Consider the following 273,400-nt stretch of genomic DNA (forward strand, 5'->3'; position numbering starts at 1 on the left):
CTGGAAGCATCATTGAGTTAACCTAAGTTAAACACAACAGAGTGCCTGACAAATTTTAGGGCATATAGACACAGGCCAGACCATAGTACTTCATCTCCCTGGCAAGTCCTGGTGCATCACACATCATATTGACTTGTCCTACCTTCCAGCTGACCTCCAGGATGGGGTTGGAATGGGAGGTCCACGAGGGGTTGCCAACCTCTAAAAGATTCTAGACTGTTCTCTCTTTTTTAAAAGCCCTTTGGTTTCAACAGTACAACGTACATCTGAGCTTTAAACAACTAGCCAAAGCAAAAAGAATTGGAAAACCCTTTAATTTATTTACCATAACATAGGTGCCAGGACTTGTGCTCAGCATCCTGGAGTGTGTCAAATACTCAGCATAGTGTTTGCTTACATGTGTGTAATCTGGGCAAAGAGCTGGAGCTTCTCATCTCAGGCACTTTACAGTCTTTGTCCTGAGTCTGAATGAAAACCTGCCACCCTCCCCCCACCCCACCCCCACCCCCGAGCAGACGCTGCAGCTCAGCTCCTACCTGGTCCCAAGCCCCTGGCCTTCTAGCTGCTATCAGGCCAAAGAGCACAAGGACACTGCTCAGAGGGACCCGAGGGTAATGGGGGTCTGGGGGCTGCACAGGGATGGGAGTGGTACTGGAGAAGACACAGTTCTCACTGCTGCCAGGTGCCAGTTCAGCACTTGCAAAGTTTATAACTTTACATCTGGTCCTTCCTCATTCTTTCCACCTGCCTTTTGTGCATGACATGAATGCTCTCAGAGATCCACCTGCCATGCTCCTAGGGGGAGGGAGGAGGCAGGGAGCTATTTGGGAATAGCCTGGAGAGCTGACCCTGCAGAATCTCCCCAAAGTCAGGGTATGGTTATAGGATTTCAGTGGAAATCTCAAGGGGACTGTTCCAGGCTTGTCCCCAACTCCAACCCACAGGTTCAGTGCTTTGGCACCAAGAACACTGCTAGAGGTAGAAAGAATTCACTTCTGGGCTCCTGCTTAGCCTCTCCCCATCCAGGTTTGGACTCTGGACCAGCCCCAGTGAGGACAAGGTTTCAGAGACTGCAGGGCTCTGTGGCCCTGGAAATCACAAAGCAGAGGGGAGAGGCCCTCCCCACTCCTAGCACTCAAACCTCCTCACACCAGTCCTCAGTTTCTAGGACTTCAGCTCCTAGAGTGCCTGGGCCAGGATCCCACCAGGGGAAGGAGGAGCAGTTGGTGGTGTTTCAGTTCCCAAGAAAAGCTGTGTGACCTTGGACAGTCACCCAACTTCTCTGAGCCACCCCTTAAAAAGTAGACTGACAATCTGGATTTTGCAGGGCAATCACAAGGTTGAAATAAGATAGTAGTGGTGACAGGACCTGGCAAAGTGGTGGGCATGCAGTGATGGCTTCCTTTCCCTGGTGAAATCCTGGTTCAGCTGGTCAGCCAAGAAAGGCGGACTCCAGTGCAATGGAGGAGATGCCCATGTGCCAAGGCTGTTTCTGAGTCCAAGGAAGGGGCCAGCCTAGCTCTGGGGGCCAGTTAGAAGTGGACTTGAGCAGAGGAGAGCAAGGGGAAGGCCAGGAGAGGGTGGGGGCTGGGATTCACACCCAGTCCTTGCCCATCTGCTGCTGATGAAGCAGCCTTATGTTCCCTGCCCTGCAGATGGCCCAGTCCCAGAGCAGCTGCGGGGCTGTGGGGTGAGAACTCCGGCTTCCCCCTGGTGGCGTGCTCCAGCCTGAGGGACTGTAGAGGGGTAGGCTGGGCTGGGGGGCTGGGCATGAGGGTGTTGAGCTTCGAGGAAGGCCTCATTAGGCCAGAGTCAGTGGGCAAGGCAGATTGGATAGGACTAGTGGACAGGTGGGCCGAAGATGCAGTGACCGCAGTGGGACCAAGGGACAGCGAGGGCAGAGGGGACAGGAGGAGGCCAAGGGAACCATGAGGCTGTGGATCTGGAGAGAGTTGCTGAGCCGAGGGAGAGGAGACGAGGGTCTGGAACAGGCCTGGCTGTCCCTGGCAGCCATGTTGTTCATGGGGCACAGGGCTTGGGGGCCGCTCAGCCGGGCCCCAGCAGCCAGGGGACACTGGAACCAAGCAGGTGGCACAGTCCATTGGGCATAGGCGCTCATGCATGTGCAAGGTCTGACTCCACCACGCCAGCTCTGCCTGAAGGGCCTGGATCTCCTTCCGCAGGGCGTGGTTGTGTTTCTCCAGTGACTCATGCTGCTGGGGGGAGAAGCAGATGGGGGGGAGGGTTATGTTAGCCAGAATCAGGGGCCCAGCATGAGCCCTATTTCCCAAACTCCCAGGGTCCTCAGTTTAGGAGGAAAGACATCACTGCCACCTGATTGCCCTTTGGCTACTCTCTGGCCAGCCCCCCATAACCACCAGCAAGTCTCTCCAACTCTACCTCTTACTAGGGTTCAGATCTGCCTGCTCTCCAACCCCACTGCGAGTTCCCTCAGCCGGCCAGCCTGGGATCTCCACTCACCTGGGAGCCCCACCAGCTTCCTAACTGGTGCTCCCTACAAACCACCCTGTTCTCTTGGCCCAGAGGAGACATTCAGTGACTGCATCATTAATGGAACATCAAAGCCCTTTAGCAGGGAGGGTATAGCTAAGTGGTAGAGTGCGTGCTTAGCATGCACAAGGTCCTAGGTTCAATCTCCAGTACCTCTATTAAAATAAATACATGAACAATCCCAATTACCTACCCACCTCTAAAAAAAAAAAGCCCTTTAAAGGCTCCCTGTGCTTAGTGGCCCCAGCTCACATCTCCAGTTTTATCTCTCCAATTTCTCCTGCTCCTCCCATTTCCTGTTCCTCAAATGGACTCTGCTTCCTCCCCACATTTCAGGTCTCCTCCACTTAGACACTTCCAGCACCCCCATCCCTGGGCTAATCCTGACATGGTCTTCTTGTGACAACTTAGATGTCCTTCTGTCTGCTTAGTGCCACTACCAGACCTCCCCAGAGCCCAGAACTCGCTCACTGAGGCACCAGGGGCGGGGTCCAGGGTAATGTTTTACAGGGCAGCACCACAAGTGCAATCTCTTCAGCATCCCTGAGTCAGCATTTGGGTTCTGCACTGCTGAACGCTGGGTTCTGACAATCCACTGGGACAATCAATAATCAATGTGCAGTTCTAAACAACCATTTATGACAACAATGGTGGAAAACGCAAAAAGAACTTTATTTCCACAGCTCACTAGGCTGAGTGACTTGTTTTGGTTCCCTCCTCCCCACCCCCTTTTATGGACACTTTTTAAAAGAAGAAGCTGCAAGGATGCTTTACATAAAAATATTGCTTAGGCCATGGACTCAAAGTTCTAACAGGCCTCAAAGCCACCAGCAGCCCCTTTCCCAAGCTGATTTCTGGTGTGGAATGTGGAATGACATTTTTTAAACATGTCATTAGGTCACCCTACACCTGACTTCAATTCACCTCCAGAAATTGAGTCACTCACTCATTTATTCGCCACCTTCTGGCTGCTCAAATATCACCTCCTCCAGGAAGGCTTCCTTAGTTTTCCATCATCTCACGTGCCCCACTCCCTTTCCTCTTCACTGCTTTAATTCTTCCCATCTGATATCCTAAATACCTAATGGATCATTTATTTGTCTGTCTGGCTCCCCCATGAAACTATAAGCCCTGGGGTGGGTGAGCCAGACTTTTATCTGTTGTGTTCATACAGCTGTATCTCCAGTGCTTAGAACTGTGCTTGCCACACAGGACATACTCAATAGGCATTTCTGGAAGAAATGAATAAACAAATGCATGATCTCTATCCTTGCCAGGCAAGTGTCATCCTGGGCATCAGTCCTTACTCTTGTGCATTCCGCAGGGTGCTGCTCTCTCACGCTTATGCCAGCACTATTCCATTTGCCTGCAATGCCTTTTCTAAACCTTCATTCATTTGGAAAACTCCTATTCATCCTTCAAAACCAGCTCAGACTTCATCTCTATATCACCTCGACACTACTACTTGCGTGTTGGCCCCACCTCTGTGCTCCCAGAGCACTTTATTCTGACTCCATCTTTCGCTCCGCAGGGAATTATTGAGTCCCTTCTATTTGCCAGGCACTGTTCCAGGTTATGGGGAAACAGCAGGGGACAGAATAGTTCTCAGCCCTCATGGTGCTTACAGTCTGGCAAGGGAGACAAGCAATTATGAACATCTAAATATGTGATAGAAGTTCAGTGCTAACCAGAAAAATAAAGCAGAGGAACAAGGATCTTATGGTTTAGAAAGGTCCTACAGAGGAAGTGACATTTGAACCAAACAACCAAAAAGAAGTGAGGATCTAGCTAGACTGCTGTCTGAAAGTAGAGGCAAGAGCCAGGCGGAGTCCCTGAGGCTGGATCTGCTTGGCCAGTGAAGGAACAGGGAGAACAGAGTGCAGGATGTTAGGAGAGGAGAGGGACCAGTGTTGATGGGGCCGCAGATAGTGTAGGGCCTTTGGGTGTGGAGGGCTCTGAATTTTATTCATCACTATGAGGACTAACATGTATGTGTATGCAGCCCTCCCAAAGGCTAAGTCCTGAACCCAGGTCTTAATTGTCCTTCTGGGATGGAACTGGTGGTGTCCTTTCTCTCTGCACAGAGAAAGAAGGGAAGCTCAAAGTCAGATTACCATCCAAGAGGCAAGTGCAGGTGCCATTCCACCAGGCTTCTTTGCCTCCTTAGTCCTGCCAGTGGGCGGTGTCCTGCCAGTGGGTGGGGATTATTGTCCCCATTTTCAGATAAGGACAGTGATGCTCAGCAAAGAAAGTGCCTTGTGGTTAGTGAGTGCCGCAACTGGGACCCTAAATCCAGCCCATCTCAACTCTGAGCCAGTTTCCCACAGTGTGATCTTGGCCACCCACATCAGAACCCTAACAGGCAGCTCCCCGGGCCCCATTCCAGCCTCCTGAGGTGGGTCCCGGGTGGGAAGGGGTTGGGGATCTGTGTTTAATGAGTGCGTCACCTGGTCACTGGGCCAGGTTCTCCCTGTTTGCCTCCATTTCTTGTTTCCTCGCCCTAGACTGGGGATGCCTTGAGGGCAGGCCTGGACTGAGGATACTCTGTTATGTCCCTGGAGCCCAGCATGTATATGGCACATGGTTTCCACTCAACACTCAGGAATTTCCAAATCTCAGCTGCAGAGCCCTTCCCTCCTCCCAGATTCAGGCCACCTGGAACATACAGCAGCGTAGAGGGAACTGCTCATAGGTGGGATGGAGAAGAGGTGGTGAGGCCAGGTAAGTGGCGTCAGGGATGGGAAGGGAGGCATCTCCCACCTGGTGAAGGGCGTCCGCCTTGTTCGTGTGCTTCTGCCGGCTTCTCTGCGCAGCCGCCCGGTTCTTCTGTTTCTTCTTCAGCTGCCTCTGAAGCTCCTCAGGGTCCTATGGGGGCGAGAGGCAGAGGGCTCAGGGGTCCCAGCAGGGCTGGCTAGCTACCCAACGATACCCTTCTTGAGTCAAGACCCCGAGGGCCCCCTTTATCTCAGAAGCCCTCTCTGTCTCCTTTGGCATCCACACCTCCATCACAGACATGGCACACCTGGTTGGAATGCCAGCCTCACCCACATGTCCTGCTTACGTCTCACATTGAGGCTGCACAGGCGGGGAAGCTGAGAGCCTGAGATTCAAACCCAGATGGAACTGACTTCACATCCACACTCTCCTTATCAGCCGTGTTGCTCTGGGCAAGTCACTCACTCCCTGGGTCCAGTCGCCTCATCTGTGCAGTGGAGGCACCAGTGTCTTCCTCACAGGCCAGAAAGTAGGCAGCCCCAGGCCAGCCCAGCGGAATTAATAAAAGTCGGCTGCTGTTGTTTGATCGCCATTCTTTCTACGGTCCAGGTGTTGATTTCCCTAGCTGTGAGCTCTGTCTATGAAGGTGGGGCAGGGTTCTCATTCAGCCCCACATACCCATGCCCAGCTCAGGGCAAAGCTGATGCTCACTTATGCAACAAATATCTGTTGAGCACCTACTATGTGCCATGCACTCAGCTCTGGGGACACAGCAGCAAGCAAAAGTACCAGCCCTCCAGTTCTCCCATTCCACTAGGACAGCGGCCCAGAGTGAATGAATTGGGTCCCTTCTGACAGAAGAGTGGACTCAGAGGTCGATAGCTGTGACTGGGGTTCCTAAAACTTAGATGAAATACTTAACCCAGATGCTCAGAGTTCTGGAAGTCCAGGAAGAGGGAACATTGGAGACCCCACAGTCCACTCTGGGAGGTGTGTTCTGAGGGTAGGGACCGCAGGCAAGACCCTGGCCTCCCCAGCTGAGGACTCTGTACTCCTAGGTTCTCGGCCACAGCAGGCCCACTCCAGGTGCTGGAGAGGCAGGAGCCTGGGGGAAAGACCTGCATCCAGAGAACAGGGCGGGCCTCTGGTACCTGGGTCCTGGGAGAGGGGCAAGGCCTCCAAGGGAACCATAGCCAGAGAATTTGGAGAGGGGAGAGAAGGCTCTCATAAAGACAGTGAGAGGAGAACAGGTGGGTTAGGAGAGAGCAGTATTCAGAGGCCAAGTTCTAAACTGAAGCCTGGATCTGCAATACGAGACCAGGAAATCCCTTATTCCAATTCTCTAAGGAAACCGAGGCCCAGAAGGGGTGTGTGAGCTCTTGGCTAACACAGCTCATGTGAACAGAGCTGGCACCGGGGACGCTGGGGCATATTCCTCTTCTTATCCCCTGACCCTGGTCCCCTATACTCACCGTCCCGCTCAGCAGCCCATTGCCCCCGCAGAGCTGCATGGTTGGGCAGGAGAACAGAGGCTGGCACTCAGTTCAGGGTGTCCCTCAGCTGCTGTGACCTCCCAAGGCCCTCTAGGGGCCCAAGGAAGTGGCAGCTCTTTAAATCTCCAGTGACCACTCCGCCCCCAGCAAGCCAAGTTTCAGTTTCTCCTAAAGCCACCGGCTGCTCAGAATCCTGGGCTTGGGTTGGCTCACGTGGCTGGAATTTCCTAACATGAACTGGCCTTCCGGTTGGGCCCCTTCTCTGGAAGGAGGACGGTGGAGAGTTGCCAGAGGAGGGAGGCTGAAGACCAGGTGTAGGGAGGGTGTTTGGGAGAGGGAGGCAGGCTGCCAGAGACTGAGCCAAGAGGAGAAAGCAGTGGGGGACCAAGGGCTCACATGGGTTATGGGAGAAACTCTGGGCTCTACAATTGAAGGAGCCCAGGTTCATAGCCCACCTCTGGCACATTGGAGCTGTGAAGCTTTGAGAAGGTAATTTACCCTCTCTGAGCCTGAGTTTCCGCATCTGTAAAGGGAGTAGGGGGATGATACAAATGCCCACTCACAGGCTTGATGTAGTAACTAAGCGAGCTAATACAACCACCCCCAAACCCTGTGAGACCAATGTTGAGGCATGTCTGCAAAAAAAGCAATGGCCCTTAAGTAGGAGAACAGATGGATAAGTTACTGTGTTTTCATACAACAGACCACGCAGCAGTAAAGACAGGGACGTTTAGCAGTTAAGAGCACAGCTTCCAAGCTATGTGACTTGGGTACACAATTTCATCTTTCTGTGCCTCTGTTTCCAAATCCATGAAGTGGGAATAAAAATCATTTATTGTCAAATTTAAATGAGTTAAGGCACATTAAGGCAGTTGAAACCATGCCTGGTGCAGAATGAGGGCTCAACAAATATTCACAACTATAATATGATGGAAGATTCAAAGCTGCACTTATCATCATGCCTAAAAGTTCAAAACATCCAATTGCATGAAAATAACAAGCTGCAACAAGATCTGGGCAACATAATTTCTCTAAGGTTGAATAATATGGGTATGTAATTACATGCTAAAAGTATGAAAATAGGCATGAGAATGAGAAACACAAAATTCTGAGAGTGATGGCCTGGCGGGGGTGGGGGTGGAGATGGACTGAGGGAATACACAGGGACTTCAGTTGTGTCTGTGGTGTTTTGTTGCTTCAACTGTGGGAATACAGTTGTCTGTGATAATATGATTATCTACACTTAGGAGTATACCTGATATGTTTCACTACAAAAAGTTCTGTTAAGGACTTGTCAAACCCTGAAGCCCCAGGCCAACCTGCATGGCTAGTGTATCTCTAAGAGAGACCATGCTTGGAAGGGACAAGAGTTCGGGGGATGGCAGAGCCATTAATTCCAGTCCGAGAACAACGTAGCAACTGATGAGCAGTGGAGAGTCCTGTGACCGGATGACTAGGGCATTGAGTCCTGAGGGCTCAGGGCTGATGGTGTGGGATCACAGGAATAGCAAATAGTGTGGATTTGATCTTCTGATAGGTAATAATGTCCTGAAGTACTGTGTAGATGAATTCACAGTTGCCTCTGTGGGGAGTAGGAGTGGGAGGGTAAATCTCAATAGTAGAGCATATGCTTGGCATGTACAAGGTCCTGGGTTCAATCCCCAGTGCCTCTGTTAAGGGGGACGGGGAAAAAAAAAAAACACCCAACACAGCTGCCTCAGAGCTTATTAGAAAAGAACACTGAAATTGATTAGCAATGTCTGCTGTGCCGTGATTGATTAATGCTGTCTGTCATGAGCAGGGTATTGAGAGTAATACTCTCCTGCTATGCCCAGAAATGGGCACGAAAACAGTCTGGACTTTAGAGTCAGACTTGACTCTGACATCTGGCACTCCACTCATCAGGTCTGTCACCTGGAACCTCAGTGTCCTGTGGTTCACACAGGACACTGTGCACTGTGGATGACAAAGAAATCATACCTATTTACAGAGTTGTTTTGAAGATGGAAAAGAATGCGATGTGAAGAGAGCTCTTTGCATATTGTGAAGTACTATCTGGCTAGAATCCATTCCCATCCCTGAGATTTGTGGGTACACAGGATTGATGCAGCCTCATAATTTAAGTCTGGGTGGGTGGGATTGGGTATGACAGCTGGGCCTGGCTCTCTTTGCTTGTGAGGTGCCTGGGAGCAGAGGCTGAAGCAAGGCATCCCATGCAGTGAGGCTGTCCTGATTTCTCTGAAATATTTTTGTTTCCCAGAAACCAGGAGGGCTGGGACTTCTTGCCTGAGGCAGGCACCTGAGGGGCTCATTAAACCAAGAGCTCCTCAGGGAAGGATCCGGGGGAGTCACCGCACATGATGTAACTGTGAAAAGACATCTGGATAGGAAAGTCTAGGGCCCAATTATCCCCACCTCAGCCCCCAGCCCCAGACCTTGACTCCAGTCTTCCCTTCTCTAGACCCTGGCATCAGGGTCTAGAGACCCTGTGAAGGCAGGACAGTCAGCAAGTGTGCCTATTGCCCCTCTCAGAAGGCCACAGCCCATGAGGAAGATCAAAGGCGGCAGCATTTATGGCTTGATCTCCCTGAGGAGTGGCAGGGAGGAAGGGACACAGAGTGGGTAATATTTAACCATGAATGGCTGTGCAAGGCTGGCAGGACAGGGTTCAGGACCATCCAGTACAACTTCTCACTTAGAATGTGAGGAACTAATGCCCAGAGAGGCAAGGTCACCTGGGGGAAGGGAGCGGAGTTGGAGGGAGGACACACCTGTCTCCTCCAGCCCTCAGTCTTTCTCCACACCCAGCATGGAAAAGCCTGGTGCATGCCTCAGTGCATGAAGGCTTGGAGGCCTCCCGAGCTACAGTGAGAGCTCCTGGGCTGCAGGCTCGTTGCCTGTCTCACTCTCTGAAGCATCCCCAGTGCCTCAAACACTGTCTCCCTGTAACAGGTGCTCAATTAATAAATACATGAGTGAAAGTCAAGCAGGCAGCTTGCCATCTGGGAAGCCCAAAAGGTTCCTGGATGAGTTTTAAAAAACTCCCGCTTTACTCTTTCCCACAGGACCTTCTCTGGGTTCCTGGGGGACTCTCCCTAACCAACCTCCTCATTTTACCAGTGGGGAAACTGAGGCACCGGGAGGGGATGGTCACACAGCTGGTTTGAGAGAAGCCAGGATGCATTGATACCCTGTCCCAATTTCTTCCCACACTTTCTGGGGTTGAAGAGATGCCGGGAGTCTCCAGCTACCCAGGCATAAGAAGCCCTCTTTCTAGGTCCCCCACCATGTGCAACCCTCATTTGAGGCCTGGCCTCCACAGGGTACCTCGAAGGAGTTTCAGACGATGGGTAGCAGAGAAAGAGGCCAGGTGGCTGCTGGTAGGGCTGAGGCTGGCTATCAACTTCCCATTCGCAGTTGTGGATGGGTCTTCTGGAAACTAAGCCCCAGCTAGGAGGGTTCACAGCCTAATGGTGTGTAGGACGCATTGACTGGGAGGGCAAGGGAGGAGGGTGACAGCCTGCTTCTGTGAGGGCATCTGTGGTGGGCAGGGGGCATCTCCTGTTAGGGAGATCAGAGAAGGCTTTCCAGAGAAGGAGCTCTTTGGGGAGGACATTGAAGAATGGGGAGGCTCAATCCCAGGGCCTGGAACTTGATCTTGAGCTAGTCATTTAACTAACCTCTTTATGCCTCCCTGTGAAATGGGGGTGATAACGTAAGTATTTAATGATGTAACATAGTAAAGGGATTAGAATAGTGCCCGGCACACAGAAAGTCACATAAACATCTGTTAAACTTTTAAACAAATGCATTTGATAAATAACTGATGAATTTTTTGTTCATATAACAGCAGGCTTATATTGTGTTTTATGATGATGATGATGATGAAAAAATGGCAGAGTGCAAGAACAGAAATGAGATTTTTTTTCTAATGAAATATATTTAATGAAGAGAGAGTTAGTGATTGTGTCCATATGTAAGAAGCAGCACTTAGTATTTGATGAAAATGACTCAAAGTTTCTCATGCCTACAAAGGAGTCTCAATAAGAGATGAGCAATTAGGGTTATTTGGATTCTTACTTTTATAAATGAACTAACTAAGCTTAAGTTACTGAAAAATATAGAGTATAACAGCTTCAGGCATGGCTAGATCATGATGCCCAAACAGTGTTATCAGGAGTCAGTGTCTCACCCCATCTGCTCTCCTCTGGGCTGGCTAATTCTCAGGCAGGTCCTGCTCATTGTGGTAAGATGGCCATCAGAAATACCAGCGTAGCTGCCCTAGGAGAAGGGTGCATCCCTCCACTTGCTGTCACTTTTCCAATAGTTCCAACAAAGGTCCCAGGCCTGGCTCTCCTTGGTCTGGCTTGAGTCATGTGGCTATTCCTGACATCAGGTATAGTGGCCAGGAGAGAGGATGAGACAGGCAAGGCTGGGGTCCCATAGGGACTAGAACTGAGGGAGGGGAAACTTTCAGAGGCCATTGGGGTGCTGTTGGCAGGAGAAGGGGAAATGGATGGTAGGCTGACACCACCACCTTGGCTTAAATTCAGATATGAGGAATTTGACGCTCAGCGGTACATCCCTGGGCCAGGTCACATCCCCAGGTGGGATGGACTCAAAGCCCCGTATGTCTCTGACACCAAGCCCAGCACCCTCTCTTATTGCTTCACAGGGACACATAAGCAGGAAAGCAAAGTCTTGCTAAGGGGACGGCTCCAGATGAACTGTATGCTGGGCGAGGACTGGGGCGGTGACATCCTGGGGACTCCCCAGGGCATAGGAAGGAAAAGACTGACTTTCACTTCAGCACAGTATCTTGACTTTGTGAACTCTCATTAAAGCTGGAATCTGCAAATAGCTAGGCTTCCCAGGAACTGGGTGACTTCACCGGGGCTCTGTGATGCCATCACTACCCTGTCCTCGGTCAGAGCTGGCGCACATTCTCACTCCTCCAGTCCTGCTGGGCCCTTGCTGCCTCCAAAACTTTGTGCTTCTGACTGCTATTCCTAGGAACGTACACATCTTTCCAGGAAGCTAACTCAAACTTTTGGAAGTGGGAAGGGAGTATAAATAATAAACGGTTGAGTGTTGAAGAGTCAGAGGGACTCCCAGGGCTCGGTGGGATATGGCACTGGTAACCACAGCTCCAGGATTTTCCCAAGTGGTCCAAGTACCAGACAGGCTTGAGTTCAAATCCCTGATCTGCCTATTCTAGCCATGCGACCTTGGACAGGGCCCTTGGTTTCTCTGAGCCTCAGTTTCCTTGTTTGCATAATGGGCTGTCACGATGACTGAAACCACGTACAGAAAGCAGTCACCAGTGGGCTCCTTTCTTGTTCTAGTGTCCCTGGCTGGCCCTCCCTTGTGATGTCACAGTCCCACCATCCACTTTGGATGGCAGAGAAGCCCAGGCTGGGCATCCGCTGAGGTCCTGAAAACTGGAGAGAAAGGACGGTCACCCCGGCCCTGGAGGGAGCCTTTCCACCCGTTAGATGGCTCTCTCCCTTCTTATCTTCTGCGTCGGTTCCCACAAGAGCACTGAGAGGCAGGAAGGCCTCACCCAGAGGCTGGTTCAGGAAGCGGCCAGCCAGGGTCACGAGCAAGGGCTTGGAAGGCTGGGGTGGGGTGGGGGATAAAACCCCACCCCATGCGGCCAGCAACTCACAAGCTCAGACAAGAGAGACTTCGCCTTGGAGGACCCAGCCCAGGACTGTACCAAGGGTGCCAAGAGCTTTGGTGAGGCAGGTTGGCCATCAGTCACGGTCAGAAGATTCTAGAGATTGTTGTCCAGTCTGTGCTTTACAGCTGGGGAAACTGAAGCTCAGTGAGCAGAAAGGATTTGGCCAAGTGCAAGGAGATAGCAGAGCCATACTGTGCTCTTCCTTCTTACTCTTCGCTGATCCAGCTAACATCTCCCAGCCCGGAGTGGGAATAATGGGGACACAGGGCATCCTCAAAAGAAGGGGGAGCATTCGTACCTGTGGCAGAAACCTGCTTTGGGTCAGCAGGGGAAGGACTGCTGACCTAGGTTGAACCACCAAGGAAGATGGGGCCTCCCACAGGAGTTCCAGGTTCCTGAGCCAGGAGGGGCCCCCAGACAGAGGAGGGCCAGGAAGTCCTCTCGGGAGAACTGGGTTCACCTGCAGCGCGTGTGCTCCCGGGTGTGAGGCCTCAGGCAGCCCTGTACCCTCTCTGGGGCTCAATTTCCTCATGTGTCAGACGAAGGAGTGTGATGACTGACTTCTGAGGGCCCCCTTGCCGTGGCTGGAGGAAGGGACCAGCCTGAGGCCTCTTGGGAGGTGGACACCTCCAAGCCTGAGGGGAGTCATGCCCTTTGAGAGAACAGAGCGTGTACTTTCCTGAACAAGGGTGTGAGCATTGAACTGAGAGTGGACGGATGTGTGCACATAGGAGACCCAGCACTGCTACTTCCTTGCCTTCCAGGCCTCAGCTCCCACTCCGGACACCTGCAGGATGGTGGCTCTGAGAGGCCCTCCCCGGTTTGGACCTGGTCTGGGCATGGACCTCTGTGGGATCTCAGAGGACAGAGCAGGAGCCAGGCCTGCCTTGGTGTGGGATTCGAGGCGTCTGGCCATTAGGAACAAGGCTGATGAGGGTCTGCTGCTTTCTGGCTGAGTGAGCCACTGGAAAGCAGTTAAAGAACCCTCTGCCCATTCTATTCACTCAACACTTATTTACTGAGCATCTACTATGTGCAAGTCCTGTTCTAGGTGCTGTGAGACATCTGTTAAAAAAAAAAGGGAGCTGGGCATAGTTCAGTTGTAGAGTGCATGCCTAGCATGCACAAGGATCTGGGTTCAATCCCCAGCACCTCCATCAAAAAACAAGTCAATAAATAAACCTAACTCCCTCAACAAAAATTTTTTAAAAAAATCCTTTTTGGGTGGAGGGTGGGAAGGGACAGACTGAGATTTCAAAATGTAGAACAGATAAACAAGATTATACTGTATAGCACAGGGAAATATATACAAGATCTTATGGTAGCTCACAGCGAAAAAAAATGTGACAATGAATAATGTATGTTCATGTATAACTGAAAAATTGTGCTCTACACTGGAATTTGACACAACATTGTAAAATGACTAAAACTCAATTTAAAAAAAACACTAAATCTCTGCCCCATGGTGATTTCATTCTACTGGGGATGGAGAGGTGGGGGAGATTAAATGTAATAAATTAAGGGAATTATCAGGCTGGTAGAATGCCTTAAGTGTCATGGGGCAGCATAGAACAAAATAAAGGACTTGGGGAACGTAGGTGGGGGATTGAGTGGTTTCCAATTTAAATAGGTTGGTCAGGCTGGGCTTCACTGAAATATTGAACAAAAAAATTTTTGGAGATATTGGACATTTGAGCAAAAAGTTGAAAAGAGGGAGGTGTGACCAGAAGGTATGGGTTAGAGGTGCTGGTCCCTAATGCCCTGGCCGGTTGGAAGATTGGTCAGGGGAGGAGGAACAGGTGATCAGGGCACAGAGCCCTGGGGACCACTCCTGCAGGGCATGGGGGAACACTTAAGACCTCGGGCTCTAACACTGAAAGATATTGGGAGCACTCAGCAGACAGTGCAGGGCTTTGAGCAGAGGATGGACAAGATCTGAGCACAGGTTAGAAAGGTCCCTCTGTCTTGGGGAGGAGGAACAGGGAAATCTGCTGAGAGGCTCCTGAAGCTATCTGGTTGAGTAGAGCCTCTGGCTCACCTGTCAAGTGGAGATAACGTGGTACTGCCTCTCAGGTTGCTGGGTGAAGGCACAACAGCTACTCACCCCCTACCCTAGCCCCACTCACCAGGCCAGGCTCTGCGGGAACAAGGAGCATCTGCTATAGCCCTGCTTTTGAGGACGAGGATGCCACAGGCATGGGTCAGGTGAACAGGGACAGGGTTGTTGGAAGAGCTCAGATTTACCATCCCTTAACCACTCCTAAAGTTCTGGAAAGGCCTGAGGATGTCATATGCCCTGAGAAGGACATGTAACAGCTCACTGTCATCTGGAAGTTGGAGAGGATACCTCTGCCTCCCACAAGAGGCAGCTGGGCTGACATCTGTAATGAGGATGCTCAAATAATCTAACTCGTCATTTGAGGCATTTGGCTGTGGCCTGCAAGCTGTACACACCCACTGGGGACAGGGCCACCCCTGGATACTTATGGCTTATCGGGAGTTAAGGGGTGGGAGTACTGGGGCAGGCCAGGGAGGACTATGGTCTACAGGCAGTTGCCTGTTCAGTGACTAGGTTATACATTCAACCTTCCAGCTCTGTTTACTAGTTAGTAGGACAAAACTTACACGTGGGTATGATGTCACCAAGTGCTGGCTGCTGCCTCTGTCCTATGCATGTGGGCCCCCGAATAAAACTTCATCATGAATGTGTCTCACCAGCGAGAACAGCAGCATTCCTCTTATCAAAACTGTAACTTTATTTTGATCAACCTCATAGGAACATTATAGTTTAAAGAATCAAATAGAAAATTCATCTAGAGTACATACAAATAAATAAATACAATACACAGATATACTTCTTGGTAATGCTTAACGATCAGTAATTACACTTAAGCGGGGTCTTTCCCTCTGGCTTTTGTTGTTGTTGCTCCAGAATAACAAAACAGGAAATTTCCTTTATGATTATAAAGGTGATACATGAAGTGGACTATCTGGATCAAAAAGGCTTTATCTCTTAAAATTAAAATCATAATATCAAATTCTCCTCCCCAGACATTGGGTAAACACGCCCTTTTAAAAGGCATCTAGAACTCTATCCTCTAGTCACAATCCACTTACAATCCTCAAGAAACTCTCCCTTCAAATGCAGGTTGCACAGCTGTCAGGATTTGTGTATTTCCATTTCATGATTCTTTCTTGTGTGTGTGTATGTATGTGTGTGTGTGTGTGTGTGTATATATATATATATATATCATATATATATATAACACACAGTTATATATAACTACAGCTCCAGAGATCATCTTTCCCAGTTTTCCTCCAAATGTATTTCCCAAAGATTTTATTTCCTCAAGTGCACCCTTTCCTCCTTTCCTTAAGGAAAATGAAAAAACTGTCACTAGGCCCCCTACTCCTCCCCACCCCCACCCCTGATTTCTAACTACTGGCAATTATTATTCAAAAGTTCAATACAATTACTCCCTGGTCTCTTACTGTTTCATCAAGCTTTAAGGTTGTTTTTCAAATTGGTATCTATTGGAATCCTACTCTGCGGGCCCTAGGAAGCTACACTAACAGCTTGGACAGGACAGGGCTTTAAAACCTGATATTTAAACAAGGATTTCAATGCTAGTAGTAGTAGTAGTAGTGAAGTAGAACATTCCAGAAGTGTTTAGGGCAATATTTTAAGTTTCCCTCAAACCTGCTCCAGAGTTAACAAATGAATTGCAGCAATCTTCAAATGTTGTGACTGACTCACTGTGTATACACACCCATATAAATATCTGAAACAAACATTTCAACAAATACCACTTACCTTCACTTCCTGGGCAAAGACAGCAGTGTTTTCTGTTCTGTTCTGATCACTCTATTTAATTTTGCTAATGTGACTAGATTGAACCACATGAAACTAGTATCTTTGTTGTCAAAGTGGTCAAACACGGGCAATTTCATACGATTCAACTTACTTGTGACACCGAAATTATTTCACAATCTACTTAATGGGCTGTATTCCTGAGTGTGGAAGAAACATTGTTTAGGAGGTAATTGTTATTTTAAAAATTAAAATGGGTTTGAAAGTCATTATTTTCACTTAATAAGGCATGGACATCTTTCCACAAATCTTTCTCAAAGTCTTCATGGAAACCACCTCACATGGGTATCGCAGCTTAGGTAACTGATCCCCACTGACGGCCCTTAGATTTTTTTCCCCATGTCTTGCTGTTCCAAACCATGCCACAGTGAACTTCCCTGTCATAAATGTTCATGTGCTGGTGTTAGAATTTCTGTAGCATACACTCATGGAGGCACGAAGGCAGGCATCTTGTAATCTTAGCTGTGTCTCAAAGCCTTTGGAGACGAGTTATGCTCACTTTCTTCCCTTGTGCCTGGTGGAGACTAAACAGTGCTGACCAAAGGGTCCCAGCCAGGCACCCCCTTCTGTCCAGCCCTCATCTGCCCACAACCTTCTGCAGGATGAAAAGTTCCAGCTCATGCCAGGTCTCTCCCTCTCAAAACAAACACCATGGAGGGACCCTGAAAAACGGTGTACTTTGCTGTTGACCAGACCATAGTTTAAATTGCTCTCCAAGCTTCTTAAGCTTTCTGGACTCCACTATCACATCTGCAAAAAAGGAAATAAGCCTCTCAGGGTTCCCGGGAGGATGAGGTAGAAAACGTGAATGCTTTATAAAATTACACAGATGTTACCCATTATCTTCAGCTGGTGCCCGACTGTTCTTTCCCAAGCACTGGACAGAACCTACTCAGCTGCCTATTTACATCTATCCTGTAGTGGCCTAGAGGAAGGGCACAAGATAAGACAATAAGGCTCACCCTTCTGAGTCTACAACTGCCTTGTCCCTGGCCTGGACTTCCTGACTTTTTCCAGATTTGAGCGCTAAGGTAAGGAACCAAACTCCTGGACAAAGTCAACGACCAAAATATTCAACAACCAATATCTACTGAGCACCTACTACACGTCAGTCACTGTGCTAAGCACCATGCGCACCTCAGTTTTCTCGCTGGTAAAGTAAGTTGTGCTTCTCAACAGAGAAACAATGGGCATCTTGGTTGAGACAATTCTTTGTGCGTGTCTGTCCCCTGCCCTCTAAACGACAGGGACTCTTGCCTTGTAATTAGGACAACCCAATGACGCCCCCACTCGTTTCCAAACGGCCCCCAAGGGGTATTCCCACCTGGATAGAGAAACCCCGGCCTACCCTCTACGATTCCAGGAGCCGGGGAAAGGGGGAAGCCCTGTAACTGGCAGGTTTAGAATGATGCCGAGGCCCAAGATGACCAGGAGTTGAACCTTGTTTCCGAGGAACAGAGCCTTACACTGGCCCTCGGGTGACGTCAACATTCTTGCGGCTCTCGGTTCTGAATCCTGAGTCAAAACTCCTACTCCCTATGCAACCAAGACACAACCCAGGAACTTCAGGTTTCCGTTTCCACCCGAGCCTGGGCTCCTGAAAAGCAAAGAACAGCGGTGCTCTCATCACCCAAGCCCTCGGGACGCGAAGGGTTAACGCAGGTGGCAGCGCAGAAGCCCCCAGCACTGCTGGAGGGACCAACAGACGCAGCCGCACTGCCTGGCCGCTTCGTGGTCACGTGGGTAGAGGACGGGCTCAAGTGAGGCGCCGGCCAATAGGCTGTGTTGTCGGTAGGCCCGATAGCCAATAGGAGCAGGGAAAGGGGTCCCGGGACTAGGAAGAAACGGCGGCCCGGAGGGGGCTACTAGGTCATGGGGCTTCTGACCATTCTGAAGAAGATGAAGCAGAAAGAACGGGAGCTGCGTCTGCTCATGCTGTATCCTCCAGGAGGCCGGAGCCGCGAGGGTAGCTGGGGGCTCCGGCCGGGCGGGTGGTGCTAGGCGCCCCCTACTGGGCACGGGTTGCGCGGCCGCCGGGCCCATACCAACTGCCCATTGTGCGTCACGCACGTGGGCCCTACCATCGCTTCTGGCGGGGGGCCGAGGGGAGGCCGTACCACCGGCTCTGGGAGGGGAGGGTTCGTTTCCAAGGCCAAAGGTGGGGGTGTAAAGGCACAGCGGCTGGACCAGATGTCCCATTGTAGGGGGAGGTGGGGCCCAGAGGTGACTCGGCCGCTACCACGCGTCGGTCTGGCCCAAGTGTGGGGCCGCTGTCTTCCACTGCCCTTATCGCCTCCTGCCCCGTCGGAAGGTGCCAGACCCCGGCCCCGCCCCTAGGCCGGATTCCCGGGGGCGTGCGGGCCCCGCCCTCCACCCCCAGGGTAGAAGGGTGTGGACTTTGCTGGTCCTTCCGCAGGTGGGTCCAATTGTCCATCTCTTTGCTGCCTCATGGCCAGTCCGTGTCCCATCGGTTGACGGCTTTTAGGCCCAAGGGCCCCGCTGACCTTCTCAGTCCTGTGAGCAGGCATCTTCACTCCTTCGCCCTCCTCTGTGCCAGGCCCCGGGCTGTGGGTAGAGGGAGGAACTCTGATCCAAGAGCTGGGCCGGCCTCACCCCGAATTCCCCTAGGAGGGGAGATAAGACATTTATGTGTGCAAATAACTTAAATATAATATTCACACCATGTCTGTTTTAAAGAACTTTGAGAAGGCACAGAGAAATCACTTATCCAATAAACATTCATTAAGTGCCTACTGTGTGCTAGGGACTATCCTGGGGGCTGGGGTAAAACAGCAAAACAAAAAAAAACCCTACCTTCATGGACGTTCTATGTAATGCTGAGGGGAGAAAGATGATAACAAAATAAACAAGTAAAATACATAGCATGTATGGAGGAAAATGTAGCTTAAATAAGGTGGTCAAAGAAGGCCACACGGAGAAAGTGACAGCTGAGTAAAGGCAGGGAGGTGAGGGATGAACCATATAGATAATCTGGGGGAAATTGTTAAAGTAAAAGGAACAGCAAGTGTAAATGTCTCCAAGGAGGAACTCAACTGGTGTGTTCAAAGGAATGTCAAGGAGGGCAGGGTGGCTGGAGAGAAAGAGAGAGTACTGGAAGTTTAGGTCAGATGGAAGAGCCACCTCACCAGGGGCCTTTTGGTTCTGGACTTTTCATGAGAAGTGCAGAAAGGAGGGATCTGAGACTAGTATTAGGTCACTGCATTAACAGGTGAGATAGATGGTAGGGTCGGAGTGGAGGCACTGAGGTGATGGAAGTGGGGGCATATTTTGATAGTAGGGCCAGCAGGAATTGCTGCTGGATTGGATGGACACAAGTGTGAAAAGAAGGGTAAAGCCAAGCATGACTCATAGGTTTCTGGCCTGAACAATTAGAAGTTAGGCAGTCATCAGCATACAGGTGGTATTTGATGGCCATGATTCCAGATGAGATCGCTGAGGGAGTGAGTGTGGACAGAGAAGAGAACCTAGGTGTGCTCCGATCTAAAGGTCAGGGAGATGAGGAGTGACCAGGGAGGAGAACCAGGGCGTGTCCTGGAGGGGAGGAGGGGGATGACCACTCCGGGATGCTGATGGAGCAGGAAGAAGAGGGCTGAGGACTGCCCAGCCAGTGGAGGAGATGGTGGATCTAAGGACTGACCTTGGCAAGAGCAGTTTTGGGGAAGCAGAGGGAGCAAGAGTTTCATGGGTTCAAGAAAGAGCAGGATGGAAATTGAAGAGGCTGAGTCTGGACCACAGTTTTGAGGCGATCTGCTGTAAAAGAGAAGGAAATAAAGGAAAAAGTGAGGGGGAGAAGGCTCAAGAGGTGTTTGCTTCTTCTAACGTGGGAGAGACACCAGCTTGCCAGCTGATGGGAATGGTCCAGTGGAGAAGGAAACATGGATGATGGAGCTGAGGGGTGAGAGGGATAATCAGTGGCCAACTATCAGGGACTAAGGCTGGGTCTCAGGAGGGGTTCTCTTATCACCCCCATTTCACTGTTGAGTCCCTCGCCCCAGGTCAGGTGAGCAGAAATTCTGCCTTGGGCCCCGCTGCCCAGCTGCAAGCCCCCTTAACCATTAGGAGGAAAGTGCAGGGTAGGTCTCTGGTGGGTCACCTTAGCCCTTTGCACACTCACTCGGCAGCAAAGGGTTTGGAATATTCCAGAAACAGAAAGGTGAGGGTGGCTGCCTCCAGATACTTGCTCTTGCTATTCCCTCTGCCTTGAACGCCCTTCCCCCAGTCCTTCAATAAGCTGGCTCCTTGCACTTTGGGCCTCAGCTGAAGACAGTCAGAGAGGCCTTCCCTGGTGCCATGCTAAATGGAGCCCCTCCGCTGGCCCTCTCTGAAAGCCTCTCCATTGTGCTGCTTTCACTCACCGGGATCTTCAAGGCCTTCTTTCCCACTTGTTCACACTCTACTGACTGTCTCACGCTGGAGTGTAAGCTGCACAAGACGAGGACTGTGACTCTGGGGCGCCCCAAGCACCAGAGGTATTGTGGCACAGAGTAGGTATTCAGTAAATGTGGGATGAATTAAGGAGCCCCTGGTCAGAGGAAGATGGTAAGCTATTTATTTCTTGATACTTCAACAGTTAGTCTGTGGGTCAGACATGTACTCAACTTATTAAGCTATGTGGTGGGAAATGATTTGTCCCGTAAGAGAGGGGCACTGTGATGATGTCACCGCCCTGCAGAGCATGGGGACTTCTCCTTAGCCTGGCATGCCCCAGCGGCCTGGACAATGCTGGCAAAACAACTATCCTCAAGAAGTTCAATGGGGAAGACATCGACACCATCTCCCCGACACTGGGCTTCAACATCAAGACCCTGGAGCACCGCGGGTGAGTGGGGTCCCTATGGGCGGGCCTGCCCAGAGCAGGGCAGGGCGGGCAGGCGAGCGAGGGGCCAGGCTGACCCTCCAGCCACTCTCTCCCTGTCCAGATTCAAGCTGAACATCTGGGATGTGGGCGGCCAGAAGTCCCTGCGGTCCTACTGGCGGAACTACTTTGAGAGCACCGACGGCCTCATCTGGGTAGTGGACAGCGCTGACCGCCAGCGCATGCAGGACTGCCAGCGGGAGCTCCAGAGCCTGTTGGTGGAGGAGGTGGGCAGGTTGCCTGGCGAAGTTGGGGAGCGGGGCTCCCCCCAGTGTCCAGGTCCCAGTAGTTTGTGCATATCGTGGATGTGTGGACACCCTCCTCAGCAGATTCCCTGATGGGGTCCATGAACGCAGAGGGACACCTAGGGTGGGATCTGTTCCTTCACTCTGCCACTGGGGAGGCAGAGACAACCTGTACACCTGGTCCAGAGAAGCCCACAAGTGTCATGGGCATGTCTACACTGAGGACCGAGACTTGGGTTCACATCCCTACCATGTCACTGCTTCACCACCCTGAGCGTCAGTTTCTGCACCTTGAATCAGGCTTTAGGAGGATGACTTGAGGCCAGTGTGTGAAGCTTTAGGAGGCAGTGGAACCTGGCTCAGGAGTTGGACTCTTCGCTGTGTGACCTCAGGCAAGGCATTTAACTTTTCTGAATCTCCACTGCCTCATCTCTCAGATGGACATTATAATTACAGTGATCTTAAAATTTATTATCTGGGCCAAAATGCTCTTTTTAAAATAAAATTTTAGATTTATAGAAAAGATGCAAAGATAAGGAAGGGATACCCCATATATCCTTCACCTGGCTTCCCTTAAGGTTAACATCTTGCAGAACTGCCATATATCTGTCAAAGGTAAGAAATTAACATTGGTAAGTTACTATTAACCAAACTACAGATTTTATTTGGATTTTACCAGTTTTTCCATTAATATCCTTTCTCTGATCCAGGGTTTGATCAAGGTTATGACACTGCATTTAGTTGAAAAGTAGGACACTTTTGAGAATAAAAGAGGGGGTTGTTAATTGTTACACAGGGACAGCAGGCATAAACAGGGATGTTGAGCAGGCCCAAAGAGATGCTCAGCCCTGACCTGGCACCTCGAGGCCCTTTTTAAGGGCTAGATCCACCACCCACATGGAGAGATTCCCAGTCACAAACTCATATATGGAAATTACTGGAATCACAGGCAGAGAGTGAGACCTGACAGAGTAGTGGGACAGAGGGCTACGTGAACTTGGAAGAGGAAAAGGGCATTTCTAACAGACCTCAAAGCCCCTGGGACAGTCGCATTCTTTGTGCCTGTCAGGTCATCAGATCAGAGCAGTCTGGAACCCAAGGGCTCAGGGATCATCTTGTCCATTGCCCCCTCCCCATTTTTGGAAGAGGAACCTGAGGCACAGAGGAGAGGGGTGCCCACTGGGTGGTGACTGGGCTGGAACCAAGGTGCCAGGCCAACCGAGGGCTCTCCCCACTCAATAATTGGTTGGACACAAAGGCCGTCTCTACACTACCCACCCACTTAGGCCTTTCCCACCACCATGGGACCTTGCCCGGATCTTCCAGGTGGATCTCTGACCCCAGATGCTCAGTGTGATTAGTGATGGGGCCAGGCTGCCCTCTGAGCTTCCAACCCCCATATCCACCTATTTCTCTTCCCCAGCGCCTGGCTGGAGCGACCCTCCTCATCTTTGCCAACAAGCAGGACCTGCCCGGAGCACTGTCCTCTGACGCCATCCGCGAGGTGAGTCCAGGCCTTGGCACAGGCTCGTGGAGCAAAAGGAGCATGCATTTCTTTGTTAATTTATTATGAAAGCATTTATTAGCCCCTGCTGTGTGGCAGGACCTATTCAGGGTACAAGAGATTCACTGATTAATCAGACATAGTTGTAGGGGAGGCTATATCTCAGTGGTAGTGTGTGTGCTTAGCATGTATGAGGTCCTGGGTTCAATCCCTGGCACCTCCATTAAAATCAACAAATCTTTAAAAAATAAGTAAGATGTAGTTGTGCCCCACAGCCTGGGGGAAGGCAGACCTGCAGACAGATTATTCCACAGGACAATTAGTAGCCAAGAAGAAGTGAGTGCTTTCCGTGTGCTAGGCTCTTTGCATGGATTAACTCATTCAATTCTCACAACTACCTCACAAGGTAGAAACTATTATTATCATACTACAGACGGTGAAACAGGCTTAGAGAGGTTAGGTAACTTGCCAAAGGTCACACAGCCAGTAAGCCAGGATTTAAACGCAGGGCTGTGTGACCCCAGCTTGCATCTTAACTCTTATTCTAGAGCTTGAACACCAGAAAGAGTGGGGTTAGAATCTAGGTTCTGCCGCTTACTAGCTGTGTGACCTTAGGCAGGTTGCTTAACTTTTCTGAAGTTTCCTTCTCAGTAAAACACAATCCCTGGCTTATGGGGCCTTGTGGGGAATGGATGAGAGGACATTTATAGGGCCCACAGCACAATGTCGGGAGCCCCTGTTGCTATTCCATTATTAAGGGGCAGTGCTGGCGTGGTGGTGTGCAAAGAGCCCAGGTACCCAGAGGGGCTGATAGGTCTTCACCTGGGCCAGGGACAGCTTCCCAAAGCAGGCTCCTAGGGGAGGCATGGATTCCCCCCTGGGCCAGGAGAGGGAATGGGCTGTGAGCGGACAGGACCTGTGGTCACTGGGGCCCACCATCACTTTCTGCCCTCCCAGGCCCTGGAGCTGGACTCCATCCGCAGCCACCACTGGTGCATCCAGGGCTGCAGTGCCGTCACCGGGGAGAACCTGCTGCCTGGCATCGACTGGCTCCTGGATGACATTTCCAGCCGCATCTTCATGGCCGACTGAGCCACTACAGATGCCCCCCATCTCACAGTCCAGGCCCCCACTCTACAGGCCCTCACCAAGCACCATCCATTGGGGGATGGGAGTCAGCCAGCCCAACTAACACCCCACGCCCCTCTGTAACCTGCTGCTGCTACTGCTGCCCACTGCTTCTCCGTGGCCAGCTAGCCCCCCTGGCAGGAGGGCTGTCACCCTGGCTCCTGACCCAGCCTGCCTGCAGCTGCTGTACCAAGATGAGAGGACTGGGGCTGGGATGGGGCTGCCCCTGCTGCTGTTGAGGCTGTGGGCCTTGTCCTTTGCTCAGCTGTGGGAATAAATTGTTCCCTGCCCCCATTCCTGGCTGAGTCATTTGCTGATTCAACAGCTCTAGAGACTGCCTAGAGCCCACAGTCCTGCAGGAGACAAAGGAACAGAATTTCAGGCAGAAGGTTAACCAACCGTCGCTGTGTCAAAGGGATGGCAAAGAGTTATAGAAGCATGGGACAGGGCTGTGTAATTCCATTTGGAAGAGTCCAGGTGGGCTTCCCAGAGGAGGTGACATTAAAGCTGAGAGTGAAGGATGAGTAGAAGTTTTCTGGCTAGAATAAGGGGGAGGCTGGTTTACCAGAGGATGGTTTACTGCTACCCTCAGAGGTATGAATTAGAAAAAGCAATGCTTCCCCAACATCAGGCTCACAGCTTGTTTAATGGAACATGGGCAGAATTTCAGCTCCCAACCTCCTGCTGCAAGGGACCCATGTGCAGTGGACAACCTGCACAGCTGTATGAGGCAGCAGTGGTTCCAGTAGAGGGAACCACAGGACAGAGGAATGAAGAGCAAGGGCTTTTGGGAGACAGGGGTGAGGACCCCTGTGTAGGAGGATGTGGGCATCATGCCAAGCTAGCAAACCAGGAGCAGAGCCAGGAAGGGGCCTTCCCTGAAAACTAAAGGCACTCTGAAGCAGGGGCAGGCTGGGAAAGGATGGGAACCAAGGGGACCTCAGGGCCCCAATCCAGGTGGCAGGACAGCTGGGTGTTTTCACAGGGCCCCTTGCTGTGGTCCTACTAGTGGATGCTTACTCTGCAGGGTTCTGCTTGAGGCATTCTTCACTTACCATCACACTGAAGAACGGCCCCAAGCAGGACAGACTCCTAGTGTCCCCATTTATATAGGAACTGAGCCTCCAGGAGGTTATGTGACTTACACAAAACCAGTGAGGAAGGAGAGGATCTGCGATTTGGACCCAGCATGTTTAGCAACTACACCCTACTAACAGTCTTCTATTTTTCTCTTTCTGCTGGAAATTCAAATGCCAAATAGAGCCTAATGTGTCTATGAGGGAAGGCAAGGAAAGAGAGGAAGAGATAGCGATTTACTCCTAAACTGGCACTGGGATCCCTTCCTGGAGGGGAGAGACCTGTGCAAAATCTGGGCTCTTTTAGGATGGAAGAGGGAAATGGGTGTTGGGTGGACAACCTTGGAACATGAACTGGCCTTCAGTGTAGAAATTTAGAACTGCCTGCCCTGTCTTCTGTGCAAGACAGACGCTGTGGTCCCCATGCTCCCTCCCCTGCCGTAAGTGGACACACTCAGTCTCCAGAGCCAAACCCTGGCTCTGCCACTCACTCGATGATTAGCAAGTTGCTTAACATGTCTGTGCCTCAGTTTCCCCATCTGGGTTAAAGATAATGTCACCTACCTCCTACAGTTGGGAGAAGAAACAAATGGGTGGGTGTCTTGTGTGTCATAAGCACTATATGTCAGCTATAATTATCATTATTTCAATCAGTATGAGTTCAAGCAGATTCAGTGTGAACTCAGCCATCCACTGATCCAGGTAAGTCAACCCAGTGTTCAAGTCCTCTGGGGGGCCCTTAAAAAGCAGCATCCTGATTCCAAACGTGAATTATGCATGGTTTAGAGGTAAATAGGAAAAATAATAAGATTATACTCATCATAAAGGCCTATGCATGGGGAGTATGAGCTGTGGCAGAAAGTCTGCTTCATATAGTCAAGCAGACCCAGTGGGAATGTGGGGACCTGGCCCCCCGCAGCTTTTCCCTCTTCCCTGCCTTCTGAGAAGGCTCTCCTGTTTGCTTCTCCCAGTGACGGGACTGGTGGAACTGGAGATCTGGAGAAGGGCCGGGGCTAAACTGATCTGGATAGGAAACGTCTTAGATGGAGAAATAAGGCAGAAAGGAGAGAACGGGGAGCTGCCGGGCAAGGGAGGGGAGCGAATGATGGGTGAGAAGGGAACTTGGAGCCTCTGCTCTGCCAAGAGAACTTTGAAGACCAAGAGCGATGTTGAAAGGGGTCTTCAGAGGAGCCCTGATGTGTACTGTGGGAGGGGACACCACCCAATCCCAGCCTCCTCCCAAATACCTCCTGGATAAGCTACCTTTTTTCCATACACCTGAGAGTCTGATTTGGGAGTTCACTTTGTGATTTTTTTCTTTTTCCTTAATGGAGGCACTGGAGATTAAACCAGGACTTCATACATGACAAGCAAGTGCTCTACCACTGAACTATAGCCTCCACCCCACTTTGTGTTTCTTTCTGGAGTTACAAAGCCCGCTCATCTGAGTTCCAGTAACAAGAGTGGCCATGAGTGCTTCATCCAGCACAATGCCATGTTTAAGCTTCACAACCTGGTGGTGGTGGTGGTATCAGTCAGGGTCCTGGATGCTCTGCCCAGACACAGATCAAAACTGCCTTCAACAGGAAGAACCTTTCTTGGAAGGATACAGCAGACTCATGGCATCTCAATGGAGGTTGGACATCAAGGCTTGGAAAAGTGCTCTAGAGGCTGGGCAGCCAAACCCACAGCCAACACTGTACTCAAGGAGCAAATCAGTCCCCTTGCCAGGCACTGTGCCCTCTGTCCCTCACTCAAGATTCAAGGCTTCAGGAGACGGTCCCCCCAAAACCACAACCCCTCCCCAAGACCTGGGGCAAGGAAAGGAGCTGGCACCTTTGGATTCTGGGCTAAGAGGCGGGAGGGCTGCACAAACTATTGAACAGCCTCCAAAGATCTGGTGCTATGGTGCTAACAGAAAGAGGCAGGGGTGAATGCTGGACAAACCACAAAGGAAAAAGAAACATTCACTATAGTAGGTTCTATTATAAACATCCCCATTCTAGAGATGAGAAACTGAGGCTCGAGTAGTTAAAGGAAACTCAAGCAGTTAATAAGTGTTACTTTAGAACCCATGAAACCTCCGTGCTTCTCTGGGGTTTTTTTTGCTCCCCCTACCCTTCCAGAAAAGATGAATTTAGTGAATCCTAGGGAGGGAGACAGGGAAATAATTTGGCAATGTCTGGCACATATTGAACGCAATAAAAGGTGGGTGGATGGATGAAAGAAAGGAATTGGGAAGCAAAGGAGAAGTCATTTATGATGAGGGTTTACACTCGGGTCGGTTGGGCTTGATCGCAAGGCAGAATTGAGTGACACAACCTTCCCAATCCTTACTCTCAAATCACCTAGTTCATGCTTTGCCAACAACCAAGAACTTTTTAGACGGTCCCTTGGCCAAGCGCCCTGCCAGAGAATTGCACGGTCACATGCGACCAGCTCCCTGGGCCCGAGGAGGAAGGGCCCAGGCCCGGGAGAGAAGGTGGCTGGCGGAGACTGACCTGGAGGGGCGGGGGCGGCGTGGAGGAGGCGGAGGCTAGAGGTCAGCTCCGCTCCAGCTCCTTTGCCATGTCTCGTCAGGCGAAGGACGACTTTCTGCGGCACTACACAGTCTCCGACCCTCGAACCCACCCGAAGGGCTACACCGAGTACAAAGTGACCGCGCAGGTGAGGTGGGACCCATCGGGGACCTTTACCCTTTTAACAAGAGAGGGGCTGTGTTTTACCTTAAGGCAAGCCGCTGCTGGAAGCTCCCATTTTAGACGACAGAAATGGATTTCCCCTTTAAGGGGAGATGGCGATAGGGCCTTCGTATACGTCTTTGGCCACCAGGAGGCGGGGCCATAGGAGGGCGCTGTCCTTTTAAAAGGGCGTGACAGCAGTTTCCAGACGACGAGGTGTGGATGTCCACGCCCAATGCGTGGCGTTTGGCCATTAGGCCGTGAATTTAAGTTAACATGAAAACTCTGGCTCAACCCAAATATTGGTTAGTTCTCCAATCTCTTGTTTTGTTTATTGGTTTGTTTGATATTTACATAGACTTTTTTAAAGGAGTTGAATTTCTTTTAATTTTTCACAAAATAATGCTTGTGTATGACTAAAAATTCATGCAATTCAAAAGAAATTAAGGAGTAAGTCTCTTCACAGTCATATCAGGAAGTCAGTAGATAAAGACTAAAATTGATGTATGAAGCAGTATCAACGTTATAAACACACAGAGGAAATCAGAAAAAGGATTAAAAATAGAAAGTATAATAACATCTGTAGAATGATATACAAGAACTGATTGGGGAAAATTTTTCACTGTAAATTCTTTTTTTGCTTATACACTTCTGAAGTAGACAAATATTAAACTGGTAGCTATTAAAGTGAAGCAAAAACATAAACACTTCCAAAATGATTTAAGTACAGACTCCTAGATGTTTAAAATGAGCTTTCCCCAAATCTTTTATGCCTTTCCCATGCCTAAAAAATACAAATAAAAATATAGTCCCTGGGAATTGCTTGGTCATTTGATGGACACATGGGTAGCTTTCCTAGTAAAACTGCCAGTTTTCCTAGTAAAACTGCCAGTTTGCCAAAGTCATTGTAACATTTTATACTCCCATTCTTGCCAGCACCTGATAGCATCAGCATCTTTAATTTTAGCCATTCTTGGTGGGTGTGTAGTATTCCATTGGAATATTACTTTGCATTTCTCTGATGACTAATGAGGTTGAGCATATTTTCATAATCTTATTGGCCATTTAAACATCTTTTTTTTGTGGGAGGTGCCTCTTCAACTATTTTGTCCATTTTGTAAAGTTGGGTTGTTTGTCTTTTTTAATATTGATTTGTAGGAGTTCTTTATATCCTCTGCATAAGAGTCCTTTGTCAGGTATATATTCCTCAGTGGTTTTAAAATATAATTTCTTTTACCCAAATGTTTTAAGCCAGTCTATTGTGAAAAGCAAAGGCCAGGGTTGCAGTGCTAGCAGTCCCCAGACAGGTCACATCCCTTCTCTGAGCTTCCATTTCCTCATCTTTTAAATGGGCATGTTTTGGTGTCTTCCTTCCTGGGCTCTAGGATAATAAACAGGAGATGTTTTCAAATTTGCCAAAGTTACTCCAAGCTGGGGGTTGTGGGGAGCGGGTAATAGCTCAGTGGTAGAGCACATGCTTAGCATGCACGAGATTCTGGGTTCAATCCCCAGTACCTCCACCAAAAAAAATTAAATTAAAAAAAAAGTTACTCTAAGCAGCAGGGTGTTATTTTTTAATTATTATGAACATACATAATGAAAACAGAGTCTTTTTTCCACCTCAGAGGCCAGTCTGCTCTTCAGGAGTCCCACAGTTTCTTCTGTGTCCAGGAGTGTCCACCCACAGAGGCTTCCTCCTTTAAGGAAGAAGTGGCTCTGGGACAGAACCTCATTCTTTAGAGAACTCAAGGTTCTCTGGTTTCAGAAGGAGATGCAGGGACTTGGCCCTTTGAAGGAACTGAGATACAAGTTGGGCTGAGGGAGGAGTCCTCTAGATGGGCCTTTAGGGATACTTGCATTTTGAGACAGGCTGGGACCTGGGATCCTTTACCCAGTGCTTGTACTTACACCCAGACAAACAGAATACTAAGAAACTGTAAGGGACTAAAAATAACTGCACGCATGCAAAGTCCAGGCAATTTTGAACAATAAGATACAAAAAGGCCACAAACCAACTGTCACTTCTGTGGTTCCAGTAGCAAAAGCAGGGCACTGTGCATGATCACTGCAGACAGCACCACCAAGAGGGTGGCGGACCACCTAAGCCACTGCTCTGGCCCAGCCTACTGCTCCGCCCCTACCCTCACTCCATTTAAGGAACCAGCCCGCCCTCCTAAGAGAGCTACTGAGGACACCTGTACTGCAGCATGAGTTCCAATAAAGCCTTGCCTGAATTTCTCGTCTGACCACTTATCAATTTCTGTTGACTAAAGAGTCCAAGGACCTGGATAATTTGACAGATGAAGTAACTGAGTTGCCTGGTAGAAAAACTGGCCAAAGTTACACTCAAAGCCTCAAAACCAGGACCCCTTGATACCAGTAGCCAAAGGGCTCTGCCCCTCTCAATGGGGCTGGGAGGTACCTGGGGCATCCTCCGATTGTACAGGATGATGGGGTCAGATGTCAGTCTCTGGTCTCACCTGGTTCTTGCCTTTCTTCCTCAGTTCATCTCAAAGAGGGACCCGGAGGATGTCAAAGAGGTGAGGCTCCTGGGAGGAAGGGGACCGTTTCCCAATTCCAGATCTGGAAACAGCAAAGCAACAGCTGGTAACTCTGCCAGGAGACCAGCCCCTGTTCCTCCCTGGTCCTGGGAGGAGGGGGTGCTGCGCCCTAATGTACACACACCCTGGGGCCAGGCAGGGAGGGAGGATGGCCGCTTCCCACTGTTGCTTGTCCCAGTCAAGTTCCATGTGCCTCCTAGGTGGTGGTCTGGAAGCGCTACAGCGACTTCCGGAAGCTGCACGGAGACCTGGCCTACACCCACCGCAACCTCTTCCGCCGCCTGGAGGAGTTTCCTGCCTTCCCCCGCGCCCAGGTGTTTGGTGAGTCTTGATCTAGGCATTCAGGCCAAAAATGAAGAGAGAGTTGTTCAAAGGGGACCCCTGCTGGTGAGGGCTGAATAGAAGGGAGCCTGAAACTCATGGCAAAGACATGTTTCAGACAGCTGGAAGGGCCCTTCAAGGTGGCCTCATTTTTCACTTAGGGAAACCGCTCTGAGCTTTGCCCATACTGTATGTTGAGCCCTTTAACACTCCTGTCCTCATTAGCCCCATTTCCAAGATGAGGAAACTGAGTCTCAGGGAGGTAAAGGGGCTGAACTAGAATTCCAAGCCACAAACCAATGTTTCCTCCAGACCTGTGCTGTCCAGAAATAGCAGCCCTGAACCACCTATGGCTGAGGAGCGCCAGAGATGTGGCTAGTCTGAACTGAGAGGTGCTGCATCGGTCGAATACAACTGAAAAAAGAATCTGGGGGGAGGATATAGCTCAGTGGTAGAGCGCATGCTTAGCATGCACGATGTCCTGGGTTCAATCCCCAGTGCCTTCATTTAAAAAAAAAAGAATGTAAACTATTTCAATAATTTATATATCAATTACATGTTCAAATGAGAATATTTTAGATATGTTGGGTTAAATAGAATATGTAATTAAAATTAACCTGTTTTTACCTTTTTTAAAAATGTGGCTACTAAAAATTATAACTTACACATGAGTTTCATATTATTTCTCGTAGACAGGGCTGATCTGTTCCTTGGGTCTCTAGACTGACAGGAGATGTTCTTTCATGGCAAGGTGAACGGTCACTACTGGCAGATTATGCCAGACAGTGGGGAATACAGTAGCTACTCCCCCTGGCAGCATGATAACTAGCCCAGAGTTAAATAAATAACTGCCTGCTGCCTCGAAGAGAACGGTGAAACTGTAAAGATGGGGCTACTTGCTATGTGACCTTGGGCAAGTCACTTCCCCTCTCTTATTTGCGTTTCTATTATATCAGAACTATCTGAAATTATTTGTTTCTGGTTGGTTGCCTGCCTCCCCCTGTCTAGGATGTGATATCTAGAGACCTTCTCTCTCATTCATCCTCCTTTTTTGTTAGTTTTTTGTTTTTTTATTTTTTTGCAAACATAATATTTTATTGCAGCAATCAAAAGGGAAACTAGAAACCATTTCTTTAAAAAGGCTTAGAGTTGTAGCTTCAAGCAGTAACTAATATGAAAAGTTTGTCATACAACTAGTCATATTGTAAAACCCATATTGGCAGTGTTTCAGTAACCTGCTAGGTTTCATTTTGCTTTCTGCTATTCTCTCTCATTCATCTTCTGAACCTAGCACATAGTTAGGTGCTCCCTAAACATCTGGAAAATGGATGAATAAGGAGATCGGTCCCTCCTTGCCAGACGCTCACCCTGGGCAGAGCCAAGGAAGATTGCTGGGAGAATGGGGAAGGGGTGGTGGGCTGCTCAGACCCTCTCAGGCAGAACCAGGAATAGTGGCCCACAGGGGCCAGAAGCCCCTTTGGGCCACTGTTTCTCTCCCTGCCCCTTGCCCTGGCGGGTGCAGGCCGGTTTGAAGCCTCAGTGATCGAGGAGCGGCGGAAGGGGGCTGAGGACCTGCTTCGCTTCACTGTGCACATCCCCGCACTCAACAACAGCCCGCAACTCAAGGAGTTCTTCCGGGTACGTGTACCTGTTCTTCCCCTCTCCCCAGCACTTGGGAAGCTTACCTGCCCGCCAGGCTGCACCCTGTGACACCCCCAGGCTACTCTTTCTCTCTTGCAGGGTGGGGAGGTGACACGGCCCTCTGAGGCATCCAGGGACATGCACATCCTGCCACCTCCTCTGATCCCCACGCCACCCCCTGACGAGCCTCGGCTGCAGCCTCGTGAGCCCTGGTTGCCCCAGCCACTCCCAGTGGAGAGGAGGGGCCTCGAGGAGTTGGAGGTGCCAGGTACATGGGGTGGGAGAGAGAGCCAGGGCTGGAGGATCTAGAATGTGTGTATGTTTGGCAGGGGGGCTGGGGGGACACTCCCTCCTCAGTGAAAAGCCTGGGGTGTTTCCCGGCTCCTTTACCATTATCCTGCTGAGGAACTCTGCCCAGGTCATTTTCCTTCTCTGGGCTAGTTTCTTAATCTGGGCACAGACCTTAAGAATGGGCTTGTCTATGCCCCAAGTTGCTGCAGGGATTCTGTGAGAGGGTGATTACATTTTGAAAGCTGGGAAACAATAAAGGCAGGCATGAATGTCCCCAACAATCTATTCCTCAGTGGATCCTCCACCATCCAGCCCTGCCCAGGAGGCCCTGGATCTCCTCTTTAACTGTGGGGGCACCGAGGAGGCGTCCAGTTCCCCCTCCCGAGGCCCTCTCACCGAGGCTGAGCTTGCCCTCTTCGACCCCTTCTCCAAGGAAGGTAACACGCTGGGACAAGTGGGGTAGGGGGTGGGGCAGGGAGGAGCTGGGCTGGAGGTCCTTAGGGGCAGGGAGGCTGAGGCAGGCATAGCCACCAGCTGGCCGGTTTGGTGGCTGTGTAAATTTGAGAAAAAATTCGCCCTGTGGGCGAACGGCAGCCTTGATGAGAATTAGAAGCAGTGCCCCTTCCCGAGTGCTGGGGCCGTGCTGGCGAGCTGGGTGCCCTGTACCGTCAGCAACCATGGAGGAAGTGAGCTACTTTCCATGGGATCTTCTCCCTGAGAAAGCTTTGGAATGGGCGAGGGGCCACCCTGCCCCGGGAAGGTCTGAGTTCCTCTGTTGGAAGCCCGGGGGGGTGGGGGGTTCCTGGCTGTCTCAGGATCCAGCTGTAGATCCTAAAGGCAGAAGAGGCCTGTTAGTGAAAAGGGGTGAAGTCTTGGCTCAGAGGACAGCAGAGGAGGTCCCTGGAGCAGCCGCTGGCATGTGTGGGTACCAGAGATAGAAGTTCCCCATGGAGGCACTGGTCCTGAGCTCCTTGTCAGATCTAGGGACTTGACAATCCCAGGTTCTGAGACACTGAATCTTTTTGTTCTAAAGTTCTCTGAGTTTATGCTGTTACTGCAACTGGGGTGTTGAAGTGGCTGATGTCACTTCGGGATCATTGTGAAACAGTTTCATTGTGGATTCACAGCAGTCTTTTTTAAGCCCATTTTGTTGGCCTCCCTTCTTCCACCTTTGGTGACCTCCTGGGCAGGCCCTTACCTTTCTGATCAGTTTCAGGCATTTGAGTTCTCTCATCCAGGGATCCGATCCAAATCAGGACCTGTCTCCTATCCAGTTTTCAGCCTCACCCCTCCACCAGCTCAGGCCTGACTGGTGGCCTGGCCTCTGGCCCTGGTGACAAGGGTGTGAGGAGTGTCCTTTTACTCTTCTTATTCTGCTCCCTCCTCCCCTCCATGCTCTGGCCCCTCCAGGGTTGGGGAAGGGATAGAAGGGACTGGAGGGGAAAGGCAGAGGCAGTGTCACTGCAGCTGATGAGCCCTGCCACTGAGAAGCAGGCGTTCAAATACTCTTGCCTTCTCCAGCCATCTGCCCAGGGCCCAGATGCTTGGGCAGGAGCTTGTCAAGGCTCCTTAAACCACGAGCTCCCATGAGACATTCCTTGGCCCATGGAAAAACTCCTAATTCCTTGCCCCCACCAAACCTGGAAGTGCAGTTTGCTTAGATGCTGCCTCGTGTCCTTGCCCCACTTGGTGGGCACCTCCAGCAAGCCTTTCACTATCAGAATTCTCCAGGCAAGGAGCCAGTACTCATCTCTTTCTCCATCATGTACACCAGACTCCTGAACTCAAGTACTAGGGCATCCCAAGAACTCTTCCACCTTCTCCATTAGCAACACAGGGAGGGCTATAAGTCCATCTGGGAAGTGAGATGTCATCTTCCCTTCCTGTAGGAGGCCACTGGTCTCCATATGGGGTCCTTTGGATGGGGTTGGAGACAGGCCCACCCCTCCCTCTCCTGGCCAGTGGTATGTAGTGGTGGTTCCTGCTCCTGCACTGTCCCTTCAAAGGCCTTTTCATCAAAAATTCACCAAATCTCTAGCCTTTTGTATAAGCTGCAGAAGGGATCTTTGACCATCTCTTTGCCAGTCCTAGGGGATATGATGAGCCCTTCTCTCTGGAATATTCTAATTACCTACCACCGACTGTCTTCACCTTTGGGGCCTCAGCTGAAATTGTGAGACCCTAAAATAGCCTTGAGATCCTCTGAATCTATTATTCTAAGATTCCAAGGCTTGAAGCATTTCTGCCCTTGGCCTGGCATAGTTGGTGTGGTGTCCTTCAGCTAAACCTTTGGAGGTAGGTTTTGGATTTGTAGATGAACTGTAGTCAGGAGGGAAATAATACCAGTGACCCAGAGCTCACAAATTAATGTTAATGTGTACCTAAAGAAAGAATTAGGCTATGTTTTACACCGGTAACTTATATAATCTTGTAAATCAATTATACAATCTTGTAAATCAATTATACCTCAATTAAAAGAAAGAAATAAAAAGAAAGAATTAATAAGGTAAGGCAGAAGTGCATGAACACCAACCAAATAGACCATGGCTAGTTTGCTACGCACAAGTGGCTTTTGGATTGCTCAGACACTGAGCAACCCAGGACAGGTTGGTACCCTGGTGGGCAAGGAGGTCTGTGGGTGGGCAACAGGCCCTGGGAAAAGAAGGGCCAATCTGGCCTGAGTCCTCCATATCTGATTGCAGAAGGTGCAGGCCCCAGTCCTACTCACATAGGTGAGCTGACAGCATTGGAGGCAGAATCTGAAAGGCCAGACCAGAAACCCTGGGAGCCAGGAGGGCAGGAGGAGGAAGAGAATGAAGACGGAGGACCTACCCCTGCCTATCTAAGCCATGCCACAGAGCTCATCACCCAGGCCCTACAGGACGAGAAGGCAGGCGCCTACCCTGCAGCTCTGCAGGGCTACCGGGACGGCGTGCACATCCTGCTTCAGGGAGTGCCTGGTGAGCAGGACTGCAGGGTGGAGGGTCAGGCCTCAGGTCCTGGATGGTACCTTCAAGGGAAAGGAAAGTGAGAAACAAGTAGATCAAAGATCAGAATTGCTTCTCACTGACCACCTACATAACCCTGGGCAGTTTCTTTACCTCTTGTGGCCTCAGTTTTCTTATTTGTAAAATGAGGAGGATATGTCTGACTCTCAGGGAGCAGGGAAAGACACATGGTGATGCTGTATGAACTGTAAAGGGCTAGACCATGGCTTCTGAACCCAGATACTTGGGACCAGGTACCTCTGCTGAACCATTCTGTCTTCACAGGTGACCCTTCACCTGCCCGCCGGGAGGGAGTGAAGAAGAAGGCAGCCGAGTATCTGAAGCGGGCAGAGGAAATCCTGCACCTGCATCTGTCCCAGCGCCCATCCTGAGAGAGGAGTGGACCCTTTCCCAGGACTTGAGCTCCAGCACTGCCAGCCACCCTCTTCTCCTTTCCCTGGTGCCTGGCCTGATCTCCTGGTCTTGTAACTCTACAGGCCACTTCTATATAGAACTGGACCAAGAATGAGAAAAATAATGAATTCTCAGCTCCCTGAGCACACCTGCCACCTTGGAATCAGGGACTCACACTTCTGATCCTGCCTGTCTCTATCTTGATATGTAAGCAGCAGCTCTGGTCCCTAAACTATTAGTTTATCGTTCTAGAACCAGGGTCTGCAAACTATGGCCTGCAGCCAAATATGGCAGACTGCCTTTTTTTGTAAGGCCCATGAGCTAGAATAGTTTTTACATTTTTTAATAGTTGAAGAAAATCAAAAGAATAATATCTGTGACAGGTGAAAATTATATGAAAATTAAGTATCTAAAAATAAAAAATTTTTTGGAAAACAACCAGGCTCATTCGTTAGTATTGTCTGTGGTTGCTTTCCCACACCAGCAGAGGTGACTAGTTGCAGAGTTGACTGGTTGCAACCTGTAAATCCCAGAACATTCACTGTTTGGGCCCTTTGCAGAAAAAGTTTGCTGACCCCTGATCTAGAAAATATGTAGAGGAGTCTCCAGGGAAAAAGAAAAGAATGACACTAAGGCAGATTGAGCCAGGTTATTGGGTGAAAAGGACGATGAAGAGGAAACAAAACAAGGGTACGCATTTTGGGCAGGTGGTCCAACGCCAAACAGTAATGGATCAGAGGGCTGGAGCTTGGAAAGGCGTGACCTCACTCCTGCCCCGCCTCTCCTACAAAGCGATTGGTTGCGGAGGGGCTACAAACCGGTGCGTCACGGGGGTGGTTTGGGTCACAGCGGTGCATCGTGGGAGGGCCTTATCGGGGCCTGAGAGTGCAGAAGAGTTTTGGCGGAGCAGAACTACAACGCAGAGCATCTCGGGAGGCCTGCTCGAGTATTTGTGGGAGGCGTCGGGAGTCGGTGAGAGGCTGGCGGTGGCCAAATGGGCGGCGGGCACGCTTGGACCTGGCCGGGGAAGGGGGCCGGACGGGGTCCGCCCTGCCCCGCCCCGCCCCTCCCCTGAGCCTCCGCCGACCTCGGCGTGCCCTCCCGCAGAATGGGGCGAGTGGCTGCAGCTGTACATGGGATGCTTAGCGCCCATCCTTTCCCTCCAGCTCACCCATGTCCGGCAGCGAGCTGCCAGTGGGCACGTGCCTGGACATGTGTCCAGCCGCCGAGCGCGTCCAGCGCGAAAAGGAGCGCCGCCTGCACCCCTTCGAGGTGGCGCCAGGGTACCGCGGGGACCAGCCCCGAGCCGACCCGCAGCGCGTTGTGAAGGAGTACAGCCGGCCTGCCGCCGGCAAGATTCGGCCCCCGCCGAGCCAGCTGCGTCCGCCGTCCGTGCTGCTGGCCACCGTGCGCTACCTGGCCAGTGAGGTGGCGGAGCGTACCGACGCATCCCCCGCGGAGGTGGCCAGCTTTGTGGCGGATCGGTTGCGCGCGGTGCGGTTGGACCTAGCCCTTCAGAGCGCGGGCGACGCCGAGGTGGCGTTGGTGCTGGAAGCGGCGCTGGCAGTGCTGCTGGCCGTGGTCGCGCGGCTCGGACCCGACACAGCGCACAGTCCAGCGGACCTGATGTTGCTGCAGGCCCAGGTGCAGGAGAGCTTCGGTTCTCTGCGGCGCTGCTACGCGCTGGGCGGTGGGCCGCACCACCGCCAGGCAGCCTTCCAAGGCCTTTTTCTGCTCTATAACCTGGGTGAGTCGGGGTCCCAGCGACAGAGCAGAGCGCGAGGGCAGGTGGCCATCAGTGTGGACAGTGGAGGCCGGGAAAAGAAGGAGAAGCTTTAAAACCTCACCAGTAGCTCCTTCTGCGTCCTATCTCCTAGATGTGTGTCTCAGCCAGTGCACCGAGCCCCAACCTGGACCTCTGGCCTGTCCCTTCCCATTTCTGGGTCTGTTTTCTGGTTATGAAAGTGGAGGAAATGAGGTTGGATAGTGGCTGTCAAGCTTTTTTTAAACCTCCAGTTCAGTCAGTGTGGCAAATGAGCCAGGAACACATAGCCCACAAATATGAGGCAGAAGTTTCAACCTTAGATCTTTTTCATGGATGGATGGTGCCGTTTTAATAAATTCTACTCTATTTAATTGTATCTGAAATGCTGTTAACAACCTGCTAAAGGGTCAGAAGCCTCAGTTTACAAAAGTGACCCAAGTGTCGTGATTCTCCTGGAAGGAGAGCAGAGGCAGAATTTGAAGAAGACGTTGTCTTACTAGGTGGCCAGGGGAAGGTGTGGCAGAGCCGGCTCCCATAGTTAGGGTAGCAGAGAAAGGGCTGGGTTCAAAGTCAGAAAACTTGGATTTGGTCAGGTCAGGTTCTACTACATAAGAACTCTAGGAGGGTCTCAGGCAAGTCATTAAATTATCTGGGTCTGTTTCCCTTATCTATAAACACTGCCTCACTTTATTATGAGGATCCAGACTATTTGAAGAGGTTTTGGAACCTCCAGCAACAAATTCTGATATGGCTTAGGAAGGGGCTGATGGGGTTAAGGGGGAGGGAAGGTCGGTTTGGCCTAGGGGTGGGGGCTGGCAGAGCAGGGATGTGGGGGGGAGCGAGGTGGAGAGCAGAGATCCTTGGAGGGCCAGAGGAGGGGGGGAGATAGGGAGAGACCTAAGGGGATAGGGTGGAAGGTGGGCCTGCTCCAGGAAGGACTCAGCATCCTCATTCCTGCCCTCACAGGCTCGGTGGAGGCCCTTCACGAGGTTCTGCAGCTACCTGCTGCCCTGCGTTCCTGCCCAGCCCTGTGTACCGTCCTGGCAGTTGACTCAGCCTTCCGCGAAGGCAACACTGCCCGCCTGTTTCGCCTGCTCCGGACCCTGCCCTACCTGCAGAGCTGTGCTGTGCGATGCCATGTGGGCCGTGCCCGCCGGGGAGCCCTGGCCCGCCTTTCTCGTGCCCTGAGCACCCCTAAGGGCCAGACCTTGCCTCTGAGCTTCCTGGTCCACCTACTCGCCCTGGATGGGCCCGAGGAGGCACGGTACCTGTGCCAAGCCCATGGACTGCCCTTAGATGGACAGGAGAGAGTTGTGTTCCTGAGGGGTCACTACACTGAGGAGGGGCTGCTACCTGCTGGGACCTGCCAAGTGTTGGTGGGGAGCAAACTTGGAGGGCGCACCCTGGAAGAGGTGGTCATGGCAGAGGAGGAAGATGAGGCTGTGGACAGATCCAAGTCCCCAGTATGAGGAGGGGCTATGCAGTCTCCCAAAGCCCCAGGACTGGGTCTGAAATACTCAGGTTTCTTTTTTCATGATTCCCACACAATAAAATGAACTTGTCTTGCAGGGACAATAGCTAGGCTTGATTTATTTGAGGGAGGGCAGGGGGATGTTGAGACTTGCTAGGGGTATGGGGGGAGAGGAACCCAAACTGGGCAATGCCCTACCTACCCTGGGCCTCAGTTCCCCTCTGGTGGTCTCTGAGTTGATGTCTTGGTTGGCATTATGCATCCCATCCTCACCCACCCACTACCAAGGGCAGTTGGTGGTTTTGCCATTCCCACCATCCTTGTCTCCTGTTCACCCTCTGCCAACCAAGAGCCAGGATGAGGGAAATTTTCATATGGGGCTTGTCACTCCCCTCAAGTGACCACACTGGTGGGACCCAGAGCTGTTGCCTCAGAAGTTTGAGAGGGTCCTGCTGTCCCGTCGTCTTCTGGCATCAGAGGACACACTCAAAGGAAACTGGAGTGGCTGGGGTTAAGATAAAGGGTTGCGAGGAGCTGAAGAATGAGGGTCAGAGGTCAGCCACGGGCCTCAGGGTGGCTGCTGCGTTCTCCAGGGCCGCCACCAGGATACTGAGCTGCCTCTGCACCTCAGCCCAGGCTGCAGATCCAGCGCCTGTGTTCGTGGCCCTGGAGCAGGCATTGGACAGGCCCGGGAACGTGGCTACAGAGCCGGTGCGGGGTGCCCAGAGCACGTGGCTGACAGGAGAAATGGGGGTGGATCAGGGTCATTCAGGGGCCAGGGAAGAGGGGCGCTTCAGCCTGAAACAGCTCCTGTATACAGCTAGGCACAAAAGCACCTCTTCCTGCCCTCTGAAAGCTGGGGCCCTTACAGCAGTGGTGATGGGAAGAGATATCGGTTCTAGTCCCAGGGTGACCTTGACCGATTTGCCTCCCCTTCCTTGCCTGACTCCTCAGCTGTCTCAAGGGGCTAGGCTGTGCTCTCAAGGCCAGCAAAACCAACATTTTCCTGCCTCATCCCATGGCACCTCCCAAGAGCTTTGGGACAGGCTCACCTGTAGTAGCGTTCCTCTGGGAAGGCTCGCGAGTTCAGGAAGGTGCGTTCCAAGAGCATCAGCTGATCATTGAGCATCCGCACCTGCAGGGGGCTGGAGGTGACAGGACCTTCTGGTCACCCTACAGCTAGCAGCCCAGCTGCCAGCCTGCATCCTGCCCTGGATGCCACCCTCCCAGATGCCTGATTGCAGCCCTTGCTCACTCAGGGGTGCCCTTCTGCATTGTTGATATGTGTTGGCCCAACACCGTGGCTGCCCCCTCAAACTTCTCCACTGCAGTCACCAGAGGTCCTGTGGGGAATAGCCAGCATCTCAGCCCTGGGGGTGCAGGGCTTCTCACACCCCAGTCACTTCGGGGGGCTCCATACCCAGGCTGATGCTGTGTTGCTTCAACAGGGCCCCGAGATGCTGCTGAGCAGCCTGCAGGAAGCTGCGGAGGGTCTCGCTGTAGTCACTGACATTAAGAGGCAGGAAGAGGCTGTCACTGAGCCGGAGAAGCACACTTCCCGCCGTCCGGGCCACAGCCTGGTGGCTGCTGAAGCCTTGCAGGGAGGGCGACAAGGCCAGGGCTCAATCTTCAGCCCGTCTTCCTCCAGCCTAAGGATGCCCCTTGTCCCACTTCTCACCAGGGTCCACAAACTTGTCCACGTAATCAAAGGTGTCAAAGGCCGTGTGGTAGGTAGGGTAGATCCGGGCTGAGGTCTTGCTCTGGGGGAACAAGGCCCGGAGGTGACAGGCTTGGGATGGGAAGCGGAAGGAGGTGTACAATGTAGAGACCTTATCTCAAATGGTCACCACATCTATGAGGAAGGTTCTAGAATTTCCACTTTACAGAGGAGGAAACAGGCTCAGAGAGATTAAGTAACCTTCCTGACATCACACAGCGAATAAGTAACACAGCTGGGTCAGGTGCCAGTTTCCCATTTCACATGAAGGAGAAGAACCTGGGGCTTTGCAGTCAGACAAGAGGGTTCAAAGCCCAGCTCCACCTCCCAGGAGCAGCTCGGCGATAGAGGGGAGAAAGGGCTTTGGGGGCATCAAACAGGGAGACAAAGGCTGGGCATTCGGCACCCCTTAGCTCATTTCACCCCAAACCACCCCCATTTTATACTGTAGTTTAATCTATTCTGAGATAAACTTTTTCACCTTTTAAGATCTCTGGAATCAGGATGCTTCTTACAGTCAATGTCATCCTATCATCGTAACTGATAGTAGATTTTTCCCTCCTGAACAGTGCATCACATAACGGTGCATCTTATACTCAGTAGTATCTTAAATTTGATCAAATTACATGGATGAAGGTAAACAGAAGGTCAAGAGAAGTAAAGAAACTGGGCCGAGGTAACACAGCTACTTAGTGATGGAGCCGAGATAGTGTGCACTGGAGCAGCCCAAAGAAGAGGAGGGCCTGGTAGAGCAAGGTACCGAGCTGGGGGATGGAAGGGTGCCCACTTACCCGGTCATAGTTGTAGGCGAGGTCCATGGAGGAAATGCCCAGGAAGTGAACAAAAGGTGCGTAGTCGCTGCCAGCACCCAGAGTGCCCAAGCTGTGGGAAGAAAGATGGTCAGGTTGCAAGGCGCTGGGCCAGCTCACCAGCCCAGGATCCTCGTCCCAGTCTTGGCTCACCTGGGGACTAAGCCGTACACCGGGCTGCTACGGTTGGTATATCGGATCCAGTTGTCGTAGATGCTGAGACTGCTGGTGCCTGGGGCGGGGATCTGACCGGAGGGAAATCTAGTCTCAGGGCTGGGGACCCAACAACCAGCGGGTCCTCCATCTCCAGCCTATGCACAACCCTGCAGTTCCTACAAGGCCCGCCTGGCAGCTTCAGTCCCACCCAGCAGCCCCTCTGATAAGTACCAGCTCTAGCTCCACCTACGCGTAGTCCCGCCCCTGGTCATCCCCCTCCCCGCCTGGCTCCCAGCCCCTCTGCCTTTCACCTGTTTGGTTGCGGAGAAGATGACACTTTGGACCGGGGGCGTCCCCTGAGCCCTCAGGGTGACATTGGCTGCGAGAGAATCAAAAAGACTATTCGGCCCCCCGCTCTTTCGTTTCCCTCCTCCCGGAGTCAGCCCAGCGGCCCTTCGTACCAAACACCGAGATGTCCACATTGATGTAGGCCACGGTGCGCTCCTGCAGCTTGCTGAAGAACTCCTGCAGGTGGAAGGGACGACGTAGGCCCCATGCTGCCCAGCCGCGGTAATCCCCTCCATTATGCTGTGGGGCTCACTCACCTCGGTGAATTCTGTGGAGCCAATGAGCCCAAACTCCTCTGCCCCCCAGCTCGCAAACACGACTGATCTGCGGGGTCGCCAGGTGCCTGGGGAGGCAAATAAAACGCTGGAGGGCAAGATCGCCCCGGATCCTGGGGTGGCTTAGGAGGAAGGTTCGGGATTTGTGGGGGAGGGAGGGCCAGAAGGGGTGGGGCAGCTGTCAACTGGAGGTAGGTCCTGGCACCTCCCCAAACTCGGCTTCCCTGAGGCTCCTGTCTTCCTTTTACCAGCGTACCTCCTCTGCTGTGACACCCTGCAACATTGTCCCCAACACCAACCTCCCTTGGTCAGATGGTCCCTTCTGCCAGAATGCCCTTCCCACCTCTTCTCTCGGGCTATCCTCCACCCCCAACTCTTTCCTCCATGCATCCTAAGTAAAACTCGCCCTAACCGGCTTCACCTGGTGATAATACATTCATAGTCTCCTTAGAGCGTTATTCATATTGAGCCAACCCTTACAACAACGTCTTGAGGGACAGATTGTCATTGTTTGCACTGAGGAAACTGGGCCACAGAGAAGTTAAATGATTTGTCCAGGGATACAGAGTTGTGAGCAGCAGAGCCAGGTTTCAAATCCAGGGCCTCACTCCAGAGTCAAGGCTTAACCAGTGCCCCACACTGCTTCTCATAGCCTCCTGCCTAGCTTCCATCTCCAGTCTCCCTGCCCACACTGCCCTTACCACCCTCTCCCAGAAGCCGCTGAGGTCCCTGCTTGGCCCCTCGCCTCCTTCAGACTCCCTCTCACCCTCTACAGCATCCCGTGTTTCTGGCTGTGCTCCCTCCCATCTCTGACTGCCATCCCCTTTGATAATTCCTCATCTTTTTGTTTTAAATGAAAAAAAATTTTAAGTACAAAATGATTACATGCTGACAATGACAAATTCCCACACTTTTTTCTACCAAAAAGGCATAACATGAATCTAATCAGACAAATCCAAACTGAGGGACATTCAATTAAATAATATAAAGATCACAAAAGAAAGAACAGCCAAGGAACTACTACCGACAACCCATGCAACCACCACACATGCAACATGTGATCTTGAATTGGCTCTTGGACCAGAAAAACTTTTTGCTCTAAAACTTATCAGAACAATTGGCAAAATAATTAATTTCCTGATTCTGATCATTGTGCTGTGGTTATGAAAGAAAACACCCCAATTTTTAGGAAATAAACGGCTCTGCCACCAGCTCTTCTACCTGATCCAGCCTCTCCTTCCCACATGCTGTGCTTCCACCTGGATCCCCACCCCGTCCTGGAACTGCTGCCTCCACAGCAAGGCCTCCCAGAGCTCTGGCTTCCACTGGAAAGCCCTGTAGATATTTTTGTTTCTTTTTTTCTTTCTTTCTTTCTTTTCTTTTTCTTTGTCAGGGGAGGTAATTAGGCTTACTTATTTATTTGTTTGTTTAGAGGAGGTATTGGGAATTGAACCCAGGACCTTGTGGATGCTAAGCAAGCGCCCTACCACTTGAGCTATACCCTCCCCTCTTAGATATTTTTCTTTGTAGCGCGTTTTGCAATTGTCATTACAGCAGGAACTCTGGTGTTCCCTGGGTGATGTCCAGTGCCTAGAACTGGCCTGGCACATAGCAGGCGTGGAGGACATATTTGTTGAGTTAAGAACTGTCTGTCATCCCTGACAGAGTCTGGATCCCAGCCTTGCTCAGAGTCGCATTTCTTGGAGGGGCACAGGAGGCTCTCAGAAGGTATTGTACGAGTTCTCTGTACCACACTGGGCTACTGGAGTGAGGCCAGGGCTGGTGTCCCAGCATATCTGCCCCCAGGGCCCTCAGACTTGGCACAAGTGAGCACTGGAGAATGAGAGAGAGGAGGTGGGAAAGGATGCCAACAGCTCAAGGAAAAGTATAACAGAAACAGACTCACAGACATAGAAAACAAATTTATGGTTATCAAAGGGGTAAATGGGTGGAGAGGATAAATAAGGAGTTTGTGACTAGCAGATGCATACTACTATAGACAAAATAAACAACAAGGTCCTACTGTATAGCACGGGGAACTGTATTCAATATCCTGTAATTAACCATAATGGAAAATAATATGAAAAAGTATATATATATATATATATATATACACACATAGATATATATCTGAATCACTTTGCTGTACACCAAAAACGAACACAACATTGTAAACCAACTAGACTTAAATTAAAAAAAACTTAAAAAAAAGCTCAGGTTAGAGTGGGCTGGAGATGACCTGGGGAGAGCGTCCCTGGACCAGAGGAGGGGGGGGGGCCCTCACCCTTCTTCAGCAGAGTCCCCAGGACGCGGGAGAGCTCCAGGAGCACAGCAGTGCCACTGCTGGGGTCCACGGCCCCGTGTACCCAGCTGTCCCGGTGGTTTCCGTACAGCACGTAGCGGTCTGGAGAAAGGTGGCAGAGTAGGAAATCCAAGAAGCGCGAGGGTGGGCGGGGTCAGGCCGGCCGGGCGGAGGGGGCGTGGTCGGGGCTCCCAGAGTCCGGCCGGGTCCTGGGGGCGCAGGGAGCAGTGAGGGGGTGCTCACCAGGCTCCACAGCCCCGCGGATAATCCCCAGGACGTTGGAGGAGTTCCGCAGCTCCAGGCGGTTGTAGATGCTCATGTTCACCTGGCTGGGGGGAGCGAAGAGGGCCGACAGGAGTCTCGGCACCGCCCACTTCCCCACCACCACCATTGTGGGAGAAACAGGCCCAGAGCAGGAAAAGGACCTGGCAAAGTCACTTTCCCGGAAGTACCGGGAGAGGCTGTGAGGCCAGAACTCAGGTCTTACGATTCCAATTCCCCTTTGTACTCACTCACTCATGGGATATTTAGTGTATGCCGGCACCGAACCAGGCTCTGGGCAATGACTGAGACAGACATGGGCCCCGCCCTCGTGGGGCCGCCATCTCCTGACGGAGACAGACCCCGGGGAAGTGAACCACTGCAGGCGGTGAAGGGGCTTGGGAGGACACTGACGAGTTAATGGGTGAGACTCGGGTACCTGGTGGTACGGAGAGAGGTTAGTGCAGGCCAGGACTGGCGGAGGGAGGGATGTTCCCATCAGAGGGGACAGGTTCAGAGACCCTGACTTAGGAACGAGCTTGGTGTGTTCAAGAGAGGAGGTGGCTGGAAAATGGAGGTCCAAGATGAGGTGGGGGAAACCCCAAAGAGCCTTGTTTCACAGGCTTCCCCAAAGACAGATATTTTGGAATCAGGGACGGTTGGAAGAGAGAAGAAAGGGACCGGCCCAGGCCTTGAAGTGAGCAGAGAGGAAACCCAGGGTCAAAGAAGCATAACAAGGGGAGAGAAGGGGAGGGTTTGGGGGAAGAGGGAGGCCCCTGTCTTACCTGCCTGCTGGGAAGATACCATCTGGCTGGAAGCCAGGCCCCAATCTGTAGTCACAGCCTAATCCTCCCTGCCAGGCAGCTGGGGCCAAGATTCCTTGGAGGTTACTAGGGAGGAGGAGGAGGAGGAGGCCCTTCAGAGCAAATATGGATATGGGGGTTGAAGTTTGGGGGCCACTGGAGGGTGGGCAGGGAACCCCAGGGCACAAGCTCACCAAAGAAGGATTTTTGCATCCTCAAAGCCAATGGGCTGAGTGGGAATTGGAGGAAACCCGGAGACATTGGCAGGGTCCAGGCGGAAGGAGGAGGGGTTGGCTGGAAGGTAAGGAGTCAGGGGGTCCCCAAAATACTCAAAGTAGGAGCCTCGCTCGACCCCTGAGGGAGGCAGGCCCCAGGAGTGCGGGAAGGTTTCATTTGGCAAGCTCTTCCCATCGTTGATGTCGCCAGGGTCTGTGTACACCAGCAGCCCAGCCACCCTGTGCTGGGCGGCATTCACAGCCTGCAGGGGTGGGCAGGGAAGGCTGTGTTTAGGGGAGGGGCAAGAAAGGGGCATGTCCTGCTCCTTTTCCTTCCTCCCTCCCTGTGGAAGCCAGGACAGAGCTGTCTTCCCACTGGCAAGACAGTGCTTACACAAGTCATTTGTTGTAGTGCTGCCTGAGATAGCAAATACTGTTGGGCATAGACAAGCCAGTGCTCATCAAAGGGGCCATTAAATGAACCAAGGCACCCTACAGCGGAGCACTATGCAGCTGTATAAAAGGAGGGTGTGCTCCTACACCCATGTTTATATAAGCCCTATTCACAGTAGCCAAAAAGCAGAAACCACCCAATTGTCCATTACTGATAAATGGATAAGCAAAACATAGTATACAACGTGCAAGGGAATATTACTAAGCTTTAAAAAGGAATGAAGTTCTGATACATCAGTGAACCTTGAAAATACTATGCTAAGTGAAATAACATACACGAAAGAACAAATAGCAATGATTCCTCTTATGAATGAGGTACCTGGAATAGGCAAATTCATAGAGATAGAAAGTCAAATAGAGTTTAATGGGGACTGGGGAGGGAATACAAGGGAGTTAGTTTTTAATGGGAATAATGAGAGCTTCTTTTGGAATAATGAAAGCATTCTGGAAATGGAGAGTCGTGATGGTTGCACAATATTGTGAATGTTTTTAATGCTATTGCATTGTACATTTAAAAAATGGTTAACATGGTAAACTTTATGTTACATATATTTTAGGACAATAAAAACAAAACAATACATTAAAAAAAAAGAACAAGGACAGAGCTTATGTGCCAATTAAGAATGATCTCCAGGATGTGTTAAAGTGAAAAAAGCACAGCTCAGAACAGTAGGTATTGTATGCTACTTTTTTTGTGGGCGGATGTGGAGGTAAATAGGTTTATTTATTTAAAAAAAATTTTTTTAATGGAGGTACTGAAGATTGAATCCAGGACCTCATGCATGCTAATCATGCACTCTACCACTGAGCTATACCCTACCTCTGTATGCTACTTTTATATAAAAAAAAGAGGGAAATAAGGAAATATCTTCATATGCTCTTCTTCCCCCAAAACTCTGATAGATATCCCATCAACTAAAAAAATAAAAAAAATTTTTTTAAAAAGCTACTTCTTTGGAGGATGGCATTATGGGAAAACTTTTTCATTCTATACCTTTTTTTTTTTTAAACTGGAAATTCCATAATCTGTATAATTCCACCAGGCCTGTTCCCCTTTCTTTTCTTCTCTTTTCTTTCCTTTTTTTCAACCCCCAGCTCTCATCATGGGCACCTCTTTTAAAATTGTGATAAAATACACAAAACATAAAATGTGCTATCTTAACCGTTTTAAAGTGTACAGATCAGTGGCAGTCACTACATTGCCAATATTGTGCTACCGTCACCACCATTAATCTCCAGAACTTTTTTCATTTTGGAAATCTGAAACTCTACCTACTGAACACAAGCTCCCTAGTCCCCTCTCTCACTCTATACCTTTTAACATTTAAAATAAATAAGTAAACGTTTTAAAACCATAGACATGTCATCCTTAGTCAAAATTCTGTATTGAAAAGAAGCAAGTTGCAGGGGGAGGGGGGTGGGGACAACAGGAGGGATTTAAGTTGAATATTCAGAACAACTACCTCCCAGGAGGACTTAGACAAGCACTTCCAGGATATCAGAGCTGAAAAATGTGCCCAATTCCTTTATTTCCTAAGGCTCAGGGAAGTTAGGGAGGCATCCAAGTTCTCACAGCATGTAAGTGCTCTTTGGGCCACTCAGTGGGCTGGAGTCTGGCTGGGCTGAGTCCCAACGCAGGCCTGGTGGGTGAAGGAGTCACCCTCTCTGGCCCTGAGCCCTTGGTCCAGCACTCAGCACAGCTCCATCCTCTTCTCCTCACTGCCCACTGCTGGGCCCCTCTCCCCACCCAGCCCCCTTCACGGGCAGCAGCTGCTTACCTTGGCCCCGCGCCCTATACCCCCATAGCGGGTCAGAACGATGGTGTCTTGGAGTTGGATGCCCTGATTGGATAGCCACATGAAGTCTTCTTCCGTGCCCTGGTTGGCATAGACAAGGAGGCCCTATTCCCAAGACAAAGTGACCCTTAGAGCCAGGCCCCAGAAAGGCAGTGGGGAAAGAAGAGGGAAGGTGGAGTGGCAGGATGAAGGATTTGGAGTCTGTTCCCCTGCCTCACCCAGTGCTTATAAGCTCCCCAGACAAATTCACACCTGGTTTCCTCTGTGCTCTGTGTCCAGGTATCCTGTATTAGGCCTGCCCTTGAGCACGGCCTGTTAGTGTTTGTTGAATGACTAAGTGATGGGCAAAAAGAGTAGTACTGGAATGTGGAGGTGAGTAAATTCTGAGGGGGAGGCAGGGCTGAGCCCCAGCTGAGGCACTTTTCTTTAACTGCACCTGGGTCAGGATGAGAGAAGCTGGGGTGGGAGCCCGGGGGAGCTGAGCTATGGCAGCGGGAAGGGGGTGTCCTAGGCCCACCTGAGGGCTTCCAGGGGGAGCATAGGCAGCATAGGGTGGCACCACATCGGGCCCCCCCTGCTCCCCAGTCAGGTTCTCTTCGCTTCGTCGGCAGGAGTGGATGATGTCCCCAGTGGGCCCCACTGTGGAGGGAGGGCAAGGTCAGGGCAGGGCCCGGCAGCTCCCCCAGCCCACAGGCATCCCCAAGCCAGAGCAGGGCCTCACCAACGTCCACATGATTAGGCTGTTCCTGGCTGGGGAAGGACAGCAGCACTTCGTACTCAGAGGTCCTGGCTGAGTCCAGGCCTGACTCTGGGTCCTGCCAGCGCTGCAGCAGCAGCTGCACCAGCGCCTCGTCCCGGGGGGTGGTGGCCAGGTGCGGCTCCTTGGAGAGTTCTCTGCATGGAGGGCGGGGTGGACATGCAGGCCCAGGGTCAAGGAGGGGCCTCTGGCAAACAGGAGGGGCAGGTGGGCAGGCCTCTCACCTAAGATTCTCCCGGATCCTGTTGGCATCCAGCTGTCCCATGACGGTCTCAAGGAGCTCCAGGTCCAGGTCCTGGGGAACTGAGACACTGGGGGCTGGCGAGTCGGTCCCCTTGGGGATGGCAAAGTGGCCCAGGATGATCCCCAGCCCCAAGAGGGCAGCGGCCCCCACCACCCCTCCAAGCACCTTCACGCACTGCATCCTGTGGAGTCTTGGCCAGCTGGGATGGCTCCTTATAGATGAGGCGTTGGGTCCAGTTAACCATTATCTAATGGTTGGCCCTGCCCTTTGGCCGCTAGCTTGCCAGGAAAGTAAAGGATCTCCTGTAGAGAAGGCCGGGAGTGCTTCACATCCACCTCAATTTCATTTTTCACCTGGAAGACACCTCTAACGGGCATCAAGCCCACACATGGACACTGAGGCTCGGAGGGAGACAAAGTCTCACCTACGATCTCTCAGTAAAAAAGACCAAGTCAGGACTAGAACTCAGAGCCCCTGTCTCCAGAGCAGGCCTGGGCCTGCTGCCCGCCATCCCTGCCTCTGTTTCCCTGGTGTCATTCGATCTCCAGCACATCCAGCCCTGGCTACCTGAGTGAGTTTTAAGTTCAAATCCCATCCTTGCTAGACATAAGCTATGTGACTTTGGGCAATTCACTTAGCTTCTCTGAGCCTGATTTCTTAGCTGTACAATGGGATAATAGAATCTGTTTCACAAAACTGGGGTGCTGTTTTCATTAAACAAGACCATATCTATAAAAACATCTAGCCCAATGTCTGGCACGTAGTGGGAACTCAGTACATTTTAGCCACTCCTGCCTCATCTGATCTCCTAAAATGCTAAGCCTAGAGCTAAGCAAAGAAGAGGGACCCAGAAGTCTCTGCATCCTGCAGGGGCCCTAGCTTATGGGAGGAAGTGGGACACTTAGCAAGGAAGACTGTTCTAGAGACCGGAGCTGGGGAAGCCCACACTTTCTTGACAAAGTGACCTCCTCCTCCATCCCCAGACTCCATCTGGAATCCATCCATCTGTTCATCCACCTACCTACCCATCTATCCACCCATTCTCCTATCCACCCTTCCACTCCCCCCATCCTTCCATCCATCCATTTACTGACTCCTTCCCTTATACCTGCAAGCATCTTTCATTTATTCAGCTCCATGCCAGATCCATGCCAGGCCTTGGGGAAGCCAAGATGCCCAGGAACTCAAGTCTAGCAGGAGAGCCAGACAGGCTTTGGGGTCAACCATGTGGTGAGTGCACCTGTAGAGGGAGGACCAGGGTGCTCACAGTGGAGAACAACAAATTCTGTCCAGCAGGGAACATTTGAGGGGAACTTCCAGGGATGAAAAGGCATTGTGTGTGCAGTAGGCAAAGGGCAGGCCACCCATGCAGATGGCCCAGGTGTGCAAGGGCTGGGGGGGGGGGACACGATGTGCTCATTCTAAGTGTTGGGCATCTTTCAGACTTCACTGGGAGCCAGGCAGGGCTGGGAAGGTCCCTGGGGCTCAAGTGTGACTCCTTTCGCCCACCATCCTGTCCTGCCTTGGGAGTCCAGCCAGGCTGCAACTCATTAACCCAAAGATATCTGATGATCTGTAGGAGCTAGCATGGTAGACTTTGTGAGTGTGTGTGTGTGTGTGTGTGTGTGCGCACGCACATGCGCATGATTCCAAAGTACCCTCTCAGAGCAGCACCCTTCCTGCTGCTTACAACCTCGTTCACCCGCACCACCGTGCCCATTCCCCTCGTGCTGCTGGTCAGGAGGGTTAGCATGTTTGCATGTCAGGACTCGGGTACGGTGTGATCAGGGACGTTAGGGAGGCGCACCAAAAAGCCACAGTTTTTGGAGAGATGATTATCAGCACCCAGGACATGATCTTACCAGAAGCCTGGCAGTGTGGGGAGCATACACATTCCTTCTGAGGGCACGGGAGGAGAGCCAGGAAGCCGGCAAGATGTCAAGGTCAGCTGATAAGCTGAGGAACAGACGTGGTGATGGCACCATGAGACAGCAGGTCCATGGTCCTGCCCCACCCCCTCCTGGAAGGATTTAGAGACTTGAACATGTGAAACTACAGACATGACATCTGGCCAAGAGTGTGTCACATCTGAGTGAGTGACACTCAAGAACTCTGGCTCAGGCTGCTGGAGTCAGCTGAGGCCTACATTGCTGTAGGCATTAGACACTAACTTGATCAATCTTCTTTCCCCATCTTGGCTGGGAGGATGGGATGGCCCCTCTCTTCATGGGTGTTGATGGAAATCACTTCAGGTAGCTAATATAGTTTTACTTCCTTTTCTTTTTTTAAAAAATGCATTCATTTTTTAAATTAATGAAGTTATTTGGGGGGCAGTAATTAGGTTTATTTATTTATTTTTTACCAGAGGTGCTGGGGATTGAACCCAGGACCTGGTGCGTGCTAAGCATGCACTCTACCACTGAGCTATAGCCTCCTTCGTTTGACTTCTTTTTCAACTTCCCACCTCACTCCCTCGATCACTGTAACTCAGAGCTTTATTCCATCCCTCCAGGACTGTCAGTCTATTGGTGCTAGCTCCTTTCCACTCTCCCTCACCTCCCTCATGTGTTTACCTCCCTCTTTGCCCAGCCCAAGTCCCTTGCAAGCCATCTCAACCTCCTTCATCTACTCTGCTTTGGTCACATTCGCTAGAAAAACTGACCTGGTTACATCTGACCCTCCACCTACTCTGCACCTGTACCCCTGACCCTGAATGTGCCTGTGGAGTCACATGACCTCACTGATCTCGCTTTAAATTTATGATCCTAGCCCTCAAGTGGCCCATAGTGCTGCCTGGAAGTCCTACCATCTTCCCCTGGTCTACTCTCCCATGCTCCTAGACAGCGACTTCACACTGCCTGCTCTCATCTCAAGCCTCCAACACATTCTCCCCCTTCACTCTCAGCAGCTGACTGTGCTTCCTGTTTCACTGAGAAAATCATAAGGAACATCACTGCTCAAGCTACCCATCCCTACCGCGTCTCCTTGGCCCTCTCTCCCATCACTGCGATGAGTGGTCCACCCGTCTAAGGCAGCCTCTCCCCTGCACCCCAGAGCCCGACCCCTCACTGCTCAAGGATGTAGCCCCAGCAAGTCCTTCTGCTCCCCGCTTTCTTTAGTGAATCATTTCCACCCACCTAAAGCACATATTCATGATGTTTAACACCATCTTTTAAAAAAATCTCTCAATTCCACCTGCTCCTCCAGCTACTGTCCCACTTTTCTGTCCCCTTTTATGATAAAACCCCTCAGAAGAGTTGACCATGCTTTTCTCCAGTTCCTCTCCTCCTGTTCTCTTGAGGCCGCTCCAAGTCAGGCTTTACCCAGCACCCCACTAAAACTGCCCTGGGAAATGTCCACTTCACTCCATGTTGCTCAACCTTGTCTTCTTACTTGACCTGGCACAGCTGATCACCTCATTGTCCTTAAGTGCTTTGGTCACCTAGCTTCCAGGACCTCTTATGCACCCGGTTTCCCTCCTGCCTATTCAGTCTCCAGTGCTGGGCTGTCCTCATCTCCTGACTTCTCAGTGGCAGAGTGGCCCAGGGCCTGGCCTTGGATTGCTTCTCTAGCTGCACCCATTTCCCAGGTGATCTCATGGCTTTAAATTCAGTTGTGACTCCTCCCTCAGGTCCTCCATCTCTCTGCTCAAACATCACTTCTGCCCAAGATCTTCACTGCCATTCTGTGTAAAGTGTGTGCCTTCTACCCCCTCAGGCTTCCTCTCCCTTCTCCTGCTTCGTTTTTCTCCATTGCCTCTATCACCATCTGACTTTTAATTATCTCCTGTCTCCCCTTGTAGAATGCGAGTTCTCCCAGGGCCTGGATCCTTCTTTTATTCCCCACTGAATCTTCAGAGCCTGGAACAGTGCCTGGTATAGAGGAGGCACTCAAGAAATATTTGCAGAATAGATGAAAAACTGACCTGAAAGAGCACAGCTCCTCAACTCTGGTGTCTGGTATTAAGGAGTGTCTGGGGCCACCACAAGGGACACAAAAGGTGGGCACAGAATCCCTGAGAAACAGCCCCTATCGGAACAAGCCTCAGCAAGATTGCTGTGCCAGCCTTGGGCGGGGCCTGCACAGCGCAGGTGCCCTCATGAGACGGGGCAGTGGGATCTAACAGACCACCAGAGCAGGCTGTTTCTGAAGGATGATGCCCCGGGAGGGAGGGTGACGCTGCCGGCTGCAGGATTCGGCCACCCTCTCAGGCAGGAGTGGCAGATCTTTTAGGCTGGGCAGGAGTGGGGAGCCTGCTGGGAGTGGAGGTACCCCAACTTGCTTCCCCTGAAGCCAGTCCAAGATGTGGGTAGATACACAGGTCAGCCAATAATCGCTACCAATCCCTGAACGCTGACAACTGGCCAGGCTCACACTACATCATCAGTCCCCCCAAGAGCCTCTGAGGTGAGCGCTGTGATCAACCCCATTTTACAGATGAAGAAGCGTGTCCAGTTCCTTGGTTAAGGTCACAGAAGCTGGCTCGTGGTGAAGCTGGGTTAGAATGCAGGGAAATGGGCCACCTCAAACCTGAGGTTGTACCACGACTCACTAGCCAAGAGAGAGGCGTCCCATTCTGTCCCTCACAAGAGAGATGGGACCATGGGGACACAAGAGGTTGGTCTGCCACCCCAGTCCCAGCGCCTTGAGGACATGCGGGCCTGGAAGATCTGGGCACAGCTGGTGACTGACACGGTGTTCTGCTTTGACTAGTAGTTCTGGGGGAAATGTGAGTGTGCATGTGCGTGTGTGTGTGTCTGTGAATTAAAAGACCTGGTAATGCCCTGGGACCCACACAGCTTTGCTGCAGGACTGTCCCTTCAAAAGGCCTTCCTGACTGTGCAGAGTCAACAGGAGTGGTGACAGGAACTAAGCTCAGGGCGAAGCTGGGGTCCCCGGCTGCTGGGCTGTGGCCAGGATGCCTTGGGACATCCGGCAGCACTTTTGTGGCTGATAACTGGGGGCCTGTCGCCTCTCCATTCCCTGTAGCTGCGCAGTGTGGATGTAGCACATGTGCTTGCTTTCCTAGGCTGGGAAGCTGGAGGCTTTTTAAAGGAAGGTTTTTTTTTGTTTGTTTTGTTTCTTAAATAAATGGTGGAATATTTAAACAGCAATAAAAAGAACAGACTACTTTTACATGCTCTTACCTGTAGCAACATGGATGACTGTCACAGACATAAAGATGAACAAACGAAGACAGACACAAAAGATAACATACTGTAGAATTCCACTTCTATGAAGCTTCAGCTCCTATGAGTTTATATGAAGTGCATTAGTTATACACTGCTGGAGGAGGGCACTGAGAGGGTGTGACCACCAGTTGACCTGCTAGCTCACCCGGGCAACTGGGGGTTCCTCACCCCCTCCCCTGCCTTCAGAATGTATGCTCCACCCTAGGAGCTGTTTTAAGGACATGGCCTTGAGAGAGTAAGGTGGTGTTGGGACCATCTGGACTGAATACGTGACTGAACTCAGTTAAGGCCTCTATATAAATTTTATTATTCTGGCAAGTGGATGCAGAGAACTACTGTCTTTCAGCGCCCAAGATAATCCTTTGCTTATTAAAACTGCCACCTACCAAATGGGACCATGTAGTGACTGTATCTTATTGATAGGAGTCCTTAAGTGGTTAAATTGATTTAACCATTTAGCTGTGGAGACAACTATTCCCCTCAATCTCTCTATCAGATAATTCCCTTCAGGAAAATGGCAAGATGGCTATTTGTACAGCTGGGTCACCGGTTAGCTAGGCCACTGGGCAAGAACCGATCAGGAAGCGGGTGGTAGGGGATGCCTGGGAACCTGGAGTCGGGGAGGGTGGAGTCTTAGGACAGGAGGGCTGCTCAGTCCAAGGTCAGTGCAGCCTAAAGCTGTGACCAAATCAAACTTTCACTAATCAAGTCTGTCATCAGTTTTTGGCCTGGGCAGGACCCCGCAGATCCGGTATAAGTCAGACCAGGTCTGAGGAGGGACCACAAACCTGAATTTCCATCCCCTTGGCTAGTGTTCCCCTGTAGTGGGTATAAAGCAGAAAGATGGGCACAGTTCTTCCATGACAGAGGATTCTACCCAGTAAACAATACACCCTAGGGGTTTTGGGTCTTTGGAAAAAAATTGCTCTATAGGATATTGACCAATTTTGTATCTGATTTAGCAATCTTATTTCAGAATTCCTTCTTCCTCCCCCCTGACTATATACGTGTGTGTGTGTGTGTGTGTGTGTGAGTTTCTTGTATCCCCTTTAAACTGGCTCTGTCATCCCCCTCATTAGGGAGTTTAAAAAAAAGTCTAAAGCATGCTGCATGTCTAGTTATATGGGAATTATTTCTAAGTTTTTGAATATTCTACTTAAACATTCTCTGTGTATGTGTATGTCTCTGTCTCTGTCTCGTTACATCAGGAATCATGGGATGTCTAGAAAGGCTCCCCAGGGCTGGACAGGGTCTGAGGGCAGCAAGGCTGATGGGCACAAGTCCTGAGAGCCTATTGGTGGCCAGGGCACAGTGACTACAGCTGGACACTTGGGCCTACGAGCGGGGTTGGGGGAGGCTCTGTGGCTTAGGATAGGGAAAACCCCATTGGTGAAGAGGGGCAGGTCTCAAGGGAGGCCCTAGGAGGCCGTCGCTGGAGGTGGGGGTGGGAATTAAAATTCCAGATGCATCTTCAGGCCTGAAGCATGTTGAGTGTTGGGCTCCAGGGGAGCTCTCATTACCCACCCCACGACTTGACTAACAAAGGGGAAGACTCATCCAAGTTCACAAGGTGGGAAGTGGCTCTTCTGGCCCCTCCCTAGTCTTCTGCCCTTTGGAATTAGACCCGATGCTTCCAACCTCCCCAGGGGAGGGTGCGGCCCCCTTCCAGTCCCAACCCAGCACTTATCACAGAGACATTGATCTTGAGGCTGATAACCAGCCAGACCAGGAATCTCCTCTGGGGTGGGGGAAGCTCAGGGCCAGCAAACTAAGGGAGGTAGGGCGATGTCAGAGGATGGCCTAGGGACCAAGCTGCTCCACCCGAGTCCCAGGGCCCACAGACAGGCAGGGGAGCCATGGCTCAGCTGCAGAGACGTTTACTGCTGGGACCTAGAGCATAGCTGCTAGGATGGAATGGCTTCCTGAGGAGGCCACCTGTCTCCAGCCTCGGGCCCAGCCAGGGCTGCCACTGGTTTCCGTGGTTGTGGGGAGCATCAGGCTACAGGATGGCCAGCTCATCCTTCTGGGAACTGGGCAGCTGCAGGCAAGGGGAGCCGAGTCAGTGGCTGGGCATGCTGTCCTCTCGCCCCATGCACCCCTGGGTGGAGGTCTGTGTACCTGGAACAGCGCCCCCTCTTGGAAGGCCTGGGCTCCCTCCTGGGTGTCCTTCCCTTCCTCCTGGATGGCCCTCTCTCCATCTAGGATGGCCTTTGCTTCCTCCTTCAGGCTCTCGTACAAAGAGTTAGGCTGGAAAAAAGGGTTGCAGGGGCCAGAGGTGAGTAGCCAACCTCAGGCAGGACTGCCAGCACAGGAGCTGGTCCAGGAGACAGGGAGGAGGCACAGTGAAGAAGAGGGTCCTAGACTGAGGCTCTCACCAGGTCTTGCAGCTTCTCCCCCAGGGCCAGGTTGTCTGCTTGGATGGTACTCAGGGACTCCCGAAGCCTAGAGTTGAAAAAGAGACCCTCTGCTCAGCCCCCAGGAGCTTGTCCTAGTCAGCCCTCACCCCCACCCCCAACACACAGCTCTTGCATGAGCTGCAGGATCTGGCACCAGCCAGGAGCCCAGGGTTTCACCAAGAGCTCAGGCTGGCTCTGGGGAAGCCACAGGCAGGGAGGGAATTGATCTCCCCACGTGACCCGCAGCAGGGGACCGCACAGAGCCGAACTGTGCTTTTCTTCTTCTTTAGCCAGAGAAGAGCAGGTGACTTCATCGCATATGCTTGGATAGGAATCCTCTAAGGCAGCCTATAGGGCTGGCCACCCCACCCCTCTGGGCTTCAGTGGGGGCTGTGACAGGTTCTGGGTGGTTTCCGTGTGGAACTGTGTGGAACTAGCCCTGCCGGAGCGGCTGGGTCAGCTGTGGATGAATGGAAGTGCCAACCACACAGCTCCATGGCCATGGGAGCCATGTGCAGCCTTTGGGGAATGATGTCACACCCCCCCCATCCCAAGACCTCTGTCACCAGGTGGAGATCTGACCCTAGTATTGCCTCAGACAGGCAAGCGACCATGGGATTGTGCAGACCTAATGTCCAGAGTCTGACATGCGGAGAACAGACCCTCCCTGCCACTTCCCCACAGACCAAACTACCCCTCAGGTTCTTGGACAATTAAAGATGGGGTCCCTTCTAGGCAGCCTATAGACGGCCCGCTATCCAGGCAGGTGGGCGCACTGATGGGAAAGAGCTGTGGCCTCCATTCCTGCTCACATACAAGGACACCGATGCTGGGGAGGGAAGGGACTGATTGGCCAGCAAGGACGTCATCCAGAGTAGAACAGACAGAAGGCAAGGGAAGGAGGGGAAGACCAAGGCTGAGTGAAGGTGCAAACCCACAGCTGTCAAGCCCCAGTCCTTGACCTCCACAGAGCTCCACCCTACCTGTCCTCATTCCCCCTCCTACCTGTCCCCACCTGCTCCTGCCCAGCTCACCTCTGGCAAATATTCTGCAAATGGCTCATTTCCTTCGAGGTCCGCTGGGGGCCCCAGTCTTCCTTATCCAGGAACCGGCACGCCTGGCTCTCCAAGTCCCTGGGGTGGGTGGGCAATGAGGGTTGGACCAGTCTAGAGACTGGGGCAGGGGTAGGGTGGGCAGAGCAGGGACCCAGCCCGAGGTTGAGGCTTCCTCAGTCCTATCTTAGCCATGTCCCTGCACACCCCAGGGCTGAGTCCTAGCCCAGGTCTGAATGGTGATGGTCAGGGAGAAGCACTCTGTGCCCCATTCCTCTTCACACCCTCACACATGCACACACAGCCTTACTCTTCAGGGTCTTTGGTGGGCTCTGCTGTGCTCAGGAGTGTAAACAGGAACGTGATGGTGGCTTCCTCTTGGAGGCCCAGCTTTTGCTCTGAAGAATCTGAAGAAGGTGGCTTTGGCAGAGAGGGTGTCGTGGTGACTGAAGGGGCATGAGGCTGGCTGCCCAGGAGCTGGGTCCTCCCACACCCAATAGCAAGATGGTGGGGTGCAATGGCTGGGGGTTCAGATCTCCATCCAGGCAGAAGAAGAATTTCTCCAGCCCTCCTGCCATCCTGGCCCTCTGCCTTGGGAGGTCCTGGGGCTTCCTGTTACCTCTGTGCCTGGCTCCCTAGAGACCTGAGGGTCTTCTGGCTTCTGCTTCTCAACAGGCTGCCGCACGGGCTTCTCCTCAGGCTTGGAGTGGGCCCTTCGTCCGCCCCTGGGAGACTGAGGGAGATAGAAACTTGGTTGATGAGCCACATCCCCCGTCCCATTGGCCTCCCCTTTCTAGCCTCTGGTTTTCCTGGGGCAGCCTCCAGCCTCGAGAATCTCCACCACCAGCTCTGTGCAGTAAACCAGCCCTTTGAACCTGGGCTGCCACCCATCTCCCCAGTGCCTGGGGGGCTTAAAGTTAGGGCTATCAGATTTAGCAAACAAAATATAGGACACCCAGAGAAATTAGAATTTCAGGTAAACAGTGAATCACTTTTTAGCATAAGTCGATCCCAAACATTGCACAGGATAGACTTATACTTTAAAAAGTATTTATTTTTCATCTAAATTCAAATTTCACTGGGTATCCTGTATTTTACCTGGCAACCCTACCAAAGCTACCTGCTAGTGATATTTGGTAAACGAACCCCCAGAGATGCAAGGAGGTGGGGTTGGGGTCTGGGAGGGCTGGGTTGGCACTATTTAAAGGAATCCTAGAGAAACTTATAAGAAAGTAGAGAATCTCTCCAATTTTTGGTGTAGAAGTCATCTATCAATTGTACATTGAGAAGCAAAGAGTGTGCCATTCAAGACCCTCAACTTGTGGACACCCTTGTTTCTAACCCACCTAATATTCCGCCGTCCTTGAATAAGCCCCTGCTCATACTGGGCCATGAGCTTCACTTCCCAGCACCGTCCCAGCCGTCCCCTCTGCTGTACTCTTACCTATACAGTTCACCCTTCTCCCATTCCCTCCCCACTTTGCAATCTGAACCTGGTCACTCTTTTCTCTGCTGAGCCAAGGCAGCGCCTCCCCAGGACCCCCTTGGGCAGGTCTGCAGAGGAGCCAGAGCTGGGCTGAGCCTGAGGATGCTTCTGTCTCTACCAGGTGGTATAAGATGTTCCACCGAGCAGGCTTGAAATAGAAGCTTCTCCACAAGTCACAGAAAGTCTTAAGTCAATAGATGAAATTGTTATCATTTTGCACTGTGAGATTTTTCAGAATCTTGTCCATTTGCTGGCCAAACGATGGACGGCAATCCAATTAGAGAACAAATAGTGACCTCAGATGTGTCCTTCTTCACACTGAGCTCCACCTGGGCTTCTGACAGCCCTGTGGGTTGCGGCAGGAATTGTATGCAGTGTGCTCTCTGCATCACATTGAACCTTTCCAGATAACTTAAAAATATCATGGTTCCTGTCCATGTGACATAAGCAGAATCTCCGTGGCCTGCAGTGCCCTGCAGAGGGCCTGTCACCCTGGGCACGCACTGAGCTTCAGGGTGGAACCGATTCTCAGAAGCTGGGAGCTCTGTCACTGGCTTTGATCTGTCCCAGAGGGATGCGGCAACATATAGCAAGGTCTACAAAACTAGCCAGAACTTTGTCCTGTTAACTTTGCTTTGGAAACTAGGGCTAAAGAAACAACTCCAAAGGTAGTAAAAATAATTCACCCAGAGATCCACAGCAGATGATTCACACCAAGAAGAAAAACTGGAACCGGCCTAAAGGGCCCAAATATAAGAAAAAGTAAGTAAACAGTGACTTATGAACGTAATAGAATACAGTCCACTCTGTAGTGAATGGGGTACGGGGATGGTCACAGGTGACCAGTGCTGGGAGATGTGCCAATACAGACACTTGCAGAGAAAGCTCTGGCAGCAAGATGAGAGAGCCACTTGGCTTAGGAGCTCCAGAAAGACTCCACCAAGAAGGGACTACTCAATCTTCAACAAGTCAGGTATCCTGGCCAGAGAAGGAAGAAGGGGAATCCAGAAGAGGGAATGGTTTGGGCAGGATGGTGCTGATTGGCTTGGCATGTTCAGGTGTGGGGTGCTCCCACTGAGATCCAAGCTGAGCAGGCCTGGGCTGTGGTTCCCAGGTGACAAGGAGGCAAGGGAGACCTTTGGTTGTTTCTCCATGTGGGTTGTTGGGGCCGTAGCTGGGAAGATGGATGGGAGGAAGAGACTGGGGGCAGAAGCCCAAGGTCTTGGGAATGAAGGAGAGAAGCACATACAACTGCTGTGCAAGAAAGGGTCTACACTATCTTAATATCGGGCAAGGCGCACATGAGACGCTGTCACACCACCAAAGCAGACCTCACACGGTCTGTCTGTGCTCCATGTGCAGTGTACCATGCAAGGTTGCCAAATGAAACACAGGATGCCTGGTTCAATTTGAATGCCAGATAAACAATGAGATTTGCTTTAGTTTAAACACATCCCAAATATTGCATGGGACATATGTGTACTACAAAAATACTCACTGTTTATTGGATTTGGGACATGCTTATGCTAAACAAAAATTCATTGTTTATCTGACCTAGGAAAAAAGGTAAAAAGTGAAAATAGCGTTCAGTTGTTGGTTCTGCAGCACGCTGGTATAGAAGCAGCCACAGTGGTCCCGCCAGACTCCTCCACCAGCAACTGCACTCAGCATCTCAGTATCAAGTGAGCATCTGTGCTTCATCTCCATTTACTTTGTGCGTCCGTTAGCAAGATATGTGCTTTTTGCTTTACACCATTTTGGCCTACAAAGGTTTGACAAGAATGCTCTACTTTTAGATAGTGGGGGAAATTTGTCCTATTATTTTTTTTAATTGCTTTTTTTGTTTGTTTGTTTTTGAGGGGGGGAGGTAATTATGTTTATTTTTTTTTTAGAGGAGGTACTGGGGATTGAACCCAGGACCTTGTGCACGCTAGGCATGCGCTCTACCACTTGAGCTATACCCTCCTCGCTAAATTTGTCCTATTATTGTTTCCATTTTACAGATAAGGAAACGGAGGCACAGAGAAACAAATAACTTGCCTGGGGTCAGACATCTAGAAACTGGCAGCACCAGTATCCAAACCCCATTGACCTCTGGAATCTGTGCTCTTGCCCATCATGCTGCCTCTGCAGACGGAACAGGCAGGGAGGAAAGACTGAGCAAAGGCCTGGAGGTGTGGACCTTGCAGCAGCTCAGGGTTCTGTGGGCCTCAAGACTGGAGGCATGGCCACCAGCCTCACCCTGGAGTCCTCACGAGGCCTGCCAAGCAGTCTGGACCAGCAGGGATCCTGGTTGCAAACAAGAGAAAACCATATTGGCTAATTTGAGCAGAAAAGGAGTTTACTAGAAAGACACTTGGGAGTTGCAAAATTCAGAGAAAGAACAGACTCAAAGGGCAGTAAGTGTGGGACGCTGGCCACCAGGACCACATGAGGACGCTGCCACAGAAGCAAACTGTAGCGTTCTGCCATCTCCACACTGGATACCAGAAGCCTGGGGCTGCTGGACATGTGAGGCTACCACCTTGCTGGATCTTCAGTTGTTCTTCCCTCTTTCCAGGTCCTCGTGCAAAATCTGATCGGCTGAGCTCAGGTCAGATGCCTGTGCCTTGGTTGCTGGGGTCAGAGGGAGCAAGTGTGGCCTCCTCATGCCCACAGGAGGAAGCAGGGTCTGCAGTCAGCCCATTTGTAGATGTTAGGACTCTGGGCCACCAAAACCCCATAACTGTGCATCACACCACTGCATGGACAATGTAAAGTTGCCAAAGGGTTGTTTTTTAAAACTTACTATGGTAAAATACATGACATTTACCATTTTAACTGTACAGTTCAGTGGCATTGAGCAGACTCAACATCGCTGCACAACCATCACCATCATCCACGTCCAGAACTTCTTCATCTTCCCAAACTGAAATTGTCCCCATTAAATAGTAACTCCCCATTCCCCCAGCCCCTGGCAACCACCATCCTGTCTGTCTTTGTGAATTCGACAGTTCTAGGTATCTCATATAAACAAGAGTTGTACAATATTTGTCTTTTTGTGTCTGGCTCATTTCACTAAGCATGTTTTCAAGGTTTATCCATGTAGCTTGTATCAGAAAATCATCCCTTTTGAGGGCTGAATAATATTCTGTTGTACCTTATACTGCATTATGTTTATCCACTCATTCACTGATGGATGTTTGTGTTGTTTCCACCTTCTGGCCATTGTGAATGCTGCTATGAACATGGGTGTACGAGTATCTTGAGACCCTGCTTTCAATTCTTTTGGGTATTATACTCAGAAGTGGAACAGTATCAGTGTTAAGCAGGGGATAAACAGCATCATACTTTCTTAGAAAACTCATTCGGGCCGCAGTGTTGTGGAGTTTGAAGAGGTGAGAGATTAAAGGGAAGGAGACTCGTTAGGAGGCCAGGGCAACTGTCCAGTGGCCTCAGGGATGGAGGGATGTGGAGGAGGTTGGGGCTGACAGAATGGGGTGAGAGAGAGGGTAGAGGTGCATATGACCCCAGGTCCCTGGGTGGTGGGACTGGGTCAGCTGGTGGTGGTGATAATGGCAGAGGGAGCACAGGAAGAGGCAAGCTGGTGGATGAGCTGAATTTGAGATGACTTCTGGGGTGGGATACAGTTCTAAAAGACAGTCCTAGATTCTGGTTTGAAGCTCAGGAGAGAGGTATGGTTTGGAGATAGAGACTAGCAAGTCTTGAGCAAGGAGGTGACCCACAAAGAGCAAGGAGATTGAAAAGAGGATCCAGGACTGAACGTGGGTGTGCTGGTATTTCAGGGGAAGCCAAGAAAGAGGGGCCACCAGTACTACGGCCCCAAGAAGCGTGTTCTCAGCCCAGGCTGCAGAGGCCTGAGTCTGTAGCATTGGTCATTAGGGGGGCCGCTGGTTACTTTTGTCCAAGCAGTAAATGGAGTGATGAGGGCACCCAGAGTAAATTGAAAGGAAGCAGAGAACCTTTGGACATTATTTCAAAGGGGTTAATCTTGAAAGACATTAATAGCAGTAGATGAAAACATGCTGGATAAGATTTTTTTTGGATTAGGATTAAGGTGGTTGTTTTCAACAATTAAATGAACATAAGCCTGTTTAAGACTTGTAGGAGAAAGAGGCATCTCAGAGATGAGAACTGGATCAAAAGCCAAAATGGAAAGCTTGGTCTTGAAAAGAGGAGCCCCCTCTCCTCTGGGTAAGGGAAGGAGGTAAAGGTGGGGAGGCTTAGGGAGAATTTAAAGACCTTGATCTGCTCTAAGGACTAGGAGGCAAGGACAAGCATAGAGGATGCGAGGGAGAGGAAGAGAATTCCTGGGAATCTGCACCTCTGACTAGCTCCCCAGGGGTTCTGCACTCAGTGCTGGGGAGCATCCAGGTTGGGCCCGTGTGAAACATCGGTCCCTTAGCAGGAGTCTGACAGGGAGACGGGGCCGGGGAGCAAGGGCTGGAATTGGGGTGGTGTGCAGATTGGTTTCCAGGTACTGAGCAAAGCTCTTAGCAGCCTCACCCCAGCCCCGACTTCTTTCCTCCAGCCCTGCCTTGGAGTGGGTACAGTGACTGGACAGGTGGGAGTGACCTACTGCAGGGCTTCTGGAGGTCAGGCTGGCAGCCCTCGGTACAAAGGGACAAGCCTGGTGACACAGCCAAAAGAAAGTGTGGCTCTTGGGCCCCACACCATCAGCTCTGCCTTTGACCCAACAAAAGAAACACTCTCTGAACAGGCAATAATTCTTTAATCAGGTTTTCTTTTTTAATTTAAAAAAGAAACCTGTTTTCTCTTAAACTCCATTCTTACTTTTTCAGGGACAGAGAGAAGTTTGTGATAATGAAATCAACCCAACATCATTTGGTGACTTCCAGTTCTACAGGACTGTTTCCTGGGAGTTGTCCTGCCAGCTGGTGAGGACAGCCCAAAGGCATCTGGGCCCACCCTGGTAAACGGGCTTGCTTGCAGGATTTGACAAAGCACGAAGCGTTCAACAGGTAGCCTGGGACCCTTCAGCCTTGCAAAGAGTTTAATTAGTGCCATCAGGCCCAAGCATTTCAGGTGCCCTAACCGAGGAAGCGCTTATTTTCCCTGATGTTCTCTGCTGTCCACCAGCCCCTCTACACTCCTCTTAGCCTCCACGTCCACGAACCTGTAAATGTCAAAAGGCACAATGGCCTGGGCTCTGGCGGAAGCTGTGGCTGGGAAGCCTTTGAAGGCTCACTTTTTAACAACATTGAGGAACAAGAAGCAGAGGGTAGGGGAGCAGGGTTCCCCAGAGAACGACCACCGCTCTGCCCCATTCAACTCTGAGCACCTACCTCAGGGCAATGTCCTCGTGTGAGAGGACACTAAGGAAGCTGAAAGCTAAAACTGCTATTAACCACAGCCCCTTTCTGGCACGCGAGAAAAGCTTCTTAGAAATTTACAAGTGTAGCTGCAAAATGCTAGATCACCATCAAGACCATCCAAACCCTAAGTTATTCTTCTATAGCTGAGTAGACTCTGTACACTTTATTTTGTTAAAAAAAAAAAACAGGTATAAGTGACAGGAGCGTACCCCTTCCCGGCCCCCTGCGGGCCTCCAGTCCCAGTGCCCTGAGCCTCAGGTTCAGTGGCATCTGGAGACACCTTCTTTGCCCCAAGCAGCCAGTGCCCCATCAGCCTGGCATTTAACCGAACACCTCAACAGCAGAACAGACTATAAAACACAGCTTCTCTGCAGTAAACATTTACGTTTGAGACCCAGCCAAGGCTTCCCTCTATCCTTCAAAACCTAAGACCCTATAGACTGAATGTCCAGCTTCTCCCTCAGATAGACTGTTTGCAATCCATGGGGACATGTCCTCCTAGACCAGCCACAGAATCTATGAGGAAACCCAAGCCTTGATACCTTGAGAGGATCATGACAGGGAACAGAAGGCAACTCAGAAGAGAAAGGGCAAGGCTGGCTGTGGCCCTCGGCATTCGTTTCTGGTGGAGCTGGTGCAGAGCAGCCATGTTTCCCAACAAGGGCGGAGGTGCTCTCTCACCCACAACCCCCCGCCCTTTAACCTCCTCGGGCTGGGCCAGTGATTCTGACTCCCTAGTCTGTGGCCCAACTGGAAACCAACTGGGATACTCTGGGAGGCAGGGAGGAGAGGGTAGTGGGTCACCGACTACAGAAAGGACACCAGTGCATGGCTGGGCCAGGCAGGCCGGGCCCCCTTTCCTGAAGCTGAGACGGCTGTGGCTACCACACAAGCCCTGGGAGGAGGACAGGCCTCCTGTGCAGCAACAGCACGGTGGTGGGTAACAAGGCCAGGGGAGGGGACCCTGAGAGTCTTCTCCACAGGTAGAGGGGACTATGTACAGGGGGAGGAGAAGAGTCTGGCCAGGTGCATCCCCATCTCATCTCATTCAACCAGGAGATCAAACTGCTCAGCAGCTTCAAACTCAGCATTCATGGCCGCGGCCCACTCATCCAGCTCCGATTTCTGGGGGAAGAGAAATGGGGGGCAGGTGAGTGGGGAAGGGGGCATGTTGGCTGGAATGTCTCCACCTATGGTCTGCAGGCGCTGCCTTTCCCTCATAAAAACCAGAGCTGAGCCCCGGCCCTGTGAGTGTCTGGTGTGTCTGGCGTGTCCGCAGAGGAAGGCCCTGCCCCTCACTCACCAAGATTTCAGGCACCTTCTTCTTCTTTCGCTTCTCTTTTATGACCGGCGGGGAGATTCCAGGAAGAGTCATGTCTGGGGCCCAGGGCTTCGCAGGGACCCTGGGGACCTCGGTTAACTTTGAACACACCACCGGTGAGACTCCAGCCAAGTCTTCTGCCGCCAGCAGCCCCTCAAAGCCAAAGCAGGACCGGCGGCCAGGGGTGGAGGTGGAGGCAGAGCCAAGAGTCTCCAGACGGCTATAGGATCGCCTGACTTTCTTCGACATTTCCAAGTCTCTGGCGTCCAGGTCTCCTTCTCCGGAGTTGGACTCAACACTAATAGAGCAGAGCACAGGAGTGGGGGTGGGGGTGACAGGGACGCTGCATGTCTGGAAGAGGTCTTCCCTTGCAGGCTTCTTGCTGGAAGGGTTGTTTTCTTTCTCCAAGAGAAAAGCAATCTGTACCAAGATGGAAGAGAGAATGCCTCCCTGTTACCTAGCTGTGTTACTCTCAGAAAGGCCCAAGGAGATGTAGGGCAGAAAGACAGACCCACAGGACACTTTTAAAAGGGAAAGTGGAGACAAGTTAGGCACTGAGACAGATGTGGGGAGGGGAAGAGACCAGTCAGTCATGGCTTCTGAGTCCACTGTTGTGACACAAGAAGACTGGCCACCATCCCCGACGCTATCAGGTCTGTCCCCAAAATGTGACTGAACCCTAACCATCCGTCACTGGAGCAAGCCCCCATCACCTGTCCTCTAGACCCTTTCAATACCCTCCTCCCTGCCCCTTCCTGCTCCGGTCCATTTGCCACACAGCTGGAGATGATTTTCCTAAAATCTCCATCCAGTCAGTAAGTACGTATGGGTCACCTGCCAGGCCCTGTCCTGGGCACTGGGAGTACAGCAGGGAAAAAAACAGAGAGAACCCCTGTCTTCGTGGAGCTTCCACTCTAGCAGGGAAAAGAGGCAATAGAAATCATGTTGTCCGTTAGAGATGCTAAGTTCTCTTTTGGAGAAAAACAGGAGCCTAGAGCATACTTGGGGGTGGTTTGGAATTTTAAGCAGGTATACATCAATGTAGGCCCCACTGAGGTAGCATCTGAGCTATGACTTGAAGGAGGTGAGGGAATAAGTCATCTGGAGAAGAAATGTTCTAGGCAGAGCAAACAGAAGGTACAAAGGTCCTGAGGTGCAACTATGACAGTCACTGTCAAGGAACAGGAAGGCCAGTGTGGCTAAAGTGAGAAGAGGAACTGAAGGTGGTTTGGGAGGTAATGGGCATGTTCTAAGGCGTTTTGGTAGGCCACTGTAAGGGGAGACCCTTGCTCTGAGACCCAGGGAGCCATGGCAAGGTTATGAACAGGAAAGTGCTTAATCTGACATGCGTACTAAGAGGTCCATGTACTGGCTCCTCTTAAGTCTAATCTCAGTTCAAATACTGTTCCCTCAGGGAGGCCATCCCTCACCTTGGAGTAGAGACCAGCCCCCCTTCACCTCTGCTTGTTACCCTCCGTCACAATGACCTCTTTCCTGGACAGCAACCATCACTACCTGATTTTGGCTGCTCACTGGTTGACTGTCACCCCAATCAGAACGTGCGCTTCATCTGTCTGGTTCTCGCCTACGCCCAGCACCTTCAGTAGGGCCCTGCAAGGAGCAGGTATTCAACAGATGCTCACCGGATTAACTTACACAAACTTGGCACTGAGCTTTCTGACAGCCAAGACAAGGTGAGAAGTGGGATAAATTCAGTGACCTCTATTGTGGTCTAATAGAATTGTATTGGTTATTAAGAGAGACATCTGGCTACAGGCTCTGAGAAATCTGCCCTATTACTCTTAACCTAGTAAAAGGGATGCTGAACAAAAGTAGTTGGGTGTCACCCAACTACTTCTTCCCCTACAGCCAAGCACGCAGCTTTTTGGCTTATTATTTCATCAAACAATCATTCAGCCAAGAAAGAGTGGCCACCACAGGGGAGGCAGAAGTCCCTGTCCTCAAGACAACAAACATGCAAACAAAATACTCTCTGCTATTCATCAAGCCTGTGGAGAACTATATCCGGAATGTTTCTAGGAGGTGTTCTTTGAGCTAAGTCCTGTGTGATGGGGTGAGGAGCAGCACTCTGCCTTTACCTTACTCCGGGCTCCCACCATCTCACTTCAGGATTCCTTTCAAGTCCTCGTACCTGGTTTTGGGGTCCCCAAGAGGCTTTCTCCAACACATCCTCCACCCAGACCCAAGAGGGATCTTTCTAAAACATCCAAGCTTGCCTCAGTCACTACCTTGCTTAAGGCTCTCCAAAGCTGCCCACAGAACCAAGGATGAAGTCCAAACTCCTAAGCGTGGCTTTCATGCCTCATCAGGATCTGGTCTGGCTCAGCACACTCCCTTGCCCTGACAAGGTCTGCTGCAGACACACCAAACAAGCTGCTGTTCCCAAACCTTGGGCTTTTCCTTGTGGACTCTGCAAACACAGCCTGCCTTTAAAGATTCAGTTTAAATACTTCTTCTGTGAAATATTCCCTGAGCCATCTGGTCTGGGTTAGGTGCCTCCACAGCATCTAGTAGTCTCCTTATTACAGTTCTCAGCACACTAGGTTGTTATCACTTATTCGTCTTTCTCCTCATTTGACTGTAAGCCCCATGAGCTCTTCAAAGGCATTCATTATATCTTCTCTTTCATTATAGCTTCAGGCACAGATCTTGTCAATGAAACATCCTTAGTAACTTCTGCTAACAGTTAAGAACACTGCAATTCCATAAGTAAAAACTAAAATAATAGACCAGAAAGAAGAAAGAGTAATTAAGACACAGCTCAACTTTCAAAGAAAAACAGCAGGGAATACTAGGACATCAATAGCTAAATGTACTAAATCTGCAGGAAGCAAGCAAGACAGGCAGTACATGCAGGTGTCCAAAGGCAAATTATTTCAAAATACAACAAAAACAGCTCCCTGGGTAGATGTAAGTAGCCATTATGTCCCGCCCCAGCTCTAGAGTGCCCTGGATTCCCATCAACTAAGCAGATGAAAATGAACTTACCCTGGGGCTCCTTCGAGGCGACTGAACAGATGGGGTCTGCGGAGACAACACCAATTAAACACAGAGCTGGCCCCCAATTTTGGCTCCCCACCTACAACCCCTCTCTCAGCCCTCACCTCTACAGTATGTGCCACGATCTTCTTCAAGACGATGGGCTTTCTGATTGGAGCCTCTTGGGGTGCCTGGAGAAAAGGGGTGAACATGAGCTCTATATTAGTCCAGGGACCCCATGGGCAGGAGGAACTGAGGAACGCAGGGCTCACCTTAGGCCAGATTTCCGGGAGGGTGCTTGGGAGATCAGAGCCTGATTTCCGCTGGGACCTCCGCAAAGACTGAGTGGGAGTTGGGGCCTTGGGCTCTGGAAGGAGAAAAACTTACGAGGTAGGGGAGCACTCTGGACCTCAGAGTCTAGAGAACAGGTTCTGGAGAGAGCGAGAGAAGGTCCCTAACAGGCCCTTTGGGGGCGCCTTCCCAGTGGAGGGGACAAGCCTCCTAGTGTAGTGAGGGGAGGGCCTTCCTCACAGGACAGCGTCCCTCAAACGGTTCAACCCCATCCCTCCCGCGCGCCCTCTGCTCACCGGAGCACTGGGCGGCCCCTCCGGACCGCGTTCGCCTCTCGGACATGTCTAGCCTTGGTCTCGCTCGCCGCCGCCGCCGCCGCCGCCGCCGCCGCAGCTGCCGGGGCTCGCGCCAACCCGAAGGGCAAACGTTCGAATTACCCGCCTTGCCCGAGAGGAAGCGGAAGTGACGTAGAGCGGGAGGGCCGCCGAGCTCTCATCACCCCTTCTTCAGCCGCCTCCACGTCTAGCGTCTACAGGGGCGGGACCAGTGGCGCGCTGGCGTCATCAGTGCGCGCTGCACCCGGAAGAGACGTGGCAGCGGAGGGATAATCGGAGCGTTCTGAGCTGGAGTGAGCTGAGCGAGAGCTCGGCTGAGCGCGGTCTGACCTTCCGCACCTCGCACCAGCCCTCGCGCCCGTGGGGCCGGTGCCGCCTCGGATTAGTAATACGGAGAGTTGGGTGTGTGGAGAGAGTGGGGTGTGTGGAGAAAGTGGGGGCGGGGCTTGGAAGGGGTGGGGCTCAGGAGGGGCCCCCTTGGGGGCGGGGCCGGTGGTATCGGAGGGACTGATGGAGGGGCCTGGCCGGGGGTAGGGTACTGGAGGAATGTGGGGTCTCCGGAGGCGGGATTTATTCAGGGGGCGTGGTTCCGAATGAAGAGGTACGGTAGGCAGGAATTTGGGGTTGGGGAGAAAACGAAAGGTGTTTAGGGCAGTTAAGAGTGGAAACGAACTGGGCTGAGTAGTGCGTAGTGGCAGCCACCAGAACCTGGCTCCCTACCAACTCAGACCCTCTCCTCAGGGTCGACTATGGGGCTTTGCAAGTGCCCCAAGAGGAAGGTGACCAACCTATTCTGCTTCGAACACCGGGTCAACGTCTGCGAGCACTGCCTAGTAGCCAATCACGCCAAGGTGAGTGTTCAGGGGAGCGACTGAGCAGGGCAGTGGGTGGGCAGGTGGCATTGACTTCCTCCAAATTCATAACAGCCTGGCTCTAGAATGGAAGCTCCACGAGGTCAAGGGCTTAATTTTGTTCAATTGCTATATCCCCAATCCTTAAGACAGTCAGGCACACACACAGTATGTGTTCAATAAATGTTCATTGATTGGTCAAACGGAAGGATGAATCTCTAATGGGTTGAGAGAAAAAGAGATATCTGGGCCTTGGGGAGATGGGCTGTGAAGCTCTTGCTCCAGTTTGTGACCTCTTTCTCCCATTCTAGTGCATCGTCCAGTCCTATCTGCAGTGGCTCCAAGATAGCGACTACAACCCCAATTGCCGCCTATGCAACATACCCCTGGCCACGCGGGAGACCACCCGCCTCGTCTGTTATGGTGAGGCCTGGGCACTTTGGGGGCATCAGGACAGGCTCAGTATGACCAGTTTCCAGGCCCTCCCTAAGCAGCAGGACAGTGGGACCCTCAAGCCTGGGAGGCTGAAGTCCCAGATTCTGGTCCAGCTAGGTTACTTACCTTTAGTGTGAGCTCAAGCAAGTCATTTTCCCTAAGTGTTAGTGTCTTTCCTTAAAACTTAAAGCTCTTAGCTTCTTCCCTGCCAATCTCGAGGGTTGAGTGAGAGCCAGGCTTGTGGGTGTGGTTGTGGCTATGCGCAGTAGCTGGCCGTGCCATCAATGAGCTGAAAGCAGGGGGCTTTCAGCCATTCAGGATCCATTTCTGATTCCAAGATTAAACAAAGAGGAACTGAGGTTCCCACAGTAATGTCAGCTAAAAGAAGTCAGCAGATGCATGTGTCACAACCTTGATTCTGATGTAAGAGATTTAGCTCCACTTTTTAAAGGAACTAGTGTAAAAGAGTGAGCTCCACATACGTGTTTCTCATTGTGAGTGTGTGTATATCTGTGTATGAGTTTAGTATGTATTGTGTCTTTACATAAGTATTAGTGTGTTCATTAGCAGTGTGGATAAGTGAATGGGTAAATGTTGAATGTGAGCATATGAGCACGGTGTGTTGTGGGGTTGCAGGAGAATTCATGGGTGAGGGTAATTGAATGTTAGGACACGTGGGTGTATAGATGTGTATACGAGAGTTAGTGTGCCTGTAAGTTTGGATACAGGGGATGGCCTTTGTGTTGGACTTTGTGTATATGAAAACATGTCTGTCTGTGCCCATGGATGTGTACATGCATACGTGTGCCCATGTATACATCTAGGAACCTTTTCTGAAACGGTTGTTGATTAGTTGTTAGCCCAGTGAGCTTGTGATGAGTGCAGGTCCAGAGAGGACTCATGGAAAGTGTAGGTGGCATCTGCTTCCCACCCATCCCCACCCCCTAGTGTGCTGGGGAGCTTGGCAGCATCTGCCTTGACTTAGTCAGATAGCGGTGACAAGGAAGGCCAAAGTCTTAGGAAATACTGATGAAGTGGACCTGGGGTAAGGATGGGAAGGAGAAGGCCTTGGGCTTACGCATGCATGTGCATATATCTCTGCAGTGGGTTGGGGGCTGTTGCTTGGCTAGGGGTCCTAAATGTCTTTTTTTTCATGCCTCTCCTCCACTATTTCATGGGCCCAAAGATCTCTTCCACTGGGCCTGCCTCAATGAACGTGCCTCCCAGCTACCCCGAAACACAGCACCTGCTGGCTACCAGTGCCCCAGCTGCAGTGGTCCCATCTTCCCTCCAGCCAACCTGGCTGGCCCTGTGGCCTCTGCACTGAGAGAGAAGCTGGCCACGGTCAACTGGGCCCGGGCAGGACTGGGCCTTCCTATGGTGAGAGTGTGTCTGCCCTGGGTCCTACCTGAGCCAGACAGGTGGGTGGGGACAGCACTGGACAGGCTGGTGACATAGGTTCCTTCCTCTAGATTGATGAGGTGGTGAGCCCAGAGCCCGAGCCCCTAAACACTTCCGACTTCTCCGACTGGTCCAGCTTTAATGGTAAGTGGTGGTCTACCCCTGCTGTTTCAGCCCTCATCTCCCTGCGCTGCTGACAGCTCTCTTCCCACCACAGCCAGTGGGAGCCCCGAACAGGAGGCAGTAGCCAGCACTTCTGCTGACCCGACCTTCTACAGCCAAGTTCCCCGGCCTCCTACTTCCCCGAGCCGGCCTGAGCAGCACACGGTGATCCACATGGGCAGTCCTGAGCCTTTGACTCACGGTGAGCCAGAGCTGCTCCAGGCCAAAAGGGGATGGAACAGGAGTAGGCTGGTTTGTGTGGAGTCAGGCTGAGAAGGGCCAGGATCTCCCGCACCCCCTACCCCTACCCCTTGGGCCAGTTTTCCTGACCCTGTGGATGTTGGTGGCTCTGTTCTTGCAGCCTCAGCCCCAAGGAAGGTGTATGACACGCGGGATGATGACCGGGCATCGGGCCTCCATGGGGACTGTGATGATGACAAGTACCGTCGCCGGCCTGCCCTGGGCTGGCTGGCCCAGCTGCTCAGGTACGTGGAGTCAGGTAGGGCAGGATGTCAGGAAGGGGGAGGAGAGGAAGTGAGAGCCAGAGGCCCTGGTAGGACGATTTCATGACCAAAGGGGCTTGTTCTGGGTGGTAATGGGACCTGGTGTTGGGCTATGCACAGAGGCCTTGGCTTGGCAGTAGAAGTCTTGGGTCTGCCCCTCTCCAGGCTGTTTCTTTGCCTGCTACACGTGAGGTTTGGACTCAGGCTCTTTGAGGCCCCTTCCTGCTCTGACACCACCCAATCTTTGACTCTCTTTATGCCTGACACATTCCAGTTCTGAGAACACAGCTGTGGCCTCAGCTGAGTTGAGCTGCACAGTCCCCCTTGTAGTGGGCAGGTGCAGGGGCAGCCATCCTCACAGCACACACCACTCAGGGATGGTGGCGTGGGGGCCAGAAGATGCGCTCCATAGCTGGGGCCACTGGGGACTGGAGGCCTGACCTGACTTTCCCCTCATCCCCCCAGGAGCCGGGCTGGGTCTCGTAAGCGGCCGCTGACCCTGCTCCAGCGGGCGGGGCTGCTGCTGCTGCTGGGGCTGCTGGGCTTCCTGGCCCTCCTTGCCCTCATGTCTCGCCTGGGCCGGGCCGCAGCTGACAGTGATCCCAACCTGGACCCGCTCATGAACCCTCACATCCGTGTGGGTCCCTCCTGAGCCCTTGCTTATGGCTGGTCCAGTCTAGGACTTGGGGCTTAAGCAAGGGGGGAAGTCTGGGGCCCTTCTCTGCTCCTTTCCCTCAAGCCTGAGACACTAAGATCCCAGGCCCAAAGCCAAGTCCACCAGGGTGGCTGCAGGCTTGGCCTGGGGTCCCTGCAGTTCAAGCGTTTGTCTTGATCTGCTTCCCCTGGTTCTCCAGCCTTCCCCCCCCGACCCCCCACCCAACAAAGGAACTGTCAGGTGGAAATAAATGACAGACTTTATTAAAACACCTGAAGCAGCCTTTTCCTTCCCCTTCTCAGCCTGGTTCCCAGGCCTCAGTGGTTCTCCTCCCGGTACTGGATGGCCAGAAATTCCAGAGACAGGCGGTTGAAGAACATGGCTCCGTTGAGTACTGGGCAGAGGAGAGAGCCCCTGTCAGCCTTCCCTGCCCCCTCCTTGCTGCGTCTTAGGGTTCCAAAGCTCCCCTCCCCCAGAATACAGCCCCTCCCCTACTCACTCAGGATGGTCAGGGAAAAGCATCGAAGAAACTTGTCATCTGTCATCTCTGCATAGAGTGACCCCATGGCGGCCCAGCAGATGCTGATCACCTTGGAGAACTGTAGACCCCATCCAGTGGGAGAGTGGCCCCCTGACACAACAGTGGGGTTTCCATCAGCCCCTTGGCCCCCCTTGAACAGCCCTTGAGCCCCTGCTCTGGCCTACCATCAGGACAACTGTGTAGCGGAAGCTCATGCGGTCATAGTTGTGAGTGACGTAGAAGTTGTGCACATCGCTGGCAAAGATGCTCAGGTGTATGAAGAAGAGCATCAATGCAGCCATGGTGAGAATCATGCCCTGGGGGAAGAAGAACACGGCCAGGCGGTCCCTCCACCGCATCCCGGCAGTAGCACAGATTCAGGTCAGCCGGCAGAGCTTGAACAAGCAGACACTGCCAGGAAAATCAGCCGACCCCTCTGGTTCTAGAATACACAGTCTGGAATAACAGTAGGATTCTAGAATTGAGGACATTATAGGGGACAAGATTCTAGAACACAGGCTGATTCCAACCAATACAGGAATGTTTCATGGGTGGCCAGGGCAGCCCTGAATTGTGGAGGGGTGGTGAGCTAAAGGTGCAGAGCAGTGGGGCATATCATGTTGCAGGAGGGACAGTGTTCCTCACCATCCCAGCCCACAGCCTCTGTGCTCTTGTGCGAATCTTCTCACCGAGTCCTCTCAACAGTTCCACACAGGAGGTGGTGTGGACACATTCTATAGATGAAGACCTGGGGCTCAGAAGAGTGCAGGGGCATGTGGCAGGTCCACAGCAAGTCTTAGATGAGAGATTAGTGTCATCTCTCCTAATAAAACCTCTTCGGTGTAACTGGAGGGCATAACCAGGTGAGGGCAGGCCTGGGCTGGATCACAGGCTCCAAGTATTTGTTCTAAACCCTAATGGGAGGAACTAAGGGAAGGGATAGCTGTCCTAGGACCTTCCCTGTACCCTCCTGGGTGTGGCCTGGAGAGCAACAGGCTTTTCCATCTCCCCAGGTGTTCTTCCAGCACATGATGCTGGCAGCTCTCCCTCTCTGCTACCTTCCAGCCCTCAGCATTTTCACACCCATCACCTCTACCATTCCAGGAATCCCATGAGAAAGCTGGGACTGGTGGCACAAATCCTATTTTCTACGTGAGTCTGAGGCACAGAGAGGGATTGCCAGCTCAAGTTTTTACAACTAATGAGTGAGGGAATCAGTACTGACACTAAGATCCAGTTCTGCCCGAGAATGTGAAAAGTGCAGGGGCAGTTAGAAGCCAAGAAGGAAACATTCCCTCTGCACACGACAAAGGAGGTGAGAATTCAGGATTGTCAACAAAATAAGTGAGAAAACATGCATGCTTCCAGGAACTAAGTAGAAGAAGAATTGATGTTGAATTTGGCCAGCCCCATTGCCTCCTGCCTCAGAAGTTAAGTCCCAGGTCAGGCCAAAACCTGAAGTCTCCTGCCTCAAGGTGGTAAGGTAAGAGCCTGACCCCACCAGTTATTGCTGCCCCATGTCATTAATCACATCAGACCCTCAGACCCCCAGCTTAACACATTAAAGGGGTGCTGCCTGGTGCCCTAATGCCCAGTCTTGGTCACACTGTTGAAACAATTGCCCTTTAGTTCTCATTTGAATGCAAATGGACTTTCATATATTAGGGCTCCTACCTCAATGCTATTCAAAAAAATCCAAGTAGTGTATGAATACGTTCTTGTCAAAGATTTGCATCATACACAAGCATACAGGGGAAAATGTAACAGTCTCCTGCCTCCACCTCCACTCCTACAGACATAACCCCTTCAGCAGTTTGGTGAGTGGGCATCTTTTGGGTCCCTTCTTGATGTAACTTCATACACCTACATGTACATCTACATGCAGAATTAAAAAAATAAAATCCCACTGTATGTGTTGTCAAAGTATGCTTTTCAAAAAGTTAAAAACACGATATCTAAATAAAGAATAAATGCATAACTAAGATGTATTAACTCATGAGTGAACGTGTTCCCCCTCAGTAAGGTAGTAACACATCTTGAGGAGCTAGATATTGATATGCATTTAAAGAAGAATGTTAGAATGTGACTAGGTTAGATCCAAAATTGGTTGATGTCCTACAGGGCAATAAAAACTAATTTTGAGGTTATTTCCCAACCAGATAGAAATGTGCATCTCTCTGGGATAATATCTAAATTAAAAAAATCAAACAAATGTACAGTTCTATGAGTAATTAATTCTTGGGTGGGCTTGTGAAACAATGCCCCAGTATGACTTTGGAAGGCCCTGTTACACTCTTTGTCTTTATTCCAAGTTTTAGTTAATTTTTCTTAACAGTATTCTGCAACTTTTTTTTTTAAAAAGCTGGAGTAGATCTAAATATACTCTTTACTTCATTTTTCTTAAGATTGTAGCTTCATAAGCTAAATGTATATATTTTATACAGCCTCTGAACATCCCATAGTTTCAGAGGTCAGCAAACTTTTCCTGTGAAAGAGCAGACAGTAAATGTTTTAGGTTTTGCCAGCCATATGGTCTCTGTTGCAACCTCTCAGTTCTACTGCAGTAGTGCAAAAGCAGGCATTGATAAGATGTAAACAAGTGGGCATGGGTATGTTCCCATAAAACTTTATTTATGGACATAAATACGAATGTTATATAATTTTCACGTCATGAAATGTCACTATTATATTTTTCAACCATTTAAAACGGAAGAAAAAAAAAGCAGCAGCTTACAGGCCATATGAAAACAGATGGTGTGGCTGTGTTTGGTTCGAAGGATCCCTGTGGAAGAATAAAGTTGTTTCTATTCCACCCCTGGCCCCCCGCCCATCATAAGTAATGTTTGAAAGGCCACATTCACAGTCTTTTTCTCCTTTTCATCCATTCAAAATCAACATGTTTCAATTTGACCTCCAAATCTTTCCCTATCTTCAACTTTTCACCTCGTTGAACAGCTGTACCTTTGTCCAAATCAGAAACCTGGGAATTATCCTCAACATCTCCACCCAACCTCTCACTGGACACATCTCATCAGTCACTTAACATCTGACAAGTGTGCCTTATCAGCACGGTATAATAGTTATCAAATTCAAGTGCACCCGAACTACTTGAGGATTTTTAAAAAGAAGCTAGGTCTGAAGGGAGCCCAGAGTCTGCAACGCGCCAAAGGTAATTCTGAAGGCAATTCTGATCCACATCAGAGGACCAGGCTTGAGAAACACTACGGTAGAGGCACTGTGCGGTACTGTACATGCCTTTAATCCTCACAGCCCCCTTGTGAAATACATACCCCAATGGGGAAGCCAAGCCGTGGCCCCGGTAACAAGGCAGTGGCAGGATGCCAGGCACGTGCTCTCTGGCTCCATGGCCTGCACTCCGTCCACTGCATCTAGGGACATATTCCCTGAGACCTTGCCTGCAGGGGTGCGGGGGTGGGAGCCACGCCCCGCTCTCCTTCTGAGAAGAGAGTAACCCGACCAGTTCGACAGAATCCTTCCACCTGAGAAGCTGGGGGGACCCCAGGGCTCTTCCGGAACCTCTTCGCTCAGGGAGGAAAGACTAGGGGGAACTCTAATCTCGAAGGACTAAGGCTGCAGGGGGACGTTTCACCTGAAGGACTGCCTCGTTTCAACAACAACTTTATGGCTCCCGGAAGTGCCTCCTCCCCGTCTCCTGCCCAGCCTCACGCCCGTGGGCGGCAGTTGGAGCCATGGCGGCCGCAGCCGCTGGGCCTGGCCCGGGGTCTGGACCTGGGGACTCCCCGGAGGGGCCCGAAGCGGAGGCTCCGGAGCGTCGGCGGAAGGCGCACGGGATGCTGAAGCTTTACTACGGCCTCTCAGAGGGGGAGGCTGCGGGGCACCCCGCGGGGCCGGACCCCCTGGACCCGACGGATCTCAACGGGGCGCACTTCGACCCGGAAGTGTATCTGGACAAGGTGTGTGTATGGGTAAGGGGACTAGACCCCCGATATATTGCACCCGATAGATAATGCCTGAGACGTTGCGGGGGTGAAGGAAGCAGGGGTTCATAAAAGCAGGACGACCCTCGGCCGGCAGTAGGGTCAGAGCTGGAGTTTAAGGGGGCGTGGGCAGACGTGGACTGACCTGAGATAGTGAGAAGTCTGCAGTCTCCTGGGCTGATCGATCGTATGAGACCCAAGATAGGAGCGTGGCCCACGCGCAGACAGGCGTAGGACTGGGCCTTGGCCAAATCTGCGGATTTCAAATGCTGACAAACCCCAAAAGGGTCTAATTTGGTAATTCCTGAGCTATGCCGCTTACAGGCTCCATGTCTGAGATTACTGTCAATGGAGGAGGAGGGAAATCAGGGTTTTCTTGCACTAAAAGCGTTCCCAGTTAGGGGCAAGGCTGGGGGACATGAGTGCCCCCTGTCCTGAACACTAACCACGCAACTTCCTCCAGCTGCGTAGAGAGTGCCCACTGGCTCAGCTGATGGACAGTGAGACGGACATGGTGCGGCAGATCCGGGCTCTGGACAGCGACATGCAGACCCTGGTCTATGAGAACTACAACAAGTTCATCTCAGCCACAGGTGATTCTTACTGGGATACTCCTTGCAGACCCACATCCCCCAGTTACTCCTGTGTTGGGGAAGCCAGAGGATTTAGATGGAGCAGACCCAGATTCCAGTCCTGCCCTGACATTAATCCACTGTCACCTCTCTCTCTGAGAGCATTTGTGATCTGATGGCTATAGAGGTAATAACTGTTCTCAGAGGGTTGTTTTGCGGACCAAAGGAGAGAAAGGACAAAATGAAATTTAAAAAAATGAATTTATATGAAACACTTAGACTCTCTGACACTAAGGGTGCCTCAGTAAGGTTAGTTTCGCTTATTAGTGGCATTGTTCTTCTTTGGTTCAAGTCTGCCTTGTAATAAGCTTATGTCTTTCTCTCTCTTCTCTTCTCTTCTTTCCTTTTCTTCCTTCCTACCTCTCTCCTTCCTTCATTCCTTTCCCCTTCTCCCCTTCTTCTTCTTTTTTTTTTTTTTTAACAAATCCACACTTTTCAATAAGTTTAAATCCTTGAGGGGTACAGCATCACATGGATTCTGTGTCCAGTGGCCTTAGCAGGAAGATTGCTTCGGAATTTGGCATGAACTATGCCACTGTTTCCATGAGCATGAGTTACCTTTCCCCAGATTACTCTGGTTTTGTTCAGTTTTCCATCAGGAGTTAATGTGTTGTTCTTTGCTTTGTACACACAAGCACATCTCTTGCCTAGATAGAATTCAATTTCAGCTTGTGCATAAATACCGTCAATTTTAAGAAGAGCCATGTGCTCCCTCTGGTTCTGGAGACCCCTCTTATAGCCAGCAAAAATGGCCTTGGACCACAGCCTTCCAGACATATTTATTGGTTTAGAAGTCCTGTTCCCAGCAGGTTTCCACAGTCTCCAAGATGGCTGAAAGAGCTCTTTTTTTTTTTTTTTTTTAATGAAGCAAAGAGACTGAAAATTTATGACAGTAAGGGACAAAGATCAAGTAAAGGGTTTCTTCCCCTTCTGTCCCTTTTATTCAAGACAGTGCTAGACAGCATTCAGCTATCATCTGCACTAGCTTCTGTCCTCTGTTGGTGACATGCACTGCTCAGACTTTAGTAATAATTTTGGACCCACACGTACTAGTCCTAGAGGCAGATCCGGAGGGTCTACTGCAGGCTGTGGGACTGTTCCATGAACCTCTGTGGGGTGCATTCTCACACCTCTCATTCTGCTCGCGTCACAATGGTGGGTGTAGTAACACACAGTCATCGTTCTTTTATCTGATTTGAAGCAGGTTCTATGAGTACGTGCCCTTATATTTGTTAATATTAATATCAGCATCAAACAGCAAGAAAGTATAATTCCTATGCTGAGAAGTTTCTCCAGGAATTTGCCAACATTACATTTTCCATTTGTTAGAATATGTATAATATTTTGACACTTCGCTCTTCTTAATAGGGATGATTTGGTTTTTTACCTTTTTTCCTAAGAAAAGGAGAAAATTATAAAGTGAGTGTTGGAGTTAGGGGTTCTAAATCTATAAAGACTTTAGAGTCTTATATTCCTTAAAGAAATAATCACTGAATGCTTTTTTTTTTCCTTCCTTTTTTGCCAAGGGCTCCTCTGCATATTGGGAATCTAACAGTGAACCAACTAGATCAAGCTCCTGCCTGGAGCCCACATTCTAGTTGGGAAGACAGACAATAAGTGAACACACAAATAAAAGTAGTAGTAAGTGCTATAAGAAAAAACAGTAAGAGGAAAAGAGTAATGTGGGACGGGGGGTTCCATCTTTAGGGTAAGTATGAGAAGGCACCTCTGAGGTGGTAAACTTTGAGCAAGGCCTTGGTGAGGAAGAGCCAGCCATGGGGAGGAGAAGTTAGGGGACGAAACAGCAGGAACAAGAATTCTGAAGAGAGAACGTGTCTGGTGTATTCAGAGTGAAGCAGGGAGTTTGGGAGGAGGAAGGGAGGAGGAGAGGTAGGTGACTAGGGCGGAGGGTTAGTGGGGGCCAGATTATGTAGGGATTTGTAACTGGGTATGAAGATCCTACTCTTTACTCTGAGTGAGAGGAAATGAACAGAAGAATGGGGTGACCTGACTTTTGTTTTAAAAGGACCTCTCTGCCCACTTTATTGAGACTGGACTATAGGGAGGCAAGGATGGCAGAGATACCCATTAGAAGGCTATTGCAACAGGCTATTGCAAGATGCTGGTGGTATGGACTGAGGGGTAACAGTGGAAAAGTGGGAGGATCTGGGGGCAGAGAGGCCCAGGCTAAGGAAACAACCTGTGCAAAGGCCCTGGGAAAGTGCTGTGACCGGAGCAGGGAGAAAAAGAGAATGGAGCAGGGAGAACAAGAGAACAGAGCAGGGTCTAACTGCATTGGCTATGCGCCAGGGGTGGTCTTCTGAAAAGACCAAAAAGTAAATATTTTAGGCTTTGTGGACCATCTGGTTTCTGTTGGAACTACTTAGATATCATTGTAGCCTGAAAGCAACTGGAGATAATATAAATGACTCAGCATGGCTGTATTCCAGCAAAATTCATTTACGCAAACAGGCATGGTGTCCAGGGTGGCCTCAGCAAAAATAGTGGAGGAGGTGCATTTGAAAATGTCCCCTCCATGAAAGCAACCCCAAAACTGGCCAAAATAGTTAGAATTAACTTTCTCAGAACTATGAAAATTAGCCAAAGATGTGCAGCAATCAGAGGAGCATTTATTTGACAAAAACAGCTGAATCTTGGTAAAAGTAGCAATCCTGAGACGTTTTAACTTGCCCTGGCCCCACCATTTCCTCTCCATCTCTGCAGTAACCTTGAAAAATAGCCCATATTCCTAGTACTAGAAGGAGTGGAACAAAGCTGGAGCTGTTTCAATGCCTCATGCCCAAAGAATTATCATTATTTAACCTGTCTGGTGGTTTCCTAACACACTCCACCCGGTAGGTTTGTCTTGACCTGGAGGTCACCCAGTGTTAAAAGCCTCTCACCAGAGTTGTTTGTCAAAAACAATTATAGGCAAAAGTGGTGTCTCCCTGAAGTGATGAATAACACATGGGGCAAATAATAGTACTAACCCAAAAGCTTAAAAGGAAAAGCTGAGGAATGAGATGTCTCTAGGGGCTTTGACAAGCTCTGACATATTAGTAATTTTGAAGGGCCAACATATGTAGGGTAGTACACATGCTTTTAAGGACCTGAGAATGCCCTAAGCTCTCACCTCTGGCTCACCTTCAGGCTTAGTGCGAGCAGGAAGTGAAAGCTGAGGCAGAGTTATAAACCTCCTGGTTAAGTGTTTAAGGTATGCCCCAACACACACACACACAGAGCTCCTCAATAAATACTAGGAGATTTATTGTTTCCAGGTATTTAAAGAAATTCCTGTCCAATCAGTAGCTGATCACTAAGCTAACCAAGTAAGTATTTTAGTGGCTATACACAACAAAGAATTCAGACTTTACAGAATTGATTCAGAAGCTAATTAGTACAGGTTTAGTAACTCAGAAAAATAAACAACAGCAACAAGCAGCAACAACAATAAACAGGAGAAGAGAATCTGATTTCTAGACTTGCCATGTTATTTATATGTTTTTTCAACAAAAATTTATAGGACATGCAAATAAAGCAGGAATCCGACCCATACAGGGGAAAAAACTCAGTAGAAACTCTGTAGAAGCCCAGACATTGGATTTATTACAGAGATTTAAATCTGCTATTTTGAATATGTTCAGAGACCTAAAGTAAACTGTATCTAAACTAAAGAAAGGAATGAGATTGTTTCACCAAATACAGAATATCAAAGAGAAGAAATTATTTAACAAAAGAACCAAATAGAAATGATAAGGTCCAACAACTAAAATGAAAGATCGCTGGAGGGGCTCTTTTACAGATTTGAACAAGCAGAGAAAGAATAAGCAGACTTGAACATAGGTTAGATGAAATTATTCAGTGTGAGGAACAGAAAGAAAGCATGAAGAAAAGTGAAGAGAGCCTTAGGGACCTGGGGTACACCATCAAGTGTGCCCACACCTGCATAATGGGGATGCCAGAGTGAGTGGAGAAAGCAGAAATAATACATGAAAAAATAATGGGCAAAACCTGCCCAAATTTGATGAAAAGCATTAATATACACATCCAAAAGCACAACAAACCCCAAACCCTTGTTCCACAAGGCAGAGTGAGAGGGTTTGGGAGGTCTGGGAAGGAGATAAGGGTGTACAAGTATTTATTGTCTCCCGGTGCCAGGCAGGGTGCTAGGCCTGGAAGATGCCCCTGGGAAGGAGCAGACAGGTCCCTGCCAAGTGCCCTGTGCCCTCCTTTGGATCTGGGCGTCTTCTGGGAGCAAGGGCTGTAGCATCATGGGCCATCTCCCCACTGCACCAGGACTAGGAGCACACAAGGGGTGCTCAGAAAACATCTGCCGCACTGACATGATGACACCTCACCCCCATTTCCAGTGACCAGGCACCACTGCAACCCTTTTCAAGCACCGAATCAGCAGTGTGACCCTAGAATGGGCTCAGGCGCGCTTGGGAAGTGGGGTGAGGGTGTGTGAGGGCATTTGGCCGTGGTCTCAAGCTGAGTGTTCTGCCTGGGCCCCTCCTCAACCGCTTTTCCCTCTCCTGCGCTCCTGCACTTGTAGACACCATTCGGAAGATGAAGAACGATTTCCGGAAGATGGAGGACGAGATGGACCGGCTGGCCACCAACATGGCAGTGATCACAGAATTCAGCGCGCGCATCAGTGCCACGCTTCAGGACCGTCACGAGCGCATCACCAAGCTGGCAGGTGGGCCGCGCCCCAGAGCTGGGGCTAAAGTGGGCCACCCTCGGGGCTTTGGGGCTAACACCATCTCCCCCTGTCCCCCCAGGGGTCCACGCGCTGTTACGGAAGCTGCAGTTCCTCTTCGAGCTGCCCTCACGCCTCACCAAGTGCGTGGAGCTGGGCGCCTACGGGCAGGCGGTGCGCTACCAGGGCCGCGCGCGGGCCGTGCTGCAGCAGTACCAGCACCTGCCGTCTTTCCGCGCCATCCAGGACGACTGCCAGGTCATCACGGCTCGCCTAGCTCAGCAACTACGGCAGCGCTTCAGGTGTGGGCCCAGGGCTCTCATTGCCAACCTCGCTGGGCACTTGGGTCTGCTCCCATCCCCCCGAATTCTATCTTCCTGCTCTTCACCTGCATCTCCCTCCCCGCAGGGAGGGCGGCTCGGGGGCCCCAGAGCAAGCAGAGTGCGTGGAGCTGCTGCTGGCCCTGGGAGAGCCTGCGGAGGAGCTGTGCGAGGAGTTCCTGGCGCACGCGCGAGGGCGGCTGGAGGAGGAGCTGAGAAGCCTGGAGGCGGAGCTGGGACCCTCCCCTCCGGCCCCGGACGTATTAGAGTTCACTGACCATGGCGGCAGCGGCTTCGTCAGTGGCCTCTGTCAGGTGGCGGCAGCCTACCAGGAGCTGTTTGCGGCCCAGGGCCCAGCAGGTGCCGAGAAACTGGCAGCCTTTGCCCGGGAGCTGGGTAGCCGCTACTTTGCGCTGGTGGAGCGGCGGCTGGCGCAGGAGCAAGGTGGCGGTGACAACTCCCTGCTGGTGCGGGCGCTGGACCGCTTCCACCGGCGCCTGCGGGCACCTGGGGCCCTGCTGGCCGCTGCCGGGCTGGCGGAGGCCGCCACAGAGATCGTGGAGCGAGTGGCCCGCGAACGCCTGGGCCACCACCTGCAGGGCCTGCAGGCAGCCTTCCTGGGCTGCCTGACTGATGTGCGGCAGGCGCTGGCCGCGCCTCGAATGGCTGGGAAGGAAGGCCCCGGCCTGGCTGAGTTGCTGGCCAACGTGGCCAGCTCCATCCTGAGCCACATTAAGGCCTCGCTGGCCTCTGTGCACCTCTTCACTGCCAAGGAGGTGTCTTTCTCCAACAAGCCCTACTTCCGGGTACGGCCTTTCCCTGGGCATTCTTTTTTTTTTCCTTTTTCTTTTTCTGGGCATTCTTTTGTTCATCCTGCATGCAGGCTGGCAGCTACCAGGGCACACAGTCGTTGCCCCAGGCACTCTGAAAGTGGTTTTAGTTTGTCTTGAGGAAGGCTGGCACAGCCTGGAGGGGTGGGGAAGGCTTGGATGAGGGCATCTGCAAGCAAGGTCCCACAGTGCTGGCTTTGCCCCCTTGCATTCCCTCCCCATGCAGGGGAGCTGATCTGGGGTACTGGAATGCAGGGTGAAGCTGTCCCTTGGAGAGGAGCCAGGGCATTTAGTGTCCCAGTAGAGGGTCACTAGCAGCCCCTGCCTGGAAAACGGGACCTGCTGTGTATCTGGGCCCCTCCTCCTCACAGGGTGAGTTCTGCAGCCAGGGTGTCCGGGAGGGCCTCATCGTGGGCTTCATCCGCTCCATGTGCCAGACAGCTCAGAGCTTCTGTGACAGCCCTGGGGAGAAGGGGGGTGCCACGCCACCTGCCCTGCTCCTGCTGCTCTCCCGCCTCTGCCTGGACTACGAGACAGCCACCATCTCCTACATCCTCACCCTCACCGATGAACAGTTTCTGGTGCAGGTGAACTGCTAACTCATAGCAGGGTAGGGGATGCTGATGCTAGGACTGCAGGAGGCTGGGCAGTACCCTTATGGTCAGGGCTGCCTGTGCCCAGCTCAGCCTCCCCCAGTACCCACTACTTGTCTGTCCTCTGCATCCCTGGCTCAGGACCAGTCTCCAGTGACGCCTGTGAGCACACTGTGTGCGGAGGCCAGGGAGACGGCGCGGCGGCTGCTGACCCACTACGTAAAGGTGCAGGGCCTGGTTATATCACAGATGCTGCGCAAGAGTGTGGAGACGCGGGACTGGCTCAGTACCCTGGAGCCTCGGAACGTGCGTGCTGTCATGAAGCGGGTGGTGGAGGACACGACAGCTATTGACGTGCAGGTGCTGCTCTGGGCTGGCCGGGGGAGCCCTGATGCAGGTGGGGTGCTGAGGAACAACCCTCTGAGGATCAAGACAGCAGCGGCCAGGCAGTGCCCTCTTCGTCCTCAGCCGTGAATTGTGGCATTGTCACCCCCATTCCACCTAGGAGGAAGCTGAGGCCCAGAGTCACCCAGGAAATCAGGGCAGGGTTGGCACTAAAGATTGGGCCTCAGTATCAACTCTTATGGCCCACCTTTGCCCTGCTCCACTGGTTCTGCGAATAGTGACTGGGTACTGACTGGGTATAGGCCCGAACTACCCTGTGGCTCTTATAACAGATGTAATTCTTGTAACAAGTGAGTGTGTAACTTAAGGCATCCGTGGTCCTTCCCTAGGGTGCCTGGTGGGCTGGATGTTCCCCATGCCCTGGCTTCATTGCAGCTCCTCCTTCCACCACCAGGTAGGGCTCCTATATGAGGAGGGTGTTCGGAAGGCTCAGAGCAGCGACTCTAGCAAGAGGACCTTCTCCGTTTACAGCAGCTCTCGGCAGCAGGGCCGCTATGCCCCCAGCTATACACCCAGGTCTGGCTGGTCAGGGTAGCCCCATGTGGGATGGACAAAGGAGGATGGGCATACAGGGTGGGCTCTGATTGCTTGTCTCCCCCCATCCAGTGCCCCAATGGACACCAACCTCTTGAGCAACATCCAGAAGCTGTTCTCTGAACGTATTGATGTGTTCAGCCCTGTGGAATTCAATAAGGTCCGAAGTCCCTGGTGACCCTACCTTCCCAGGTCCCCTTGGGAAGTTTGGCTGAAGCAGTCCCACATTGGCCTAGGGAGCCCTAGGTCTCTGTCCCCCAGTCTCTGTTTCTGAGGGCTGTTTGTAGGAGTGAGTGGACATCCAGAGACCCACCATCACCATCTCATAACCCTCTTCCCTAACCTTGGTGTGCTCCCAACCTGGGTGACAATCAAGTATGCCTGTTTGGCCGTTGTCCTTGTCCCCACCATAGTTCTGGTCTTCCCTAGGGATTTCTATTCACAGTGTGCTCTCTGCCCCCACCCAGTCCATACTCAGGGATTTGGTGCTAAGTTAGTAAACCTTCCCCCTCCCCATGTCAGTGCTGACCCCCATCTCTGCCTCTGATTGCTAGGCCCTCTCTGTCTGCTTGGCGCTCCCTGTCTGCTCCCCTCTAGATGATGGTGCCAACATTGTATATTTTCTCCCTCTTAACTTGGGTCCTGAGATTTTCTACCCCATCACAGCTACTGGCATCTTATTGTCTCCCTGGCCCTGGCCCAGAACGTGGGTTCCCTTTCTCAGGGGTCCAGTACCCCTCCCTAACACCTGCTGTTGGGGATCTGCATCACTGTTTCCCTGCCTGCAGGTGTCAGTACTGACAGGCATCATCAAAATCAGCCTGAAGACGCTGCTGGAGTGTGTGCGGCTGCGCACCTTTGGGCGCTTCGGCCTGCAGCAGGTACAGGTGGACTGTCACTTCCTACAGCTCTACCTGTGGCGCTTCGTGGCTGATGAAGAGCTTGTGCACCTGCTGTTGGATGAAGTGGTGGCCTCAGCTGCCCTTCGCTGCCCGGACCCAGTGCCCATGGAACCCAGTGTCGTCGAGGTCATCTGTGAGCGAGGCTAGGCCCAGTCCCAGCCATACACGGGCTGGCCCCGTCGCCCCAACCCTCCGGACCCGTGGTCTCCCTCCCCGGGGGCCCTTCCTTTCTGGCCTCCAGACTTGCCTAATAAAGACGTGTTGTCTCCTGCTCCCTGTCGCTTGTAAGGCGGGACTTGCGGCCGTGGGGTGGAGCTGTGAGCCTGAGACTGCAGAAACTACCCAGGCGGCTGGCCCTCGCGTTGGTCTCTCCCCGAGAGCCGATTGGCTGACCTGCTGGGCCCAGAATGGGCTGGGGGCGGGTCCATTTAAAGACCTGGGGACAAAAGCGGTCGCTGTATGAGCTCGGTGCCGAGACAGGTGCAAGCCCAGCAGGGCAGGATCCTCCGTGTTACCGAGCCAATCTCCTGGGGAAATGGGGTGGGCTGTGTTTCCCTGACGGATTTTTGTGATCCCTCACCCTCTCCACGGCGGAGCGAAGACAATGGCACCTCTTCAGGGCTCCCGGGCCCCGATGGAATTCGGAGGACCCCTGGGTAATGGGGCAGAGAAAGGGGGACTTACGGCCAGAGGCTTAGCGAGGGAGAACTGGAGGGGTGAGCTACGAGTGAGGATGGGAGCAGGATCTGAGGATGAAAGGCTTTGAGAGGTATCCAGAGGCAGAGGGATTTAAGGGTTTGGGGAGGAGAGTCTGGAGAAGGGGCTGAGGAGGAACCAGTTTCGGGGGATTCAGAGCAGGGGATTTGTGGATTGGAAGACTGGGCGGACTAAGGGGAGCAGGAGCAGAGTCTTCGAGAGTACCTGGGGGCGGTGACCAAGACAGAAATCAGAGAAGGGGGCTGAAGGCTGAGAACGGGATATGGAAGACGGTGATGGGGCCCTGTATATTACCGGGCGTCTGTGGGGGTCCGGGAGATTTGGAGAGCGGACGTCCCACGCGATCGGTCCCCTTCCCCAGGCGCTGCGGCTCTGATGCTGCTGCTCCCTGCCACCATGTTCCACCTGCTACTGGTAGCCCGCTCGGGCTCGGCGCGCCTCCTGGGCCCACCCCCCTACCTGCCGGGACTCGAGGCGCTGTGGAGCCCGTGGGCGCTGTTGCTGTGTCTTACCTGGCTCGGCCTGCAGGCGGCGCTCTACCTTTTGCCGGCGCGCAAGGTGTGCTGACGCGCGGGGGAGGCTGGGGGAGGCTGGGGGAGGCGGGTGGAGACTGGGGGAGGCGGGTGGAGGCGGGCGGAGGGAGGGTGTTCCGCGAGCCTGAAGGTACCCTCAACCCTTATCAGAGCCCCCTTGTGCCCACAGGTGGCCGAGGGGCAAGAATTGAAGGACAAGAGTCGACTGCGCTACCCCATTAACGGTGCCTGGGGACTGGTTCCTTGCGCTGGAGTTGGGTGGATGGGGGTGGAGCCCCGGGCCTGATGGGGGGGGTCCACGGAGACCCCAAGCTCTATTTTGCGCCTCTTTTCCGCCCAGGACAGACATAGGGGATTCCGCTGGCTCCACACCCCGCGTCCCTCCTCCCCTCCTACAGCATTTGCTGCTACTCTGCACCGGAGAAGTGGCTGGGGTGACCCTCTGAAAGCCAAAGTGTCAGCCTAATGGCTTGGGCAAAGTCTGCGACCTCCCTGGGGTGGAGGGGCGTAATTTCCAGTACTCACTGTGTGCTGCGGTTCAGGTTTCCAGGCCTTGGTGCTGACAGCCTTGTTGCTCGGCCTGGGGATGTCAGCTGGGCTGCCCCTGGGAGCGCTCTCAGAAATGCTCCTGCCCTTGGCATTTGCGGCCACCCTCATCGCCTTCATCTTCAGCCTCCTTCTCTATCTGAAGTCTCTGGTAGTCCCTGCTTTTGCCCTGGCACCAGGGGGAAACTCAGGTGAGAGGAGTCCCAGTACGGTGTGCATAGAAGCAGATGGGGCTGTTTGCTTTCACCTTCACCCTCCATTATTCTCCAGGAAATCCCATCTACGACTTTTTCCTGGGACGGGAGCTCAACCCACGCATCTGTTCCTTTGACTTCAAATACTTCTGCGAACTGCGGCCCGGCCTCATCGGCTGGGTATGCTGAGCACAGCTAAATGGGCCTCTAGCCAGGAGGAGGGGTGGGATGGGTGAGCACTGCCTGGGCAGGGCAGGGCAGGGCCAATATTGTGCAGATGTAAATCATTAATCATTCATTCCACAAATCTTTGTTGAGTCCCCCATGTGCCCTAAGCTTTACTCTAGGTACTGGGAAACAAACAAACCCTGGAAATGACCTCATCCAGAGTCAGGAGAGCTGAGTGCCCATCATGGATCTGAATCCTGGTCTTTGAGGCTATTTCCTCATGTATGACATGGGCTAAAGTAAGAGCTTCCTCCCCAGGTTATTGTGAGGATCAGAAGTGATAACCTTAATGACAGCACTGAGCCCATTGCTGGCAGAATGGGGGTGCTCAGCACAGGCTGGCTGCCAGCTCATCGTGATCGAGCACTTACTATGTGCCAAACATGTGCTTAGTGCTTCACACACACTGTCCGTGAGTCCTAAGCCCCATGAGGCAGGTCCATGATTATGTCCATTTTCCACATGGAGGTGGGGAGAGTAGGCTTTAGAGGATAAGCAACTTGCCCTGGTGGCGAAGCTGAGATTCAAAACCAGGTTTTAACTCTCAAGCCTGAAAGCATCCAGCTGCTCCCTGTGTTGCTCTCCCAAAGGGAACACTACAGGACAAGGCAAGAGAGGACAGGCGGGGAGCGCCTCAGGAGGCGATCCATTGAGCCACTCAACAAAGGGTTGGAGAGCTAGTGATGGACAGCTGAGAGAAGGGGCAGAGGCTGGCCGCTGCCCCATCCAGGTGCTTCCACCACTGTGGAGACAGGCTGGGGATAGACTGCTCTGTCTCACCCTCCACCTAACCCCCAGGTCCTCATCAACTTGGCCTTGATGATGCAGGAAGTGGAACTTCGGGGGAGTCCTTCGCTGGCCATGTGGCTGGTCAATGGCTTCCAGCTACTATATGTGGGTGATGCCCTTTGGCATGAGGTGAGGCTGGACTGGGCAGAGGAGGCAGGGGTGGGTGCCTGAGGATCTCGTGGAGACTAAGCCAGTGTGTCTGGGTCCTGTCCCTGCAGGAGGCTGTCCTCACCACCATGGACATCATACACGACGGGTTTGGCTTCATGCTGGCCTTTGGGGACCTGGCCTGGGTACCCTTCACCTACAGCCTGCAGGCCCAGTTCCTGCTGTACCACCCACAGCCGCTCGGGTTGCCCATGGCCTCAGTCATCTGCCTCATCAATGGTCAGTCAGGATGGGGTTCATTCACTCAATGTTCAGCATCCACTGGGTAGATGCTAAGCCTCAGATGTTTCTTCAAAGCCAGGGGCTGGGTCCTGGGTCCCCAGGCCGACTGAGTCCGGGCTGTGGGTAGATGGTCAGGGTCAGATAGAAGGTCCCTAACCACCTGCTCACACTTTCCCCCAGCTGTTGGTTACTACATATTCCGTGGAGCCAATTCCCAGAAAAACACCTTCCGAAAGAATCCTTCTGATCCCAGAGTGGCTGGTGAGCTGGCTTTCCGGGTGCTGTGAGATGGGGCAGCTGACTTCTGGGGGGGGTCCCCCATCCCACTATCTCTCTTTCCCTAGACCTTGAGACCATCTCTACAGCCACAGGGCGACAGCTGCTGGTGTCCGGGTGGTGGGGTATGGTCCGTCATCCCAACTACCTTGGAGACCTCATCATGGCTCTGGCCTGGTCCTTGCCCTGCGGTGAGTGGCCTGGGTGGGCACAGGGCAGGAGCTACAAGGGGCAGCAGCTGAGTGGCGAGCACAGGATGCCCAGTCTGGGTATGGAATGGATAACAGGGAGGCATCCCAGTGGAGAGAGTAGTCAGGGAGCTAGGGATGGAGTTACGGTGTGGCTGGGACAGACCTCATTGCCAGCACCCCCTGTAGACCTTAGACCTTTCACCATTGAGCCCTGATGCCCCTGTGAGCCATTAGCTGTGGAAACCCTTGTGAACAGGGGGGCTGGCTGAGTGATTGGAAACCCCTTTCTCCACAGGGGTGTCCCACTTGTTGCCCTACTTCTACCTCCTCTACTTCACTGCGCTGCTGGTGCACCGTGAGGCCCGAGATGAACAGCAGTGTCTGCAGAAGTACGGCCTGGCCTGGCACGAATATTGCCGGCGTGTGCCTTACCGAATTATGCCCTACATCTACTGAAGCTGCTCCATGAAGCCCAGGTCGGGGCACGCACCCACCAGTCGGCCAGCACACCCAGCATCAAGAGCCTGGACACACCCGGGGCTCAAGGGCCTATACCCTATCCTGCCCCGAGCTCCAACAGGCAGGGATGAGCAGCCTCAGGCAGTGGTTGGAACAAGGGGAAAATGAAGCCTGTGCCTCAAAATGGAGTGGAGGGGCTGCTCTTTCTCTTTGGATAAATGTCTGGAACCCTTGGGGTTGCTTCTCTCCCTTTCTGGGGCCAGGCTGTCAGCCCCGATCAGGTAGAAGCTGAGAGGTGGTTTGCTTTGAGGACCCACGAAGAGTCTAGGGGTGGGTGGACCAGCTGTCATTCAGAAACGGGCACTGGCGACAGGACAGACCAGTCACACCTTTATTACTGACAAGGTCTCCAATTCAGCCGGGGAGTTCCTCAATGAGAGTCCTCCGGGCAGGTGGCAGGGGGCCTCCCCAAAGCTGCTCCAGCTCCCCAGTGAGGGCTGCCACTTCCTCGGCTGCCACAGTATGTGCTCGGTGGGCCCTGGCGCAGTCTAGAGCCAGGGGTGTGAGGGCTACCTCATTTTCGTTGGTCCAAGCCAGCAGGAACTGGCACTTCTTTCGGGCCCGGTAGAGGCGTTCTCGCTCTTCGGTGGCCACGGCTTGTTTTCGGGCCCGGCCCAGGGTCCGCGCCAGGTCCCCCAGTGCTGCTAGCGTGTAGCCTTTCTGGTTGGCCGGGCCCTCACCCAGTAGGATGCGGGCGGCCTCGCACATGGCACCCCGTGTGCCCAAGGGCCCAGGTGGATGCTCGCCTGCTTCTAGAACGTGGACTGCGGCCTGCAGGGCTTCCTCAACAGAGGTGAAGACTTGCTGAGCGCCTAGGGCTCCAGAAACGCCAAGCAGCGTGGCACAGAAGTCGGAGAGCAGCGCCTCGTCGCCGCCATGATACAGGGCAAGAGTGTGTGCATAGGCGAACAGCACGTTGGGTAGCTGGAAGCGCACGAGCGGCGATGCCCGGCCACCGCTCAGGCTGGCCAGCGTGGGGATCCGGGTGGGCACGGCGGGGGCGATGGGCCCAAAGACGTCTCCGAGAACCAGCTTGGCCGCCCCGGGCTCATCCTTTACGGGGTCTGGCGGCGTCCTCGCGGAGTCGGGCTCCAGCTCCTCAGCGTCAGGGCCCGGGGTATCACCCAGCTCCTCCAGAAGCCGCGGCTGGGCCCCGCAACGCCACCACCATGGCCGCCACGGAGGCAGCAGCCGTCCGGCCTCCCCTCGGCTCAGCAGCCGCTCGAAGGCCGCCTTGTCGGCCGGCGCGAGCCGCTCCCAGAGTCCTGAGAGGGCGCCGGGCACCGGGCTAGGCCTGAGGCCCGCGTCTTCGGGGTCGTCCTCGGTCTCGCGTTGTTGACGCAGCCGGCGTAGGGCGCTGGCCAGGCGGCTGGGCGAGGCGCTGCGGCCACGCAGCTCTCCCAGTACCTGGTCACGGTAGAAGTCTTCGGCGCAGGTGCCATGAGCCCGGTAGCAGCGCAGCGAGCAGTAGGGCACATTACAGCGAGGGCAGGTGTAGCGTGCTGGCTGGGTCTCCCCCACCGGGCAGAAACCACACGGCCCGGCAGGCTCCATGGCAACTGGCGCCGAACGCGGCACGCCGCACGCCCTCCGCGAACGCACACCCGCCGTAAGTCCAACACTTCCGGCGCTTCTTGGCTACTTCCGCCTCTTTGGGGCCTACCTAGCGCTTAGTCAACGCTCTCCGAAGACTCTCGGCACTTTCCGGCCGTACTCGGACGCCAAGCCCCGCCCTTCTCGAGCCTCCCTTGGGCAGGCGCAGGAGCCGGTGGTGGCGTATGTGCTGGGTCCTGGGCTCTGGCGGAGCCCCGCCCCGCGCGGTGCGAGAGACAGGGAAAGTGAGTTGCCGTCCGTCCAGCTCGCCCTCTAGTGGCTACCTTTTTCGCACTATAAAGTACTGTGGTGGAAATCAATCATTGTAAAGCACCTACTCTGGGCCACTAACTGCCAAGTCCAAATGAGAGAAGGCATCCCTGCGCTAGAGCGGCAGCAATTTGACCAGGGGACACAAATGGAAGAGTGGAAGGAAGGCCGAGTTGGGTACCTAGCCTACACTGGGTGTGTGTTGGCATTTCCCCTTTTCAGAAGAAAGCAAAATTCACAAATCCGAGTTCCCGCTTGATGTCCCCACCCAACTTTAAAGTTCAAATGCTACACTAGGCACCGAAAATACACTGAAAAGCAGAGATGGGGAATCTGTCCTAATAGAGCTTCCAGTCTGTGGTAGAGTGGAGGTGATGATCCACCCACAAACTGTGCCAAACGCTGTGAAGCCTTGATCCATGGCTTACCCCTGAAAGGAAGATATGGTTCGTTGGTTCCTCACCTCATTCATATCCAGTCCGACCTCTGGTCAGTTCTGCCTTCAAAATACCTTGTCTTTATCTCAATGTGGATCACATATTCCCTACCAAGACGTGGATGGATTTGATGAACCTTCTCATTTTCGCATCCCCTCCATCAGTAATGGTCTGAACTATTTGTTTCTCACCTTAACTGGTTTTCTAGTTTTCTTGCCAGCCCTCCAGGAGTCAGCCAGAGAAAATATTAGGTCATACGTTAGATCACATCAGGCCCTGCTTAAAACCCTTCCTGGAACTTGGTGACCCTACATTGCACTTGGACTCCAACTTCCCTCCATGTCTGACAAGACCCTGTAGGATCTGCCACATACCTTTGCATACAGTCCTCTTGGCTGGAACTCTTCCACCATCTCACCACTTGATGGGCTCCTGTTTCATCCCATCTTCAGAGACCTTCCCTAGGATACTCCGAGTATCACTCTCCATCCCCACCCCCTTTCATTGCAGCACCCTGCTTACTTCAAGGCTATAGCACTTGTAAATATTTAGTTAACTTGCTTTCTCCACAAGAATCTAAACTCATAAAAGGGATAGGGGCAAGTATCTTTCAGGAAAGATCACTACAGAAGACAAAAATAGCCAATATATTTGTGCACTTTCTATATGGCAGGTGCTGATCTAAGCACTTTACATCCTTTAATCCTCACAGCAACTCTCAAGAGATGATGGCAGATTAGTTAGCTCAAGGTCAGACAGCCAGCAAATAAATGGGAGCAAGGATCCAAACTCAAGTCTGTCCAAGTCTAGAGCCCAAGGTCTTTACCCCATACTATGCTCCATTCCAAGAACCAGCAGTTTCAAAAACTTTAGCAAAATGAATAGGTATGCATGTGTTGCTAGGAGGGAACTTCAATCAGCTACAGAAAACTCCACTTCTGGGAACACTGAAACAAGCAACTGACCAACCTCCCTGTGATTAGGTTAGCAAGGCCAGTCAGGCAATCAGAACAAGATCACTGCAGTACTAATGTAATCGGTCAATACTTTCTAAAGCTGTGGCAGACCAGATTCCTGGTCTGGACTCCACTAATGCCATAGCTGGTCCCAAGCTCGGGGAAAGGCCAAACTGGCTTTCCCTGATAGATCTCCTATCTACAGTCTCCTCCCCTTTAGTGCTGCCTCCATAAAACCTTTCCCACTACAATGACTCCTACTATCTTCTCTGTTTAAAAGAATAAGAATAAAAAGAAGAAATATTTGGAGGATAATTATCAAGTTATTTGGAATTGGAATTTTCCCCAACTCTACATCGGAAGAGCTGGCATCTGCGGTTACCAGTTTGCACAAGAAGTTCTTTGGTGTAGGTTATCACCTTTCCACCTCCCGCCCCCACACCCCTGCCAGGAGCTGCTGACTCTGGACACTGCCAAGAAACCAAACTGAGGCCTCACTGTTCATACCACCAGCCCTAGAAGCCCTATCACTCCTGAGGTCCTGTAAATGAAGACGAAACAATGAGATGACTGGGCTAAGTGGCTTTATTAGAGAAAGCCAGGATTACAATGGACTTAAGAGTTGGCATTGGGGCCCTTCTTCTTGCCAAAGGTGGGCACAACATTGACAAAGCGCCGGTTGTACTGCATACGTCTCTTGGCCCGGCCTGTCTTCTTCTTCTTTTTCTCTTGTTTGGCCACCTGGGAAAAGGGAAGGACATCAGACCCAGATTGCCTCTTTCATGCCTTATTGCCAGGGAGGGAGAAAGCAAACAGGGCAAGAGCCAAGGGTTTTGGCTTAGCTGTGCCAGGGAAAAAAAAATCCAAACACCACCACTAATGCTCTCATTTACCTTGGGAGTCTGACCTCTTACTTTCCCAGCACGGGCCAAGGAACCATGGACTTTACCTGCAGTGGAAAAGGACAGCAAGCCATTAGAACAAGATGGCCCTACCTAGCAGAATCCTTTCCCCCTCAGCTCAAACTTTAAAGGCAAGATGGGCCCAACAGGGAATAAAAACAAAGTTGCAGAGATTTGACCTCTGACAAAGAATGTCTAGTCTGGCACATTCTGGGGTTCTACTTCAGAATTTTCCAGCTTCTGACTTGAAACAAGAACAAAAGAGTGCACTGGCGATCTGGTCTGACCTCCTGACTTTAGTGAGGAAACTGGGACACAGGAAAGGGTCTATCTAGTAAGCAACTGAAATAGAACAACACTCTGGCTCGGTTTCCCATGGACCTCTCAAGAGTTCTTCTGAGTAAGGTAAACAGGAAGAACCACCCTGAGTAAGGGCACTTAACTCCACACCCTACACTGATAAGTTTATAAGCAGTTCAAAGGATAGTCCTCCCCAACTCACCTCCAAGCATGCGGCCGGCTACTTCCAGAGTGCTCAGAGCCTCCACCCCACACTGGCCCAGAGTAGCCTCATCCTCTAGGGGGGTGCCTGCCAGAAGCACGACTTGATCTTCTGGAGCGATGCCCTCCAACGAGGCTACATGAGCCTTCAAGGAAAAACAAGATTCATCAGCGTTCCCACGGAGAAAGAGGTTGAAAAAAACAGACCATAGGGAGCATCACAGAGCCTTACCTTGATTTGGGCGACCGTCTCCTGGCCGGTCACCTCGAGAGTGTGTAGCTCCTGGGCGCGGACAAAGAGCTGCATTTTGGCGACTGAAAAGAAACCAACCAACCAGGCTTGTAAAAGAAATACTCTGGGAGAAAGGGGGTCAGGAATGGGTGGCGGGCCGGGGACAACTGTAGGTGGTCTCGGAGTCTCACGTGGGTAAGGCCGAGCCTGCCAGAGAAGTCCGATGGGGACCGGACCGGCCCACAGAGCAGCCTTTTTCCTCTATTCTTCACACGCCCTCCAACCTCGAGCTCAGCCTGCTATTAAGCCCTCCGGCTCCAGCCATGGCCCATATCTTACCTGAACCGTAGCCACCAGTGCCGCTACCGCAAAGATGGAGTCGAGAAAGAGGAAGGAACGAGAGCGCAAACGTCCTCTCCGCCTGCGGCGTGCTACGTCACTACTGAGCGACCTCCAAGGCCTCGGAATTTTGTGCTACCTACGGCCGCCCTGGCCCCGCCTCTTTATGCTTTACGCAGGCGCCCTCTCGGTCCCAGGCAGTGCGAACAGGAAGGGGTGGGACCAGGCGGGTTGCGCTCGCAGAAAGCTAGTGTGCTGGAGCAGTTCAAGATGGCAGCTACCATATTCCGGGCTGTGCTACGGGGCTCGAGAACCGGCGTCCTGCCGGACAGCGGGCTACGGCGGCTGGTGAGAGCGCTGAGCCTGGAGCTGAGGGCAGAGGGCTGGGTGTGACCTCAGTGTTATTTCTTGTTACCATGAAAGCCGCGTCCCTTACTTAGGGGGCACTTTTCTGGAGCTCAGATTCAAGATTTGAGAGGGAAAGTGGGAGGGCCTGGAGCGGGCCTGGGACTATGAGGCTTGGAATATGATTGGAGGACAACCCAGGTTCGACAGAAATGGGAGGGGCTGCACATCGAATCTCGCTGCCTAGGTTTTTGAAGGGGAAATCTTTTCAGATGGTTGCGGGGGGGCGGGGGGCCCCAGGTCATTGGCTACACTTCTGGGAACCTAGCATTCATGATAGACAGGCCACTTTATCTTTCTTCTCATTCTCGTTGTAACCCTGAGACCTATCAGGAGTCCAGGGTATTAGTTGGGAGAAGTATGGGAGGTCAGACTGCAGAATGTGACCTTAGGTAGATTGCTTATTAATTTCTTAATCTTTCTTGGATGTAAAAAGGAGGGGGGTGTGATAAAATACCTAACTTGTCGAATTGTTAGAATTAAATAAAGCAATACCTGTAAGCACTCACTACAGTTCCTGGTGGTGTCTATATGAGGCTGAAACGTTCCAGGTAAGGGAAGGTCACATCTGATGACTGTGAGGGGGAAATTATCACTACTGCTGAAAGTGCCTAATCCAAAACTAGCATATCTCAGTAGAAGCTTTAAAATACTGGAAAATGCCATATTGGTCAGACTTAGAGTTACTAAGATTTTCAGATGTATACTCACACTTCTCATTTGAGTCCCACAAAAATCCTAAGACAGGCAGGCCCTTCTGAATTCTGAACTTCTTTTTCATTCCCACCTGTACTTGGCACTCTGGCAAAGTTAAGTCTGGTGCCTACCTCCGGCCTTTTACTTATGCCATTCTCTTTGCCTGTAATGTTTCCTTTTTTCTACTTAAAATTCTGCCTATTCTAAGGTGGGTGGGCTGATGAAGAGATGGGGGGGCGTTTTTTGTTTTTGTTTCTTGCCTTAGAGCCAGACCCAGGAACCTCCTGATTATCGCAGCTTTGTGGAGTCTGTGGATGAATACCATTTTGTGGAGCGCCTGTTACCCCCCACCAGCATCCCACAGCCCCCAAAGCATGAACATTATCCCACTCCTAGTGGCTGGCAGCCACCCAGAGGTGAGCTGGGTGATGGAAATGGCTTGAAGGCTGCAGGGAAACATCCCCCTCCCTAGTAGTCTGCCCTTTTTGAGACTCTCGACTCCCCAGTGGGTTCAGGACTTGTGTTGAGATTTCTCAGAACTAGCATATGTCTTATGTTCAAGGAAAGGTCCAGGAATGGAGCCCTGTTTTACTAGGACCCATCCATCCACACTACTGGGATGAGGCCTTCCCATGTGGGAAAAGTGAAGCATAGAGAAAAGACCCAAGCACTTGGAACCGCCTCATCTCTGCCCCCGGGGCCATAATTGAGAACACTGCTTGGGAGTTTGTTAGTTCTGGGTCCAAATTTGACTTTGCTATCCATTTGTCAGTAAGATTGAATTAGTCACTTAGCTTCTCCCAAACTCAGTTCCAGTAAAATGGAGATACTCTGCTCAGCACATAAAGTGCATTGTGTAGAGCCCAGCCCGTGGTAGGTATTCAGTGCTTACAAATCCCCATCCCTTTGCGCTAGAGATTGATTTTAGCTTCCCTGACCCAGTGGAGAGGGGCAAGGATTGGCCCCAAAGGTGGATCCAAAGATCCAGGGAGGCATAGCCCTGACTTCATTTCTTCTTGAGCACTGAGCACCTTCTGGTGCCAAGCCCTATGCTGGGTCTTGGGGTACCAGGGTAAACAAGCTGGTCCTGGCTGTAAACTTAGGGGAAGAGCAGGTCTCCTAAGCTGAAGTCTGGGGTGGCTTTGCCATTTGGGTGGACTGACCTCTACACAGCTGGGCTGAGGTGAGTGAGACAAATCTAAGGAACATGGGACTTACCACCTTCACTCCTTGTCACAGACCTCCCACCCAACTTGCCCTACTTTGTGCGGCGTTCTCGGATGCATAACATCCCTGTCTACAAGGATATCACACATGGCAACCGTCAGATGACTGTAATCCGGAAGGTGGAGGGGGACATTTGGGTAAGAGGGTGGGTAGTTCAGGGTCCAATTCTGACCCTATCAGGGCTGAAAGGGTGGGAGCCTTCTAGAGGGGAAGGTCTGACCAGGCCTGATTGTCATCTTTCCTTAGGCCCTGCAGAAGGATGTGGAAGATTTCCTGAGCCCACTTCTGGGGAAGACACCTGTCACCCAGGTCAATGAGGTGACAGGTACCCTTCGGGTCAAGGGCTACTTTGATCAGCAGCTCAAAGCCTGGCTCCTGGAAAAGGGCTTCTGAAGCCCAGCTGAACATCCTGCAAGACAGCATCCCCCTCAGACTGGAGTCCTGGGGATCTCAAGAGGAGGGAGGTGGGTGTTGGAGCAACTAGGACAGCGGGTGCAGAGACCAGGGCTGAGGGCTTTGGAGCCGGCCTCGCTTGCATAAAGGAGGAAATGGGACTCTGCATAGATGCCAGCACTGGGAGAGGGCTGTCTAACCCAGGGGACCCACCAGGCACAGCCAAGCTAGTGGGGGGCATTAATTGCTGCACCCCCCCCCCACCACCACATGCACACTTTGGTGTAGTCCTGCTTTCCTTTCATTGGAGCTCCTTAGACTCAGCATTTCAATTTTAGAGGCTGTTGACTGCTCCTCTGGTGGAAGCAATAGCCAAACCCAGTTTATGGGAGGGTAGCACAGGGCAGACCTGTTGGCACATCCTTCATTGGCCCTCAGACCCTCACTGCTGCAAAAATCCCTGAACCCTTGCTCTAGGTCAGACCTTGCTTGGTAGAGGCTACAGCAAACACAAGATGACTCAGACTTGGGTCCTGGACGTCTTCAGTTCCAAGTGCAGTGCTGGGCATGGCAGCCCCTGGGCTTGTTGCTTCTACCCATGGAGAAGTTGAAAGGCCAGTCATCTCTATTCCATTCCAGACTGGAGTGGGGCCTGACTGGGTTTCCAGCTCCAGGAATCTAAGTGATTAGCTTTAGCTGGCCTACCCACAAGAGGGTGCTTGAGAGCTAGCAGCCCAGCACAGGGCCATCCTTCCCAGCTTGCTGACCTAGTATCAAGGCTGGACGGGGGGTTGCAGGCAGGAAGAAATGTCCTTTTGTCTGTGCCATCCCATCCCACCGCAGCCTAGGAACCTTCATACTTGCCCCATCCTTGGAGTCTCAAGGGCCAAAGGCCTGAGTTCCCATCCTACCTTAACATCAAACTGGCTAGAAGGGGGTTCAGAGCCTGACTCCCCTAAGCAGGGTACTTAATCTTTCTGGGGTTCAGTTTCTTAATATGTAAAATGGGTGTATCTTCCTAATACCATAATATTCAAGTGTCCCCAAGGACAGCGCTGGCTTGTATAAATAAACCCTCACTCCTGGAGATTCCAGGCCACTCTCAAGTTTACAGCCTGAGTAAGGAAAAGGAGCCCGGCACACTGATTCTACCACACCAGTTTCACCAGTCATTAATGCAAGTTTTTATTTGGCTGTATATACAATTTAAGCTATTAAAATTTGTACAATATTTACAAATTAAATAATCATCTCAAAACTGTCTCCAGCAACTCCTGTAACACAAAATCAAGGGAGAAAAGATGGGCAGGCAAGGCCTCAGCTCCTGTGGTCCCTACCTGGCCCAGAGCCTTTTCTAAACTGGAAAGGCCAGGAGTTCGGCACTGCTGCTCCCTGTTTCTGGGGTCAAGCATTCAAATTCAAAATTTAAGCCAAAAGACAATAGGAAGGAATTCTTCTAAACTCAAGAAAAGTTCTGTAAGTTAAGAAGTGGCCTTCTGTAGGTGCCAGGGCTTGCAGTGTTCAGCAGCAGACACACGAGCCCTCAGCCTGGAGTGTGGCTGCACAGTGGCTGCTAGGCAAGACCAGGGACAATCTCACCTCCGACAAACTGCAGGGAGAGAAGGGCCTGGGGGGGAGGGGCAGAGCAGGGCCCCTTGGTGCTGCCCACCTGCTCCTCCGCCCCCGGGCACTCCTTTCCCTGAGTTGTGTGGTTACCAGTAAGACATGGAAATGCCACAGGGCACAAGGGGCACAGCCACCACCACAAAGGGCAACTGGGGACTATAAGGTAAGAGAAAGACATTGGTTTTGGTGGGTAGGCCAGAAAGCAAATTCCTAGCCTACCTCCAGCCCCTTGAGTCCACAGCTGGGAACAGGAGCTAATACTGTTCGGCACTGCAGCGTGATTCCACACACAAGCGGGGCTCAGAGGGGCTCCCCCTTCTCCCAGAAAGTAGTAGGGGGTCAGAAAGCTCAGAGGCTGCCCCTTTCTGCCTTCATGGCCCCAGCAGAACATAGGGCTGAAGGGTTGGAGAAGGCAGCTGGAACTGACCCAAGATCCCCATGGCTGCCCAGGACTGTAAGGGCTGGAGTCAGCTGGGGCCTCAGGCCTCTTTCCACTTGGTCTAGGGGGTGCCACCTCCTCTGTCTCAGAGCTGGGGGTTACTACTCCCTGGTGCAGACTTAGGGAGCTGGCACTTGGTGGCAGGACGTGTTCCAGCAAGGGCTGCTCAAGAGAGTGAGGGCAGGAGCCAGGACTGGGGCAGTGTCAGTGGGCAACAGGGGACTCCAGCTTTTGTAGGCGACGGCGACGGAGCTCTGCTGCATCAGGCTCCCCGTCCTCAGGCAGCTCCTCAGTGCCCACTGACTCAGGAGCTGAGAACAGAAAGGTCCAGAAGTGGAACCTGGAAAAGTCCCCTGCCATACCCCCCTGCAGGGTGACCGCAACTACCTGGAGGCTTTTCAGGTTCAGGGGCTGGTGGGGAGGCTCCTGGGGACGGGGTGGTGGCCTCAGAGCTGGGGATGCTGGTGGACGAGGCAGCAGTGGCAGCTGTAGGGGCAGTCTCCTCAGTGGGGTTGGCTGAGGTGGCAGGCCTGGGGGGCCTAGGAAGAGAATGGACAAGAGGAGGGCCTTGGCATCCTGGCATGACTGGACAGACTCTGCCCTTGGTGAGCCTTGCAGGATGGAGTACAGCACTATTGTGCCTCTGCAGCCCCAGTGACCAGCAGACAAAGAAACACGTGTATGAATTCTTGTTATTCTATAGACGGATTGTAACCCACTTAGGCAGGGCCTGTTGGCCTTGTTCACCATTACACTGTAGAGTCTCCACTATGAGATGCCAGGCACCTTACAGGGTATCAACTCAAGTAAGACAGTCCACTGAATAAAACACAAAGCACACAAGTCTCAGGCTCAAGCTCCCCTCCAAGCCTGAGCTGTGACTGCTGGGTGCCAGGCACTTTGCACACATCACCTATGAACAGGAATTAGAACTCTATTCGAATAAGGTAGTGAAGGTCACAAAGCAAGTGAGTGATGGGGCCAGGACTTGAACTCGGATCAGGCTGGCTCTAAGTGACTTGACTTGCTATCTTACTAGATCAGGGCAGTGATTCCCAAAGTGTTATCCTGTGTCAGAGGGTGCATGAGATAACAGTACTGAGAATTATAAGTCATTTGACTTTAGAAGAACATAAAGGAAAAAGATTCAAAGTCAGCTCTCTAATAAACACCACTCCTCCTTAGGTGCAGATTGCCCTTCTGCAGTGGGAGAATAAAAAAGCACAGGAACACTGACACCTTGGCTGTACCTACAGATAGGATGCCTGGATCAACAGATGTCATAGGGTGGCAGAAGAGAAAAAGGCCAAGAACCACTGCCAGGGGCCTTCTCTTGGCAGCTCCACACCCCCGTTGCCCACCCTAGGCCCCTGTGCAGACGTACCCCAGGGAGGCAAGCACGGTGAGGTACTGGTTGATCTGCAGCATAGCGGCATCCAGCAGCGTGTGGATGTTGCGCAGGCTCTGTAGGCGAGCCTCCAGGTGTTGCCGCTCATGGCCTTCCAGAGCCCGCAGCTCGTCCGGGGTCAGCCCAGCAAAGCCGGCAGGAGGCACAGGCATTGGGGGGAAGGCTGGAGAGAGGGAGCAGCTCAGCCTGGGTTGCCTGGGCCCGACATCCCCCCACCTCCCAAAAGAACCTCGAGAGTGGCCCAGCTTACCAAAGGGTGGAGGCAGAGGCATGCCCATCCAGGGAGGAGGGAAGGGGAAGCCTGGGGCGGGGCTGGCTTCAGGGGTGGAGGCAGAGCCAGGTGCCGGGGCAGAGGCAGCAGAAGCAGCTGTGGTTGTGGCTGCTCCACTGGGCCGAGAAAGGGCTGCTGAAGAGCAAGAACAGGAAGTCAGTAAGCGTTGAGGGGCCTCTGCTTCCATCCCTCCCACCCCCTGGGGCCGGCACAATACCCAAAAGGCTCACCTGTGCTGGTGGACGGAGGGGCCCCTGCCTCTCCTGAGCTCGGGGGAGGTGGGACAGGAGGAAAGGGGCCCATGGGGGGCCACAGCGGGAACATGCCTGGAGGAAAGGGAGGCAGGAGGCCCTGGGGGACTGCAGAGAGAGGACGGGGTGGTAAGAAAAGGTCCAGACTGAGTTAGATCCAAATCATAGGAAGGGACTAGTTGATGGGGCTCGGGCCTCTCCTCCTGCAGGCCCTCTTTGAGCTCAGCACTCACCACACATGACTGCAATCATCTGTCTCTTCCTGTGACATCCCCCACCCACCCCCGGCAGACTGAGCTTCTAGAAGGCAGGGACTCTGATTCACCTTAGTATTTCCCATACCCAGCCCAGGGCAAGTACTCAACAGTGTTGTGCTGGATGGCCAAATGAGGGGGCCACTCACAGTTGGGGGGCTGGGGCAGGAGTGGTGGGGGCTGGGGAGCCTGTGGTGGCCCCTGATCTGCAGGTTCAGGGGGCGGTGGTGACTGGGTCGGCAGCGATGCCCGGAGGACGTCCATACGGCAGGTGGGGCAGGTCTGCTGCCGCTGGAACCAGGAGCGCAGGCAGCTGGGGGCCAAGACCAGGCAAAGCTTAGCAGGTCTGCCTTCCAGAGCCTCTCCTCTGACATGCAGGCTCCTCAGGGCATCTCCCACCTGGTATGGAAAATGTGGTTGCAGGGCAGTCTCTTGGCACCAGTCACCATCTCTTCTCGGCAGATGATGCAGACGTTGTCCATTGCCTGGAGTTCCTCTGGGGTGGCATCTGGATACCTGGTTAGGACAGGCCGAGGACACATCGAGACCAGAGCTGAAGGCAGGGCACTGGGGCAGAGCCTGGGAGAGCAGCTAGGACAGGCCCACTTACAGTGTGTTCATGTTGCGGATGGCTCGGCGAGACATAATGGCGTCTGTCACAGCTTTCTTGAACTGCCTGAAAGGACAGTTTCAGTAGAAGCAGGGAGAGGGAGGGGAGGGGTCATAGGTGTGGCAGGGCAGGAGTAGGCTCACCTCATGGCCAGGTACATAGGCCGGATGGCAAAGAGAGGGAAAGTGTGCACCTTGATCATGATGGTCATGAAAGCCATGTACAGCAGAACCTTGATGAACCCTGTGGGGCAGGGGATGCAGAAAGCAGCAGGTCATAGGACCTGGTAGGACCTGGGGCTGGGGACACTGGTCCAGGTCAGGAGAGGTCCAGGCTCCTCTCACCTGTAAAGAGCTCCGTATAGAGCATGTACACGGCCTTATTGTCCCAAGGATTCTCACTCTGGAGGTCCACGGAGTGCAGCACGTACTTGATGAAAATGGTGAGCACCATAGTCATCAGGATGGCATACTGGAGGGAGGGGGTGGGATGGGAGGACATGAGAACGCAGCCCGCTTGCTCCAGCCACACTCTGCTGTCCCCAGGCCTGTGCACAGCAGAGTGCAGTGGTATAAGCACAGGCTGGGACACAGCCCAGGTACTCCTAGGTTTTCCACTCACTTGCTGGTGTGACATTCAGCCACATACTGACCTCTCTGAACCTCAGTTTGCTTGTCAGAATTAACTGTTCCTTTATAACAGTGTTGCTTTGCTGATTTTAAAAGAGATATAGGTCAAGTGCTCAGCCCAGGGCCTGGCACACAGTAAGCACTCAACAAACGTGAGCTGTTGCCAATGAACATGTTCTTTCTCTGCCAGGGACACACCTCCCCAGCTGTCCATCAAGCTAATTCCTTCTGTCCATCAATAGCCAGCTCCTCTGGCAGCAACTTCCAGGAAGCCTTCCCTGAGGTCAGTGCTCCTCCTCCACACACGCTTCTTTCTATGCCTGCCTACTGTCCTAGCAGTGAGTGTGTAGAGGGCAGGGGCTGGGGCTGACTGATGGCTGCTCCTTGGTGGCCCACATGGGGCTGGCCACAGAGCAGGTACTCGATAAAGGTTTGTTGAGTTATTCAAGGCACATGCAGTGCCACCTCAGGCTTGTCCTCCCAACCTCCCAAGCCAGTTTTACCTCAAAGCCAAACACCAGCTGCACAGAGGCCCCACGGGTCAGGATGCTGTGATAGGCATGGCTGACGAAGAGGAAGTCCAGGATACCCAGGAGGAACATAAGGGCTGTGGGGACCCCCCAAATGGGAGGTTGGTGGGGGTCAGCCCAGGGCCTGACAGCCACTTCCTGCTCTAAGGCAGCTCCCACCCTCAAGCCCACCATGGCCCCAGCCATCTAGTCAGGTGGGCACACTCCATTGAACCCGGCCCCCTGGGAACTCCAGTTCTGCCTAGGGGCAGCCCAAGCTCCAGGTGAGGAGGCAAAGAGCTAAGGGGCCAGGCAGTTGAGAAGCCCTGGCGTGGAACAGGGCAGAGACGATGCAAATTAACTTCCTAAATTATCTTTCCTGTACAGCTGCGGGCCGAGGGGCAGCCTGTGCTCTACGGTACAGGTCCATGGTTAGTGACTTTTCAGGTTCCAGTCCTTCAAGGTGCCTCTTCTCCCTCCAGCTCCCTCCTTTCCACTCCCATGGGTCTCACTCACAGACAATGCGGCAGTGAAAGAGCCAAGAGATATTGGGGCTGCGTTCCATCTGAGGTAGAGCAGAGAGGGAGCCCATCAGGAAGGCTGGGGATCACCCCACATCCCCAACCCAGCCTTCACCCCACAAGCCAGCCCACTAGCCATTCCGGCCACTCCATGTGCTCCAGAGAACCCTGACCCAACTCACAAAGTCCACACGATCCTCAGCCAGCCAGTGAAAACACTTGAGGAAGAGGAGGAGAGTGAAGAGCGCAACAAAGCGGGGGCTGAAGTCGTCCCGAAAGACCGTGAAGGCCAGACAAGTCTCAGTGACAGCATACCAGGAACGTTCCAGAAGATGCTGGCATGGGGGGCAAGGAACGATGTGGAACTCAGACGTTCTGCTTGCCCAGCTCCCTACCCCTCACCTTTGGGGCCAGGAACATCTTACCTCCATCTCTGCTGCCCTCAGCTGCCCAAAGAACACCTTGCCCATCACCTTGCCCAAGAGGAAGACAAGGACGAAGGCCTGGATGTACAGGACCTAGGAGTGAGGAGAGGCTATGGTCTGAGGTCGCTTTCTGCTTTGCTCTGCCTGGGGCTCATCATTCAGGAATCTCTCCACATCCCCATCACAATTTACTCAGGTAAGACTGGCAGCTACCTCACTTTTCTCCTACTTACCTGACCTCTAGCCCCACCCCTGTCTCAAGCAGACCCCTCGTTCCCTCCCAGGGAGTTCCTCCCTCCCTGAGCCCTGAACTCACTGCCATGCTGGGGCTAGACTTCGTCAAGTACACCACAGTGGGGTAGAACTGGTGCTTGAGGTAGTAGGCATGAGCCACCACAGCCCCGGTCAGCGCCAGGCTGGCCGCCATCATCACGGCGGTGCGGAACATTGCCCTGGCCTGGGGACCTGCATGAGGAAAGGAAAGGAAAGAACTGTGCGATGCCCATACTGTGCAAACAGCACAGAGCCTGAAACGCAGTGTTAATAATAAACGGAAAGAAAAGCAAACCTCACTTCATCCTCACCATCACCGCATTAGGAATAGCATATGCTCCCCATTTTACAAATAAGACCGAGACTCAAAGGGGTTAAGTGATCACACTGACGCAAGGCCTGGAGCCTGGGTCAGTCTGGTTTCAAATCTAGGGCTCTTTCCACGCGGCCTGCCAAACCGCCGCCTCTAGGGAAGAATGAGGAAAGGCAGCAGTGTGGGAGGAGGAGGGAACTGCTCCCACTGACCCTAAAGTGATGTGACGGAGTGGGATGCAAACGCAGAAATCTCCAGAAGCGGGAACGTGCGGCCTGGACTGGGAGAAGCTAAGGCGCTGGGGGGCGCAGCCGGGCAGGCGACAGCACCGGTGACAGCTCTGCCAGGGTGGGCAGCTCCGACGCGCGCCCCGCGGGAGAGGGCGGGGAACGTCAACCTGGAACCCTGGCACCCGTCAACCCCTGGGGCAGTGTCAACTAGGGACACCGGACAAACGGCCGACCACCCCGGATGCAGGAGCGGGTCGAAGAGGGACCCAGGTCGCCCCCGAGGCTACGCACTTAAAAGCGCCAGGAGCTGCGAGCGTCGCAGGCGGGGCCCAGCCTGTAGGAGAGCGGCCGCGCGGGCGCCTGTCTATCGCCAGCTGACAGGCCAAAAGCGGGCAGCGGGGCTGAGGGAGCGCGCCGACCCTGGAGACCTCAAGGGAAAAGGTCCAAGTCCTGACTCCAACCGCAACCCGGGCCCGACCCCGGCCCACTCACCAGGAGCCCAGCGCCGCGAGCCCGCTCTATCCCCGCGATTGCGGAGGCGGCTCCGGTTAACAACACTCCCCACCCACTGCGAACCGGAACTTCGGGAGTGAGACACCTCACTTCCGGCGGGGGCGGGGCTGTGGGTCGTACCAAGTGCACCCTTCCCTTGCCAGCACAGCGCGCTCTCTGTGGTGCCGGGAGCGGTAGTTCCACCACCCATCTGGGGTTCGTGCCCACGGCTAGAGCAACAGATGCGAGAGGTCTGAGCTGACGACAGCTACCCCGAGAGGGTTACAGTCCCCCTACTTGTTAGTCACAGATGGTATCGTCTTCGCCGCGGCGTGGACTCAACCTAGCAGAGACATCCCGCTCCCAAAGTGGCTGGTAGGTGGGGCTTCGTGCGGGCCGTACCATTTGGAGGGGGGAGTATGCAAGGGAAGGACTTACAGACATAAGAGAAATAAAATGTGTTAGAAATTCATTACAATGAGGTTCACAACAGTTCGACAAATAAGATGCTTTCTAAGAGAACTGGGTTTAGAAAAGAAAATTTTGTCTCCTCCTTGATCACCCCCTAAATAGTGTGGGAGTGAGTTGGGTCCCCGTGGCTGCTACTGATTGGTAGAAATAGAGTTACGCGGACCAATAAGAAAAAGAAAGGAAATTTGCTGGCCTATAGGAAGAGAATAACAGGTGAGCGGTTGCTAGGGGCGGAAAGTAGCGTTGCCTAGGATCTAACCCACGTGCCAGAGAGTAGGGAAGGCGCAATCCGTGGGTGGATGCTTAGAGTCAGCCCCGGGAAACGTTTGCTGCGCAGCGAAAGGGAGGTGTACCTGGGACTGAGGAGAAGACAGACCTTTAATTCTGGCTAATCTTGGGATAAGAGTGTTTTATGCAAAGGAATTGAGTTCAACGCCACTTGTCCGCACCCCTCCGCGAGCCTACAGCTTTTCTGTCTTTGTATCATTAAGTCTTGGGCCGGAGCTTGGGCTGTGCTGCTTCAGTCTGTGTCTCGCTTGCAGCCAACCCCTTAATTGACAGGATGGAGTTAATGCACCCACTTTGTGCCTTTCGTTTTCCTCCGTCATCTCATTTAATCATCAATCATTGAAATGTATGAGCTAGGCGATACTATCCTAATTTTATATGTGGGACTGTTGAAGTTCAGAGATTTAACAAGTCCTGGGATTGGCATTGGGTCTGTCTGACTCTAAATTCCCGTACTGTTAGCCTCAGCCACCCTTACCACCACCTGTTGACCTGAACTGGCAGGACCAGTTTAGCTTGTAATCTGTCACTGAGTTGGCTCTCCTATAAGGCCATCTATGACTTTCTAGTGACTACATCCAGTGGCCAGCTTTCACTTCTTGCCTGACACAACTTCTCCTTCTTAAAAGTCTCCTCCCTGATCTTCTGTGACCTCACATGCCTCTGCTTTTTCCCCTAGCCATGCACCTGCCCCCTTCCTCTGCCCTTCCTTTTATTTAAATGTGTTGTCCACATTGTTCCCTTTTGAACGCTTTTCTTGAATGGTGCTCTCTGCTCCTGTGGTTTCAATACTCCCACTCAGTTGTTGATGACTCCCATGTCAGGTCTTCAGCTGGGATCTCTCCTGCTTTTTAAAACAATTCAGTGTCCCTAGTCCTCCGCTCCAACTCTAGTCCAGAAACCTGGGCATCACACACACCTTCTCCCTCTCCATCTGCCCCCGCATCCAAACTGGTAATTAAGTCATTTATTCAATTGTCTACAAATATGTATCCCATGACACCTGTTCTAGTAATTCAGAATGTCAGTGAACAAAGCAAAGGTCTTTTTGCCTTTGTGATGACAATAAACAGTATACACAACATAAGTGCATTATCTAGTATGTTAGAAGGTACTAAGTGCTGTAGGGGAAAAGTAGAACAGAACAAAGGGGACCAAGAGTGTGGTGGGGTGCTCGAAGCAGTTTGCAGTATCAACAAGAAAGTGACATTTGACCAAAGAATTGAAGGAGGTGAGGGCATGAGACAGGTGGGTGTCTGGGTAAAGAGTTGGAGCTAGGTAAGGGTGAACTGGTCTTGGTTTGTTGGAGGAGGTCAGTGTGGCTGGAATAGAAATAGCAAAAGAGTGAGTAGTAGGAAAGATGGTTTTGGCCATTACAGGGACTTTGACTTTTACTCTGAGTGACATGAGGAGTCATTGGAGGATGCTGGGTAGAGGCTCCAGCTTCTGTGTTATAGGATGTAGTGGGGCAGGGAGCAAGGATGGGAGCAGGGGGCTTAGTTAGGAAGCTGTTGCAGTACATTGGGTAAGATATAAAGTCCTATTTAGTCTACATCCTGAATGTCTCTAGGATTCATTCTTTCTCGTCCACCTTCATCTCCTGGTCCTAGTTCAGACCATCATCATCATCTCATGCCTAGGCAAATGCAACAGTCACCTAACTTAATTTAAAATCTGACATAAAAAATTTAATATACTACTTACATAGCATCAAAAATACCAAATGCTTAATGACAAAATCTAATTTAGAAATATGCAAGACCTGTACACTGAAAAGTACAAAACATTGCCAAGAGAAATTAAAATTCTAAATGGAGAGATATAGTGTGTCTGTGGATCAGAACACCTAATACTTTTATGATGCCAGTAAAATAGAGAAGATTAACAAAGTTCAAAGCTGGTTCTTTAAATAAGCTAACAGGCAAATTTCTAGCAAGACTGATCAAAAACATGAAGTTAAGGCAAAATAAACAATATAATTAATGAAAAAGGGAGATACTAAGGGTGTAGTGGTTGTGATTTTATGGCAATAGATTTGAAAACTTAGATGGAATGAATTTCCTAGAAAACAAAATACATGTTAAAACTGACACAACACTAAATAGAAAACATGAATAGACCAATAAATATTTTTAAGATGACCCAGCAGTTAACTCCATCCCTCCTCCAGGGACAGTTGATTATCCATGTGGAAAATAACTAGATTCCTACTTCACACTGTACATAAAAATCAATTCTAGGAAAAACTGCTTCACTTAAATGTTACAAATTAAAAATTTTAAACTCTCAGAAGAAAATATAGAGGAGGGTGGGAGGCTATAGCTCAGTGGTAGAGTGTGTGCTTAGCTTGCATGAGGTCCTGGGTTCAATCCCCAGTACCTCCATTCAAGTTTTTCCTTTTCAGATAAGAAAAAACATTTTAAAAATAAGAAAAAAAATATAAAGGATATGAGGCAAGGAGTAATTTCTTTTAAAAGACACACAGCAAACACAAACCATAAAGGAAAATATAGATAAATTTATGTTAAAATATAAAATTTCTGTGCACTGAAAGGTTTCATAAACAGGATTAACAGTGGACACGAGGAATCATACTGGGCTGATGGAAATGTTCTAAAGCTGATTTATGATGATGGTTGCACAACTTGGTAAATTTACTAAAAACTCATTGAATCGTACACTTGAAGTGAAATGGTATATGTAAAATATGCCTCAATAAAATTGTATATTTTTTAAAAACTTAAAAGATTCCATAAACAAAGCAAAACAATGTATGACAGATTGGGAGAAGACTAAGGTTAAGTATCCAGAATATAAAAAGGATTTCAATAAGAAAAGACGACACAAAAGAAAAATAGTCAAAGGTTATACACAGGTAAATAGGAACTTTAATGGCTACAAAACTTGAAAAGATGCTCATCCTCACCAATAATTAGGGAAATGAATGTTCAAACAAGAATGAGATATAATTGTGTTGTTAATGGAGTTACTGGGGGTTGAACCTAGGACCTCGTGCATGCTAAGCACATGCTATACCACTGAGCTATACCCTCCCCCAACTGAGATATAATTTTTCATTCATAGTGTTGGCAGAAAGTAAAAAATCTTAACATTCTGATGTATCAAGAACGTGAAGCAAAATAACTCTTACAGAGAAAGCATAAAGGAGAGTGATTTGGCATTATCTGGTAAATTTGAATGTGTCTGTGCTTCAACCTGAAAATTTCACCTTGTGAGAAAAACTCTCCCACGTGTACAGAAGAACATGCACAGAGAGTATTCACTGTGGCCCTCTTCATAAGTAGAAAAAGCTTCCAAACAGGAATCCTTAGAAGAGAATGCATAAATAAGTTGTGATTTAATCATTCAGTGTACTGAAATGAACAGAGAGATTCGAATGGAGAGATCTCTGAAATACAGTGTTGATCAAAATAACAAGTTGCAGAAAAATGCACAGTGTATGATACCATTTACTATATGCTGTTTATGGATACAGATACACTTACTAGTCAAAGTATAAAGAAGTGCACCAAATTTAGGGTGGGAGTGGGGAGGCATAAGAATGACATGGTCATACTCTCTGAGGGATTCAACTGTATTTATAATGTTTCTTTTCCTGAGCTGGGTGGTGGGTACATATGTGTGTCTATATTTTTCTCTTTTTGTAGTCTGAAATATTTAAGTAATAAGAATGAGGTAAGGGGAAAGGTATAGCTCAAGTGGCAGGGTGTGTGCTTAGCAGGGACGAGGTCCAGGGTTCAATTCCCAGTGCCTCCTCTGAAGATAAATAAATAAACCCAATTACCTCCCTCCTCCAAAAAAAATAAGAAGAAGAAGAATGAGACAAATCTATATATCCTGATATAGAAAGATTTCTAAGACATATGATTAAGTTACAAAAGTAACTTCCAGAAAAATGTTACAAATATGATCTCATTTATGTAAAGAAAAATAAGCTATGTGTGTATATTTATATACATGTTATGTATTATGTATTATATACACCTATTTAAAAAGGGCGCACTGTTAACAATGATCATCTATCTTTAGGGAGAAGAGAATGCGGGAGGGGTGCTGTGAATGTGGGAGACCGCTATGTTTTACCCTGCATACTTCTGAATGGCTTATAACAATAAACAGAGAATGTGTTCACCTAGTACTTGTATAATCATTTATAAAATAATTTTGAAGGTTTCAACGAGTCAAAAGAATTCAGATACCTCATGACCCAGCAACTTTGGTTCTTGGAACCCATCCTGACATAGAATTCATTGAAGCAGGGTTTGTAGTAGAGAAAATTAAGAAACAACCTACACACCCATCCGTAGGTAAGTGGTTAAATTATATACATAGAGTGGAACGCTATAATAATACCTATGGTTTATTAAATCCTTAGTATTGGCTGGACTCTACATTCACATTTTCATTTAATCCTTACGAGGTAGATCCCATTCTTTTACACAAGAGTAAACTGGGGCTCACAGAGGTTGGACCACCTGGCCAAAGTCACTTAGAATCTAGATGGCAGACCCAAGATTTGAACCCAGGTCTATAAGATTCCACAATCACTCTCCTTGACCACTTGCCTCCCAAACACAGGCATTAAAAAGTCAAGCTCTGTGTAACCACTATGGGAAAGTTGTCTGTGCTATTGTTATGGGGAAAAAAAAAGATTGTAAAATGGTTATACAATAAAATTCCAATTTTGTGAACTGAAAACAAAACTTTTCAAAGAAAACATTTGGAGGAATATTCACCAGCTATTACTGGTGGGCATGTGGGGAAAAGGGGTGGGGACAGGATTAGCTGTATGTTTATGAGTTATGTAATAAATTTCTGTAGGGATTGAGTTTTTCACCCAGAAATGGGATTCCTTTCAGCAGAAAAAGTAATAGAGATTTAAAAATAAAGGCGGAAGCATTTCTGGGCTGCTGGGGGCCGTGTGGCAGGGCAAGCCTGAAGCTTCTGGGAGGAGGGTGCCACCAGCATCCTTGAGGACAGCAGCCTTCAGATCAGAGACAGGATCAGCCTGTCCTTGGCACATCTGGCCCGTGGCACAGTTTCATTTGATCTGCGCAGTGTTTCAAATTCTTACAAATTAGTTGCCACTGCTTAACATTTGTAAGATTTTTACATAAGAAGTAAGGTTTTCTGCTTTCCCCAGGAAACTTGACCATCTGGCCCCACTGGCCCCACCTTCCCAAATAGAGCCGTTTGGATGGGGCCAGTGCTCTCCAGTCCCCCTGGCTCAGGTCACTCTCGCACATTACCTGTCCCAGCAACGTGGGCATTGGCTTTGCTACCTGCTTGGGGCAGGTACTGAAATGAAGATGTTCTTGTCACCCTTTGGCTAGCAGTGCTCATTCCTCAACTCAGTTGGATGTCAGCTCCAGAGGCACACACCCCAGAGATTTCTTCCATCACTCATTTAGCACACGTTTATTAAATTCTTCTCTTCCCTAGACTGAGCCCATGCTGGGCACACTGGAGACAGAGACGAGAACTCATAGCCCATGCTTCCCAGAAGTTCAGCCTGGAAGGGGAGACAGCTAGAAACAACTGCATTCAGATGTGACAAATATGACGGCAGAATTGCAGGTAATGTACAATGTGTGTGTTGACAGCATGCCCCTGGAGGATGTGTGTGTGTGTGTGTGTGTGTGGTCGGTGAGTCGGGGGAACAATACCCCACCTGAGACAATGCCAGGATACCTGGGGAGTGGTTGTCCCTTGACAGTCACCTCTGGATTCTCACATTCGCCCTCCATGAAAGAGAAAAGAGGAACTATTTTCTTGACAGAACACTCCCAAGTACTCCCAGCCCCTCCAGCTTTCCTGGAATGACTCCCCCAGAACTGCGGCACGTGCCTTGACCAAATTACAAAATGGTAAAGAAATAAATGATTGTTATTGTTGCAAACCTCTAAGTTTTAGGGCGGCTTGTTTCACAACAATAGATAACTGAAACAGTGGGCAACGTGTCTGGTTTGGCTCCCTGTTCCCAGCCCCAGGTCCAGGGCCCGGTGCAAAATAAGAGCTCAGTGAGTTTTGAAGGAGTGAATACACAAATGGATGGATGGATAAGTGAACTGTCTTGAGCCTGACAGCCCTGGGGTGGTGGGTTGCGGCACAGTCAGGGACCCAGAGCTTCATGGAGGATGAGGGGACTGTCTCTGCTGGGGTTGTTATACATCATATGCTGGGCAGGGTCTCTGTTAGATCTACTTGGGTGCGGAGGGTGCCTATCACAGGCAGGGCATACACGGCTGTTCAAGTGAGGTAGCTACGATCCAGGGACGTGGAAGCCTCCATGGTGCTATGGTTCCAGGGCCACACCATACCCGCCAGAACCACACAGCAGGGGGGATGCCTTGAGGGCCACCATTTCACTCACTTCACTCTCCTCCCATTTCACTCAGCTCCAGATTTGAGTCTCACATAATTGCAGCTGTGGGAGGAGTACTTGGAACATGCAGTTTTTACTCTGAGCCTTGTAGTCCAGGAAGGCAGCTGGGAGGAGGCAGGGACAGATGTTGAGTGAGCCTATCAGCTACACCCACTTCCACTCACTGCTCTTCCCAGCAGGGCGTTTGGACTCCTGCATGATCTGCTTCCAGCCCGCCTCCCCCTCCCCCGTTATGCACTTAGTGTTGTAGCTGAATTAACTGGTCCCCATTTCCCCAAATCTGCTTGTCTCTTCAGCTTAGTTTTTCCCCTTTTGCTCCTCCATCTGTCAGATGCTCTCCCTCTCCTGTTTGCTCAGAAAATCCTTAGCACACTCCCAAAGGTACTTCCAAGCATCAGTCATGAGCCTGAGTGAGTCACCCTTCCCTCCTGATGCTCATGGCATTGACCCAATGGGAACAGCCTTATGTGACTGATTCTGTGTTGTAATTGCTCCTGGGTCTGTGAACTCCATCAGGGAAGGGCTCAGAAGAATAAAAATAACTATTATATATGTGCTGTAACTTGTCAGCACAATCACACAGCCCATGCGTATTGGGCTTGGATTATATGCCAGGCATGTTCTTAATCCTCAGAGCAATCCTATGAGCCAGGTACTATTATCATGCCTGTTTCATAGATGAGGAAACTCAGCACAGAAAAGGTAAGTGACTTGCCCAAGGTTTGCACGGCTAATGGGGAAAGAGAAAGTCAGGATTTAAAGCAGGCAGCATGGCCCCACAGCCCCACTCTCAGTCTCTGATCTTTGTAACATGTCCTTTTTCTCAATCCTCATGACAACTTGTTGTTTTATTGAGGAGAAAGTTGAGGCTCAGAGAGGCTAAGGAACTTAGCCCAAGCCACCCTGGAGAGTGGCCAAGCCAGGATTCTGGTTCCTGACACACCATAGCCCTTCTCAAGGGCCACCAAGTCCCACTGTCGGGACCCAACTCCCCCAGCGTCTGTGGTGAGTCCCAAGCTGAATCCGAGCAGTTGGAGGCGGGGCATGCTGAGTCATTCCCAACAGTCTTTGGGCAAAGCCAAGGAACTGTCACCACTAGGCTGAACAGCCTGGGTGTTCTCAAAGCGCAGAGCAGGGTCAGCAGCCCAAGTCTGTGCTCGCTGTAGGGGGCAGGCAGCCAGATGTGAAAGTCATGTCGGGACTCAACTCAGGCCACCATAAGCTTCTGCGAGAGGGACATAGAACACAGGGGACAGGTCCAGGGATGACACCTATCACCCAAGTCTAGTACAGGTAAAGGAAGATGTGGCTTGGGCGGTCAGCTGTCACCTTGCCAATCAACACACTTTCATGGGATCTGTTATGTCTCAGGCATGGGGCTGGGAGCTGGGAACTCAGTTGTGAGTAACAAGATACTTTCCTCCCTCGTAAGCCTTCTTGCGTGGGGCAAGAAATCCGGGCATCCACCTTTCCTCTGCGCTCCTGCCTCCTTCCTGTGAGAACAGATGGAGTTTCCCTCTTCCTATGGATTCAGTCGTTTATTCATCCAACAAGTATATGTTGGTGAGAATGTAGTTTGATGCAGCCATTATGGAAAACAGTGGAGATTCTTTAAAAAACTTAAAGTAGACTTACGATATGATCCAGCAATCCTACTCCTGGGCATATATCTGGAGGGAACTCTAATTCAAAAAGATACATGCACCCCAATGTTCATAGCAGCACTATTTACAATAGCCAAGATATGGGAACAACCTAAATGCCCATCGACAGATGACTGGATAAAGAAGTTGTGGTTTATTTATACAATGGAATACTACTCAGCCATAAAAAATAAAATAATGCCATTTGCAGCAACATGGATGGACCTAGAGATCATCATTCTAAGTGAAGTAAACCAGAAAGAAAAAGAAAAATACCATATGATATCACTTATATGTGGAATCCAAGAAAAGAATAAAAGAGGACACTAATGAACTCATCCACAAAACAGAAACAGACTTGCAGAAATAGTAAACAATCTTACGGTTACTGAGGGGAAAGGAGGTGGAAAGGGATAAATTTAGGAGTTTGAGATTTGCATATGTTAGCCACTATATATAAAAATAGATTAAAAAAATTTCTTCTGTATAGCACAGGGAACTATAGTCAATATCTTGTAATAATCTTTAATGAAAAAGAATATGAAAACAAATATATGTATGTATATGCATGACTGGGACATGCTGTACACAGAAATTGACACATTGTAACTGACTATACTTCAATTAAAAACAAAACAAAATAAAGCAAAAAAAAAAAACTAAGTGTATACTGAGTCCCCACCATCTGGCTAGATTTTTTCTAAGTATAGAGAATGCATTAGTGAACAAGACAGATTAAAAACAAGCAAACCTGCCATCATGGAACTTAGAGTCAATAAAAGACGACAAATAAACAAGGAAACACATAGGGAATTAATGACTTTGGGAAATCAAGACAGTAGGGGAAGTGGAGCAGATTAGAAACTGGAGTGTGTGAAAGGAGGAGAGACAGTTCACAGAGCAGCAGCTGTGTGCTGCTGTGGATTCAGGTTGATACAGGAATAGGAAAAGAGAAAGAATGTTGGAGGTGAGGTGTGGGGAGAAGTTGTACCTCAGAAAGAGGAATGTGAACTTGGTAGAGAGCTGCAGTAGGAGTGCCAGAAAGTATGAGTGTCCATATGGCTTTATGTCCCTGAGTTCAAAGTGAAACATCCCTCTGGTTATCTGATTTGCTTTCTCCTCTGGTGCGGGTACCAAGCAGGTGGATGGATGGATTCAGCCAGGGTTGAAGTCTCCTGGGTGTGGCAGTTTTAGGATATGTCTATACATTCTCCATACTTCTCTTTTCAAGAGGTGGACTCCAATTCCCCTCCCCTTGAGTGTAAGCTAGACTCAGTGATTTGCTTCTAATGAATAAAATAAAATGAGAGTGATGGTGTGAGACTCTGGATTCCTGCTTGCTTACTCTTGAATCAGTCAGTCAAGGAAGCCAGCTGCCATGACATGAAGACACTCAAGCAGCCCTATGGGCAGGTCCACATGTTGAGGAACTGAGGCCAACAGCCAACAGCCATGTGAGCGAGCCCCCTGGGAAGGGGATTCTCCAGCCCTAGCCAAGCCTTCAGATGACTGTGGCCCCGGCCAACATCTTTACTACAAATCTCATGAGAGACGGTGAGTCAGACCCTCTTAGCTAAGTTGCTTCCGAATTCCTGACCCACAGAACAGTGAGCTAAATTCTTTTTTGATTTCAGCCACAACCTTCTGGAGTAATTTTTACATGACAGCAGTCAACTAATACACCAGGTGTCTTGGATAGAGTGAGGAATGATGGGAGGACGGGCTTCTGCCCAGCTATTCGAGAACCCAGGCTCCTTCTAGCTTGTGGCCCTGCCATCTCCTAGGGGCCCTTGGAGTTCCCTGGAAATCTGCTGCATTTGGCTGGAAGTTAGAGATACAGAAAGGGAGGCAGATCGTAAGAGAGGGAGGTTTTCAAAGCCCACACGTGGTAACAAAGAATAAAAAGTAGTGAAAAATGGGATGAGGAAGTGACATTTAAGATGGAACTGAAAAATGATTAGAGGGTAGGAAGGGAGAAAGGAATAAGGATCAGTGGGTAGACCTTTGGCCTGAAAGTCTGGGTGTATTTTAGGAAACAAAGAGAATCCCAGGGCGACTGGAGCTTGGGGAGAGAGGCTGAGAATGGCCAAAAATGAGTCTGAGAAGGTGGAACCAGATCATACAGGGCCTTATGAACTGCCACTTAGTGACTTTGGGGTTTACATTAAGGTCAGTGGGAAGACACTGGGGTTTAAGTAGGAGATAGCTGAGCAGATCTGCACAGAGTGGTGGCCTGGAGGAGGGAGGGGAGCATCAGCTGGAGCAGGAAGTGTGGTCAGAAGCTTATGCAGCTGCTTGGAGAGAGATAAAGACAACCTACTATGGGCTTGGCAGGGTGAACAGAGATGCTGAAAGTATGGGGAGCCAGGAGGCAGTATTTGATTAAGCGTGGATGGGGGTGGAGGTGGGGAGGAAGGGAGAAGCCAAGCGGCTCCAGGCTTCTATGTGGAAGGTAGAATTATTCTCAAGGACCAGGAATCCCAGAGATGGCAGGTTTAGAGGTAGTATGTTGAGTTTGCTTTGTAAAATAATGAAATCTTTGATATGTACAAAATAATGTATGTCAAATATACATCAGCAGTGGAGTGAAATTGTTGCCGAAAGATCAGCCCCCATCCCTGACGAGCCGAATAACTCAGAGACAAGGTCTTGGAGCTTAGAAGAAAAGAGGCAGCTTTATTGCTTTGCCGGGCGAAGGGGACTCACAGCAGGCTGGTACCTTCAAAACTATGAACCCACCTTAGGGTTGGGGCTCAGTGATTATATAGTGAACAAATTGGGGTGAAAAGGGGGACATTAATTAACCAAAGTTTCTAGTAAAGCTTCTTCCAGAATCTTGGCATGTCCGTCTGGTGTCATGGGGCTGTCAGGTTGTCTGGAGGGTTATCAGCCCGTGACCATCTCTGTCTGATCAGACTCATCAGGCACCAGGAGGAACTTGGAGGGTCTGGTCATGCTCCTGGGATTATCATCCCGTGCCTCCCTTCCTAGGGGAATGACTCCAAATCCAAACATGATTACAAATTTCGATTACTGGAATAAGATAGAACAAACAGAAATCAGTAGCTCTAACTCTAACCATGGTCCTGGGGCTGGGAGCAGATTTGCTGATTGCTGTAAAGCAAGCAGTAAGTATAAGGCCAAGAATTAGTTAGCCTAAGCACGGCCATTTTATTATTTCTCCTTCAAAATAATAAATACCCAACTTGAGAAACAGAACATTAGCAACATGGCGGGTTCCCTTTTTCTTGCTCCCATCACACCTCCCACCCCAAGATACTACACCCCCCATTTTATTATTTCTATATTCATTACTTTGCTTTTATTTTTCTCATAAACCCAAGGGGTTATTTTTATTATAAATATGCTTAGAAAAATGTTCCTGTTAATAATTGAAAGGATTTGCTTTTTTGGTGCAAAATTGACTGCACTCCAGATAAAGCTGCCAATATCTTGATCCCATCTCAGCAGCTAGCTCAGACTCTCTGCCCAGCCACTGTCTTTCCTGTTGCTATAACCACATGTCCCCTGCTGCCCTGGGGGGTCTCTTTCCCTGGGCATGGCAAGATGCGCCATTTGCATTCATTAAGATGGTGCAGTTTTTCCCCTCTAATCTGTTAAATTACCTTTCTCATTAATTACTTTTCTCACCTGTAACTTTGCATTTTTGAAATAAATCTAACTTGGGCCCAGTGCATTATCTTGTCTCTACATTATTAGATTCAGTTTACTAATAATTTGCTTAGGACTTTTACACCTGTGTCTATGAGCCTGCAGTATTTATTTTGCAGTCCTTGTTAACTTTTGGTATCAAGTATGCTAACTTCATGACGTGTAAGGGGAAGGTCCCTCATTTTTATACTCTGGAAAGATTTGTGTAGGACAGAATTATTTGTTCTTTCAATGTTCTTTTAATCTTACTGGTGGAGCCATGTAGGCCTGGGCTTTTCTTTGTGATAAGATTTTTGTCTACTGCTTCAATTTGTTTGATGTTATAGGACTAATCAGGATTTATTTTACTACTTGTTTTACTTTTGCTGCATTTTGTTTTTCTGTAAGGACTTGTCTATTTTATATAAACTTTAAAATACATATATAAAACATAAATATAGAAGTTGGCATTAAGTTATTCATAACATCTTCATATTTTTATTGTGTAATGTGTGTCTAATGTATCTCCATTTTCATTCCTGTTAATGTTAATTTGTGCCTTCTATTTGAAAATTATTCTGAATGCATCTTGCCAGAGGTTTGTCAATTTTACTGGTATCATCAAAGAACCAAATTTTGACTTTTCTGATTCTTTTCATTAGTATATGTTTTCTATTTTATTAATTTCTGCTCTTTATTATTTTATTCCTTCTACCTTTCACTAGGTATATTTTTCTGTTCTTTATTAAAAAGATATTTATTTTGGAATAAGTTTAGAGTTACAAAAAATTGCAAAAACAGTGCAGAGAGTTCCTGTGTACCCTTTACCAAACTTCTCTTAATGCAAACATCTTATACAAGCATAAGATGGTTATTGAAACTAGGAAATTCATATCAATATACTAGTATTAGCTAATCTATAGATCTTATTTTAATTGTGTTCGTGATCCTACTAATGCCCATTTTCCTGGTCCAGGATCCAATCCAGGATTCCAAATTGCATGTAATTGATGTTTTCATTACTCACTGTTGTGAAACAAATACCCTGAAACTTAGCAGCTTAAAACAACAAACATTTATTATCTCATAGTTTCTGTGGCTCGGGAATAACGGGAGCTGCTTAGCTGGGTAGTTCTTGCTCAGGGTCTCTCATGACATTGCACTCATGAAGTCAGTAAGGACTGTGGTCATCTGATGTCTTAACCAGGACTGGGGATCTGCTGTCAAAATGGCCTATTCACAGAACAGCAGGAAGCCTCAGTTCCTTGCCATGTGGGTGTCTCCCTAGTGCTGCCTGAGTGGCCTCATGACATAGCAGCGGGCTTCTCCCATAAAAGTAAGGCTGAAGTTGCAAAGTCTTTTAGGACCCAGCTTCAGAAATCACACCGTGTCATTTCCATGATGTCCTATTGGTACCCAGGTCAGCGCTATTCCCTGAACACCAGGATCACTCAGAGGATACCCGGGAGGCTGGCTATCACAGTTGTCATGTCTCCTTGGTCTTCTCTGATTCGGGACAATTTCTCAGATTCCTTTTTCTTCTGTGAATGTGACAGTTTTCAAAAGCAGTGGCCAGTAATTTTATACACTATGCCTCAGTTTGGATTTATCTGATGTTTGATACTGATCATTTTGAGGTTATTCATTTGGGGCAAGAATGACACAGAAGGGGCATGCTCTTCTCTGTGCATCGTATCAGATTGTACCTGACGTTGGTTTCCCTTATTACTGGTCATGCTAAGTTTGATCACGTGGTTAGTGTGGTGTCTGCCAGGTTTCTTCACTGTAAAGTTACTCTTTTCCCCTTTGTGATTTGTGAACATCATGTGGGGAGATACTTTGAGTTTATGCAAATACCTTATTTCTCATCAGACCTTTATTTACTAACTTTAGCATCCATCAGTGATTCATGCCTGCAACCCTTACTACCGTGGTATTTGCCTAATGGTGATTTTCTATATTCATCAGTCCTTCTACGTTTATGTATTGGAATCCTACTGTAAAAAAGAGCTGTCACTTCTCCCTCATTTACCTATTACTTGTTTATTAATATCAGTATAGACTCATGGATATTTTATTTTATCCCATGGATAATAATCCATTACTATTTCTGATGGTTAATTTTATGTGTCAATTTGACTAGATCAAGGGGTGCCCAAATACTTGGCTAAACATTATTTCTGGGTGTGTCTGTGAGGGTGTTTCTGGGTGAAATTAACATTTGAATCAGTGGACTCAGCGAAGTAGTTGGCTGTCCCAAGCGTGAGTGGGCCTCATCTGACCCACTGAGGGCCTGCGTAGAACAAGAAGGTGGAGGAAGGAAGAATTTACCCCTTCCTATCTGATCGTTTGAGCTAGACTTCGATCTTCTGTCCTGGGCCACCCTGGTTTTCAGGCCTTCAGACTCAGAAGGATTTATACCACTGCTTTCCTGGGTCTCCGGCTTGCAGATTGTGGGACTTTTCAGCCTCCATAATAGCATGAGCTGATCCTTTACAATAAATCTCTTCATACATATATCCTGTGGGTTCTGTTTCTCTGGAGAACCTTGACGAATTCACTATCATTGCTTATTTTGTCGTTCAAATTGTCCCAGACTGGGTTCCAGCGAGCTCCTTCAGGTGGACTCCTCAGGCTTCTTCTGAAATGAACCCATCATTTTTTGAGCACTTCCTTGCTTTTGTCACTACTTGATGTTCTAGATTCACGTTGTACTATCTCTGCCCCAGCCCTGAAATGAACCATTTCTCCAGAGAGCTTTGATTCCTTTTCACTGGAGAATGGAATTTAAGAACCAAGGGCTGGTTATTGGCTGTGCTCATTGCTACTGGGGTGTTACTGCCTGCAGGTCCTCTCAGTGCATGGAGTCAGAAATACATGTATACCTGCATACACCTTTTTATTTCTATTCCTACCTTACATCCTGCAATTTCTGAAAAGTACATATGTATTAAAATCATGAGTTTATTCTAATGTCTTTGACTCCCATCCAGTACCACAGGGTTCCTTCCAGCCTTCCCCTTTTCCTTATTTGTAACTCCTTTCTCTGATAGTGAGAAACCTGGTTCTCATTATTCATAACATACTGCTTACGTGTTTAATACACACACCACTCTGAAAAACAAATTTACTACTTCAAGTACAATAGTTGTGTTGTTCAGTTCTTTACTGTTTGGCCTTACAGTGTGTAGTCGAAATACTGTTTTCCAGAGTTACTAAGATGAGGTTTTTACTTCCCCACCGTCTTCAGTATGGTTATGTTACTCATTTTTAATACAGTTTGCTTAATTTCTTACTGTTTGTTTTCCTTTTTTGGGCCCCTCAAAAATACACACACACACACACACACACACACATTCTAGTGGACTTTATTACTTTGGGGAGTAGGCTATAACATTATTTGGGTATTCTTTGTTTTTTGGGGGGGAGTAATTAGGTTTATTTTTCCCTCTTGCAAAACTGAAACTCTGTACGCATTAAACAATAACTTCCCATTTCTCCCTCCCCTCAACCCTTGGCAACCACCATTCTACTGTCTTCATAAATTTGACTACTTATAATTTAAAAAAAGTCTTTATTGAGCTATATCATTTATATACCATGTAATTTACTTCTGTAAAGTGTACAGTCGAATGGTTTTTTAGTATATTCACAAAGTTGTGCAACCATCACCACAGCCCCATTTCAGAACATTTTTATCATGTCAAAAAGAAACTCTGTCTGTCAGCCGTCACTCCCCATTGTCTGCTTCACCAGCCCTGTGCAACCACTAATCTATTTTCAGTCTCTATAGTTTTGCCTATTCTGGATGATTCACGTAAGTAATATCATACAATATGGGGTCTTTTGTGACTGTCTTCTTTCATTTAGAATAATGTTGTCAGGTTCATCCATGCTGTAGCATGTATCTCTACTTCATTTCTTTTTATGACTGAATAAATATTCCACTGTATGACTATAGCACATTTTGTTCTGTTTTGTTTTTTAACGCCTTTATTGTGGTATGGTTCCTATATAGTAAACTACACATATTTCAGATATACAATCTGATGAATTTTGATAAATGTATACACCCATGGAACCACCACCACAATTAAGATAGCTAACATTTCCATCACGCCCCAATAGGTGCAATTTTCAAATTCCCAATTTATCTCTTCCTACCCCCTTTACTCCCTGGTAACCATAAGTTGGTTCTCTATGTCTAGGAGTCTGTTTCTGTTTTGTAGATTAGTTCATTGGTGTCTCTTTTTTTTTTTAGATTCCACACATAAGCAATGTCATATGGCATTTTTCTTTCTCTTTCTGGCTTACTTCACTTAGAATGACAACCTCCAGGTCTATCCATGTTGCTGCAAATGGCATTATTTTATTCTTTTTATGGCTGAGTAGTATTCCATTATGTACATATACCACATCTTCTTTATGCAGTCATCTGTCTTTTTTTTTTTAAGGGGGGAGTAATTAGGTCTATTTATTTAATTATTTATTTCGTGGCATTACTGGGGATTGAACCTAGGACCTTGTGCATGCTGGGCATGTGCTCTACCACTTGAGCTATACCCTCCCCCACCATTTGTCTATCTTAATGCTGGTTCCACACAGTCTTGATTATTATAGCTTTGTAGTAAGTTTTGAAGCCAGGAAGTATAAATCATCCAACTTGGTTCTCTTTCTCTCTCTTCTTTCAAGATTGTTTTGACTATTCTGAGTCCCTTGCATATCCACATAAATTTTAGGATCACTGTATCAATTTCTGAAATAAAGGAAGTTATGACTTTAATACGGATCGTGTTGAATCTGAAAATCAATTAAGTCTTCTGATTCATAAACATGGGATGTCTTTCCATTTATTTAGATCCTTAATTTCTTTCAATGTTGTTTTCTAGTTTTTCAGTGTACACATTTTGCATTTTTTAAAATTTATTTCTAAATATTTTCATTTTTGATGCCACTGTAAATGGAATTTTCTTAATTTCATTTTTGCATTGTTCATTGCTAGTGTATGAAATACAATAAATTTGTTCATATTGCTCTTACATCCTGCAAATGAGAAAAGAAGTCATTAGTTAGCTCTAAATTTTTTTTAGTGGATTCCTTAGGATTGTCTATATACAAGATCATGTTACTTACAAATAAAGTTAGCTTTACTTCTTTCTTCTCAGCCTAGAAATCCTTTATTTCTTTTTCTTGGCTAATTACTCTGGTAGAATCTTCAATACAACATTGAATAAAAGTGGTGAGAACAGAATCTTTGCTTTGTTCCTGGCCTTAGGGGAAAACATTCAGACTGTCACTATTATGTATGATGGTAGCTGTGAGTTTTTCAAAATGTCATGTATCTAGTTGAGGAAGTTCTCTTCTATTCCTTGTTTGTTGAGTGTTTTTATTATGAAGGATGTTGAATTTTGAAATGCTTTTCTCTGTGTTCATTGAGATGAACATTTTTCCTCTTTTTAAAATTAATGTATATTAAATTGGTTGGTTTTTTTAATGTTCAACTAACCTCGTATTCCTAGGATAATTTCCCCTTGTATAATCCTTTTTATATATTGCCAAATCCAGTTTGTGACTGTTTTGTTGAGGGTTTTTTTTTTGGCAGGGGGATCTATTCATGTCAGGGTAATAATGATCTGATAGAATGAGTTGGGAAGTATTTTAGGAAATCTTTGTGAAGGTTTTGTACTAACTCTTCTTTAACTGTTTGGTAAGAGTTCACCAGTGAAGCCATATGAACCTGGGCGTTTCCTTGTGAGTTTTTTTTCTAACAGTTAACAGACTTTTTGGATACAGTTCTAGATTTACAGACTAATAGAGCAGATTGAACAGAGGTTTCAATGTATCTACCCCCACACCTCCATCCCAGCTCACAGTTTCTTCTATTATTAATATCATGCATTAGTGTAGTATACTTGTTACAACTGATGGTCCAGTATTGGTATCTTATTATTAACTATAGTCCATAATCTATATTAAGGGAACGCAAAGATGCCATAATCCTCAACAAAAATGTATGGCAACCTGGGTTTTCATTAATGCATAATGTCATGTGTCCACCATTACAGTTTCATACAGAATAGTTTCACCATCCTAAAAGTCCTGTGCTTCACCTGTTCATCCTTCCTCTGCCTCCCCCAGAACCCCTGGCAACACTGATCTTTTTACTGTCTTTATAGTTTTACCATATATATATCTGAATCACTTTGCTGTACACCTGAAACTAACACAATATTGTAAATTAACTATAGTTCAATTAAAAAAATTAACCATCACAACGGCTTATTACTTTTTATCACTGAATAGTATTCTATTTTATGGCTGTACCATAGTTTTGTTTATCCATTCACCTATTGAAGGACACCTTGGTAGCTTTTTGTTTTTGGCAATTATGTATGAAGCTGATATACATATTTGTGTGCAGGTTTTTGTGTGGACATAAATTTTCAACTCCTTTGGTAAGTACCACAGAGTTCAATTACCAGATTTTATGGTAAGAGTATGATTACTTTTGTAAGAAACTGCCAAACTGCCTTCCAAAGTGGCTGTACCATTTTGCATTCCCACCAGTAGCAAATGAGAATTCCTGTTGCTCCACATCCTCGCCAGCATTTGGTGTTGTCAGTTTCCTGGACTTTTGCTCTTCTAATAAGTGTATAGTGATATCTTATTTTTTTTATTTGCATTTCCTTATGACCTATAAGGTGGAGCATTTTTTCATGTGCATATTTGCCATCTGTATATTTTCTTTCATGAAATGTCTGTTAAGGTCTTTGGCCCATTTTTTAATTGGGCTTTTTGTTTTCTTATTGTTGAGTTTTAAGAGTTCTTTGAATATTTTGAATAGCAGTCATTTATCAGATATATATTTTGCAAATATTTTCTCCCAGTCTGTGGCTTATCTTTTCATCCTCTTGACATTGTCTTTTGCAGAGCCCAAAGTTTTTATTTTAATGAAGTCTAGTTTATCAGTTATTTTTTTCATGGATCATGCCTTGGTGTGGTATTTAAAAAATCATAGCCTTATACTTTAACTAATACAACATTATATGTCACTTATATCTCAATAAAACTGGGAGGAAAAGGTCATGGCCAAACCCAAGGTTATCTAGATTTTCTCCAATGTTATCTTCTAGGAGGATTAGTTTTGTGTTTTACATTTAGGACTATGATCCATTTCCAATTAGTTTTTGTGAGGGGTATAAGGTCTATGTCTAGACTGATTTTTTTGCATGTGGATGTCCAGTCTTCCCAGCACCATTTATTGAAAAGACTATCTTTTCTCCACTATGTTGCCTTTGCTCCTTTGTCAAAGTTGAGTATATTTATGTGAATTTATTTTGGGCTCTCTATTCTGTCCCAGTGATCTCTTTTCTGTTCTTTTGCTCATACTACACTGTCTTGATTACTGTAGATTTTTAGTAAGGTTTGGAATCAGGGAGTGTCAATCCTCCAACTTTGTTCTTCTCCTTCAATATTTTGCTGGCTATTCTGGGTCTTTTGCCTCTCCATATGAACTTTATTTAATTTTTTTGAGCTTTTTTTCCCCCTAGTTTTTATTTATTTATTCTTTGGGGGTTTTGGTGGGGGAGGGTAATTAGGTTTATTTATTTATTTATTTTAATGGTGGTACTGGGGATTGAACCCAGGACCTCGTAGAAGCTAAGCACGTGCTCTACCACTGAGCTATACTCTCCCCCTTCTCCATGTGAACTTTAGAATCAGTTTGTTGATATCCACAAAATACCTTGCTGGGATTTTAACTGGAATTGCATCAAATCTATAGATCAAATTGGGAAGATCTCTTCTTTGATTTCTTTCATCAGAGTTTTGTAGTTTTCCTCATATAGATCTTGTGCATATTGTGTTAGATTTATACCTAAGTATGTCATTTTGAGGATATTAATGTAAAGAGTTTAGTGCTTTTAATTTCAAATTCCCTTTGTTTATTGCTGGTATATAGGAAAGCAATTGACTTTTGTATATTAACACTGTATCCTGTAAACTTGCTATAATTGCTTGTTAGCTCCAGAAATATTTTTGTTAATTCTTTCAAATTTTCTACATAAACAATCATGTCACCTGTGAACAAAGACAGTTTGATTTCTTCTTTCCCACTCTGTATACCTTTTATTTCCTTTTCTTGTCTTATTGTGTTAGCTAGGACTTCCAGTACAATGGTGAAAAGCAGCGGTGAGAGGGGACATCCTTGCCTTGTTCATGATTATAGTAGGAAGGCTTTGCATTTCTCAAGATTATGATGTTGGCTGTAGTGTTTCTTGCAGATATTCTTCATCAAGTTCAAAACGTTTCCTTCTATTCCTAGTTTGCTGAGAGTTTTGTTTATTTTTTTAAATCATTGGATTTTGTCAAATGCTTTTTCTATATCTACATGTGACTTTATTTTTAGGCTTGGCTTCCCAGAAGTTGCCCCTGAGCCAGCAGGGTTGGGAGGGGAGGCGGGGGTGGGGGGTTGTATTTTTCAGCTAGTGTTTCGTCAGAGATTGTACTTAAAGGCCCTGTGTTGGCGAGGCTTCTGCCCTGTGTTGATAGGTCTGTATGTGGCTTGGGGAATGTTTTCAACTGCCCCATGTTCTGCTCTGGTTGCGCCTGGGTGGATGCAGCCTGGAAGGTGGGCACAGCCTTCCCCACCCTCAGGGTAGACTGATGCTAGGAGGGCTCTTCCTGCCTGTCTCTTTCTGTGATTCCTTCTCTTAAATTCCTGGTTGCCCTGCTGTTCTACATGTTGCTACAAGTATCAAGGAGTAGCCTCTTAATTACTCCCAGTGACGATACTGCTTTGTTCAATAATGCTAATAGGCATTGTTTCAAATAAAGTTACTTCCTCCAGGCATGGCTATGGTGTTCTCTATCTTTACAGCCTGCCCTCACCTGGGCAGAACCTCTGACCTTCCTTACAGAAACTGGGGGTAGGGCAAACAGCCTATTATCCATGGGTGACACCCCTGTTCTACAAGCTGATGGGAGTAGATGGTGGCCCCTGGTCTTCTTGACTTTTTCCTCCTGGCATAGAATCCCTGTCGTAAGAGAGAGTTGGGTGTAAGCCAGGGGGATCTAGTATTTTAGGCCTGTCAAGCTTCTTGCCTGCAAGTGTGAGTTGAATGGGGCGGGGGGGAAAGATGTCCAGTCCTCTTTTGCTGCACCTGCCTGGAATAGAGCTTCCATAATGAGGGGATGAGAAACCTTGATGGCCTGCCCACCCTGAAGTGAACACTTAGCTGTACACTGGGAAATGAGAGTGGGAGAGGGAGCCCCCTGTTTTCTTGGCTGCCCAGCCTGGAGTTAAGCTTCCATAAGACAGAAAGGAGATGGGGAAGAAGGAAAAAGGAGTGGGTGGTGACTCAAATGCCAGACTCTCACTGTTCTTACCAAGACCTCCTTAGTGAACGCTTCCGTGTTTGCTGGGTATGTCTTTAGGGTGATCTCCAGAATCTAAATAAATTAACTTAAAAATTTTTTTCTAGTTAAATAGTTGTTTCAGTTTCAACTGAGCTTCTCATTCTGCCATTCTGAAAACTGATTTTTAGATTTAAAGAACTTCTTGTTCCAATAGTTAGTTTCCTCTCGTTCTTTATTTACTGTATATGTGTGTTCTCCCTTTTTTCTTGAACAAATAAGCTAGTGGTTTGTCAATTTGTTAATTTTTTCAAAAATTCAGGTCTGATTTCTGTTCTCTACTGCATTAATCTGTTTTCGTCTTTATCCTTTTCCTCTTTGTGTTTTCTTTTGGTTTACTTCATTGTTCTTTTTCTGGTTTTCTTAGAGCTGGGAATTAAATTCATTTCTTGCCATTCTTTTCTTTTTAATGATAAAAGTGTTTAGTGCCATGAATGGTCCTCTAATTGCTTTAAATGTATCTCATAGAGTCTGATACGTAGTATTTCCATCATCATTATTTTTTAAACTTTTGTATTCCAGTTTTTCACCTAATTCCTTTTTTGTCTTTGTTAATAAAATCTCATTTTATTACATTGTATGCAGAGAATATTGTTTATAATATTTCCATTTTATTCAACTTACTGATCATTTCTTTGTGACCTAATATATGATTAATTCCTTGTGGATATTTTGTTTCTTTGGATTCATGGTTGTTTTTTCTCCAGGGGGAAGTTTCTTCATTGGTAAGTGTTGGGTTTTATTTTCTGATAATTTTTTGGTTTTAATAATAGTTCCAGATGGATCTATTAACCTTTTTCTTCTTTCTTTTTGTAATATTGGGGTGTTTAAAAGATCCCTAGCTCTATGGCACACGCCTATGTCAATATAGCAAAGTCCAGATGCTTTGGTGGATTTTATTTATTTGGTGGGGGGAGGGGTTTGCATCCTCCAATGTTTTTATTTCTCTTATTTTGCAAAACCCTAAATTTTTCCCTTCAGCTTTTTCTCCCTTCATCACTCAATTGCCCAAGGACTCTTTCGATCATTTGGCCTTTTATTCCTTTCTGAGAACTTATGCATTTTGCAGACAGACCCTTCAAATCCCATGTACTTTTAAGTCCCTTTCCTGGAATCTAAACTGATCTCCCAGGATATTTTCCCGTTATTTTCAGACAGCGGAAGGATGTAGTCTTCCTGATGGAGGTTCTAGATACACCTTGGGCCCTCATCCGCGGCGCCCCTCTTCTCTCTTCCTCGTTTTTTTTTGGCCAAAGCCTGGTGGCAGGGAATGGTGGGGTCGCAGCGCAAGAGGATGGCACCGCGATTTGGTGTGCTTTCTTTTTATTTAGTTATTCTGAAGTTTGGCTGGTCTCTGCTTTCAAGTTATGCTGAGGCTGTGGTTTTGGCAGTTTTATTTCCCACTCTTGTTCCGATTTGTTTGGGAAGGAAGCATTGGGAGATGGGGACATAGGCAGCCCTCTGGTCCTCAGCTCTCTGGAAGTCTTTCTGCTTTTCCTTTGTAACTTTAAAAGGCAGAGCTTAGCGCATCAGCGCGCATCCTTCTTTATTTTCTAATATGTGCATTTGAGGTCATACTTTCCTAAGAATTATTAGCTGAATCCTCCAACTAGTTCATTATGACTGCAGGCTAAAACAACACAAATCTATAATCCATTTTCTAATTACCATTGTGATTTTTTCTCTCTCGACCCAGAAATTTCATAAAATGTTTCTTAATTTCAAAATACGTAGGATTTTTTTTTTCTATTTAGCTGTTTGTTAGCAACGTTTAACTTAATTGTACTGTGGGGGGAGAAAAAGACTAAATGATCTGCACTTTTTGAAATTAGTTGAGTTGCTACATGATCTAGAATTTGATCTGTTTACTGGAAAATGTTCTGCATATGCCTTTCTGCATTTAGGTGCAGTGCTTCATACTGTCCACTAGGTGAAATTTGTTAACCATATTCTGCAGTGCCAGCTGGTGCCCTTACCTCACTTATAGCCAATCAGAAATCTGTTCCTCTGTCCCTTTGTGTTTGCAGCCCCTTCCCCAATAAAAGACCGTGCGTGTTCACACTGGGTGAACACACAGTTGCCTCTTGCCTGTGTGGCCCACTGTCTCCTGTAGCAGTGAACCTATTAAACTTTTCCTTTGTTCTTAAACTATCCCTTGCCTTCGGTAAATTCTTACTAACCCACGTCACTGGCCTGTCACCAAGTGTCCCCCAACATATTCTTCATATCTTTTATTTCCTTGCTAATTTTTTTGCCTGTCTGTGCCATCAGATCTACAAATAAGATTGTTATTTGTCTGTTTTCCTCCGTGGTTCTCTCCATTGTTGACTTTATTTTTAAGAGTAAATAAATTAAAAATTGCTATATCTTTTTAAAATTACTATGTAAGCACCCTCTTTCTCTCTAGTAATGTTTTTAGCCTGAAATTTATTTTATTTTTTTTTGGTACTAATACAGCTATTCCAGCTATTAGTATTTACCTGATATTTTTTCTATCCTTGTACTTCCAAAGTTTTTATATCCTGATGTTTTATATGTATCTTTTATAAATACAGGCATGCCTCAGAAATACTGTGTGTTCTGATCCAGACCATCACAATAAAGTGAACATCACAATAAAGCAAGTCACGAATTTTTTTGTTTTCCAGTGCATGTAAGTTATGTTTACATGTACTGTAGTCCATTAAGTGTGCAATAGCATTATGTCTAAAAAAAATCTTAATTGAAAAATATTTTATTGCTAAGAAGTGCTAACCATCGTCTGAGCCTTCAGTGAGTCATAATCTTTTTGTAACAGTAACATCAAAAATCACCAATCACAGATCACCATAACAAATATAACAATGAAAAAGTTTGAAATATTGCCAAGAGTTACCAAAACGTGACACACAGACACGAAGTGAGCAAATGCTGTTGGAAAATGGTGCCGATAGACTTGCTTGACACAGGGTTGCTACACACATTCAATTTGTAAAAAATGCAATCTCCGTGAGGTGCAATAAAATGAGGTGTGCCTCCAGCAGGCAATGTTATTTTGTAAATAGTATATTAGTGCACTATAAATTATGCCGTGATAAATGTGATAGGCAGAATAGCAACCTCCCAAAGATGTCTGCATCCCGATTCCTGGAACCCATGAACATCTCACATGGCAAAAGGGACTTTGCAGATGTGATTAGGTTAAGGGTCTTGCGATGGGGAGGTTAGCCTGAGTTATCCAGGTGGGCCCAATGTAATCACAAGGGTCCTTAAAAGTGGAGGAGGGTCAGAGTCACAAGACACTATGCTTGCTGTCTTTGGAGATGAAGGAGGCCACAAGCCAAGGAATGCAGGTAGCCTCCAGAAGGAATGAAATCTTGCTGACACCTTGATTTTAGCAGCCTGAGACCGAACTTGGACTTCTGACCTCCAGAATTATAAGAGAATAGATTTGTATTGTTTTAAGCCACCGAGTTTGTGGTAATCTGTGACAGCAGCAAATAGAGATCCTGTACAATAATACATGACTCCAAAATCTCAGTGGCTTTCAAAAACAAAAGATCATTTCTTATTCGCAGTACATGTCCTTTTCAGTTTGGCTTTGGATCTGCTCCATGTCTTCTTTATTCCTGACGCTGAGCTAGAGAGGCTGCCACTACCTGGGGAATACCTGGCCGGGGGCAGATGGAAAACGGCAAGGGCAGAGCCATCTTGGCACTCTTAAAGCTTCTGCTCGAATGTGGCATAAACCATTGCTGCTCAAATTCTACTGACTGAAGCAAGCCATGTGGGTAAGCACACACCGCATAGGGAGAAGCATCTTCCCAGAAGGGAGGACATCTTGTCCTGTTGGGAGGGGGTAGCATGTTCAAGGGCCCAGTGGCACGAGGGTCAGGGATGGTAGGGGATGGGGCTGACAGAACTAAAAGAAGCCGGAGGATGGTGATGGAGGGGCAGGACCAGGGATGCGGCTGCAGAGATGAGCAGAGGCCTTCATTTATTCATCCACTAAATGTGAGCAACATGTTTGCACAGCAGGCTCTGAGTCAGGGCTAGGGGTCTGGGAACTGACAAGGCTGACGAGACCCCTGTTCTGAAGGCACTGACCTGCTGGGAAGGACACATGAAATAAGTAAACAAGGAAGCAAATGGATTGCAGACAGTGATCAAATAAGTACCGAAGTTTAAAAGTTTGCATTTTATTAAGAGGATTGTTTTTAAAAGGTCATTCCAGCTCTAGAGAGGGCCCAGAGCACAGGGAGTCAGGAGACTGTTTAGGGAGTGATATGGTGATCCAGGCAGGTGAGGCGGCCATCTTGATAGGGGAGGAGACAGTGGGGAGGAGCGGTGGACATGGATTAGGGAGAGATTTTCGAACCAGAATCCACAAGATTCAGTGATAAATTGGACATTGGGAGCAAGAAGAAAGGTAGAAATACTTTCAAATACTCATCTAAGAGAACGCTACCGAGCGATGGGGGGGAAGCAGCACGTGACAGACGTATCCAAAGCAGACGTACCGCAGGCTTCTGTTTACACCAAGTTCTGAAACAGACACAACTAACCTATGATGACACAGTCCAGAATGGTGACTAACTTTGGGCTTGGGGGAGGACTGGAGCCTGGGAGGGGGTGTGAGGGGCAGCTGTGACATGCTTTCTTCACCTGACCGCAAATTCACCAAGCCGCTCACTTCTGATCTGTGCACTTACGGGCATGGCTGCCATCCTGCAGTAAAAAGTTTACTTAGAAACAACGACTGTTGGTTTCTTCTTCTTGTTATTTTTGAGCAACTATTGGTCAGTAGATGGGGAAAGTGAGGAAGGAACAGGTTCGTGGAGGCACCTGGAGGTACAAGTGTGGATTCGGAGGAGCATCAGGACTGGGAGAGCCTTTGGAGCGGCTGGAGGGATTTAAAGCCAGTGCAATAGAGGATTCCACTCCAGTTTAGGGTGCCAATCAGGAAGTGTGTACAGAGGAAAGAGGCCCAGAACCAGGCTGGAAGGGTGGCTGCCCTGGGCCTCTGGGATCCATGATCTATGGCAACCCTCTGGCCATGCCCTCTCAGGGCTAGTCTTCATCTCCATCTCCCGTCTCCTACTCCTCCCCTCCCCCGGGCCTCTCTGCCCTCACTTAGCCTCCTACGCAGCCAGCCAGGGCTGCCTGGAAGCCCCAGGCCTCTGGCTCCTTCTTCTACAGTGGCCTCCCCTTGGCTGCCTCTCTCTGGTTTTTGTCTGCTCTCTGGGGCTTCTTGGGGCCTTCAGGGATGGAAGAATCCTGCCTTTGAATTTCTTCCCACAATCCGTACCAAAAACCTGATAATTGTACGTCATCAAGATGAAAGAGTTGCTCTGTGAAAGATAATGTGAAGACAATGAAAAGATGAGCTAGAGTTTGGGAGAAAATATTTGTAAATCATGTATGTGACAAAGGTTTTTGTCTAGAATATGTAGATGGTCCCCAACTTACAATGGTTCAACTTAATGGCTTTTTTGACTTTATGATAGTGCCAAAGTGATAGGCATTCGGTAGAAACCGTCTTCCGAGTTCTGAATTTTGTCCAGGTTGGTGACATGCGCCGTGATACTCTCACGTGATGCTGCGCAGCAGCAGCGGGCCACAGCCAGCACGGGGGAACAGTCAACACACTCACAACCACTCTGTACCCAGACAGCTGTTTTATTGGGACCTAACCCCATCATAAGTTGAGGAAGATCTTGTATGAGCTCTCTAAACTCGACAGTAAGAAAAACAAATAATCCAGTTAACAAACAGGCAACAAACTTCATCAGACACTTCACCTGAGAAGGTGCATGGATGGAAAATATACGAGTGTCTTAGGGCTGCCATATAACAAACCACATATACCACAAACCAGGGGGCTTAAAAGAACAGAAAGTTGTTGTTATCCTTCACAGTTCTGGAGGCTAGAAATCCAAAATCAAGGAAGCAGGGGGCCTTCCTTACTCTCTTAGCTTCTGGTGGGGCTGGCAATCCTTGGGGTTCTTGCCTTCCAGTTGCGCCCCTCCAATCTCTGCCTGCACCTCCTGTGGCTGCTTTCCCTGTGTCCGTGTCTAGTTCTCTCTGTATGTGTCTGTCTCTGGGTCTCTTCTTCTCCTAAGGACACCAGTCATATTGGATTAGGACCCACCTGAATGGAGCAGAGTATGACCTCAACTCAATTTGATTATATCTGCCACGACCCTACTTCCAAATAACATTACATTCCCAGGTAAGTGGGGGGCAAGAAGTGACTTCAATATATCTTTTAGGGGAGACAATTTGGCGGTCTCTTATGAAGTTAAAGATACATTTACCATATGACTTCTCCTAGGTTTTGACTCTAGAGAAATTAAAAACTTATATCCATATAAAAACCTGTACAGGAATGGTCACATTAGCTTTATTTGTAATAGCCCATACTGGAAACAATGCATTCCACACTATGGAATATTACTTGGTAATGAAAATAATTGGTAATAAAAAAAATGAGCTATTGATACATGCAACAACCTGGATGGGGCTCAAGGGCATTATGTTGAGTGAAACAGCCAGTCTCAGAAGGTCACATACTGTATAATTCCATTTGTATAATATTCTTAACAAGATACAATTATAGAGAAGAGATTAATGGTTGCCAGGGGCAAAGGTGGGGAAGAGGGTGTGACTACAGGGCTAACATAAGGGGCTTCCTTGAGGGTGATGGAATCACTCTGTATCCTGATTGAGGTGGTTGTTACACGAAGATTGCATGTGATAAAACTTATAGAAGGAGACACCGAATTTAAAAAAAAATATAAAAGTGAGTACTTTTAACAACTGAAATCTGAGTAAGTTCTGTAATTTTGCTATATCAATGTCAATTTCCTGGTTCTAATTATTTCCTTGTTAAACTATGGTTACGTAAGATGTTACCATTGGGGGAAGCTGAGTGGAGGAGTCACAGGCACTTTCCATCCTTTTTAGCAACATCTGTGTGAGTCTAAGTTCTTTCAAAATAAAACGTTTATAAAAAATGTTAAAAAAAATTCCCCGAGATGGAGAATGTCAGCTGCCCAAGGCTGTCCTTGAAAGGAATGGCCTGAATCCACCCAGGATTAAGGTGATACATCTGCTGTCAGGCTTTTCTGTACCCCTAACTGATCTCTAGCCCCACATACGGTGGGGAGGGAGCAAGGTCAGATACACAGCTGGTCTGGGGGGATTCACTTACAGTTCACTGAAATGCTTCTCCACATCAGGCTCCATCCAGAAACAGGGCTGGACCAGACAGCCTGTGCTTCAATGTGGGGCCTGGGGCCAGGCAGCCAGGCGGACTCACAGCTCTCCACACTCGCGCTGTGTGGCTGGCAGTAAGTTACTTACCCTCTCAGAAACAACCCGAACTCTGTGTTTCAGTTATTTCTGCTTGTAAAAGGAGACTAATCGTAGCACCACTTCATGGGGTGGTTATAAGGAGATGATTCGATCATAGCCTCTTTAGGAACATGTTTGGGGGCTTGCTGTGGAGACTCTTCTTTGGGGGAGGCTGATAACAAACACACAAGGGGAACCGCACACACACAGCAGGGTGGTCTGGTGGAGGCCTCGCCAGCCTTGCGGAGCAGGGGAGATGGCCACAGAGAAACCACGAAACCCACAGAGGTTAGAGACACAGGGAAACCAAGACCCAAGGAACAGAAAGACTCAGACGAGAGAGACCCAGAGATCAAGAGAGACTGAGAGACACAGGAAAGGAGGGGTCATCCCTAGAAGTGAAAGTCCACCCTGGCAGTGGCCAGGGCCAAGGCCTGAGGCTGGGAGCAGGGCAGGGAAGGGTGCTGGCTGTCCAGCCTGGGAAGGGCAGTGGTGTCACAGGAGAAGCCTGCATCTGGTGACTGGGGACCTGGGCTGCATGCCTGACCTGGTGCTCACCACTCGCCTTGCTCAGCCTACATTTCCTGTCTTTCATTCACATGTCAGGAGGTTGGGGCCCTGAACCTCAGTTTTCCATCTGAAAAATGGCCACAAGAACCACAAAGGCTACTTCCTAGGGCCATACTGTGTTTGTCATGTGACCTGAGCCCCCAGCTGCTGCCACCACTGGCAGGACTTTGAGCACAAGTTATTCAACTTAAATGGGCCTCCATTTCTATTAAATACATATTTGAAAAGCCACCTGACACCACCTCACACTCATTTGGATGGCTACTATCAACAAAACAGAAAATAACAAGTATTGGCCAGGATGTGGGGCAATTAGAACACTTGTGCACTGTGTGTGGGGATATAAAATGGTGTAACCACAGTGGAAAACAGTTTGGCATTCCCTAAAAAAATTAGAAATTGAATTACCCTATGATCCAGCTATCCCACTTCTGGGTATACACCCCAAAGAATTGAAAGCAGAGTCTCAAGATATTTGTACACCCATGTTTACAGCACGATTCACAGTAGCCAAGATATGGAAACAACATAATTATCCACTGATGGATGAATGGATAAGCAAAATATAGACACAGATAGAATAAATAAATACACAGAATGTATTTTATGTAGATATATAAAATAAATAGATAGAATGGAATATTATCCAGCCCTTAAAAAGAAGGAAATCCTGACATGCTACAGCATGGATGAAACCTGAGGATGTTGTGCTAAGTGACATGAACCAGCTACAAAAAGATAAATACTGTATGATTCCACTTATATGACATAGTGTAGTCAGATTCATAGAGATAGAAAGTAGAATGGTGGTTGCCAGGGGCTGAAGGAGGAGAAATGGGGAGCTATTGTGTAGTGGATACTTAAAAATGTGAACTCAAAAGTGTTAAGGCAGTAAATTTTATGTTATGTACATATTTTGGGCGTGGGGGGAGGTAATTAGGTTTATTTACTTATTTGTTTGATGGAGGTACTGGGGATTGAACCCAGGACCTTGTGCATGCTAAGCATGCACTCTACCACTTGAGCTATAGCCTCCCTCCCTGTTATGTATATTTTATCACATTAAAAAAAAAAAAGGGGGGGGTCATCTGTCATATGTGGAAAGTAATGCAGGTGCTGACTGTCCTATAGAATTGTAGAGAATGAGCCAGTGAAGAGGAAAAGGCTTAAGGTCTTCTGTGTGTGTGTGTGTGAGGGAAGAGGGGAACGGTTAGGTGGTCTGGGCAAAGCCTTTCTCCTCGACCTTGGAGACACTGGAGTGGCTCCCCGTACCCCTAAAAGACCTTGAAAAGGGGATGTGGCCCCTGGGAATTCTCACGCCAAGACAATCTCTTCTCTGGTTCCCAGGTTTTGGGATTCTTGGTTCTGAAACAAACATAGACATACCCAGCGACACTTCCCCAGCAGGACACATTCAATGCATTATAACTTACCCATCAGCCACTCGCTGCAGCCTGACTCGCATTCCAGGCCCGCAGGCCGTGGGGTCCAGCTAGCCTGGTGAAGACCCCTCTTGTAGGTGATGAAACTCTGGAGAAGCTTTTTGCCTTGGGGAGCCGCAGCTGGGAGGCGAGTGGTGGAGACTGACCCGGTTTACCGCATGTAAAGGTGAGTGGTGATGGCGAGAAGCCCCACCCCTTCCCAGGAAGGGGTCTGATTGGTGGAGGGTCGCGGGGGCGGGGCAGCTCTGGGGCTATATAAGTTCGCTCGCTGAGCTGGGAGTTGTGCTGTGTAACCCCTGAGCTCAGGTAAGACTTCTCTTGGGAGGAGGCTGGGCTTCTTGTGGGAACCTAGATGGGACCCCCCCCGGGTTGACCAAGGGGTGGTGCAGGGGGCCCCTTAGTTGAGTCTCTCTCTTCATAGCCCAAAATGTTTGAGATGGCCCATCCTTAACTTGCCCTAAACCCCAGTATTTGTCTAATAGCATTCCTCTTTCTGGGCCTCAGTTTTCCCTCTGTGAAGTAAGGGGTTGGTGGTTCTGTCAGCGCTGCCGCTTTGGTGTGGGGAGAGGGCGTGGTTGTGAGTTGGGAGGCAGGAGGAGCAGTTAAACTCTGGCTTTGGGGGCAGACAGGCTCCACCTCGAAGTGGCCGGGAGACCTCCGTGCTTCAGGTTCCCTGTTTGCAAAATGGGTCTACCTACCAGGATGAAATAAGATAATGTCCTTAAAGTATTTAACACAGCTCCAGGCACTTAGGAAGCCTCAGAGGTACTTGTGGCTGCTGTTCTTACTCTGGCCTGGTCTGGGGTGCCAGGCGGAGGGGGTGGGGTGCTGCAGCTTCCAGGAATTCTGCTGCTTTTCTGGCCTCGCCACCCGCCCCCCACCTCAGTTTCTTTCTGTTCTGAGTTCTCTGTGCCCGTTCCTCCATCTTCTGGAGGTCATCTGTCAGGCCAGCCACATCGACCCCCTTGACTCGTGGGGGACCAGTGGGGTAGGTGCTAAATCCTGGGGCTGCCTTCTCTGCAGGTCACCCTGCCCCATCCCACCTCACCCATCCCCATGAGATGAGTGACACCCAAGGTCCTGACACAATCGCTGCGGTTGGCACCCAGGTGAAGCTGGGTGGCTGGAGCCGTCAAGGTGAGGGCAGTGAGTCTCTCTGTTTCCACCAGCATCAGGAGCTCCAGGCCTTCCTAAGCCTTCTGGGTGAGTCCAGTTGGGGGCTGGCAGGGGAGTGGCTGTGGAGGCCCAAGTGTGAACAGATGTGAGGCAGGACCTCAACCTGCCCATGCAATCACCGGCAGTCTCTGTCCCTTCCCTTCTCAGGTGACCCCCAGTTTGGAAGGTGGGGGGGGGTCATGTCAGAAAGCGGGTTCAGTGGAGGATTGGGTTTAGGAACTTCTGATGCTGCTCTTTTCTTGTGGAGGGTGGGTGGTAACCCCAGTCCACTCTCTCTCCTCTCTACCCCCAGAGCACAGTTTCCTCCAGGAATTCCTCTCCAAAGATCCCTGTTTCCAGGTCTCAGATAAGGTGAGGGGGTACAGTGTAGGTAGAGGCAGGATCACTTGGGGAAGTTTGAATAAAGTGGGTGGGGCTTCAGTGCTGCTAATTCATTGGGTCCCCTGGTCTAGTGGAGGGAATGCCTCCCCTTTAAACCCTTGTCTTTGCAAACCCCTCCCCACCGTTTTACTAACCCTACCAACACTTCCTTGGGTGCAGGTGGGCCTGGCACAACCCCCTCTCCCCCGGTGCCTACCTCTAACTCTCCCTGTTTCTGTGTCTGCAGTATCTCCTGGCCATGGTGCTGGTCTACTTCCGGCGTGCCAATCTGAAGCTCAGCGAGTACACCCGCAGCAATTTGTTCCTGGCACTGTGAGTAGCGCAGGAGCAGGGGGGAGGGGACACTGCTGGGAGCTGTGGGGTGGGGTGGGATAGTTGCTTATGGCCTCTGTTCCCTGTCCCGGCCTCTGTGGCCAGGTACCTCGCAAATGACATGGAGGAGGACGTGGAGGACCCCAAATGTGTGATTTTTCCATGGGCCCTGGGCAAAGATTGGCGTCGTCGAGTGTCAGACTTCCTTTGTCAGAGGGACAAGCTGTGGGCACGGATGGGCTTCAGGGCGGTTGTGAGCCGCCAGTCCTGCGAGGAGGTGAGGCCGTACCAGCATCCTGCGGCTGGGGAAAGGGGCTGGACCTCCCACCTCCCAGTTACCACCCACTCTTCTCATGCAGGTCATGGCCAAGGAGCCAACCCACTGGGCCTGGACACGGGAGAGGCGCCCCCACCATGGCAGGGCTCAAAGGAGCTACCCAAAGGCCCAGGTCCCCCTCCCCCGGGGCCCTGGCCTCTCACCACCCCACTGTCCCCTCTGCAGCTTGCCCCCTCGCCGCAGCCACTGCTGCCACCACCCCCGCCCCTTGCCTGTCGTATCCAAGTGCCCTTCCCAAAACCCTGAAGGGCACTGCCCTCCCTCCCAAGCTAGTCTCTCAGTGGCTGAAGACCCCTGGGGTGGGGGCTTCCTCATTGTCCTGCCCCACCAGCTGCAACTGGAGCCAGGCACCTACACCTTTCACAGTGAGTTGGGGATACGAGCTGGGGGAAGCTGGGAGGCAGGTGTGGGGCCCAACAGAATGGGAAGGAGGGGCATGAGGCCTGGGGTCCAGAAGGCCTGGGCATGTGTCCCAGCTCTGCAACCTGCTAGCCACGTGAGCCTGGCAAGTTTCCACTGAGCATCTCTCTGTCCTTCTTCCCCAGTCCTCTCAAAGCCGCCGCCATGCTCTCGGCGCTGACGCTCGCAGGGTGAACAGCCCATCCGCTTGCTGCTGACCCAGCTCTCTACTGCCTGTGGTCCCCTGGCCTCCTGTCTTCTTGGCCTCAGACTGGCAGTGCTGCCCATGCTCCCAGTCCCCTCCTCCCAACCTGCAACTTGTACCCACTCTGACTTGGCTCCTCTAATAAACTCATGGCCATAGGACACCCACTGTGCTTAGGCCCTAGTCTGGGTCCTTGACCCAGGGTGGGGCTAGGGAGGGAGTTGTGGGGAGAGGGGGTCTGCCAGGTTCAGGTACCAGTGGTTGACACCTGTGAGCACAGGCTCTGTAATAGCCCTTCCCCTTCCCACTGGTGACCAGTCATCCTGAGCCTAAGTTTCCCCTCTATAACATCAACTATGGATGATGAGATCCACACAGTGAAGATGGAACAGAGTGAGATGAGGTACATGCAGTCCTTAGAAGAGGGTCTGGAGCCGACTGGACCACAAAAGCTCAAAAGGAAAATGGCTCTATAGTCAGCCTAGAAATGCCTGCAGGGCCAGGTCTATGCAATCAAACATAATGTAATATTATAATACAACCCCCCCTGAAAAAAAAGTAAATTTGTTAATTAAGGAGCAGGGAAGACTCCCCAGAGGAGCTGGCATTTGAACTGGTTCTGAACAATATCAAGTTTGCCCATGCTGGGGTGGGAAGAGGTTACTCTTAGAAAGACAGTCTAGAGGAGTGATTAAGACTTGGTCTCTGGTGCCAGACAGCTTAAGTCCCTGGCTGCTGTGTGACTTAGCATGTTACTGAATCTCCTCTACTGCCTCATCTGTAAAATGGGTATTACATTAAAACAGGGTGTTCTCAAATTTGAAAGAGTTAATCCTAGAAGGGTTCAGAACTATGTTTTAAGAACAGAGCTCGAATGTGGATGTTATTAGGAGAGGGAACTGCTGCACAGAGAAAGGCTAGAGGGGAGGGTATGTTTGGGGAGTGGCTGGAACAGAAGATGGAGAAAAGTCTAAAGGGTCAGAAGGCAGAGGAATCTGGATGCCACTCCCAAGCATGGAGGTAATGCTTGGAGATTGTGGACATTAGAAACCAAGACAAAGGACTGCAAAGTATTTCTTAACAGTTTTTCAAATAAGTAATATATTCACATGTATGTTTTGAATTTTGAACCAAGAGTCATCTCCTACCCTTGGAAACAATGAAAGTAATAATTTATGTCCTTCCAGAGACAGACTCTAAATATGCATAACCAAATGTGGTGTAATAAAATATATATTTGGTCATTGTCCCAGGTTCTCGGCACAGAGCTCCTAAAATCCTCTGAATGTATAGGAGTGCCTTTTGTCATTCCTAATGTGCTTTGGATCACACCTGAGTTTATGCTAATGAGGTTACTCAGGGTGGGGGCTAGTCACCAGAAAAAGTGATCCAGAGGGTAGAAACTTTCAGCCTCCTCACCACCTAAAGCAGAGGCGGGGCACTGGAGATCTGGAGTCTTTTGGGGAGGGTGGGTCACCTGGAGAGGGCAGAAGCTCTACACCCCTCCCCCACATGGATCTCTTCTATTTGGCTACCCTATGAATCTCTTGCCCTATGAATCTCTTCTATTTGAATGCTCCTGAGTTGTAACCTTTTTAATAAACTGGTAACAGCCAGTAAAGCACTTTCCTGAGTTCTGAGTCTTCTACTGAATTATCAAACCTGAGAAAGTATTTGGTACCTGGGAAAAAAACACATACTTGGTATAAGAGGTGGTGTCAGAAAAAAGACACCACACCAAAATTGCATATATGTCTCACCCCGTCCACCTTTTTAAAAAATCCAGTGGAAGAATTCCATACATCCTATTGTGTAATTAACGTATTTTGAAGATGGTTCCTCGTTCACACATTCCTTTTGAGAGCTATATAGTATTCCTCTATATAAAGGTACTATAATGTATCTTGTTTCATATTGATTGATATTTAAGCTGTTTCCAGACTTCTGCTATTCCAGACAGTGAATGAACTTTGCCAAATGTCCCTATAATGGGGCTATCCCTATACAGCCCCTCAATCTCTAGCCATGTATGTGTTTTCCAGAAAACTCACCAGTGAGGTACCAGATTTTTTTGTTTGCTAAAGTAGAAAATGGTGTCTCAGTGAAGGTTTAATTTGTGTTTCTTCTTCTGAGTGAGCTTAAGCATTGCTGCATATATTCCAGAGCTGTTAGTCTTCTTTTCTGTGAATTGTCTTTGTCTTTACCCATTTCTCCACTGTTTTTGGTACCTGACTCACACATAAGGAGAAATAGCCCTTCAAGATGTAACTTGTAAGTATTCTCTTCAGTTTATCATTTTGACTTTGCTGTACAGATTTTTTAATGTGGTAAAATAAAATTTTGTGGCTGCTGGGCTTTATGTCAGGGTTACAAAAAACTTTTCCCCACTGAGATGACTAAAAACATTTCTCCCTTAGCTGCTGGCTGTATTTTTGTTTTCATTTTTTACATTTAAATCTTGAGTTCATCTGGAATTTATCATATACAAAATTCCCTTTGCCAAACCCAATATTGTTAAGGTTTTTCCTTCTCTTTCTTCTAGAGGCTTTATAGTCCTAGGATTTATATTTAGGTGTATAATACAGTTTGAGTTAAATTTTGATATGTTGTATCCTAAATAGTTATCAAATCCATCTACTTCTTTTGTGCCTACCACCTCCTTAGTTTGAACCACCCACTCCCAGGCATCCTTCTCCTTCCTTTGTATAAATCTAAGCAGCCTTCTACCTCAAGCAGAACAAAATCCAAACTCCCATGGCCCATCCAGCTCTGCCCAAACTCTTCTCTCCCTTTCTCTCTCGCTGCTCAAGCAACACTAAGAATATTTCAGTTTCTCCATATGCCAAGGCAATTAATTCTCCTACCTGGCATCTCCCCCACCCCTGCCATAACTCCCTTTGTCTGATTTATGCCTACTCTAATACATAGATTAGCTAAGGCTTCAGTTATAGGCTTCCTTCACACCATTTCTTCTTCCCAATTAATTGTGGTTGTAAGACTTGAATCACTGTCTGACTCCTTCAGAGAGGGCCAAAGCCATGGGTCTTTACCATCTTATGCCCAGGTGAGCACAGTGCCTTGCACATACAGGAGGTGGTCAGTGCCCATTTGGTGAACAACCGAACGCAATCAGTAGGAGTGACAGGTTTGTGAAAGTAATTCTGGGGACTGTGGGACACATAGATTGAGCCAGAATGTTTTGCTCTGGGGTGACGGGAGCATCTTTCCTCTCCCAGGCTCCTGCTCCCTGTGATCCAGTCACAAGAAACACTTGCAGTTCCCCTATTGGCCAGTGTTCCCCCCAGCCTCAGGACTTTTGCACACACTGTTCTTTCAGCTAGTAACATCTTTTCTAGCATCCCACTGTCTAGTTACCTCCTACTTTTCCATCAGGATTCACCTACCTTAATTCCTGAAACTGAACCAGGAGAGCAGTCTCCTCTAGTAGGGACTGATCTGCCTTAGTCATGGGTCTCTGCTATGCAAAGACCTGTCAGAAGGGTTTAGTCAAGATTGGATACATAAATGCCCAATGGTGAAAAGCAAAGACCCAGAAACTGGTTCCAGCACTGACTCACCAGTTGAAGGAATTCAGCAAGTAGCATCCTCTTAGGCCTCAGTTTTCCTCATCTGTAAACTGGGAGTGAGAATGAAGACAGATTAGATCAGTGGCTGTTAACCTTCTTGGGGTCATGGGCCCTAAAATCCTAGGAAAGCTATGCACTGTTTCCTGAACAAAATGCTTGTGTGCGCATCATATAAGAGCTGCAACCTGGTGGGCTAGGGCCCCCAAGGTCAGTCAAAAGCCCTGAGCTGGGGTGGGGGCTGCCCCAGTCTCCCTCCATACAACCTCAGGGCTCTTTCAACTTCACACATCTTGGGAAGCAGGGTCTCTCCGGCGCCTGGGTGGGCCTGCTGTACTGCTCTCAGCCTCCGCCGCCCCCTCCCGGGTAAGTCCGCACTCGGGAGCTCCCAGGTGTGTGGGCAAAGGATGGCTCGCGGAAAGGGAAAGGCTGCCGACCTTTCCGGGTTCAAGAAACCTCAGAGCGCAAGAGAAAGATGGGCTCCCACAGTTGTTCATTTCATTCCATCCGCTGCGCAAACGGGGAAACCAAGGCCGAGAAGGGCAGGGTCACCCAAAGTCACGCAGCGAGCGCGGGCCTGGAGGGCCGATTCCCCGCACCTCGCCCGCACGCCCGGGGCCGCTAAGGCGGGGTGGCGGCGTCCCGAGCCTGCGCCCCAGGGCGCGGGGGCGGGGTGGGGGCGGGGAGCGGGCCCTGCCCAGGAGCCTGGCTGCGGCGCGGACCCAGCGGGGTGGGGCTGCCGTTTGCCGAGCGTCCGGCAGGGGTCCGCTCGCCGCCAGCCCGGCCCCTCCTCCGAGCAGCTGCCGCAGCCCGAGGTAATCTCGGCCCCGCGCTAGGGGCGCGCGGGGACAGGGGTGGGGGGACAGCTGCGGCCCCGCGGAGGAGGGGCGCCGGGGGGACAGACCTGAGGCTGCAGGAAGCGGCGCTGCCGGCCGGGACGCCCGGGAATGCCCTCCGGGGCGCCGCGTGGGGTTGGGCCGCCCAGCCCTGCAACTCGAGCTGCTGCCCCTGGTTAAAAATACCCCCTGTCGCGCCCGCTTCCCTCCCCCTCCCCCGCGGTGCCCTTCCGTCCAGCGCCCAGCCCTTCCACCTCGATATGCGCTGGCCCCTCCCCGGGGACAACTCTGCCTTTTACTAATTTGTCCTCTCGCGGAGTTGGCCCAGCGCCTACGGAGGGAGGGGCCCGGAGACTCCTTGAGTTAGAGAGATAAAGAAAGTGCCCGAGAGATAAGGGAGAGTAGAGAGGAAGCGGGCTTGGAGCTGGAGAAGGAGGAGGAGGAAGAAGAGAAGAGAGAGAAGGAAGGAGGCCGGAGGGCCTCGGGAAGAGGGCGGGGAGGAGCGCTCTTCCTGGTTGGGCCCTGTCTTGAGCTGCCGCTGGGGAAGCCAGCCGCAGGGACCGCAGCGACCCCCAGACACTGCTCCCCCAGGTAAGGAGCTGGGTGGCCGCACCGGGATTCCTTGACCCTGGCCACAGCTCCCGGGCTGAGGGGCTGCCTCTACCCCGGCCCTCGGAGTGCCTGGGACAGGGGCGGGGGCTCGGGAAGCCGCACGGCTCAGGCGGCGGCCGCAGCCTGCGCTCCACGCTGTCTCCGGGGTCTGGGCTCGGGGGGAAGGCTGGAGAGGAAGGGATTGAGGCCCAGCGGCCCTGTTCTTACGACCTGTCTCAGGGCCCTGGGACGGGGGACCCTGGCTACCTGGACTTCTCAGCTCCCAAGCCAGGGAAAGGGGCCAGTGCATGGGAGCTTGGCTAGTTTGAGAAGGAGGGTTATAGGCAGGCAGTCAAAGAGGCCTTCCCTGAGGTCTCCCACTTTACTGGCTCCCTATGTTATTATCTCGGGCTCCGCCCTGCCCCACCTGGCTGACTGACCCCAGGACTGCAGGCCCAGGACAATGGGAGTCTGTGAAAAGAGAGGTGGTAGCATTGTAGAGGCGTAGGGAGGTGGTGGCCAGCACACCTGCTGGATGGGAGGCCCCCTCTCCTGAATTCTGGGAGCAGGGGGAGGTGGCAGAGAGCCCTTATTCTGTGAGGGGAGCAGTGAGGAGACCGTAGGTTTGGGGAGGAAGGGTGGCAGGGGCCAGAGAGTGGCGTCAGCAAGCAGGAGCCCCAGTTATAGATCTGGGCTCTCAGCAGGTCCGTCTGTCTCACAGGATGGCTGAGGAGATCATCACTCCGGTGTACTGCACCGGGGTGTCTGCGCAAGTGCAAAAGCAGCGGGCCAAGGAGCTGGGCCTGGGCCGCCATGAAAACGCCATCAAGTACCTGGGCCAGGATTTTGAGCAGCTGCGGGCTCACTGCCTGCAGAGTGGGGCCCTTTTCCGTGATGAGTCTTTCCCCCCAGTGCCCCAGAGCCTGGGCTACAAGGAGCTGGGCCCAAACTCCTCCAAAACCTATGGCGTCAAGTGGAAGCGTCCCACGGTGAGAGGGGCCACCCTGGGTGGGATTCAGTTTACCTGCATCCTGGGTGAGGAATGTGAGCAGGACTCCAGGTCCCTAGTGGGAAGTTGCTCTGGGATGGCTGGGATCCAGTTTCTAGGAGGGGCTGGCCCAGAGACAGGACTCTGGGTCTCTTTCAGGAGCTGTTCTCAAACCCCCAGTTCATCGTGGATGGAGCCACCCGCACAGACATCTGCCAGGGAGCGCTGGGTAGGCCCTGGGGGGTTCGGAGTGTCTTTTCCATGGTAGTTCCCCACACCCTTTCTTTCCTGCTCTGCCTCAGCCCCTCCCTCCTGCAAGCCTAGGCAGGCTCTGGCTATCAGCGCTGGGGCTGGTTTGCCTAGCTTGCTGGGTCTTTTCTGTAAGTTGAGGGGCACCCTGCCCAGGGAACCCCAGGTTCTACTCGGTATGGCACCCATGTGCACTACTGGGAGCAGACTGGTGGAGCAGGCCTGACGTGGCTCTTTCCCATCCCAGGGGACTGTTGGCTGCTGGCTGCCATTGCCTCCCTTACCCTCAATGACACCCTCCTGCACCGAGTAGTTCCGCATGGCCAAAGCTTCCAGAATGGCTATGCTGGCATCTTCCATTTCCAGGTGAGGAGCCCCACACCCACCTGGGACAATGGGATCGGTGAGAGAGGGGTAACAGGAACTGGAGGAGGTGAGGACCACTGACCCATACACAGCAGTCTGAAGTTAGGGTGGCTCAGGGCCACACCTTGCAGGGCCAGCCCTCCCTCTCGAAAATACTTGACCTCTTGATTCCATCTCGGATCTGTCAAGTGTGAAAAGGTCTGTCATGTGTGAAACGGTTGGGCAGGTATTTGGGCTGGCAGTTTTCCTGGTGGTTGTGCATATAAGGGGAGATGGAGGGAAGCGCTTGGAAGAGTAGAAAGATCTCTGTGTTACATCCTGTGGGAAATCGTTTTCCTCCTCAGGGTCTCAGCTTCCCTGTCTGAGAAATAGAGTGTTCCCCTGGGGAAAACAGACTAGCACATGTGGCCATCTACACCGTTGTCATCGGACTCTGCACCCACCCACCCCAACTCTTCCTACACTTTGGCACCCTCCAGCCTCTGAGAGAGCCCTGCAGAAAAGACTCAGGATTAAGCCTATTTACACCAGCTTTTCCTGACGTTGTTTGCGCACAAGGCCCATTTTTTAAATCACACTAACGAATTCTCAATAAGCTGGTTTTAGGAGAGACACACTCCAGCAACTCTGGATGAGAACCTCTGGCCGTGGTGTTCTCTCCTTCCGCCTCGTCAGTGCGCTCCTTACCCTACTTCATCCTGACCCGCCTTGGTGCGCACAGTCTGCAGGACACACGGTGCGTTTAGATCTGCTTTGACCAAGTGCCGCACCTGCAGAGCTGGTCCGCAGGGGCGTGGCCTCGCCGCCCTTTCCCCGCCCCCTCCCCTCACTCCTCCAATCTGCTCCTACCCAGCCTCTGATTGGGTCGTTTACTCGCCCGTCCCACCAGCGGGTGCTGTGGGCCCACCTCCTCCCCTTGCTCTTTGTTCTGCACCCCACCCGCCATAGCACTTGGTCACTTTCGGCTTGCTCCTGAAGGTGTCTTTGAAGCAAATCCTGTGATTGTGGGAGTCTAGTCTATCTTGTGGTTGAAGGATGTGGGTGCCACATTTTCCTTCATACCTAATTTACATGGACACCCCCCCACCCCCTTACACACACACACACACACACACACACACACACACACACACACACACACACACACACACACACACACACACACACACACACACACACACACACACACACACACACACACACACACACACACACACACACACACACACACACACACAATGTAGGACACATGACCTAGAATGTGGTATCTAATAAGTGGCAGAGCCGAAGCTTGAGCTCAGGCCCAGGAGATTTCAAAATAGGTACTCACTGTGCCCCTCCTCCCCCAGCTGTGGCAGTTTGGGGAGTGGGTGGACGTGGTGGTGGATGACCTGCTGCCCACCAAGGATGGGAAGCTGGTGTTCGTGCACTCTGCCCAAGGCAACGAGTTCTGGAGCGCCCTGCTCGAGAAGGCCTATGCCAAGTGAGTAGGGGCCCAGGGACAGGTCCACGCCACCCTCGGGTTCGGGGTCCTTCTTAATGCAGAGTGCTGACCTGGACCACCCCACAGGGTGAATGGCAGCTATGAGGCCCTGTCCGGGGGCAGCACCTCCGAGGGCTTTGAGGACTTCACAGGCGGGGTCACTGAATGGTATGAGCTGCGCAAGGCGCCCAGCGACCTCTACAGCATCATCCTCAAGGCACTGGAGCGAGGCTCCCTGCTGGGCTGCTCCATTGATGTGAGTGCGTCCCATTTTGTGATCTGAGTCTTGTCTTACAGTTCCCTCTCCCAACCCACCCCAGCCTCAGACTTGTCCCAGGCTTGGCTTCATACCCCATCCTTAACCTCACACCATGCCTGGATCCTGACTGAGCCTTGTCCATCACTTCAGTCACATCGTCCACCTCCATGCCCAGTGTCGTCGGGTCCCCCAAACCTCAGACCTCTGTGTATTTTCCTGACTTCAGCTCCTTGTTCCTGTCATCTCAGGCTGTGCCCGTCTGCTGTTGAGTTCACAGCCTCAGACCTCAGCTCTTCCCTCGTCCCAGATCCCGTGGACCCCAGCCTCATTCCCGAACTTGCTCCATTCACTCACTTTGTTGCTCTTCTGTTCCCACAACTCATCCTGACATCCCTCATCCTTGATCTCAGGCTCCACCCCCACCATCACTACATCCTCCACTCTCACCTTGGCCCCACGCTCTTCCCCAGTCCTACCTGACTCTAGCCTGTTCTCACCCCCCTTCTCTGTCGTACCATGTCCCTCCACACAAGGTTCTCTGAGGGCCTTGTGGCTCTGGGATGAGGGGAGGGGTTATACATGGCTGTATGTGTGTGCATGTGTACTTGCACAGGGTCTGGACAGCTCTGGCCAAAAGCAGTGTCAGTGGAGTGCCTGGGCAGCCCCCCTTCCAGGGGCGGTGCCTGTAAGTGGAGATGATAGCTGGGGTCTCCCAGCAGCTGTTTGTGCATAAACATGTGCTTTTCTACAGATTTCCAGCATTCTGGACATGGAGGCCATCACCTTCAAGAAGCTGGTGAAGGGCCATGCCTACTCTGTGACTGGGGCCAAGCAGGTACTGGCCCACGTGGAGGCCTTCCTTCCCTTCTGGGTGGTTCCTGCCTCTTTGCCTCTGTGGCCTGTGACCAGGGCTGTGGGAGGGGCTGGCTCTTCCCTTGACCTCCTGTGGCACCTTTTCTATCTCCTAGGAAGTCTCATCCAGAGATGTTTATCTTGTCCCGCCCTGAGTTACTGTAATTTGTGTGCAGTTTATTCCTGGACAGGCTTCTCAGCTCTGCTCTGGTGCTGCCTGCTGAGCCAGGCTCGGTGAGGGCGAGGTGGCGGGAATGGGTGTTAAAGTGCATGCCAGAAGCAGGCACTGATGGGAGCTCTGGGGAACAGGTGAACTACCAGGGCCAAATGGTGAACCTGATCCGGATGCGGAACCCATGGGGCGAGGTGGAGTGGACAGGAGCCTGGAGTGATGGGTGAGCGGCTGCAGACATTGGCTAGGGAGGCTTGGGGAGACTGTTCAGTGCCACTGGCATTTCTGCTTAGGGCTCTGCCAGCCTGCAGTATGGGGACTGCCCTAGCAAAGCTCAGGCTGTGCGGGCCGCTGTGCCTGGCCTGTGAGCATCCTTTGGGCATCTGACCCAGCCCTCATGAGACAACTTCTGGGACTGGGATTTCTGGACGTGGCCTTGCAGAGGCCTCCTCACCTGGGCTGGGGGAGGACAGGCCCCAGGGACAGAGGCTGGGCAGGTCAGTGGCTGCCAGCCCCTGGCAGTGCCCTTTTCCCCACAGCTCCTCGGAGTGGAACAGCGTGGACCCTTATGAACGGGAGCAGCTCCGGGTCAAGATGGAGGATGGGGAATTCTGGTGAGCAGCCCCGTCCTCAGTCTGGCCCCTCGTGGGGACAGGCACCCCAGCTCCCAGTCCCCACAGACCCCACTGTGCCCTCAGCGCCCTGGCTGGGGACCACAACTCACCTCTGCACCTCAACCCCCCAGGATGTCATTCCGAGACTTCATGCGCGAGTTCACCCGCCTGGAGATCTGCAACCTGACGCCTGACGCACTCAAGAGTCAAAGGTTCCGCAACTGGAACACCACCCTGTACGAGGGCACCTGGCGGCGGGGGAGCACCGCCGGGGGCTGCCGGAACTACCCAGGTACCTGGCCTTGAGGGTGCACAGGGCTGGAGGTTGGCCCTGCTGCCTCAGACAAGGCATGTCTTTTCCCTGAGCCTCAGTTTCCTCACTAGTAAGATAGGGATAGTTGTGCTGACCTCGAGAATTTGCTTTGAGAATAAAATATTGAATCTCCTTGTAAAGTCAGAAGAGCCACACTTGACTCCCCTGCTGGGGCCCGAGCCCGGGGCGCTGACCAGGGGAGAAGACGTGGTTGCTCTCCAGCCACCTGCCTGTGACTACTCATCTTGACACCTCCCTCCTGCCCCACTGTCTTCCTCCCTGATGCTTCTGTCACCCTTCCCTGGGCTCCTCGATCCATGGGGTATCCTTCATCACCCATCCTGCCTTCTCTTCTTATCAGACTAGAGTCATCATCCTTCACAGGTTAGAGTCACCATTTTAATCCTGCAAACACTCGAGCTTCCTGGCTCCTGTCGCCCCCCCCACTCCTCTTACCCGGCACAACCATAACCCCAGCTGAACCCTAGCCACCGTCTTTAGAGCCATGGACTACCTGGAGAGACATCACACAACTGGGGCAGTATTTCCCCTGTAAATTCACAGCTGCAAACCTCAAATGTGCACTTCGCGTGGGCCCAGCAAGCCCACTACTAGTTTGTAATGTTCCCACTCCCTCCTCAAACCTCCCTCCGCTACTACCCTCCTCTGATTTCACAGGACACCCGCTCATATTCCCACGTCCAAATCCCCCAGCCTGTCTGGACCCCGCCTGTGACAGTGGCAGAGCTGTCCCTGCTCACAGAACCCCCCACCTCTGCTCCAGAGCCCCTTCCCCCTCACTCTGAAATCTTAATGCTACTTCATCCATCACCTCTCACTCCAGGTCACCATGGAGGTTTGCTTGTCTTAAAACAAAGCAACCCTCTCTTGACCCTACTTCTCCACCCATTTCTCTGCTCCCCTTCAAAGAGAAATCTCTCAGGATTGCCACACTCCCTGTTTCATTTCCCACTTCCAGTTCAGTGTTTAACCCACTCCAGTCCAGTTGCATCCCCATCAGCGGCGGCTGCTGCTGCTGCAGCCCTCTGTTGCCAGCTTCGGCCTTGCCGAATCCATCACTGCTCATCCTCCAGCAATTTTCAGCATGGCTCGCAGCCCTCTGTTGTAAAGCATTCTTCTCCCTCATAGGAATCGGATCTAATTGCAGTTTTTTCCCCAAATAGATAATCACTGTTCCCTGTACCATGTGTTGAAAGTGCATCCTTTCCCTGCAGTGCCAGCTCCGTCATACAGTTCCCACATATGTGTGGGTCTGTTTCTAAGGTGCCATTCTGTCCCTTGATCTGTCCCTCTGCCAACAGTGCACAGATTTAGTCGCTATAGGTGTATAAATCCTGCTATTGAACAGGATGAATTCCTTCTTCAAGAATCTATTAGCTATTCTTGCTCTTTTTTTTTCCCCATATGAATTTTAGGATCAGTCTACCAAGTCCTACAAAAAGCCCCTTTGAGATTTTAATTTAGAATTGCACTGAATCTGTAGACCAATTTGGGGAGAATTAACATCTTTACAATTTTGAGTCTTCTTATCCCAGGATATGGCATATCTCTTTATTTTGGCCTTTAATATCTTTCAGTAAAATTTGACAACTGTCATCATAAAGGGCTTATACACCTTTTGAGATTTATTCCTAGATACTCTTATCATCTTGTTGCTTTTGTAAATGGTATGTTGTAAATTGTATCTCTTTTAAAATTGCATCTCCCAAGTCGTTGCTGATACTGTAGGATGCATTTAACCTTTTAAATTTATTCTGTATCTGGAAAACTTGTTAAACTGTAGTTAATTTTACCCATTTATCTGTAGATTCTTTTAAGTTTTTTAACTGACAGTATAGCATCTGCAAGTAATGATAAATTTGTTTCTTTTCCAGTTCTCAACTTTTGTCACATTTTCTTGTTTAATGTGCTGGCCAGGACTGTGGAGGGCTGACTAGCACTGACCCTGTGCTGGTCTTACCTGTCTCTTAAAGGAGAAGTTTTACTACTGAATGTTGACTGTAGGTTTCATCACTAAACACTTTTTCAGCCTAGGGTTTTTACTTTTTGGGTTTTTGGTTTGTTTGTTTGTTTGTATGTACCTTTTATCAGATTAATGCAGTTATTAAATACTTATAATATGATTTATTATTATTATTAGCTTTTTTCTTTTATCTGTTAAAATGGTAAGTTACATTGATCACTTTTCTAATATTAAATTAACCTTATGTTCCTGAGATTAAAAAAACAGTTATGCCTAACTTTTTTTTATGTGATAGTTTTCCGTCCATGTTGATGAGTGAGATTTACCTGTAGTTTTCCTTTCTCATACTTACCTTGTCTAGTTTTGGTATCGGTGCTATATTTGGCTGGTAAAGTGAACTGGGGAATGTTCTTTTTTTCTGTTTTCTGTAAGAGTTTGCATGAGATGAGGGTGATTTTTTGCTTGAAATGTTTGGGGGAACTGGTCTATACAGCTGTCAGGCCTGCTCTTTTATTTGTGTGAAAATTAACTTTGATATTGAATATCTTTAAGAGATTGGACTACTCAGGTCTTCTATTTCCTCTTGAGACTATTTTGATGAGTTTTATTTTCTAGAAGTTTATCCTTTGCATCTGTTTTCACAATTATTAGCATGAAGTCATCCTTAATATATTGTATCTCATCTGTCATGATACCATGTCTTTTGTTCAGTGTTGCTTATTTGCACTGTATCTTTTGTCTTTATTAATCCTATGAGAGGATCATCAATATTAGTCTTTAAAAACAAATGACTTTTTACTTTATTGATTCTTTGTACAGTATTTTTTCTATATCATTAATCTTTGCTCTCCTGTTTGTTATATCATTCCTCTGCTTTCTTTGGATTTATCTTTAGACTTTATTTTATGACTTCTTTTTTTCCCTACCAGCTTTATTGAGATGTAATGGACATACAGCACTGTATAAAGGTGTGCAACATAATGATCTGACTTACATACATCATGAAATGATTAATGCAGTAAGTTTAGTGAACATCCATCATCTCATATAGATACAAAATTAAAGAAATAGAAAAAAATGTTTTTCCTTGTGATGAGAACTCAGGATTTATTCTCTTAACAACTTTCATATATAACCTAGAGCAGTGTTAAGTTTATTTATCATGTTGTAGATGACATCCCTGGTATTTATTTATCTTATAACTGGGAGTTTGTACCTTTTGACCACCTTCATCCAGTTCCTCCTCCCTCCACCCCCTCAACCTCTGGTAACCACAAATCTGATCTCTATCAGTTTGTTTTTAATGTATAATTGACTTACAACACTATGTTAGTTCCTGGTACACAACCTAGTGATTTAATATTTCTATTCATTTCAAAATGATCACCATGATAAGTCTAGCTGTCATCTGTCACCATACAAGGATATTACAGAATTATTGACTGTGTTCCCCCCACTGTACATTTCATACGTGGGACTCATTTATTCATTTGTTTTGTGTTTTAGAGTCCACATATAAATGAAATTATACAGTATTTGTCTTTCTCTGACTTATTTCAGTTAGCATAATACTCTCTAGGCCCATCTAGGTTGTTGTAAATGGTAAGATCTCACTCTTTTTTATGGCTCAGTTATATTCCTTTGTATATATACACATCACATCTTTATCCACTCATCTATCTATGGACACTTAGATTGCTTCTGTATCTTGGCTATTGTAAATAATGCTGTTATGAACATAGGGGTGCAGATATCTTTTTGAATTAATGTTTTCATTTTATTTGGAAAAATACCCGGGAGTGGAATTGCTGGATGTTATCATAGTTCTATTTTTAATTTTTTGAGCAATCTCTGTACTGTTTTTCATAGTGTCTGCATCAGTTTACATTCCCACCAGCAGCGCACGGGGTTCACTTTTCTCCATATCTCTGCCAACACTTATTTGTTGTCTTTTTGATAATAGCTGTTCTGACAGGTGTGAGGTGATATCTCATTGTGTTTTTGATAAGTGATGTCGGGCATTTTTCGTGTGTCTGTTGGCCATCTGTATGTCTTCTTTGGAAAAATGTCTGTTCAGGTCCTCTGCCCATTTTTTAATTGGGTTGCTTGTTTTTTTGATATAGAATTGTATGAGTTCTTTGTATATTTTGGCTATTAGCCTTTTGTTGGATATATTATTTGCAAATTTCTTCTCCCATTCAGTAGGCAGTTTTTTCATTTTGTTGATACTTTCCTTTGCTGTGCAAAAGCTTTTTAGTTTGATATAGTTCCATTTGTTTATTTTTGCTTTGTTTCCCTTGTCTGAGGGGACATATCCAAAAAAATATTACTAAGACTGATGTCAAAGAGCTTACTGCTATGTTTTCTTCTAGGAGTTTTATAGTTTCAAGTATTACATTTAAATCTTTAATCCATTTTGAGTATATTTTTGTATATGGTATGAAAAAGTAGTCTAGTTTCCTATTTTGCATGTAGTTGTCCAGTTTTCCCAACATCATTTATTGAAGAGGCTGTCTTTTCCCCATTGTGTGTTCTTGACTCCTTTGTCATAGATTAATTTCTCATATTAGAAGTATGGGTTCATTTCTGGGCTCTCTGTTCTGTTCCATTGATCTATGTACCTGTTTTTATGCCAGTACCATACTATTTTGACTTCTGAAGCTTTGTAGTGTAGTTTTAAAGCGGGGAGTTTGATACCTCCAGTTTTGTTTTCCTTTCTTAAGATTGTTTTGGCTATTCAAGTTCTTTTGTGTTTCCGTACAAATCTTAGAATTATTTGTTCTAGTCCTGTGAAAAATGCCAATGGTATTTTGATAGGGATTGCATTGAATCTATAGATTGCCTTGGGTAGTATGGTCATTTTAACAGTATTAATTCTTCCAATCCATGAGCATGGTATATCTGTCCATTTGTTTGCGTCATCTTCAGTTTCTTTCATAAATGTCTTATAGTTTTCCAAGTACAGATCTTTTTCCTTTTTAGTTAGATTTATTCCTAGGTATTTCATTCTTTTTGGTGTGATTGTAATTTTGTGACTTCTTAAATTAGTTGCTTATTTCACTAATTTCAGTTAATTTTTCCTATATATATGCACCTAAAATAATAATTTCTCTCCAAGCGTATCTTTGAGTTACACAATTTTTTAATTCATTTTTTTTGGGTGGGAGGAGTGTTTGTTTATTTATTTATTTTAATGGAGGTGCTGGGAATTGAACCCAGGACCTTGTGCATGCTAAGCATGCACTCCACGACTGAGCTACATGCCTACCGAGTTATACAATTTTGATATGTAATGTTTTTAAGAATTGTGATATAATTCACATAGCATAAAATTCACTTTTAATGTGTAAAATTCAGTGGTTTTTTAATACATTCACAGTGTTGTGTAATCATCACCATTATCTAATTCTGGAATATTTTCACTGCCCCCCAAAAAAACCTTGTATCCACTAGTAGTCACTCCTTATCCCCCTTACCCACCAGCCCCTGGCAATCACAAATTTAATTTTGTCTTTATAGATTTGCCTATTCTGGACGTTTCATATAAGTGGAATCATGCAACACGTGGCCTTTTGTTCCTGGATTTTTTCCCTTAGCATCATGTTTTCAAAGTTCATTTGTGTTGAGCGTGATCAGTACTTCATTTCATTCGTAAGGCTGAATAATTCCATGATGTGGATATACCAGTTGCTTATTCTTTCATCAGTTGATGGATTGTATTCAGTTTGAGGCTGTTATGAGTAATGAGCATGAACATTTATGTATACGTGTTTGTATGAGCATATGTTCTCTTGGGTCTATAAATAGGAGTGAAATTTTTAGGTTGTTATGGCAACTCCATGTTTAACTTTTTGAGGAACTGCACGCAAACTGTTTTCCAAAGTGGCAGTACCATTTTACATTCCTCCTAGCAATGTATGAGGGTTCCAGTTTCTCCACATCCTTGTTAACACTTATTGTCCAACTTTTTTATTATAGTCATCCTAGTGGGTTTTAAGTGGTATCTCATTGAAGTTTTGATTTGTATTTCCTTAGTGGGTAATAATGTTGAATATATTTTTGTGTATTTATTGGCCATTTGAATATCTTTTTTTGGAGTGTCTATTTAAATAGATTGCCCTTTTTTTTGGAGTGTCTATTGAAATAGTTTTTAGATTTAGTCACTTATCTTTTTACATATTCTTTATATATATATATATATCTTTATATATTCTGGGTATGAGCTTTATGAGGTAGATGATTTGCATATATTTCTTCCCATTCTGTGGGTTGTCTTTTCATTTTCTTGATAGTGTCCTTTGAAGCATGGAAGTTTTTAATTTTGATGACAAATTTTCTATTTTTTCTTTAGTTTCTCATGCTCTTGGTGTCATATCTTAGAATCCATCACCAAGTCCAATGTCATGAAGAATTTCTCTTGTGTTTTCTTTAGAGAGCATTATGGTTTTAACTCTTATATTTAGGTTGGTGATCCATTTTGAGTTAATTTTTGTCTGTGGTGTGAGATAGATGTTCAATTTAATTCTTTTGCATGTGGAAATCCAGTTGTCCTAGCATCACTTGTTGAAAAGACTATTCTTTCCTCATTGAATTGTCTTGGCACCTATGTTAAAAATCACTTGGCCATATACATATGGGTTTACTTTTAGACTCTCAGTTTTATTCTTTTAGTCTGTATGTCTATTCTTAATGCCAGTAACACACTGTGTTGATTACTGTAGCTTTGTCATAAGTTTTGAAATCAGAAAGTGTTAGTCTTCCAACTTTTTTCTTTTTCAAGATTGTTTTGGTTTCTGGGCCCCTTATAATTCCATATGAATTTGAGGATCTGCTTTTCACTTCTGCAAAAAAGGCTTTTGACCTGTTAATAAGATTAAGTCTTCCAATCCATGAATTTGCGATGTCTTTTGATTTTTCTATGTCTTCTTTGTTTCAGCAATGTTTTGTACTTTTCAGTGTACAAATCTTTTAACTCCTTGGTTAGATTTATTCCTGGGTATTTTTTTCGTTTGGATGCTATTGTAAAGGTATTGTTTTCTTAATTTCCTTTTTGGGTTGTTCACTACTGGTGTATAGAAACAACTGATTTTTGTCTCCTGATGTTTGTAATCTGCAACTGTGCTAAATGTGTTATTGGTTCTAACAACTTTCTTGTGGATTCTTCAGGTTTTTCTATATACAAGATCATATCATTTGCAAGTAAAAATAGCTTTCTTCCTCCTTTTCAACTTAAATGCTTTTCTTTTTCTTGACTAATTGCTCTACCTGGAACTTCCAGAACAATGTTGAGTAGCAGTAGTGTAAGCAGGCATCTTGTTCCTGATCTTAGAGGAAAGTGTTCATTCTTTCACCACTGAGTATGATATTAGTTGTAGGTTTTCATAAATACCCTTTATCATATTAAGGAAATTCCCCTTTATTCCTAAATTTCTGAATGTTTTTATTATGAAAGTATATTAGATTTTGTCAAATGTCTTTTTCTGAGTCAATTGAGATGGTCATGTGTTTTTTGTCCCTATGTCCTGTTAACATGATAAATTAAATTGGTTCATTTTCTTATGTTGAACTATTCTTGCATTCCTGGGATAAATTCTATTCCATGTTGTGTAATCTTTTTAATATACTGTTGGATTTGGTTGGCTAGTGTTTTGTTGAGGATTTTGATGTTGGTATTCATAATTTGGTCTGTAATTTCCTTTTCTTGTGATGTTGTTATCTGGCTTTGAGATCAAGGTAATGCTGGCCTCATAGAATAAGTTAGTTTATCACAGAGAAATAATGATGTAAATGAGAAATTACATAGAATGATAAATAAAACACTGTACTTATATTAAAAAATAAAAATCTCAAATCAATAACCTAATTTTCCAATTTAAGAAACTAGTAAACAGGCAAACTAAACCCAAAGCAAGCAGGAGAAAGGAAATACTAAAGTCCAAGTCAATGAAATAGAGAAGAAATAGAGAAAAATCAGTGAAACCAGCAGTTGGTTCTTTGAAAGCTCAGGAAAATTGGCGAACCTGTAGCCAAATCAACCAAGAAAAAAGAGAAGACTCAAACTACTGAAATCAGAAATTAAAGTGAGAACATCACTACCAACCGCTCAGAAACAAATGAATTCTAAGGAAATACTGCGAACCATTGTTTGACAACAAATTAGATAGCCTGGATGAAATTGTCAAATTCCAGAAACAAACTACTAAAATTAGCTCAAGAGGAACAGAAATCTGAATAGACCTGGGTAATAATTGAGAGATTGAATTAATAATCAAACATCCCAGTTAAAACCACCTATGCTGTTTATAAGAGACAACAACTAAAATATTGAGCTATTGAAAGATTTTGGAAAAGGCTATCCTTTGTTTGGAAAGTACATTTACATTCAGAGTGATCACTGATATATTTGTATTTATTTCAGCAGACCTACTATGCATTGTCTGATTGTTCTTCCTGCTATGCCTTCTTTTGGATTGAATTTTTTTCTTTCTGCTAGCTTTTCCCTCTGTGGGTTTGGAAGACGTAAGAGCTTGCTTAGTAAGTTCTAAAGTTAGTTGATCAGGATCTTTCTTTACCCTCTACCTGAACAATGTAAAGACCTGAGAATTTTTCACTTGAATCACTGCCTCCCTTTGTTCAGTATGCTGTTTTTGTCTAGTATTTTAATTCTAAACACTCTTCTGCCTGCTGTAAGTTAAGCATCATCATCATTACTTGACATAGTCCATATTTGTTTGATTATGCATACAAAATCAGTATTTTTGCTCACCATTCCCAGACCTTTCATCTGAGATCATTTTCCATCTGTCTGGAATATGTCCTTTTGTATTTCTTTTAGGGTGAGTCTTTTGGTGGTAAACTTTCTCAGTATTTGTGTAAGATGCCTTTATGGTGTGCTCATCCTTGACAGTTCTCTGGATGTAGAGTTCTGGATTGACATTAATTCACTTCATTCTGCTTCCATTGTTGCTATGTGAGTCAGGAGTCTGTCTACCATACATTCTGAAATGGTTTGTTTTTCTCTCTTCTAAGATTGTTTTTCTTTGATGTTCTACAAGTTGACCATGATGTGTTGAGGTAGGGATTTTTAAAATTCTCCTTTGGATTTGTTGAGCTCCCTGCGTATGAAGTTTGATGCCTTTCAACAACTCTAGAAAATTCTTACCCATAATCTTTTAGACTATCACCTTCTTCCTACTCTCTTTAATTTCTCTGTTTGAAATTCCAGTCAAAGGTAAGGTGGACCTCCTCAGTCAGTCTTCCATATCTCTTAACGTCTCTTAAATGTTCCACCTCTGAATCTCCCCGGATTGCATTCTGGGTAGTTTCTTCTGATTCATTCTCAATTCACTAATTTTCTTTTTTGCTGTGTCAAATCTGTTGGTTAGTCCTTCCAACAGATACTTAATTTCAATAGAAAGATTTATTTCTGGAAGTTTTAAAGGCTCTTTTTCTAATCACTTCATTCTTGCTCATATTTTGAAGCTTTTCAAGTTTCATCTTTTATTTCTTTAAATGTAGTAAGCTTAGTCTTTCATATTCTGTGTCTGATCATTTCAATATCTGAAGTCTTGAGGAGTTTTTTTTTGTCTGTTGTGGTTACTAGTTCTCAGCCATCATGTCTTGTTTCCTTGTGAGATTTTTGGCTCATTTGGCCTAGAAGGTTGTCTCTGGGAGTTCTTAGAGTTCTTGAATGAAGTTAAGTCCCTTGAATGTTTCTGCCAGTCACCTGGGATACTCCCAACCCAGGACTTCTAAAAATAAATTCTCCCCTTAAGGTTTTGTTTTGTTTTGTTTTGTTTTTTTACCTCAAGAGCAAGATAAATTAAAACTGCAAGCTAATGTTAAGGCTGGATTGTGATTATAAATTCTCGGAGAACTTTTTCCTTCCTCCTAGTGGTTTTATTTTTCTTTCACGCTTACACTGCTGGCATTCATCACAGGGCTTCTAATCTTATTGCAGGGGTCTCCTATTAGACTTTATCTCCTGCCCCTGTGCTCAGGACTCAAGGTCTCTAGGAGTCAACAGAAGTCCTTTGGCATTATTTACCTTTTATGGCTCCTAGTTCCCATTTTTTTAAATAGCTTTATTGAGATATAGTTCATATACCTTATAATTCACCCATTTACAATGTGAAATCCAGTGTGGCTTTTAGTATATTCACAGAGTTGTGTATCCATTGTCACATCAATTTTGGAACACTATCATTACCCCAGAAAGAAACCCTATACCACCTAGATGTTATTCCCAAGCCCTTCATCCCCAGGCTACCACTAATCTACTTTCTGTCTCTATGGATTTGCTTGTTCCAGACAATAATATAATATAAATAGGATCATACAGTACATGGCCCTTTGTGACTTTCACTTAGCATAACGTCTTCAAGGTTCATCCATGTTATATAGCTTGTGTCAGTGCTCCATTCGTTTTACTGTTGAATAACATTCCATTGTTTGGTTATATCACATTTTGTTTACTCATTCATCAGTTGATGGGAAATTGGGTTGTTTCTATCATTCAGTACTATAAATAGTGCTGTTATGAAGTGTCACATACAAGTTTTTGTATAGACATATGTTTTCATTAACCTTGGATACATACCTAGGAGTGGAATTGCAGGGTCACATGGTAATCCTGTGTTTCACCATTTGAGGGACTGCCAGATTATTATGCCAAGTGGCTGCACCATTTTACGTCCCCACCAGATATGTGTGGGGTTCATTGCTTATTATCTATCTTTTTTGTTTGTTTTTGTTTTTCAGGGGGAGGTAATTAGGTTTGTTTGTTTAACTGGAGGTACTGAGGATTGAACCCATGACCTCATGCATACTAAGCATGCACTTTACTACTGAGCTATACCCTCCCCCTATCTTTTTGATTTGTGTTAATTTTATATATGGAGAGGGGGGAGGCTGTGGTTTATTGGTGCCTTTAAAGAGAAGTTTTGTGTATTCAATCCAGCATGTGGTTGTTTTAGTCAAGAGGGCTGTTCAGGCAGCTGAATCACTATACAAGTCCCCCTCAGCCCTTGCAGCTCTGTGGCTGCCTTTCAGACCCCGCTTTCTCTCACCCTCTTCTAAGTCATTGTCCACACAGCAACCACCTTCTAAAATCCTAATCCAATCATGCCCCTCCTGGGGCAAGCCTGACTGGGAGTCAATCCACACTCCTTACCTCTGCCACCTCCCGGGATCCCTTGTGCTCATGAGCCCTACGTGGGGGTCTTTTTGTCTCTCTCCTCCTGGCTCCTGCCTCTCAGGGCTTCCCCTTCATGTCTCAGCTCAAATATCACCTCAAAGATTCCTTCCCTTTGTAATTGTTCTGTTAATTAACCTGGCATGCTCATGCTTCGCCTCCTCTTCTGGAATGTGAGCTCATGAGGACAGGGATCCTGTGTGTCCCCACTGCACATCTGTCGCTTGGTGCATGGTGGACACTTGGTTATATTTATTGAATGAAGGAAGGAAAGAAGGAATACGAGGAGGAGGGGAAGGCTTGGTGTGGGGCTGCTCTGCTCTGCCTCTCCTCCAATCCCTGCCTCCCTACCTCTTGCAGCCACCTTCTGGGTGAACCCCCAGTTCAAGATCCGGCTGGAGGAGACAGATGACCCAGACGACGACTATGGGGGTCGTGAGTCAGGCTGCAGCTTCCTGCTTGCTCTCATGCAGAAGCACCGTCGCCGGGAGCGCCGATTCGGCCGTGACATGGAGACCATCGGCTTTGCTGTCTATGAGGTGAGTGGGTGGATCCACCCGACACTGCAGAGAAAGCTGGCCTCCTGGCCCACCACAGGCAAGCTCTGCCAGGGGTGCCAGAGGATGCCGCTGCACCTGCCCATCAGAAGCCCACGGACGGGGCCAGTCATACCCCTGAGGCGGAGGGCCTTAGATGGAGCCTTCTAGAGGCACCTGCTGAGGCCCTTTTGCCAGGACTGGGGCAGCCAGGAACCTGAAATTCACTCATGAGGCAGAGGAGGGGAACGAAGATATTTGGCTAGGGGAGGGGAAGACTGCGATTCTCCTCCATCCTTAGAGGCTGGAAGGCTGCACTTGGGTAGAGGGCTCTGGCTTAGCTGACACCTGGGAGGCAGCTTCTGGGAGACAGGCTTTGGCTCAGCTTCAGAAAGAAATGGGCAAGTGGTCTGCCCTGCAGGAGCAGTGAGCTCCCCATCTTGGAAGTATGTAAGCAGAGGCTAGCTGTGGAGGGCACTGTTTCACGCACTGTGTTCAAGACAAACTCCTGGATTTCCTTGGTGGAGGTAAAGGATGGCTACAGCCTCGGCCCAGGCCCAGAGCCCCGGCAGCAGATTGTTGTGGACATCCAATGTCCCTGGGCTGGAGGACTTTGCAGCTAGCCGCCCAGGGGGCTGTTCTGGAGGCTCTGGTTCAGAGCTGAGGTGCAGGGCATTCCAGGGACAAAGAGGGCCCTGCCTGGGCCTCCCTCCAGGGGTCTTGGGGCCCTTCTCTGGCATGAAGGCGGGTCTGGGTAACCACTGGCCCCAGGCCCAGGGCCCTGCCCTCTAGTCTCCTTATCTCATCATTCTCGTTTTAAGAACTCAGAGAATATGTGTATATATAAGCATGATTGGGACTTTGTGCTGTGTACCAGAAATTGACACATTGTAACTGACTATACTTCAATTAAAAAAAAAACTCAGAGCCCCTGCCCAGCACATCCCATGCTCCCTCTAATGTCCCTTGTCTCTCTGGCAGGTCCCTCCGGAGGTAGGTGGCTCGCCTGGATTTGCACACACTTGAACACACATGCCCCGATGCTGCCCAGAGGGGAGCAGGACGGCGGATCACCCACATGTAGAGAGCTAAGAAGGCACCTCCTTTTACGGCTTATGAAGTGCACCCACACCCCTGCCCACTATTCAGTGGACAGACCAAACATTGCCTTCCTGGGGGATCAGAGCAGGTAATAAGTAAGGGAGCTGGATTTGAACCCTGACCCTCAGAGCCCTGCCCGACACACACACATGAAGCTCTTCCTGTCTCACTGTTTACACCGAGTAAGTGCTGGCTGAGGCCATCTGGGGCGCTGGGTAGGAGCAGGGCGGTGGATGGGCTGAGTGTCCTAGACCCTTGAGCAAGTTGCATAAGCCCTAAGCCTCAGCATCAGTGTCTGTAAAATGGACTGTCCTGAGCGTTAAGTGAGGTGCCACATGGAAAGGGCCCTGCAGTGTCTGACATGGGGGACCTCCAGGTGAGGATAATGAAAAAGTAATTTCATGGTGTCATAGTATCTACGCTCACCTCCATGGTGTCTCCTCACCTTGACCCTGTGCAGTAGACAGGGCTACATTTTACAGATGAGGAAACTGATGCAATATGACTTGTCAGTGTCAGGCAGCCTGGGGGTGACTGAGTCATGACCCAGCTCTCCAGCCTCTTGGCCAGAACTTGGAGCCTGGGGTCTGTGTCTGGGACGGGGACAGCTCCTCAGGGTGGGCTGAGGACCAGCTGCAGCCCCCACTCCCTCCTCCCCTCCCACCAGCTGGTGGGCCAGCCAGCTGTGCACCTGAAGCGGGACTTCTTCCTGGCCAACGCGTCTCGGGCCCGGTCAGAGCAGTTCATCAACCTGAGGGAGGTCAGCACCCGCTTCCGCCTGCCACCCGGGGAGTACGTGGTGGTGCCCTCCACCTTTGAGCCCAACAAGGAGGGTGACTTCGTGCTGCGTTTCTTCTCAGAGAAGTGCGCAGGGACCCAGTGAGTAGGAGGCCGCTTCGTACTCTGCTCCCTACCTGCCCCACACCCCTCCTGCATCCCCCTTGACTGGCCCCTCTGTCTCCCCACCTGCAGAGAGCTGGATGACCAGGTCCAGGCCAACCTCCTCGATGAGGTATGTGCCCTGCCCCCACCAGCCACCCTCCTCTCCTTCATCTGGGGTGTGTGATGGGGACCTGGGTGTCCTGTCCCCTGGGCTCCAGCTGGCAGGGCAGAGCCTTTCCTGGAAGGAGCCACAAGAGTAATACTAATCCGTCATTTGCACAGCACTTTATAGTTTGCAAGGGACTTTGTGATAATAGTGGCGCAGGGTCCCTGGGTTCTCACTCTGCTGAGTCTGTGCTGAGCTCCTTATGTGGGTCACCCTGTTTCCTCCATAACAACCCTGTCAAGTGCTGTCACCTTCCCCCCTCCCAATGGGACACGCAAGTTCAGAGAGGCCAAGGAACTTGCCCAAGTTCATGCAACAGGGATTCAAAGCCTCACCCTTCATCATTGAACTGAACTTCATTCTCCACATTTAAGCTGGGACAGGGGTAGAGCAGGGGCTGGGTTCCCATTTTACAGAGAAGAATGATGCTTAGCAAGGGGAAGTGACCCATAGCTGATGAGTTGTCCCAGCCCTACCTCCAGCCCATGCAGGGACCCAGGCCAGGGCGCCCCTGACCTGCTCTTTCTGCTTCTCCATCCAGCAAGTGCTCTCAGAAGAAGAGATTGATGAGAACTTCAAATCCCTCTTCAGACAGCTGGCAGGGGAGGTAGGTCAGGGTGTGCTGGAGGGGTACTTGGGGGCACCGAGAGACAGCCTTTCCTTGGCGGGTGCCATCCTCCCTCTTCCTCCCAGGACATGGAGATCAGTGTCAAGGAGCTGCGGACCATCCTCAACAGGATCATCAGCAAACGTGAGCGCCCCTGATTGGCCACTCTGCACCCTGGGTCCTGCCTTGAGTTTCCTCCAAACCCCAAAAAAACCTAGGCTTCTACTCCCACACTGAGGGGAACCCAAGCCCCTGCTCTTCGTGGGTGGGGCACCTTCCACTGTCTTTCTGAACCCTGCTCACCCCCATTTTCCTCCCAAACTCCTTGTGCTATCTTGCTGGACCCCATTCTCCATGCCTGAGCGCAGTGCGTGGTGTGATTAGAAGCTTAGCCGCCCAACAGCATCTTAGTGCAAGAGTACAGCCTCTCTTCCTACCAGAAGATGCACCCCTGGGGCCCAGGAAGGTGGCTGGCTTTACCCCTGAATGTGCCCAACTGAAGGCACCCACTCCCCAACCTTCCTTTTGCCCCCGCCTCCTACCTCTGACCTCTGACCTCTGTGCTCTTCCCTCAGTCCAGAGCCCTCTCCTGCTCTTCCCACCCTTCGGGGCCTGCAGCAAACCCCACCCCTGCCGTGATCACTGTTGCTGCATGTTCAACTGCGTTTCTTTCCCGTGTGTTGAGCCTGTTTCATTTCACTCTGTTCTAACTGTGTTGACATGGCTGTGGGGACACCGGCTTGATTGCTAAAATACTTTAAACTGTTTTCTGATGATAAAAACAATCCTACACATCTACTCTGCTAAATTTTACACACCAGGGAACAGGATGGTGCCCCCCAACCCCCATCCCACCCAGTGCCCCCAACACAGGGCAGGGCCTGGAGGCTGGCAGGGTTGAGATGTTGGAACTGGTTTTCCTTGCAGACAAAGACCTGCGGACCAAGGGCTTCAGCCTGGAGTCCTGCCGCAGCATGGTCAACCTCATGGACGTATCCTCCCTTGGCTTCTGCCTCCTGAGTGGTGCTTGGGGTGGGGGGTGGGCGTGGGAAGGGCACTCAGTGACCCGTCCCGGGAGCAGCGCAGAGAAAGGGACAAGTTGGACAGGCCAGTTCCTTCCTGGCATCTTCCCCTTGATTGGGGAGGGGAAACTGAGGCGCAAGCCTGTGTCAAGTGAGAGGTGGAGCAGCGCCTGGGTCCACAGGTGACCCTAAGGTGCTATTTGCACCCCAATTCAGGCCCCACCACGGGCCAGCAGTACGCGGGCTCTTGCCCCTTCTCGCCTCCCTTCCCCTCATCTCGCTCTGTCTGCGGCCAGTCTCCCCCTCTCCCTGGGGCTCACTCTCACCCTGTGCCTGGTTTAAGCTATGGAGTTGCTTTCTTAACGGCTGCCCAGCGTGATGGCAACGGGAAACTGGGCCTGGTGGAGTTCAACATCCTGTGGAACCGCATCCGGAATTACCTGGTAGGTGGTCCCTGCTGGCAGTGCCCTCCCCGCCTCTGCGGCCTCAGGCTCCCGGCCGGCTGTGTGGACTAGGTCCTGGCCCTGGGTCTACCTCTCTGAGCCCATATATCCCAGTGACTGACCCCCTTCAGGCCTCTCCCCTCCACCCTCAACAACCCTCCACCCGGGGCGGACAGGATGGGCTGGATGCTGGGCTGAGCCCTCACCCTCTGCTCCCCACCCTAGTCCATCTTCCGGAAGTTTGACTTGGACAAGTCGGGCAGCATGAGTGCCTATGAGATGCGGATGGCCATCGAGTCTGCAGGTGAGGCCTGAGGGCTGGTGGTACTGGTGGAGCCCCAGGTCACTTCCTGACAGCTACCTGGGGCACTGGCCTTGTCCCTAAGGGGTGATGGCAGTGGTGGTGAAGCAGTAACAACCCTTTTATCACAGTTACTGAACCAGAGCCTTACCAGCATTTCCTTTTGTCCTAACTGCAACCTAAGGAAGATAGGCTCTTTTATTATCCCACTGAGCACAGAGAAAAGTGCAGCTCAGAGAGGGGAAGTGACTGGCCAGAAGCCACACAGCCAGGGAAGAGTGGGACCAAAGTCCAGTGAGAGGGGTGCAGGGCCCATCCTCACAGTCCCACGTCAGCGTGAGGCCAGGGCACTCAGAACAAATGAAATTGGACCCTAGGGCCATGATGGCCACTCCTGATTCCCTGGGGCTGTCCCGTCCTCAAGCTCCCTCCCCCCACCCAGCACCCCTCACTTCTCCATCCCCCAACCCCCTCCGGCTGCACCTCCCTGGCCTCATCTGCTCTCCTGGGCCAGGCTTCAAGCTCAACAAGAAGCTGTACGAGCTCATCATCACCCGCTACTCGGAGCCCGACCTGGCCGTGGACTTCGACAACTTCGTGTGCTGCCTGGTGCGGTTGGAGACCATGTTCCGTGAGTGTCCCCATCGGCTCCCACCTCCAGCCCTGTCCCAAACTCGCCCCTGTGAGCTTGTGCAAATGACAGGTACAGTCTCGTGCTGTGACATGTGCCCAAGAGGCAAAGGTCTCAGGCAATTGAGGGTCCAAGCGGGCTGCGTGCCAGGAGACAGGGAATGGGAGGTAACTGAGGAGGGGTCTCCAAGGCAGCAGGAAGGGCTGCTCCCCAGCTATGAGGGTGAGAGCTTGAGGTACTGTGGGGAGGTGGGGGGTGAGGCGGGAGGTGGGGCAGGTCCTGGCCCTGCCTGGTTGTCCCTCTGAGACTTAGCCCCACATCATTGTTTCTTGAACACATAGGGTTTTTCAAAACTCTGGACACAGATCTGGATGGAGTCGTGACCTTTGACTTATTTAAGGTGGGACTGTCCTTTGGCTGGGTTGAGGTGGGCACTCAGGGGTAGTGGAGTGTTCTTACCTTCCCAGGTTGGAGCATGCAGCCTCAGAGCCAGCCCTAAAGGCCCGCCACCTGAGTCCTGCAAGGATGCAGTGGGGTGTCTGGGTTTTGGGAAGGGAGGGCCAGGCCCCTGGGGGCCTCTACAGGAGCCAGTAGCCTGGGCTCCCCCTTGGGTAGAGGAGGTCAGAGAGGGGCTCCCTCCCCAGGAGGGTCCCTCTCCCACTGACCCTCAGAGTGGGTGAGAGGCCGACAGCTCCGAGCCATGGAGCTGAGAGGCTGGCTTGGGGTTTCTGCCCTCAGCTGACCCCTCCCTCCATCCTCTTTGCCCACAGTGGTTACAGCTGACCATGTTTGCATGAGGCGGGGGCTCGGGCCCCTTGCTCTATTCCTCTGCTCTCCTCATCTGCCAAGCCATGCCTTCCCGCCACGCCACCCCAGGCCTCAGCAGCTGCAAGTGCCTTCCTTGGAGCAGGAGGTGGCCTCATCCTCCTGTCCCCTCACCTCCCAGCCACCACGGTTCATCTGCTCTGGGCAGAGCTGTGGTTCTCCCTGCCTCCACCGGCCACGGGCTCCGATGGACTCCCCCAGCCTCTCCGGTCGCCAAACCAGGAAGGCAGCTTTTGCTTGTTCCTGCCTCAGGATGGGACTCCCCGGGGAGCTGACAGCCCCAGACCTCGAGACCTCCTCTCCTTTCCCTCCACGGGCCACCCATCCAGTCCACCCACCGGCCTCACCTGCAGACTTTATAACCACTAGCTCTGCACAGTCTGCAGTCTGGACGTGCGGAGCCCCCTCCCAGGTGGGGCTTCCTCCCTGGGACTGGGGGCGCCTTTCCTTCCTGTGTAGAAGCCAGTGCCCCTCTCTGGCCCTCCTCCCACCTGCCAACCAGGAGCGGCCTGGCCTAGGGGGTGGTCAGACCTTCCTTCCCTCTCCCCCTCCTTTTTTATATTGGTGATTTTAAAGGGGACTCTTCAGGGACTGATGTACCAGTTGTGGGGGTGCTAGAGGCACCTGGGCATGGGGGTATCTCATGTTGCCTGCAGAGAAACCCCAACTAATAAAGGGAAAGGCCCCACCTCTTGTCTCTGGATTGTGTTTCTATCTAAACCTGCTGCCCGGGAGGGCACAGCAAGCCTTGCTCTGCAGGGACCCCCCAGGGCCTCACACCCGCCCCTGCCCTGGCTCCATCTTCTCCATCACCCTGGAGGCTCGCACCCCTGCTAGAGTACTGAGCACTGGGAGGGAAGGATGGGGCCCCGCTGCAGGGGCAGGGCCACGTTGCTGAGGTCCCAAGTGGCCCTGCTGGTCCTACATGCCTGCCTCCTTCGAAGCCCAAAGGCCTGACCCCTGCCTTCCCTGCACACTGCCTGGGAGGCTCTGGCTGAAACTCAAACCTTTACTTAGCACAAACCCGACCCCCTGGGGAGCTCCCCAGGGCACAGAGCCTCCTTTAAGCCTTCCTGGGGGTGTGGGAGGGAAGTTGTCCCTGTGACCCAGACACCTGCATTTTATATAAGCTGCTCCAGCCCCTCTGGGATCCCAGCTCTTCTTACCAGAGATACGAGTGGGTTGAGGTGAGGGTGGAGGAGGCGATGGGGCGGGGGAAGGGGTGAGCCACACAGTAGGGCAGCATCTGCAGGGCAAAGGCTAACGGAGCCCAGGGGTGGGGGTGGGGCTGCTCTCCACCACTGGGACCCCCAGTTGGAGCCCCAAGTGGCAGGCTGTCTGGCATAGGGCTTGGAGTGGGCTGTCCTGAGTGCATTTTGCCTTTGGGAGTCCCTGGGCCAGGTCCAGCTGGGCCTCGGCATCCTCATGAGGAAAGGGAGCGGCCCATCGCTTCCTGGGAGTTTGGGCTGGTTGGTGAGAGGGCCAGGTGGAGGCGTGGGGGGCCAGGTGCACAAGGCCTCACCCTGTTAGTTCTCTGTGTTGGGTTTTCTTTGATGACAGGGTTGGACACTAGGTCCGGATGAGCCGAGGCCCTGCCGCCTCACAAACCCCCAGCCTACGAGTGCCTGGGGCGGAGGCAGGGAGTGCAGGGCTTCCTCTTGGTTGCCCTGTTTGGACATTTGTAAACGACCTTTTTCTGTGTGTCTTCTGTGCAGCCCCTGACTTTCAGGGAAGTTGGGGAGAGGCAAGCAGCTCTAGTCACTGGTACCCCCTTGTGTGACCTCCAAGCATTTAAGGCTCTAGCCTCAATGGAGCCCAGTGACAGGGACTGGCCTTGGAATTGGACTCACAGTGGCCTCCAGAGGAAAGAGGAGGCTGAGGATGATGCTGCATTTATTGCTGGGGTCCTCCCGCTGAGGGTGGGGAGTGGGTGGCTGGGCCTACAGACTTGGGCAGTGGGCTGTGAGGTGGCCCTCTAGGACCCCTTGCTCTTCTAACTTGGGAGGTGAGAGACAGAGAAATGAGGAGAAAAGGCTCAGCAGGAGAGGGACCCCTGCAGACATGGGGACACCCGAGGCCTCCTGTGAGGTGTAACCTGACCCCTCTGAGTAGCCGGACACAGAGCATCTGTGGTCCTACCCCGGGCCTGTTTCTCCACCTCCTTGGGCCTGTCCCAGCCCCTTCACATAAGGCCCCGCAGGCTGGGCCTCAGGTCAGGCCCGTGGCCATGGCCTTCACAGACCTGCTGGATGCCCTGGGTGGCGTGGGCCGCTTCCAGCTGGTCTACACAGCCCTGCTGCTGCTGCCCTGCAGCCTGCTGGCCTGCCACAACTTCCTGCAGAACTTCACGGCCGCCGTGCCCCCCCACCACTGCCGAAGCCCCGCCAACCACACTGCGGCTGCCACCAATGACTCGGGGGCCTGGCTGAGGGCCACAGTGCCCCTGGACCGGCTTGGGTCCCCCGAGCCATGCCAGCGCTTCACAGAACCTCAGTGGGCCCTCCTGAGCCCCAACACCTCCGTCCACAGGGTGGCCACGGAGGGCTGCAGGGACGGCTGGGTCTACGACCGCAGCATCTTCCCATCTACCATCGTGATGGAGGTCAGAGGGGGCCGGGGTGGCGCAGGGGGCTGGCGCCCGAGGCTGAGGCTGGAGCGTCCCTCCCTCCCCTGCAGTGGGATCTGGTGTGTGAGGCCCGCACCCTCCGCGACCTGGCTCAGTCCATCTACATGGCCGGGGTGCTGGTGGGCGCCGCTGTGTTTGGCAGCCTTGCAGACAGGTGAGCCTTTGGGGATCAGGGTCTTATCCTTCCGAGCCTCTTCATTAATTTTTCTCTACTAAAGGTTATTCGTGTATTTTAAAATAGATAATACATATAATACATTCACATGGTTCAAAATTCCAGAAAGTGCAAGAGGGTGTGCAGGCAGCATTTCTACCAGTAATTTCTAGAGGGCAGCCTGGTTTCTGTGTATCTCACTGAGATACTTTATTTTATACAATGCAAGCAAATGTGTACATTTACTTTGTCCTCCCTCTTTATGCAAATGCTGACACATCCCAGGCATGGTTCTGTACTTGGCTTTTACTTCAGTCTTGGCCTCTGCATATTCCTTCAGAAAGAACTTTCCCACCCGCCCTACGTCCAGGCTGCATCCCAGTGTGCAGATGAGCCAGAACTGACCACAATGGCCCCGAAGGGGAGAGAGACGCCCAGGAAAGGCGGCACCACCTTGGCTCTGATGGCGTCAGCTCCCTCGCCTCCTCTGTCCTCTTTTCCCTTCCTTCCTGCTCCACCTCCTCCCCACTCCCTCTCTCTTCTCCCCTCCTTGCAGCCCCTCCTCTCACCGTTCAGGTTCTGAGGGGGCCCTCCCAGACTCCAGACACTGTGCTGCGTGCCTCAGGCCCCTCGTGGGAGGCTCTGTCACAGTCCTGTCACCCCGTGTCATGACACATCTAATCTTTCCTGCATGGGCCTGTATCTTATCCATCATGTCTTGTCATCAGCCCCCAGCTCAGGCCTGCCACTTGGGGGTGATCGATGGACATCTGTGTAACAGAAGAAATGAACAAATGAATGAGTGAATGAATGAGTGAATGAATGGGCGTTTGAAGAAGAAATGCTGCCCACCTGGCCAAGCCAGGGCTCCAGCCCTGGACCCTCACAAATGGGGCAGTGCCAAGGCCCTGCTGCCCTGGCCTTGGACCCCTCTATGTTGTAGCAAGCCCCCACCCTACCCTGGTCTCCCCAACATCACCAGTTCGAATGAAGCCTGGACACTGGGGTCCTGCTCTCAGCAGCCTGGGCCCCACCAAGGGCTTGTCTCACTGTGAGCTCTGGTTTGAGGCCCCCTCCTGCCAGAAAGTCACTCAGTGGAAACTCTCATGACCCACTGCACCTGCCTCTCAGCCTTTGCAGCATCTCTGCCCTTCTCCAACCCTGGGAGAGTGGGGGCTTGCTAGGGAGCCAGAAGTACTTACTCCCTGAGTGAAAGAACAAAGGCAGGAATACATCTCTTCACCCCCACTTTTCCTCCACCCCACGCCTCTCCCTCCCTGGCTCTGCCAGTGCCTGGGTCCCAGCGAATGCGCTTCCATTACGGACACGTGGCATTCAGATTTGGGCGGGGGTCACTTCCTCTCACCCTCCCTCCACAACCTCCGTGGAGGATGCTGCTGCCACCCCTGGAACCCTAACCCTGTATCCATGCCGGGCTCAGGCTGGGCCGCAAGGCCCCCCTGGTCTGGTCATACCTGCAGCTGGCGGTTTCGGGGGCGGCCACGGCGTACTTCGGCTCCTTCAGCACCTACTGCGTCTTCCGGTTTCTGATGGGCATGACCTTCTCCGGCATCATCCTGAACTCCCTCTCTCTGGGTGAGTCCAGCCATGGAGGGCCCTGGAGGGGAGGGGGCTCTCGGAAGAGGGGATGGCAGTCCCTTTGTCAGATGTCTTTCCTGTTTCATTGTGTTGGGACCTCAACTCAGAGCCTCCCACCAGGGTTCTCGGGAGGCCTGGGCTCCCAGGGAGCCACGGACTCTGGGTGGCAGTTTGCCTGTCTGCCAGCTGAGAGGGCTGGGTTCATTCCTGTGTGAGTCAGTCAGCAATAACCACCTACTGAGGGCCTACTGTGTGCCAGGCTTGGTTGGGGTGCTCTCTGCGGGGGACACAGTGGCCACCCGAGGGGGCAGGCAGCCCTGAGATGATGTGGTTCCAAAGGGGTGGAGTTTCCCCTTGGTCCTGTATGGAGACCTGGCCTCCGGGGTGCCAGGTGGGAATGTCCCCACCTCCAAAGTGACAAGGTCAGCCCTCACTCCAAGCTGGTTCCAGGCAGCTCCTGGTAGCTCTGGCAGAGAGTACCATGGGCAGGGGAAGGCCACCCTGGACATAGGCCTGCCATCTGCCTGCGTGTCCCTCTGATTACTTGGTTTGCTCCTGAGGATACCACAGGGGAAGTCTGAGGGATCGGACTCTGCTGCTGAGGATGGGCCTTTCATCCCGGGAGTTGGGGGACCCTTGGGGCTGGAGAACCAGGAGGCACCAGTCTGGCACACTGGACACCTCCCCTCCCTACATGAGGCCATCGAAGGGCGCTGAGGTCACGTGGGATCTCAGGAAATCCCAGACCACCTGCCTCATTCTTCGAAGTGAGCATCCAGCCACGGCTCATAGAATCTGAAGGCAGAAACTGTCATCCAAGGTCCATTTCCTGCTAGAATCATCTCTATAACACACACATCTGCACACACACACACACACACACACACATGCATACTCATGTACATGCACCCCTACACACACCCCCTACACACACACACAACTGCGTGCCGGGCACAGTTCTAGGCACGGGAGAGGCAGCAGTGAACAAATCAGATCCTGCTCTGAGGAGCCCCTGTTCTTGTGCAGGAAGACAGATAAGAAACAAATAGGCGAGTAATATAGTGTATTAGGAGGTGACAAGTGCTACGGAGGAAAACGAAAGCCCAAGAGGGCAATGAGAACGGCTGAGCAGGAAGGGAGAGTCTGCAGTTTTGTTGGCTCAGGGACAGCTTTGGCAAGAAGGGGTCACTTCGAGCAAAGCTTGAGGGAGGTGAGGAGGGCAGTGTGATGGGCTCAAGAGTGAGGAGGTCTTTGTGGCTGGAGCAGAGCTGGGGCGGGTGACAGGTCAGGGTGATGTGGGACAGGCCCTTAGCAGTAGAGGAAGCAGAAAGGGCTGGCTCAATCCTGCAGGTAGAAGCAACAGGATTTGCAGATGGACTGAACACACGAGCTGGCTGTTCACTGGAGAGAAGCATCCTCCTCAATTTATCTTGGCTGCCCTGTAAGAGTGTGCCAAGCTTCATGTAACCCATCCCTCATGGATGGACATTTAGGTTATTTCCAAGTTTTGCCACTTGCAAAAAATCACGTAATTAAGAGCTGTTATATTTCCTTTTCTACCAAGGGATGTTCACATCCTTTGCCCATTTTTCTTTTGGCTTGTTGAGCTACCAATTTGTAAGAACTCTTCCACTATTAGGGAAATTTGTTAAAGAACTGTGATTTGAGTTGCATTTTTTTTTCTGTGTCTTTTTATGCTGATGTTATGACTTTGCTTATGGTGGGTATTTTTTTTAATGCAGATACTTCTTATTTTTATGAAGTCAAGTTTGCTGGTCTTTCCTTTTGTCGCTTCTGGGTTTTGTGACATTCTCTGAAAAGCCTTTCCTGACGCTTGAGATTGAAAAAGAAAAAAACAGACTACCACAATTTCTTCTAATACTGTTGTGGTTTCATTGTTTACATTTACTGCTTTGGTCCACCTGGAGTTTACCTGAGTGTGAGGACTGAGGTCGGGCCAGCTTCGCCTGTGTCCAGAGGGTCTCTGGAGTGATCCAGGTGGCCACAGAGTCATTATACAGGGGCAGGTGTGTTAACCCCATGAGCAATGCGTCTCACTGTACCTGTTGTGGTTTTCTCCCCAGTCGTGGAGTGGATGCCCACCCGGGGCCGGACTGTGGCAGGGGTCCTGCTGGGCTACTCCTTCACCTTGGGTCAGCTCATCCTGGCCGGAGCGGCATACCTGATCCGCCCCTGGCGGTGGCTGCAGTTGGCTGTCTCTGTTCCTTTCCTCATCTTTTTCCTCTATTCTTGGTATGTCCTGAGCAGAGATGGGTGGGGGAGGGTGCACCTGTGTGGCCGAGCTGTCATCTGTCCCTTTGGAAGGCTTGGAGTGACTGGGACTTGCTGGGCATGGAAGGAGGCTGTGCTCCTGGAGGCTCACAAATACTCCACATGGTAGCATCCTTTATGTTCATGCAGGGTCCAGAACATCCCAAGTGCTCTGCCTTCATCAATTCTTTGTGCCTCACAACAACACCAGGGACATTTTATTAGGAGGGGAGATGAGGCACAGCCCAGGTGGGCCCATGACTTACTTAAGGCCACCCACTGGGGTCAGACCCAGGTTCAAAAACGAATCTGTGGAAATCCCAAGTCCCGTGTCATCTAAGTACCCTTTGGAGATCCCCTGAATGAAGTGCTGCAAAAAAGGGAAGCCGAGTGTCCCCCAATTTTCCTGAATCTGCTGACAGCAGGATGTTTCACCTTTCCCAGGGTCTGACAGGGGAACGAAGGTATACTTGGGTTGGGGGAACAGAATGAGTGCCACTCTGCCCTGGGTCATTCTTCATCCTTCTCTTGGCCCCAGGTGGCTGCCAGAGTCATCCAGATGGCTCCTCCTTCATGGCAAGTCCCAGCTAGCAACGCAGAACCTGCGGAGGGTGGCTGTGATGAACGGGAGAAAGGAGGAAGGGGAGAGGCTGACCAAGGAGGTAGGCAGGACAGGTGGGAGCAAGGGTAGCAATGGGTTTCAGCCTTGCTGGTGGCCTCGAGACATATTAGAGTTTCGTAGCTTCCCAGGACTCACCTGACATCCAGGTGAAAAGGCTGGGAATAAATAGAGTGGGAAGCATTCCAGTGTGGTAAAGATGTTCAGCCACTGAATGGCTGTGTGATCTAGGGTAAATAATTTAACTGCTTTGTTCATCATTCTATCCATCCGTGCAGTGGGGAAAAAAATCCATTCACATTCAGCTGAATTATAAACAAAATAATACAATAAAATTAAAAAATCATAAAATGAAATTATCAAAGAATCAAAAATAAACGTACCATTTATTATAAGACAGTTCCCGTTTATTAGTAGTAAGTATCTTTACTGAGCCCCATGGTAGGCATTATGCTAAGGGCTTTATGTACACAATCTCATTTAATGCCTCATTTTTGCCCTTGAGGAAACTAAAGTTTGGAGGATCAAGTTACCTAACACAGAAGGGAACAGACAGGGAACCAATAACTTAGGTAATTTGCCTAAGAACGGACAGCAGGAAGTGGCAGAACCACTTGGAACCCTTGCTCTTTTTTTAATTTTATTTTTATTTTGGGGGGAGGTATTTAGGTTTATTTATTTTTTAAGTGGAAGTACTGGGGATTGAACCCAGGACCTCGTGCCTGCTAAGCACGCTCTCTGCCACTGAGCTGTACCCTTCCCCCTGGAACCCTTGCTCTTAACTGTTGGCTGAGACTCTCAGAGTCGATACCAGGAATGGAACCACGGGTGGTTATTTCAGCCTAATCAGAAGGCAGCCGTGGAGCCTTGGGACCCACATTGGAGTCTCTGCTTAATCTCGAAGCCCTGGAAACAGCCTGTGCAGGGCCATCAGTCCCAGGATGGAGAGGAGACTAAGGCCAACCATCCTGCCAGGGATCTCACCCCTGGCCCTCCTCTCCACAGATGAAGGGATACCCAGCAGGGAAACAGGATACCAGATCCCTCCCTTCCACTGATCAAACTCTCCTTGCCCAGGTGGTGAGCTCCTACATCCAGAGTGAGTTTGCAAGTGTTCGCACCTCCAACTCGGTCTTGGATCTTTTCCGAACCCCAGCCATCCGTAAGGTCACGTGCTGTCTCATGGTGGTCTGGTAGGTGATGCGCTCATGCCCAGGGCTTTGACCCAAGGCAGGGAAGCCTTGTCCTCACTGAGAAACTCTTAAATATGTGCTTAATGCAATGAGCAGGAGAGCCTTGTGAATTCAATTCTGTTTCACACCATTTCTCCAGTGTCTTCTGAGCATGGAGGGTACTCCAGCCCCTTGCAGGATCCTGAGATGTGGTCACACATGAGGCACCTATGCTGACCTATCTGGGCAGTGGGTCTCATTGGAGTGCAAACACCTATTAGAATCACCCAGGCAGTGAGGGAGCCGTGTCAGGGAAGCTGAGGCAAGAGGAACCGTCCAGAAGGGAATGGTCAGTGGAGGACAAGTGTGGGAGAAAAGAGCATCTCTAAGAGGGCGGTCCAGGCAGAGTAAGGAGATCAGTGAAGCAGAACCGTCTTTCCAAGGTTGGATTATTTATTCTCAGGGATAACAACTGCAGACCAAATGAAGCCCACTTCGCACTGCCTCCCCTGTAGTATTAAGGGCCATAAGTATTTCACCTGAGTTTGTTCAGAATAATATGTTTGGGGTCTTGCCTCTCCTCCCCACCTGGGAGGAGCCAAGTGGTGAAATCAGACCCTGGTTCTTCCTTGATGCCCTCAGGCCTGCCTCGGGCCAACAAGAATTATTGCTTCCTTTTCCAGACGTTTCTTTTCTTTTTCCCCATCTCCACTGACTTGCGCTGCTGGGACGGCTGGGAGGCCCAGTAGGAGTGTCTCAGATGCTGGGCCCTGCTTGGAGAGAGCCCACTGCCATATTCTAATTTTCCACTTGCCCTCCCGACACGTTCCTGGATCTCTCTGTGCCAGCTTGTCCTGCAAACAAAAAAGACCCGGACGAGTTCAAGAGGGCCCATCCCAAGCCCCTCCCTCAGGGACATTTGTTCTGTTTTGTTTTGCTTTGCTTTTATTAAGTGTGGTAAAATACACGTAACATAAACTGTAGCATCTTAACCATTTGTAACCGTGTAGTTCAGTAGTGTTAAGTGCCTTCACCACCAACCGTCACCAGAACCCTTTGCATCTTGCAAAACTGAAACTCTGTGGGGGAGGGTATAGCTCAAGTGGTAGAGCGCATGCCTGGCGAGCATGAGGTCCTAGGTTTAATCCCTAGTACCTCCATTAAAAATAATAATAATAATAATAATAATAATCATCATCATCATCATCATCATCATCATCATCAAATAGGCAAACCTAATTACCTCCCCCCTCCAAAAAATAAAATAAAATAGAGCAGAGCTCAGCAAATGTTTTAAAAATTAATTAATTAACTAATTTTTAAAAACATTAAAAAAAAACCCCTGAAACTCTGTACCTATTAAACAATGCCTCCCTATCCCCAACTCCCCTCAGCCTCTGGCAACCGTCACTCTACCTTCTGTGTCTATAAACTTGACTACTCTAGGAACCTCCCATAAGTGGAATCGTACGGTATTGATCTTTTTGTGATTGGCTTCTTTCACTTAGTGTAACGTCCTCAAGGCTCACCCACGTTGCAGCAGATGACAGACAGCCTTCCCAAGGCTGAGTAACTCCTGTGTAGCCCACTGTTACATATAACGTCTTGTTTAGCTGTTCATTTGATGATGGACACTTGGATTGCTTCCACATTTTGGCGATTGTGAGCAGGGCTGCTGTGATTATGGATGCACAAATATCTCTTTGAGACACTTCCTCCCCTTTTACATTTCTGTGGAGGCCCCCAGTGTGGGAGCTCCAGGCCTCTGCAGTCAGTTTGACCGTCACCCCGTTCAGCAGAAGCAGCCACTTTCAGGGGCTGATTCTCAGTGAACACTGGGAGACGTGGTGAGGGTCCTAGGGACGGCCCTACTGGAAGGTTCTCATTTTCTCCCTCCAGTTCTTGAGGTGATGCCCAGGTCCGCACTGAAGGCTGGAGGTGGCAGGGCTGGAGTGTGACGAGGGAAAACACACACCCCAGAGCCCACGAACTGGACTCTGGGGAGCAGGTGGGTTGAGGGGCCTGGGCCCTAAAGGCCAGAAGCAGACTTTGAGACCAGGAGAGGGTGTTGTGCAAAGTCAGGGAGAGAGGAGCTCTGTGTCATTCATCCTTGTGTGCCCGCCCCCGGGTCTGGAACAGTGAGCCCTGGGGTGAAGCAGAACCTTTTCGCTGCCTCGCCCAGGTTCTCCAACTCCCTGGCTTACTACGGCCTGGCCATGGACCTGCAGAAGTTTGGGCTCAGCGTATACCTGGTGCAGGTCCTGTTCGGGGTCATAGACATCCCGGCCATGCTGGTGGCCACCACCACCATGATTTATGTCGGCCGCCGGGCCACAGTGGCTTCCTTCCTCATCCTGGCCGGACTCATGGTGATCGCAAACATGTTTGTGCCGGAAGGTGAGCCACACGCTTCTGCTGTTACCACCCGGGAGCCCCTGGTGTGTGGGGTCTGGTGGGCAACAAACACTACGGGGGAACAAGGCTGAGGGCTAGTCTTCTGGATCTGGAAAGAAGGTGACTGTTGACTGATAGAGCTTCTATTTATCACTTAGGACCTAGTAGCAGTGTCACGGGGGAGACCCTGCAAAGGACATGAGTCTTTGCTTTCAGGGCATTTACTGTCTTGTCAGGGAGATTAGACTGATGCATAAACACAGATGGAGAGGCAAAGGGCTGGCTGGTGTGTGTCCATCTGGAGCCTGGCCCAGGCAGCATCTCAAGGGTCGAGAAGTTAGTGTTTGAACCTCAGCCGCTGTCTCTGGAATGGTGGTTTGCAAAGCAGGCTGTAACCATCACCACCTGGAGACCTTTGAAAACTCCCAAAGCCCATGGGCTCCGGGCCAATGCAATTCATCTCAAAGACTGGGACCCAAACCTCAGTATTTAAAAATTGTCAGGTGATTGCAGCAAGGAGCCAGGATTGCATATCAGAGCCCTGAGCATGTGCCCAGCTGTGACCCCAGTCCTGCCACCATGGCCTTGGACAGGTTGTCTGATCGCTCTGTCCTTCTATTCCTCCCCTGTAACATGGATAGACTATTACTATTGGTATTTTGGTATGTTTTTCTTCTAATCTTTTTTCCTATTTACAGGTTTTATACTTGACAGAATTGAGATATTTTATATATGTACACACAATAATATAAATAGGATTATATATGTATAGATGCGTAGATGTATTTTTATATATAGTATCCTTTTTCACTATATGTTGTAGCATAAATCTGCTTTCCCATGTTAGTATAGATGTTTCAAGACCCTAATTTTTTATACTATTTAATATTTCACCTGATTGATGTTTTCAACTCTAGCTGCACGTTAGACTCTCCTGGGGATCTTTAAAAAAATTCCCAAACTTCAGCCCATTCCCAAGAGGCTTTGATGTAATAAAGATGAAGCAGGGCCCAGGGCTGGGTGTTTTATAAAATCTCCCCTCCTGATTCCAGTCTGCAGCCAGAGCTGCCACCAGATCCAGAGGATGGGCCATAATCTCTTTGACCATTGCCCAGATGTTGGGTGTGTGCACTGGAATGTTGCTGTTTATAACCCACAGTAGGACGAGTGGGCAAATAATGATGGTGACAGCAAACCCTCAATGACACTGAGCACTTTGGTCTTACGACATCATATCAACCTTCTGACAAGCCCATGAAGCAGGTGCAGGTATCTTCCTCATTTTACAGATGAGGACAGGGAGGCTCAGAGAGGTTAAGTCACAGTGACTGAGGTCACCCAGCTGCATCAGGGCTAGGATTTGAACCCAGGCCTAACTGCATAGTTTGTCCTGCCTCCCCAGCAAGACTTGGTGACAGATGGAAATAGGGGAGGAAAGAGGCAGAGATCAGAGAAGGACTGTGTGGGGACTTCTGGATTCCAGGTGGTGGAAACCCGGATCCTCCCTTTCCAGATTCCGTGCCCCGCTCCAACCCTGCCATGGCTCTGCCTCCCTCCTCCATCTTTAGCATATCCAGGCTCTGAGTCTCACCCTGTCCCCTCCTGAGTCCCTCCCAAACCCCCACCCCCGCCCCCGTGCTCCCATTTGCAGCTCGGGGCTCCCCCCACAGCTCCGCCTCTCCCTCCCCGCAGATATGCAGACCCTGCGCACCGCCCAGGCGGCCCTGGGCAAAGGCTGCCTGGCCAGCTCCTTCATCTGCGTGTACCTGTTCACGGGAGAGTTGTACCCCACGGAGATCAGGTGGGTGCGGGGCCGGAGTCAGAGGAGCGCCTGCCCCGAAATGGGACACCCTCGCTCCAGGCTGACGCCCGCCGGGCTGCGGAAGCAGGATCCCCATCTCCGTCCTGCTCTGCCCCTGACACTCAGGACCTGGCCCTTCCAGCCCCTTGGGGGTCCAGACCACGGCCACTGACCCGGCCACACTATCCCAACAGGCAGCTGGGGATGGGCTTCGTCTCTGTCAACGCGCGCCTCGGTGGCCTGGCGGCGCCCCTGGTCACCATGCTCGGGGAGTTCAGCGCTGTCCTGCCGCCCGTGGGCTTCGGGGCCACCTCGATCCTGGCCGGGCTGGCCGTCTGCTTCCTGGCTGAGACCCGCAACGTGCCGCTTGTGGAAACCATCGAGGCGCTGGAGAGGAGGTGAGGGGCCTCAGGGTACAGTGCGGGGCGGGGACGGGCAGCAGGCTGCGGTTCCGGAGAGACAACTGCGCGCGGGTCCTCCAGCCGCTGCTAAGGCGCCGGGGGCGGGTGAGAGCAGCGCCCCGCCGCCCAGCGTGCCTGCCCGCCTCCGTCTTCGCGGCTTCGCTTCCCACAGCGTGTGGTGCCACGGAAATAAGAATAAATTGTGGGCCGGGAAAAATCGGACCGTGAGTTGAAGTGAAGCCCGGCAGAGAAGTGGGGTGGTGGTTTGGGGAGAGGAGGTGCCGCAGTTTGAAACAAAGACAGGCCCATGTGGTTGCCTGGTGGGCGTTGATTTTGGCTCTGAACTTCTGGCAGTAGAAGGGGAGACCCCCTAAACGACTTTTTTTTCAGAGAAGAATAGGAATACCAGTTCCTTGAAGAAGGCAAAACTTTTCTCAGCAACTAATACTAGAAGACAGTTCTCTCCTGAGTCTCCTTAGGGAGGTCACTGAGTAAGGTAGCAATGATGTCTGTGACAACGTTTCCAAAATAAGTGCGGAGGGGACTTGATATGCCTGCTTGAAGCATTTCTCAGCAACACGGGCTCAGTGAAGACCCTTAGTTTTGGGGAGCAGGGGCCAGAGAGCTCTCTGAGTCCAGCTTGATCCCACAGCTGAATCCATCTGTTCCCAGGGGCCTGTGTGGATGGACTGTGTTTCCATCTCTTAAAAATAACCCCCCCCCGACTCCAGCCCACTCCCCCGTGAACAGCCTGTGTCAACCCTGAGCTGTGGACAAAAGCTAGACTCACATAGCTCCAGGATATATTCCTTGGCAAGTCCTATCAGATTTGCCTCCAAAATATATTTTGAATCTGTCCCTCTCTCTCCACCCTCGTGGCCACCCTCTTGTCCTAGCCACCATCATCCCTTGTCTGGACAATTACAAGAGCCTCAGATCCTCCCACTCTCCACTGTATCCCTACACAGCCGCTGGTGTGAAAGGCTTGTCATGTAAGTAGAATCACGTTATTCCTCTGCTCGGAATCCTCCCTTGGCTCTCTTTTGCACTGAGGATAAAAATTGAAATCTTACAAGGCCCTCAGGATCTGGTCCCTGCACACCTCCCTGTGGTCAGCCTGGCCACCACGAGGCTGTTCCCTCTGTCGGGAAGGCTCCTCCCTTTGCTCTTGACCTGCGCTCATCCCATAGAACGGATGTAGGCCCAGGTATCCCAGGTGCTGCGAAAAGTATTTGTCAATAATCCAGTCCCAAGCCTGTTTGCAGGCGCTCTGAGATGTTGCCTGAGGCCCTCAAGTACGTGGAAAGGAAATTGGAGAAGTGCCCTCCCCTAATATGACCAAGAGAACCACTGTGATGGTCTGTCCTGGGCATTTTTTAAATCAGATTTTGCTTGTCTTGGTGATAGAAAAATCCCAGTAATGCCAAATGAAATTCTAAATTAGGTAACATAGCTCCTTTTGACCTTGTCAGGAACAATTAGTTATAAAACTAGAGTATGTTGTTACTGGATATGAACCAACTGAATTTTGGAGACCATTTACTAAAAATGACTTCAATTTTTATAGTAATTAACAGCAAGCCATTCTTTCTCACAACAGTTTGCTGTTTGGGTTTGATCTAGCTGGTTCTGTCAGGACTCCCTCCCAGGAGCGAGGAAGAGCTTGCACAAACTGAAAAACTATATCGATGTCCTGTGCTGATGTCCACAATACAGGAAGCTCTCTTAAGCTCAGCAAAATAGTCCTGTATTTTGTTTTGCTTTTATTGTTTATTTTTAAGTTGTATATATGTATGTGTGCATATGTGTGTGTATGTGTGAGTGTGATTTGGAACAGTCTCAAACTTGCAAAAGGGCTAGTGCTGGACAAAGAACTTTTTTTCCCTGAAAATATGGAGAAAGTTGTTGAAATCTTTTTCAAATACTTTAATGTGTATTTCCTCCAAACAAGGATATTCGCCTATATAATCACAATATAACCATCACAATCAGAAAGTTAATTTTGCTGTGTGACTACCATGTCATTCTCAGACCTCATTCAAATTTCGCCAGTCCTCCCCAACAACGTCCTATAGAGCGTGAGGATGGGGTTCAGAATCACAAGTGGCATTTAGCTGCTGTGTCTCTTTCAGGCTGGAACTGGCCCTTCACTCTTTGTCTTTCATGACTCCAGCAATTACACAGGGTGTTATAACTGGAAGAACTAATAAGATGCCACAAAGCGCACTTAACTGAGGCTTTCATAAGACAAAGTACACACTGCAGCAGAAGGAAGAAAATACAGGCAAACATCGGGAAGACTCAGGGGCCCCCAGGCACATCTCCCAGGGTCCTCTCTTGGTCCCCAGGACGTGAGTCCTCCCTGCATCACACACCATGAAGATGAATGTGAGATATCTCCATCTCAGGGAAGCACAAGTTTGCTGTGGGGTCTTTTATATCCCATTGGTCACAGCCAAAACCAGGCTGTCTAATTTGGTAAACCAGACACAGACCACAAATCTATACTTTTCAATAAACAACATGGATAAGCTGGTAGAAGCTGCCTCCAAGAAGAGAGCCAGACCTTGCCTTCTTGGTTGATGTCTTGGTTGATGGTCAGTGTTTTGGGTCCAGATATCTTTCAAGGTGAGCACAGAGTCATGGACCTGCTTCAGGTTAACAATCACTTGACTAGTTTTTTCTTTATATTTTTTATTGATGTATGGTTTATGTACAATATTATATAAGTTGCAGATGCACAATGTAGTGATACACAATTTTTAAAACCTTAACTATTTTGAAGATTACAGACCAGTTCTTTGTAGGTTTTCCCTTGATTTGGGTTTTTCTGATGTTACATGTTCTGGCTTATGCACCTCTGGCAGCATTATCACAGAAACGATGCTGTGTCCTGCGCATGGCATCCCATCAGGTGGTGTGCGATTTTGATTTGTGATGTCCTCTTTGATCCCTTGATTAAAATGATATCCGCCAGGCTTCTCCACTGTAAAATTACTCATTTCCCCTTTGTAATTAACAAGCATTTTAGGGGGAAGTATTTTGAAACTATGTAAATATTTTATTCCCCATCAAACTTTCAATTATTTTTTGTTCCATTATGGATTTATAAATTCTCATTTTTTCCAATGGATTATACTCTGTTTATTTTGATGGTTAATTTGTACTAGATTTGCCAGTGCAAACCTTTTGGCTTCTGTGTCCTTTAACATTCTTTAAGCACACCTTTGCCTTTTGGCAAAACCAGGTATTCTATGCTCATCATTTCCCTGCAGCTGTCCTGGGAGCAGCTATTTCTCCGAGTGTCCTGGTTCATTTTAGTGGAGAATGATATTCAGAAGCCAAGATCTAGGGGTGAGGTACTCATTGCTACTGGGTTTTTCTGCTTTCAAGTCCTCTCAGTGATCAGAGGCAGGGAATTTGTGAATATGCATAGACACACACACTCTTACATCTTTATTTCTATATCTATAGATCATACTGAAAACCTCTGGATCACTCACAAGATAAACTTGCACACACGTTCACACACCAACTCCAGTTCCAATCCAACACCACAGGGTTCATCCCCCTTTTTTCCCTTTTCATATTTAACTCCCTTCTCTGACAATTAGAAATCTGCCTCCCCTCATCCTTAGTATATTTGCTTATTTGATCAGTCCCCCTGCATGTAACCCATCCTCCCCGCAGGGACACTCTCCACACCCGACTTGGGCCCTGACACCCCATTTCAGACCACCCCTCCACGTAGACACCTACCTTGCTCTGATCCATGTGATGGCTTTAGAGTTGAATTGTTCAGGAAGAAAAGAGAAGAAAAGCTTTTCACGTATTTCTGATGACACAAGATGTCATTCTCACAAACAAAGGACAATCCCCTTGACTTCTCCCCTCCTCCAACTTCACGTCCCTTTGGATTCCTTCTATCCTCACAGATTTCCCCTTAGGATTATAACAAGTGCGACTAGCCATGCCCAAAGCCTGCTTGCATCTCATGCAAACTTTTGCATAAGAAGTTTTTAAACCTGTGGTTTATGGTGGAGGAAACAAACATGGTCCTTATTTAGCAAATAGAATAGGCTGACATCTTGGGGAAGCAAAGCCCACTCTTGGATAAACACCAGCAGGAGCACATCTAGTCGGAGCCATTCCCTGAGTGTGCTGGTAAGAGTAATGAACACTGGTCAGGGAGGGTTTGCAGAGTTCTGGAGGCCAAGGATTGTACCTGGTGCTTAATGTAGGCTTTTTGAAATCTAATCCATGTATTCAATTATCATTCATTGAGTTTCTACTATGTGCCAGACACAGTGCTAGAGTGAACACAACAGATGTGATCTCTGCCCTCTTGGAGCTTATGGAGCAAGAGAGACACACAGAGAATAAATACACACAAATAAATGTGTCATTGAGAGAGAACAACTGGGTGTAGACTGAAGGAGAAGGAGAAGGAGTTAGCCAGGCTCTGGAGAAGGAAACAGCCTATACAAGCCCCCTGAGGTCCCAGAGAGCTAGGACGAGCTGAGTGATGGCCAGGCGTGAACCTGAAAGATGAGGCAGTCCTGGAGGCCACACTGAGAATTTAGGCTTTTATTTTTAAGTCAGTAGAGGAATCACTGCAGGACTTGGAGGAAGGGATTGATGTGGTCTGGTTTATAATATTAAAGAAAAAAAACTTCCTGTCTCCTTGTCTTTATTAAATCTCAGCCTAAATGGGGCCTTGAGTCTAGGCATTTAGGGCAGTTGCTTTAGAACAGAATTTCTCAAACTTTTTCCATTGCCACCCACTCAAAGAGGCCTTAATATATTTACATATTTTTTCTTGTCACATCCCCAGCCTCCCAACAACCTTTTAATACCACAGATATACTGTGTATCTGTTCATGTACTGTGAACAGTGGTCTTTGTCTATTTTTTTGTCTTTTTTTAAGTGGAGGTACTAGGGATTGAACCCATGACCTTGTGCATGCTAAGCAAGCACTCTACCACTGAGCTATACCATCCCACAAAGATCTTTAAAGGCCACTAACCACTGTACTATCTCAGATTTTTTTGCCCCTCCAAGAACCAGTTTTTGTCCTGTTGGGGGTAATAGCCCTCCCATGAAGAATGCAAACTCTTCACTACGATTGTGTCCCCCAACAGCCACAGGACTCCTTGCAGGTAAGATTTTTAGATTTTTGTATAATCAGGTACATATTTAATTTGCCCCCGCATGATTCTTAAGTGTTCCAGTCCATGGGCTTCTTCTTGACAGTTCTTGTCCAACCCGACATGAGACAGAAACAACTGGGCTTGTTTGGGTCTGTTGGGAAACGGTGATGTTGGGGAAGGGGAGGCAAGAGATGGCCTCTCTCATGAGACAATCAAATGGAGTTTCAGGTGTTTGGACAATAAGAACTCAGAACTCCTCAACCCGTCTCATTTTACTCAGTCTCTAATCTCATCAAATAACTATGAGTGCCAGTGACAAGCCTGGGATGTCAAGGCTTAAGATGAAAAGAAAATGCCTGTTTTCAAGGTTCACGTTACCCACCCCTAGGCTGGCGGCAAGCCAAGAGAGATTGGCTGTGATAAGCCTTTATCACTAGTTCCTGGGTTAAAGATATACATGGACTTCCTCCAGATTTATTTCACAGGCTGACAGAAATCCATTGGTGCATAACTTATTTCTACATAAATTGCCAGATCCTTCATCAATCATGAAACCAGATACTGTTTCTTCAGGATAGTCTGAAGGGCTGGTGTAGTCTGGAGGTCAGCCTTGGTGCTCCAGTTGGGTTGATGTCCTAGTTTGTTGGAACAACATAGAAAAGGAGCAGTTGACTAACCTTGTTCAAAAAGAGGAAATCCTTTTATGTGAGAATAGAACATTCATGAAGGAGGAAATATCCACAAGAAGTAAACAGAGAAAACATATCTACCTCAGCCATAATCTAAGAAATGCAGTTAAAACCAAGAGATGGCCTATTGTAAATATCCACTAACAAAAAGATTTCAAACACAGTGATAGTCAATGCAGGAGATGCGCGGGTAGCAGGGAGGAAACTCCTGCAAGCTTTCTGGAAGTTTCTTTGGCATTACTTATGGTGAGTTGGAAAATTTTTCACATTTTTCTAAGCAGCAATGATATTTCCAGGACTCTGCCCTAAAAAAAAAAAAAAAAGCTGAAATGTGGACACAGTTTATCTACAAGGGTATTTATCGCCATGCTTAATGTACCAGAAAAAAGAAGTAAACTCTCCAAATATCCAATAATTTAAATAAATTATGATACACTGTGCATTAGTTAAAAGTTATGTTGGTGAAGAGCTTTTGATGGCCTGGGGAATGTTTACAATATACTGTTAAACAGTGTATTATAATTACTTATGATATTTTCCTAGTTATGTCAAGAAATAGAGACTCTAAAGGGGGGAGATAAGTTAAAATGGTAACAGTGATTGCCTCAAAGTATGGGTAACATTTTGCTTTTTCTTGGCTGCTTTACTTATAAAATTTTTTAAAGTTTTTTTTCTCTTTTTTTGAGGAGATGAGGGGGAGAAGTGATTAGGTTTATTTATTTATTTTAATGGCGGTACTGGGGATTGAACCCAGGACCTCATAAATGCTAAGCACATACTCTGCTACTGAGCTACACCCTCCCCTACTTAAAAATTTTTCTCCGAATTATCTATATTGAGCAGGTTTTCTTTGGTGATCAAGGGGAGGAGACATACAATGAAAAAAATTATGAGAAATCAATTAGGTCTTTTCCCAGACACAGGGCAGCCCCTCTTGAGTCCCAGAAGTGAGGGAAGGATCTGGGCAGTGCTGAAGCTCCCCAGAGCCTGCAGGGTGGCGGAAAGACCCCGAGGAGAGGCAGCCTGGCCTGAGAAAGTTCCAAGGCTCCAGCCAGTGCCCTTCCATGGAACTCCTCCCATTGACGGGGAGCCTTGGACAGGTGAGGGGTAGAGGGATAGGTTTTCAGACTTTCAGCCACGGTCTGGCCCTCCACCAAGGCCAAAGTCCCAGCTCTTGGTTCAGCTGGGGTCTCCCACTGCCCTCCCGTCCATGGTGAGCACCAGATGCATGGCTGACCCAAGCATATTTTAATGCTTATTTTTACTATACTTCAGATGTTTTAAAAAGAAGACTGTGGATTTCAGGTCACACAAGAGGCTGACTCTAGTCATCTCTGCTTATCTGATGAGTTTTATTTTTTTAACATTTTTTATTGATTTATAATCATTTTACAATGTTGTGTCAAATTCCAGTGTTCAGCACAATTTTTCAGTCATACATGGACATATACACACTCATTGTCACATTTTTTTCTCTGTGAGCTACCATAACATTTTGTGTATATTTCCCTGTGCTATACAGTATAATCTTGTTTATCTATTCTACAATTTTGAAACCCCAGTCTATCTCTTCCCACCCTCCACCCCACGGCAACCACAAGTCTGTATTCTCTGTCTATGAGTCTATTTCTGTCCTGTATTTACGCTTTGTTTTTGTTTGTTTGTTTGTTTGTTTTGTTTTTTAAATTCCACATATGAGCGATCTCATATGGTATTTTTCTATCTCTTTCTGGCTTACTTCACTTAGAATGACATTCTCCAGGAGCATCCATGTTGCTGCAAATGGCATTATGTTGTCAGTTTTTATGGCTAAGTAGTATCTGATGAGTTTTAAAAATGGCATCAGCAAGCCTAACCCTTGCAGCAGTTGAATCTGGAGCCTCTCTGCCCCTGGGTGTTTAGGAATCATCTTTGAAAGGAATATGGGATCCAGACAGAACTGGAGAGAAATAGGCAGGCGGGAGCAGCTCCCGCCTCTCAGCCCCACCACAGGCTCTTGACAGGTCAAACCAATAAGCTGAATGAACCCAAGGGACAGAGGTCAGGAAGATGAGGAGGCTTAAAGGGCAGGAAATAGAGATGTGAGACAGTAGAAAGAGAAGAAAAATGTTTCTTTGTGATTCTGTTAAGACCTGATCGCTCTCAAAAAGTGGCTTAAACTGTTGAAATAGATCAGAAACAGAAGGGGTAAGGTAAAAATACTGATGAAATCTTTTGAACATTGAAAAAGTTCTAAAAATGTAATCAGCTGAAATTGGAGAGGAGCACTTGGCAAACTCTGTGAAGGATTAAAACAAGATTACGAAAACTGAGACAATTAAATAGAAAAACAAATAATTCTTAGTCTGTGCAAGAGGAGGATAAAATAAACAGGAGGCCAGAACCCAAATATTTTAAAGACTAGAGGGTTAAAAGAGGAACTGGTCAAAGACAGAAGCCCTGAGGGAGCCCTCAGGCTATTGGGGGGCTATTGGAGGGCACCCCCCCTGCCCACCCCCTCCCCTGACACTGTCCTCCCATCTCCTGGGCTGGCTGATGCTCTTTGTGGTGCAGAGGGAGAAGGGCAGAGGCAGTGCCCAATCCCCAGGGTCTTGCTGGTGCCCCTGGACCGCAGCAAGTGAGCTGAGCCTGGCTCCCCGTTCACCAGCAGGGTGACCTTGGGTTCGTGTCTGGCCTCAGGTCCTCACTGGAGGACTCTTCCACTCTGCAGCCTTTCCATGTCTGGTTCTCACCAGCCAAGCCAGCCCCTGGCAGCTGTGCGCCTCTGGAACAGAGCAAGGAGGGAGCAGAAGGGACGGTGGGAGGGCAGCTGCTGAGGAGGACCAGAGGAAGGGCTGCTGCGGCTCTGCCTTCCCTGGGGACAGCGGAGACACAAACACACCCTTGACCACCACACTCACACCACCTGTCCCTCGTCACCTCCTTCCACCTTTCCATGGCATTGTCCCATTTGCCTTTTCATTTCAACAGGGTCAAGGAGGGACTTTCCAGGAAGGAGGCAGAAGAGAAAGGTGAAGAAATTTCTCTTCAGCAGCTGGGAGTTTCTCCCCTTAAAGAAACCATCTAAGCTGCCAACAGCCTGGCACTTGCTGACAGCATCTCAGCCAGTGTCCGGACTCCCCCTGGCTTCTCCTGGCGCTGATGGGGGTGAGACTGGCCAAGGATCGCGATGGCTCTGCAAACCCATGACAGAGAGCCTTGCACACACCAGGGCTGGGCTGCTGGAGAAGTCCAGCCAGCAGCAGCCAGCTGGCTTTACAGGCACAGTCAGGAGAAACCTCGCCTGGGGAACCAATGGAGGGACTGTTTTCCTTTCCCATCCCTGACTCTGCCTCTTTTAAACCTCTCTGTTCATTCTTGTTCCACTTGAAAATGCCTCTTTGCAGGGTTAGGGAACAGCCCCTGTCTGCTTGGCTCGAGGAACTTCCAGAGCGCATTGTGCTCACTCATTTGGCATAAACTCTTTCCTGCCTCGTGTAATTAAAGCTTTTCCCCTGTGTGTGACTTACATTCTCTGCTGGCAAATGTCTCCATGGCAGTGGGCCTCACAGATGGTACACACTCAATAAATAGTTGATCAGTAAATTATGAAGCCAGACTCAGGCAACGGATAGAGACCTCCACCCATCACCCATCACCCATCACTGGCGGTCCTAGAAATTCCACTTTGCAGATGTGGGATGTGGTTCAGTTCCCCAGAAGCTGTGCAGAGGAATGACACAGCGTCCCTCTGACCTCAGATCCATTTCCAGCCCAGAGGTTGAAACGTGCCTGCATCCCTGACCTTGACCTTCACCGGAACTCAGATTAGATTCATAAGGGACTGGCCCAGTGAGTGGCTTTGGGCAATTTTCCTTATCTAATCCTTTCCTCCTGCAGTTGCCAGAGAATTAAATTAGATCATTGCTCAGCCTCCTACAGCCCAAGAAAAGGCACAATCTAGGAAAGAAGTAGGACTATCACATTTGGGCAGGAACCACTGCAATCTGCTGTGTCGCCAAGGTCAGTCTTTCAGCAGTTTAGCCCTTAGAACAGCGCTTGAATGAGACTTCTCCAAAAATCTGTCCCAAGGCCCTGGTGTTGATGCATCAAATTCTCAGTCCCTCTCATGGATTCCACCTCTTGTTCAGCAATCTGAATGCGATCTTTTCTATTCAAGTTGTTCTCAATCCACAGCCCTCAACAGATCAGTAAACTTGAAAGCTGTGCCTAGTCATACATTGAAATACACCTTGAGAGTCACCTCTTCCAGGCAGCACTCCCTGACCTCCCCTGCCTGTAACTGGGCTCCTGTGATGCCCTCTACCCTTCAATTCCACTGTGTTGTAATGGATTCATTCACATGCTGGTCTCTCTCCAGTGGCTCCTGAAAAGGCAAGGATAGGTCATCTTTGCCTGGTACTATGGCCAGCACATAGTAGGTGCTCAGTTCACTTTCCTGGAATGAATGAAATAGTCACAAAGATTCAAAAAAAAAAAGTGACCTTTCACTGCTGAATGCTAAGGGAGAAGTCAGGAAAACTAAATGGGAGATCTGGATAGAAAAACAAGATTTTGTATGCTTTTTACAAACAGGAAACTATATTAACTTTAAAAATGTGTCTATCTAAGATAGAGTTCAAAAAGCTGATTATAGGGCTCTGCATTAACAGTCAAACGAAAATGCCTCATACTTATCCACCGTTGCTCATTTTACCTGTTCATTTCAGCTCACATGGAAATTGGAAAGGTTGAATTTGGGACCATGGAAGCAAAGGAAATATCAAAGTTGATACTTTGAAAATTACTATTAGCAATGCACTGACAACACTCATTTGAAAACCAGTGTATATTGCAAACAAGCTATAGACTAGTGACCAGACTCAGTGGTTGACACCTGTTCTGCAAGAACAAACCACTGGCGGTGAAATATCCAAAGTGGTAAATAAAGACTTTGAATCAAATGACATATTTTTTAGATACACTGAGATTTTGATACCGAAGATGAGGCTACCATGGAAGGAAGGTGTTATTAAAATGGTAATGAGTTGATCTAAGAAAGAAATGGAAAACTTTATTCAAGCCAAATTTGAGGATTATAGCCCAGGAAGGCCACCTCAGAAAGTTCTGGGAACTGTTCCAGTGGTTAGAAATCAAGGAACAGTTATATAAGATTTTTGAGGCAGAGAGGAGTGTGCATAAAATGATGTATTATCGACAGTTTACAGAATCCAAATCTAAGCGTCAGCCTGGTGGGTGATGTGACCCCTTACAAGATCAAGAAGGAATGCTGCCTTTTCAGTCGTCGTGTTGATGCTAGGAGAATGTTGCTCCTTATGGCTAAGCAGGTATTCCTGTGATGGGGGAAGCTGGTCGATGCCTAATGCAGGTACACAGTGCACAGCTGGGGGAAAGAGGAGGCCAAAGGCCAGAAAAGAATTTTTATTGTTTACAATTTTTCCTGTTTTGCCGTAAACAAATTTTATGTCACAAAGGAATAACCTGTTTAACAGCCTAGAGGCTCTTCTGTGAGCTTGTCTGACCCTAGACCGAATTGCGCATCACTGATGCCAAGACTAATTCCAAAACGTCCCCACTGCAACAGTCCTTGTTTTCAGCTTTGTGAGAAAGAACTGGGGTCAGAACACCCCTCTCCGTAATTTCATGGTAATACGTTGGCTGCCCAAAGGAAAGAAATAGGGGCAAAATAGAAGAATTCAAAAATTATTCTCTGAATGATTCTTGCTTTACAGATTTGGAGAAGGGTAGTTACTAGCCGAACTTTTTGAGCTGCTGGATGAGTTTAATACTGAAAAATGCAAAAGCCACGTGGAGGTAAGCTAGCGTGTTCTGACGAAGTATGTGGAACAGAATTCAGAGATTAAAAATTGTTCACGAGGGATGTGTAGTTGTGAAAAACCAAACCCTAAAGAAGAAGTATCAAGACTGGAAAAGCAATTTCTGGGTCTGCTTGAGGAAAAGCTACACTACTGTCTTGAAATATTGATATGCAAAAATCTGATTGAAGTTAAAAAATCCATTAACAATATGCTAAAAGTCTCAGTGTTTCAGACAGAGATGCAGGGCTATTGGATTTAAAAGACAATCGCACCATAGAAAGCAATTTAAACAAATAGAATTGAGACAGGAGGGAAGGGGGCAGGGCACAGCCACTCAAGTAACGACAGCAATCTAACACCAAAATGGTGGAAGATTCACCAAAATGGTCGAAGATTCACCTCCTAGTTGACCTTGAGGATTAAGAGGTTTGACTTCTAGTAGACCTTGAGCTTCATTATATGCTCATTGTAACAGCGTGATCAATAACATACCCGCAGTCCCAAGGCTAACTATAAAAGGCCAAAGAATGGGCCGTGGCCCAATCCCTGGGAATCCCAGTCCCTTCCCCAGAGCAGTTGGAATGATCCCACCTGTAGGTGAGTGAAGCTTCTGAGCCCATAAAAACTGGCAACACCACGCCTAGTGGCCTTTTCCGCTTCCTCCCCTTCAGAGATGGCCTGCACTCTGTCTATGGAGTGTGTACCTACCTTTAGTTTAACCTGAGCACCCAATTCCCACATCTCTTTCCTTGCCTTTCTCTTGCCTTACACTCCATGCAGTATGTATCTCTCTAAATAAATCTACCTCTACTTAACTGTGGCTCGCTCTTAAATTCTTTCTTGCGTGAAGCCAAGGACCCACATTTGGTGGGGCACATTCCAGGGGTTCAACCGAAGCCTGGGACACAGCCCTTCTCACGCTCCACATCCCTTTTCCTGCATCAGAATTATCCACATTCTGATTAATGGCAAGACAGGAATATCTATGAAGATAAAAAGCAATAACCTTCATCTTTTGCTGACAGCTACCTGTACAAATGAAATTTTGCACTGATGGTAAGTATCAAGAATTTGAAAAATTTGGGGAGGGAGGGTATAGTTCAGTGGTAGAGTGTCTGCTTAGCATGCCTGAGGCCCTGAGTTCTGTCCCCAATACTGCCATTAAAATAAGTCTAGTTACCTCCCCCACAAAAAAAGAAGAAAAATTTTCATAAATAAAAAATAAATTTTAAAAAATTTTAAGGAATTTGAAGAATTTTTGAATTCAAAAAAATCATCATTAAAAAGAATTGGGCACAGTCATCTCAAGCATAAAACCTGATATAAAAAGGTTATGCTCTGAAGCCAACTCAACTTTCTTATTAAAATATTTTAAAATATTTTGGAGACAAGTATAATACAAATTCAACCCGCTTTCCTAATGCATTGCATTATTTTTATTATCTTCATTTAAAAAAAAAAGTAAATAGTAAGACAATGTAATGTTTTCACCATGCTTCCATGGAAATACTCCAAATCTCCCTCAGCCCCACAACCTCCTGCCATGGGCTGAACAAATATATTTTCTATTAATTTCGTAAAAAGAAAAACGTTGGGATGCACTGGAACAAACACAGAAGTATAGAGATAGCCTGCTTCCCTCTCCTCTTTTAAATATTTTTTTACCACTGTTTTTTGAAATTACAGGACATTGTGGAAAGTTTGGAAAAGCAGAGTGAAATAATCAGCCATGATCTCCACCCCACTCCCCCATGTTGGTTACCTACTGCTGCCTAACAACTCATCCCAAACTTGGTGGCTTGGAAAAGAATAAATATTTATTATTTCTGATGGTTTCTGTGGGTCAGGAATTCAAGAAGGACTCAGCTGGGTGGTTCTAACTCAGGAACTTTCGTGGGGTTGCAGCCATTCAAAGTCTTGACTGGCGTTGGAGGATCCACTTCCGAGGTAGCTGGCAAGCGGGAGCGGGCAGTTGGCAGGAGGCCTGAGTTCCTCTCCACACAGGCCTCTCCACAAGGCTGCCTAAGCGTCCTTACAATATGGTAACTGGCTTCCTCCAGAAGGAGTGATCCACAGTTCAAGGAAGAACCCAGAATGCCTTTTATGACCTTAGCCTCAGAATGCACACTCTTGTGCCACATTCTGTTAATCACACAGGTTAGCCCTGATTCATGTCAAAGGGATCTACTTGTGGTCTTGGATAAGAAGAGGTGAAGATCTTTGGGAGACGTTTGAGATGCTGGCTGCCACACTGGCCCCAGTACTCTGACGTGGTTATGCCAGGGTACTCCCTTCCCAGACCGTACCTAACACCGTAAATTCTTCATGTAGTGATAATCATATTATTCATACATTTTTATCTATTCCCACCCCAAAATTCACATGTAAAAGCTCAAACATGAGAGGAAACCATTTGAAAAAAAAAAGTTGAAATTTTCTTCCCCATATTCTGTCCATCTCCTACTCTCACTTCACATTTAGAGGTAAATTCCTTCCAAGTGTTTTTTATGTGATCTTGGGCAAGTCATTTAACTGCTCTGATTCTCAGTTTTTTCATCTGTAAATTGGGGTAAAATAAGTCCTACCCAACAAAGTCATCATAAGGATTAAATGACATTATATATGCAAATCACCCTACCTGGTACCTATGAAGTGTTCAGTTAATACTCTTCTAGCTTAAAGTCATATAGCCAGTAAGTGGCAGAGTTGTGATTTGAACCCAGGTGTGCATTTCCATAAAACTATTATTTTCCCATTATTCCAAGTACCCCTATGTCCCACTGCTACTACTTACTAAGTGTGTAAACTTGAGCAAGACATTTAACCTCTTTAAGCTTGGCTTACCTCATCTGTAAAATGGGGCAATAACACTGTATACTGGGAACTCATAATCTGATGAGCAAATAATTCATTTCTGAGTAGGTAAGGCACTTGTCTACTAAGATTCTTGCAGTCTTAAGCAACAGAAACTGACTGTGGCTAATTTGAGCCCCAGGGGAGGTTTTTCTGGAAAGCTGTTAGTTGAGGTCACAGACTCGAAGAAAAAGGAAAAGGATCCGAGCATCTCCAGGCCCTCCAGATTGGGCTACAAGCTCTTGGAATAGAACCATAGCTCCTTGGACATTTTATTGTCACACTTGTCCTTCTTGTTCGATGTCTACCTTTTCTACCAAGTTGTAAACTTTGTGAGGGCGGGTACCACAGCTGCCTGGTTCTGCCCAGAGCCAAGTATGGTACTGCAGATAGAGCAATCACTCAATAAATATTCATTGAATGAATGATTCATGATTCTTTCTGGAAACTCTGATAATGCAGAAAAGTCCAGAGAAGAAAACGGAAATCACCTGTGATCTCATTACCCGTAGAAGATGACTGTTAACATTTTGTATACAACCTTTCCAGCATTATTTCTATCCAGGTGTCATTAGAAGGAGCCTGATAGCTGTGACAACAGAGCCTGGCAAAAGTCAGGGAGAATGCTCAGAATCCCACTGGGTGTAATTTCCACATCTGTAAGCAATTGTGATTCTGCCAGGTGGGAAAACTGGGAAGAGAGTTCAGAATTAACACAAGCAGTGAATGGATTAGATGGGCCAGTTAAGGAGTAGCCAGTATTGACATGTACAGCAGAACTCAAGTTTCATCATGTCTATAAATTAAGTTTGTTAGATTTGTAGAATTAAGAACTTGTTAAGATCCTATTTGTTAGGCAATTAAAATTTATAAACTATTTAAAACAGAAATTTAATTATCTAAATGAACAAAGTACATGTCACATGAGTCTTATAAATTGAACTGAAAAGTTAAAAGACATATCAAAATGAAAAACTTTTGTGCATCAAAGGATACTATCAACAGGGTAAAAGGCATCCTACAGAATGGGAGAAAGTATTTACAAATCACATATCTGATAAGGATTTAAATCCATAATATATAGGGAACTCCTGAAACTCAACAACAACAAAAACAAACCACCTGATTCAAAAACAGGCAAAGCACTTAAATAGACATTTCTGCAAAGATACACAAATAGCTGATAAGCACACTAATTGCTTCAGCATCACTAATTTCTACAGACTAAATGTTCCTGTCTTTCCCAAAGTTCATATTTTGAAACCCTGCCCCCAAATGTGTTTTTATTTGAAGGTAGAGACTTTGGGAGATAATTAGAGTTAGATTAGTTCTTAAGGGTGGGGCCCTTAAGAAGGGATTAAAGCCCTTATGGAAAGAGGAAGAACCACCAGATCTCTCTCTACCACGTCAAGATACGGTAAGAAGGCAGTCATCTGCAAACCATGAAGAAGACTCTCACCAGACACCATTTCAGCACCTTGCCTGTGGACTTCCCAGTCTTCAGAACAATGAGAAATAAATGTTTGTTTTTTAATCCACCCAATTTACGGTATTCTGTTATCCAGACCAAACTGACTAAGACACACTCATTAGGGAAATACAAGTCAAAACCACAGTGAAATACAAGTTCACAAAAAAAACAAGTGTTGGCAAGGATGTGGAGAAATGTGAACCCTTGTGCGCTGCTGGTGAGAATGTAAAACGGTGCAACCACTATGAAAAACAGTATGGCAGTTGCTCAAAAAATTAAAAAAAAAAGAATTACCATATCATCCAGCCATTCCACTTCTAGGTATACACCCAAAAGAATTAAAAGAAGGGACAAGAAGACACATTGCACACCGATTTTTATCACAGCATTGCTCACAATAGCTAACGCATGGAAGCAACCCAAGTGTCCATTAATGGATGAGTAGACAAACAAAATGTGGCATGTACCTCCAATGGAATATGATTTAGTCTTAAAAAGGAAAGAGATTCTGACACATGCTCCACCAGGAAAGGACCTTGAGGACATTATACTTAGTGAAATAAGCCAGTCACAAAAGGACAAATACTGTATGATTCTACTGATAGGAGGTCCTTAGAGCAGTCAAACTCATAGAGACAGAAGAATGATGGTTGCCAGAGGCTGGAGGGAGACGAGGATGGGGAGCTACTGTTTAATGGGCACAGAGTTTCAGTTTTGCAAGATGAAAACCGTTCTATGATGGCTGCAATACAATATGAAGGTACTTAATGCCACTGCACTGTACACTTAAAAGTGGTTAAAATGGTCAATTTTATGTTGTGTATATTTTAATCACAATTTAAAAAGTAAATAATTAAAGCAAATAAATAAATAATTAAAACAAAGCAAAAAAGCTAAAGGACAAACTAGTTTTTTTTAATCGGTAGTTTTATGTATTTGTTTTTCATAATAGCTTTATTGAGCTATAATTCACATACCATAAACTTATCTTTTACAGTTTATAAGTCTGTGGTCTTTGTATATTGACAGAATCATGCAACTATCACCATTGTCTAATTTTAGGACTTTTTCATCACCTCCAAAAAAAGACTCGGTATCCATTAGGAGTCACTCCTCATTCCTCCCTTCCTCTAAAACCTGGCAATCACTGATCTACTTTCTTTCTCTATAGATTTGTCTATTTGGGGTATTTCACATAAATGGAATTATATAAAATGTGGTCTCTTGTGTCTGGTTTCTTTCACTTAGCACAATGCTTTCAAGGGCTAGCCACCTTGTGGCATGTATCAGTGTGTCGTTTCTTTTTATGCCCAAATAATATTCCATTGTATGGATAAACCACATTTTTTTTATCCATTCATCAGCTAATGGTCATTTGAGTTGTTTCCACTTTGGGGATATGGTGAATAGAGCTGCTTCGAACATTTGTGTACAAGTATTTGTTTGAATACCTGTTTTCAATTCTTTTGATTACATGCCTAGGAGAAGAATTACTGGGGCATATGGTAACTTTGGAGGAACCACACGGCAGCTGCACCATTTTACCTTCCCACCAGCAAAGCCATGTATGAAAGTTCCAGGTTCTTCACATCCTTGCCAATACTTGTTACTTGCCTTTTTTTTTTTTCCATTACAGTCAACCTGCTGGGTGTAAAGTGGTATCTCATTGTGGTTTTGATTTGCATTTCCCTAATGACTAATCTGTTGAGCATCTGTTGGAAGCCTTTGATTAATTTTGATTAACTTTCAGAGTACTGAAAAAGTTGATTTTAACATCTTTGGCAAGTGTTCACATTGTTTTTATGGGGGAGAAGATTTTGGCGGTCCTTACTCCACCATTTCAAAAGTGCCACTGTCCTTGCTGACTCTTGGTGGATGACATTCATGGCATTAGCATCAGCATTACGTTGCAGTTGAGTCTAACAACACAATTGGAAAAGGACTAAATAAGCTTTACGTCTCATCAGCTCGTAGATTCTTCAATTCTTACATCTTAGTTAATGTTCCATATCCTGTCTCCTTGTCAAGACAAGCTTCTGGAAGCAGGAACAGTGGGATGCTTTTTAGTCTTCCCTCTGCTTCCCAGTACTGAGCTTTGCCTGCCTAAAACATTTAATATAACCACTTTTTGACATCATTTGGGTCTTTACAAATATTTTAAAGTTGTTTGGGGTTACAGTGTTCTGAATTTAGACTCCAGAGTCAGTCTGTGCTGTCCAGTGAGGTTGTATTGAGCACCTGTGGCTACTGAGATTGAAACTGAAATTAATTAAATTAAATTAAATTTAAAGTTTAGTTCCTGGGTTCCACTAGCCACATTCTAAGGGCTCAGTAGCCATGTGTGGCTTGCGGCTACGGTATCCGATGCAGAAAGTTCCCACCATCATTGTGCTCTACATACTTCCTCTCCAGCTGTCTCCAAACACAGTTGTCACTGTTGGGATGTTAGAGTCCAGTTGCTGAAGGGGCACTGGGCATCAGGTCTCCTTCATTTGCAAGGGGGGACCTCTCCTAGTGAGTCCTGACTACTTTTAATGATAAGATGATGTATAAAGAATGTGACTTTCCTGGGTGATTTCCAACTAGACAAAAGTTTCCACAGCAGTTCTGGGCAAGAGAGGACGACTATGCAAAATACCAAAAAAAAAGGCTTAAATAATGCTACCATTGTTCTCTCTTCAGGGCAGCCTTTCATCAGCTCTCAGACCCCAGGACGACATCTCTTTATCAAGCACTTACTCAAGGGCAACTCAAGGTCAGTTGTCATAAAATCCTAGCCCACCTCCAGCCCTACCTGGAGAGAGAACCCGGCCACACCTCCTGGTTCCCCAGCCAGGGCTGCTCCCAGCACACTCCTTGCCTCTAATTGGCCAGCAGCAGGCCTCAGAAGGACTTAGTCAGGATTATAAAATAGACCTATTAAGAAGAAACAAAGCAGCTGAGAAGCCCAAGCAGGGAGAACACATCTGGATTCATTACTCCAGCCCAAGAGAGCTGGAGCGCTGGACCAACAGCTTTCCTCCGAGTGGACCTTAGGGTAAAACCCCTCTGAAGGGGAACAGCACCCACTCACCAGCCTTGAGGAAGGACAGCTGTTCTTTGATAAATGGGGTTGGGGGTGGAGGAAGCCAGGGGACCGCGTTGGAAATGAGTCACCTTGGATTGCCCTTCAGTGAATGTTTGCTAAAGGGAGAAGCAGAGTTTGTCTTGTATGTTCAGTGACCCTTGGAGACCCAACTCATCTCTCACGATGTCACCTATAAGGACAAGATAAACAGCCAAAATGAGGGCCTAGGTCAGTCCAAATCTGGTTCTAGAAGGACAGGTCGCATCACGTCCAAAGGAAGGATGTCTAGATGGTAAGAATCGTGTACTTTGAGAGCAAAGTTGGGAAAGGGAGGGGAAGAAGGATTGACGTCATGTCCGCATTTTGCCTTTTATATATCAGACTCCCCAAATAAACAAGTTGCCTTTTCTTCCTAAATTCTTACACTAGAGGGTGCTTGAGTCAATTAAAACATGTGAGTGGGCTGGCCATAAATGCAGGGGCACCTAGCCCATACACCACTAGTAAGTGAACTTGAAAAAGGCACGTCCTCCAGGCAGATGCAGCTCCCTGGGTACCCAGCTTGGTGAGGGAATGGTGCCTTTGCGCAAGTTAGAAAGAGTCCCGCCCCCTACCTCACTCCCAGGGAGATATAGCTTCACAGCAGGATGAACAGCTTGGCTAGCAAAACATGGGCTTGATTCAGTAGCCATTTGGCCAGGACCCCTTGCTCAGTGAACAGCCTGCACAACTGCACTTGGAGGTTCTGCTTAAGCACAAAATATTAAGCTGTTCTACAATAGGAGGAAAGCAATTTGCCTGGCCTTCCCATCATGTACAATTTACAAATAATTCTTAAAACCTCACAGCAATAACTCCTTTTTTTTAAAAAGAGAGGAGGCTGTTAAGAGAATCTCAGGAAATATTCAGGTTATATAAAAGGAAGTGGAAAAAAATTAAACAAAACTCAGAAAGATATTTGGGCAAAAGTGCAACAGAGGGATAGATGATGTGGTCTCTAGAGTCAGCCGGAGGTGAGTTCAGATTCTGGCACATGACCTTGATAACACATTAATCCTCAGTTTCCCCATCTTCAAAATGGAGATAATAAAGTGTACCTCACAGGGCTATTCTGAAGATTAAAGGAGGTAATATTCATTCATTTATTCATTTTTTCATTCACCTGATACTTACTGAGCACTTCTTACATGCTAGACATTGCAACACAACTGTGAATATACAGATAGGGCCCCTAGTGTCTAGCGTGGGGTCAAAAATAATATAAAATTTCCATTAAGATGAGTTATGAGAGAATATGATAAAGGGTCACTGACCTTGTTGGGTGGGTTGATGATAGTTTCTTGCTTGTCTGTGACCTGAAGAAAGAGTGGGAGCTCCCAGGCAATGAGAGGGGCAAAGAGAGACCCAAGCAGAGGTAAGGGCAAGTGCAAGGGTCCTGTGGCAGGATGAGGCTTGGCTCATTTATGGAAGTCAGGCCACTGGGGCTGGAGCACAGAAATCAAAGAGACGAGTAATATCAGAGGAGGCTGGAGGGAGGTGACTGGGGCCAGACTGGGCAGAGGCTTGAAGTCTCAGTAAACATGTGGTTCTTCATCCTATAAGCAATGGGACGTGAAGGATTGGTCTTACATAAGAGGGGGCATGAGGAGGCAGGTGTGACAGGACTACATTGCTTTTTGAAAAGATCGCTCTGGTATGGAGTAGAAAATTGATTGGAAGAGAGACACGGTGTGGGGACCAGTTGGTAGGTCATCCAGTGAGACAGGATGGTAGCAGGGATGAGGATGGTGGTGATGGAGAGAGGAAAGAGGGTTTCCTTGGGGAGATAAGAGGGAAATACAGGTACATCTTGGAGATACTGCAGGTTTGGTTCCAGACCACCGCAATAAAGTGAATATTACAATAAAGTGAGTCACAAGAATTTTTCGACTTCCCAGTGCATTAAAAAGTTATGTTTACACTATACTGCACTCTAAGTGTGCAACAGCATTATGTCTAAAACAATGTGCATACTTTAATTCTAAAATATTTTATTGCTAAAAAAAAAAACGCTATCATCTGAGTGTTCAGTGAGTCGTAGTGGCAACATCAGAGATCACTGACCCCAGATCACCATAACAAACATGACAATCATGAGAACATTTGAAATATTGTGAGAAGTACTGCAGTGGGACCCAGAGACACAGAGTGGGCAAACGCTCTTGGAAAAACAGTCCCAAGAGACTTGCTTGTGGAAGGGTTGCCACAAATCTTCAATCTGCAAAAAAAAACGCAGTATCTGTGAAGCACAGGAAGATGAAGTCTGCCTGTAAACAGAATAGGAAACACAGTGGGAAGGGAGGAGAGCTTTGTCCTGGTGACCCCGAGGCTTCTGACGTGTGGACCTTTGTGAACACTAGTGTCATCTGCTGGGAGAGGTAATGCCAGAGAAGACCAGGTATGGGAACCCTTAATCTAGTTTTGGGAATATTGAATTTAAGATGCGTCCTCTCTAAAAGAGGCACCAAAAGAACAGTTGCGCCTGCACCTCTGGCCTTCAGAGGAAAAGTCTGGGCTAGATATAAAACTCTGTGTGTCACCGTGTGGAAGTGGCACCTTTGGGCGAGGCCACCTCAACACCACTCAGGATCACTGTAAACTTAAAAAAAAATGATACACCTGCTTGTGTATTCTCGTTCTGTAATCAAGTCACCAAATAAGTATTTTTAACTTTTTCTTCCTAAAGATTTTGTATCTCTGAAAATACGGTAAGAACTCATACAGCCACAGAAGAGATGAGTTCAAGGGAAGCACCTGCCCAGAGAAATCTCAAGAAACCTGGGTATGTGACATATCTACGGCCATGTAACAAATTATGCTAAAATTTAGCAGCTTGAAACAAACACATTATTTCACAGTTTCTGTGGGTCAGGCGCCAGGAGCAGCTTAGCTGGGTGCTTCTGCAGTCAGGATGTTGGCTGGGGCTGCCATCATCCAAAGTTTGGACTGGGGCTGGAAGATCTGCTTTCAAGACGCTCACTCATGTCTGTTGACAGGAGGCCTCAGGCTTTGCCATGCAGTTTGTCCCTAGGGCTGCTTGAGTGGCCTCATGACATACCAGAAGTCTTCCCTGGGCCAAATGACCTGAGAGAGGCTGGCTTTAACGTCCTTGTCCCAGGCGTCTCTTCTGCCACATTCTGTCCACTAAAAACGAGTCCCTAAATCCAGGCCACGCGTAAGGAGAGGGGAATGAGGCTTCACCTTTTGATGGAGAAGTATCAAAGAATTTGTGGACATATTTTAAACCTCTATACTGAAATTACAGTCAAATTCTTTGACAAGAAACAGCTCCTTCCTCCAGGTTTCTCCGTGGCTTTCCACATTCAGAGGAGAGGGCATTGCACCCATGTTCACTGATTCCCCTGGTTTTTCAGTGACCACCTGTTATGAAACCCAGAGCTTTCATTTTGTCCTTGTGAGAACACAAAAGGTGAGACGCGAGCTGGGAGCTGACACTGATGAAGGCCTGACTGTCTACACTGGTTCTCCACCATCTACACTGGTTCTCCATGGCTTCCTTTACCTTCCTTCACCTTCATCCTCCAGATTCTGGTCCTCAGCTTTGCACATTTGAAAACGATGTATATCACATCCTGAGAGATGTCCAGGCTCTGGGGGAGTCGTCCTTACTTAACTCATTTTTCAGAGACTAGTTTATAAATACTGAAACTAATTTATAAACCAGAACACCTCTGTACTTATGGCCACCAGGAATCTTTTGGACCTTATGAATGCAGGTCCATTCAGAGCCGTCCGGAGCCACTCTGGGCAGCTCCAAGGGGACCTGGTCAGCCACCGCGGGTTGACTGCATATAAACACCCAGCCTGCTGGGCTCTTCCCCTGCAAACAGGACAAAGGAGTAGAGATGAATGCCCTTGGAGAAGCAACAATGTCCATTCCTGGCTGCCTCCAGCCACACAGAGGACCTCAGCACACAAGCTCGGCCCTGCCTGGTTCTGAACTGATCTGGACCAAGACAAGCACGGGAATCCTGGTGTCCAAAGCGCCAGTGTGGGCAACCTCTGAGCACCAGAGCTGCATGAGCTAGAGTAAGCCACAGTAACAGTGGCCTTAAAAAAAAAAGAATTTCACTCTTTTGTAATAATCCAGGCATAAGCCTTAGGGCAGGGAAGAATATGTCTCTACAGCAAGAGATAACCAAGATTTTTCTCTTTATAACTCTCTCATCCCTCAGGCATTGCGTTTGTCCTCCAGTCCCCATTCCAGATGCCTACCACCGCCTCCCCATTCCAACCTCGGGGAAGGGAGAGAAGGGGAAGTGGGGGAACGCCCCTTCTTCTCCTTAAGGGCACAGCCCTGAGGATGCCCAAGCCTCTTTGACTCCCATGCTATTGGACAGAGACCTATCCCATGACCACACCTGGCTGCAAGGAAGTCTGGAAGATGCAGTCTTGATTTTGGGCAGCCACAGGTCCAGCTAAAAAGCAGGAGTGTCTTGGTGTTAGAAGAAAACTATAGATATGAGGTAACCAGCAGTTCCCACTATCAGAGTTCTGTCTAATCCCTGCCATGTTCACAATCAGGATAGTTTACATTTATCAAGGGCATTCCAGGTGCCAGGCATTGTGCAAGGGTTTCACTTGCATTATTGTGCAATTTTCGCAAGCCTTACCTTCACAGAGGAAAAAAAACAAGATTCAGGAATATCAGCAACTTTTCCCAGTCCACCCAATAGAGCAAGTCAAAGACTGCCTTTGGACCACTCAGCTAATTCCACATCTAAACCGTGAGCTAGAGCAGTGCTGCCCAGTAGAAATATAATGCAAGTCACGTGTAATTTTAAATGTTCTAGTGTCCACGTCAAAAAAGTTAAAAAAATTAATTTATAATATATATCATAAGATAACACTTTATTTGACCCAATATATTCAAAGCATTATCTTTTCAACATGTAAACATGTAGTCAATATAAAGCATTATTAATGGGGTATTTTACATTCTTTTGTTGGTCTCCATCCAACAGTCCAATGCCTCGATGCTTCCTTTGCATGTGTCAGTTCATTTCATTTTCAGTCATCCTGGAGTCCAGCAGTCCTTCCACCTGGTTTTGTTCCCATGTGACAAACTAGGAAAGTGAAGTGCAGAGGTCATTTCACCTGTCCAAGGTCACAAAGGGCTCAAAGCCAACTTGAGTGGGCAGAGTGGAAATCTACACCCCATCTAAGTTGGCCTCTCTACTGACTTCGGGACCCTAAGCAAGGCCTCCAAACTCTAGCTTCTTTCCTTTGTTCAGTCAATAAGCATCTACTGAGTGCCTGCCACGTGGCAAGAACCAGGATATAAAATCAGATGTGTGATCTGCCCCCAGGGAGCTTACAGTAAAAAGAGCTGGAGAGATATTAATCTGAGAATGACAAATAAATGTGAAATGAAAGCTGTGATAAAGGTCATGAAAGAGAGATGCTTGAGGTCAGGGAAGAGGCCCTAAGAAGGTGCTGCTGAGATAAAATATGAAAGAGGAGCTGGAGTCAGTCCACGAAGAGGAGAGGCAAGAACATTCCTGGGGGTGGTGCACAGCGGGGATAAGAACTCTGTGGCAGATGGACCAGTGTGGCCGGAGAAAGGGGAACAAAGGTTGGGCCTTGGGGGTCTAAAAGTAGAAGGAATCCACTGAAAGGGTTCTACACAGGGAGTGAGGACATGACCATATTTGAATTTCAAACAGATCACTGTGGCCATAATAGGGAAACATTCGGGGAGCAGAGGCGGGGTTGCCTTAGGAGGAAGGATAACACAAGAGAGGTACCCAGCGCGTAGTGCGCAGTACATACCAGCCCTGGTCCTCAGCCCTGTGGGGCTGTACTGTCTGTGTAACACTCCCCCTCCCACCATCTCTCCACCAGGGATCCAACCCAGTGCCTCAGACATGATAGCAACTCAACAAACTGTAGTTAATTGGTTCAAGGTTCATAGTTTTGTTTTTTAAAATCTTGCTTCCCCCTATCCAGAAAGCCTTAGTTTCACATAACCTGGGAGGGAAGGACAGAGTTTCACTCCCAATCCTGCGGCGTCTCAGTCTCTGGGACTGTGCCACACTACCGCCACCTGGTGGCTACATGCCTACAATGCAGAACTGTGCCTCCAGGCAATATTAGTGTCAAAAATAAACAATACTAATGAAGTGTTCAAATAAAAATGGCTAAGACAGTAAATTTTAAGTTTATGTTTTTACCACAATAAAAATAAATGATATAATGAAGTTGTAAAATAAATAAAATTAAAAGTGTAAAATAAAATTAAAATCCTTAACTTAGGATATAACTTTGCCTAATCTTGAGATCACATTGTAATCTTCAATTTTACTTTTCATTATTACAAACTACATTATTACATGACAGTTCAAAGTATTTCTGTCCTATCTCTACACCTCCCCCAAGCCCTTTAAAATTTCTATTTGATATCCTGCGGGGTGGTATATGTAATTATATACTATTATACATGTATTATTAATTATGTTATATATTACATAAAATATTATACGTTATATATACTGCTGCTCTTTGGCTAAAAAGCCACTCTTTATCAAAGTGCATTTTCCAAACATAAATTCTCAGCATCACGTCCTGATTTCCACTTTGCGTCAACTCCTGCTAGAGTACAGAATACACGTGACCTCTCCACCCTGTGTATGTCAACAGCAGTGTATGATTGGCCCTGGACTTCCCCTTTCAATCATTTCTAACAAATGTGAGGTTCATGAGGCTCCCATTTGCAATCAAAGTCTAGGATCCGTGACAGAAGCTGGTTTTAAATCTCTCCTGATTATTCCTTGAGAGTTCCCCACAATAGATTCTCTATACCTACTCACAGCTGCAATATAAAAGAACTGGTCCACAGTTTCCTCTGTTCCTTACCAGCGGTACAATATCCAGCAAATTATCTAAACTCTCTGAGTATATGGAATCCCTATCTGTAAAATGGGATTAACGTTTTTCTTGCATGTGCTAAAAATGTATGACAAAGCATACTTAAAGCATTATAAGCTGTAAAGCACTATGCGAGTATTGTATTTTGTATTCCTATGTTAAAATGAGATTCTTTTTTGTTTGTTTGTTTGGGCGGGGGGTTGTTTTTGGCTGCAATTAAAACGTGAACTTGAGATGGAGACCTGGGCTGGGCTGGATGTGTCTTCACCTTTAAGCAGAGAACTCTCCCCAGATAAGCATTTCCCTCTCTGAGCTTCCTTATTTGCATGTGGGAAATGGGGTAAGATACCAATAACTCAGGGATTGCATCATCATTACAAAGCATAGCGAAGGTCAAAGAGCTGTCGCAGAGCAGGTGTGCAGCACCTGGTATCAAACAGCTCTCTTGGAACACAGGCTGGTCTGGAAGCCTCCCCGGGGAGTGGCTGTCCCCTGACCTGCCATGGTCACTTGGACCAGGAGCTGCTCCTTCCTCCTTCCATTATAGATAGACAGCCTGGGTTTTCCACCCACAGACTTCAGCTTATATTGAGAGAACAGCATGGGGCACTGCTTGTATTTTATTTCCCGACTAACCTGTTCCTCTGAGATGACGAGCCATTAGAAAAAATGATGATACATCCTCCCCACCATAAACTTTCAGGATATATAGGGCTTTTCACGGCTTAACAGGAATTGTAGTATTCTTCTTTACTGTAAATACTACATAAAGAGCATTTATATTGGATTATTACTGCTTACAAAACACAGCTACATGACCATTTTAAAAAAAGCTTTAATGAGATAAATCACCCTTGCAAAGTGTACAATTTGATGTTTTTTAGTATATTCACAATGTTGTCTATTCACACTATTGTGCAACCATCCCCACCATCAAATGCTAGTACCTTTTCATCACCCAAAAAAGAAACCCTATACCATTAGCAGACACTCCCCATTCTTCCCTTCCCCAGCCCCTGGCAACCACAAACCTACTCTCTGTCTCTATGGATGTGTCTGTTCTGAACATTTCCTATGAAGGGAACTATCCAACATGCGGCTTTTGTTTCTGCCTGCTCTCATTTAACATAATGCTTCCAAGGTTCATCCATGTCATAGCACGTGTCAGTTACTTTATTCCCTTTATTTTCTGAATAATAGCCTACTGTATGGATATACCACATTTTATTTATCCATTCATCAGTTGATGGACATTTGGGTTGTTTCCAATCATTGGCTATTATAAATAGCGCTGTTACAAATATTCTTGTAGGAGTATCTGCATACACACACCTCCAATTCTCTTAGGTATATAACTAGAAGTGGAATTGCTGGACCATATGGTAATTCTGTGTTTAACTGTTTGAGGATTCACCAGACTGCTGCACTATTCTGCATTCCCACCAGCATGTTTGAGGAATCTGATTTCTTCACAAATTCAACATCTGCTATTGTTCATCTTTTTTTGTTATAGCCATTCTAGTGGGTGTGAAGTAACATGATTCGCATTTCTCTAATGACTAGTGAGGTTAAGCGCATTTCCATGTCTTACAGCCTATTTGTATACCTTCTTTAGGGAAATGTCTACTCCATCCTTTGCCTATTTCTAAATTGGGCTGTTTGTCTTTTTGTTGTTTTAGTTGTAAGTGTTCTTTATACAATCTGGAAACTAGACCCTTATATGATTTGCAAATGTTTTCCCCTATTCTGTGGATTATCTTTTCACTTTCTTGATAGTATTCTTCAATCCACAAATGTTTTTAATACACAATTTGTTAAAGTGAATCTTGATTATATCATTATAAAAGTGATATTTTATTACACCCACGGGTTAAAAGAAGAAATCATTCTCTTGCAGTGTCGGGTACCATTCAGCAGTCATTCCTAGTAAACTCAAAGCACAACAGAACTAGAAGAAAACAACTAAACTCTGATCATACATTCTTAACACAAACCAGTAGCAAACATCTAAACAAAGGAGGCCATCCTCAAGTCACTGCCATCGGACACAGGAAAAGGGGGAGGCTGTCCACTGTGATTCAGTAATGATTTCAAGGTTTGGATCAGTGTAAAAGGTAAAATGTAAAGCAATTAAATTAACCAAAAAAATATTAGAAGAACATTTGCATAAGCTTAGGTTGGGAAGATCTTATTAAGCAAAGCAGGAAACCTAAAAGCCATAAAGGAAAAGAGAGACACAAAAATTGTAAAACTCTGGTAGAGGAAACAGAAAGGTAAAAGACAGACTAGGGAAGAAAACACAGACAGGACACTCTTTGACATCGGTCTTAGCAATTTGGGAGGGTATGTCTCCTCAAGCAAAGGAAACAAAAGCAAAAATACAATGGGACTACGTTAAACTAAAAAGCTTTTTTTGCACAGTGAAGGAAACTATCAACAAAACAAAAAGGTCACTTACTGAATGGGAGAAAAAATTTGCAAAGGATATATCCAACAAGCGGTTAATATCCAAAATAGACAAAGAACTCATACAGGTCAACATGTTTAAAAAAACCCAATTAAAAAATGGGCAGAGAACCTGAATAGATATTTTTCCAAAGAAGACATACAGATGGCCAACCAACACATGAAAAAAATGCTCTATATCACAGACAAAGGCAAATCAAAGCCACTATAAGGTAGCACCTCACACCCATCAGAATAGCTATCATGAAAAAGACAGCAAATAACAAGCACTGGCGAGGATGTGGAGAAAAGAGAAACCTCGTGGGTATGTAAACTGGTGCAGCCACTATTGAAAACAGTACAGAGATTCCTCAAAAAATTAAAAATAGAACTACCATAACATCCAGCAATTCCACTCCTGGGTATTCATCTGAAGAAAATAAAAATGTTAATTCGAAAAGATATCTGCACCCCTATGTTCATGACAGAATTATTTACAACAGCCAAGATATAGAAGCAACCTAAGGGCCCATCGATAGATGAGTGGATAAAGATGTGGTGTATACATAAACGAGGGAATACTCAACCACAAAAAAAAAAGAATGAAATCATGTCATTTGAGACAACATAGATGGATCTAGAGGGTATTGTGCTAAGTGAAATAAGTCAGCTAGAGAAAGACAAATACTGTATGATTTCATTTACATGTGGCCTCTAAAAAACAAAATAAATGAACAAACATAACAAAAGAGAAACAGACTCATAGCTACAGAGAAGAAACAAGTGGTTGCCAGAGGGAAGGGGGGTGAAGGGAGGAGAGAAATAGCTTAGGGAGATTAAGAGGTACAAACTTCCAGGTACAAAATAAGTGAGTCACAGGTATGAAACGTACAATGTAGGAAGGAAAAAAAGTCAATAACTGTATCTTTGTGTGGTGACAGATGATTGCTAGACTTATGGTGATCACTTTGAAATGTACAGCAATATCGAATCACTACGTTGTATACCACGAACTAACATAGTGTTGTAGGTCAACTATATTTCAAAAACAAACAAACAAACAAACAAATTCATCAAAAAAGAAATTAGATTTTGTGGTTACCAGAGGCAGAGGTGGGGGAAAGGGGAATTGGATGAAGGTAGTCAAAAGGTACAAACTTCCAGTCAAAAGATAAATTAGTGCTAAGGAAGAAATGTACAACATGATAAATATAATCAACACTGCTACATGTTATATACGAAAGCTGTTAAGGGTGTAAATCCTAAGAGTTCTCATCATAAAGAAAATAAATTTTTTTCTATTTCTTTAATTTTGTATCTATATGAGATGATGGATGTTCAGTAAACTTATTGTGGTCATCACTTTATGATGTATCTAAGTCAAATCATTATGTTGTACACCTAAACTTATTTGATGCTGTATGTCAATTATACCTCAATAAAACTGGAAGAAAATAGAATAAAAATATCTTTGCTAAAAAAAAGGCAGGTTGGGAAAAATACATGTGCAACACATTTATTTGATGGACTCTGGTTATTGTCTATGGCAGGGGTCTGCAAACATTTTCTGTAAAGAGTCAGACAGTAAACATTTGAGGCGCAGGGGCTATAAGGTCTCTGTCACAACCATTCAAGTCTGTGTCTGCAGCACAAATGCAACCACAGACCATTCATAAACAAATAAGTACGGCTGTGTTCCGAAAAAGCTTTATGGATACTAAGGTTTGGATTTCATATGATTTCCATACACAATGGAATATTGTTATTCTTTTTTTTCAACCATTTGAAAACATAAAAAGCTATTACTAACTTGCAGGCCTTATAAAAACAGGCAGCTGGTCTGGTCATATATGGCCTAAGGGCCATAGTTTGTGACCCTTGGTCTTTAATATGCCAGGAGCTCCTGCTACTTGGTAAGAAAAGGCAAAGAACAAAGGATGTAAACCTCCAAGTCGCAGAATAGGAAATACAAAGGGTCACTAAGCATTTGTAACAGGATGTGGAATGAGATTTTTTTCTTGTTATCTGAGTATACAATATATGACATATTACCCCACATTCTAAAAAGAGGGTCTTGACATGTTCTTGAAAGCTTTCTATAAGAGATAAGAACCAGTCTTTTGACTATCAACCTCCATCACCCACCTCCAGATAATTATAGACAATGAATAATTCAGAAAAGGATTTAAGAAAGGGGAGTTAGTGCCATACTTAGCCTGTTCGACACCCAAAACAGCTGATTTTTTTTAACTGTCTCTCCACTATACGACATTATTTTGGTAATTATCACGAAGTGAAACTATACCCAATATTGGAAGCATTCCGTATTTCAAAACAGATCATGCTGTTGTTCCAATAACTTCTTTTGCTTTTTTCCTTTGTTGTGTTCTTTTGGGTCAATGTCTTTTCCTGTTGGAAAAGCGCCCTCTTCACACTGCTATAAAAGGATTTTGCAGACATAATTACGTTCCCAAATCAGTTGACCTTAAGAAAGGGACATTATCTAGGTGGTCCTAACCTAGTATGTCTCTGGCTGGTGGGAGAAACCTCTAGAAAGGAATGCAACTTAGCTAATACTTTTATTTCAGCCTTACTGAGAATCCAGACATGTTTGCCCTGGCTTCTGACCTACAGATCGCTGGGCTAATAAGTGAATGTTGTTTTAAGCGAATAAATTTATGATAAATATTACACAGCAACAGAAAACTAATACACCCTTTATTGCCTGTACCAGGTGGACCACTCCCACCCTCCACCCTTGGTATCCACCAGTAAGAGGCCTCAAGGGAAAGTGAGCTGGTTTTCCCTCTCCAGACCTCCCTCAACAGTGGTTAATATGCAGACCACACCTTGCTCCACAGGCCTGATTGAGACCAAGACAGGGTGCTCCCCTCGACCTGGCCCTTCCTCCCACATTTCATACCCTGAAGTGCCCCCCTAGAAGTCTTCCGCTTCTTGAGTGCTCTGGTGATACCCTATACTTTCCTACCTTTGGGTGCTGTTTCCATTTTTTATTGTCTTATTGTAAATAAGACAACAGAGAACATCTTCATAAAACTTTGGGTTTGGGCTGGTTTTCTTAGGACAAGAAATGCTGAGTCAAGGAGGATGAACATTTTTAAGGCTCCTGCTATATACCCCCAAGTTTTTCTAGAAAAGACTCTACCAAGCAACAAACCCATTAGCCAAGTATGATACGGAAGATTATTTGATCTAAGGTGAGCCAATGGAGATTTCTGGCTCACAGAATTAGGAGATATTTCAGGGGAAGACCCTCTTCTAATCATTATACTCCCCCCCCTTAGTGACCATCTTAACTCCCAAGCTTCCAGTCTCCCAGTAGGAATCTCTAACTGGAAATTCCAAAGGCACTCAAACCTAATGTGTCCAAAAGTAAATCACTTCTTTCACCTTTCCACCTCTTCTCCACCGAAATGCGCCAGATCCATAAAACAGACCTGTCACTGTGGCTGGGACCTCGGTGGTAACCATGACGATAACCATGGCAACCAGATTCCCTAACGAAGTCACATCAAGTACAGAGATGACGCAGGAAACAGAAGAGACAACAAGCCCTTTCCCGCGTTGAGCACAGAATGGGACATTTGAGCGCCTGCGCACCAAGGCCCAGGACAAAAGGGTGACGAACACACGTCACAGAGCTTCGCGGAGCAGGCGGTGCCGGGAAAACAGCGACGGAATCCGCAGCGGGTACAAACCGCGGGATGGTTGCTGGAAGCTGGTGACTGTGCGCGCCCGGGCCTCCCTTTCGCGCGGGGCGAGGTACAACTGCGCAGCCGCCGTGGGGCGGGCCGACCGCCAGGCGCGGGCGCGCCGGCGGGCGTGCAGGCGTCTGTACGCACGCGCCCTCGGACGCGCGTGCGCGCTCTCAGTCCGGGAACCCGGAGAAGGAAGCGGAGGGGAAGGGGTGGGGCTGAACCTGTGTCTCGCGCATGCGTGCGCTATACAAACCATTTGGCGGGTTTTTCCGGCCTTCTCTGCACTGCTCTGCCCCCGTCACTGAGATGATCAAGGGTGACTTTTAGAAGGTAGGACGCTCTCCCCAGGAGAGTGACTTCTCAAAATTTCTATTCCCTTCCTTCAGGCGTTTGGGAGCTTCCAAAAAAAGAAAGTATTTCTCCGTGACTGACGGCTGGGTCCTTCAGGCCGCCTGAGGTCTTGGGCCATTTGGTCACTTTTCGTCTCGGTCTCCCGGAGAGTGAAAGGATCAGAGGGACGGCGTCAGGTTCGTCGATCTCCACGCCCCTGCGTTTCTTGGAGTCAAGCCGGAGCTGGGACGGCCTGGCCCCGTTCCTGGGTCATCATGGCTGTGTCCGCCCAGCTCTTGGTGCAGGAGTTGCAGATCTTCGGCCTAGAATGCGAAGAGGCTCTGATTGAGAGATGTGAGTCCCTTGACCCCTCCCCGGACCCCAGCCCGGGTCCACGCTCTTGCTCCATATTCCCAGTCACCTAGAACCAAAAAGGGAGTGCTTCCAAGTTTCCCCCCAAGCCCTCATGGGACTTCTCCATGTTTGTGAGATGAATTAAACTGAGTTTTGAGATTTGGGATGTGAGGACTTTGAAATGCCCACAGGAGTCTTTCTGCTTGGCTCTCAACTCAAAAATAAGAACATGAAGCACAATTTTAAATCAGCGCAGTTTCAGAAAGGTGGAATTGGGACAGGCCAGGTTCGCAGGAGGCTAGACAACATCTCTGAGGTTAGAAACTGTTTAAGCCTCAAAAACAAAGCAAGAGATGTAGCTTTTTATTCCTGGCTTCTCCCTAAATGTCTGCTGATCGTCATTTCTTATCAAAGCTATTGGTGATCTGTGCAAATGAGTCCCTTGAGATGGGTTCCTAAAATTGAATTTTGGCTTGGGAAAGAACTTTAAGGAGGTTGTCAGCTGTTTCCAGATGGAGAAACAGATAAGGAGAGTTAATTGGTTGAGCTGGTCTGTGAACCAGGTCTCCTGTCCCGCAGTCTAGTGCTCCATTATATTGGTTCATCGAATTGGTCAGGCTCTGGGGCAGCTTACGGAGTTGGAAGCGAAGTCTTGGGAGATGTGGACGTTCTCAGTTTTAGAATCAGGATGATTGTACACCTGCCTTAATCATTCATCAACACTTTGAACTTCTTTTTTAATATATAAAACCAGAATGCAAACATGATCATTTATGAGAGACTAGAATACTGTTGCTTCCTTCTCCCCTGGGGATGCACTGGCAATGGTGTTGGAATTCAAGACTTTGAATTCATAATCACTAACCTCAGTGGAACGTTAATCTTGTCTGACAGTCACCTTATTTCCCTGGTCTGTCCACTCTAAGTCTCCTGATGACTATTTTCTACCTTCTCCTTTAACAGCCTCTGTCCCACTCTCGCTCTCAGCTGATGAACTTACTTCCTGTTTCGATGAGAAAATAGGAATTAAAAAACTTCTTTAAGCTACCACTGTTACTTCCACTTCCCTGTGTTTGTGCCACCTACCTTGCCTCCTTCCCATTACAATGAAGAACTTCTCTGTATTTCTAGCAAAAGCCACAGCTTCCACTTGAGTCCTAAACTCCATTCCTTCTTACCTTCTTAAGGACATCACTCCAGTCATTCTCTGCTCTTACGTGTTTTCTGTTTTTCTCTCTGTAAGATTTTTTTCCTAATAGTATAGAAATGTTCTTATTCCCACCTTTTAAATACTGCATTGTCCCCAATTCTCACTCCAGTTCTCTCCTTCCCAATTACAGCAACCTCCTCTAAAGGATTGCCTATACTTGCGTCTTCAAATTTTTCCTCCTTAAGCCCATTTCAGTCAGCTTTTTCATCCCCACCACTTCACTGAAACTGCTTCTCTCAGGGTCACCCATAACCTTCACCTGGCTAAAGCCAGTGATGAATTTTTAATCCTCATTTGGATGAATAGCAGCATTTAATGCTATTTATTGTGTCCTTTTACTTTTTTTTTAATTTGTTTATTTTTTTTAATTGAAGTATAGTCAGTTCACAATGTTGTGTCCCTTTCTGGTGTACAGCATCATGTTTCAGTCATACATATATATACATATATTCCTTTTCATATTCTTTTTCATTATAGGTTACTGTAAGATATTGAATATAGTTCCCTGTGCTATGCGGGATAAACTTGTTGTTTATCTAATGTTTTTCTCTTAGTTTCTTGGACACTCCTCCCAGGTGTTCTCCTATCTTGCTTGTCACCGCCTGCCTCTCAGGCTTTGCAGGTTCATCCCTATCCGAGCCCCAAGATACACTGTCTTGGTGATCTCGCCTAGTCTCATGGGTTTACATTCAGGTATTTGCTGATGATTTTCAAATTTGTATCTTAGCCCAGACCTTCTGCCTGAACTGCAGGCTGGTCTACCTACAAGAAGTCTCCAGTTGGATGTCGGATTGGTATCTCAAACTCCATGTGTCTAAAGCTAAGCTCCTGCTCCCTCTCTGCATAGTTCTTCCTGCTGCCTCCCCACCTGTGTTAATGGTAACTGCACCTTCCAGGTACTCAGGCTGAAAACACAGCATCATCCTTGACGCCTTTCTTTCCTCACCCCTCACATCCAGTCAGCAAATCCCCCTGGCTTTACCTTCAGGATGTTTCCTGTCTGGAATCCAACCACTTCTTCCCTCCTCCATTGCCACCACCTTGATCCAAGCACCATCATCTCTCATCTGGATTTTGCCATGATTCTCTCAGTTGGTCCCCTGATTCTGCCCTTGTCCCCTTCAGACTGCTTAACACAGCAGCCAGGGTGAGCCTGTTAAGTGGAAGTCAGATCATGTTACTGTTCCGTTCACACCCTCTAGGGGTTTCCCAGCTTGCTCAGAGTAATGACAGTGGCCGACAGTCTGCACCCCCTTTACCCTTTCAACTCATCTTCTGTCTCCTTCCTCATTCCAGCCACAAAGGCCTTGCTGACCTTGCATCTCCTGAAAGCTTTTCCCCTCAACACTGCCTAACTCACTCCTTTCCTTCCTTCAAGTCTTTACTCAAATGTTACCTCCTCAATGAAGCCTACCTTAATCACCGTTTAAATTGCCAGCCCCTCCCCCAACTCCCTCATCCCTCTCCAGGCTTTATTTTTCTTCAAAGCACATTTAGCCATCCAACGTACATATTTTCTTATTTGTTTGTTTTCTGTCTCCCCCAGTAGTAAGCTGCTTGGGGAAGGGTCCGTCTCTTTCTCGTTCACTGCTGTATTCTCCTGCCTAGAACAGTGCCTGTCCCTAGGGGGTGCTGAATAAATGCTGATTGCATAAATAGAGGATTATTTTCACTTCTCAAGTTGGAAGCTACAGGAAATGCAGTAAGTTCTTACGTGTCCAATTTTCCCTCCTTCAGTGGCAGAGCTGTGCATTCTATACGGGCAGAATGAGGAGGGGATGGTGGGCGAGCTGATAGCCTTCTGCACGAGCACTCACAAAGACTGCCTCACCTCAGAGGTCCTGAACTCTTTTGAACATGAGGTAAGAACAAACTGTAAGCAAACTAATAATGTAATTGTTTCTGCTCATCCAGGAGGCGGCGTGGTATATTGAGAAGAGTAGGGGCTTTGGATTCAGGCCTCTTATTTCTTATTTTGAGGGATTTTATATCTTTGATTATATTTCAATTGCCTGTTATTACCTCATGGCTATGGAAGACACCTTCTTTATTACTTGACTATGGAATAATAACTCATTATCTTTTATTCCTCAGTTTCTGAGCAAAAGGCTGTCCAAAGCTGGGCACACTGCCTCCAGGGACAGCGGGCACGCAGGAGCCAGAGACATTGTTTCCATACAAGAGCTGTATCCTTTGCTGCTGAAGGCCTTTGCATCAAGCGACATACTGCATTTTATCATTTGTCTGTCGTTGCACATGCACTTAAAAACAATTAAGTGTAACTACTACTCATATTTCTTATTTAATCAACCCTTGCCTTAGATTTTGGGTGGAAGTTTATTGTTTCTCTTAACCAACGTTTTTAGAATTGAAGTGGAGGAGGAAGAGGAGACCCTCTTGAACTCTTACACCACCCCCTCTAAGGTGCGTGCACCGTGTTTGGAAATTACATTCTAAAAGTCACTTTTGTTTCTTTATTCTAAATATATTATCAGGAGGAGGGTATAGTTCAAGTGGTAGAGTGCATGCTTATCATGCACGAGGTCCTGGGTTCAATCCCCAGTACTTCCTCTAAAAATAAATTAAGTAAACCTAAATACCTCCCTCCCCCAGGACCCCCTAAAATAAAATTTAAAAAAAAGAAAACTGAAATGAATAAAAATAAAAATATTATCACACCATTTGAAGTTCTGAGGGAGAAAGTTAAGCAATCGTACGGTTCCTACTGTATTTCCACTTGTGCGTCTTCCTTTCGGATCACATACATAGATGTTTTTACATGATGGTAGTCTTTCCTTGTAGACAGTTATCCTACTTTCTTCAGTTAGCATATCATAAAGTTTTTATAAATACAATTTCCCCATAATTACTCTTTTTTAACGGTTGCCTAGTTTTGTATCAAGTGGAAATACTATAACTGAATAATCCAATTCGAGTGTTGGACCCCACTGTGAGATGTGGAGTAGGGCAGTGGAAAAGCATTGCCCTCAAAGCCTGAGTCAAAGACCTAGGTGACCTTGGGTGAGATGCTTTTCTCTCTCTGAGCTGCCTTTCTCTCTCTGAGCTGCCATTTCCTTTCCTATGAAATCAGGGTTCATTCATTCATTTACTGAGCAGCTACTGTGTGCCAGGCACTGTACTAGACACTGGGTAAACTGGTGAATGAAGCAAGCATGGGTGTGCGCTGCTCTCAGGAAACTGACAGCCAGTGGATAACATCGCCTATTGCGGAAGGCTTGAAAATAAAATGACTATGTGAAGTGCCAAGCCCAAAGCAGTGTATTCAGTAACAGTAGTTACCTTTTATAGGAAATAAATTTTTGGAAATCCTTAAACAGGGAGTAAGTGTTCATTTTTCAAAGTAAGTTACGCTGTAAGAAAGCAGGTGAGTAGTTTAGGTGAGCCTTTTGGGGAGCAAGAAAGCCAAAATGTTCACAGCACCAAAGTTGATTGTATCTTGGGGAGCTAATAATGATCATTCAGCTCTCAGACTGATGCGTAAGTCAGATGCAAGTTCATTTAACTACCTGTTAAAGTATACCCCCTCTGATGGCTGGAATACCGTATTGAGGGCACCCCGTTCCTGCTACAAAAGTACTTAGGAGGCTGAATTACGGATCAAAATTTGTGACCACAGAATCAGAGCTAAGAGAGTTGGAATGAAATGAGCAAATGATTTGAAATATGTGTCTGAAGCTCAGAGGAAGTGCAATTTGGGTCTGGGGTGGAGGCATGAAAAATGCTGAGAACCAGGCCCATCACATGGAAACTGCCTGACCACTGCCAGGCACCAGCGCAGCACAATGACAGAGTCAGAGCCCAACGTTGGCTCTGGTTCCCCAGCCCAGCAGCACCAGGGTGGGATCTTGGGGGCAGGAGTGCCCTGGTACAGAGGTGACTTTGTCAGTGCTCTTAGCTCATCACCATTAAATATCTGGCTGTGCAGTTGACACACTTGCCCCTGTGCTCACCATAACTCCCAGTTATAATTTGACTCTCCACACGTCCTGCCTGACAAGGGAGAGTTGTGTTAGCCTGAGGATTTGAAGTTCCCATGCTGTCGGCTTTACGTTTCTAATAAATGAATAAACTGGCATCCTGGGCTATAATTTGGGTTTCTGGCTGATGTGAGGGTATGAGACTCCGGTCCCTCTGTGTTTCTCATTACAGGTAGATAAACTGGCACATAGTGTCAGCAGTGAGTCTCCTGAGCTGGGTTAGAGGGAACACATCCCTGAGGAACGTAACTGGAGCAGGTTTGCTGACACAGTCAGGTTTCACCACGAGGGCTGAGGCTGAGAGCTACGAGCCTCTGCTCTCTCCCCGAACCCTATCTTGTCCAAGAGACAGACCTGGAATTCTGTAGCCCGCTGAATGTTAGAAAGGTCTTTCGGGAAAATAGTTTGAGGAAATATATCAAAACCATAAAATCTTTTCCATCCTTTGGCCCAGTAATCATCCCTAGTAAGAATCTCTCGTGGGGAAATAATCTGAATTATAGGAAAAGGCTATGTGTGTGAAGATGGCTGTCTCAGCATTACGTAGAATCACCAGAAATTACAAACAACCCATACGTCCAGCAATAGAGATGTATTATATATCAATTCAATCATCACAGCTACTAAGAAGGATAAAGATTGTGACAATGTGGGAAAATGCTCATAATTAAAATACAGCCAAAAAATCAGTTATAACAAATGTTTATATCTAAGATTGTAACTACTAGAATTTGTATTTTTTAACTGGAAAAATATTAAAATGCTAGGAAGGAATATTTTTAAGTGGTTATTGTTTAAGGGAGGTAGCATAAGGGCCTTTTTAAAATCTAGTTTCCATTCCAGCTACCTGATGGTTTTGAATCCATTCTGCACGTGTCGCGTAGTCACCCCGGTAGGCAGCTTTGGTGGCATGACTTAAACACGCAGCCAGGAGGAGCCCAAGGGCAGGGAAACGTCTGCAGGCTGGCCAGCCCCCTGGTTGCAGTCCAGGCGAGGATTTTGTCTTTGCTTGGCCACAGTCAGTTATCCCAGCCTTTGGGAAGCAATAGATCTTGGGACTGCGTTTCACCCTTCATTCTGGGCATCTCTTTGGATTCTTGCTGATGAGCAAAACCCAGAAAACAGCAGTGACCATCAGTGAGGCATTTGCTAAATACTCTCCAAGTATGAGCTCAGCCATGTTATCTGCCCAGAGTCACTCCCTTCTTAAATTTTGAAAATGTGTTGTAGACCTTGCCAAAACAAGCAGTAACACGGTCCCATCCCTTGTCAGGAAAATGCGTCCACACAGGTCAAAACCAAACCCATAGCAAAACTCACTGCTGTTCTGAAGCAAAGAGAAGTGGGGAAGGAAAGTGAACACATGAGAGATTTGACAGGACAGATTGCCTGCTTGGCAGTCCTTCTGGGGGAATGTTGTTGGCTTTTTTTCATAATTGCCTCCAAAGTGGAGACTGTACTGATGAATCCTGGGTTACAGTTGCTGAAGGTCTCTGAGAGGTTACGCCTGGAAGGCAGGGCCTTAAGGAGAAGCAACCCTGGCCCAGCGTATGCCCTTCGCTTGGGCACCGTTCTCCCTTTCTTTCTAAGAAACTCTACCTTTAATTAGCAACTTGGGTCTAGAGAGACTGGACTCTTTTTCTGTTTTGTTTCCAGGGTTCTCAGAAGCGAGCTATCGCCACCCCAGAAACCCCCCTCACAAAGAGGAGCGTGTCTGCCCGGAGCCCCCATCAGCTCCTCTCGCCATCGAGTTTCTCTCCAAGGTATGCAGCACAGCTAATTCCGCCGCCAACCAGCAGGCCTGCCCGCCCCCTTCCCTGGTCACCTGGCGGAGGCCACCTCTGCAGCGTGACTCCGTGCACGTGGGTGGACGTTCACCTCTGCTGTGAACTGACCGGAAAGCCTATTGCTCCCTGCCCTCCCTGCTTTCTCGTCCTGTGTGGAAAATTACTGTTTCTTACGGTAATTAAGGAAACTCGCTTTCCACCCACTTTTCTGGAGCTCATTTCCTAGATCAGGAACTGATATCGTCTACTGAAAACAACCTGTCTATTCAGAAGTCTGGGAGGCCTACACGTCTCGCCAGTAGAGGCAAATGGGTCTCCACCTGCTTCTGTTAGTTCATTTGTTGTTGGGTTTCTTCTTTTTTTTTAATCTATTTATTTTTTTAAAAAAGAAAAGCACGTATCTTTGTTCATAATGTTGCGTAACCTGTTTTTTGTTCCTCACTCAGGTTACAACTAGTTTCTGAGAGTTTTCTTGTCACTGTGAATCTACGCCGACTTAATTGGTATTTTATCCCTGCTGCCACCTCTGCCTGTAAATCCACAAAGACCACATGTGACTTTTTGAAATCTGTAAATGACACGTCTTCCGTGAGAGAATTCCATAGGCGAGAGCTCTGCTGAGTAGAAGAAAAGGTTTTCAGTGCTGCCCTGTCAGGACGAGGCTAAGGAGCAGAAATGTTAGCCAGCCAGGGACACACTCACTGCCAGGAGTCACTGCTTCAGGCTGAGCCGAGCTTCAGATTTTCCGGCCCTGTCACGTTAGAAAGGAGGCAATAGCCGTCATTCAAGACGAGCAGTAGTTGGATTCAGAGGACAATTTGACTTTAGCGTGGTCCACTCCTGCTTTCAGGGGTTCTCCAACTGGCTTCTGAAGGGAACCTTCTAGATTAGAAGGGCACCTTTGGAATGTGGTACACAGAGATGGTTCTCACAGGTGTGCCTGCACTGTTAGAGCAGTTCTGTTCTCTCAACAAGCAACCCTCTGAAATCCAGATCTGTTTACAGCTGCCCTCGCTCTAGCCTGTCACTGTGTCAAAGGGCCAGCTGTGATGCTCGCCCCACGGAGCCCCGCAGGGAGGTGCTCGGAGAAGCCGGCGATGTGCCGCCCAGTCATTTTGTGATGCACGCTCATAAAGCTGACATCAGAAACTGGTTTTGTAATTTATGAAAGTAACTTCTAAATTATTCAGGCAGAGGCAGGCTGGAGACTGGTAATTAATCAAGCTCGTTTTCTGTAGCCTCTGTAGAAAGAAGGGATGGCGGCACCCGCTGCAGGGGAGCCCACGTAGGACCAGTTCCTGCAGTTTTGGTGCATGAAATGAAGCCCACTTTAATCAGGCCTGTCTCTAAGTTCTGTTCACAGCTGAAGGGTTGGAAGCCCCCACTGTCCTCTAAGCAGATCAGGAGCACCCATGTGTCCTTGGAGGTGTGATTTATCAGCCAGTAAGTGGAAATACGAGAACTTGTCAGCTGAGACTTGGAGAATGGGAATGTTTGTTCAACAGCTGACTGAATTCATTCCACGTCCACCTCCAATGACACTGGGGAAAGTTGATTCATTTCATTTAACTTCATTTTGTTGTTGTTTCTACCGTGACCTGTATTATGAGGTATGACTATGCACAGCAACTTTTGGCTTACCCACCGTTCTGGGCTCCGATGTTGTTCTAGTAAATGCTAAAAATTCCTAAGAAAGAAAAGAAAATGTGGTACTCAAAACTTGCTTTTGAATCAGTTCAGGGTTTGGGTTTTGTTTCACTTTGTTTAGTGTTAAGCCAAGGGAAGACCTGTTAAAATATGTCTGTCTCTAAACTTCTCTAAACACTTCTGGTATTCCTCAGCCTGGTATTCCTCAGCCCTCCTCATTCCTGAAATTCCTTAAAGGTCCAGGATGTCCAAACCCATTAAGCTGATTAAATTTATAAAATGTGAGGCCAGCCTGACGTTTCTCTGATCCCCATTTCCAAAAGGTGACTTCAGTTTATTCCTCTCTCCTTTTAGACACGAACACAGTAATGTTAATGTCTTTTGCTTCCATTTAGCGCTACTCCCTCTCAGAAATACAACTCGAGAAGTAACGGAGGAGAGGTGGTTACCTCCTTTGGCTCAGCGCAGGGGGTATCTTGGTCTGGGAGAAGAGGAGCCAGTAACGTCAGCCTGAAGATCTTGGGGTCTCCAGAGCCACTAACCAGGAGCTACAAATTGATGTTTCAGAAGCTCCTAGACATTCGAGAAGGTAATTATTTTTCTCTTTGAAATTCTGAAGGATATAAAACTACCTGGAAGTGTTTCGAGTCTGTAACAAATCTTCAGCTAGGCTGGTAGAACAAGTTTCAAGGTTGCCTTTGACTATGTAGGTTGGTAGATGTCCTCTGGGTGCCCCTGTTAGTAAAGGGACATGAAGTGATATGCTTTATATATAGATATCTTTTTTACTTATTTATTATTGTATTATTTAATTACTTTATTTTGGCTGGGGTGGGTAATTAGGTTTATTTATTTTTAGAGGAGACACTGGGGATTGAACCCAGGACCTCATGCATTCGCTCTACCACTTGAGTTATACCCTCTCTCTGTGATACTCTTAATAATTCTCCCAAATCACATCACTTTGCCATCTTCCAGTAACAACCACTTGAACAGTGTGAAGGAAGCCAATTAAAGTAGTAAAGGCAGCAGACATTTATGGGTTTTTCCTTGCGAAGAATGGAAGGTTCTCCAGGTTGGGCTTGGCTTCCCGTAAAGCTCCCTGACGACCTGAGTGAGAGGAAGGTTGGGTGGGAGCCAGGCCGACGCTGGGATCATGCCCTGTGGCCCCCTGTGGCCACATGGAAGGTGGGGTTCAGCCAATGTCAGGAAATTGACTAGGGCTTCAGAAAATACAGCCTGGCCGGTATCCTAGTTACCCTTCCCGCTTCTGTAAAATGACTAACTTTAATCTTTTACAAGATGCTGTATTTTCTCTTCTTGGCAAGTAAAATGTCTTAAACACATTTTTCCCCCTCTGGGATTTCAGTTCTGACCTATAAGATAGAAGAACTTGGCAGTGAACTCAAGGAACATTACAAGATTGAGGCTTTTACTCCTCTTCTAGTCCCAGCACAAGTAAGAGTTACTCTAATTGTCCTTCCTAATTGATATTTTTAAATTGATAGTCAAACGGCATCCTCCTGCTTCCTTTTACTTCGTGTCTACATTCTAGTTAGAACGTCTGTCTTGGATGAATTTGGTAACTTGTGTCCCTCTGAAGAAGAACTTATAAGTGCTTTCTGGTTTTGTGACCAGAGAAGGTCATTTTCTTTCCACTTGGATTAGGGTCTCGCACATAAGCAAAGATCGAGGGCCTTAAGCATCCAGGTACCGGGAAATAAGGGCAGCAGTAAGGATAGGATTTCCAGAAATGGAGACTCACAGCCTCTCCCCTTCTTTGGTCTTTGTCATTAGGGACTGGCTGCTGGCATGTACCAGTGCTTTCTCTCTAGGCTGTATTTCGCTCTAAGGGGAGGTGTGTTCTAGAAGACTCTTTAGGGTACCTCTGTCTTATGTTTGCATTCAGAGTTGGAGAAGTTGGAGTTGCAGTTGGAGAAGATATGTAAAAACCATGTCATATAAGGAAGTTTCAGAGGAATTGGGAGGAAGTAGTGGAGGGGAGGCTGGGACGTACGATCTCGTTGGGAAAGATTAGACTTCCTTGGTTTGCCCCCCAGGAGTGGGATCAGGACAGAGGAAGCCACAGAGAGAGTAATTTCAGCTCAGTTTAACGAAGAACTTCCTGTTAAGAGGCTGTATGCTGTGTGGTTAAGGATATGGCCCTGGGGTCAAACTCCTGGGCTTCAAACCCAGGCTTCCCCCATTGTTTGACCTTGCCTAAAATGCCTAACCTTTCAGTTGCTGTTTTTTCTCATTTGTAACATGGATGCAGTCATAGTATCCACGTCACGGTTGTGAGGATTAAATGAGTTAATACCCATAGGCCTGTAGAACAGTGCCTGTGTTTAGTGAACTCAGTAAACGAGAGCTACTACTAACAGTTATCCAGAGGTGAGGGAGTGGGCTGCCGAGGGGGCAATTCCCCTTCGCTGGAGATGCTCCAGCTTAGGCAACCACTTAGAGGGGTCCAGGCCTTGGGTGGTGGATGGACCAGATGCCCCTTAAGGGTTCTTCCACCCCTGGGAGCCAGTGATGATGCTGGTGGTCGCCTTGGGCTCAAAATGATGCCCCACCAAGAAAAACGTGCATTGTTGTTTGGGGTCCGTTTTGCTCTTCACCGTATTGACCAGATTTTGAGCCCCTGTGCCAGAGACTGCTGTTCTTATGTGCCCCTTCGGTAGGAGCCCGTCACTCTGCTGGGCCAGATCGGCTGTGACAGCAACGGGAAGCTGAACCATAAGTCGGTGATTCTTGAGGGAGACCGGGAACACTCCTCAGGCGCTCAGATCCCAGTGGATCTCTCTGAGCTCAAAGAATATTCTCTGTTTCCTGGACAGGTGAGATCGGAGTGTCTCCACCGGGGCGCGGGCGTGCTGTTTGCTCCACAGTACGTGTGGTGGGCTGTGGCTCTAGGAGGAAGCATTTGTCACCAGCCAGCTGCCCCTCGCTTTTGACCTCTGGTGCCCAGTGGTGTAGCTGGCGCACAGGCCCGAGAGCAGACGCCAGTGTGGGGATTCCCACCTTTCTCTGCGTGCTCGGACCGTCGCTCCGGCATCTGCCAGCGGGTTCCAGTCCCAGCCCCACCCCACAAGGCGGTGATTATGGAGATGGTACTTAACCTCTCAAAGCCAGTGTGTCCTCATTTGTAAAGTGGAGATAAGAGTTCTTACCTCATAGGAGTGTTGTAAAAATGAGATCGCTGTGTAGAGCATAATTATTACATGAACATAACCCCCTTGATTTGTTTTCTAGAAAAATACCCCCAAGGTTACAATTACAGAGTAAGAGCAGCTGGACAGTACTTTTAACTATATCAGAATAGCTTAGTCCAGGCCTCCTGTCTGCCGCCCCTGCTTTACAAGCTTGTCTGCTGCCTGTCTTTCAGGTTGTGGTTGTGGAAGGAACCAACACCACTGGTAGAAAACTTGTTGCCACCAGACTCTACGAGGTACCTGTGTGCCCCTCCCTTTTCCCCGGTGTGCCACAGGCACAGTGTGTGCGGCTGTCTGTCCTAGAACCCGTCCTTTGTAAGAGCCCGTTTATTTGCTTCTCAATTTTCTGTAGAGTGGGACCTACCTCTAGGTCAGGGCTTTGCAAAGTGTTCCGCTGAAGGGCAAGACAGTAAATATTTTAGGCTCTGCAGGCCACACGGTCTCTGTCATAATGTCAACCCTGCCGTCGCAGCACAAAAGCAGCCACAGACAACGGACAAGCCAGCAAGTGTGGCTCTGTGCCGGTTTGCTTACAAAGACAGGCGGTAGCCAGATTTGGCCCACAGCCTGTAGCTTACCTGTCCCTGCTCTAGCCAGTAGCCCTCCTCAGATTTCCAGAGGATGCAGGGCAAAGTGGCAGGTACCCTCCCCTCCCCTCCTCGCCCAGCAGGACCCTATGCCTTCAGGTTCCTGTTTCGCTGCGGCTTTTTGCTAGGTGTTTCGTGAGTTTAGCCGTGACACCCGCTACCTGGGTTTCTTTGCCACTCTGAGCAGTATGGGAAAATGGCAGGACTGTCAGTTTTGTGGGCTTTGAACTCCAGGGAGCAAGACACCAGCAAACCCACCCCTGTCCAGTGCCCACCCCTTTCTTGACCAAAGGCAGTGCCTGGGGCAGGACCTCACAGTAGCTTCTCTCCTGTTTGAAGGGCGTGCCGCTTCCATTCCATCAGCCCACTGAGGAGGCTGGAGGTAAGCTTTGCTTCAGAAGTTGTTTTGCCAACATTGAGGGTGGAGGGTGGTGGGCAATGGTCCAGGAGTGCAGTTCCTCAGGCCCCGGGAAAGCTTCCAAAGCTGTTTGAGAGCAGCGTGCCGGAGCTCTGAGGGCAACTGCGGACTGGTGGCGTCACAGGCCCTGTGAGGAAGACCAGGGATCTGAGCTTTGTCAGCATTATCACCCACGTTCTGATTCCACAAGGTGTGTCATTTAAAGACTCATGTGTAACAGGTATTTGAAGATTGCTTTGAAAAGGGGAAAGAGCAGCAACTTATTATCATTATTTTTTAAAGAGCAGCAATTTAAAAAAGAATTTTATTTAAATGCCGTGTAATATCCTGGATTGGATCCTGGAAGAGAAAAGGGACATTAGTGGAAAAACTAGTCACATTTAAATAAAGTCAGGAGTTAACAGTAGTACGCCAGTGTTAATTCCTTGATTTTGACAAATGTATCGTCATTATGTCAGATGTTAACGTTCGCGGATGCCGGGCGGAAGGTGTACATACGGGAACTCTACTATGGAACTTTGGAACTTCTCTACAATTCTCAAGTTATTCCAAAATAAATTTATTTAAAAGTTAGACAAATTTCAGTGGAGAATGGGTATAGCTCAGTAGTAGAGTGTGTGCATAGCAAGCACAAGGCCCTGGGTTCAATCTCTAGTACTTCCATTAAAAAAAAATAAAACCTAATTACCTCCTGTAGAACCGCCCCCCCGCCAAAAAAAAATACACAATGCTGTATGTCAACTGTATCTCAGTAAAACTGAAAGAAAAAAAGAGACTGATGTTTTTAAAAATTAGATTTCTCAGAAAGCCAAGAGGTATTTGGTAACTAACCTAGATGGGAAAAGACAAACGCTTTAATAAACTTTGCTTCAGAAATAATTCCAAGCATTTTTCTAAGAAGAGCAGAAGATTATTAAGGATTAGCAGTGAGATACAGGCTCACCCCTCCACATTAATACTGTGTGAGTTCATTCTTAGAGACAACCTGGAATCAGGAATGAAATTTAGGAGTTTCTGGCATTGCACATTCTGTCAGAAAATAAGTGTTTATGGCAACAAGCATGCTGATGTGAGATTGACTTCAGGGAACGGGCAGGGCTGAGATGCCTGAGCTGTGGCAGGGAAGCCTCTGGAAGCCGTTGAATAGGCTGTTATGGGCTCAATGTAGTCAATCATGAGGGTGCTTTTAAGAGGGAGGACAGGAGGGTGATACTCAGAGAGATTAGGAATGTTAGGCTGCTGGTTTTCAGGGTGGAAGAGGGGCCGTGAGCCAAAGATTGCTAGCAGCCTCCAGCAGCTGGAAACAGACTCTCCCCAAGGGCTCCAGAAGGAGTGCAGCCCTGCCCACACCTTGATTTTGGGACTTCTGACCTCTAGGACTATAAGATAACAAGTGTGTGTTGTTCGAAGCCATGAGATTTGTGGTGAGTTGTTACAGCAGCCACAGGAAACTAATACAGCTGCATATTAAGAAGTCAGGCTCTCTGGGTTTCGTTGTTGTGAGCTATGGAACCCAGTCCAAACTAACTTAAGAAAAAGAGATTTTGTTAGGGGAGGTCCAGGTAGTTCATGGACTAGACAGGTGGCTGGAAATTCAGGCTTCTAACCCGTATTAGGGTTTAGTAACTCTAGGGGTCCAGGTGGGTGGAGTTACCCAACTACCCCATCCAAGCACCTCTACTGGGATGGGTCAGCGCCAACCTTTTTTCTGTCCTTGGATGGTTTACCTTTAGACTCCACAACCCAGAGGAGATTATGAAGGACTTAAACTGGGTCGCGTGCCTGCTCCTTGGCTAGGTGAGGACAGTGCGCCTGGTTGGTAGCCCCACCTCAACTGCCTTATGGAGGCAAGGCTGATCCTCCCAAAGGAAAGCAGATGCTGTGAGGAAAAGGGCGCCAAGAACAATGCCCCTGTGCCCCATCACACAGGAGTCCCCATTCCAAGCCTCGCATCCACCTGTCTCCCTGCGCTCCTCAGTATGCCACATTCTCCAGCTGCACTCATCACCCGCCAGCCCTTCACACTGAGCACTCTCAAATCTTAGTGCCTTGCCCTTGCTCCCGGAAAACTACTTACAACTGTAAGCAAAGTGAAATCAAATGTAAGCAAAGTCACAAAAAGATAAATCCTATATGGTTCCTCTTAGACGAGGTTCCTAGAGTCAAAAATCATAGAAGCCGACAGTAGGATGGTGGTTGCCAGGGGCTGGCGGAGGGAGGGTGGGGAGCTGGTGTCTAGTGGGTACAGAGTTTCACTTATACAAGGTGGAAAGTGATGTGGAGAGGGGGTGGGGGGAATAATTGCACAACATTATGAATTTATTTAGTATCACAAAAAAGTTTACTTAAAAATGGTGAAGATGGTAAATTTTATGTTATGTGTATTTTACCACAATAAAAAAAAAAATGCCGGAGGGAAACCACTTAAGCGAATGTCGCTTTGCTCCATCCTGCCCTCACCACCACTACCTCCCTCACTCGCGCACTGGCGGTAGAGCGTCTGTCGAGTTCTAGTTACTTGCGTGCTTATCTCTCCCTGCCTGCTGGTGGAGGATTCTTTGAGGGTAGGATGAGGTCTTACTCCTCTTGGATTCCAGTGTTGCACACATTAGGAGGTTCAGTCAGTTGAATCCTGTGGCATCTTTCCCTAACTGTCGTTCCTGCCCACATCCCAGTGTCTTCTCGTCAACACCTTAACTATCCCTTCTGTCATAGATTCTGAGCAGATCATGGTCCTGGTGGCCTGTGGACCGTACACCACGTCTGACAGCATCACATTTGACCCCCTGCTTGACCTGATCGCCGTCATCAACCGAGACCGGCCGGATGTCTGCATCCTGGTAGGCAGCCCTGCTGGGACAGCTTTGCTTGGGGAGGCACCAGCGGGGAAACTGGGGAGCTGGTCTTAGAAAAAGGTCTAATGAGGTTCTACATTTTTAGGAAGTGTGTCAGACTCTCCTCCTTTTTAAAAATACTTTTTAGTTCTTAGTCTACATCTTTGGCAAGATGTGTATAGTCTTAATCCAAAAGCCCAAGATTTTTTGCCATTCTTCATTGATTTTACGGCATTCTCACCTCTATCTTATCACTCCAACTTGTGAGCTAATCTCTCTGAAAGCTCAAAGTTCTCCTGCATGGAGGTAGATTTCCCCTGCTGGGTTGAGAAGGAAAAAGCCCACTATTGTAGGAGGCAGTGCAGCTAGTTTTGGGGCCCCAGTGGCCCCCTCCATCCAAGGCTCAGCTCCTTCTGCCTGTGATATTGGCTAAGCGCCCCAAACCCATCTGCCTCCTGTTCCAGGCTCTATAGGCGGCCTTGGAGGGACACGTGGGTCCTGGGCAGAGAGCTGCTAGGAGAGGTTATGGGAAGGTGCTCACAGACCCATGTGGTTCTCATTTGTTCTTTTGGTACCTTTGTTTCCGCCCCCACCCCCACCTCGGCTTATTTGCAGTTTGGACCTTTCCTGGATGCTAAGCATGAACAGGTTGAGGTGAGTGACTGGGGTTGGGGTGGGGGAGATACCAGATACCTGCACTCAGTTGAGCCCTTGCTGTTACTTTCATCTCGGAGTTTATCCTGCATCTGTTACAACCTAAATGAATCCCTGTGGCTTATTAGGAATACATTATTGCAGGGCATTTTTAATAAAGATACCGAATTTAAGGGCATCATTTAAGGGCACCAGAATACAAAGTTTGGAAGCTGGGGCAGGGGTTACAAATATCCGAGCCTGTCGCTGAGGCACAGGGGTAGGGGCAGGCATGGTGTCACTGGGTCCTGGAGCTCTGCTAGTGAGAGGACCTTCCTGGCTGCTCCCCTCAACTCTGACCCACGTCTTGCTGTCCTTTGAGCATAAAACACAAATGGCCCTTCTGAGGACATTTCCTCCCTTTGTCTCAGGGGAGACACAACCCGCAGAAAAGACTGCACAATGCTCTTCTTCCTAGTCTTTCCCGTAGCTCACATTCAGGAAGGTTAATTCTTCCCCCATCTCCTTTCCTGCCGCCAACTACACTCCACTCCTGGAGGACAGAGACCACAGCTTTTCCATCTTTGCATCTCTCCTTCAGCTCCTTGCTCAGCGGCTGGTGCCCAGGGTCACCTAACAGACGCTCAGCAAGTGAACAGACACCGGCCATCTGCCCTCTAAGTCTGTCTCCTTTCTGTTCTTGCAGAGCTGTCTACTGACAAGCCCATTTGAGGATGTTTTCAAGCAATGTCTACGAACAATTATCGAAGGGACACGAAGGTCAGAATTCAAAACGCTGGACAGAACCTTAAGCTTCCCAAGTTTCTCCAGGGCTTCCCGTTCAGAAGTCATGGCAGTTCCCATCCTTTCATGCTTTTGAACCAAGAGATCAGATAAAACTCTTGAACTTCAAGTGCACCGATGCCGAGAGGCGTCTTTGTAAAACACAGAGATAAACACACTTGAAAGGAGAAGGCTACACAGGCTTTCTCTCTTCCCTTGCTCTTTCTTTACTTCCTTCCTTTTCTCACCCCCTTTTGTGTAAACTCATATTCCTCAGGGATCTTCCCGGATGCTGCTGAGGAGTGTTTGATGACTTACACAACCAAATCCCAGGGGGCCCTAATGGCTCGTTGTGTGAGCAGGAGTTTTGGGGTAAGCCCGAGTCCTTCCCCGAGTGCATGCTTCCCCCTGTTTTGAGGGCACTGCCAGTGCCTCAAGTGAGCCATGGTAGAAACTCATGGGGGAGGGAACCTGGAATCATTGCCAGGGACCAAGAGACAGAACTGTGAAAGGCCACAGCAGCAAGGAGAGATGGCAGTTCTAATTTGAGAGCAGAGTCTATTCCAGGAAGAGTCTAAAGCTGGAAGTAGAAAGTTTTTCAGGAAGCTGACACCCCCACTTCCTGTCCCTCCCATCCAGAGCCAAGGTTTGCAACAAATTGGTACAGGTGGACATCCTCTGGGGATGTGCCTCCCTGCAGCTGAGCGCATCAAAAACAAGCATTCCTGAGGCTAAGCTTTTAAAAATAAGTCTGTAACAAAGGTTGTTTTTAAAATAAGATGTATAATCTTCTGCCTTCTGGCCGTGAGAACTGATTCCAGAGTCGATTTGTTGTAATACTACCTTTTTGCACCAGCAGTGTGAGCCAGCGTTGGACGCAGGACTGGGGAGGAACACTCCCTAACTGACCCCAGAGTCAGGGCACTGGAGTCGTGCCACTGACATCCTGCAGCTGGACCTGCCCCTCCCTCCCTGCCTCCCTTCCTCCAAGGGAGATAACACAAGTGCCTTCCCTCTTGCTTCCCAAGTTTGTTGTGACCCTAAAGGAGGTTGTCAGACATGGAGAAGCCGCACGCTTCTCAGGAGATACATCCCCGAAAAACAGGAGCAGGGGTGGTGCCCCTGTTTTGTCAGCCCTAGGTCCGCTCTGGGATAGGCAGGGACTTTGGGGCAGGGCCCCAGCACTGGCTGGGTGCTTTCAGTTTGAGTTTGGGTTCTGCTTTTGGTGCCTCCCCCATGTGGTATTGACAGCAGCGGTACAAACAAAGAACAAGCAGGCATTGTTACGCAGGCTGAGCTCCCAGCACCACCAGGCACTTTCATCTGCAGCCAGTGTGCGCCTCGGGGGAGGGGCGCTGTCCCGCCCTTCCCAAAACAGTATATCCACGGACCTCTTTGGGGGAATGTAGTTTTATTCTGAGAGGTGAGAAACACAGAGCCTTAAGCTGATTTATCTGTAGAAACCAGAGCCAGTGAAGAAGCACCTCCCTCCTAAGAGCTGAGAAAACCCAGGAGCTCACGTCCTGCTTGAGGGAGCGGCTGTGAGGACCCTCCCACCATGATGTATGAGGTTGTGCAATGCTCAGCATAGTTGGAATTTTCTCTCAGATCCCTCCCCCTCCAGCCGGTCTAACCATGAGCAGGAGGGCCATTTCCTCCTCAGCCGCTGCTCTTCCAGCGTCTGCGCAAAACAGAGCAGTTCCATCTCTCAACAGCAGCCATCTGTACCTCTGCCCTCTGTGTCTCCCACAGACCGTGAGCCCCAGGGATCTGGAGCACAGGCTGTCCCCATCAGGTCACCCCCGGCCTCTTTACCAGACTTCGGCACCCAAATCTGTGGACTTGAACAGTTACAGGGATGGGGGACTATAACTAATTTGCCAAGTACCTTTGGTCTTAAGATTCTGATTTTCTGTTGCAGAAGTCTGACAATCGAGTGACAAGTGTGACAGCCATCACCAACACTTTATCCCATACAAGAGGCAGCTATGTACCTGTATGGGACCTGTCCCTGCACCTGGGAAGGCCACAGCATTTTAAGCAAGAGAAGGAGCTGGGAGTGAGAGCTATTGGTAGATGTCAAACATGCCCCCAATGTAACAATTTACTCCTGTTGGTTTTCATAGGCCCCTGTGCCAGGGACAGCTGAGCCAACCTAGGAGTCAGGGTTTTTCCTTCCTGTTTGGTGGCTGAGGAGGATAAAGAGTTGTCCCCTACAGTTAAGGGGTTTTTCTTCACTTATATGTTGTAACCCTAGAGATTCTCCTTCTGCCTCCATCAAAGGAAACATCTGTCATCTCTGCTTTTACTGTTGCTCTTAGATATTTCTTTCATTTTTGCAACACAGTCTGCTGAGAAATAAAAACCGAAGGCATTGATTCTCCAAGCGAGAGAGGAGGGTGGGCTCTGGGAGAAGCCAGTTGGGTCTCCCCGCCCCGGATCGACTGGCATGCCTGGTCCCTCCCTAGGGAAGAGCCCGCGGTCAGGGAGGCTGCGTGACGCCTAAAAGCCGCAACTGTTCAGTGTGAAGTCAGAACTGTGGCTCCAGCTCTGGCTCTGAGGATTTCGGGTCAGACTCTTTTCTTTCTAGATTTCCTAGACCTCAAATTCTTCTCCCCTTTTTCTCCCAAACAGTAGTCCCCCCTCTCCAGCGGAACATCACAGGGAGCCAGGAGGAAGTATGCTCTGGGCGGCCCAAGCCACATCGAAGTGGTCATGTGTAAATTAGTACAAACTGTATTTCATTCACAATCTGTTCATAGAAGAGTTCGGTCCTGAAATTCTTCTGTGGATGTGGGGTCTTGTATCAAGCTGTGACACTTGCATTCTTTCACCCAGCTGTCCTCACTCAATGCACTCATTTTCCTTCCATTTCTGGCAATTTTTTGGCCAAGTAGCTCCGGCTCCCACCTGGTCTTCGTCCCGTCGCTAAGAGACGTGCACCACGAGCCCGTGTACCCACAGCCTCCCTTCAGCTGCCCCGACCTGCCTCGAGAGGACAAAAAGGTACTGGCGTCTGCTCCTTGACCAGCAAGCAGCCAGAATCGAAGGTGGCCCAGTGCTGGCCCGGGAGTGGGGTGGGGATGCCTTTTTGAGGCGTGCCTAGGGCCTGCATCTTAAGCACCTCTTTATAACAGGCAGATGTGTGATTCACTGTATGTTGGTTTGGTCCCCCTTTCAGGGATCTCCCCAGCCCTTGAAGACACCCCCCCTAACCTGCATGGAGAAGAAGTTTCTGGCTTTGGTTTGCAAATGTCCCACCCTTTCCCATTTTAGCGCGTGCAGTTTGTGTCTGAGCCCTGCACCCTCTCCATAAATGAAGTGATCTTTGGCCTGACGTCCACCGATCTGCTGTTCCACATGGGGGCTGAGGAGATCAGTAGGTAAAACGTGTATTCCAGTCCAGCTGGCAAGACGCTGACCCTCGGATCCTGGTCCTTTCCTTGGCCACGGGGCTACTTGGCAGAGTCATGAGCGGGCAGCCCTCAGAGCAGCACTTTCTGCCAAACCCTTTGACCACTGAGTTTCCAGGTGCCCACAGGGAGCATTTGGCCTGTGTGTTTCTGTTACCACTTGTCTCTACAGTGTTTGAGACCCTGAAGAAACACCTTCATTCCATCTTCACGCTTAATTTATCATCATAGAAATTCATCTGCTTTCTTCATTTGCCACATCTGTGACTTAAATAAGATGTCCCACTTGTGGAAGATGGCTGTGAATTTACCCGCGGGGTGTTCTCCCTCCCAGAACAGTGTGTAGCTCTGCAGAGGATCAGACGCCGCAGCCGAATCTGTTGAGCTGCGCTTCAGCAGTTCAGCTCTCCCATCGCCCGGGATGGGGAGGCGGGAGAAGCAGTTCATGTGTTGAGTGAGACGGGTGCGCTGACTGGCTCTGGCTTGAGGGGCGAAAGTCACCCAAGCTACAGCTCACCTCACACTGGTGCAGACCTCGCCACAGGGCTGCTAATGACCTGCCTCGGCCCTAATCACAGGGGGCTCCCACTGTTTTGCCACTGAACCCAGTGTCCAGCTCCCCTCTTGTGTGGAAACAGACCGAGCCATTTATGGGCAGATCTTTAAACTTCCCCAGAGGTACCTTCTTGTCAGAGGCCTTGGCCACATCACTTCTCTCTAGTTTAATAAATCCTCGAGTCCTCCCTGAAGAGAAGCAAGCACTAAAAAACAAGGTTCTACACTCCTTTTCTTGCTTTTTTTCCTTTCCCAGTTCTTCTGGAACTTCAGACAGATTCAGCCGAATACTCAAGCACATCCTGACCCAGAGGAGGTGAGCCTGCCCGCTGGAAGAGCTGACCGCGAAGAGAGTGCTTTGGGGTCACTGAGCTCTGACACATTTGACTGAGAGCCTTCCCTGGGCCAGCACCAGGGAACTCCTCCCTGGGGTGACAAGCCTGCACCCTGTCCCCCAAACCCAGAGGGGAAAGGAACAGATGGTCTGTGGAAGCTGGAGACCAGTGACATGGAGGGATCCTTTGGGGAGGGGCCCCAAATCCACTGCTGCTAACGTTTCTCTCTGTCTCTGCAGCTACTACCCACTCTACCCGCCCCAGGAGGATGTGGCCATTGACTACGAACATCTCTATGCCTGTGCACAGCTGCCCGTCACCCCAGATGTCTTCATCACCCCTTCCGAGCTGAGATACTTCGTGAAGGTAGGTGTGAGCTCCGCTGTTTCCCAGAAATACCAGAGCCAGTCTCTGACTCCCTTCTAGTCTAGAAGTACCAGCTCTCCCTCCTCAAAGGTCTCCTGCCCGGCACGGAGGCCTCCTCTCTTGGGGGAGGTGGTAGGGCTAGAAAACAAATCTGTTAGTAAAATGCTTAAGTAAGCAGCGTCCCCTCGCTGCCCTCTCCCCCCAGAGCATGGTGCTCTGTCGGCCCAGCTTGGGAGCCCCGGGGGCAGGTGGGAAGGCTCTCAAACTATGGTTCTCATACACACACCCCAATTCTGATATGACCTCCAAGCAGCTTTCTTATCCTCGCCTCTGCTGCCTGAGGCCTTGCCCTAAGGATCAGATCCTCACAGGAAATTCACCTGACCAATGCCCTCTTGCTAAACCAGCCACTTCAGCCCCAAGAGGTAAACTTTTTTCACATTGAAAAACAAATAGATCAAGTTTGTCTCCAAGTTTGGGAGCTGACCGTCTGCCTGCCGAGTCTCCTTCTTTAGTCTGTTTCAGAGACTCAAAAGGCATTCAGAGTTTTCCAATATTAAGTTAATTTATTTGACTTCACAAGTGTTTTGTTGCCTTCATTTCCATTTTATAAAATCCTCTTTGGGGTCTGTTACATGATTCCAGCGTTTTCACATCAGTCTTGCTAGTTTTGGCCTTTCTTTTGTCTCCCCAGGATGTCCTTGGCTGCATCTGTGTGAATCCCGGGCGCCTCACCAAAGGACAGGTAGGGGGCACCTTTGGCCGACTCTACATCAGGAGGCAGCCGGCAGACAGTGGCGAGGGGAGGCGGAGTCCGTGTGCTGCCGCCCAGGTGGTCAGAATCTGAGGCTCGGCCCTTTGCATCTCCCACCGTGCGGGCCTCCAAGACATCTAAAGCCTGGGAGCAGCCCTCCAACAAGATCCCGCCCGTGGAAGGAGAAGAGGCAGCCAGCTGGGGAGGAGAGGGCCGCGGGCAGCGGGCCCAGCGGGAAGGCCTGGAGCAGCTGGACCTCCACCCTGAGCTGGGCTTCTCTAGAAGAAAGCTATTGTTTCGTCATGGACACGTGGAGTCCAGAGTGAATTGGCCGTGGATGCAACACATTCAGGAAAGTCAAGGCTTTGCAGTTTCCTACATTAGTCAGACACAGAAACAACTTTTGGAGAAATGAAAATAAATTCTGTAACTTCTGAGTCGAATCTTTCTTCTGTCCCTTTTTCCTGGTGAACAAAGAATGTTGCCTCCTTGACCTCTGTCCAGAGAAGGCAGAGTGTCATGCTGGGCTTCTGCATGGTTCCAGCCCTGGCTCCCGCATGGTTCCAGCCCTGGCTCCCATCCTCCTCAGGCTGCTCCCAAGGCCCCTGCAGCCTCTGTGCTGAGAAGGTGCTGGGCTCAGGCAGCCGAGCAAGCAGCTGGCTGCGTGCCAGGCCCTCCCGGCGCAGTCCTAGGCGTGCCGTGGTCCCAGCCTGACCTCTCCATCTGGAGGGGGCGGCCTCCCGAGCTGCGCCAGAGCTAGATTCCCTCGTGCTGGCTCTGCTGAGTTGCACAGCAGCGCGGGGCTCCCCTCCTGCCCAGAACACTTGGACGAGGCCGGGCCTTCCAGGGTCCCCAGCGTGTCCCCATGCCTGCGTGTCCTGGCATCTGGGGAGAGGCTGTCACTGGCTAAACACGAAGTGGGTTTCTACCCTCAGCTGGCAGGCCATCCTGCCTCACATGCCAAAGCTAAGCCTGGAAACCCCCAGCTGCTGGGCCGAGAGGTGTGTGAGGGAGCAGCCGTGCCGAAGCCTTGAGTCAGAGATAAATAGGTAACCTAGCAGTGTCCAACCTTTGCCTCTGTCCTGCGACAGTGAAATGGAATCAACAATACATCTGACCGGACTTCAGTAAAACTGGTCTCCCTTGGAAAGCAAGCAGCTGCTCTTGTTTCATTCATTTTAGAGGCACCTCCTCTGAAGACACGAATTAGATAACAGGCCCCAGGTTGCGGAGCTGATTTTTCCTCCTCCCCAGGGTTCCCCACATAGGAAGCACCCAGCCATGGTCCAAAGGGCCAACGTGACTTATCAGTCTCAGGATGTGGCATTTTTAGAGCCCGGGCCCCACAGAGTTGCCGCAGTTAGAGAATGTCATTTGTATTTCTATAAGCCAAATGTCAGCTAAAAATCCACCCCTCCCTGCCTTGGAAAACCCTTGCCTGGGAAGATTAGCCAACAGGCCTTTTGCCCTGATAAACAAGGCTCTGAACACTTACCGTGGAAGCTCAGGTGTGGTTCCTGGGGCGCCGTGGCTCTGGCAGTTATTTTCACATTGCTGCTGAAGGAGCCTTGTAACGTCTGATGCCCACTTGACAAGAAGATCCAGGGGCCCCAGTGGGATGGGGGCGGCTGGCAGGAGTGTGGGGGCGGGGAGGGAGGCGTGTGCAGGGCAGGGGGAGGCAGTGGTGTGCAGGGCAGGGGGAGGCAGTGGTGTGCAGCCCGAGGGCTGGGGTGGTGGGGGGAGGTGGGGGTGATGCTGGAGCTCGCGTGAATGGGAGAGAGAGCCGGTTGCCTGGATACAAGTCGTGTGATTGCTGGCAATGCTCTGGCAGGGCCAGAGCAGGCATTTAAAACAAACAAAAACAGCAGGATGCGAACCCCTGATTGCAGACAGGTCTGGCAGCCACGTGCCCCTCTGACACTAGACGGTTCCCTTTTGCTCTTGGCAGGAAGTCGGTGCCCAGAGACTGCCAGCTGACTGCTCCTAGGCCCCTCTTTAGCTGGGTCACCAATTTCCTGAAGCCTCATCCCTCCTGCTCGTGTGGGGCTCTTGCTCCTGCCTGCTGTGGGGCTCATGACCTCCAAAGTAAGGCTCTGGGTGGGGACGTTAGTGATGGAGGGTGGAGAAAGCCAAGAAGCCTGGACTGGGCCTGGACTCCTGTGACCCATTTGTTTCAGAACCCCCTTTGGTGGCATGTCCCCTGGTCCTGGTCATGCCCTGTGCCCTTGAGACATAAGCCCAAGGGTGAGGCAGATGGGTCTGAAGAAGCCAAGCCTTGCAGTCTTACCAAGTTGCCTCCATGCCTCACTGCCCCAGCCCTGCCTTTGCAGAGTGATACCTCTCACTCACTGGTCTGGCGGGGCCTGAGGCTGCCCTCCCTTGACCCCTACATAGCCACCCTTCAGGATTTAGGCTCTGTCTATACGATGGTCAGGGGAGGGCTGCTGGGGGAACAGGAGCCCCTCAGAGCTCCGCGTGTGGGAACACAAGTGAATGCCAAGAACGAAGATGGAGGCTTGCGGGGCTGGGGAGTCCTGGAGGCTGGGGGCCCCACAGGGCCGTAGTTCTGCTCCTCTGGCCCCCATCCTGCTCCACCTCCCGCAGCCACCTCAGGCCTGGTGTTTCCTTTTCCTTGACTCAGGGTCACCCAGCCTGGTTCAGCCCAGCCCTACCACTTCCCCAGAGCTGGGAGTAGCCGTTTGGGCTGATACTTCATTTCTCTGTTTGGTACACACTTCCTTTCCCTTGACCCTGAGGCTCCTGACTGAGCCACCTGAGAGCCAGTCTTGGCTGGACACACATGGCCTCTCCCTCCAGACAACCCTCTAACTAGATGTGAAAGGCCTTGACCAACAAAGGGACTTAGTTTTTTTCACATTTGAAAAAACATTATTGGGGAGAGGGTATAACTCAGTGGTAGAGCATGTGAGTTAGCATGCATGAGGTCATGGTTTCAATCTTCAGCACCTCCATTAGAATAAACTACAAAATAAAATAAAATAATGTAAAAATGTACACAACATTGTAAACTGACTATAACTCAATAAAAAATAAAAATAATGTAAATGTAAAAATGTAAAAAATTTAAAAATTTAAAAAAATTTTTGAATGTAAAAATGTTGAGATATAATAATAACATGAATGTCACCATTTTAATGTGTACAGTTCAGTGGGTTTTAGTACATTCACAATGTTGTGCAAACATCACCACTAATTCTAGAATATTCTCTTCAATCCAAAATATAACCCTATACCTGAGTCAGCCATCACTCATCATCCCCACTGACTCACAGCCCCTGGCAAACACTAATCTACTTTCTGTCTCTATAAATTTACCCATTCTGGGCATATCATATAAACTGAATCATACAATATGAGATCTTTTGTGTCAGATTTCTTTCACTTAGCAGATAATGTTTTCAGAGTTAATTCACATAGCATTATCAGTGCTTCATCCCTTTTTATGGCTGAATAATAGTCCACTGTACAGAAAGAGCATACTTTGTTTATCCATTCATCAGTTCATAGACATTAGAGTTATTTCTATTTTGAGGCTATTGTGAGTAATGCTGCTATCAACAACTGTGTCCAAGTTTTTGTGTGAACGTGTTTTCAATGCTCATGGGTATATACCCAGGACTGGTAGAGGGAGGGGCTTTAGATTTCCAGAGGAAAGGAATGCAAGGGAAGGGAAGGAGAAGGGAAGAAAGAAAAGAAGGAAAGAAAGAAGTGATGGGCCTAGAATGGTGCTTTGGAGCCAGATGGTGGAATCTAGACTGCCTTGCAGGGGGGTCTGGATCAATTGTGTATGTCTCGGGGAATCTTTGAGGGCTCCTGAGTGTTGGAAAACCAACATCCAACCAGCATCAAGAGAGGACTAGCAGTGCTGTGAAGGGCAAAGTGAAGCTGGGAGAGGCCAGAGACAGGAGACACTTTAAGAGCTATCAGAGGACAGAGCACCATCTCTCCACTCTTATGGAAACAGTACCCTAGACTCCCTGTCGGGGAACCACTCCTCCACCTCCTTTGTTGCCAAAACTGAACAGCACGTTACATTTCTCTGGCCTCAGTGACTGACCAGGGATAGGCATGACCTAAGACAGTCAAAACACAATGACTCCAAGGCTTCTGTTGGATGTAGAAGAAAAGACATAGCCAAGAGGGTGATGCTGCTGCAGCCATCTTGCCACCATGAGGGGAAACCCCTCCTGAGAATGGTTCAAACCAGAGGACAGAGCCAGGAGCTGGGGAGAGGTCAGCACCAGGCCACGTTGTCTAAGCTCTAGTGAAGCTAGCCTGCTGCCCCCAGACCTAAACCACAAATATTAACCTCCCTTTTGCAACAACGTGGGTGGACCTAGAAAGTATTATGCTTAGTGAAGTAAGTCAGGGAAAGACAAATATTCTAGGTTATCACTTATATGTGGAATCTGAAAAATAAAACAAACGAATGTATAAACAAAACAGAAACAGACTCAGAGATATAGAGAACAAACTAGTGGTTACCAGTGGGGAGAGGGAGGGAGGAGGGGCAAGACAGGGGTATGGGATTAAGAGATACAAACTAATATATATAGATAAGCAACAAGGATATATTGTACAGCACAGGGAACTATAACCATTGTTTTGTAATAAATTTAAATGGTGTATAACCTAAAAATATTGAATCACTGTGTTTACACCTGAAACTGACTCTAAATCAACTGTACTTCGATTAAAATAAAATAAAATAAAATAAAATAAAAACAACCAATAACACCACCCTTTTTTTTTCTTAAACAAGTTTAAGTTGAGGAGAAAACATAGCTCAGGTAGGAAGGAAAGGGAATTAACATTTCTGAGGACCTACTGTGTGCACTTTGACATAGAGATCACATCCAGCCCTCTAGGCAGGCTCCAAAAGGTTCAAGATCACCAGCCTAAGTAAGCAGTGGGACTTGGATTCAAACTCCAAACCCCTTGTCTCTCCAGCCTGCCATGCTGACCAACTTGGCCACCCAACATGGATAGACTCAAGAGGAGCCCCCGGGAGCAGCCCAGGTGCCTGGGAACCTGGAAGAGGAGGGATATTTGAGGAGAGGTGCTGGGGGAGGTGCCTGGGCCCGTTGGGGGCAAGTTGGGATTAAGCGGGCACCCGTGTGGGCTCGCTCCCATGACAGCAGGGATGGAAAGAGCACTCTGGTGAGGCGTGAGGGTTGGGGAGGCTTATCTGGGAGCCACCGGCATAGAGCTCTTCACACTCAGAAGGACCGGGAGCGCAGGGAGGCTGGCTGAGAGGCCAGAGGGGGCGCTTGGGCACCTGGCCTCAAGGTCTGGAGGTCGCTGGGGAGCCACTTACTCAGCTGTGCTCAGGCATTTGGGCCCCTCTGTCACCCTGGCCTCCATCATTCTGGATTTTCTGTCCCTGAGCAGCCAGGCCTATCTCTGCTCCCTCTGGGCCTGCCTTGGAAATGCCAGGCCCAAGCGGCCTAGGGGCTGGCCTGCTCTTGGACCCACCGGGGCCCACGGCCAGCTTCAGATCCCCTCCTCACCCCACTAGACCCACTCTCCTTCTCCTGTCAGCCCAGAGCCAGCCTGACAGCTGAGAGCTGTGCAGCTGCCCTGGCCTGGGGCCCCTCCGGGGTCTCACGGACAGCTGCTGGCCCGTGACCCCGCTGACCCCTGGGCCCTGCACACGGCTCCCTGAGAACCCAGGCGTCTGCCCAGAGCCCGACAGGGCCTAGCCGAGCCCCATCTCTCCTGCCGGCTCCATGGCTCCCAGATCTTCCCAGGGTCTGAAGCATTTCACGTTGAGACAGAGAACTGAGGCCTGCAGGGCAGACTGAGAGAGCCTGCCCTGAGAACTGGGATGGGGGAGAGCAGCCCCGAGGCAGCCCTGCAGCCCCACAGCAGCGCCTCCAGCCTCTCTGCTCTGGGAGCTGGAGGAGCAGCGGGGCGTCTGGAAGGCTCGGCCATGCCTGATTCCTGGGGCGCTGCTCTCAAGGCCTGCTTGCCCTTGAGGTCTGGAGTCCCCTGCAAATGTGCTGCCCTTAGAGTATTTCCAGTCACAGGGGTTTACCTCTGGGGACGGGCGTCGGAGGGCTGGGGGGCTCAGCGAATTATCTGTCATGTCCGCTCTCATATCCCATTTGAAATCTTTTTCCCATTTTTGAAATCTTTTGAAATCATGTGCACGGATTACTTTAAATGAAAGAATATGTGTGTGGGTGTTTGTGTGCGTGTGTGTGTGTGTGTGTGTACACACAACTTTCCCACCCCTTGGCTCCTCAGCACTCCATATCCTGTCACATTTGTAACACCCTCCCTATGAGTCATGCTCAGAATACCTGCTTCCTGAGGGCAGGGACCCTGTCCTGTCCTGTCCCTGTAGAGAGCCTGGCACACAGTAGCTCCACAGGAGACAGCTGCCTTGTCATGACACCTCCTTGTCTGCATCCGCAGAAACAGGCTCTCAGAGAGAAGGAAGCAGGAGCGCCTCCTGCGTGTAGACCTGCGCCCGAGCCCTTTGGTTCCCAGGCCTGCTCCAGTTATCAGGCACCTGCAGTAGTACCGGCTTGAGTCGGGATACAGACATGAGCTAAACAGACAGAACTGCTGCTCCACCCACAGCTCTCGCTGCAGTGCACAAAATGCACACTAGCCATCACCAGGGTGCAGGTGCAGACAGGCTAAGGCTGCGGAGAAAACCGAAGTGAAAGAGGGCTTCAGGGAGGCGCCAAGAGCGGCTGTTCGGGCTTCACAGAGGCGGCGACTCCAGGCCCTTCTACTTCCTAAACTCTCATCTCCTACCTGCTCCCTGTTAGCTGCCCCCGGCCTCCCACCCTTCGTTTAGTCATTGGGTACCTACTATGGGGAGACTATAGTGGTTATAGTCCAGGGGGGTGGACAGGAATCAGATGACGATGGAGCAGAGAGGACAGTGGTCTAGAGTTTCTCCAAGAGAACTTGACATCTACTGGGATCCGGAAAGCTCCCTCGAGGGGGGGCATCTTGGCCAGAGAGCTGCAGGAACCGTAGGAGGCGGCCTGGTGAAGGGAGGAGCTGGGTAAGGTGACTGTCCCTGGAGGCTGGGTGTACACAAGGCCAGGGTCTGGAGCAGAGCGGGCTGGGAGGTGGCCAGCAGGGGCCCTGCAGGGTGTGTGGCCACTGAAGAGTGTGGACAGTGACGTGTGGCCGTCAGGTCGGTGTTTTGCTTCAGTCACGATGTAAGGTGGAGAGTGGGCAGATGACAAGGTGTCTTAACCCTCAGGATCCTCCATCTCCCTTGGTGGCCCCACTGCCCTGTCTTTCCTCCCCTGCCCCTTCTCATCACCTACATCATCACCCTGGACTGGCCTGACCCTCCCCTTCTTCCTCCATGCCCTCTTTGGCCCATCTGTCACCACATTCCAATCTTCTGAACCCATTATCTCGAGCTCTGGCTTTTAGACGACAGCTCAGAGCCAAGTTGTGTTTCTCTCCTGAACCAACTATCCCCAAAATGGCCCCTGCCTCCAATTAGGCCTCCCTCTGGGTCCTCCTCCCAAGCATAAGTCTCAGTTCACAGAAAAGGAAATATAAATGGCCCTGAAACCTATGAAAGATGGCCAAACTCACTTATTATGAGAGAAATGCAAATTAAAACCATACCAAGGTTCCCTTTTCTTTGGTTATTGTTTACCTATTAGAGTGACAAAACCCATAAAGGTCAAGAATCAGGTGCTGGTGGGGAAAAATGGGACCTGTGGTCTGGGCTGGGGACCTGGACCTGGCACATCCCCTGAGAAGGACAAACAGACAGAGCTGACCAAATGACAACCATGAGTGTCCTGTGACCCTGAGTCCCTATGAACTTATCTTATAGCTGTGCTCACCCACGTGCGAAATAGCCTTTGTACAAGATGACACACTGCAGGACTGCTTGTCACAGGAAAGGGCTGGGAACAACCTACGTGTCCGTCAGCTGAGACCATGGGCGTGGCTGATGGGATGAAAGGCCGGTGTCTGGAACACAGGAAGCCGAGAGGTGGCTTGAGGCGGAGAGGCCGTAATTTACGTAAATTACGGTAGACCCTCTCTAGGAATACTATGCAGCGTGAGAAGGTGAAACTGAGGACATACTCTATGAACTGATACGAAATGGTCATTAACATAATGTTAACTGGAAAAAGCAAGATGCAGAACAATGGGAACAGCAGAGGCTCAATAAACGCGGTTTCCCACGGCCCCTGCAGAGTCACGCCCACCGCCCCCGGCAAGGGGGCCTGTGCTCCCCCTACTCCCACCGAGGCCTGCTGTACTCTGGGGATCTGCTTGTTTAAGTACTGCCAATTGTGTAAAACAGATGGGAGGGGCTTTCCATGTAAGTGCAAAGAGTATCTCTAGAAGTGTTTATAAGAAACTGGTAACACTGATTGTCCTCGGGGAGAACTAGTGCCTGGGGAACAGGGATTGCCTCTTGTGGTTTCTAAATTGTGAACCACCTGAAAGCAGTACCATGTCAAAGAAGTAATCTAAATGAAAATAAAAGCAATTCTGATCATGTTGCACTTCTACACAGATCCTTGATTCCCTCCCATGGCATCCAGCAGCTGACATGAGCTGCTGCCTGCCTTTAATTATTCTTTAATGAGGAGGATTCTCAGTGGCAAGTGACAGAAACCCAGTTCCAACTGAACTAAACAAAAACTGTCATTTGTTCGTTCATATAATAGATGTCTGCTTCAAGCATGGCTGGATCCAGAAGTGCAAGCAATGTCATTGAGAATCATTCTCTTGGCTCTGCTTTTCCCTGCGCTGGCTTTATTCTCAGGCAGGCTCTTCCCTCAAGGTGGCAGAGCTGGCCACCAGCAGCCGGAGTTGACATTTTAGTATTTGTAACCCTAATGATCACAGCAAGTCCCCAGGCTAAAGCTCACTGGCGACATATGCTCATCCCTAAACCATCCTTATGACTCAGATTGGCTAGGCTGGGGTCTCAAATCTACTCTTAGAGCTTAGGGGTGGGGTCAATCACACTGGAGACTCCGGAAAATTGAGGAGTGGTCACCAGAATAAGTGGGATGAGTGCTGGGCAAGGAGAACAGTGCTTATCCATTACCCACTCTGTCTCTCCCCTTCTCCTATTCCGTGGTCTACTGGACATCTCTTGTTTCTCGATCACACCAAGTACACTCTGGCCTTTGACTTTGCCTCTGCCTGCTTCTCCTAGAATATCCTTTCCTTTCTCTGCCTGGCAAACTCCTACTCATACATTACTAACCTGCTCAGATATCACCTCCTCCTTGAAGCCTTCCTAATTCTTCCATCTGCTCCCCCCTCCAACGCCCCATGTAGCAGAACAAATCCTTCTCATTGCTGTTCTTTTTGGTTCTTCATTCAATCCACAGTCCTTGACTGAGCTTTATCCATGCTGCTTGGGATAGAAAGAGGTAAATCAGAGCTGGCCTCTGCTTTCAAGGACCTCCATTATGGCACAGAATGTGTTGTTTTAGAATTGGTTATTTGTGTCACTTTGGCTACCTGTTCCCTAAGGGCTGGGGCCCAGCCTCGGTCATCGGTGTCTTCTCCAGTCAGAACAACCCCAGGCACAAGGTAGATGCAGATGAGTTTTCTAAACAAATAATGACAAAGTACCTTGAAGGGGTGGGAAGTGTTGAAGACAATCCCTGCTGACTCTGGGTTCCCCTCACAGGCCAAAAGACAGCCATGTGGCTTGGACGCTCCCAGAGGCCTCCAGGAGGAAGTCCCTGGACTGGTCCCTGCTAGGACAGGGCTGTCACCACTCTGGAAACTCCCATGGCCTCAGGCGTGGGGCCAAATATCCAGACCCGAAGGAAAGTCCCCCAGTAAGGCCCTGCCATCTAACTCCCCAGGAGGGGTCCAGGGCAGAGGCAGAGGCTGGGGGTAGGTTTGAGGGACTCTCATCTCAAATCCCAGCCTCTGCTGGGTCAGAGTTCTCTGAAGGCGAGTGAGGAGCGAGGAGGGCAGGGCTGGAGTTGGCAGGAGCCCAGGGGAGGAAGGAAACAAGAAACAGTCAAGGAAAAATCCAACCCAGTCCTGGGGTTGGCTCAGGCCATGGGGCCCTGCAGGCTGAGCTCAGCTGGGATGGAGACTGATTCCTAGCGGGGATGAGCTCCTGGCCCGCTCACTGCCTCCCTGTGGCACAGAATGGGGGTGGGGAGAGCTCCAGAGACCTCGTCTCCTCTCACTGCCCCTTGAGATGCCCCCAAGAGTATCACCACCCTTTCCTTGGGACCCCCTATTCCCAGACCTGTCCCCAGACTCCTGGTCCTCATTGTCCCACCTGCCTCCCTAGGTCTCTGGGTGAGCAGTGCCAAGGAGAGCTGGCTCCAGCCTGGGATTCCTACTGGGCCGTCAGTTCCTCCATTCTCCCGGCTAACTTTGGAGAAGGGGCTTCCAGCTCTATTCCCCAGGGCCCTTGAGGGCTGGGCCTGCTGATGTGTGTGATTTCCAGGAAGAAGAGGCTGGGAGAGGAAGGAAGGGCTGAGTCAGTCCCTGCGTGGTGATTACCAGGTCCCTGTTAGGGGGGAGCAGCCGTGGGAGTGTAGGGGGTGGGGGACAGAGGGGTGCTATCTCAGGGTGAGGCCTCAGGCTGAGGAGAAGAAATTTGAATACTCTATTCTTGGCATTTCTCCATCCAGCCTTCCTTGCCTCTAAGCTCTCCCAAATGTCCCTCAGGGTCCTACCCCCTCAGATACCAGGGTGTCCAAAAACCCTTCTAGCAAGAACAGTGCAGGCCCTGGCTGAGACACTAGACACTGGACATGGGGTCAGACTGGGCAGGGGGCACTTGGCCTGATTGTCTATTGGGTCAGAGCTGCAGGACCACCCGGCCCTCCCGTGGCTCATACGTAGGTCTTTACACATGGCCTGAGAAGTTGTGTAAGAAAGCCAATTTTAGTCAATGAAATTCTGTTTTATAGATGCTCATTAACTTCAGGGCTGCCATGGCAACGCTGGGTGTGTGCGCAAAGAGGCCATCCATTCAGCAGAGCTGAGAGAACCAGCAGTTGGCTCCCCAGGGATTCCTCGGGCCCCAGCCAAGAGACATAACCGCATCTGTGAATGGTGAGAATGGACCGCCTACCTGAGCGCTTGCAAAGCGGAGAGCCCACCGCTAGGCCAAAATCGGGCCTCGGATGTGGGCTTTGTGGGAGCTGAGCTTTCGCTGATGGCAGGAGTGTACCAGCAGCACCAGGAGCCGGCGCTGGGTGGAACCATGTCACATCCAGGTGGGCTTAAAACAGGCCCCACAGCGCAGATGGTGGTTCCTGTGGCTTTGGGTCCTGGTCAGGAGCCCTGGTCTAAAAGCCATGCTAGACAGACCACTAGTTGCTGAGGGAAGGGAGCAGGGGGTTGGATCAGACTTGGGGTCCAAATCTGCTGCTCTTTATCCATTCCCCAATGCTCCCCAATTGTCCCCCACCCAGAACCTCTCCAAAATGCTCTGGAGTTGGTTACTGGATTTGAGTGGCCTTGGATGAGTGTCTTTGCCTCTCTAAGCTTTTATCCCTGTCGCTGTTTTGTCACCATCCCTGTATGGGACTCCTGACCCTTCCCCAAGCCCCTTTCCTCAGCGGAGACACTCAGCTGATGGGCAGAGGGTGGGGGCTGTGCCTCAGCCACAGGCTCAGGGAGTCATTGTTCATCATGAGACTCATTCCAGGTCAGGTGGCAAAGCCAGCCACCATCCCCTCAAGCTCCTGTTATAATGTTTCCATGAAACTGCTGCCTGCGGGGCTTGTGTGTTCCCATCAACAAAACATGCTCAAGTCCCTCACCTTGTCTGGGACTCCTGTAACTCCTACTTCACAGGCAAGGAGGCTCTGAAAGGGACTGTCTTTCTTTGCCTGTGGCCATAGAGCAAGTTGGCAGCAGAGCCAGCTCAGAACCTGGATCTATGGCTGAGAGGCAGTGCTCAGGGCTTAGCACTGAGCTGTATCCCCAACCTGGCTGTGTTGTGGGAAGGAGGGGAGGGCAGGGGGGACAATGGTTGGGTGAGAAGCCTGAACAGGAAGGAGGGCTTAGAGCCAGCATGTCCTGCCACTTTCAGGCAAAGCAGATCACTGTTAGTGCCCCGAGATTTGGTTTCCGTTTCTGTAAAGGGGGAGCCCTCTCTGGACTCTCAAAAGATTTGAGGAACTCAGAGGAAAAAGGCTCTTGGTAAAGCGCACAGGTAGGTCTGGGTGGGTGGGTGGGTGCCTGGCACAGCCTGGGTGGCAGGAATGGGGAGAGATATAACCCTCACCCATCCACACCACAACTTGGCTAAGGGTCCTCTTCCTCCACTGCCCAGGCCTCAGTTTTCTTCTGAGCTAACAGGCCAGCCCTGGTGGAATCCACCTGACTGATACTTCCCCTGGGGAGCTGAAGGAGGGGCCAGAAAGGCTCAAAGTTAAAACCTGAAGATTTCCTGTATTAGTTTTCTATTTCTGCTGTAACAAATTATCACAAACTTGGCGGCTTAAAACAATACAAATGTATTCACTTATGGTTCTGTGGGTTAGAAGTCCAACCTGGGGTCAGCAGGGCCATGTTCCTTCTGGAGGCCCTAGGGGAGAATCTGTTTCCTTGTCTTTTCCAGTTTCTAGAGGTTGCCCACATTCCTTTGCTTGTGGCCCCTTCTTCCATCATCAAAGGCAGCAACAGAGCATTTCTGTATTATCACACCTCTTTTGCTGACTCTCCTGTCTCTCACTTCCACTTTTAAGGACCATTTTTATTACACTAGGTCCATCTATCTAATTCAGGATAATCCCTCTATTTTAAAGACAGTTGATTAGTAACTAATTCCACTGGCAAACTTAATTATTCTTTGCCATGTAACAAAACATTCACAGGTTCCAGAGAACTGAGATGTGGACATCTTTATGGGGGGGGGCATTCCTCTGCCTACCCATTTCCCTAATTTCCATTCTTCATTCCCTCCTGACTTGGCTCTCCCCGACTCCCACCCCCAGCATCCTTCCCTCCTTCAGGTTGCCATCTTGACCTCCTCTCTCTAGAAGTCCCTCCCACACTTACAGTATGGAAGCTTTTACCATCCTGGTCACATTGTGCTGTCATGGCTGTCTCTCCAGAAAGCAAGGTCCCCTCACCCCATTATCTCCACTTTTCCTTTGTCCCCACTCTTCTTAGCACTTGCCCGCCCACAAGGGTATCACTGTGTGCTTGGGGATTGGGTTTCCTCCACCTCCGTTCATTGGACAGTATGTCCCACAGAGGGAGCTGAATCCTTGGCCACAAGAGCAGCGCCTGGCTCCTATAGATGCTCAACAAGTATCGGCTGAATCGCCGAAAGGAGCAAGAGCAGAGTTCTCTTCAGTCCATCGCCAGCACCCAGTGCAGGGCCTGCCTTTCAGCAAATGTTTCCAGTATCGAATGAATGAACCAAGCAACCAAGCAACCAACCAACCAGCCAATAGAACAACCAACGATGGAATGAGTTTAGGGTCCCACCCCCGCCCCGGAAGCCACCTAGTCTGACAGCAAATCCGGGTGTGGCCAAGCCCCTCTGCCCAAACACCCTCAATGCCCTCTTTTCTAGGGGGCGGCAAACTCCTGAAAGCTCTAGGAAGTTCGAAAATTTTTAATGTAGGTGCCTCCAAGCCCTCATTCATTTCCTTTGTAGTCACCGAATACACTTGTGCGGGCGCCTCCCCCGGCCCAGCCCTTCAAGGAGGGAATTCGTCCAAGGACACTCCGCGAATTCTGAAGAATTCGGTCTTCCCGCTGCCACCCTCTCGGACTTCCTAAAGCCGAGAGTTTTGGCTCCAACGGGCACCGCCGGAGTTCGCGGAGTTCAGCCCGAGCTCCCGAAGCCGTCTAGCCAGTGGCCGCCCAAACCTGGACTGGACCCCTGGGCGCGCGCGGCTGCTGGACCCCAGCGCGGAGCCTCCAAAGGGGGAGCTCAGAAGGGCCCCGGAGCGGGGCGGGGCTGTGGGCGGGGCCTGGTTGAGGCGGCCCCGACATTGGCTCCGCGGGTCGGAGGCGGGGATTCAGGGGCCACGGTCCGCACAGTAAGTTCACAGCCTAGGTTGGTCCCATCGCCGCGCGGTCCAGCTCCTGAGCTTTTGCTGCCCCCCAGTCGGCCGCCTACGAGCGTCGAGGTGAGTTCAGGCCGGGACTCTGCAGCCTTACCGCGGCTCCTAGGGAGTCCCTTGAGAGGCCCATTCTGGAGGCACCCCATCCTACCTCACGCCCGACCCCCAGCTCACCTCCACGTAGATCTTTTCCCTGGTTCCTCAGGCTACACGGTGTTTCCCGCCAGTGCCTCGGTCCCGGCGGCCACGCCTGCGCCCCCCTCGGCTTGCGGGGCGCTGCGCATCCGGAATCCGAACTTTCCCGGTCCCTCTCTCCACGCTGCGCCAGGACCCCCGCCCCACCCCTCGGGAGCCGAGAGTGCCCTCCGGTTGCCCAGCGTCCCCGTCCGGGCTCGGGGTCGTATTTTTAGTCAATGGTGAGGTGTCCTCCTATCTTTAGCCGTCGCTGCTAGTGTCCTGAAACGGATCCGGGCTGGGCTGGGCTGGGCTGCTCTCGGGCAGAGGGCGGGGAGGGGTCGGCGCCGGAACCCGAGCTGAGACTGAGAGCTGGACCCGTGGGAGCCAGGGGCGGGGGCCCGAGCTCTGGCCGTGCGCCGAGCGGACAGTCAGACATCGCCCAGGCCGGAAAGCATAGGAGAGGCTCCTCCCAGAGCTTGGATACCCGGGCAGGATCCCCGATCGCTCCGTTTTCCCCCTGATTGTCTGGTTGTGAGACCAGAACCCCCTTCAAGAGAAGACAATCCCGCAGATAATTCGCTTCTGGTATGCAAACGTGCCACTCCCTGGGGGGCGCCTGCTTGGAGCGCGAGACGCGCTGGAGACCCCTGTGCGCCCGGGGACTCCGCAGGGACGCGGGGCAGTAGAGGGAGTGCGCGCGCCACCTAGCGGCCTCGGAGCCGAGCGCCGTTCCGCACAGGGACGCAGGGGAACCCCGCGACCCGCGAGGGAGACTCTATGCAGGCTAAGTCGCAGCTGGCAGGAGGAGGCGAACGGGCTGTTCAGTTTTGGTTTTATTTGGAGCACTGTCCCTGGAGAACCAAAATGCATAAGGAAAGCCTTAACAGCTATTTGCTGAATAAATACCTGCTAACCCTTTTTGTTGTACATCGGCGCCCTCTCGTACTTGTAGTATGGATTAGGGTCTCCAGCAGCCCCCTGGTGATGGTTTCATTATCATCCCATTTCATAGATGAGGAAGGTGACGCCCAGAAAGGAAAGGTGTCTTACCCAAGGTTAGAGTGGGTCTCAGGTGGAGATGGATTCGAGTTCCGTCTCCTGATTTCAAGGTCAGGGGACCACTTTTTGGACACCCCAAGTGGGGCATGGCCTAGTATCCCTTGTGACAGGAGGAGCTCTGCCTTCAAGAAGTCATTTTCTCTGAAGGAGGTCCAGGGCTCCTTCCAGGGCAAGCCCACAGAGCTGGAATGGCTCCCATCTGCTCCTCCCAAAGCTACAGGAAGCCATGCATCCCAGCCCCCTAGAGCCTTGTTCTGATGGAGAGCTCATTCTCATATCTCTGGACACCTGTAGGCTGAGAGACGGGGGCAGCCAAGAGGCAAAACTTAAATGGAGGAGACTTGGAGGCCTTATGGCTTCAGCCCGGTTGGGAGCCTATTTCTCTCCTGCTCCCCAAGCAGTTTACAGAGGTTGGCATGGCGCCCTGCATCAGAGCCATAGGGACCCAGCTGGGTAGCAGTGCCCACTTTTCTGCTTACTAGCTGGGTGACCTTGGCAAAGTTATTTAACATTTCTGAGATTCAGCTTCTGCCTCTGTAAAGGCTAGTAATGCCACCCACCATCGTGCTGTGCCTGAGAGCGTGAAGATGGAAACCGTGCAAGGATAGCTGGAGCCTGGGGTCTCGTGGTTTCCAAATCTGAATACTTGGGGCTTGATGGTTGCAATTCCCAGCTCTCCCCTGGTGGCTGACACTGGCTCAACCCTTCCCCCCAGCTTCAGTTCTCCCCACATCTGGAATTGGGTGGGTACATCTGGCTCAGTGCGAGAGAGCTGTCAGGGATGCTGGATCTGTTATGGAAACGCTCAGGCTGTCTTGGCGCCCCTGTATGATGGGGGGCGGGGTTGGCCCGAGTTCTGGGCAAATCCCACCAGTCAACTCCCCTCCCCATGAGTGAAAAGGAAGGAAAAGCAACCCCAGGACTTCTCGTCTGCCAAGGGGACAGTTAGGATGTGTGTCAGCCTGCCCCCCCCCCAGACCTGGCATGGCAGGCAGGGATGAATGTCTGTTGGATAAATAAGCGATGAGATTCCAAGACCTCAGAGCACTCACTGCCTCCCTGCCCTTCCCCCAGCTCCTTCCAAGCTGAACTGGAATTCTGCCACCTGAGAGTCATTCCTTTGTTTCCTGTTAAGCTGCAGGTGCTCTGGGAGGAGCAAGATGTCCGGTCTCTGTGGCTCAGCACGACTGACCCAGAGTGTCCGGTCCTGGGGTGGGGTTTCCTGAGTAAGGGCCTGGGCTGGGGTAGGGGGAGCGGATAGTTGGGATTCTGCCTCTTCTGCATCCTCCTTCCTGCTCCCTCCTGCCAGCCCCCTCAGTCTTCCCTCACCCCGCGTGGGATGAAGACTGAGGCAGAGGAACTGGCAGAGGCCTTCCTGCTGCTGCTCACCCTTCCCCAATGATTTCCCTCCTGCTCAGCCCTTGCCACCCCCTGGGAGGGTGGGCTTCTCTGGTTACCTGCTGGGTGACCTTGGATAAGTTTCTCTGTCTTTCATGCTCTGATTCTATATATTGGGCCAATCTCCCAACGTGGGAACCAGAGGGAGTGCTCGCTCCACTTCCTTTTTCTGTTAGAACTGTATGACACCCTTCCAGAGTGTATGTACTTTTTTCCACATTAAAAATATCTTTGATTTTTTCTGATTACATGAATAATATGTGCTCATAAATAAGACATGTTTATTATGAAGAATTTGAGCTTATGAAAGTACGACCAAGAAAGGGAAAGTCACCTGAAATTCTCCCACTTGGAGAGAACTCCTCTCAACGTTTTGGTGATCAGCCTTTCATATTTAGCTTTTATATATCATTTTTTAGTAATAGCTTTCATATTTAGCTTCCACACATCATTTTTTAGTAATAGGACCAAATTTTAAGGATAACTTTCGTGGAGGACAAATTTCCTCTCATGTTGCTGACCCGACACACCCGTCTAGGCAGCTGTATGAGCCTAGTGCGGGCCTTCCACCTTCTTCTCTGTTCCAGCATCGGATATAATCCTGTGCAGACCCGGATACGTAGTTACACACACATAGATGTAGAGGGGGTGGGGAGGGGAGCTGGTCAGCGCTTTCAGTACATGGAATCTTCTAGGCTACATTTTTGCAGTTTGCTTCTCTCCTGCAACGCCTTGTGGGAATCTCTCCAAAATGTCCGATAGCTCTAATTTTTAAATGCGAATGTAGCAGGATGGTTGTGGTGATTAAATGGGATATGTTTGCAAATTCCAGGCTTGGAGCAGAACCTTCCCCCACACCCCAACCATGTATCTGTACCCCCACCCCCAGTCCATCTTCCTCTTAGGTGCTAGGGCAGGGAGAAGGGGCAGAAACTATATAAGACTCAGCCCCTGTCTGTGAGAAACTCCTAACCCACAGGAGGAGAAAAGGGAAACTCTGAAGTGACCTCACTTCCAGGTGGGATGTAATGGAGCCAAATGGGAGGTGGAGGTGGCAGTCATTAGGCACTGGTGGCTGAACACCTGCTGTGCATCTGGCCTGGGTGAGCAAGACAGAAGTTACAAGATCTCCATCCTCAGCTAAGTAGGGGGCTGAGACAAATCCGTGAGACCCCCACACAATTTAGCACTGGTCATGTCTTAGGGAAGAGTTGAGTGCAACAGGGGGTGAGCCCCCAGACGATGCTGCTGAGCAGAGCTGGGGACCCAGGACAAGAGACCAGAGCCAGGGCTGTGGATATGACTTCAGGCCTGTCACTCAGGTTCCCCACTTGTAGGCACCCCCATGACGCCTAATGCTTTATGGGTACATTTTCTGCATATTTCCTTTACTGCTTTTTCCTTTCCTTTCTAGGAGATAATTAGTAATGCATTTTGTTGCTCATGCTTGCATATAGAAATGATATTTTAGAATAAATTTGTCAGTGTTGGCTGATGTAAAAAAAACTGGCTCTGGTGATCCAGGCCCTGAGGGGCAGTAAGCCTGTGAGTGAACATGGGCCTCTGCCAGGAGGGCTCCTCACGGGAGTGTGGCCCCATGTGGGCTCCTGGCGGACGCTTCTGCCTTTTGTCCTTCTGTCCCTGACTTTACCCTTGGTATTTCAGCTCCTCAGTCACGAACCGGAGAGAAATTGGTGAGGACAAGCCCAGAGAGCATCACTGTGGAAGAGCTCTGCACCTTCCTACTTCCAGTTTTCAGAAGAGTTTTCAGCCCTTTGGGGAGAGAGGGTTTTTGTTATCTCAACCCTCTGACTTCGTTGATCATTAATCTTTCTTTTCCTAATTCCTTGGGCCAACTTCAATCACACCTCACACCCTAGTCTTAGACCTTTGGCAAGATTTTGGTGTCTGGAAAGCTCTCTCTGGGCCTTGCTGGTTGAGGGTGGTGGGAGGAGGCAGCAGAGGCCGTGGTCCCGGCGAGCGGACTGTCCCGGCCTCAACAGCCAGGCCTGGGTGGCAAGGTCACCATGTCTACCAAGGTGCCCATCTACCTGAAGCGCGGCGGCCGCAAGGGCAAGAAGGAGAAGCTGCGGGACCTGCTGTCCTCAGACATGATCAGCCCGCCACTGGGGGACTTCCGACACACCATTCACATCGGCAGTGGAGGTGGCAGTGACATGTTCGGTGACATCTCCTTCCTGCAGGGCAAGTTCCACCTCCTGCCGGGAACAGCGGTCGAGGAAGCCGAGGAAGATGGCAGCTTCGAGCTCCCCTTCCAGTTCACCCGCACCTCCACGCTGTGTGGGCGGGAGCTCCCCCACGGGCCGTCCCCTCTGCTCAAGAACGCCATCTCCCTCCCTGTCATCGGCGGACCGCAAGCCCTCACCCTGCCCACCGCCCAGGCCCCACCCAAACCTCCTCGCCTGCACCTGGAGACCCCTCAGCCTTCCCCACAGCCCTCCCCGCAGGAGGCAGGGAGTGTGGACATCTGGAGAATTCCAGAGGCTGGCTCGGCCCACAGTGGGCTGACCGAGTCAGGGGCCGAGGAGCCCTTCCTGTCCCATGCCAGCTCCCTGCTCTCCCTGCACGTGGACCTGGGGCCTTCCATCCTGGACGACGTCCTCCAGATCATGGACCAGGACCTGGGCCACCTGCAGATCCCCACATAGGACCCGAGAATGGCCAGGCTGGGTGCCCAGACCGGAATGAATGCTGGAGGCAGGGGATGGACACGGCCCTGGTCTAGAAGTCAGGGTCCCAAGGTCCTACCTGTGTGTGGTTGCTGGCCAGGGATTTCTCACTTTGAGCCTTTGTTTCCCTCCCTCCCGCCCTCTCCCTGTGGGCAGGGTGGCCTCATTGCTTCCCCTCAAACCCCATGAGGACTTGTGCAGAAGTCAGCCCAGAGGGCCCTGTGCATCTTGGGCCACCTGGACCCCCACCACCAACCTCTCCTCAGATCGCTTGGATGAAGGCTCTGCTGAAACGGACTCTGCTTTTTACCTCCCTCTGCCTCAGCCATGCCGATGCCCTGATCGGGGGCGGGGGAAGACGCGGGGCACAGCCAGCTGGACCTGTGGCTCTGTGTCATGGACTGGGAACATGGTATCAGTGACTGATGTCCCTCTGCCCCCCCCCCCCACATGACCAGGGGATTCTGGTTGCAATAAAACTTGCTGCTGTGGTAGTTGCGCTCCCAGTACCCTGTCCCAGGGCTCCTCCTGAAGACGGGCCAGTCCCTGGGAGCCATGGGCTGGCCCTGGGGGAGACCCCAGTCCCAGGGGGCCTTGTGCAGGGTGGGTCCTGCCCTCTGGAAGACTACCTCATTTTGAGCCCATAGTTAGAATGAAGCAGGAATAAACCAAGTGCTATTGGGGGTATTCCAACATGGATTCAGGTGTTTGGCAAGAGGTGGCTGAGCACTGCCATAGGCCAGGCGCTGGGCTCAGGGGGTTTGTCAGGGGAGACCCAAGAGTGAGAGGATAACCACAGGCCTAGTGCAAGGGACCAACAGCTTCTCCAGCGTCAGAGGACTGAGGGAGCAGGCAGGAGGGAGGGCTGGGCCTGGGCCGGGAAGGATCAGCTGTGCTCATCAGTGGACCCATCTCATCAGAGCATCCACCACGCCCTCAGACATGCTCCAGGTGCTGGGGCACCAGACAGACGCGGCCCCTGCTTTCCTGCAGCTCACAGCCTAGTTGTGGGAAGGATATCAAATTTGGAAGCAAATAAATTTCCAACCTAGTTGGATACCATGACTGGGAGTGCTTGGGGCAGGGGTGCGGTGGTGTTGGCACATTACGGTGACCAGGTGCAATTCCGAGGCAAAGCTGAAGGCCTACAGGCTTATGCTCATGCATAAGCAAAGGCACGGAGGCACCAGAGTGAATGACAGAGAGGAGACAAGCCACCATGTGGTGAAAAGAGCATAGGTCTCTGAGTCCAACCCAGCCTGTGTTGAGACTCAGTTTCTCTATCTCTAAAATGGAGTCAGTGATACCTACCTTGCAGGGTTTATTCATTTGCACATGGAAGGTATTCAGAAATGTTTATGGTGTGTGACATAAAGGAACTAGGGGCTCAGGATGGGTAGGATGGTGAAGCTGGAAAAGCAGGTTGGAGTCAGCTTCCAAAAGTTTTGCTTGCAAGGCTGAAGCTGAGGCCATGGGGACCTGCTGACAGAGTTGAAGCAGGAGAGACATGTGGTCAGCCCAGGTTTCAGGAGGGTCACTGTCCAGGTAGAGTGAGAGATGGACCCAAGATCAAAGAGGAAGAAGCCGGGGTGGGAAGAGGACTGGCCCCTGGTGGGGACGGTGGGGACAGAGAGGAGGGGAAGGTGCTGAGGTGGGGCTTGGTGTCTGGAGGCCATTGCTGCCCTCAGTGAGCCCCTTCTTCCATTCTGCTGCTTCTTTTCCATCCTTTTGACCCTACAAATTTCAGACTCCCACCTCACCCCTAGCCTTTCCTGCCTCCAGGCAGAGATTTCATACTAGAAGCAGAAGCAGAATTAGACCAGGAGACATTTTGCCACACTGCTGTGTTGTTGTTGTAGTTTTTTTTTTTGTAAGGTGTTTTTTAATTGTGGTAAAATAGATATATCACAGAATTTACCATTGTAAACATTTTTAAGTGTATGGTTCAGCGGCATTAATTACATTCACATTATTCTGCAACCATCACCACCATCCATTTCCAGAACTTTTTTTCATCTTCTCAAAGTGAAACTCTGTACCTGTTAAACACTAACTCCCCATTCTCCCTTCCCCCCAGCTCCTAGAAACTACCCTTTTATTTTCTGTCTCTATGAAGTTGACTACTCTAGGGACCTGATGTTAAGTGGAATCATACAGTATTTATCTTTTTGTGACTGCATTATTTCACTTAGTATGATGTCTTCAAGGTTTATCCATGCTGTAGCACGTGTTGAAATTTCCTTTTTAAAGGCTGAATAATATTCCATCATCCATTCCACATTTTGTTTATCCATTCATCCATCAATGGACACCTGGGTTGCTTCTGCCCTTTCACAATTGTGAAAAATGCTGCTATGAACATGAGTGTACACATATTTTGAGTCCCTGCTTTCAATTCTTTGGGTATATACACAGAAGTGGAACAGCTGAATCATGTGGTCATTCTATATTTAATTTCTTGAGGAACTGCTGTTTTCCCTAGGAGCTGTATCATTTTCCATTCCCACCAAACTTTTTGTTTTTAATCTGAAATTTTTGCCATCATTTAGAGAGTAGGAGTTGCACAATCTGTAGTGGGATTTGAACCCAGGTCTGTGAGACCGCAAAGCCTGTCCTCAACTGAAACCCTCTATTCCCACAGAGGTTCAGCTTCAGACCCTGGGAAAGTGTAAAGGCAAAAGGTGGGGAGCCGAAGGCCAGCACCTACACCTGCCGGCTTCCCCTCAGTGCTTGAGTGGTTTGTCCCCACCTGTCCGGGAGGGGAAGGCAAGAAAAAAACACCTTCCTTATAGCTTCACCCAGCTGAAAAGCAGCACCTCACCCTGGTGCTAAAGTTCATGGCAGAGTGGCCAGGAAAGGGGGACATTCTTGTCCTGGGTCCCAGGAACTGCTCCCCACCTGCCCTGCATCAGGTAACAGCCCAAGGGCCCTGGGAAACCAGGTGGGGCTGCCATGTCTGGGTGGAGAAATGAGACTAGACAGGGAAGCCAAAGCATCAGACTAACTATACTCAGGAGACCTGCTTCACCAAGGTAGCCAGAGGTGGAGTGAGGGACCCTCCCTCTTCAGCTTGTATAGTGCCATATATATCCTAATACCACCCACACAAGGAATTCCCCAAGATAGGAAGAGACATTGTTGTTGGACATCTACTCATTTTCCAAAGGGAGACATCTCAAAATCTTGTCAATTATCACATCCACTTCCAAGTCCAGGATTTCTAGATGGTGCTCATTCCTCCTGCAATTCCTTTAGCAGCCCATCTCAAAATTTGGTAAATTGTGAACTCTACACTGTAAAGTTAACTACCACCAATATACCATATATACAAGAGCGGAGAGAAAGAGAATGGGAGAATTAAAATATATAAAATATATACTTGACACAGCAAGAAAAGAAATAAATGTAGAAGCTACAGATTTTTTCTACAACAGAACTGTGGCTGGTGGGAATATCCTCCCTCTTCACTCCCCAGTTCATGTTCCCTTTGCCTTCAGCCTGCATTTTACCCGTTCAGGGATCTCTACCAGGTGACATGTCCCACACCTTCTTTTTAAAGAATCTGATTCCTTGGTGGATCTCCCTATATAGGACTGATGTTTCCCCCAAACTTTTAATTTTGAAACATTTCAAACCTACAGAAATACTGAAAGGTACAATGTACACCCCATACACCTTCATCTAGATCTGCCAATTATTACCATTTTATATTTGTAAACCCTTCAGTATTTATTTCCACTAAGTATTTAGCTTGCTCAGGCTTTATCTGGCTTCTTCAATGTGTGAAATCATGTATTTCATCATTTTTGGAAAATTATCATTTTCTCTTTTAAATATTACCTCTATCCCTTTCTTTCTCCTTACTCTCTGGGACTCCAATTAAATGTATTTTAGACCTCTGTGTGTATTTTCTATGTTTCAATATCCTCTAATTCTGTATTTTCTGTTCTTTTGTCTTTCATGCTATATTAAGGACTATGTCTTCCTAGGTATCTTCTTGTTCACTCATTCTCTCTTCAGCTATGTCTAATTTGCTTTTTAACCAGTTCATTGTGTTCTTAATTTTGGTTATTGTACTTTTCAGTTGGAGAAATTCTATGTGGTTCTCTAAAAATTCTGTTGTGGCACTTCTTAACAGAGACTTGTTGCCTGCAGATTTTTTTAATGCTTGTCTTTATCTTCTTTAAACATGGTAATCATTGTCATTTTATGGTCAGTATCAGATTATTTCAGTATCTTAAATCTTTGCAGGTCAATCTGTGTTTTCTACTGTTTGCAATTGGTTCTTATGCAAGGTTTCTTTTTTCTTTTTGTGCTGGATTATCTTTGACTAAGAGCCAGATATTGTATCTGAAAAAATATTTTTAGAAATAATTGGAGGCCCTGAATGACAGTACATTCCTTCAGAAAGGGTATCGCTTGGTCTCTGCCCCTCTGCCAGGTGACAAAGGGCATTCTAAGAATAAGTCCGCTTAAATCCAAGTTCAAGGCTTGAGCTTTTCTACTACCCAGATCATATGATTCTGGGCTATTATTCCATAGAAGTTGGGATCCAATCTTAAAGCGTGTATGTGTTGGTAGTGGGGTATTTGACTTCCTACCTTGAGCAGGTTCTGGGTTTTTATTTTGACCCTCCCCACCAAAGACTGCCAAACAACAGTTCAGCTTCACAGTTATATCTTCCAGATCAGTAAATGTCCCTAGGACAAAAATTGCCTTGAATTCTGGGCTTTCTGCCCTGGGTTTCAACCTCCTAAATGTTGGCCTAGTAATTCTTCACTATATTACTTAGCTTTTCAATGCTTTTAAGATTTTTTTCGCTTCCTCTGTTTTTTAGTTTGTATTCAGTGGGAGGGTTGAACTTAAATGCCCAACCAAGATTGTCTCCCATAAATCACATGAATGTAATATTAAGAAGATCCCCTGGGGTTTGTTTACACTTATCCCTGCCCCCACTGGGTAACAGCAATCCTATTTACCCTAGACAATTAGGATCAATCACCCCAGCTGACAATGGAACCCCCTTTTTACTTTCTTGCCCAGTGGCAGGTGAAACTCAAAATAGCCCTTTGACAGTCTCAGCTCCTAATTTAGAGAAATCATTATTGCACCCCCTGGTGGAAGTTTTCTTTCCTTGAGTCCTAAAGGTTCTAGATCAACCAGAGCCCAGAGTGGCAGGGACAGAAAACAGTTTGGAAAAGAGTCAGTAGTTGAGATTGCAAGAGGCTGCACCCCAATTTCCACTCCTTGGTTCCTGTCTGTGAGAGAAACACTATACATAGCAGTCACTGGTTCAGATCATGTACAGTATCTATTGTTCAGTGATGGAGCATTTTTTAAAATTGAAGTATAGTTGACTTACAATGTTGTGTTAGTTTCTGGTGTAGAGCATAGTGATTCAGTCATACGTGTGAATATATATATATATATGTAGGGAGTATGAAATGAGTATTTGCTTTATTTTTTAAATTTTTTAAAATATATTTTTATTGAAGTACGGTCAGTTTACAATGTGTCAATTTCTGGTGTACAGCACAATACTTCAGTCACATAGCAACATACATACATTCGTTCTCATATTTTTCTTCACCACAGGCTACTACAAGATATTGAATATGGTTCCCTGTGCTCTACGGTATAAACTTGTTTGAGTATTTGCTTTAAAAGAGTGAGAAGAAATGGGGTGATAAAGGCAGATATGGGCCTAAGGAAGGGCTCTGATGCTTTAATCCCATTTATTTTATTTATTTATTTTATTGACATACAGTTAATTTACAACGTTGTGTTAATGGTAGAGGCTATTAAGCCAAGTCTGTAGGCGAGAATTTGCATGTTTCAATAGTGAAGGAGAAATAAACGGTACAGAAGAGAGAGGAATAGCTGCAGGAGGGAAGTTCTTTGGTGGAGGGAACGAGTTTAGGAGTAGGAAGTAGGGGAGAAGAGGTGGGCACCAATCAAGCTGGTGGCTGGGTTTGGGGGCAGGAAGGTGGAGGAATTTTGTCAGATCCCAATACTCTGGCCAAAGAACTGCCAGGTTCTGGGAGCAAATTTTCCTCTCCCTAAAATGGGCACATGTTTGGCAAGCCAAGTGGACTGTACACTTACCTTCGGGTTTTCACCAACTCCTGACCCGTAAGTGAGGACAAAGAGTTAACCACAAGGTTAAAGGTCGGTGAGGTAGCAGGGCGCACTAGCTCCATCTAGACCACCACTGGGCCTGCCAGTTTTCACCAACTTCTCACATTCTCGTTTCTAGACCAGGCCCGATCCTCCCTATCACTTCCCGCTCCACTTAAGGGAAGATGCAGAGATGGAGCAGTAGCCTCGGGGAGGCCCTCGCGGCCCCCAACTCTGCCTGTCTCCGTCGCGCCTGCGCATTCGTCCCTCAGCGCCCTGGACCCGAGAGCAGACACGAAGCTCGTTCTCCGCCGCTCGCTCTTGTGCGCGCGCGCCCGGACGGCGCCTGCGCAGAAGGACGAGGAACTTAGTTCCCAGTGCGGTGCCGGCGCCTGCGCGCTGCGGGCTCCGCGCCTCCCGGCCTGCGGGAGAAGAGCTGGGAAGATGGCGGCTGTGGTGGAAAATGTAGTGAAGCTGTGAGTGGCCGTTTCTTTCTCTCCTAGACCGGGAGTTCTTGTAAGGGGCATGTGAGTTGGGAGCGGTGCGGGAAGAACGAGGCAGAGAGAGGGACGTGCCCGGGAAGGCCGTGCTGCGACTCCTAGTCGGGAGGGCAACAGGAGACTCCGAAGAAGACGTTGCGCTTCTTTGAAAACTTGTGGAGGCCCTGAGCGGGGCACACGGGAGCCCCTAACGGGCAGCCTCCCTGTGGGGATGTGCGGTCTGGGCGCTCCGTTCAGGTTGACGGTTTCCAGAGTATGGTGCCCTCGTTGCGTACGAGAGACAGTCCCAGGTTCGCTCCCGAGACGCCTCAGTCCGGTGGAGCCGGGCCGAGGGCGGACCCGGGAGCGGCCTGAGCCCCCGAGAAGCTCAGCCGCCGACCCCTCCCTGTCGTCTCTGCAGCCCTTGCGCCGTTAAGCAGCAGTGGACTGTTTTGTTCTAAACAGCCCGGTGACGTTCTGGGGCGGGCTGTGTGTGTGTGTGTGTGTGTCTGTGTGTGTCGCCAATCGCAGCCATCAGAAAACGGGCCCTGGACGGACGCAGCCCAGGATTCCCTGGCAGCCTAGAGGGGCATCTAGGTCGGCCGTATTCGCTGTGCAACACTCTTGGGCTGGGCAAATTTCCAGCCAAGTTAAAGTTAATGGTTGTTGGGTAAGTGGAGAATGGCCTGCTAGCTGTGAGTTAAAGATGCTTTGGGACTTGATTTAACCCAGTCTCCTCCCTGAAGAAGAATCTGAATGAGTTTTGAAATGGGTTCATGCCCCGTGGGCGAATAGAGCAAGCTCCTTTTAATGGGTAAATGTGGCTTGGGGCAGGGATAAGAAAATTGAGATGTCTAGTTGTCCAGTCAGGGTTTTTGGCTTTTGACTGGATGACAAAGTAAAGGTTTGGGAACTCTTCTAAGGGACTCAAAGCTTCTCATCTGTCTGTGTCATGGGCTGAGCCACACTCTTCCCAAGAGCCTTTTTTAAGGAGACATTGCTTCTCTCCTTCCCCCTACCTGGAGCCTTTTCTTTGAGAATGCTTTCCCACTTCCATTACGCTAAGTGCCTTCTCCTTCTCCTCTTGTGTGTGTGCGTGTGTGTGTGGTTTTTTTTAATTTGCTTTCAGCTGCATCCTGCTGCCTCTTTCAGCCACCCCTCCTCCCAACACTGTTATCTTTCTGATCTGCCCACTCCAGTTTCCCCAGCTCTCTCTTCAAGCTGACATTTCCCTCAATTTAGAGATGACGCTGTTGATCTATCATTTATATAGTTATCCTTCCTGACTCAGATGTTCTTTGTTTCCCTGCCTTTCTCTTTGTTGACTCCTCCCACCCCATTGTAAGGGAAGGTTTTACACAAGTTTCGTGTTTCTCAAAAAAGAACCAAAGCTTCCACCTTGGAAATCTTACTATACTGGGGGAATGTCAGACTTGCCTAGGTTTAAGAGTTACATGTAATGAGATTCTTTGTGTCCTTATGTTGAAAGGCTTTCATCTGTGAAATAGGGTTACCAGCCCTTTTATGTGGTGTTAGAAGTGAGGTGTGCCCATTTACATAGAGCATGACTTCTTATTTTTCTTTAAAGAACTATAGCAATTTTGAGGGTCGCCAGCCACTGATTCCTGAGTGATGAGAAACCAACTTTCTCCTTCTCAGTTCTAGCTGTAGAGAGCTGTGGACCACATTTAATACAGTCACCTACGGAACTTGCCCTTTAAGAAGGGGCTTCCATTCTTTCTATACCATTCTCATCCTGGAAAGAGATGCTTTTCTGGCGCATCTCTTGATAAAAGTGTGCCTAGTCTTCAACAGCAGAGGTTATACATCGAGGTCAGGGTCACTAGCTCATCTTTTCTGACCTGCATTTTGTCCTAGGACAGGAATTTTCCTAGTTGTAAATTCCCTCCCAAATGTGGTATCAGAATTGAAACAATCTTTAAGGGGTCTTATTAGGGCAAAATAATAATGTAAAATAGCTGTTGCTGCTGACTGGTTTTGAAACCTTCTGAGTTAGGTAACGAGATCTGAAGAATAATGTTTGCTTGAAATTTCTTGCAATGGGAGCCTTAAGTACTTAAGAGTATCTCTCTCATTCTCTCTTGCTCTGTCCTCATCAGATCTGCCTCCCTCCATTGTGTGTTTAATTCTCAACTCTCTTACTCACGAGACAGTTTGCCTCACCTTCTGAAATCCCAATTAACTCCCAGGAGCTTTGATAGAACATCTCATTCATCCCCTTCCAGACTGTGTCCAGCCTCCTGGCTCTGACTTTGCAGCTCTCAGCCTGTCTGGCCCTTCCTTCCATTTGACTTCCAGTGTCAGTATCAATTCCCATCAGCAGAAACAAAGGAGCTGCTGCACTCAGCCTTGTTTATCCAGTTTTCCTCTGTTTAGTGAGGAGGACATGGCTGCCTCCTAAAGGCGAGCAAATGTGAGTCTGTTCCCTTCTCTCTAATCTCCAACACCAGATTCATGCCTACCTCAAATTACAGTCATTATAGCTCACTGAATCAAGCCAGGCTATCTTGTGGTGTCACTGCCTTGTGTGCAATGTGCGTCTTTTTCAGTTGCTGGGAGCATGCCAAGCTGTGCCTAAGTGGTCTATTGTGGCTGCCCAGTAAAAGCCCCCTCAGATTCCAGAGCAGGGTTTGTTGGTGTAGCTTGAGTTGTAGTCGAGGACATATGCAACAGGCTACTTAGGTTCTCATGCTAGGAGTCTCCCTCTGTAGAGTATGTCAGAGCTTATCTAGTTCAGCCTAGTTTATAGCATAGGAACCTGAGGTCCACATGGGTTGACTAAATGTCCATGTTTATGTGGTGACTTTCAGCCATGCCAGGTCATTTTACTACCAAGTCAAGTCAAGATGTCCCAGACACCTTCATGGGTGCCGGGAATATTGTGGGAAAGAAATCACCTCTGCCCTCTGTTTATTTTAAGATTGATCAATTATGTAAATGTGAATTGTTATAGTTAAAGCTCCAGTACTTGTTAAACCCTGAAAGATGAGAAAAAGATTGGTTCTACTTACATGATTCTTTGAACCAGATAACTCCTGGCACTGTGCAGTTTTGCAGCTTTTTAAAGCACTTAAAAAATTCAGATTTCAAATTAAATCTTTTGAGTCTAAGATTCTTTCCTAAAAAAATTGATGGTATGAGAATGGACAAGGGTCTAGAATAGGCCTTTGAGCAAACAGCTTTTGTATGAGTATAATGGTGCTCAGTAAAAGGTGGACTTCAAGAGTGTTCAGGTATTTTCAGATGTTTTCCAATGATTGTAAAATTAGTATATAGAATCAGTTAGCTGGGAAAATACCTAGTTCAGAATTCAAAAGATGCAGAATGGCACAGAGGAGAAAGTCCTCTAGTCACCTGGTTTTTCTCCTTGAAGGCCTATAGTTTCTTTTCCACCACTTGGTTACATAAATGGTAGCATCCTATAACACTCCTCAGCCTGTACCTTTTTTCTTTTCCCTAGTTATCTTGGAGACTGTTTACATGAAGAACTTCCTTCTTTCTTTTTTATGGCTAAGTAGAATTTCATTGTGTAGATTACACTGTAGTTTGATAAATATAGTTGAGTAAGTTCCCCAGACCTTTTGAACTCTTTTCTCATTTATAAAAAGGAGCTAACCTCTGCTTCTCAGAATCCTGAGGGTCAAGAGGAATAGCGTCTTGGCTAGCACAGGGTTGGTCTCACGAGAGGCACGGAATGAACATTGCTTTCTTCCCCTCCTTATGGGTCAGAGTAAGGTCTGATTGGACACATGATGAAATTGTTCCTGATGGTAATTTATTTGTAAAGTACCTTACCTCATGATGGCTTAGTGAAGGGGCTTGGTGTCCCATGAGGCAGAGATGAAAGAAATTAAAGCAAAGTGACAGTTTCCCAGTCCCTTGAGCCATCTAGAGAAGCAGGTGGCAAGGGAGAGGGAGAGCTAAGCGCCTCTCACCCCTGCCTCCCAGCACACACACACCTCATTTTTGTCTTTCCTGCAGCCTTGGGGAGCAGTATTACAAAGATGCCATGGAGCAGTGCCACAATTACAATGCCCGCCTCTGTGCTGAGCGCAGCGTGCGCCTGCCTTTCTTGGACTCACAGACCGGAGTAGCCCAGAGCAACTGTTACATCTGGATGGAAAAGCGACACCGGGGTCCAGGTGAGGGTCCACTTGGGAGCACAAGGAGGAAGAATCCTCCTCAGCTTAGGTGGTGAGCCAGCTGGGAGGGTTTTTCCTGCTGCTTTCTACCCATGGGTGAATCAGGTCTTCCCATGATTAGAAGCCCAGGGAGGATGAAGCAGCTTTGTTTGCTACAGGGCTGTGCTACTGAGGCTGTTAACTGGGCTTCTGGAGAGCTATGTGTTAGCCAGAGCCCCTGAGTTTACATCTGTTTTTCTTTTCCATAAACCATGCCTCCTCTGTCTCCGGACCCTCACTGTCCATATTCCTCCTTTGCTCTAGAACTCAGTGAGAGCCTATTCATCTAGAAAGTGTGGTATCATTTTCTAGGACTGGGTTAGGATTTGACTTCTCTCCCTTCCTTCCTTCCACAGGATTGGCCTCTGGGCAGCTATACTCCTACCCTGCCCGGCGCTGGCGGAAAAAGCGGCGAGCACACCCTCCTGAGGATCCGAGGCTTTCTTTCCCATCAATTAAACCAGGTAAAGCACACCACCCTGAGCAGGGAGGCCTGCTAATCACCTGTTATGAACCAGCCCCAGTGCGAGATCCTAAAGATACTAACTTGAATAAGATGTGATTCCTTCCTTTTAAGAACTCAGTCTAGTAGAGACAAGTAAACAAATACGTTATGGTGCCAAGATGGACTATGGTGTCTTGGTTTCTGGGCAGCCAGAGACCAGAAGACAGTGACTGGCTTGTGGCTGGTCTAGCACTGTGTCCTGTGTAGACCCAGAGAGGTCTGCTTTCAGCCCTTCTGAGCCTCTGCCCATCCTGACCTTGCCTGCAGACACAGACCAGACCCTGAAGAAGGAGGGACTTATCTCTCAGGACGGCAGTAGTTTAGAAGCTCTATTGCGCACTGACCCCCTGGAGAAGCGAGGTGCCCCGGATCCTCGAGTTGATGATGACAGCCTGGGCGAGTTTCCTGTGACGAATAGTCGAGCACGGAAGGTACAAGATTAACTCTGTGGTTGAGGGACTTTAATGGAAACCAGCATCCTCTTCATCAGAGGCCACCCAGTAATCAGAATAGAAGCAGAAGCTGTGGGCCAGGGAGCAGACCCCTGGAGTTCTGTTCCTGCTCATTCCTTAATGAGCTCTAAGTTCTGAGTGGCTTCGTTGTTACCATCCAGTCTTCTCTGTTGCCTTCCTTCTAAGTACAGACTCACTCATTCATCTTCTGTCACAAAATTTTTTGGTGCCTGGGGGTAGCGCAGACCTGTCCCTGCCAACAAGAAGATAAAACTGTACATAAAACAATAAGAGCTAAAAATACGTGAGGCACTGTGCTGAGTGCTTTTCCATCATTTTCTCCAGTCTCTACAACCTTATGAAATAATGGTCCCCATTTCACATACAGGGAGACTGAAGCAGAGCAGTAAAAAATTTTAAAAAACAAAAAACAAAACCTCCCACAAGGCCACACAAGTAAATAGGAAAGCTCTAATTTAAATCTAGGAAGTGAGGTGTTAGAAAGGAAGCCACTGACAACGTGCTCTCATGGTGTCAGATCAGAGGCAGGAGAGGGCACGGCTGTGAAGTATCAGGGAAAGTTTTCTGAAAAACACGACACTTGATTCATCCACTTAGAGGTGGTGGGAGAGGCAGTCCAGGCTAGGACAGGCCAGGACAACATGAAGAGAGGCACAGAGGAAGGAGAGCCCAAAGCTTTGAAACAACAGGATGATAGGGTGTTGAAGGGCAGCAGGAGGTGTGAGGCTCGAGTGGAGGGGCCAGGTCACAGAGGAGGTTCTGGACAGCCTTGGCCGGACCCATCGTGGGGGACCTTTTGGAGGTACATTATTTCTGCCCATTCTGATCTTCCTGTCCACTCAGCGGATCCTAGAACCGGATGATTTCCTGGATGACCTCGACGATGAGGACTATGAAGAAGACACTCCCAAGCGTCGCGGCAAGGGAAAATCCAAGGTGAGGGCCAGGGTGCTGCTGACAGCCTGGGGGAGCGGGGGGCCTGCGGAGGCTCACTCTTTTATTGCTTGTTGCCATTTTCACTCTTGGGTGAGGTTAGCAGCCACTCCAGGAGAGTCTAACTCTTCCGACCTAGATACCTTAGTAAGGGCATCTTTTTGTTCTTCTTAACAGGGTAAAGGTGTGGGCAGTGCCCGTAAGAAGCTGGACGCTGCCATCCTGGAGGATCGGGACAAGCCCTATGCCTGTGACAGTGAGTGCCTCACGAGTGGTTGGCTAGTCCTTGCCTTGGACCCAGCTCCTCGGGATATGCGAGGAGGGAAGGTTGTGCTCTTACTAAAAGTGGTAAAACAAGCCTGGGCTCTTGTCCTACCTGCTGACTGGCCCCCTGATATCCCTGAGAGGCCCTGGCCTCTACTCCACGATGGGGGGGCACCTGCATGTTCTGGGGGAGATTTCTGCTGTCCTCTGGGGTGGGGGTGCCTGAGGGGGCACCCACAGCAGGCAGCGTTGGCCTTTCAACCTGATGGCATCCAGGTCTGCTGGCCCCAGTCAAGCCAGGGCCCCTGAAGTCCAGCACCGAGTTTTTCGATGTCTGTTCTCTCTCCCCCTTTTCTCTGACTCGCCCCACTTCTGTCTCTCCACCCTGGGAGCACCATCACCGCTGGGGTTTCTCTCTCGTTTGCTCCACTTTTCTGCTGCTGCTGCTGCACCTGTCTCAAGTGTATCAAGGCCTTCTTCTCATGACTTTTCTTTCTGTCTTTCAGATAGTTTCAAACAAAAGCATACCTCGAAAGCGCCCCAGAGAGGTAGCTCTCTCAACTTTTCAGACTTTTGGTTTTCCTGTCCCTTTTCCCCTCCTCCCTTGTTCCTGCCTTTCTCATCTGTGATGCTAGTTTTTAAATCTCTGGAATGGCATGGGGATAGGAGCGATGGCTTTGTGCTGTGCTCTGGTCCTCACAGTCCTGGAAGCTGCCTTTACCACTGCTTGTCTCCCACAAGCTTGCTCCTGGGACTGCTTGGGCCCACTGCATGGGGTGTCTTCAAAAGCATTATAAGGAACCTGTTAGAAACAGAGCCCTCTGCTCCCCTTTCCCCAAAACAGATACCTGGTGGTCAGCTAATGTTCCCCACCATCCGCCACCTCCTCCCATCCCTTCCCCATTCCTTTCCTGCCGACCCCCTTGCTCTTCTTGGTGTCAGTGCTCAAGAGTACAAGATGCCTCATGGGGATCTGCTTTCCTTGCTAGTTGGTGGGGTTGGGCAGGGCACTGATGTGGGAGTGTCTTTGAATTTCTTTGGGGGATAGCAGCCCCAGGAAACTCGGTAGGTTATCCCCAAGAGATCCACTCCCTGCTCCTTTATCCACATTGGGCAGAGATGGACTGTGTTGTACATATGGTGTGGCATGAGCCTCCCACATTTATGGAGACGTAAAAACGTTTAGAGTCTCTTCCTTACCTTTCCTCCTTCTGCCATGTTACAAGACTGTAGAAATATCCTTTCCTTCCTGACCTGGAACTCCCCGGACTATTCCCAGGGCCAGTGTGGATGGGCTCCCCTCCTAGTAGCCTCTGGAAGAGTAGAGATGTCCATGGGCTGGGGTTTAGGAGGGAGAATAGCCACGGAAGCTGGAGAGCCCTAGGACCTGATGTTCCTAGCCAGGGGGAGGCGGCTGTCACTGAAGACCTGTCCCCGAGCAGAGCCGATGGGGGTGGTTACCTCTGCCTCAGGTGGAGCCCCACAGCTTAGAGGGGCAGGGATCTGGCACTCTCGGATCCTCACACCTTTCTCTGCAATCTTCTGCCCACTCAGTTTGTGGAAAACGTTACAAGAACCGACCAGGCCTCAGTTACCACTATGCCCACTCCCACTTGGCTGAGGAGGAGGGCGAGGACAAGGAAGACTCGCAGCCACCTACCCCGGTTTCCCAGAGGTCCGAGGAGCAGAAATGTAAGCTGAGGTGTTGGAGGTGGGGCAAGCAGGAGTCGGCCTGGTTATGAAAACCCCTCCTCGCAGGGATGTTGAGAGACCCAGGGGCCCACATGGGTATCATCAAAGTTCTTCCCTTTCTCCCTGTAGCCAAGAAAGGTCCCGATGGTTTGGCCCTGCCCAACAACTACTGTGACTTCTGCCTGGGGGACTCCAAGATCAACAAGAAGACAGGACAACCCGAGGAGCTGGTATCCTGTTCTGACTGTGGCCGCTCAGGTACTTGCAACCCAGGGCCAGGGCGGCCTCAGCCAGCACCCAGTATCCGAGGGGCTCAGGGCTTGCCAGCATCCAGTGACTTTGGCAGTCAACCGGGGCACCTCGCTTCTCCCCAGTTTCCGGCTGCCTGTTTCACTCGCTCCCCCTACAGGGCATCCGTCCTGCCTCCAGTTCACACCCGTGATGATGGCAGCTGTGAAGACCTACCGCTGGCAATGCATCGAGTGCAAGTGCTGCAACATCTGTGGCACCTCCGAGAATGACGTGCGTGTCCCAGCCCCCCATGCTCCTCAGCTCTTACTGTCCTTTCCACTGTCGCTCCAAAGTGAGCTTTCTTTTAAAAGGGGGTAAGACCTCCCTGCACACCCCTCCCCAGCATCCCAGCGGGAACTTTGGTTTGTTTGGCAGGTATTAACTGGTCACCTACTTTGTGTCAGATACTGTACTAGGCACCAAGGACACTGAAGACAAACAAGGTCCCTGCTTTTGTAGAGTTTACCTTCTTGTGGGAACAAGAAATAAGCAAGGAAATGAGTGACATTTTTATGATGAACCACAAAGAAGATGGAACTAGTAATGGGGCAGAGAGTAACGAGATAACTAGTGTGGGTAGTCAGGCCTTTTCTGAGGAGATGATGTTGCTGTAGAGGTTTGGGTCATACAAAGGAGACCGTCCAAGAGGACCTGGAGGTAGGGCATTCCCAGGAAAGAGCAGCAAGTCAGAGGCCTGTAGGTGGACAAGCCAGTGGCTTGAGGCCCCTGGGGCCGGCTGGAGCCTCCCTGCAGTGGGAGATCAAGTAGAAGTGGAGACTGGAAGGCAGGGACCACCAGATCTGAGAGTTTAATCAGGAGTAATGTGGTCTGTCATAACATTTTAAAAAAATAACTTTGGTTGCTCTGTGGAGAACACTCTGG

At 49.1% G+C, this 273,400-nt stretch overlaps 20 protein-coding genes, 3 long non-coding RNA genes, 1 other non-coding gene and 1 pseudogene across 48 annotated transcripts in view; 14 read left to right on the forward strand and 11 right to left on the reverse strand.

Annotated features, from left to right (window-relative positions):
- Positions 1-1,319: 1,319 nt before the first annotated feature.
- BATF2 (basic leucine zipper ATF-like transcription factor 2) lies at positions 1,320-18,056 on the reverse strand. Of its 4 annotated transcripts, none has more exons than XM_072970259.1 (3): positions 17,714-18,056; positions 5,272-5,376; positions 1,320-2,216 (listed from the first exon to the last, which is right to left on the reverse strand). In XM_072970259.1, the coding sequence occupies exons 1-3, from the start codon at positions 17,762-17,764 to the stop codon at positions 1,533-1,535; spliced, it is 840 nt and encodes a 279-aa protein (XP_072826360.1). In that variant the 5' UTR covers positions 17,765-18,056; the 3' UTR covers positions 1,320-1,532. The 4 variants fall into 4 exon arrangements, with proteins under 4 accessions (XP_072826360.1, XP_072826361.1, XP_015105397.1 ...); XM_072970260.1 differs by having other exon boundaries at positions 1,320-2,213; positions 17,714-17,913; XM_015249911.3 differs by lacking the exon at positions 17,714-18,056 and adding an exon at positions 6,699-6,910 and having other exon boundaries at positions 1,320-2,213.
- Positions 18,052-24,320, forward strand: ARL2 (ARF like GTPase 2). Its single transcript, XM_006216681.4, has 5 exons — positions 18,052-18,210; positions 21,003-21,113; positions 21,214-21,376; positions 22,818-22,898; positions 23,856-24,320. Exons 1-5 carry the CDS (start codon positions 18,146-18,148, stop codon positions 23,988-23,990), a joined length of 555 nt encoding a protein of 184 aa, XP_006216743.2. The 5' UTR covers positions 18,052-18,145; the 3' UTR covers positions 23,991-24,320.
- On the reverse strand, positions 18,771-30,660 carry LOC140698819 (uncharacterized). The gene is made up of 3 exons (XR_012076796.1): positions 30,469-30,660; positions 30,264-30,366; positions 18,771-18,897 (listed from the first exon to the last, which is right to left on the reverse strand). It is a non-coding gene; the product is annotated as an uncharacterized lncRNA (long non-coding RNA).
- On the forward strand, positions 27,554-36,436 carry SNX15 (sorting nexin 15). Of its 3 annotated transcripts, XM_072970256.1 has the most exons (9): positions 27,563-27,584; positions 27,661-27,769; positions 30,288-30,323; positions 30,545-30,665; positions 32,188-32,303; positions 32,406-32,574; positions 32,891-33,034; positions 35,300-35,557; positions 35,870-36,436. In XM_072970256.1, exons 2-9 carry the CDS (start codon positions 27,671-27,673, stop codon positions 35,974-35,976), a joined length of 1,050 nt encoding a protein of 349 aa, XP_072826357.1. In that variant the 5' UTR covers positions 27,563-27,584; positions 27,661-27,670; the 3' UTR covers positions 35,977-36,436. The 3 variants fall into 3 exon arrangements, with proteins under 3 accessions (XP_072826358.1, XP_072826357.1, XP_006216745.2); XM_072970257.1 differs by lacking the exon at positions 35,300-35,557 and having other exon boundaries at positions 27,554-27,584; XM_006216683.4 differs by lacking the exon at positions 27,563-27,584 and having other exon boundaries at positions 27,591-27,769.
- A 407-nt stretch (positions 36,437-36,843) lies between these two features.
- SAC3D1 (SAC3 domain containing 1) lies at positions 36,844-39,338 on the forward strand. 2 transcript variants are annotated; one of them, XM_006216739.4, is made up of 3 exons: positions 36,844-36,970; positions 37,165-37,745; positions 38,730-39,338. In XM_006216739.4, exons 2-3 carry the CDS (start codon positions 37,172-37,174, stop codon positions 39,230-39,232), a joined length of 1,077 nt encoding a protein of 358 aa, XP_006216801.1. In that variant the 5' UTR covers positions 36,844-36,970; positions 37,165-37,171; the 3' UTR covers positions 39,233-39,338. The 2 variants fall into 2 exon arrangements, with proteins under 2 accessions (XP_006216801.1, XP_031546733.1); XM_031690873.2 differs by lacking the exon at positions 36,844-36,970 and having other exon boundaries at positions 37,041-37,798; positions 38,730-39,096.
- NAALADL1 (N-acetylated alpha-linked acidic dipeptidase like 1) lies at positions 39,331-51,271 on the reverse strand. 3 transcript variants are annotated; one of them, XM_072970254.1, is made up of 21 exons: positions 51,233-51,271; positions 50,479-50,610; positions 49,546-49,736; positions 49,351-49,460; positions 49,091-49,263; positions 48,887-49,008; positions 48,352-48,474; positions 46,100-46,383; positions 45,888-45,992; positions 45,085-45,170; positions 44,824-44,943; positions 42,522-42,607; positions 42,378-42,441; positions 42,228-42,295; positions 41,914-42,005; positions 41,743-41,833; positions 40,913-40,994; positions 40,655-40,828; positions 40,490-40,577; positions 40,287-40,379; positions 39,331-39,969 (listed from the first exon to the last, which is right to left on the reverse strand). In XM_072970254.1, exons 3-21 carry the CDS (start codon positions 49,612-49,614, stop codon positions 39,783-39,785), a joined length of 2,217 nt encoding a protein of 738 aa, XP_072826355.1. In that variant the 5' UTR covers positions 49,615-49,736; positions 50,479-50,610; positions 51,233-51,271; the 3' UTR covers positions 39,331-39,782. The 3 variants fall into 3 exon arrangements, with proteins under 3 accessions (XP_072826355.1, XP_072826356.1, XP_006216746.1); XM_072970255.1 differs by lacking the exons at positions 50,479-50,610; positions 51,233-51,271 and having other exon boundaries at positions 39,331-39,739; positions 49,351-49,574; XM_006216684.3 differs by lacking the exons at positions 50,479-50,610; positions 51,233-51,271 and having other exon boundaries at positions 49,351-49,574.
- Positions 51,272-56,423: 5,152 nt separating this feature from the next.
- On the reverse strand, positions 56,424-69,911 carry CDCA5 (cell division cycle associated 5). Of its 3 annotated transcripts, XM_072970261.1 has the most exons (11): positions 69,741-69,909; positions 69,426-69,520; positions 69,279-69,344; positions 69,163-69,198; positions 66,136-66,573; positions 58,630-58,743; positions 58,321-58,430; positions 57,993-58,091; positions 56,938-57,004; positions 56,681-56,809; positions 56,424-56,600 (listed from the first exon to the last, which is right to left on the reverse strand). In XM_072970261.1, exons 1-11 carry the CDS (start codon positions 69,784-69,786, stop codon positions 56,562-56,564), a joined length of 1,239 nt encoding a protein of 412 aa, XP_072826362.1. In that variant the 5' UTR covers positions 69,787-69,909; the 3' UTR covers positions 56,424-56,561. The 3 variants fall into 3 exon arrangements, with proteins under 3 accessions (XP_072826362.1, XP_072826363.1, XP_006216747.1); XM_072970262.1 differs by lacking the exon at positions 69,163-69,198 and having other exon boundaries at positions 69,741-69,910; XM_006216685.4 differs by lacking the exons at positions 56,424-56,600; positions 56,681-56,809; positions 56,938-57,004; ... (1 more) ...; positions 58,321-58,430; positions 58,630-58,743 and adding an exon at positions 64,210-65,957 and having other exon boundaries at positions 69,741-69,911.
- Positions 69,912-69,996: 85 nt separating this feature from the next.
- On the forward strand, positions 69,997-74,059 carry ZFPL1 (zinc finger protein like 1). Of its 2 annotated transcripts, XM_006216687.3 has the most exons (8): positions 69,997-70,181; positions 70,521-70,630; positions 70,942-71,053; positions 72,252-72,445; positions 72,538-72,610; positions 72,684-72,830; positions 72,990-73,113; positions 73,597-74,059. In XM_006216687.3, the coding sequence occupies exons 2-8, from the start codon at positions 70,529-70,531 to the stop codon at positions 73,781-73,783; spliced, it is 939 nt and encodes a 312-aa protein (XP_006216749.2). In that variant the 5' UTR covers positions 69,997-70,181; positions 70,521-70,528; the 3' UTR covers positions 73,784-74,059. The 2 variants fall into 2 exon arrangements, with proteins under 2 accessions (XP_006216749.2, XP_072826365.1); XM_072970264.1 differs by lacking the exon at positions 72,684-72,830.
- On the reverse strand, positions 73,880-74,743 carry TMEM262 (transmembrane protein 262). Of its 2 annotated transcripts, none has more exons than XM_072970265.1 (3): positions 74,492-74,739; positions 74,318-74,385; positions 73,880-74,180 (listed from the first exon to the last, which is right to left on the reverse strand). In XM_072970265.1, exons 1-3 carry the CDS (start codon positions 74,663-74,665, stop codon positions 73,880-73,882), a joined length of 543 nt encoding a protein of 180 aa, XP_072826366.1. In that variant the 5' UTR covers positions 74,666-74,739. The 2 variants fall into 2 exon arrangements, with proteins under 2 accessions (XP_072826366.1, XP_031546744.1); XM_031690884.2 differs by having other exon boundaries at positions 74,028-74,180; positions 74,286-74,385; positions 74,492-74,743.
- Positions 74,744-77,792: 3,049 nt separating this feature from the next.
- On the forward strand, positions 77,793-87,454 carry VPS51 (VPS51 subunit of GARP complex). Of its 2 annotated transcripts, XM_072970266.1 has the most exons (10): positions 77,793-78,241; positions 78,729-78,858; positions 83,453-83,599; positions 83,682-83,901; positions 84,008-84,725; positions 85,121-85,336; positions 85,484-85,702; positions 86,142-86,263; positions 86,354-86,441; positions 87,070-87,454. In XM_072970266.1, exons 1-10 carry the CDS (start codon positions 78,017-78,019, stop codon positions 87,328-87,330), a joined length of 2,346 nt encoding a protein of 781 aa, XP_072826367.1. In that variant the 5' UTR covers positions 77,793-78,016; the 3' UTR covers positions 87,331-87,454. The 2 variants fall into 2 exon arrangements, with proteins under 2 accessions (XP_072826367.1, XP_072826368.1); XM_072970267.1 differs by lacking the exons at positions 77,793-78,241; positions 78,729-78,858 and adding an exon at positions 80,424-80,538.
- Positions 79,080-80,261, reverse strand: LOC140698820 (large ribosomal subunit protein eL33 pseudogene; annotated as a pseudogene).
- LOC140698821 (uncharacterized) lies at positions 87,073-89,084 on the reverse strand. The gene is made up of 2 exons (XR_012076797.1): positions 88,959-89,084; positions 87,073-87,619 (listed from the first exon to the last, which is right to left on the reverse strand). It is a non-coding gene; the product is annotated as an uncharacterized lncRNA (long non-coding RNA).
- Positions 87,625-91,739, forward strand: TM7SF2 (transmembrane 7 superfamily member 2). Of its 2 annotated transcripts, XM_006216689.3 has the most exons (10): positions 87,625-87,839; positions 88,262-88,458; positions 88,603-88,657; positions 88,976-89,170; positions 89,250-89,353; positions 90,200-90,319; positions 90,409-90,577; positions 90,761-90,841; positions 90,925-91,047; positions 91,343-91,739. In XM_006216689.3, exons 1-10 carry the CDS (start codon positions 87,788-87,790, stop codon positions 91,501-91,503), a joined length of 1,257 nt encoding a protein of 418 aa, XP_006216751.1. In that variant the 5' UTR covers positions 87,625-87,787; the 3' UTR covers positions 91,504-91,739. The 2 variants fall into 2 exon arrangements, with proteins under 2 accessions (XP_006216751.1, XP_072826370.1); XM_072970269.1 differs by lacking the exon at positions 90,925-91,047 and having other exon boundaries at positions 87,651-87,839.
- Positions 91,740-91,883: 144 nt separating this feature from the next.
- On the reverse strand, positions 91,884-93,213 carry ZNHIT2 (zinc finger HIT-type containing 2). The gene has a single exon (XM_006220413.4). It carries the CDS (start codon positions 93,118-93,120, stop codon positions 91,921-91,923), a length of 1,200 nt encoding a protein of 399 aa, XP_006220475.2. The 5' UTR covers positions 93,121-93,213; the 3' UTR covers positions 91,884-91,920.
- A 2,176-nt stretch (positions 93,214-95,389) lies between these two features.
- FAU (FAU ubiquitin like and ribosomal protein S30 fusion) lies at positions 95,390-96,937 on the reverse strand. Its single transcript, XM_006216691.3, has 5 exons — positions 96,797-96,937; positions 96,458-96,540; positions 96,227-96,371; positions 95,716-95,771; positions 95,390-95,563 (listed from the first exon to the last, which is right to left on the reverse strand). The coding sequence occupies exons 2-5, from the start codon at positions 96,530-96,532 to the stop codon at positions 95,438-95,440; spliced, it is 402 nt and encodes a 133-aa protein (XP_006216753.1). The 5' UTR covers positions 96,533-96,540; positions 96,797-96,937; the 3' UTR covers positions 95,390-95,437.
- Positions 96,938-96,941: 4 nt separating this feature from the next.
- Positions 96,942-99,959, forward strand: MRPL49 (mitochondrial ribosomal protein L49). Its single transcript, XM_006216693.4, has 4 exons — positions 96,942-97,144; positions 98,163-98,313; positions 99,137-99,261; positions 99,371-99,959. The coding sequence occupies exons 1-4, from the start codon at positions 97,067-97,069 to the stop codon at positions 99,515-99,517; spliced, it is 501 nt and encodes a 166-aa protein (XP_006216755.1). The 5' UTR covers positions 96,942-97,066; the 3' UTR covers positions 99,518-99,959.
- Positions 99,960-100,677: 718 nt separating this feature from the next.
- SYVN1 (synoviolin 1) lies at positions 100,678-107,860 on the reverse strand. Of its 2 annotated transcripts, none has more exons than XM_006216695.4 (16): positions 107,769-107,860; positions 106,777-106,925; positions 106,461-106,553; positions 106,218-106,370; positions 106,031-106,079; positions 105,509-105,612; positions 104,721-104,847; positions 104,520-104,619; positions 104,377-104,442; positions 104,166-104,282; positions 103,916-104,079; positions 103,492-103,620; positions 103,241-103,393; positions 102,967-103,153; positions 101,970-102,121; positions 100,678-101,893 (listed from the first exon to the last, which is right to left on the reverse strand). In XM_006216695.4, the coding sequence occupies exons 2-16, from the start codon at positions 106,906-106,908 to the stop codon at positions 101,787-101,789; spliced, it is 1,833 nt and encodes a 610-aa protein (XP_006216757.1). In that variant the 5' UTR covers positions 106,909-106,925; positions 107,769-107,860; the 3' UTR covers positions 100,678-101,786. The 2 variants fall into 2 exon arrangements, with proteins under 2 accessions (XP_006216757.1, XP_006216756.1); XM_006216694.4 differs by having other exon boundaries at positions 103,241-103,396.
- Positions 107,820-145,062, forward strand: SPDYC (speedy/RINGO cell cycle regulator family member C). 5 transcript variants are annotated; one of them, XM_072970272.1, is made up of 9 exons: positions 107,820-108,143; positions 112,719-112,855; positions 113,991-114,125; positions 138,894-140,191; positions 140,457-140,515; positions 140,772-140,857; positions 140,963-141,134; positions 141,217-141,559; positions 141,740-145,062. In XM_072970272.1, exons 4-9 carry the CDS (start codon positions 140,050-140,052, stop codon positions 141,772-141,774), a joined length of 837 nt encoding a protein of 278 aa, XP_072826373.1. In that variant the 5' UTR covers positions 107,820-108,143; positions 112,719-112,855; positions 113,991-114,125; positions 138,894-140,049; the 3' UTR covers positions 141,775-145,062. The 5 variants fall into 5 exon arrangements, with proteins under 5 accessions (XP_072826373.1, XP_072826371.1, XP_072826372.1 ...); XM_072970270.1 differs by having other exon boundaries at positions 138,894-139,154; positions 140,012-140,191; positions 141,217-145,062; XM_072970271.1 differs by lacking the exons at positions 107,820-108,143; positions 112,719-112,855 and having other exon boundaries at positions 113,497-114,125; positions 141,217-145,062.
- Positions 145,063-146,051: 989 nt separating this feature from the next.
- Positions 146,052-170,484, forward strand: CAPN1 (calpain 1). Its single transcript, XM_072970276.1, has 22 exons — positions 146,052-146,197; positions 147,531-147,798; positions 147,957-148,026; positions 148,294-148,412; positions 149,762-149,895; positions 149,983-150,151; positions 150,906-150,989; positions 151,316-151,401; positions 151,718-151,792; positions 151,924-152,084; positions 163,643-163,821; positions 164,800-164,811; positions 165,587-165,798; positions 165,892-165,931; positions 166,509-166,574; positions 166,661-166,718; positions 167,502-167,566; positions 167,971-168,039; positions 168,265-168,343; positions 168,855-168,971; positions 169,313-169,371; positions 169,742-170,484. Exons 2-22 carry the CDS (start codon positions 147,532-147,534, stop codon positions 169,766-169,768), a joined length of 2,148 nt encoding a protein of 715 aa, XP_072826377.1. The 5' UTR covers positions 146,052-146,197; position 147,531; the 3' UTR covers positions 169,769-170,484.
- Positions 170,485-172,023: 1,539 nt separating this feature from the next.
- Positions 172,024-192,177, forward strand: SLC22A20 (solute carrier family 22 member 20). The gene is made up of 10 exons (XM_006216698.2): positions 172,024-172,398; positions 172,473-172,576; positions 174,018-174,172; positions 176,260-176,428; positions 176,985-177,108; positions 178,143-178,258; positions 180,420-180,634; positions 182,324-182,432; positions 182,627-182,830; positions 191,644-192,177. The coding sequence occupies exons 1-10, from the start codon at positions 172,024-172,026 to the stop codon at positions 191,738-191,740; spliced, it is 1,668 nt and encodes a 555-aa protein (XP_006216760.1). The 3' UTR covers positions 191,741-192,177.
- Positions 179,324-179,397, forward strand: TRNAA-GGC (transfer RNA alanine (anticodon GGC)). Its single transcript has one exon. It is a non-coding gene; the product is annotated as a tRNA-Ala (tRNA).
- Positions 192,178-206,775: 14,598 nt separating the features above from the next.
- LOC140698822 (uncharacterized) lies at positions 206,776-214,867 on the reverse strand. The gene is made up of 2 exons (XR_012076798.1): positions 214,667-214,867; positions 206,776-207,009 (listed from the first exon to the last, which is right to left on the reverse strand). It is a non-coding gene; the product is annotated as an uncharacterized lncRNA (long non-coding RNA).
- Positions 214,826-238,636, forward strand: POLA2 (DNA polymerase alpha 2, accessory subunit). 4 transcript variants are annotated; one of them, XM_072970278.1, is made up of 19 exons: positions 214,826-214,966; positions 215,361-215,658; positions 218,606-218,730; positions 218,963-219,054; positions 219,235-219,292; positions 222,523-222,629; positions 224,696-224,889; positions 225,670-225,758; positions 226,985-227,140; positions 227,689-227,751; positions 228,442-228,484; positions 231,236-231,360; positions 231,970-232,008; positions 232,694-232,767; positions 235,668-235,776; positions 236,047-236,153; positions 236,995-237,054; positions 237,313-237,439; positions 238,134-238,636. In XM_072970278.1, the coding sequence occupies exons 2-19, from the start codon at positions 215,580-215,582 to the stop codon at positions 238,284-238,286; spliced, it is 1,800 nt and encodes a 599-aa protein (XP_072826379.1). In that variant the 5' UTR covers positions 214,826-214,966; positions 215,361-215,579; the 3' UTR covers positions 238,287-238,636. The 4 variants fall into 4 exon arrangements, with proteins under 4 accessions (XP_072826379.1, XP_072826378.1, XP_072826380.1 ...); XM_072970277.1 differs by having other exon boundaries at positions 214,860-215,038; XM_006216699.4 differs by lacking the exon at positions 214,826-214,966 and having other exon boundaries at positions 215,171-215,658.
- Positions 238,637-252,081: 13,445 nt separating this feature from the next.
- CDC42EP2 (CDC42 effector protein 2) lies at positions 252,082-258,056 on the forward strand. The gene is made up of 2 exons (XM_015249920.3): positions 252,082-252,304; positions 256,538-258,056. Exon 2 carries the CDS (start codon positions 256,900-256,902, stop codon positions 257,539-257,541), a length of 642 nt encoding a protein of 213 aa, XP_015105406.2. The 5' UTR covers positions 252,082-252,304; positions 256,538-256,899; the 3' UTR covers positions 257,542-258,056.
- Positions 258,057-264,034: 5,978 nt separating this feature from the next.
- The window catches only part of DPF2 (double PHD fingers 2), a 12,798-nt gene continuing 3,432 nt past the window's right edge, over positions 264,035-273,400 (forward strand). The window contains exons 1-10 of one of the 3 annotated variants that reach the window (XM_015249903.3): positions 264,035-264,155; positions 268,161-268,321; positions 268,717-268,824; positions 269,133-269,296; positions 270,182-270,274; positions 270,449-270,527; positions 271,042-271,083; positions 272,090-272,227; positions 272,357-272,485; positions 272,637-272,749. In XM_015249903.3, coding sequence (XP_015105389.1) covers positions 264,124-264,155; positions 268,161-268,321; positions 268,717-268,824; positions 269,133-269,296; positions 270,182-270,274; positions 270,449-270,527; positions 271,042-271,083; positions 272,090-272,227; positions 272,357-272,485; positions 272,637-272,749 — 1,059 coding nt within the window. In that variant the 5' untranslated portion in view covers positions 264,035-264,123. Of the gene's footprint in view, positions 264,207-268,160; positions 268,322-268,716; positions 268,825-269,132; positions 269,297-270,181; positions 270,275-270,448; positions 270,528-271,041; positions 271,084-272,089; positions 272,228-272,356; positions 272,486-272,636; positions 272,750-273,400 lie in introns of all 3 variants that reach the window. The other 2 variants (XM_072970281.1, XM_006216701.3) reach the window with 2 other exon arrangements.

Source organism: Vicugna pacos, chromosome 10, assembly GCF_048564905.1.
Source record: "Vicugna pacos chromosome 10, VicPac4, whole genome shotgun sequence".
NCBI classification, from domain to species: Eukaryota; Metazoa; Chordata; class Mammalia; order Artiodactyla; family Camelidae; genus Vicugna; species Vicugna pacos.

Coding starts and splice junctions, on each gene's coding strand:
- BATF2 (XM_072970259.1), bottom strand. CDS start 17,764: ATGTTGACGTCACCCGAGGGCCAGTGTAAGGCTCTGTTCCTCGGAAAC. Junction 5,377..17,713: donor CTCTGTTCCTCGGAAACAAG/GTTCAACTCCTG, acceptor TCGCCCCCATAG/GACCCTGAGGAGCTTCAGAG. Junction 2,217..5,271: donor AGGCGGACGCCCTTCACCAG/GTGGGAGATGCC, acceptor TTCTCCCCCCAG/CAGCATGAGTCACTGGAGAA.
- ARL2 (XM_006216681.4), top strand. CDS start 18,146: ATGGGGCTTCTGACCATTCTGAAGAAGATGAAGCAGAAAGAACGGGAG. Junction 21,377..22,817: donor AGAGCCTGTTGGTGGAGGAG/GTGGGCAGGTTG, acceptor TCTCTTCCCCAG/CGCCTGGCTGGAGCGACCCT. Junction 22,899..23,855: donor CCTCTGACGCCATCCGCGAG/GTGAGTCCAGGC, acceptor CTGCCCTCCCAG/GCCCTGGAGCTGGACTCCAT.
- SNX15 (XM_072970256.1), top strand. CDS start 27,671: ATGTCTCGTCAGGCGAAGGACGACTTTCTGCGGCACTACACAGTCTCC. Junction 32,575..32,890: donor CGAGGAGTTGGAGGTGCCAG/GTACATGGGGTG, acceptor TCTATTCCTCAG/TGGATCCTCCACCATCCAGC. Junction 33,035..35,299: donor CGACCCCTTCTCCAAGGAAG/GTAACACGCTGG, acceptor ATCTGATTGCAG/AAGGTGCAGGCCCCAGTCCT.
- SAC3D1 (XM_006216739.4), top strand. CDS start 37,172: ATGTCCGGCAGCGAGCTGCCAGTGGGCACGTGCCTGGACATGTGTCCA. Junction 37,746..38,729: donor TTTTCTGCTCTATAACCTGG/GTGAGTCGGGGT, acceptor CTGCCCTCACAG/GCTCGGTGGAGGCCCTTCAC.
- NAALADL1 (XM_006216684.3), bottom strand. CDS start 49,550: ATGCAGTGCGTGAAGGTGCTTGGAGGGGTGGTGGGGGCCGCTGCCCTC. Junction 49,009..49,090: donor GCCTAATCATGTGGACGTTG/GTGAGGCCCTGC, acceptor CTCCCTCCACAG/TGGGGCCCACTGGGGACATC. Junction 45,993..46,099: donor GATGCAAAAATCCTTCTTTG/GTGAGCTTGTGC, acceptor CCTCCTCCCTAG/TAACCTCCAAGGAATCTTGG.
- CDCA5 (XM_072970261.1), bottom strand. CDS start 69,786: ATGTCCGAGAGGCGAACGCGGTCCGGAGGGGCCGCCCAGTGCTCCG. Junction 69,345..69,425: donor TCCCGGAAATCTGGCCTAAG/GTGAGCCCTGCG, acceptor CCTTTTCTCCAG/GCACCCCAAGAGGCTCCAAT. Junction 56,810..56,937: donor GGGAGAAGCTGCAAGACCTG/GTGAGAGCCTCA, acceptor CCTTTTTTCCAG/CCTAACTCTTTGTACGAGAG.
- ZFPL1 (XM_006216687.3), top strand. CDS start 70,529: ATGGGGCTTTGCAAGTGCCCCAAGAGGAAGGTGACCAACCTATTCTGC. Junction 70,631..70,941: donor TAGTAGCCAATCACGCCAAG/GTGAGTGTTCAG, acceptor CTCCCATTCTAG/TGCATCGTCCAGTCCTATCT. Junction 72,831..72,989: donor TCCTGAGCCTTTGACTCACG/GTGAGCCAGAGC, acceptor CTGTTCTTGCAG/CCTCAGCCCCAAGGAAGGTG.
- TMEM262 (XM_072970265.1), bottom strand. CDS start 74,665: ATGCGGTGGAGGGACCGCCTGGCCGTGTTCTTCTTCCCCCAGGGCATG. Junction 74,386..74,491: donor GCTACACAGTTGTCCTGATG/GTAGGCCAGAGC, acceptor TGGGGTCTACAG/TTCTCCAAGGTGATCAGCAT. Junction 74,181..74,317: donor GCAGAGATGACAGATGACAA/GTTTCTTCGATG, acceptor TCCTCTGCCCAG/TACTCAACGGAGCCATGTTC.
- VPS51 (XM_072970266.1), top strand. CDS start 78,017: ATGGCGGCCGCAGCCGCTGGGCCTGGCCCGGGGTCTGGACCTGGGGAC. Junction 83,600..83,681: donor GCGCATCACCAAGCTGGCAG/GTGGGCCGCGCC, acceptor CTGTCCCCCCAG/GGGTCCACGCGCTGTTACGG. Junction 85,337..85,483: donor ATGAACAGTTTCTGGTGCAG/GTGAACTGCTAA, acceptor TCCCTGGCTCAG/GACCAGTCTCCAGTGACGCC.
- TM7SF2 (XM_006216689.3), top strand. CDS start 87,788: ATGGCACCTCTTCAGGGCTCCCGGGCCCCGATGGAATTCGGAGGACCC. Junction 88,658..88,975: donor ACTGCGCTACCCCATTAACG/GTGCCTGGGGAC, acceptor GCTGCGGTTCAG/GTTTCCAGGCCTTGGTGCTG. Junction 89,171..89,249: donor GGCACCAGGGGGAAACTCAG/GTGAGAGGAGTC, acceptor ATTATTCTCCAG/GAAATCCCATCTACGACTTT.
- ZNHIT2 (XM_006220413.4), bottom strand. CDS start 93,120: ATGGAGCCTGCCGGGCCGTGTGGTTTCTGCCCGGTGGGGGAGACCCAG.
- FAU (XM_006216691.3), bottom strand. CDS start 96,532: ATGCAGCTCTTTGTCCGCGCCCAGGAGCTACACACTCTCGAGGTGACC. Junction 96,372..96,457: donor AGACGGTCGCCCAAATCAAG/GTAAGGCTCTGT, acceptor TTTTCCTTGAAG/GCTCATGTAGCCTCGTTGGA. Junction 95,772..96,226: donor AGCCGGCCGCATGCTTGGAG/GTGAGTTGGGGA, acceptor TTTCCACTGCAG/GTAAAGTCCATGGTTCCTTG.
- MRPL49 (XM_006216693.4), top strand. CDS start 97,067: ATGGCAGCTACCATATTCCGGGCTGTGCTACGGGGCTCGAGAACCGGC. Junction 98,314..99,136: donor TGGCTGGCAGCCACCCAGAG/GTGAGCTGGGTG, acceptor TCCTTGTCACAG/ACCTCCCACCCAACTTGCCC. Junction 99,262..99,370: donor AGGTGGAGGGGGACATTTGG/GTAAGAGGGTGG, acceptor ATCTTTCCTTAG/GCCCTGCAGAAGGATGTGGA.
- SYVN1 (XM_006216694.4), bottom strand. CDS start 106,908: ATGTTCCGCACCGCCGTGATGATGGCGGCCAGCCTGGCGCTGACCGGG. Junction 105,613..106,030: donor CTTTCACTGCCGCATTGTCT/GTGAGTGAGACC, acceptor GGGTCCCCACAG/CCCTTATGTTCCTCCTGGGT. Junction 104,620..104,720: donor CTATACGGAGCTCTTTACAG/GTGAGAGGAGCC, acceptor CCTGCCCCACAG/GGTTCATCAAGGTTCTGCTG.
- SPDYC (XM_072970270.1), top strand. CDS start 140,050: ATGAGTGACACCCAAGGTCCTGACACAATCGCTGCGGTTGGCACCCAG. Junction 140,192..140,456: donor GGCCTTCCTAAGCCTTCTGG/GTGAGTCCAGTT, acceptor CTCTACCCCCAG/AGCACAGTTTCCTCCAGGAA. Junction 140,516..140,771: donor GTTTCCAGGTCTCAGATAAG/GTGAGGGGGTAC, acceptor CTGTGTCTGCAG/TATCTCCTGGCCATGGTGCT.
- CAPN1 (XM_072970276.1), top strand. CDS start 147,532: ATGGCTGAGGAGATCATCACTCCGGTGTACTGCACCGGGGTGTCTGCG. Junction 165,799..165,891: donor GAGAAGTGCGCAGGGACCCA/GTGAGTAGGAGG, acceptor CCCCACCTGCAG/AGAGCTGGATGACCAGGTCC. Junction 168,344..168,854: donor GATGGCCATCGAGTCTGCAG/GTGAGGCCTGAG, acceptor CTCCTGGGCCAG/GCTTCAAGCTCAACAAGAAG.
- SLC22A20 (XM_006216698.2), top strand. CDS start 172,024: ATGGCCTTCACAGACCTGCTGGATGCCCTGGGTGGCGTGGGCCGCTTC. Junction 172,577..174,017: donor TTTGGCAGCCTTGCAGACAG/GTGAGCCTTTGG, acceptor TGCCGGGCTCAG/GCTGGGCCGCAAGGCCCCCC. Junction 182,433..182,626: donor TTGTACCCCACGGAGATCAG/GTGGGTGCGGGG, acceptor CTATCCCAACAG/GCAGCTGGGGATGGGCTTCG.
- POLA2 (XM_072970278.1), top strand. CDS start 215,580: ATGGCTGTGTCCGCCCAGCTCTTGGTGCAGGAGTTGCAGATCTTCGGC. Junction 215,659..218,605: donor AGAGGCTCTGATTGAGAGAT/GTGAGTCCCTTG, acceptor TCCCTCCTTCAG/TGGCAGAGCTGTGCATTCTA. Junction 231,361..231,969: donor GGCCGGATGTCTGCATCCTG/GTAGGCAGCCCT, acceptor GCTTATTTGCAG/TTTGGACCTTTCCTGGATGC.
- CDC42EP2 (XM_015249920.3), top strand. CDS start 256,900: ATGTCTACCAAGGTGCCCATCTACCTGAAGCGCGGCGGCCGCAAGGGC.